Raw genomic sequence first — 288,358 nt, forward strand, 5'->3', positions numbered from 1 at the left:
TGACCTCAAGGTTGCAATATGCCGGTGCAAAATGTGGGTCTCCTTGTGTCATACCCACAGCAAAGCATATTGATCTAGGGTTGGCAGCCCTGTACAGTAGAGTAGCGGAGTTCAGGTAGGCAGGGAGCAGGATTGGCTGGATACAGCTCTCCTTCTGCTCTGTGTGCAGGTTCGGTGTCCAGGAAAGAATGTATCCCTTGGAGAAAAAAAAAGAAAATCTCATCCCATCCTGACCCAGTCATTCCCACATTATGACAAAATAGATCTAAAGGGATAAGCTAAGCTTTTCCTATAATCACTACAGCAATTGCACCTACAAAGAGTTGTCACAGTACAGGGTTGTCGGGAGAAAGCTAAACTTACAACTAACAAGTAAATGCCCTTTACAGGCTTGACAGTCTCCAGGTGTGGGGCAGTGCTGATGGCACCAGCTCCCTCTGAGACCCTGCCAGCCTTTGCACCTGCAGATGGGCCCTAGTTCAGCTCAAAGCACCCCTTCACCTCCTTTCATAAGGGCAAGGCAGGAGATGCAGCTGGAGGAGGCTGCAAAGGGACAGAAAAGAGAGAAGGAGGCAGGCATGTTTACCCTCAGCAGTGCAGGTTCTCCTGGTATGGGGATCTTCTTCAGGCACTGATCTATTCTTTGTGGTGACCAGTGACAGGACGGGAGGGAATGGCCTGAAGTTGTGTCAGGGGAAGTTTGGGTTGGGTATTAGAAAAACGTTCTTCACCCAGAGGGTGGTTGGGCACTGGAATAGGCTTCCTAAGGAAGTGGTCACAGCACCAAAGCCTGACCGAGTCCAAGAAGCTTTTGGATGATACCCTTAGGCACAAGGTGTGAGTCTTGGGGATGAGTCTCTGCAGGGCTAAGGGTTAGACTCAATGATCCTTAAGGGACCCTTCCAACTTAGCATATTCTATGGTTCTCTGCTTTCAGCTGGAAAGAATACGGTACAGGTAGTTGCGAGGCCTCGGCTGCAGGTCCCGGCAGGTAAGACAGTAACAAAAATAACAGTTTTAGTTCTGCATATCTCGGTTTTCAACACGTAGAAGTCCGGCTCAGGGGACACGAAGGCCACTCGCAGGCGCAATGCGATGGCCAAGGCAGGCGGCTGGGGTGTGCGGCGCTCCCTGGGAACCGTGTTCCTCCGGGAGGTGGGAGGTCGGGCCGGGCACGCCGCGTCCCGGCGGGACAGCGGGCCCGAGAGGGTTCCCCTGCGGAGAAAGGGACAGAATGCGTAAGACCGGCATCCGCCGCCCTTCCTCCTCCCGGGGCTGCTACATCCCCGCGCACCCGCAGGGAAACCCCCGCGCGGGAGCAGCATCCCCCGCCCGCCCCCGCCGGCTTCCCGCTCGCGAAGTTTCCTTCGGGGAAGCCCGAGCTGTGTGCCCGCCGCCGGCTGCGGGGGGCGGCTCGGCGGGGCGGGGCGGGGCGGGCGGGCGGCGCTAGGGCCCGGCGGGGCGCGGCGGCGGCGCCGGGGGCGGGGTGGGGGCGGCAGCGGCGGCGCGGGCTGCGGCTGCCTCCGGCTGCTCCCGCCGCGGGGCGCGGAGCGGGGCGGCCGCGGGGAGCGCCACCACCCCGCGGCGCCGGCGGAGCCCGGGACGCGCTCAGAGGTAACGGCGGCGGCGTTTCGCGGTTTCATGGGCAGCGTGCGCGGGTGCCCGCCCGGCCGGCCCCGTCTCTCCCGGGGCAGGGAGCCCCGGCCAAACTTTTGTGGCGGCTGGTCCCGCAACGCCGCGGACGGACAGCGGCGCCGCCCCGGGGCGTCAGCGGGGGCTGCCCTTGCGCTGCCGCCGTCCCACTGCCGGGCAGCTCCGCCGCGCCGGGCACGCAGAGGCGGCAGCCCCGCGGCGGCGAAGGGAAGGGCAAGGGAGGGAGAGGCACCCGGGACGAGCCGAGGCCGCTGCGGGTCGCATCCCGGGCGGGCTTGCCCCGACAGGCTCCGGCCGCGGCTCGGCGGGGGCAGCGGCACAGCCGGCGGCGGGCAGAGCCCCCGCCGCTCCCTTTTGTTCCTGCTGCCGCCGGCGCTGGATCCCCGCCCGGGAAGGAGCCGCCGGTACTTCCCGAGCTCCGTCTGTGCCTGCACACCCGCCTGAAGGACATCCTCCTCCGGTGGTGCTGGTCTATCAGAGCTGCCGGGAAAGGCATTTTCCCCTTCTCACGGCAGCTCCCCGTTGCTTGCTGGTCTTCAGTGCTGGCTCTTCACTTAACTGGACTTGCCGTATGTTAATTCCTTCACAATGCATGCGGGTGTCCCTGCACCCTGGAGAAGGATTTCCTTATTGACTTGCCGACTGCTGCGGGCAGGTATTTACATTATCACAGATATGCCTGTGTAGATCTGCTCGCACGGCTCCAGCGCGGCTGCTCTTAGAGGCCAGTTTGCCGAAACTTTAATTGCTCACGCGGTGTTTGTGCCGCGGATCCATTTGCGCCGGGCGGACCGATGGGATAAGCGGCCTCGCCGAGGCGGTCGCTTGTCACGCAGGGAGTGCTCCTGCTGTTTCATGGGAGGAATCGGGAACAAAAACCAGCAAACAATGAAAATGAGTTTGTGTGGGTTAAAAAAAAAAAAAAAGAAAAAATCCGACACGGTAACGTCTGTCACGGGCACAGTAAATCGGGCACCGACCCCCCCAGTTTTCTCCAGCAGAGCCCACGTATGAGCCGATAAACGGCATAAACTGTGATCGCTTTGCAGCCGAAAATATAAGGCCTTGCAGCCCCGGCTGTCGGAGCGTTACGTGTCATTAAAGTAGCTCTCTTGGAGGAGAGGGACTGTCCCAGGAGCTGCAAAATGTATAAACACTTTTCTGATTGGTTTAAAAATTTAGACACAGGAAGCGGATGGTATCTAATAACAGACAAGTGGAGACACTGTTGTCATGGAAACTGAGAAGACTACCCCCCCCCCCTCCCATGTATTAAAAAAAAAAAAGGCAAAAGAAAAAAGTCTGCATATCATCAGAAATGCCTGCAGACCGCTTTGGCTGCTGTTGCCTTTCCCACAGCATCTGTTGAAACCTGAGAACATGCCTGTCAAATCAAGGTCATTTTACAATAAAACCCCGCACTGCTGTGTCTCCCTCTCTCCTCTCTGAACCTTGTCCTGCAGTTTCCACCCCAGGAGTTGGGGAGATGCAGCCACCTGCCCGGTGCCCACCGGGCTGCTGCAGGGTGGGTGTTCTGCCCCAGCCTGGCCTGCTGCTGGGGAACCCGGGGAAAGCCTCAAAGCAGGAGGACCGTGGGGCTTAAAAGCCAAAAGTAACGAGGGATGACTTCTTTTTGAATCAGATGATCAGGCCATGTTCCTTTTTGTGGGAATCTATGGACGTGGGAGAGAAAGTTGGGATTGATCTCCCTGTGTTCTTTTGTATTACAAAGTTACATTAAAATGTAATGATTTGGACTTGGATGTTCAGGCCATTTCTCAAATCTGTCTCACCTATAAAGAAAAAAAAGAGGTGGTGAATGGCTCTGGGAAGCCCTGTGCAATTACTTTTAACAAAAAGAAAATCACGGTTCGGTTACAGCATGCTATTTGAGGACAAAAGCAGAGATATGAGAATAAAATATACTTCATTGCTGCTGAATGCAGCATGAGAAAATCAGACTATTATTGTGGTAAATGGAAGTTTTCCTTTGCTGGACCATTGAAAGTTTATTGCGTGTGAAAGGAGACAACTATTTTGCTTTTGGAACAGAAGAGAAGTATTTCACAGCAAACTCGCAAGAAAGGTGTTAATGTTTTTGCTTATTTTCTTCGGCAGCGCCCATTGATTTCAGATGTTTGTGATGGAGAGATGTCTTCCAGTAGTCACTGCGTTTTCTCCAAAACATTTCCTTTTTTTGGTCCCTTCAATCTTCATTTTGCAGTGACCAAGCTGAGAAATAGCACTTGAGTGTTTCACTCACTGTATAAATCATCACTTTGAAATCTTAAATGACCGGTTTGACCTCTGTTGCCTCTTTGCTTGCATATTTCACTTTTTACATTATTATTTTTTAAGAAAACCAGACTGATGAGCAGGTCTTACACATCAGGAGGTAAATCCTGCAGGGTGCTGAGGAAAAGGTGCTCAATGCTCTCTCCACCCACACCCTTGGATCTTGCTGTCTGAAAAACTCAAGGCCTGTCTTTAAAACCTGGTTGCAGGCAGAGCGAGCTGAAGGGGTGGTAGAGCCAGGGGGAGCTGTGTCTGCTTCTGCTTGAGGAACCCCCATTGGCATCTGGGCTGGCATGGGGGTGCAGGAGGTGGGACCCCTCTCTCTGTGTCCAGGAGAGGCTTAGGAAGTTGGGCAGTTGTTTAATCCAGCTCAAATCTGATTAGCCAGATGCCCCTTATAATTGCTGTGGAGTTCAAATGGAGAAAGTTTGGCTTGTTAGAGAAAGTGTGCTTGCTTCTTGAAGTGAATTTCCTGTTGTTGGGAGCCCCCTTATCAGCAGGAAGGTTCGCCGGCAGGAAGCGTGTCGGTTGCTTGGTTTTACACGTTGAAGGAAATGATCTGGATTAGGTACCTTCTAGATTTACCCTTCATTAATCTCCGTGTTGGTGCTACTTTATTCATCTCTAATGGTTTTAGTTTGTAAAAGTTTTATGATGTCAGACATTACTGAAGGAATTGCAAGAAGTTAAATGCTGTGTTGTCCTGCCATTTTTTTGCTGTTATAAAAGAATACCCCACCAGCCTCTCTGGGCTACATTTTCAAAAGTGTCCAATTTGCAATTTATACCTTTTGAGTCTCATTACTGATACTCAGGCTTTTCTTTTTCTTCCCCCCTTAGAATGAAAGATCAAAAAAATGCACCAGTTATTTTACTAATAGGAGCAATCCTTAGACTTCTGAACTGCCTTTCATCATGGATCATAAACCACTTTACAGAAATTAATGTTCTAATATCCACAGAAGTAGTATGAGCATAGGAAGCTGAAACTTAGCGTTTCACATGGACTGCATGAAGTTGCAAAGCAAATTAGGAGCAGAGTTTGGAGTCAAATTAATTGCCCCTTAATTAGCGATTGCTAATGGATTAAAACTTTGAAAATGTGTTTTTCTTGACAGCACTTATGCTAATGCACCAGTGCAGTGTGCACGAGTTTAGGATATGGGATCAGGGGTGAGAATACAAGCAGTGATTCCAGAAAATGCCAGTTTTTTGCTGGTCCCCACCCAGCATGGCATGGCTGGGATGCCAGGCTGGGGGCTTGTGAGACTAGACGTGGCTTTGGATGAAGGTCCAGACCAAAGGTGAGGGCTGTGGTTCAGGTCTGCGTGGTCCAGTAAGCAGGGAGGTTCAGGGAAATAAATGGTTTTGTCTCACAACATTTTTTATGGTGTTAATCTGAACTTTTGCAGAGGGTTTTGAGGGGGAAATATGGAAAAGTTACATAAACTTGTAAGAAGCTGCCTAGTATGCTGAATAGCTTCAAGTAGAGATTTTTGGTGTAGGAGATACCTAGGTGTTGAGAGCAGTTCTGGCAGGAGAAGCTGCCAGGGCTCTCCAGAAGCCTAAGCAGGGCTGGAACAGGACTGTCCTGGCTGATGGTAGAATTTGTAATGTAACTTCGTTTGCTTTGCTACCTGCTCTTATGGCTGAGCCAGAGTAAAACTGTAACAAAATAAAGAAAAAGGGATAAAAAAAGACTCCAACAAAGCAGCTTTTCATTTAAATGTAAAACTTACAGCTGTGTTTTTTCAGAAGTGATAGCTGATTCTGGGAAACCAGCCTGAAGCTCTGGAAGGCAGGACAGGTTTTGGGAAGTGATTCTTTCCTAGGTTTTGAAAATTCTTCTCCTTTTAAGTTGCCTGAAGTTGAGTTGCTAAGCATCAAGTGCTCAAAACCTCCCTAACCACACTGTAAGACTTTAGGTGCCTTTAGCATCCTTGAGAGTTTTAATTGCTCTGGGCTGAATCTGGTTGTCTAGCCAAAAGATTTTACCTTGGGTGCCTGTGTGTAGACTATGAAGGAGCAAAACTTCCTGTGCCCTGTTTTGTCCCCTTAAGGATGGGCATAAAGGGGTGGGAGTGAGGGAGATCTGAGGAATGGCTAAAATTTGCAATAGCTGGACACAGCTTTCAGGTGGTTTGAGTCATGCAGGACCACCCCTGTGTTAGCCCAGGTGCTGATGGCCACTTGTTTGCCAGGGATCAATTTTTCCCCACTGCTGTTAGGGAGGAACATGAATGAGACATCTTACAAAACTCTCTATGAAATGCATCTATTCCATAATGTCTGCAAAAACTGGACAAACTAAGTTTCCTGGAGGTGAAACTTCTACTTATTATGCTGGACAGTATTTTGTTGCTCTTTCCTTTTATTTCTCTTGTCTGTAGTCATAAGATCTTGTCTCTGCTAGCCATGGTTTTCTCTGTTTCAGCACTGACTGCAGGACAGACAGATGGCAAGGCTGTGACCTCTGGTCAGGCTTGATAGGTGCCACTGAATTGGAAAGATCTGCCTAGATGTTTGACACTGGTTTTTTTCCCAACATTAGCAGGAATTTACATCAATGCTAGCTGATAAAATGAAATTTCCAACACCAAATGTTTTTACCTTTTACTGAAAATAGGTTCAAACCAAATAAAGACAGGTATTATTTCATGAGTGGGATGGTTTTGTCCTACACAAACTTCTTCCTTTGCTTTCCTGCCACCTGCTAGGTTGAGGTGGGACCCTGCACTGAGCTACTAGTTCAGGCCGAGTGCGAGTTTCCCTGGTGGGAGCCTAATGGCAAACTGCTTCCCTGCCACCTGTTTGCTGATGATGTCTGAGGATACTTATTTTTGTTGCAAGGGGAATACACCAGGCTTCCTAACAGACGGGAGTTTGTGTATGAAGCAATCCAAGCTGGACTCTGGAAGAGTTTCACAGAACGGCAGCTTCACTGGAAATTGCTTCTTAATGCTGTTTGGCAAAGCTGTTGCTGTTTTTAGTGTAGTTCTCTGCCAGACCTGTGCTGGCTGCCCTGACCTGAGCAGTGGCCTTGCTTCTCTTGTGGCCCTGCCTCCCGTTCCAGCTTGCCTCAGTCCCCCTCTCCAAGCCCTGGCAGCTCTGCAGCATCCAGGTAACAGAGTGGCTTTCTGCTTTATCTCTTGGACTTTATAGAGAGGCCAACCTTTTCCCGGGATAAAGCTGGCTTCTGGCACAGCACACAGATGTGAACTCCCTAGCCCAACCCCTCTGTGCAGGGTCCTGCTTGCAGTAAGATCTTGTGGCCAATTTAATTGCTGTCCAGGCTTACTGTGGAGAGGAGCAGAGGCATTAGAGGGGCTATGAGAGGTTACTAGAGATGGGAGGAAGTTGTAGGTCTGACCTATCCAGATCTAACTGAAGTATATTTCATTTTACCCCCAACTCCAGCTTGTTTTGAACTGGGTTTTACAGTAGATCATTTGTAGAAGCTACTCAATTAATATGCTAATTTTAACACCAGATTTTGTAAAGCTTTTATGTTGGAGGTGGTGAAGGGATCCAAATGTTTTGATCCTATTTTTATCATTATCTTCACTGAGTTTTCTTACTCTGTGCTTTGCAGAGAGGAGTGAAATTTTAATAATTCACTAATATACTTTCACTTCATTAACATTTTATCATTCTGGCATGGTGCATATGGTGAACTCCTTAGCACTCTCATTAAAAGCCTGATCTTGCCCCCACACTCTCACATCCCTCCAGGTGTGGAAAACCCTAAACATGGGTGCTATTCTGCTTTTTGGAAAGAGCTTTTCTCTTTTCCCAGTAGATTGTAAACTGAACAAAACATGTAAGGAGGGTTTTTTTTAGTTTTGAGGGGGTTTTTGGTGTTTCTTTTGTTTTACTTTTTGTTGGGTTTTTCTTTGGTTGCCTTTTTGTTTGTTTTTTTTTTTTAACTTGACACATTTATACAAAGAAAGCAGCAATGGTTGGGTTGGAGGCACTAAGTGCCAAGCCTTCAACCATTACAAAACTGAACTTGTGTGGTCTAGAGAGTGTGAAGACACAGGGTGTTATTGTGATACTGATTGCATCATTTTATACTGCGACAGAGATTTATACTGGTATTAAAATGGTTATGAAACTTTCAGGTGCCTTACCTGGGATAGCACAGTGCTTGGTATTAGGAGGGTACAAATCACACTTAACACTTCATGTAATCCTGATCATTCTGTACACAAATTTGAAGGTGTGTGCCCACCTTGTGCTTTTTAATTGTTGGTGTTCAACTTTCATGGCAACCCTCCTTTCCTTACTTTTTCTTCTTTTTTTTAATCTTTATTTTATCATAAAATAAATCTCTTAATTAGTCCATGATTTGTTACCGTTAATTAAATACTGTTAACACACCAGATTATTGCAGGCATATTCAGAAGGCTTAAGAAGCCAAGCATGGCAGAGGAGTGGACAATGGGTAGATACACAAGGCTGGAGACTGGAAGGGAACCTTCTGGGTTGGGAGGACTGGAGAGCTAAAGAACATGTAATTTCAGTAGGAGTCATGTTTTGAAAAGAGTGTGGCTGTTGGGAGTCCAGAGGGCAAGAGATCACAGTAATAAATATGGGAGATCTTGAGGGAACTGGCTGAAGGTTTTTACTTGTCAAATAGAATGTATTTGCTTTTAGAGGCACCAGGACAGAAACTCATCTCTTGTAAATTGGTATAATGCTATTGGAGTTAGTGGAATTACACTGACTTACACTAGATGATGGTCTGTCTGGGGAATATTACAAGAAGAGTGAGAATGTGAACAATGAGGGGACTGGAAGAGGTTACAGGCCTGGGCAACAGGGAGCGTGGAAGTTTGTTCAGAACCAGTAGAGAGGCTGGGCAAGCAAAGGAAGATCACAAGGTCCATTGCAGCTATATTGGGTTTGATTTGACCATGAGATGCCCAACAAGAGAAATCAGCAAGGCAGGCTAGAGATGGGCTTGGCTGAAGAGTCTGTGACAGAAAGTACATTCCACATTGGCACAGTAACGATTGGTGTCGGAGTGAATAAGATCACACAGAGGCTTGGGGTATGTGTGGGACAGGCCAGGGCCACAGCAGGAGCTGGGGGAGAGGATGTGGAGTTACACAGCAATTGCTGGATGAGGATGAAGAGGACCAGAAGACAATGAGTCACAAGGTCAAGATGGAACAAACACCTTTCAGTATGGAAGGAGGAATAGAAAAAAACGTAAAATGTTATTTAGGGATAAGAAGAGAAAGAGAATGACACTGACTTGTTTAGAGACATGAGCTATGAGCAATCTCTACTATGGTTAGTAAACTTTGAAAAGCTGAGCTATAAGTAAGCTACATCTTCACTGATATGTCTAATTTTCCCCCTCCTTGCTTCTGTTGTTGCAAAGTAGTCTCCTGTAATGGTGCAACGGACCTCAATGTCCTGGGGATGGTCACAGCAGCATCACCAATGGGCGCTGTGCTGTGTGGGTGTGGTGCTGTCACAGCTGTGCCGTGCTGTGCTCTGTGCCACAACGGGGTGAAGTGGCCGTGTTAGCCCTGGCTTACCCTGGGGACCCCCAGCTCAGGGCTGTGCTGCTGCACTTGGGATCCCAGGGCAGGTGCTGCTGAATCAACTTGTTGCTCAGAAAATTCAAAGAGGTTCTGATTAAATATATTGGCATTGTAGCTGCAGTTGCCAGAGCCCACGTGGGGGAGTGGGACAGTGGTGAACCACCAGTGGATACAGGAGAGGCAGTGGATGGGTTCTCCTTGATCTGCCATGTCAAGAGCAGGGATGGGGCTGTGATAAAAAAGGTCTGAGGGAGATATTGCACCTTCACTTTGTGTTGTGACTGAGCAGGAGATCTCACTTGGGATGTATTCTCCATGGAGTAACTAAGAGTGAGGAGAAAGAAAACACAAATTTGGAAAATGTGGGAAAAATGAGATAAAATATGGTAAAAAAAGAGGAAAAAAATAGAAATTAGTCATGTGCATTAGGATGGTCATGTTTGTTCACAATAGGTCTCATTGCTGGAGCAAGTGCAACCCATTCACAGCCCTGGGGCCAGTGCAACAAATGGAAACAGGCTGACTGGAAATGAGACCAGCTTAATTAATTGTATCATGGCAATTAAAAAAAACAACCAGCATGAATAGTGAAAAGTAAAGTGTGTTTAAAAAATACTTCTGATTTTTGTAAGCCAGGGTACCATTTCTAACAGATGGGGACATTCCCATTCCCCATTGGTGACTGGGGATCTCCCAGTCTGGCATCTCAGAGGCCGCCAGCCTGAGCTGGAAAGTGAGTATCTTTACAAAAAGAAAGCATTTTGGCTTTCCAAGTGGAAGAATTTCTTTCTTTTTCAGTTGTAGTGCAAGAATGTGTTGCTGCCATTGCAGCAGTTTGAGAAAAAAGGCTGAGCATCTTGAAGGTAAAGTAGCTGAGAGATGACTCCTGGGGAAAGCAAGGAAAGATATGGTGGGCTCAGAGGCACAATAATGGATGTGAAGCCTTTCACCATGGGTCACTCAGGTGGATTGACCTGAGAAAACAGTAGTGCCCCTTTTGCAGTGCCTCTCTACAGTTGTAAAGCCGAGGGGCTCGTGCCTGCTCCTGGTCCCACGCTGTCACCAGGAGGTGAAGAACTGATGTGTGCTCCAGCGGTGGCCTTGCTCTGGTTCCTCAAGGGCTGGCAAGACCATGTGCCCTCAGCTGTCACCCAGGCTGATCAGAGAACATGGCTATAGGATCAAGTTTTCTGGTGGTTTGTGCCTGTTCTGTAAAGTTGTAGAGTTGTACAGAAGTGTTGAAGAGATGAAGCAGATGAGAGGGCCAGGCACAAGTATATTGCCCTCTGATCCCCTTTTTAAGAGTATAATTCTGCAATGCTAGTGACATTTTCAACAGAAAAGCAATGTTATCTTTCCTCAAGGGCCTTCATGAAACAGCCTTTGCTATGCTGATGATAAGAATGGTATTAGTCTTGCCTACTTGTCCTTTCTCCCCTTAAGGGTTATGTCCCAAGCTGATGGACTCTGACCACTCCCTGTGTGGTCTATGCTTGGTATATTCAAGCTAGGCTTCCTCCCTTCTTACTTTTTTTGTGTTCTCTGCTCAAATGAGGATGCTTGTTTATGATGTGATGTGGGCACTTCAGAATTTGCTTTGAAATCTAGAGCAGGAAATTTTTTTGTAGAAATTTTCATTCTGAGTTTGCATTCAGCCTTGGTCCACCTAGCTACTACTAGTTCTGTGGGGGTACGAGCTGGGACCACAGAGCAGCAGGGATCTGAAGCAGCCTGGTCTCTCATAGATATAGTTTGGAAAAAGTTTCTCTTTCTGACCCCGAAACCCTATAGTCTATGTAAGTATTTGGAGAAAAAATTGCCCCAATATAGAAGTCTTTACACCAATATAATTATTTATCCTGCTTTCATATTTCACATGGTTTATTTAAGCTCCTGTCACCCACTAATGACATAGGAACATTGGGGAAATTGAAAGGTATGCACAGTATTATTGGCATTTCTTGAGCAGCTGCTACCAGCCTGCTTGCATTCAATGGATTTCTTACTGTCAAAAACACTTCTAGCACATGAATGAATGGGCAGGAAACCACCTAAATATTGATTAATGTTGACAGAAACTTTCCTCCCACCTCTTACTCATTGAAAACAACAATGATGAAGGCAGCAGGATTCAGCTGATGGGCTGTTGGGAAGAACTTGTTCTATTTCAATAGTAGAGCTTTGCTTTGATGGACACGCTTGGATGCTATTGCTAGGAATCATAGAATATCCTGAGTTGGAAGGGACTCACAGGATCATTGAAGTCCAACTCCTGGCCCTGCACAGGGCAGCCCCAACAGTCACACACACTATATGCTTGAATGTATTGTCGAAATGCTTCTTGAACTCCATCAGGCTTGGTGCTGTGACCACTTCCCTTGGGAGCCTGTTCCAGTTCCCAAACACCCTCAGGGTGAAAAACCTTTCCTAATATCCAACCTTAACCTCCCTTGACACAATTTCCGGCCATTCCTTCAAGTTCTGTCACTAGTCATCACAGAGAAGAGATCAGTCACTGCCCATCCTCTTCCCCTCATGAGGATGTTGAAGACTGCAGTGAGGTGTCCTCTCACTCTCCCTTCTCCAGGCTGAACAGACCAAGTGACCTCAGCTTCTTCTCATTAGGCTGCCCCTCTGCTCCAGACCTTTCACCATCCTCATGGCCCTCCTTTGGGATGCTTTCCAATAGCTTTATATCTTTCTTATATTGTGGCACCCAAAACTGCACACAGCATTCTGGGTGAGGCTGCCCCAGAGCAGAGCAGAGTGGGACAATCCCCTCCCTCGGCCAGCTGGGGATGCTGTGCCTGATGCTGCCCAGGACACAGCTGGCCCTCCTCGCTGCCAGGGCACTGCTGACTCAGTCAATTTGTCGTCAGCCCAAGTTACCATCATCAGGTCTCTGTCTTGGCCACCATGCTGTACAGAACTGCAAAAAGGTAGTTGTCTTTAATTGGCTAAATCTAGTACGGAGGAGACAGACAGGCGTGGACAGCAGGATCATTGAAGACTTATGAAATAGGTAATAAAGCTAACCCCCTACAATTCCTAAGTGTCAGTCTAAAGAATTGCTTTGTCTATGAGCTTCAGAAGAAGGAAACATGGTGAGATTACAGAAATGCATGTAAGGAGTTTATTACAATGTGTTAATTACCACTGCCTGTAGTTACTTGTTATTATTAAAGTGATTTCCTTCAAGATAAAATAATGAAATGTAGATTTTCATGTATCTTTGTCAGTCGGAAGCACAAGAAGTTATTCCTCTTCCACTTCTGTCTTGTGGTATAAAGTAATGCAACTCCACTGAAGTCAGAGGTGGATAGTTGGGGGAACACATCTTCCTTTTTTTACTAGAGAGCTTTAATGCAACATTGTTTTATTTCTGCACATTAAAGTTAATAACACAGTAAGTGTATTTTGGAGTTAAGGCTTTCTAGGATCTCTATATGTAAAATATCTGCAAACAAACTTTATATTTGCTCTATAGGCCCTCATGATATATCATTTTGAGCTCTCTTCTATCTATTACGTTTTATCTGCCTGCAAAATCCATTTCTAATTCTGGCCATATCTCCTTTGCGATCACTTGCCAGAAATCTATTCCCAGGATTCTCCTTATTTTAGTGAAATATCTCTGCTTCAGCACCTTTCCCAAGGTGGCTGATCTAATCAGGGTCCTATCAGTTATCACTTCTCATTTCCTTTGCTAGCTCTGTCAAATGCAATGCACAGCCTAACAAAGTGACATTCAAATACTCTCAGTGACCAAGGCTATTTCCCTCTCTTTTGCTCTGCAAAACTGGAATTGTATGTAGATTCTTAAGCACATGCCCTTTCCTCCAGGAATGTGACTTGTAAAACACACTGTGGGAAGAGTTAATGTTAAGCAGATGAAATATCTGCCTCTTTATTTGTCATAGGTAGGTTCCATTGATAGTGACCACCTAGATATTAAATCCAACTTCCACAACTTCTCTTTTATCAGGTAGAGAAGAGCAATCCTGCATTCCTGCCAACTGTATGAGAGTCCTACTTTGCCATCAGAGAAATGAAATTTGTTACCTGCCTGTTGCTAACCTCCATTTTTGTCTGTTTCCATACATGTGTTTCTCTTAAATGACTGTATGCAAAGGTCAGAGTGCACCAGGCAGGGTGTTTTTCTCAGACAAGGAGTGACCTGTGTAGTTGGATCCTCTGTTAAGGTTAAATGTGGTTTCTATGGACAAAGGTCCAGCAATAGCAACTTTTTGGCCTCTATTTTTTTCTTTGGGTGACAAACCTCTCAGTGTTATCTTAGATTGCTATCACTGACTAATGCTTGTTTTAATAAGTGTGTGGCTGACTGTTCCATCCGCTCTGGACGATGAAGTTATCCATGTGCGTCCTCACAGCCCTTCCTGCTTTGCGCCATTTAACACATGCTGTCATGAGCCCTGCTTTGCTGCAGTCTTGTTTCTCCCGTTGGTTTTTGGGAGTGCTGAAGCCAAAATCCTGCTTTTTTGGAGGAGAGCAGGGACCAGGCTTTTGCCAGACTGGCTAGGAGTGTGTGAAGAGCCCTCTCCATGCACCTGTCCTGGCTGCAGAGTACCACGCAGTGCAGCCCTTAACATGGTGCTGCGAGTTTACTGTGAGCAGCACAGCTCTTGATTTCTTTTGAAATTCACACAACCAGTTTTTTGGGTCGATTTTCTCCCCATCGTGTGAATCAAATAAACCTGTCCTGCAGACTGCAACACTTGTATTTTCCCTGTAGGCTGTTACAGGTTGCAGGATTGAGTTTTTGTGTTTGAGACAATAAGAGGAAAACTTAAGAAAACAGGTTTTAAGCTGACAAAAAGAACCAGTTTGATTTGTTGTTTGTGACCCAAGGTGTAGCACCAACCAGGTGCTCTGTGTTTCAGCTTTTTGGCACATATTTTGATGAGCCATATCCCACACTGGCAAACTTCCCTGGCAGGGTGTTTGCACTCCCTCATGGCTGTCCCTTGAACACTGTCCCTTTGGCGGCTGTGGAGCTGCAAACTAGGGAGCATCTGCCCCAGCAGGAGATGGCAGAGCAAGTGTCTAGGTGTCCTTAAATGGTAGTTTCCAGTGCAGCTAAGTAACAAGGATAGCATCTAATGGCTTAAAAAGCTGCTCATTGCTACATTTTTTTCTTAGCTATTTCTTCACAGTAAGAAGGTAGAGAAATCTGTGTTAAAATAATAATTAAATGCTGACAGTACTGAATTTCTACCCAGCGTGAGTTGGCAACAGTTACAAACCAAAACATTAGGTCATTAAAGAGAAAAGAAAAACCTTATTAAATACCTTTACGTTTTTCTGATTAGGTATTCTTAAATAGAGCATGTGGCTATAATAGAAGGGTGTACTTGACAGCAGCAATTTTTTGGGGGGCAGAGGTAAAATACTCAAGTTTTAATGTGTATATATATGTGTTTGAAAGGATTTCTTGCTGATCTTAGCTATGAATCACCGCAAAATCTGCCTGCCAGGAAATATGTGAAATCCCTTCAATGTTATGTTTCTGGAGAGCACAGTTAACAATGACTAATGCACTCAGAGTTTTGTTTTGGTCTCTTTTTCCTCTTCTCTGGCTGGACAGAGCTGATTCCGCACTTGAGAGCTGAACAGTCGTGGCGGACTGTAGCACTGTTGGAATGAAGCACTGCAGGGCTCAGGGGCTGACTGCAGTGTACGTCCTGCAGACAGAGATAAAAGGGTTTCTGCCCCAAAGAGCCGGCTGTGATGGGGAGGTATATGAAGTTGGGTGAGGATTCAAATAGGGGAGAAGGAGTGGTGTTGGGTGCAGAATCCCCTCTTGCTCCATGCCCACTCATGGCCAGAGGTCCACTGCTCTCAGAGGTGGGCTGGACCTGGGTTTCTTCTAGTAAAGCATTGTTGGCTGAGGAGACTGAAAAGCAAAATTTGTCAAAAGGTGCATTTATAGGTTGTCACCTTTTACCATCTGTTTCTTTCTTGGATGTGCTCTATCATGTATTTGCTCCAGTGTACTGCATAGCAATATTTTTGAGGCTGATACCAACAGCACATACATGTCTGGAGTTCCTTCCAAGTCCTCTTTAAGGAATATTTCTGGAACTAGCAAGGAGGGGAGGAACCAGAGCTGCTGGGGAGCCTGGGCCACTGCAGCAGAGTTGTGGCTGCCACTGGCCCTGTGGGAAGCCCTGAAGCTTGAGAGGAGTCAGTAGGATGCTAAATACCCTTTCTCCAAGTGCCAGCCAAGAGCATCTCTGAAAGCTGTATGGCATCCGTGGCCAAAACATACTTCCCAAGCATATGCTGAGTGTGGAAGGATGTTCTGGCTGCTGTGGCTCCTGTTTCCATTGTGTCAGAGCAACTCATTGTCTGTGATGTGTGTATTATGGTGCCAGCCCTGTGAGACACCACAGGGTTGTCCTTCCCTTTTCCCTCCTGGCCCTTCTTTGCACACTTATATTTCAGAAACTGAGGAACAGGGGTTAAGAGAGAGGATTCATAATTTATTTCAAACTATTCTGTTTTTCAAAGGTATAGATAGCATAGCATAATACGGCTTTTTCCTGTGCTAATATACTCCTTTTAGGTACCACTGCTTTTAGGTTGTGGTGTTGCAGCTGTATATTAGTTGTTTGGAGGTGGGCAGAGGAGCTCCAACAAGTCTGGCTTTTGCTTAGGAGTCAGATCCCAAGCCCCCTGGAAATACTCTGGATTCAGAAAGCAGAGCAAAAGGCACATTTCTGCAAATGTCAGAGCAGTGATTTTTTGCAATTAAATTTAGTGACCAAGAGCAGCAGAAATTTTTAGCTGTATTTCTCTCCTGTACGATGATGTGCCAAGCAACAAACAGATGGGGTCAGGGGGCTGCCTGTGGTTATCTGGATCTTGGGCTGCCTCCATCCCAGCCCTGGCAGGAGTAAGAGTGACCTGCTCTCATGTGTGCTGCCTTTGCTGCCCTGAAGCTCCTGCCTCAGTCACAATCCTGTAGAGGGGCACATGCCAGTATGTCCTTCTGCAGTGTGCTGTGGGAGATTGATGTCCCTCTCCATGAGGCCCCTTCCTCGTGAGAATCGGCCACCGCTAGACCTTAGTGACAGAAAGTGGCTCTGAGAGCCTGGCCCTCATATCTCCAAGTTCATGGGTCCTTGTAGTACTAGTACCGGGTTGCGACAAACTATTTCTCTCCTGACATTAATGCACTTGACCCTATAGAGTGCAAGGTAGCCAAGCAGTTACAGGCCATTAATCTCCAATTGCTCTTGTCAGGTATTATATTCATTAGTCCAGGGCCAAACAGTGGTTTAGTTCTCAGCATGGACCATGACAAGATTTTTTTATTTCCTGATTGTTGCCAAGTTAGTATCCAGTTAGTAGCTTTTTCAACCCTGTAGACAGATGCCCTTGAATTTCATCAGTTGCTGCACTAAAGGTAAAGCTCAGCATTGGTTCATCCACTAAATATGCCTTCAGAACCAGCTCCTTTTCCTGGGCTTGGATGTCTGGTTCATGGAAAACTGGCTGATGCACTGCTACCTGTAAAGAGGAGCTGCAGGCTTTTAGGTCTCCGTGATGCACCACATAGTCTGAGACACCCCAGAGGCAGCTCCCAGACAATTCTCGCCTATGCAGGCTGCTTTTTCACCCTGTGACCTCTGTGGGCACAACTGGAAAGGAGGTGGGTTGCTTTATTTCTGTACACATTCACACACTGATTTTACTGCTTCACTTTGCAGAGGAGGAATGCTCCAGGCATCCCTGTGGCAGAAATTCCCCTTATTCTTGGATGCTGCCCAAGGGTTACTCATCAGAACAATAATTGCTAAAAAATAAGGATGCTGAGCAGTAAGACTTATGGAGTGCTTTGATAAGCCAGGCTGTGATGATTGTGTACAGAGGGGTGTCCTTTTGTTGCTTGAATGGCTATAAAAGGCTTCAATAGCCTTTCTCTGACATACTGCTGGTACTCTTAGCTGGGAGTTTGCGTGAGAGAGTTTTACAAGCTTAGTGCCACCATACACATACGATCTGCAGCTACTGCTGAGGTGGAAAACGTTTATGTTTTAGTGTGTTAAGTTCTGCCTGCACCCGTTTGTATGGAAATCTTGTTTTGAAAGTATAAGAAAAACAAGAAGGAGGAATGGGGAGACATTTCAACATAGTAAAAAGCATCTTCTTCCTACACGGTGCCATTTTAGAGAGGGAACAGCTTCTCCTCTAGTTCTGTTTTGGTCTAGGTCTCTCTCTTTTGAGAGTTAGACATATGCTTATATCAGTTCCTCAGCTGCTGTGTATCTGTTGACATGGTGTATCTACTGACATAACAAGCCTGATGTGTTTGCTGTGCATCTTAAGACTTAGCAGAGTCCTCAAGTTTTAAACATGGTCCTTTAATAGAGCTGTAACATGAGGGCTTTAAGGGTTTTTGTTTTTGTGAGAAGAACATTGACACATTGATAGGAAAGGAGAAACATTAGGAAGTTGCTTTTTATCCAGACATCTATAGGTTTTATTGCATTTCACAAAGCAATTGCCCTTATTCAGCAGGTGGGGACCGTAATGCTCCAGGTGGATGGATAGCACCAGCAGCCTGTGGCACACCTGGAAAAAAATCCAGATGTGCTGGGTGTCTGTGAAGGGTTGGCAATGCAAGACTTGCTGTTTTCTTGGAGAGCTGCCTGCAGCTGGAGCCAGGTCCATGCTAGTGGGCCATGCAGTGTGCTCTGGCTTTGCAGCCAGCGCTGCTTCCGATCCAGGGTTATGCAGGGACTTCCAGAAGTGCATAGGTGAGCTGGAGCACAAATCCATTCAAAACCCATGTGTGTCCAGTTAAGGGGCTGCGATCTCTTGCAAGCCATCACTCTACTCAGCAGAAATGAAAAGGAGCATGTTTGGGAGCTGTTGGGACTGCTTTTCCTGGCCATAGGAGGCTTTGATTTCAGATTTTATTTGTCCGTGGATTTTTTTCTAGCTGAAATAGGAGATAGCCTAGCAACTTTAATCAGCCCATCTGTGAAATTGTTAAATATCAGAGGTTGGGATAAAATGCTTGTCCTAATGAAAGATCTCAGTGACTTTTGAAGATCCTGAAATGATCTGTGTGTGGTAGGTTGACCTATCATTTCTGTTCGATACTCTGTAAGAGACTCTGCCAGGCCACAGGAATGTAGTTCTCCAATTTTTGTTCCTTTGATTGCTCCTGTTGTCCTGGTGTTGTTTTCTGTGTTCCCCACCAAATCCAAGCATTGTTATATTTTCATCTTATGTCCGACACATGCATTCTTTTGCTAATGAAGGAAAGGAAATGATCGTGCTCAGATTTTGGTCTTTGAAAAACAAGAGCATCAATTTAAATCTGTTTTGGTTTTGGACAGGTTGTAAGGGATAAAGTTGACCTTGTCTGAAGATATTATACTGAGAGTTTACTAAGTGCAAAGTGATTTGGAAATAAGCTTGGGTTTTAACTCTAAAATTTAAAGGCATCAAATAAGCTGAAGTGATTTTGGATGTGGTGCTTGGGGCTCTTTTTTCCCCTCCAGTTCTTCAGTTTTGTGCTACAAAAGAGCAGGTTTTTGAAACTGTTGAATGGAAATAAGGAATGCCTAAATTGTGTCATTTGGGTGTAAGATTTCAAGCTAGTTCAGCTCTTAGTCAGACCACTCTTAAAAAAGTTCTTTAGGCTGATGTAGGTGATATTTTATGTAGTTTGATTTCATTACAGAATTTCCACTCATTTATCTGCCCTGCTATGATTTCTTTGTGTATTCTGAAAGGAACATCCATCACAGATTCTTTGCAAGCCTACATGATACCAACTGGGTGCTCAAGTCCTGCCCTCATGCCACAGTTGTTCCCATTGTTAGGGTAAGGCAGTCATGAAGGATTCCCCTCCCAAGTAGACATTCTCTGCTATTCCAGTTTGGGGCTGCAGTCAAACAAGGCGATTTTTTGCCTGGCTGGGTCTGTGGGAGTGCATGGATTTTGGCTGAGGACTGTGTATTTGGCAGTTGTGGTGATGAGACTGAGACTTCAGGGTGTTTTGTCAAATCTGACAGGGAATTGCCTGCTCGCTTTTTGTTTGGCAGTTCATTGTAAAGCAATAGCTACAAGTCTCATTTTCCACAGGCTTTTTTATTTTTTGTCTCGTCTAGGCAAGCGAGGGAGAAATTGTTGGAGGATGCTCCTATCTGTGGCTGTAGACAGATGTCCTCTCTTCTTCCAAAATATGGAAGATTTCCAGTTAATTGTGTGGAAATTGGGGAGTCTTCTTGTTAGTCTCTCATGTAAGCCATTCATTGTGTTGCATTAACTGTTCATACTTGAAGATTTCTAAGAGCAGAATTGATACTGTGAACCCTTAGAGAACAAAATTAGGCAAGGTGGAACTGGCTTTGATTGCCCATTTGCTCTTTTCACTGCACCACAGATGAAAGTGTGTGTTTATTCCTAAATTAAAATCCAATGCTTACCTGAGTTCAGCTATTTACTTAGAGGAAAAAAGTTTCCTTGGAAATGAGAAGGCCGTTTAAAAAGTCTGTGTTGGGCATTTTAATTGCAGCGAGCGACGAATCCTTTGAAGTTTCATTACCTATTATATACTTGATTCAGAAGTTGCCTTTTGCAATAGCTTAAGGTTTTTTATTTGCCTGAGATTATTAACATTTCTGTTTCAAGCTTTGAAAGGGAAACTTTCTGAGCATGATTATGAACATTAGGTTAATGCATAATCCCCACTCAGAGGTTCTCCTAGATTTCTATGTGCTTGTTTAGATGCTGTTCAAAGGTGCTTAGCTTTAATTGCCATTATGTGAGCACACAGAAATAAGGACTCAAGAGTCTTATCAATTATTCTGTTCACAAATTCATTTTTAGATCATCTCAGAGCTGTTCTAAGTTAAATTTGCATTGAAGTTACTGGGAAGTACAAAGGTTTTTATCCAAATGGGGAGAAGCTTCTTTTGTCTCCTGATTTAAATGCTCCATGGTTATATGTTTTTTGGTTTGCATGTAATTGCTGAGAATTTATTTTCCCTGACATTGTTTTGTGGGTATTTTACCTGCCTTGCATGTACAGGTGCAAACTTTTAGCTGCCCACATAGAAATAATACAAGTCTGTTTAGAAATTGCACAAATGTTTGAGTTTCTTTGGCTTTCAATGAGCTGCACGATCTTAAATACTTGAGTTGGGAAGGAATAATGACCTTGTCTTTTAATAGCCTTCTCAAACATTACTTGGAGGGGTAGAACTGGGGCAATGAAACTGAAACGTTGGATCTGCATCTTCCACTGTCCAAGACAAGTCTTTCTTTTCACAGTTCCCATTTCAGTGTCTTATATGAAGATCTGTGAACTTCAGAGGGGAATTTAGAGTTTTTGTCAAGTAAAAAACTCTAAATGTGTTTCTAGAACGGAAGAAAGGACTGATGTGTGGGGAGGTCTCTCTGGCGTAGCCTGCCCAATACCAGCAGGTCACAATAAGGCTGGGAGGAAAAAAAAGTCAACCACTTTATGCCTTACACTGGAAAACAGAGTAGAGAATACTTTTTATGTGGTTGTACCATAAAATCAAGAGTTGACTTGTAGAGATCATACAATAATACTCTGTATTTCATGCTGTGTGTTACCCAAATTGTGAACAGCTTTCTGGCACTGAAGATACTAACACCAGTATCAGTGGAAATGAAACATAGCAGGCTAAATTCTGTCACATTAGGAGAATTCAAACTGTCCCTGACCTTGGTTGTCCCACCATGGGCATCACTGCACATGGAGTACTCCAGAAGCTGGGCTCTGTGACTTTGTGGTCTCTTGGCTAACGATTGTCAATCACCCTCTTATATGTATATTGAAACAAATAACATGTCCTCTTGCAGAGGACAGAAACGCTGTTTTGAGCCCTGGCACAGCCAGATGTTACAAGCACAAGAAATGCCCCAGTCAATTACAATTAATTAGTTGAGCCCAACATCATGCAGTCAGCCAGGTGGTGGGAGATGCTGCCCAGCAGCTTCCAGCCCAGTCCTGCTGGTGGTCCCAGCCTGGGTGGGAGGTGTTGGTGGTGCCCCAAGCCCAGTCCCAGCAATACTGTCCCTCCCGGTGTCTGGGGGCACTTGCACTGCACCTGATGCTGGTCTTAGAGAAATAAACAATGCATGTGTGGAGTGGGTATCTTCATTAGCTTCCTTCACTGGCCTTGCAGATCTGAGTTTCTGGTCCTTAAAGTGCCATGTTCTGCCCAGCTCTTTATTTGTACCTGTCCAAAGCATTATGTGTCACTGTATCCTCAGCACAGTGTTCACCTGATGGCATGGCCTGATCCCTAAGTCTCTGGTTCCCATTCAGCTATTTGATTGTTTTCCATTTTGCCTTGTCGTCTTTTTTTTAGAGCTTTTTTAAACTCAGGAGTAACAAAAACATTTAATGTTTTAATATTAATATTTTTTGTTCAGTTACAATTCTCTTCCTTTCTGACAAAACACTCTGTGTGTGTTTGGTGGAAGAAGATTGATCAGTTTTTCAGTAAAAAAATTTGTCAGAATAAAGATTTTCATTTGCAAGAACTGCTGAGGTTCTGGTTTTTTGGGTTACAAGCCTGGTACACATTCAGGGTATCCTGAAAAAAAGTCTCCACCAGATTTGTAGAGTTCTCCAGGAAAAGCAAGTGCAGTTTGTCATGAATCCCAGCTAATTTATTCCCTGTTCCATAAATGTTATCCCCTACCAGTCCAAAGGCTGTCATTACGTTGCTGTCATTAACCATCTGTTTAGCATGTAAAATTCCTCAGGGCAGGGATCGCATCTTTGCTTTGTACTGTGTAAAGCTGAGCCTGTGGCTGACACTTGAGAAACAATTAATGATAATGCAGCTCAGTAGGGTACTGGGATACCAAGCTAATAAGAGTGGTATAAATGCCTGGCTGGATGGGATTAGAGGGAACTTCTGTGTCCCAGTGGTGTTTCTCCAGCAGGTGAAGGGAAATAATCTTAAAACATCATTTGGCAAGGAGCAGTGAAAAAATAGATGGCATTTCTGAAGGATGTGAAAGAGTAAAGGATGCAAGAGAATCACAACTTGGGCAAGTGTTATGCTTTATTCTTATTATTTTTATTATTATGAGATTTTTACCAACTAAATATTTTTCTCTACAGTAGAATAAGGGATCACTTTGGAACACTGATACCATTAGTGCCTGTGTTGTCCTTTTCATGGTCTTCTGTGTGCGTTATAAGTTAATGTTTTGTCGTATTTTCCTTTGTATCTTAATGATCCCTCTATGTTGGAGGGGGAGAGAGAGAGAGAGAAGCTCAGTAGATTTTCATCTTATGCTAATCCATCAAAATCAAGTTAGTTGCGAGAGATGGAGGAGGTGCGTGTGTGCGCTCAGACGTCAGCGCCCAGCCAAAAGCTTGCCAGTTGCCCAGCAACCTTCCCAGAGGAAGATGGATGTCCTGCCACCCGCTCTGCTTTTAGCTGAGCTGCAATATATTCACGGTGCCGCATCCGCTGCGCACACCGGGGATGGGCACAGGCTCGGCCAGTGGGGGGATGTCAGCTCTCTCAATAGTTGGCTCTTGTGCCAGGGCTGGATAAAATGGGTTTCATGCCATCCTTGTTAAAACTGTTAATTCGGTTGACTACATCATATTGGTTTGGGAGCAGGTGCTGTGAGCTTGTTCACATTGATGAAATTGCTCTTCCTCTCTATCAGGATCTTAAGGCCATATTGCCAGCATCATTTCTCCTTTCTTTCTAGAAAGGCACTTATCTGTCGTAACAAATAAAACCATGGGCTGTAGGAGCTCAGCAAATTCCGTTTGTGTCACTGACCCCTCTCTCTTTGGTATTTCTTTTGTTCTTGAATTGGGCTCGGCTGACATGACCTCCACAGTGGCTGTGCTTGCCTGTCCTGTGGTTGTCCAGCACTGGCCACCCGGCCACATGCAAAGTGGGCCAGGCACTGTTGGGATGCAGCCTAAGAAGCCTCTGGAGGAATCAAAAGGCTCTTTCTGTTGGGGACTGTTGTGTAATGCCAGCATTTTGATGCCAAATAGGACTTCATGGTGTCTCCTTAATTTTCTAGAATATTTAATTATTATAGGATGCATTTTTTTCACTATTTGGATTTCTTTAGAAGATGTGTCAATCTTGTACCTAAGGATGAATTTAAAATTATTGTAAACTACCAGTGGTTGGAGCTAAATCCTGCTGAAAAGTTCACACAAAATCCTTCCTGTGTAACCATAGATATCTTTCATGGTCAGGCTTTGGTGCCTTTATTTATGTTGACAAGCTCTTTACTTCGGGTTTAATTCAGGAAAGCGGTTATGAATGCACTTGACTTTAAATCTTTTGATAGTCCCATTGAAGCTAATGAACTTCTTGACAGATTGAAACTTGAATGTGTGCGCTGCTGGATCTGGCCTAGTGTGAGCGATGTCGCTGAGCCAGCAGGACCTGGGAGCTTGGGGAAGACAGAAAGGGCTATGCTGGCTCAGGTGCCATTGGATCAGGTTCTTTGACCACTGCCAATCAGGGTACAGAAACAGAAAAGGGGTATCAGGGAAAGCACCAGTTCTCCTGAGGGGGAAACAATTTGCAGCCCCTTAAACTGAGATAAATCTGTCCCAACCCAAAAAACATTGCTTTGCTTTATCTGTGTTCTTCCCTTCATCATCCTACCTGGAGCAGCTGTTCGTGGATATGCAGCTGCTCTGAAGCTCTTCCTTGTGCTTGTGTCCTGGGATGACTCTGCCCATGTGCCTGTGACCTTAGCGGGGCACGGATGGCCTCTGAGTGATGGTATTTGCATTAGCACGTGGGGAACACTCCCAGCAGCAGTGGGATAGTTCAGCGTGGCTCTTGCTTACTCTATGCTTATATATGTGGCAATTACGTGCTGTTTCAAATGCACTTTCTGGTGGCAAGCTATTTATCAACCAGCTATTGAACTTGTTATTTCCTAAAGCGTATGATGTGTGGCTCTTGATTGAAAAACTGCTGTTCTGTCTTTGTTCTTCCACCTTGCAAAGGTTCTTTCTTATTCATTTGGTTAAAGTCCTTCAACTCTGGATTGATAACTTCCATCACCTGACAGTGGAGCTTTGTTCAGTGACAGTGCTGTTGTTTTTGTTGGTGCTGTTTCTAAAATGGCTGTGCACAGGGTGGCAGAGGGAAGTACCTGGAAGTAGAGCATTGGATGCCTGAAATTCAAAAGGAGAGGAATGTTTTCAGAATGCTGGTGTGCTTATTTGTTAGGAAACAAATAAGGATTATGAAAAGCTGATATCGTGTGTACCAGACAGGGGCCTGGATAACAGCAAAAGGCTACATAATAAAGTTTTAATTTAGTGAATCACAGGTTGTTGGGAAGAAACCTTTCTTAGTGTAGAAGGTGTGATGAGGGAACAACTGGTCTTGCTCCTGTCCCAGTCAGAGCACAACTCTTGTCATATTCATTCCTAATTACAAGATTTGGGGATTGTCGTCTCTTTAGCCAAGTCCATCAGGGATTGATCCCACTCTTTTTGACAGGTAGTGCTTTGCTGCTTATCGGTTCCCATTTCAGGGAAGGGTCAAAGAAAGACTTTTCCTTCTCCTGGTTGGATCAACTTTTTTTTTTCCCCTTCACTGAGGAGTCAAATGGGAATGCTCTGTAAGCTGCATACTGAAAAGAATGTCCTTCAGAATCTGTGCAGGGAAGCATGTTCACCCTTACCAGTGCTGGTCCTAACAAGTACATAATGAATTTGCACTGTGATGCTCTTGAGGAGCCTGGTTATGACCTGTGATCCTGCCATTATTCAGTGCTCTATAAACAAAAAAAGGACCATTTTCCACCTTAAATGGGGTTCTATTATAAGACACCTGCAGTACGCACAGGTGAACTGTTAGATTAGAGCCCTTATGCCAGGAGGAGGAAGTGTTTCAGCTGGGCTGTCTGTCTGTCCTGTGTGCTGGGACTCACCTGGCTGTTGTGCTGTGGGTGCCCTGCCATGGTCTGCAGAGGGATGAGCCCATGGAGTGCCCCTGACCAGATTCTTGTCCCTAGGAATGCAGTTCTGCCTCTCTTCTGGAGCCCAGCTGACCAGCGCAGCCATAGGCCGAGGGCAGCACTTTGCACCCTCCCAGATTACGTGATACAGATCACAGATGTAACACCAAAACAGGCCCACAGCATGGTTTTACTTGACTAGGATCTGTTCAGATCTTCATTCTCCCTGGTACTGGGTGTTTCTGCTGTCCTATAGGATGAGGAGGAATTGAAGGCACCTGGTGCCTTCCACAATGGTGTCCTAGAGTGGCATGGAGGAAGGGTAGAGAATTCAGGTAGCTGATCACAAAGAGCTACTAAAGCAGCAACAAGAATATCTTCTCTTTTTTGAGACCATTTAATCTTTCTGAATGAGTAATATAATATTTATAATATTATAGTAGCTGTAATAACTTGCTTAAAAATTAAAAATATTTAATGGGTGAAGTGGAATAAGCGTGTTTAATGCTTCTCACTGATCTGCTGCTGTACCTCCTGCTAGACGAGTTTTATTTAAATGCGTAATTTTCTCCCATTTTAATAACACTGACTGGAGCAAACACGCTGGCTCTGTACTGCCTTCTGGATGGTATTTATAAAGCACTCTGTCTGGTGTGTGTCCTAGCTATCTGGAGCACCACCTTCTTATGTCAGACGAATTATCCTTCAGCAGAGGAGGGCTTTTCAGCAAAATGCAGTGATCTGTCAGGTCCTTTTTGGGGATGCAATACTAGATCTGTTGTGGTAGGTGAATTTTGTGTATTATTTTATATATTATTAGATAAGAGTCCCTTAATTCCTGGGAGGTTGGTCCCAGACTCAGTCCAACTCCATGGAAAGTGATGTTTCCTGCACTGCTTTCCCAACTCAGTCAAAAGCTCTACTGTGCTTGACCCAAACTGCTGATCACAGCTCTCAGCTGGGCATTGTTTGAGATGTTGTAGACAGCTTGGACCTGTTCTCTGGGGACTTCGTGAATTGAAGACACATGTCTGGATTTGATATAGTTGGGTAGTAACAAAGCTTATAGGACAGCCATGTCTTGTGTTGCTGAAGACACGCACCAAGGCATTTTGTACAAGTAGCTGTAGTCTCTGTGGCACTGAAGCCTTTGTAGATTCCGTGGGTATTGCTCATTGAGAGGTGATAAAATACAGAAAGTTGCAGCAAGGTCACCAGCTATTAGAATGGGTCAAGGATTCCTACCCGAAGTTGATAGAAAGTATATTCTTGCTGAGAAAGATTGCTGTGGGTTAGTTTAGTGTTGGTGTGAAATGTAAGCCTGGCTGTAGGTGAGGTTGACTGGTGGGGGAAGGGGTAGGGAGCAAGGCAGAGAATTCCTCAAAATGAAGGGACCTGCTCAGTGTGAGCAAACTTGTTGGAGCGCTGTCCTTTCCCCACCACACTCATCTTTGCCTTCTCAGGTCTTTTGCTGGTCAGTTTTTGTTAGTGATCTGACCCCGCTGGATGTGGTGAAGTCCAGGCAGAGCTACCTGTTGTATTCACAGCTCCTGCGGTTCAGTCTGTGCAATGTGGTGAAGTGAGGTAGTGCTTAAACATTCACTGGGGAGTCGAGCTAGATAACTTATCATCAAAAATCCTAAAAGAAGTTGATGCAGAACATCATTGGTTTGCTTCTGTTAACTTCTTAAACCTCTTGGAAATTCACACTGAGCGAACGTGCGCAAGAGAAAGATCCCAGGTAACTGCAGGCAGCTTAGCCTGACATCAATCCCAGGCAAAAGAATAGAAGAACTGGGAGAGGATTTAGAGAATTAAAGTTAAGGAAGATAATTAATGCCATTCACTGTTCTTTTTGGGAGAATATGTCTTGTCAAACAAACCTGATTTATCTGATAAGATTGCAAGTTTGGGGGATGAGATAGCTGTGTAGATACAATATGCTTAAACTTCTGTAAGGCGTTTGATTTTATTCCACATGACATTATTATTAAAATATTAGTGCTATATACTTTTACTGAAGCACATCTTAAATGTATTAAGAACTGGGTAACTGACAGAGCTCAAAAAGTGGCTGTCAATAGGGAATCTTTACTGAATGTGAGCATTTTTTAATGTAACTCTGCAGGGATCAGTCAGAGCCCCCATGCTATTCATCATTTCTAGCAGTGATCTGGAAGTAAATATAAAATTATTTCTGATCAAATTTCTGGGTGACACAAAGATTGATGAAGAGAGAATGAGGGCAGTAGGATATAGTGCTTTTCTCTTGGTTAATTGTCCCTATTGAAACAAAATTCCAGAATTCCTTTAAATAAATATGAAAGTTTTTATGCATCTGAAGAGGAATGCAGCACAGAGTTGTTGTCCAGCCTGGAAAGCCAAAGGTTATGAGACCCCTTTTGGTCTGCTGGCCTCTGGAGAAATGGGCTTTTCTATGGAAGAGGCAGTGTCCCTCAGGCTCTGTCTGACAGCAGTGATGGTCCATGGCTCAGCAGAGCTGCTGTTAGAGGAACCCCCATGAGAAGGCTGCTGATAGGAAAAAACAACTCATCCAAAGTGCTGTGGAAGCAGGGCCTAAGAAAACGTGGATTGGGCACAGCACAGGTTAAATGTGTGTGTTGGGTTGTGTATCTGTGAGATCTTGAGTATGTTTTCTCATTCACCTTTGTCCATTTTACGATTTTTAAGATGCCCCTGCATCTGTATCACAGGAACCAGACTTGACAGTAGTTTAGCCTGAATGTGGAGCAGGGTCCATCCTGGTGAGACTGGCTTGTAATTCTCTGCTAGCACCTCCAAACTTAGGCTGCAGCAGCAGAGGGCATACGGCACTGAAATGAAAACAGAGGTATTGCATACCCATATCATGACTATATTACTTCAGAGGCTTAGTGTGTAAGAGGCTCTTGAGTGCAAAAGCTCCTTGCACTCATGGTTACTTGCGCATGACAAGTGCACGTGGGTGTACTCTATGGCATGCCAAGGCTTTTCCTGCTGCTGAGACCAAGGAAGAAGCTGTATACCAAGGTGCCATGTAGAACACCCCACTGGCAACAGGAGTATAAGGTACCCCATTTTGAAGAGGGACATACCAGTGCCAAATGCCTGCAGCTGTGGCCAAGGGTAAGTGCACAGGAATAAGATTCTGTGAACATCTTCAGGTTTATTGCATTCTGAAAAGGCAGAGGAGGTAATAACTCTTCCACTACTGCTTTTTGCGTTGATTGAGCCAGATCTATAGTGCTGAGACCTTCCTTATTTTCAAAGCATGACCACAGCATCACAGAATTACAGAGTAATAATTTAGACTGGAAGGAACTGCTGGCGGTCACCTGGTCCAGCAGTCTGCTAAGGGCCAACAAGACCCAGCTACTCCCAGATGAAGATTTCACAGTCTCTCTCTGGCTCATCTGCTGGAACACATCACTACTGTCTTAGTTTTGTTGTGGTTTTTTTGTTTATAATCCAACTGGAAACTTCTATGCTCAGTTTATGTCCGTTGTCTCTTGCCCTGTTCCTGTAAGTCCTCCAAAGGAAACCCACTCAGCCTCTTATGCCCTTCCATCCCCAGGAAGTCATGGACAGCTCTCCCTGGAGCCTTGTCTTATTTTTCCTGAAGAAGCCTCTCCATATTTATCCTGTCCTCCAGCCCCGTGACCGAAGCAGCCCTCCACAGGACTCGCTCCAGAATGTCAATGCCTCTGCTCCAAGTTGTCCCAAAGGCACTGAGCAGAGGCAAATGGGTGTTTCTATCACCCTGCTGTTATGCCTTAAAAGTGGAGAAAAGAAAGAAAAACTTGTTTTTATTGCTGTAAAGCTTAGCTTTTCTCAGCAAATTCCTAGCATGTGGCTGTTTGAAAACCCATAGAGGGAAAGTGGGGGGCAGTCAGACCAGAACAAGGTGCACCTTGAGGCAAACCACCCATCACCAAAGTGTGCCCTGCAGAGGTCCACCTCAGAATCAGCTGTCTCAGCCAGGCCTGGGGTCCTCAGCTGTGTGACTGCCTGGCAACAGAGGTACAGTGAAGATGGAAAACCCTGTGATGAGACTGACAGGAACTTCAGGTCCAAATAACAAAGTGCATCAGGCTGTGGTCTGCCCTTCCCTGTATGACACCACTTCTTGATGTCCAGTGCACGCAAACAGTTTCTCCATCACTGTTTGAAGGACCAGGGGCCATTCATAAACAGACCAACTTTCAGCTTAGCTTTCCAGCCACAAGTTTCCCTAAGCTAAAAGAAAACAGTGTATCTTACTAAATAAATGATTAGACGTCAATGATTTTCTGCCTTCTAGAACAGAGTTATTTGGTAGCATGAAAGGAAATAGCTGCAGCAGTATAAAACCACTGCCCTTTGCACTTGTATCTCTCCCACAGAGTAATCCTTCATTCATTGTTTACTTAATGAGAAAAGAAAGAGGTTAATTTATAAAACCAAATAAAAAACAGACAGCGGACTTTATTTGTGGAACAAAAAACTGAATTAGATGAACAGTCTGTCCATTAATGCTGCTAATTGTGCCATGCTCCACTGGGGAAAATACACAGGTCTGCTATGATTTTGTTCTTGCTGGTGGAGCTCTCAGCCCATCTCCAGTGAGGTTTCAAGCCAGCACTCTGTGGCAGGAGTTTCCTGAAAACTTTTTTTACTTGGTGAATTAATTTCAGCTCCTAGTCTGTGACAGGCTCAGCCTCTCAGGGGTTTCTTAAATTTAATAGATAAGTATAGGAATAATTGGCCGAGCTGATCTTGCTGGTGAATGCTGCTGTCTGAATCATTTGGAGATTCTCACGAACATCCACAGAGAGCTGCTGCAAGGAAGAGAAAGAGGGACTGCTTAATTCATTTTCTCTGCTCTAGAGAAGTCTGTCATACCCATGCTATAATTTAGCAGTTTCTAGGTTATTTCTGTTGGCTGAAGGATGTTGCAGAGGTTGGAATGAAACCCAGGTAGGGGGAAAGTTTTGGATTTCACCTGAGTCTCCCCTGGCAGCTGTTCCTCTTTGCTAGTCAGTGCAAGTCTGAAATCTCCACCATCCCGACTGGGGGTGGGAGCGAGATACTGTGCCCTGATCTAGATGGGAGTGTGTTAGATCTGCATGGATAATGGTTGCTTGATGCTGAGACTGACTGCAGGCTGAAGCTACCGTGTCTTCCTCTCTTTCCTCAGTCAGCCTGCAGGTGAGGGAGGGGACAGGGTAGAACCAGGTAGGCATGGGTCTGCAGTGCAAAGAGGAGTCTGTATGTGAAGGAATCCAGGAGTGGTTCATGAAGACTCCGAAGAATAACTCTTCATTCCCTTTGGGAAGCTGAAGATTACTGTGAAGTGTAGATGAGGAAAAACATGTCTGGAAAAAGAAAGTTGTTTTGCTGGAATTCCCTCTGGTGATTTAAAAGATTTTTTCTTCTTTGAAAAGGCACTGCTCTGGTCTGTGACTGAAACTAAAAGAAATACATAAATAAGGTTAATCTGTTTACTGGACTTTACCAGCTGCCCTGTGAGTGCTGAGGTTTCATGGTGTGTCTTTACCTGATGGGGCATGAGGGTATGGAAGTCCCAGCCACGGCCCTGCTGAAAGGAGCTTGGGACAGTTTGTTCCTCGCTAACTTCTCATGGCCTTTGTCAGCCAGTCATCAACCTTGATTTTCAGATTTTCAGCAAGAGTGAAACGCTACCTCTGAAGACAGTTGGTAAAAATTTAAACCCCAAACTGGTACCACAGACCCTGTGCAGATTTTAATGCAAAAGAAAACCCTGGAGTAGAAGTGTTTTTTCCTACCCTTAGGCCAGGCAGATTGATCGCTCTTGAATTTAATTTGCAATTTGTTTTATTTTTGACATGATAAAATTCTACTTCTTAACTGTAAATAAGACTTGTTTCTATATATGTATATTGTATGTGTATTTAATATATATATAAAGTATATATTTATGAATATAAATTAATACATACATATTGTAAGTGCATATATATGAAAAAATGTGTAGTTGTTGCTCCAACATAGCTTATTGGCATATAGAATTATATTCAGTCTGTGGAAAGTGGATTTTTTTGAAATGTTGCTGTCTCTTTGTTAAGTATTCAAAGAACATTGTAATTATTGCTGTCAATATATTTTAAATGCTCTGTGGAAAAAGTTGCAAACATTTTCGTTAGAACATGTTTGTTTGTAACCTGTTCAATAAATCACCTGCTTGTTTGCCAGCTGGCTTCCTTTCAAAAATGTACTATTGAGAAGATACATGTCTTCTTTTTGATATTCGTAATGTGTTTGTATGCTGTTGTTACACTTTAATAGAGATCCGACCCTTCCATAATATCTTCTGGAAATATTTGGGAAATATAAGGCTCATTTTTCTGGCTTTATTGTCAAAGTTGCACTTGGCTTCAATTTAGGCATGCAAGTGGTTTTTTTCCTCCTAGTTCAAAGTAAATGTGGTGGTGCTTGCCAATGGTTACATCAACATGGCACTGTTCATTTTGTCTGGAAGGAACAAAGCTGTGATGTCTTAATGTCTGAAACTGTGGCTCTGGAACAGGTTTGGGTCCTGGGGATGGACTGCCAGGCAGATGGAGTTGGTGGCTGGCTGCAGCTCACACAGTCAGGTTCGCTCAAGGAGGTGCCTCCAAGCACTGTGTGCTTGCTGAGCTTCTCTTTGTCTTCCCGAGGAGTGACCTGTGGTTGTGGTTCTTCATCTGATGATCTGAAGGCTGCTTGTGCCTCGCCTGACGTTTTGAACGTTACAGGACACGTGTTATTTTGAATGTTGGGTTTAAATGCAAGGCTGCAACTTGGGAGGGTAGAGTCATTTTACAGTATAACCAATGTCTGTGTGTGTCACCTCAGGGGAACTCAAGGGTTGTATCGGTGAAGTGGAACCTTTGTCCTGGTTGGCGGCAGCTGCAGCTCCTGCAGGCTGCCTTCTGCCTGTGTATCCCCTTCCTACTGGGGTATGAGTGGCTGGGCAAGTCCTTCTTCTGGTGAAGCCTAAATCAAAGTTAGGATCTGTAAGAAATCTCTGTTGGTTCCCCAGCCTCTGGGCCCAGGCAACTGGTTGCTTTGTCCACTCAGTTTTGGTTTTCATCTTTTCGGTTTCCTTTCTGAGAGCAAGGATGGTACATTTTTTTAGTGGAAGTAGGGGCTCTCCAGTGCCAGAGGTTATTGGCTGGTAGATTTTTCCTTTTTCTGGTTTCCCCTGTTCACTTAAAAAGTGAAACTGGCACCTATTGGAAAACATCTTTTCTATGTTAAAATGACTTAACTGTGCTTTCATGCTTCTGTTCTTCACAGTTCTTCAGAGCAACCTCTGAACAGGGATAAGAAACCGATCTCTGGTGGGCTCAAATCTCTTTCCCTCCCAAGCTCTTCTGGGATTCTGTTGTGGTCTCAAGGGGGAGGCCTTGGTGGTTTTTGGACGCATTTAAAAGCAGCTGATTTTTTGTCGGCTGTCCTGCTTCAGTCTGGGAGAACACTGTAGTAAGCTGAGATAGCTGAAACTGCCTGTGTGTAGTTATTGTGGTAGGGGCTGTGGGCAGGATAGCTTTGGCCCCTGCCGGCCCAACTGCGTCATCCTGCCACAGTGAGCAGCCAGAGGGAGAAGAGAAACCTGAGATGCATGTCATGCAAATACTCCAGAAATACTAGGAATTTGGCAAGGAGGCAGCAGTGGCTTCCTCTCTCCCTGAAGATACCACCATATGCCCAGAGATGAATCCAGTTATTTCAGCAGTGTTGGCAAAAGTAACTTTCGACTCTCCTCTGCTCGCAGGTTGGCACAAGCACTGGCCCTTGTCCTCCCAGGGCCAGGGGTCTGCAGAGTAAGGAGGGGACCTGAGAGAGTGGGGAAAAAGCAGCACCCTGGGAGTATCAGGACCAGTGGTGATGGCAGCCAGGGTGTGGGGCAGGCAAGGTGGTGCAAAAGGCAGCTAGCCTGGGCAGAGGGCATCACTTGGGCAGAGCATCCTCATGCACACTGTCCTCCTGACCTGGTTTTGGGGTGCAGGATTGAGGCATATGGTGGGAGGTGCCTCCTGCTCGTGCCCCGTGTTGTGTCCTTTGGGGTTTGAGATCTAATGGGATTGTGGCACAGTATGGAATAGCTGCAGGCAAATCACTGTTATGACAGATATATTACTGCAATAAAATTAGAAATTTATGGCAGTCAGAGATCTAGGCATGTGCCCATAATTTTTCCTTGCTTCTGTGTATTGTCCGGTCAGGTGGCATTTGAACTCAGCTGATCCACAGGAGGAGGAGATGATGCTGGGTGTTCTGCTCCTTCCTGCTTAGTGCCTTGGGCTCTGGCATTCTGCCCTGGAGCGTGGCACTGTGATGGGTGCAGGGTTGCTGAAACACAGTGGAGGCTTTTGTGTGGGTTTGGACAGTAGGAAACAACCTACTACTGCAGCACCTTCTTGGAAAGATCTTACCAGTTCATGGCAAACCTCAGGCTCCTGCTCAGGGGTGGCAGCACTTTTCTAGCCTTGTTACTGTTAAAAATGGAAGGTGCAAGATGGGGTTTTGTTTTGTTGTTTTGTTTTGTTTTTTTTTTTGTAAGGGGGGAGGTTGTGTGGTTTTTTTGGTGTAGGTTTTTTTTGTTCATTTTGGGTTCTTTTGTTTGATTGATTTTAGTTTATATTTTTCTCCTCTATGAAGGGATGAGATACTTCAGTGTATGGAAATGTCAGGGTCAAAAACTCACATCCAGCTCCTGGCTCCACTCTTCTGTACATAGCCCTTCTCTCTCCACACCATCTGTCCCTTGAAATTAATGCTTTAATACCCTCTGCAGGGTAGCACTGCTATTTCTTTATTCCAATGTTTAAGTTCCTTTTTGACTTTCGGGATTAAGATGAAGTGCCCAGGCATCCTTATGGACTGTGGAGATCCTAAGACGGCATGTCATCTTGAAAAGGGGGGAAAGGTATGAAACACTAGTTTGTTCACCTGTGTTTTTCTGGGCTTGCTTTCCTAGCTGTGGCTCTTGAGGCAGGGGAGGGGACCAAGGTCCTAGTCCCTGTGGTGTGACCCAAAGCAGAGGCATGTTTGGTGTGTAATGCCCCAGGGTCCCAATGGGTACCGCCTTGCTGCTCCTCTGTTCCTCAAAGCCCTTCCCTGCCTGCTGTGCTCTGGAGTCCAAGCTCAGTCTCCTTGGAATAGCCTTGAAACTGCTGGTCTTCTGACTTACACAGCTTTTTTTTTCCTTTGGAGGTGACCAGAGCCTGAGACCACCCCACTGCAGTACTTCTTTAACAGAAGAAAAATTAGAAGTATCATAACCCAATTAGCAAGCCTGCATTTCTCATGTTGATCTGCCACAGGGAACATCTCCTGGATTGCACTCAGGGTTGTTTGGATCCTGCCTCAGCCTGCATTGCATTCTGGGAAGGATCTTCCTTTTCTACTACCTTTCTTTGTTTTGTTCTGTTTTCTGTCTGTGCTTAGGGGGTGTTGTTCGGGTTCTTTTTGTATCCAGTTTAGCATGTGACACAGCACTGCTGAATGTTTTGTTCTGCTGCTCATTGCTGTATCCCAGAAACCATCTGGAGTTTCCAGCTGATACCACCAAAGCGTCTCACCCTAAATCCTTGGCTATGGTCTTCCTACCAGCCACCACCCTCCTTTGCCTGCTGAGGTCTTCCATTGGCCATGCCAGCCCATGGTGGAGACCATGCTTATCTGGAGACAGTGCTCATGAGCCAGTAATGGTCACATTAATTGCTTCATTATAACTGCATGGTATCAAGCAGGGTTCACATAGACAGATCCCCCTCTTACCCCACTGGTTTGGCTGCCCTTGGTCCCTGGTGAGTGCCACCTCCTGCTGTCAGTTCCCATACCTGGAGATGGTGCTTTCTTTCCTATGTGTCTGGATCGAATATATCCTTTTTATTTTGCATCCTGGACCCTTTAATTACTCTCAACATGTCCCTTTTACACTTGGAAAATCCTGTAGCAATTTCAGTTTGAATTGCTTTCTCTGAGGCTTTGGTTTAAATGAGTGCACCTGCTCTGGGGTTCTGGTGGTAATTGGGCTGTAATAGTTATGATCCTTTAAATGCACTTAAGGTACCATGAGCTTTAAGAACTGATAACGATGCAATCTGGCATCTGGGCATCAGTTTTGTCTTGTCTCTGAGCTGAGCATTTTTGCTTTAAACTATGTTGTTTTGCCATTCGTGAAGATTACAAATATTCACAGGTTGTAGGACTTGGATGTATTTAATCAAATGTTGCCCTGTGCTCATGTACCCATCCCACAGGTCTGGGTCCTGGGCTGATCCTCAGTTCCCACTCTGCCAAACCCCTGCTGAGCTCAGTGGGAGTTTTGCCAGCACAAGGCCTTAAAAAAGAAGTATGACTCATTTGAGCAGTTGTGCTCATTTGTACACCAGTATAAGCTCATGTTATAAGAATATTAAGCAAAAATACTAAAGAACCTACTTGTCTTGTCCTTGCCTAGAGCAAACCTCTATTCTGAGGTTGGTCCAGCAGGTTAAAGATGGCATTTCCTCTGGTTCATGTGTTACCTAGGATTTTGTGTTGTGGATACCCTCAGAGCTTTTCAGGTTCTCTGCTACCTTAATTTCCTTCTAAGGGGAATGGGGGAGGATGAAAAGAGAAAGACATCTCTCTCAGGCATGTACAGTATCAAGAGGTGTGCAGCCTGTAGCCTGCTATCACACTCAGAATACAAAATTTCCAAAATTACAAGTTTTAAGTGTAATAATCAACTGAAAGCAAATACTGTTCAGTTTGCTGTGAATCATTCTTGGGCGTTTAATTGGAGTTGGATGAGCTGGCATTGTTGGGGTGTGAGAATAGAGTTGTTTGAGAATTTGACAGGCATAGTTGCTTGGCAGTCCAGAGTTGCAGCATCCTGGTGGCACTGGGGAAACCTGGCCCACAAAGAGGCTTCACGAGATGGCTTGAGGAAGATCTCTGGGTGGTCAAGGAGCCAGAAGCTCCCACAAGCCCCTGAGATCTGGAAATTCACCTGCTGGTATGAAAGGCTCTTTCCGCTCTTTGAGTTGCCCTCAGATGAATGAACACTGTGAGTTAAGGTTGTCACTGTGAGATGGAAGGCCAAAAAAGTCCTCTAAGCTCTTCTGTCAGGGAAAAAGGGCCGTGATATAAAGGTAACTGGTATGAGATGTTAAAGTAAACAAAAATAAGCATTTTTGTGCTCTTCATTCCAGAAGGAATTTAAAATCTCAGGGCAGAACCACCTGCTCAGAATGGCTCAGACAATGTGCTACATCCAGGCAAGGATAATAGTTTCCTTAGGAAAGTGAATGTAGTTTGGCTTCATGAGAGGTAGAGGTTTGGGGTAATACCCTAACTTGGTGTTTGACTAGTGTAGCTTGACTACCCTGGCATGTAGAGAGGACTTGAATATAGACCCTGACCTGTAGTGGGGAGACACAGAAATTGTGTATTGCCCTCTTTAAAGCCATGATCGTGATTATGGGATGAGGTCCTTAACCTGCTGCAAAGAGATTTATATAAGCGATTCTCATTAATGCCAGTGGGAATTACTCAGAGCTGTACTAGTGCATCTCAGTAAGAAATCTGCTTTGGCAGTTCACTATTAATATTTGAAGATAGTGCAAGCAAAGTCTCCTTCTCTGAGTCAAGTAGGCAAAAACTAGTGATTTTTTTTTAAATACTGGTATTTTAGTCTTCTGAGAGATTATAGAAAGGTGAATCATTCATACTACAGGTTTATATTATAACTGCAGATATTAAGCTACTGTCTGCTGGTTACTGATGGGCAAGAACCCACTTTTGCTTTTAGGAGCTGCTGACCATCTCTGCTGACCCACTCGGTGCCTGTGGTCCTGTGTGTTGCTCACCACGGGACATGAAGGGTTAGCCCCATTCTACTTGCAGTTACATGCTGTATTGAAACAAGATGGGGAGACTGCAGTCAGCAGAAGAAAGGCATAAGTAAATCAGAGTTTGTGATTTTAGTCTAGTGAACTATCTGAAAGACCTTGCTGGGTTTGAAGTGGCCACTGGAGTGGGTAGAAAGGACTGTGTATTTATGTGAGGTACAGAGAGAGGAAGACATTGACCTCTGCGTGATATTTCTGAGTTGTTATTCCTCTTTTTGGTTTGTATCAATAACAAGCTTTCAAGTTGGTTTCTTCAAATTTTGGCTTGCCTTTTTTTTTTTTGAGGCTTGGCATGAATTTTCCATCTTAAAATATGAGTTCCAGCAGCAAGAGTTATTTTAGATATAGGTCCTGTCCTGCAATTTACCAAGTTCAGCCATGCAGCCTTTATCTCCAATTCACCTTCCCTCCATGGATGGCAGGACTCAGGCTGCGTCTGTTAGCAGTGCATTGCTGTGGTGCTTGCCTAGTCCCTGTAAGAACTGTGGCTAATTGCTGCCCCACGTGGGTGTGCCCTTCCAGCCTGCGCAGGGGATGTTTTAGGTGAGGCACAGTGTGCGCAGAACTGGCCCCACCGTTTCAGTCCTAAGGTCCATCTGCCACGGCCGAGCGAGCTTGGACAGTGACAGTGAAGTCCTCGGGACTGTCACAGCACCCGGTACTAACCAGGGCTGACCCTGCTGAGCTTCTGAGATGTGATGGGATGGGATGGCAAGGAGGCATTGAACTGTCAGGGGATGGTCCCCACCGAGGCTCGAACTCAGGTCCTTGGGATTCAGAGTCCAGAGTGCTCTCCTTTACACCATGGGACTGCCCCTAATTGCTGCCATGCTGTTTCAACTAATTTTCTGTATTATTCTTAGCATTATTTATATCATTTTTATGGAAACCCATTCTACTTAAATGAGAGAAAGTAAAATTTACTATTCCTGACAGATGTTGACAGCTTTGGAACAATGCAGGACACGCTGACTGCGTATGTGCAATTCCTCTGGCTTGGAAGAAGATTCACCAAAGCAGACAAGTCTTGCCTCTTGCCCTGCAGGTGATAAATGCCAGAGGTAACCTTTATTACAGCAAGTTGCAGGTGATGGTCTGCCTGAAAGCTCAGGCCTCCTTGCTGACAAAGTCCTTGCTCATGGCTGCAAAAGCTGAATTTCATCAGTTTTCACATTCCCAGCAAAGGAATTGGTGAGGCAGAAGTTGTTGCTGTGGATAGCTTGGTGCAAACCACCTTCAGGATCTGTTTTGAGAAGTCCAGGGTTTGGGAGATCATCAGCTGCTAGACCTAATGCTGAGGATGGTTATGTGTGCCCTCAGGGTATACTCCTCGTTGAAAGCAGAGCATGGAACTAGAGGACAGCCACAGAGAAGGCACGTTGCTGTCTTTCAGCTGAGCAGTCTTTCAGCTGAGCAGAGGCTAAATCCTGGCCCAGTGTCTACACCTCTTATGGCTTATACCTCTTATACCTTCCTGTATGGCAGGAACTCTGATAGGAGGGTTTGGCAGCACAATGATGTGTGCTGTTTTGATACTTCAACACAGATAACAGAATGCTTAAATAAAACCCGTTTGATGCTTAAATAAGGATTTCATTCTGCTGTGTCTATAGGCAGATACCAAACAGGGCTTATAACTTACTGTCCAAGGATTTGATCCTTTCTTTCACTTCTTTGCATTCCAACATGCAGTATTTTAACTATGTAGAAATTATGGGAAGGAGGTAAAGAACAGTCAGATAATAACCATACAGAATAAAGTTAGCAGATAATTAGGTGCTGGCAACCATGGACCTAAGAAGGTCCAGTTACTTGCTTATACTGATATTTAATTCAACATTAAAAGGTAGAAATTCTTGAATATTCACTGCTCTCTACTGTTAAAAAGCAATCAGACAAGTGTTGACACCAAGTGAGGGTGCATGTCTTCCCTGCCCTGCTATGTGGCAACAGTTACAGAGTATTTTACAAAAAATTGTCCAGACTCCCCACCATGTCACCATCTCTGCTGCTCAAAGCTTGTCACCAGCCTGGCCCAGCCTGGAGCACCACACCTCTACCACCAGAGCAGCTTTTGGACTACAGGTAAAACTGCTACCACTTCTAGTTAAAGTGTCTGAAGCTGAGCCTGGAAGTGGGATGGGTATGGCTGCAGGAGCCTGTCTGAAGCATGGTGCAGGCGTGGGTCGGTGGTGGCAGCTGGGGACAGCTCTGAGCATCAGGGAGGGAACCCAGGCAAGGGCAGCTGGGTTGTTGGAAAGGGAAAAAGATATTTTTATTCCAGCAGCTAAAACCCTTTTGTATTTTGGTTTCTCTCAGCAGTTATTTATCCAAAACATTTGGGAGAAAAGCTGTCTCTTTATTAAATATTTAACACCCTTGCCTTCAGCTGTGGGCTGAGAAAGCTCCCAATCCACATGTGAGTCACCAAGAACTCCTCCAACAGAAGCAGAGGAATTCCAGATTGGAGGTTGCTACAGATAAAAAAAGAGTTTGCTGCTTTGGAAAAAGTCCAGAATGGTTCACATCTCTCATATATGATAGATAAAACGCACACAGCAGTCAATCTGTCGTGTATGTGGACAAGGAGTCAGAGTCCCAGATTTGAAGTGGAGAAGCTCACAATATGCTTTGGAGCATCATACCCTGCATAATGCAGATGAGTAGTACACCCAATAGCTGGTCTTTTATTAAATGCTGCCTGCATTTGGATCCTGATATGTTGGAGGTGGCAAGATGTAGATCACTGCTTCCCATAGCAGTTTGTTCCATTGGTAAATTAGTGATAGTTTTAATTTTAATCAGCTTAGCTTTCACCTCCAGACATCTGTTGGTGTGCATCTCTCTGCAAATCAAGATGATTCATGATGTGGAGGTGCCCCATTCTCTCCAGATGACAGGCTGGGGCTCATGTTCAGAGAGCAGCAGTGCAGGCTTCTGCAAAAAGAGCATATGGTAACAAATTGTGTGATAAGAATGAGTTGCGATGGCACAAAAGGTTGCAGCTATCCTAGCACTGCTGGTGGTGAGGACTGTAACGCACTGTGCTTACATGTGCCATGCAGGCATGGGACATGTAATCAACTCTGCTATTTATTTCTATTACTGTGACAGGAACTGAATGAGTAAAATAAGTTAAAACTTGCTTTGGCATATTTCTCCCTTTGGACAAATTGTTTTATTAATATCCCAGTGAATTTATTAGCTGCAGAGATAGGTGTCAATCTCAGTCCCTTTCCAATTACAGAGACATCTCCAGCAGTGGTTTTACACCTCCTTCCACTGTGGACCACTTAAAAAGTTTTACTGGTGATGGGAGTTCCTCATATAGCGAACATATGACTCCTGACAACAAGTGGTTCATTCCTGCCATTACTATTTGGATGTACTTAAATGGGGTTCATAGTGTATAACAACATTTTCACTGGTTGAAGACCTTTGGTCTGTGACACATGTAGTTTCTGTGCAGTCTGAGATCTACAGGAAAGTGTAGACACTAAATACTTCTTTCGGCTGTGTGCTCTGAGTACTTTAAAGCAACTTCTTGTAGTTTATGTGCCTGATTCTGATTTCAGAGGAATGTTTCTGTATTGGATTGTTTTAAACTTGTTTCTAATTTAAGATTATGAAAGGAAAATAATTTTTTTTTCTTGGCTGTTGAGTTTAGAAGTGCAAACTTTGTAGCCTCACCGCTTTAGCCCAGCATGGTGCTTGTTGGAAAGTGAGTGGTGACACCGGTAGCTTGTGTTAGTAACATGTCCCCACCTGAGCAGTACTGAGTAGCCAACATATTCTGGCACAAGTCTCTTGACTCCCTGGACCAGGACCTCTGCCTTGCGCAGGTGGAACATGGACAGTTACCCTCTTGTGTGTCCCTGTCTTTTGGGTAGGGAAGGTTAATGGATACGACTCTTTCTGTAGCTGTGCTGTGTCCACCTCTCTGGGAGAAGTGAATGAGGTTACCAGAAGTCAGTTTGAAGATTAAAGCCTGAAAGCAGGCAGATACCACTTTGATGGGCATTCTGCAAATAACTGGAGACAGAAGGATCAGGAGACCGTTTGTACCAGCATTATGGAAAATGTTATGACCCTTTTTAAACTCATGGACCAGCTGTGCTGCAATGCGTAGGTGGATGAACATGTGTCTAAGGGCTCCTTACCGAGAGGAGCTGGTGTGGCCATCCACCTGTGCCTGAGCTGCCCATGCAGCTGGCAGCCCCCTTCCCTACCTATGGCTCAGATTGCCTAATACTGCAATCGCCAGCTCTTTGATGAAAGGCAGGTTCATGTATCAGATTGTTGAGCATTAGGGATAGGAGATTAGATTTGCAGTGTAATCTTCCAGTAACATTCCTCTTGATCCGGAGACTGTGCTTTATAAAAGAGCTCTTTTCTCTCTGACATTGTGGAGGCCTGCTAAGGGACAACTATCTTCTACCTTCATTTGGAAATGGTAAGGCTGCTGCTGACCTGATGTTCGTGAAGGTCACAGCTGCACCAGGCAAAATTAGTTCTGTGCAGGACAGTTAAGTAGATTGGATTTTCTCAGTTGTAGCTGATTTCCTTTCATGTGAGTTCCTCTTGAAAAGCCATTTAAAGTCCATTCCCCTCTGCCTCCCACTGCCTGTTTATGGGAAAAGACTGGAAAGGGGAGATTCCTGCCTGGGCTCCAATTCTGCTTCAAGCCCTGTTCTCCTATCTTTCCAGGAAAGTGTCTTTATAGAGGTTGTCTGTGTAGTTGCTCTGGAGCCTCAGGCTGTATTTCATCACATCACGAATGTTGTAGGGCCGGTAGGGATGGTCTTCCCCTGTGCCACCTGACTGTAGCTTTGCACTCTATGCTTTGGATCCAGAACCCTGCTGGGACCCTCCTGCAGATTCCTAGTGGTGTTGCTGCAAATGTGTCTGAGCCCCTGTCCAGTCCAGCTTTTCTTCTCCTTGTGGCTGAATGTCCCTGCAGATTTTGGAAGCCTGTTGAAGCCAGTTAATTTGGGTCAAAATGCATCAAAGCCTATGTCTCTTAATCAAGGAAAAAAACTTCTGCTGAAGTCAGTTGAGTGCCAGGTTTGGCCAGCTAAGTCTGGCCACTAGGAAACCTGTCAGCTACCTGGCTGTGCTGGCAAACCATGGCATATGGTTGTGCGTGGGAAGCCCGTTCATTACAAGCATGGTGAGACACAGGAGCGAGAGTGATTTCCACCCGGCCGCGTTTTACTGCAGTGACTTTGCCAATGGGATGTAATTATGGTGGGTCTTTGCCCGCAGCTCCAGGTGGCAAAGCAACCACTGATGGTAAAGACCTCTTGTTTCTAGGCATCCTCCTGTTTTCACTCTCTTTTATATTAAGTTGTGGTGAAACCTGAAATCTGCAGAAATTGTTGTCTGGTAAGTTTGAGAAAAGGTACTGGAGGTTGTGGCAGACAACTGACAGAATAAGGGCTATGTGATACTGGTGATAGACTGTGTGATCCCAGTTCAGCTCCACAGTGTGAATGGGGTAAATTCATAGGGAGATTTGCATAAGGGCCTGGGTAGGGGTAAGTGGTATGTAATGGGGATATTTCCTTTGCAAAGTCATCTTCTGCCTGTATCAAAAATCTGGTCTGAGTGGGACCAAATGAAAAAAGGGGCTATGTAGATAATTGAAGTAAAAGAGAGCTGCTTGTTGTAGGTTCCCACCTCCCCAAAATGGTAGCTGATGCAGAGTTTAAAGGACATGAGCCATAATTGCTCCCAGAACTCTGTGTCTCTCCCCTCTGTTTGGCAGAAGAGTGCTGGCAGCACTGCTGGGTTCTGAGGAGTAGGGCCCAGCCTGCCTGGTGGAACTGAGAGAGCCACAGAGAGCAAGTCTGTCCCCCAGGCCACTTGTGCCAAGGGGACACTGGTCATCTGCATTAACACAGAGCCTGTCTGACTCCAGGACTGTGGCATTCTGCAGACTGGAACTGATGCTGGGATGTCCTAGTGCAGAAATTTGCAAAAGAGAAGCACTAAATCAAGATTTTTGTATTCCATTTTCTGTTCTAAAAGCTTTGGAAACTACCATTGTCCTGTACTGCACTGAAAACATGCAATGACCCTCATTTGTCTTTGGCATTTTCTCTTGCTGTTTACTGGCATCTTCTTTGATGTTATGACAGTATGTCCTGTACTGAATTACAGGCATAAATGTTGCTTTGGGGTTGGGCTTTTTAGTCAACATGCATTTGGAGAGGTATTAATGACTATCAAGGGGTCAGAGTGCAGCTTGTGAATGTGCAGTAGTTGGAAACAGCATCTTTTGTGTCTGTGTTTCAGAATAGGTGTGAGGCACAAGGATTTTAGGTTTTCCATTCAGGCGGTATTATATTAGTAATATGAAGTATTTGACAGTTCTCTTATATTTGCCCTTTTAATGTCAAAATGTGTCACATCTGGTATTAATTGGTGGAAAATTATGGCTCTAATTTACCAATTTGATTGTCTGGGAAAATTGAAGAGAGTGTAACATAATAAATGAATGCCTAATAATCTTTAAAATTTGTCTGTTTACTATCTGCTAAAACAGCCTGTTACATGATGCTGTAAACAGCTTTTTGGAAATACTGGTATTCATGGAAAGGAACTACTACCTGGGACAGCCATGGCCAAAGCATTTCAGAACCCCTAAGGGAAAGGTGTGGCGTGGAGAAGTTCTGGGGCCAGCATAGACACCTGAGGCAGGTCTCCTCCAGGTAGGAAGGAGGCTACCCTTTGTTAATAACCCTGCAGGGGTGAAGGCACAGTGTCCCCATTCCCATGTTCCTGCCAGCTTGTCCCTGCTGTCCTGGGTGCTGGGCAGGAGGAGCAGTGCACCACAGACAGCCTTTGCTCTTCTCCTTTCCTTCACCTGGGATTGTTATCTCCATGCAGGTTTCTTAGTCTAGGGCAGAGGCTACCATTTCACTGATTCCCAAAACAAATCAGCATATTTGTCCACAGCAATTGTTTTAATCATTATTAGTGAACACTATTTTCCAACCAGAGCTCTCCAAAAGCCCTGATTTTTTCAGGTTTCCAGACATGGGAGCATAGGCAAAAGAAGTCTGGTTGTTCTTCCCGAGGTTGCAAATAAAAAAGTTTGTCTCACAGACAGAGTGTGGATCAAACCCAAACTGCATGTACACTTTGGCAAGGCACTGTCACTCTCTCCTGACAGCCCCAGCTCTAACGAGACAGGTCTCTGCTGCCTTGCAACCCACACGTGGCAAAGCAAAGGAAGCTGGTGGCAGTACATGGTTACTTGGATACTGTATGTGGATGGTGACAGGCCCGATAGCTTTTCTACCAAAAGACACCTCTGTGTTTGTGAAAATACCTTTTTTGAAGATCACATACCAGGTGCTTATTTTAGTAGGAGAGATCCCTGCAACATGCCAACTCTGGAATAAACTGATTCTGAAAGCTGACATATTCTGTATGATTATTCTAATATACGCCATCTGTCAGTAGCATATACAAATATTTATGTATTTTGATTATTAGAACTACTATGAGGGTACTGAAGCTCATAAATAATTTCATTTTCAGCAATCATTTTATTACTCTTCCATGGTTTGATAATGACATTTTGCATGTGCCTGCTCAGGCTCTGACACAAGGAACAGAGTCACAGCGTGGCTATGCAAGTGACGTCCTTGTCACAAAAAGCCTGTGGCTGGGGGATGCCTGAGCATGTGTCCCTTCTGAGCATGCACCAATTCCCACTCCCTTCATCTCCATCTCCTTGGGCTTCAGCCTGTACTGTGCTTTCATTCAGCTCCATCCTGCCTTGTCAAGTGACTGCGCTTAGACTGGCAAATGATATAATATGACTAATTATGTTTAATGCAGATAATGTCTTATAATCAAAATAAAGAGTAGATTGCAAACAGATCCTTAAAGGGCACCAGGCATAGAATTGACACTGTATTTATTACCAATAACATTGCTGAAGTGCTAACAGCTGCTCAGCTCCAGCAAGTGCAGCCCCTTTGCAGAGTTTTCCAGAAGAAGGGCTAAGTGTATCAGAAGCACATTACTGCTGATAATAGTAATTAGTTCAGTAGAGCTCAAAATGTTTTGTAAAATATTATTATCCTGATTTTGCAACTCTGCAAACCACAGCACAGAGAAACAGCCTCCTTGGCTTGGAGGAGTCACTGCTGACTGTGGGGATGGCCCTGGCTCTGGTGCTCGGCTGCTGCCCCTCTCCTTGGACCACATTGCTCTCTCCACCTGAGTTCAGAAGGGTAAGGCATGACCCCTCTTTAGCTCTGCCTTCATTTTCACCAGCGTTAGCAAAGACACTTCAGTAAATGGAGAAATGCACTGATGTGAAAGTAGATTTGGGTGTTAGATTTTTGAAAAACTATTGTTAAGCTGAAAATGAAACCACAAGGGGTAAAGGCTGATGAAGCTCCTCTGTAAGGGACTCTTATTTTGCTGTGTGCATTTGTTTTCTCTTGCTTACTAAAGGGATAAAGTGCAATCTAGGTTTCGGAGAGAGATGGCTGATTAATCTGTCTGCCAGGTACATATGGAAATAAATTAGCAAATGGTGCATCTGGGATTAAACTACCGCAGAGATGATAAATTATTGCCATCTTCCATGGCTGTATTACTGAAGCTTCACTGGCTTCCCAGTACTCAATTACTTGCTATTCACACAGTATCGCCATGGCTGTGGGATGGAAAGCCTCTATATTAGAAGCAATTTTCTGTGATATGGTGGTTTGAGAACAGATCTGGCCAGACCCATAAGGATATGCTATATACTTAGATTAAGTAAAATCAAAGAGATCTGATTTGGTTCTTCTGCCCTGCATGAAACTCTGCTGGTATCTGAGGACAGGAATGCTCAGGAAGGAAAATAGCAAGGACCTGCAAGAGGTTTTTTCAGGATCTGCAGTCATCCTGCACTCTTTATCCCAAATAGCACAAAATTGTGAGGCCCTAGAAGTGAGCTTTCTGTGTCCTAAACCTCTCCCACACCTCCAGCTTGGCCCAGATGTAGTTCCAGATTGGACAATTCTAGCTTGTCTCTGAGATCAGGACTGAGATGAAACACCATGGGGGCAGGTGGTATTTGCACTGAATCCTGATAGAGATTTCTCAGCTGTGTCTGTGCTTCTGCTGCATTTTCATGTCTGTTTAAACTGATGTATAGCTGATGGGCTGGCAGCCAGGACATGCCAACAATGCTTACAACAGGACATGCAAGTGGAGTAGGTGTAACAGCAGACCCATGTGCTGTCTTTCTGGAGGAAGAAAGGGTCATGCAGAAGTTCTCATCAAGGCTTCTTCATTATAATACTTGGCAAGACTGTGGCTGTGGCCACAGTGCTTGTTGGGAGCTCTCTGTGGATCATCAAGACTATAATTTTCTTTCTCATCCACATACCTGAGTTTCATTTCCAAAGAAACTGGCACAGCTGTGGAGATGGTGCAAAAATGGTAGCTGTACTGGTTAGGCCAGGAGAGGTTCCTTACCTGCACAGAGGTGATCTATGATAGCAGTGCAGGGTAACAAAAGTTCATGTTCTGATTTCCTTATTTCCCAAGGTCTTTACTTGAGCTTTAAAACTTGCTCTGGGGCTGCTCTTCCCTAGAAGGGAGTTGAGGGAATAAAGCAGCTCTGCAAACGGTCACAAAGAAAGTGAGGAAGGGGGCAGGTGGGAACAGTGTTTGATAGAGAGATAGATCAAAGATCAAGTTTTGCTGAGCATGCCTTATGTTTAAAAGCTTGTGTTTTAGTTTGAGAGCATATTAGAAGAGTGGCTTGACTTTTCCTAGAGCAAGTTTGTGGCATGTAATAGCTGTTGTGCAGAGATGCCAGATCCTGGTGCACATCAGTGAGCTGCAGTAGTGGGGGCAGCATTGCTGGAAAAGCTGCAGCTGGGCTTTTAACCAGGAATTTGCAGCATGGCAGGCAAAGCTGATGTATTCAGGTCGACCTTCCTGGCCCTGTGTGGGCCTGCCAGGTCCCTCAAAACCAGTTCTTGTGCTGGTAGCTCTGCTGGGGCCTTATTCTGCAGGGTGACTCTGGGGTGCAGGGTGGAGATGTTCAGTGCAGGATGTTTGTAGAGCCAGGAGCAGCCAGGTGCTGGTGGTCCTGCCTGTGGCACTGGCAAGTGGACACGAGCCCATCACAGCGCACAGGCAGCTGCACGTTCAGCTGGGCAACATGGAAGTGCTGGGCTTGAGTAGCATCACTGGGTGACTGTGCCTGCTGGTTTTCTTCTCCATGTCACTCGCTGTGGTCCGTGGGTCAAGCACAGTTAGGATGTAGGGGTCCATAATTGAGTAACACTAATGAGAACAACATGTTGCATTACAAGATGCATGGGTGGATGCTGAGCTGTAAATCTGAGCTAGAAAGGGCTCTGAGAGCTCTGTTCAATTAATCCAAACACAGAAATATTTATAGAAATAGATTTATTTTCCAGTGACTTTATTTGCACATTTTGGTTAACAACAACAGTTTGCTCCTAATATAATCACATCAAGCAGCAAGTGGGACTTACTGTCATTCTTGGCCTTTCCCACCAAGTATTTTGAGCAGAATGCCGAGTGAGTCAAAGGAGGCACTGGCTGATGGATGAACAGATTGCGGCACAGTCATCTATTCTATTGCGCACTTCCAGGGAAACCCCTGCAAATTAGATGTGCAGTTTTTAACTGTACAGAGGAAACTAAAGAAATTACATTATGAATGAAAAATTAGATGGAAATGTCTACTGTCTCATAAACAATTCAGGAATAACTCCCTCTAAAATATTCTGGTTTATGCACGCTTTTAATTTGTGCTCTGGGAGCAAAATAAAGTTGCTAAGATAAAACATTCTAATAATGATTTATGTAAATTTATTTGAACAAAGAAATGATGTAGTTGCCTATAGCAAATTGTTTGGAATGTGAAATGGTATTTACGAACTGCTTCTCTATATATGAGTACAACAGATAATAGGAGAAGCTACATAAAGAAAACATAATTGTACACTCAAAATGGACTCTGATGCAATGTCTAGTAAGCAGGAAAGCCAGTTGAACAGATTGCTCAGTGTCTGTTAAAATAATCTCTAGCTTGATTCTTCCCAGGCTATTTATAACACATGTTTAATTTAAAATTTAGGTATGTGCTGCAGATGACCGTAACAATCATACCAGGGCCATATAAGATAATACGAAGTGTTTGCCTGATATCACACATATGCCAAAATCTCAAGTTGCTTTAGAAGCAGAAAATCAGGCTCCGTATCCTCAAAATATGGCTGAAAATAGGAAAACAATTGTAGTCCCCAGCTGCTACAGGCATATGGGGCCAAATTTATCCCATCTGTTGAAGGTTATGGAGTTCCGCCAGGGATGACTTTGATCCCGTATGTCTAGCAAAGTGGAACCAATATGTCAATATAAGACATCCTGCTACTTCTGATGTTCTCCCAGTAAAGCGACATCATTCAAAGTGGCGTGAATTTCCCAAGTGCCCGAGTCACAAACACAGTCATGGGGGATATTTCAAAAGTGCTCTGATTCTTGCTATGTTGATGTTAAAGCAGTGAATGACAAATTGGCTTTTTCCTCAATGAGGGCTCAAGCCTGGGAGCTGCTGGTATAAGCGAATGTGCATCAGCCCGAGGCATGGAAACTGAAGGCCATTTGAAGCATTTTAGCAAAACGCTGCAGGACAGAAAGCTGTTTCTGCACTCAGGTAATGCAAAGCATGTTTCACTTGAAAAGCTTTTTTCAAATCAGGAATGAGAATGCTGTGTAGAAATAATAGGGTTATTTACTGTGGCATACCAAGGCATCTCTAGATACCTGGTGATGGGCTGAGCTCTAGCCATTTACAAGTTTAAGAGACATTTGAATCCCTTGCTTTGAGCAGGGCTGATTTCCTAGTCCCAAGCACCTACTCTCCTGGGGACTAGAAGGATTCAAGTAAAATAGTCCTCTGTCTCACGATTAGGGTTCAGAGGATCTTTTTGCAGTTGAGTTCCTTCTGGTTTATGCTGGGCTAGTACTAAGTCCCTGGTGTAGGAAAGCTATGTCTGCTGCTCAGGACTTCCCTGGTGGCAACAGAATGGTCTTTCCAGCACCAGGTGGGTGTATTAAAGGCAAAAATGAACAGAAAGTGACTCTCTTTTGTCTCTTGCTTGCAGGTTGTTTTGTTTGGCCTTGCATGCATATCTGAGTGAGACTAGGAAAATACTGTAAGTGCTGGCACGACGAACATGCAAGTTAGAATCTCTGACCAAGCTGGTGTTTATTTCCAGCAATGTATGCTGGACTTTTAGGAAGAGCAGATCTTGATAAACACTGTTCCTTAGCATGGCTGACAAAATTTTACATAAAATTATCCTGGGAGATGATTGTAGAGTTTAAAATGTAACTGCAGACACTTATAATCGAATTACTTTGCCCCCATTCAGCATATAGTACCTTATAAAGAGGATTTTGAATGGCTGTGGACAGAGCCACTTCAGTCTCTCTGTCTAGAAAGCACAGAGGTACTGCTATCCTGGGCTGAAGAGGTAAAAAAGTACAGTGGACTCTCTCCACAAGTAGCAACTGGAAGATCATTCATTTTGCTCTATTTATTCCTTTGTGACCACTCTCTTCTGCCTGGGTTTTTCTCATCTGCACACTCTGCATTACTTATGGACTGGCCAGGCCAAATTCCAAACATACCTGAGAAAACTTGACAGGATCAGTTTCTAATGTCGATCAATGATGCGTTTCCCTCCAAAACAGAATTAGTCTCTGGAAATTGGGGTGAAGCCATACATGCCTTTAGTTTTGCTCTTCAGGAAGCCATTCCTTTGCCACAGCAGTTCAACACCAGGGAGATCACCAGATCATTTACTGAGATGGCACATCTTCCTCTAGAAATACGCGGGACTCGGTTAATTTTAGTAGCTCACCTATTTAATGTGCTGGGTTATAGCAAATTCTGTCTGTTACAAGTAATGAGCTAAACTGGGACATCTCTGTCACTTGAGGGTGCTGCAGCTGCAAAGAGGGGTTTCATGAGAAGCTCTTGATCTGTCAGTGGCAACCATAGCTCTCAAGACTTCAGCGGAGATAAAAGCATTGTTTGCTTAACAGGATTGAATTTTCCTCAAAGAAATAATTGAAACAATAGGAGAATCACCCAAACCTTCACCAAGCATTAGCAGATGAGCTGGTCTGAAATCGATCCATTTGGAAAAGAAATAATGTGCAGATTGGTCAAGGTAATGATGGTATCGGATGATAAAATGGACACAGGAATAGAGAAAGCTTGTGAGGGATATAGTGTCACCTAAAAGCTTTGCAGAAGTGCTTTTATTACCCTGAATCAGCTTGGTTTTGCACTGACACTTAGCTGTTTGCAAAGAATTATACCTGCTTCTGAGATAAATACATCTGACAGTGAACTCTTAACCCCTCTTTCTCAGGCCTCTTCTGGGCAGTGGCCGTGGAGAACGAGATGCCTTAAATTTTTCCGAATATAGAGTTAGAGAAAATGGGGTGCAAAACTATGGTACATAATTTACTAGTGAGCAGAACACTTCAGGAAAATTACAGTCATTATTGAATGTAATGAAACCTGACAAATTAGAGTTTCATAGGCCCTCCTTGAGATTAGCGTGATCCATTAAACATGCTCTCTGACTGCTAAATGGCGTTGTCCCATTTCCCCATAAGAACTTGAGAAATTCTGAGGTAACTCTGGCTAACAGCTGATTGAAAGCACCCAATCAAGAGCTCCTTAAAGTAAGAGGAGAAATTATACTGATTAACATTATTTCCAAGAAGGTAGTCTCTGAGTAGGCTGTAAATTGTGTTAGAAGCATTTGAGTATTGCAGGGAAGACTGAATTTGACACTGAAGTGGCCACAAAGTAATGTACGAAGTGGAGTGATCAAGGGAAGAACATTTTGTTGATTGTGGTGGGAAAATTGAATTACTTTCAGTAGCATAGCTACTCAGAATATGTACATTAAAGTGAATGATACACAGTTTAAAAGAAGAGCAAGCAAATATGAAGAGCAGAAAAAGCCCCTTTCACAAATCCTTCTTGCCTCATTATTTATATCTTAAGATTGTTTTCATGGGGAGTAGTGTGGCACACTGGTCATGAATACCTTATCCATTATGCTGAGACATCTCAGTGATGCAAACTAAATCAATACAATAGTATTCTGCTCTTTGCCTGACTGATTGTACCTTAAAAGCAATCTTTAAATGACAGCCATTACCACCTGAGATCTGGTCACTGTCACTGACTGAGCTGACATGAGATAAATGGTGAAGGGTCTGTGTGATAGTTAGAATTGGTTCTGAATTTCACAACAAAGCCTTCAAATGGAGGGTTGATGAGAGAGTGTGTAAATTGCCAGTACGGGATAGAGGGTCTTTATCTTGTGGAAGAAGTAGGACATGGATATTCTCTAGTGCCTGGTCCTTCAAGGCACTAAGACTACCTTACACAACTTTTATAAGCTTAAGAGAAGAAGATGCTGTGGCTGTAGCTAAGCACAGTAGCATTCCAGAGATGAGCCTCTCCCTTGGTAAATCTTCTCAAAATAAGAATCCTACAACTAAAAAAATTGTATAGCATATATGTGCTGGAGGATGCAACCAAAATTTAGTTTTGCTTCTTCCATCTCTTGGTCAAACCCACCACCCATCCCATGTTCTAGTTTGGGAGGTGCTGCACACTGCCAGGCAGAGTCTGCAATATTTGTCGGAAGCTTCCAGCACAATGAGCATGACACTGAAATGCAATAAAAATTAAAACCTGGAATAACGGCAGGCATTAATAGATATTTCTCATATTTCTGAGGCAAAGATTTAAGTGAAATGCTAAATGTCAGATGAAAAGAGCCACATGACTACAATTTAACGCTAAGAGCTGTCTAATCTGGTAATGTCATCTCATTTCATGACATCCTCAATGATCAAAGCTGATTGATTTGTGGTATTTTGCCAGGATCACTTATTAAAATTAGCTCAGTTAGTGGTCCTTCGAGTGGTGTTTGAGCCAGACCAGTGGGCACTTGGACATGTTAAAGCGCCATCATGGCATATAAAGAAGAGTTGAAGGAAGATGCTTTGAAAGGTTGGAAAGGAAAACCAGCACTTGAAATACAAATAAGGTTCCCATAATCTTACTTGTGCCTAGAAGGAGTCTGTCATCATGGCTGATGTGGTACAGAGTAGGACATGATGAATGTGAACACAGTCCTAGAGAAGTTAAGTTTATTCCCCCCTAATCTAACTGCTTATAAGCATTTACAGTGCCCATCCCTGTAATGTCTGAGCAATATTTGACATCGTTGTTCAGGGCTGGCAGCTTATGTCTCCTATCAAGAGCAGACCTTTAAGGAAAGATCTCTGTTGGTTATGATTTAGCTTATTCATAAAAATATTTATGGTAGCTGCTTACATTTATCCTCTTCTCAAAGATAAAGCACTTGAGTGCAGGGTGAATGCCTGCTACCTTCTCATCTCCTTGACATTCATTATAAACCAAGAAGCCAAGCTTTTTAAAAGCTATTCAGATGTTTTGTGCTGTAGCTTTCTCTAGTAGATGTATTCCTATTGATTGGAGTGAAACACACAGAGTAGAACAGAACAGATCAATTGAAAAGTAAAGTTAAGACAGCAAGCACACTTCTTTTCCACTTACGATAATGGAAGCAGTTAGGGCTGGATCTATCCTAGGTGTAATGCTACTGAAGTCAATGGAGTTGTACCAGCGATGAATTTGGCTCCTAGTGTTTTGTTTTGACCTTTTTCAGAAGGTTGCTCTGCAGGAGTGAAACTATTAAACACAGCCAGTGATACCTTAAGTCGAAATATAGAAAAGGCAAAGCTAGTGTGCGTAGCACCTTTTTCATTAAGGAAGAGGCCTGGCTTTTTTAGAGTGAGGGCAAAAACATTGATTCCAGATAAGTGCTAAACTTAGTTTCAGGTTTGCCTGATGAATACCAATCCCAGGTTGGCTGGAGAGACTTGAACATCTCTGCGTTCACCCACAGTTGTCTGGAAGGGGCTGCATGGTCTTTCTGTATGTCTGTGCATCTGAATGGGTTTGAGCTGGATGTCAGTTCCTGCAGAGACACTATTCATCTGCTCAGCAATGATCCATGTAAACCAGCTGAACATATGTCTTCGTTCAAGTTCAAGTGTCCTGAAATTGCCTGGCAGTGCTGTGCATGATGATCTTTATTAGCAGGTATGCTCAGATTTCAGTAGACACCGCAAGTTCTTCATGCACTGCTATTGTCTCAGGAAGGTAGGGACTGGCACTGTGACTGTGGAGTACTTTCAGCTTCAAGCCATTTGTTTTACATCTTTGGATGCTCTAATCAAGGCTAGGAGAGAGCAGTGTGTTCTGTGGCACCTGACAGGCAGCAGTGCAACTGAGAACAGGCCCTCAGATTGGCACTGTCTCCATCCCACTGTGTTGCCCTCCACTGAAATTTCCAGTCGTCTCTGAAAGCAGTAACACTGAACCATGCCTTGTCCACAGGGATAGAGGTTTGCTAACAAGGAGGGAGACAGCCAGTAAAGCTCTGGTTCCTCCTCAGACAGCTGGATTTGGAAGGATGGCCAAAGTCCACAGAGGTGTATCAGGTGTGCTGCAGGAGGCTCCTTGCCTGTAGCGGGATCAGGGCAGCAGGTACCAACACCCTGTGCTGCCGCTGTGGAAGTGAGAGCTGTGGGAGTGGGTGCCCAGAGATGTCCCACACTGTTGCACTGCCTTGGCTCAGAGACAGTGCTGGACAGGTTCTCCTGGGGTGGCTGGCTGTGTGCTCCTACCCCTCTTCTCTTAGCTCCTTCCCTTTCTCCATGTCCAGGCCTCCCCTGCCCTTTCCTTTTATGGCCCCTTCCCTCCTCCTGTCCTCCCCAACAAAGCTTCTCCCCAGCTGAGCTTAAGATACTGCTGGCACTAAATTGACATGTGCAGAATGTCCCTCTGCTGACATGGGGTGATGCCACCTCAGCCCTAACACGGGCTGTGGGCTTTTGGGGAGCAGTGTCTGATCCCACCTTCCCTGGCTCAAATGGACCAAGGCCTCCCCTTTCCTTTACCTGCTTGTACAGTAAATACACTGATTTGCAACCGCTCCTGATTTTCCTGGTGGGAGAGGGAAGAGGAGTTAAGTAGGTCTAAAGATTTCTTGAGCCACTTGGACCTACCCATCCTGCACATGTATGTCAGGTGGATTTCAACACAGGCAACTCTGGGTAAGACTGTTCATGTTGATGAAAAATTTTATAATATTGCTCACAGTGTTATATGCTTTTTCTTTTTAGTCCAATACAACCTCCATTTCCTCATTTGCTCTATTTCTTGCACCTCATAATTCCTTTTTCTAGGTGAGGCTGGAGTCCCTGTCCCAGCAGAGGTTTTCCAAGCAGGAGGCCATGAAGCAGTCTCCTGTTGCAAGGGCTTTCTTACTTTTGTAGAGTCTACTGCACTATGTTTACTGGTTTATTTTAAAGTGTTATCATAAATAATTAAAGCTAAACTGTGCTTGTTAAATAAATGAGAAATGCACATGTTCAGATGCATTATCTGTGTTTTAATTGCAATCATTTGTTGAGGCTGTCCTTGGGTAAGGAGGCAGGAGCTTTCTGCCTGAATGGGAGGGCTGTGAGAGCTGCAGGATCTGAGCTGAAGGACTGGACCCTCCCTTGTTGGCCCAGAAACTTTTAAAACCTGTTTTTAACATAGGGATGAACACCATCCCTTGTGTAAGTTGATGTTCCTGGAGGCAGGTGCCAACCCTTTGCTATGGGTTTTAAAAGTTTGGAGAAACTAATGGGGTGAAATCTCTACAGATGTAACTTCTTACATCGAGGCTGCTGTTCAGAATGTTCAGGACAACCAGATGAAGCTCAGTGCCTTTCATGTTACACTCACATGTGCTGAGCACTTTGCAGTGTGCCCCACAGCCTGCCCAGGGGTGGCTGCCCCCCCGTTCCTTGTGCTGCTTCCTGCATGTGGGGCTCTGGTTGTTTCATGTTCTCTTACAATCCTCTCCCATGCTCTTAGTCTTGTGTGCCTCTGTGACACATCCACACCAGTGCCAGTGCTGCGTACGACCCTACAGGTCCCAGTCAGCTGCTGCTGCACAGCTGGAGGCACCCTGGGCCCCACAGTGTTCCCTGATCTCTGACATCCCTCCCTTTCAGAAAGCCATCCAGCTTCAGCTTAGAACTGGTTTTAAAACTGATTGCTGCATGGAGTCTCACAGCCATCCTGATTAGTGATTTAAAACTTCTGGATTCAGTAACTCTATCTTCATTAGGAAGATCTGTTTTTCTAATAATTGTCTCTAAAGAGGGCCTGAGGGATTATTAAGAGATGGCATTCATTATCAGTAAAAATACCATGAAGAAATTTCATAGACAAATGTTGATGTTCTGGATGATGTAAATTTTCTTCCACAAGGAAACAATTTTATGTAAAAAGCGCAATTATCTTAATAATTACCTTAAAAGCTAAATTGGATTTTAAGGCTTAGTCTGTGATTTAAGGCTTGGTCAGGGATTTCTAGGTGGTTGACACATGCAGTGCTAAGCAGTTGGGAAAGGTAAGGCTGGTTACTAGGGGAAAAAAGTCCGAACACTAACCAACAAATAAAAGGGTGGAGGAAAAGAAGTAGTAATGTAGTTGGTAAGGAAAAGCTTTGGTAGGATCTAACATTTAGACAGCAGGGTAAAATGGAGAGAAGTGAACTCAAGCAGCAGAAACCAACCTTGGAGCTTGGGATCTGAATGCTGAGAGAATACGGCAGACAGAGAGCAAAGAACTTTTGGGTTATTTATTTATTAATTTATTCAGTTGTTTATTTAACTAGGAGTTATACAAGAAGACCTAGTAGCTTGAAGACCTGCTGGATGGTGTGATGGATCAGTAACCAGCAAGAGGGCTCGCTGGTTGCAGGAGTGAGGCTTGTAGGTGGAGGTGCAGTATGGATACCCTGGCTTAGGAAGAGATGGGCAGAGCAGAGTGATGAGCAAACGAGGGGGTGCTTGCTGCATTTCTGGAGGTCCTCTAACTTTACCGAATGTACAGACACAAGGCAGAGGTAAGAGCAGAGTCTCTATGGTCTCTATGGTCACCAAAGGAATGTAAATACCCTTGAATACTTCCCCACGACATCTAAAATGGTTTTATTGGAAGCCTTTTGTCTTTATAGAGGTCGTGGTTATAGAGCAAGAGGGAATGAGTAAATGCGTTTTTTTGCTGTACCTCAACTTTGCCTTGTTGATGTTTATTTTGGATATTGTGGCTTCTGAGGCTTTTAAAATTAGTATTTCTTTCTTAAACAGAGTGCCTGTGAATGGTCCAGAATCTCGTGTCCAAGGCTGCAGAAAATATTTTACTGAAAAGGAATGAGAAAGTGAATTTTCTCCAAGGAGATAAGTTTTGAATAATTGTTTGTATCTGCATCTAGAAGAAAGGAAATTATTATTTGTTACAGCAGTTGAGAGATGGTCATGAGGAAAAGGAAGCTATTATTAATTAATCATCAATTATTATTTTAATATTTATGTAGCACTGTGTGACTGGTGCCCCACAGGGAAGGCAGATCATCTCTCTGCCTGAGGAGCCTACATTCTAAATTTAACCGTGGTGAGGGCTGCTCATGGCAGATGATGTGTTTTCATCATTCCCTGCTCTGCCTCAGCTTTTCAGTTGAATCCCATTTTAATTCCCCATCCCCAACAGAGGGGAGCCTGCACTAAGAGGGAATGGCAGGATCACAGTCTAAAAGAGCACAATCAGTGCAGTAAACAGAGAGGCAGGATTAGAGGTCTGATCTCAGAGTTATATCTTGCAATCCTTACCCAGAATTGCAATAATGTAAATAAAACCTTTCTAAGAATAAAGAATACAGGATTGGTGCCAATTTGGAAAGACCCGCCCTTCCCAGGTCCTCAGACTGGCGTCCAAGTAAAGTTTTGGGGTTTTTTTCACAGTCCATAAATTGACACACTTAATGGTGAGACCTGGCCTGCATGGAACTGGTGGCAGCAATACTGGGATGTTTCTCTTACATGTGTTTTCCAGGACCTTACCTCTTGCTGAAGTCCCATTCCTATTTTTGTGCTTTGAAGCAGGTGTTTCTGGATGCTGTGCCTGTACCTGATCCTGTGCTCCACTAGCAGCAGTGAGCAGGGTAATGAACTCTGATAGATGTATTCTGATAAAACCTATATATTTAGATCCTAGGAATTAGTTGATACATCACAAGGATTGTATTGTAAGGCAGCAGTTCCCTGAAGTGTCAAACTGCACTCTGTGATTCAGAGAATACACATACGTGGCAGACCACTTGAAATGGAGTGGATTTGAAAGGGCAACTGAAAATATGTAATACTGAGAGAAACCAGCATTTATGTAAAGTACCTATCATTGTCAAAGCGTGGTGTAGTGGCTAGAACAGAAAATGGGAGTCAAACAGTCTAGGGTTTATTTTTGGCTCCAGCATATCTGTACTGAAGTCAAGTTAATTGGAGCTAAATACAGAAGTCTCTCCTTATATAGGATTTTTGATCCACTTTCAGAACTCTGTTAGAGGGATGTGCTATTTTGTTTTCTAGAGGATGATTTAAAAGCGTGGAAGGAAGTTGCTACATTTTGTATTAATGTATGCAAGATTTCTTCCATAAGCATCTGACTAAGTATCAGATGTGTGACTTCTGTGCTGGGAGGGATAAATCTTTGGAAATCTATAGCTATTGCCAGGTGCCCGTTTTTATCAGAAATCTGTTGGCTTCACTGAAATTTTACATAGATATTTTCCCCTGTCAGGTGACCTACTTACATGGAAGAAATTCTGTATTAACAGTCTTACAGAAGTTTCTGGGCAGAGAATTCTCTTCTGCAGTGTAGAAACACAGGACAAAAAGACAAGTTTTCATTTATTAGTACATTTCCCTTTATTTAAATAAAAATTTTAAGTAAAGTAAATTTAAATATGTTGAATGTGACTTTTGCTTGTTAAAAAAAAAAAATTCTTTAAAAACCAAACCGAAACAATCTGTTGTCTCCGGGGTAATGCCTATGTAGTGCTCTGTGAGGGTATCCCAGTGATCTCCAGAGCAGCTCTCTTGAAGGAGTTCAGCTACCTGAGTTTATTTTTGTGCTAGCATGGGGACATTGTTTACAGGACATGCTGTGGTTTGGCTGTCCTTACACTGTTCTGTACAGGGGGTGGCAGATATATCCTTAGATTACCACGTGAGAGGATGCTGTGGTTCCTTTTTGTTTCAGTTAGCTTCTTCCAAGTCTAGACATTTGCTCAAATGTGCTCCCAAGAGCAGAGACTTGCTAATGGTTATGGAGAAGAGACAGTCTGAGCATGTGGGCAGTGGACTGACTCTGCAAAGACACAGTTTGGAAGTGGTTTCATCCCTCTCCCCTGGCTTGGGCCTCCATTGCACTGAGTGTGCTCTCAGTCTGCACAGAGCTGGGCACGTTCCCCGTGGCATCAGGACCTCATAGGAGTAGGGCCTGATCCAGTACTTGCAGTGCACAGTCCTGAAAATAATTCACAGAAAAAACTGTGGAACAGGTTGTGTTACTATCTTGTCCATCTGATTAGAAATTCAAAGCAGAGCTATCAGAGGAGAGGGAGACAGCAATTTGGTTGTCTGTGTTGCCATCTCCTTCTGGCAGAAGAGCAGGATGGGCACAGGATAACAGCACCCACAGCTGGTTTGGCCGTACAGGTTTGTGCAACAGCTGAGAGCCAGATCCACCCAGGATGATGCTCATTTCTGTGCAGGATGTTGCCCCTAGGCAAGACAAGAGTATTGTAAGGTGGATATTCTGCTGTAACTGCCCTCCTCGCTCTTAAGTGTTGTGTCAGTTGGGGAGAGAGGCAAACCTTTAGGCAGGGCTGTAAGATGGCACTTTTGAAAATACCTGGAGGCTGCAGCACTACCAACTTCGCTGAAAGTCAATTAAAAGTCAATGAGACTTGAGCTCTTAAATCTTTCCAGTGCTTTTCTCTAAAAGTTACCATCAGTACTTGGAAATCTAATCTATTGGCTGTGCTTCCATTGCACCGTCCATCTGAGGATCTCTAATCAAAGCTGTAAATATCTATAAATCTGTAATACCTTATGAATTCTCTATATTGACTTGAGTTTTGGGATGTTTACTGTATGAGGATATTGATTTAGGTTAATAGGAAAAATAACCCAGTCAGTAGTAAAAGCTGATGGTAAATCCCTTTTCCAAGAGTCCAGTTTGGGTGGGTGATGGGCAGTGCAAGGATGGAAGGATCCTGCAGACAAAGGCCAGCAAGTCATCATGAGCAGCTTGTGCAGCTGGACTGTCCTTCCCTCTTTGCAACAACGGAGAGTCCAAGGGAGACTTGCTGAGGGCAGAGCAGTGTTTCCTGGGGAGTGATTCAGCTGTAGCCATGTTACCCTCAGGTGGCACAAGAAACACCTGCCTACTCTTCTTTAACTTGCTCTTAAGTAACACCTTGAATTTAAAGGCCCTATCACAAGCCTCTGACAGAAGTCCAGTGGAGTCCTTGCAGTTTGTTAGATAAACAGGGTTTATGTTCAGGGTGCTGCTTCTCATCTCATGGTTGCCTCTTATGGCAGGAGCAGCTGCAGGATTGCATCTGGGGAAAGATGATGCCTCATGCTCAAGGAAGGTGCAATCAGAACAATGGAGGTATCACTCACTGCTTTCTTCACCCATATCCCGTGGTCCTGCAGGACAACAACCATAGGTTATCCTATCCAACAGCTGGTGTGGATCTGTACCATTTTGCCTGAGGCCATTCTATGGACTGCAAGGAAAAATATTAGTGATCTGCAGGAAAAGCCAGACTCCCTGACATGGATGTAATGTTAGGCTTAGCTGCAAGATCAGGAGCAGTAGAATTTGTAACACAAGTTTCTTTTTCCTGGTGAAGCTCCTTGGTATATTAAGTCCCATTGTTCTATTTCAGTTTCTTGTCCTTGTGGTTTATAAAGCAAAAGAGCTTTTTTCCCCCTGTTAATTTTTGGTGTATTGCTCTCTTGTTTTAAATAAAGCTCCTGCTCTATTTTTGAATAACATAATGAGTGAAAAATTACTTTATTCATCCTGGTGGCAGGACAGCAATTTGTTACACTGCCAACTAGAGGACCTGGATCAGAAACAAATTTGGGTTCCCAGGCTCTGTGCCAGAAGAGCTGAGACATATTTTTGAGGTGATGTACTTGGACTCTAGGGGGAGATTGTTGACTGAACTGAGCTGCTTTCACAAACATCCTGCCACCTGAGCCATGACCCACTGCTGATCTTTGCCTCAAAAACGGGCAGGTCCCCTGCCCCGCACTGTACACCACAGTTAGGAACTGCTCCCCAGAGCTGGAAGTGCAGGTGAAGAATTGAGGATACTTTGAGTGGAAATTAAGTTCCTGAATGTTTCTGTATGTTCACCCCTATTTATCACTTGATATCCATTGATCCAAGCACAGGAAGGCCATGTATAATGGTGAGTGCAGGTTGTTGGAGGGGGGTTATTGCCCTTTTCACATGGTTCTAGAGCTGAAACTTGAGTGGAAGATGATGCAAGGCCATCACTTCCCATATGACCCTCCTGGACTGAACCTATCCCTATGTCACCCTTCAAAAGCACTCTCTCTCTGTCTCATCCTTATAGCCCTTCCCACCACATTCCATGTTCTTCCCCATGTCCCAGATGATTTCCACCTTAGCTGTGCTCCTGCCATCTTAGGCAGATGCCAGGTGTAAACTGGAGGCTGGGACTTATGCTGGACCCCTCCTGAGAACTTGGGAAACTTGGAAGCTGCTGCTTTTTTAAAGGACTGAACCTCCACAGGGCCTGATCTGTTGCAGCTTGTGGTTGTGTAAGGCAACATCTTCCAGCTGCTATTCTCTTCATGGATAAAGATATCATCAGCTGGAGTGGTCCGTTTCCACATTTTGTATGGACATATTAAGTGCTTGGAAAAGCTCCAGGTATTTCAAGTGAGACTGTAAGGGAAAAACTACAGAGTGAGGCTTACAAGGAAAAGCATGTTAGGACCATTTTATTGAAAAATAACTCCCTTTTCTCTGGGTAGACACAATACTGATAATTAGGACTGTAGGATTAGATGGTCATTAATAGGTATGTTTGTGTATTATGTTTTGTTGTTTATGTATACCTGTAGTTACTACAAAGAGTGAAATGCAGATTAAGTATGAGCACTGTCTGAGCAGTAGGAAAAAGCAAGAGAAATCTGCATAGACCTGTCACGTGTCCTAGATACACAATAATTACCATAATACACAAGAAATAGGAGTTTCAAGCAAAGCTATGAGGTGACATGTTTAAATCAAATAGTTAAACTCTAAAATTTCTTGCTATAAGTTGTTGATGCTGAAGCTTACATGAACCTTTTTGAAAGTTGGTAGGAAAAAAGGTATCTTTGGGTTTACTGCATACCACAGCATCTGATCTCATCTTTAGCTTAAGCTTTTAAGGAGCAGGTTTCTGAAAGTATAGGAGAACACTTGCAGAGTATTACTGTGCATTTGCCCTGTTCTTCCCTACGAAATGGCTGGAAACAGGATAGTGGGCAAGAGGAGCTTTGGTCTGACTGGCTTCTTCAACTCTTACAGTAAATGTTAAATGGAGTTATGTGACAGGGAGGTAAGGGAGAAATAAAGGCAGAGGGTTGGATGCTCGTTAGCACTGGCATAAATCCAAGGATGCAGTCAAACAGTGCACAGAGCCCTGGTGCGCTGGGGTACCCGAGGACAACTTCAGCCCAGCTCCCTGAGGACTCTGCAGGCGCCAGCATCACACTTCCCGCTCAATAAGGCAAGCACAGGCATAAATTTCTACTTGGCCACTTTCAAGACCTTGTTCCATCTGCCTAACCTATGAAAGAGGAAACTGCTCAAGTGGAACCCATTAATTTCAGTAAGGACCCTCTTTTGGGACTTGGTGGCTAAAATGCCTGTCTTGAACAGGCTTGAGCACGTGGTTGCCATGGTGTGCATGCACACATATGAATACATGTATCATCAAAGGCCCAGTTCCAGACCTGTGCTTCAGATGTGAGTGCAGCATGTCTGGCTCCCTAAATCTGATGGGTGTGTATGGGAATCCAGAGTCAGCTGTGGCTGTGTACAAGGAGTGTGCAAGGCCGGCACTGTAGCAGAAGAACAGGTAGTAAGTCGCTTATGGCAGTACTTGTTTCAGCCTACTTGTTTTGCCTTCTCCATTACTGTAGAGGTTGTGACAACAGACAAAAATACATAAAGATAAGGGGCATACCTGTGTTCTCTGGCCTCATCTCATCAGGACTTGGAGATTTTCTCACTTTGCTAAGTGACTACCCTGTAATCACTGGAGCATGTAAATCCTGACCTTTTTGGGTTTGGGACCTCTGCATGGTAATGGGTGAGCAGAGAAACAATTTCATTTATATGGAGGTGGGTATTATGCGGCTTAAAGGGGCTGGAGTTCTTCCTTTTTGTTGAATATGTGAGTTTTTTGCTTTGCGAACATCTGAATTTTCTTATTGCTGGTAAGAAATACCTACAGTTGGGTGTAATGAAATGACCACATCACAGAGTAGCCCAACCTTCACCACTGATTGGCATACACTGGGGTCTTGAGAGCTGTGAGATTGCGATGTTTGGAGAGCCAAGAGAAAGGAGGAGTTGCAGAATCAGTTTTCCAGTAGAGGTTACAGTTGCATGTGGCTTTGGATTGGCCTGCATTTGCCCTGGTACCCAGCGGGATCCAGCTGCCTTCACCTCAGGAACATCAGCTGGTCCCAGAGTGGTGGTCAGGATTACCCAGTTGGCCGGTGCTGTCTGTGTGCCCTACTCATGGCATGGGAGTCTCACATGAATTTGCTGAGACCAGTGTCTCAGGAATGCCCCCAGGTGATCTCTTAGGTCAAAGCCAAAGGGCACCCTCAACACGAGTAGTGGCATAGACCAGTCAAGAGATTGACTGGCAGTTCTAGCCAAGTGTTGGCTTTGTTGCAAGAAGTTAAAAGCTGTACTGTCAGTTTGTTTGCTCATCCTCCCCCAGATCTGACATTCCTCTGATTATGTAGCCAACTGTAGGTTGTTATTATTTGGACCAAATCATACCTTGGGGCAAAACTGACATCACTGCTGGGCCTCATTAGGGAAATGAGGAGCAGGGTGTGGGGAGCTGGCTGGAGGAAGCACCTCCATTTCCCACCACCAAACTGGGAGGTGAACTCCCCTTGCCAGGCAGGTTAGTGGGGTCTGTGGTTTCAATGCAGCTCTTTGCCCACACCCTTCAGTTACAGGATGCTTAGGAATCTCAGCAGCTTTTGTCTGCTGGTAAACACCTGTGTTTTGGATTTGATATGAGAGTAATACTGATAACAAACTGATTTTTTTTTCCTGCTGTTCAGTGCTTGCCCTGAGTCAAGGACTTTGCAGTTTCCCATGGTCTGCCAGTGAGCGGGTGCAGAAAGAAACTGGGAGGGAGCACAGCCTGGACCTGAACTGGCCAAAGGGATATTCCTTATGGGAGAATGTCATGCTCAATATGGGGGAAGATGGCCAGGAGGGGCTGATCACTGCAGGGGGACAGACTGGGCATTAGTCAGTGAGTGGTGAGCAACTGTATTGTTCATCACTTGTTTCTCTCTTATTCCTCTATCTCCCTTTTCTTCATAGTATTATTCTTGTTATTATTATAATGTTAATTACTGTTGTTGTTATTAACTTTATTTCAGTCATTAAATTGCTCTTAACTCATAAGTTTTACCTTTTTTCAGTTCTCTTTCCCATCCCAACTGGGGCTTGGAGGGGCAGTGAGCAAGTGTCTGTGTTGGTACTTAGCTGCTGCTGGGGTTAAAACACAACAGCTTTTGAGAAGTTGACTTGCATGCTGTATAGTGTAGGCTGCTCCTTGCTGTCTTGTGTTTGTTTTTTTCTAATCACCATTTTAAAACGCACTACTGAGAGGGCAACATGGTTTCTGTTCATCTCTGGTAATTGCAGAATCATGGATTTAAATAAATGAAGACTAATCACATAGTTAGTGGTAGGTGGTAAAGTTCTTTTCCTTCAAATAGTGAAGAATTTCTTAGTCTGCTTCGTTACAGCATTGACAGTTTGGAAGAAAGGGAGTGATTAGTGAAATCTGCAATTATTATTTCATTTGCAAACTTCCTTTGCTAGGCCTTTTTCTTTTCTTGTTTTAAATATCATTTTGATGTTGCCTTATGTCTCCCATACTTTAGCCATGCTTTATACCTCACTGGACTTTAGCTGTGTAATTCCCAGCTTTCCCTTTTATCTAGTTGTTCCCGACCTTTGGAGTTGGATTGTGTAACCAGAGGTGCAAGTCATGTTTTCCCACTGAAGATCAGACACGTTGTTTAAGAGTGTCTCTAATGTCACTCTGCAGTTGCTACTTCAACACGGAACAAGTTACTAAAGGTAACTTACATATGTGAGTAAATTGTCTTGTGAAAAAAGTACTGTTTGAAGAAAGCCAGTGCCTGTTCGAGCCACCACAGCAGCAAACTCCACCACTTGTTCTGCAAACATCCAACTATTACCTGTATGGTATTTCACACTAAACAGGATAACAAAAGCATTCTTAGAAATGGGCTGTTTATAAACATATCACAAATTTGTTTGGTCCAGTGCCTAAAAAATGTAAGTGTGGGGTTTTTTTAAGACATCAGTTTTCATTTTGGCATAAATCATAGATGTTCACAGAAGTATCAATTAAGTGCAGGCTCTGGAGATGGGCTGCTTCTCATTAAACATGCATGTGCTGTTATCTTCTAACTTCTTCAGATCTGGCCTTCATTTTGAGGTTGGACTTTAATTCCTGAAGAATGTAATTTAAAGCTCTGTATAGTGCTTTGTGACTACCTGCAACTTGGCACTGGCAAAATAAATATGCAGCAGCTGCAGCTGCTTTAACTCTGCTAGAGGTAGTAAAAAAGAAGGTCTAAACATCCAAGTGAGTTTAACAAGGGGCAGAAGCAAGTGAAGTGTCTTTTGGGTTGCAAAAAGTTTTACAGGCAGAAGCTGACAACACAGGAGGCTCCTGCTCCTTGTATTTAAAGTTTACTTTGCCATTTGTCTTGAGTGGGTTTAGTGTCATAGTGAATAATTTATAAGCAGCATGAATTAGCTCATTAGTCACCTTTTCAGATCTTAAATGAGTTTTGCAGTTGTCATTACACGGGTCTTCTGTTCACCAGCACAGCAGAAGGACAGCTTGGCAGCTCGCTGGCTTGTGGTGGGATAGCTCATCACTTTCCAGCCCCAACTGGCCTCTCTCTGCTACTGAAACCCCAATTCTGCTGCTCAGAGCTGGTCCATAACCTGCAGAGTTTTTTCCAGTGATAGCTTTTTGCTATTTAGTCATATGTGATATTTGGTTTGGTATTGTGTTGTTTCCATGTTGTATGTTTTTTTTCTGTTATGGAAAAATATTGAAGATTATGTGACAGGTGAAGTGGAACAAACAAAACCCTCTACTTGTATACAAGCAGTAAGAGTGACTTTTCTCCTCAAATGTTCTTCAAAATTTTTTATAGCCTGTCCTGATTGCAGCTGTGATGGAGTTAATTTTCTTCTAGTGTAGCTGATACAGTGCTGTGTTTTGGATTTATTATGAGAATAATATTGATAACATGTTGATGGTTTAATTACTGCTGAGCAGTGCTTACCCAAGTCAAGGACTTCTTAGTTTCCCATGCTCTGCCAGTGAGCAGGTACACAAGAAGCTGTGAGAGAGCACAACCAGGACAAGTGACCCGAACTGGCCAGAGGGATATTCCATACCACAGAGCATCATGCCCAGTATATAAAATGGAGGGAGTTGGCTGGGAGGGGTTGATCACTTCTGGGAGTTGGGCTGGGCATTGCTCAGCAGACAGTGACCAAATGTATTGTGCATCATTTGTTTCTCTAAAGTTTTGTTTCTTTCTCTCCCTCTCTCATATCTCCCTTTTCTTTACTATTATTATTATTGTTATTATATTGTACTTTATTTCATTTATTAAACTGTTCTCAACTCACAGGTTTTACCCTTTTCTGATTCTCCATCCCATCCCACCTGAGGAAGGGGGAGTGAAGGAACAGTTGTGTGGTACTTTGTTGCTGGCTGGGGTTAAACCACAACATAGCCATAGCATTATTTTGTCCTTGAAATGCCTGTGGAGCTGCTAAACTGTTTGTCCTTGAAATGGCTATGGAAGTGCTAAACTGTGCTGGAACTAGCTGAACCTTAGAAGAAGGCTTACCTATCAATGTTTACCGGACTGCAGATTTAAAGACAAAAACATTCCCAAGATTATTTTGCAGTGCTTTGGCTGCTGAGACCCACTCCATCATTGTGGCATTCCTGTGAGAAACCCGTGGAATGTGAAATTTGCCTGCAAAAAGTCTGTGAAATGCCAGATGCACCACACCTCCCAGATTATTCCAGCTGCTCACTGAAGTTACCTGTTGCCAGAAAGACTGTGGCAGTGCCAAAAGGCCTGGTAGAAATTAATGCCTCAGTGGATAATTCAGCCCATAATGATAATGCAGACTTTTCACCATGGAGAAGCCAAAAGCTGCTTGCAGGGAAACCCACCTCACAAGACATGAGTGGGGGTGGTTCTCTGGCCATAGAAGTTGCTGCTGGGATGTGAGTACTTTAGCTGTGCTTTTTGTTCTGTGCCAGCTTTCCTCCTTCCTCCCCAAATCTCACTTACCTGCTCTGCCTCGTGGCTGCTCTCTGGTTCAGCCTTGGAGGTCACCTCTTCTGTGGCTGTGGAGGGGAGCAGGACAGCACAGGAGGTTTCTGCAGATACTACTGACTCTTTTTAGTCCTTCCATTGCAGTTTTTCATTGCTTTCCATTCTTTGCTCCCTGATGCTTTTGGTAGGCTGATCCATAGCACTAAAACACACTAAGGATAGAAATCTGCTTATTCATTTTATGACACTTGGTGTGTTTCTCACAACCTGCGCTCTCTCAGCATCTTTTTGTAGACACAACTCTAGGTCAGCCATGCTTGTGCTTCATCACTGCATCACCTCATACAGGCTCCTGTACCTGTGTCTGTGTTGTCACAGTCTGGGAATCTGCATTTCACAGGATTTCCTCTGGGAACAGTGTTCAAGAAACATACAGGAAGAGAGAGTAGAGCCGTGTAGGCAGTAGAGGGAAGGACTCTGGAATATCCTGTTCTACAAAGACCTGGAAATCAAGCTGAGACTCAGTACCGTTGTGGTTAGAAAATGCACCTGGCACAAGCAGGTAGTTAGAGGTGAATAATCACCTTCTAGCTCTCAGAAGTGGTGATGGCAAACTGTGTTTAGTGTCAGTTTCAGAGATCCTCGGGTGATGAGATGTGAGCACAAACTTCGCTACCATGATGCCCTGTTGCAACTTAATTTTGCATGCATAGGCACACAAATAAAGGATAAACTCCTAAAGTCATTGATGAAATGAATATATACAGGAAAGCTGAGGCAAGTTGAGATGTTACCTGGAAATAATTTTGTCTTAGTTTTAGAAATTCCATTTGGCAATACATTTTGGGCACTTTATAAAAAGAACATGGTCCTCCACTGCAGCTTTCCCCCAAACTTCTGATGTTTACTTCTCTGAAATGTTGGTTGCTGCATTTCCTCCATGTTGCTCATGAGAACAAAAATACAGTTGATTTCTTGTTCTGCTGATTACTTGTAAGTTTGACTTCAGCTGCCAAATGGTGAATACTGATGGTAAGGTAAGTCCAGGCCACATTTTGGAGCATTACACCTGTACAACAGATAGCAGAGTCAAAGCACCAAACTACAGAAAGGAGTTCTGTCATCTTTTCAGCCTTTTCAAATACTGAATTGTACCAGAAGTACTGGCTTGTATTGCAGTTAATGTGCCAACTGGGTTAGGTTAGGTGAGTTCAGACCAATATAGCCATTAGAGCAGAAGATTCCAGTAAAGATGTGTTCATCCTAGCAACATTTTGTTTTCCACTGGTGAGGCTGCTAAAATAAGCTGCAGTGGCAGAAGCTTCTCATTTGCAGTATAAGGTAGGTTTGTGCTTGGGGTGCTTTTATGTTGGGTAATTACACTGGAAAAGTATCTTTCATATGGGCCTGTTTTAACAAATGTATGTAGGAGAAACGAGCATGCATGATGCTTTCCTCCCACCACACTCATGTACAGAAACACAGTGGCTGGTAGTTTGTCAGCTGTATATAATTTTAGCACTGAGTATACTCATTTTCCTAGAAACTGCAAGTGTTACTACAATAACATCATAAATGTGCATACATTAATTTATAAAGGAGCTATTTCATAAAAACTGTGGATTTTATTGTAAGAACCTAATTTTATTTGAGCCTGGGAAACAGAAATGCTGTAGACAGTTTTGTTTGCTCACATTTCTGACAAAGCTTTGTATCAGTGCTTCTTTCCTCACTGATTCAGTTCTGTTTCTGTTGGGTTTTGCCTGCTGGGGCAAATGAGAAGTTGAAGAGTAATTGAATAAAAGCTTGGGGAAATGCTTTGTAAATCTGATTCCATGTGAATGAGTGAATGAGCAAAAGATAGAGATATTGGTAAGCTGGGCCTTCATTGCATGTGCAGTGTGTGTCTTTAGCTAGTGCTTGGTGTGGGAGGAGAAAGGGGAGCACACGCTTATAAAAGACACGGGACAGGGAGGACTGCGCTTGGAGAAGCTGCGAGGGCAGAGCTGCTCCTTTTCATCACAGCAAGGCACTGATTGTCAGATGGCTTAGGTGCATTACCTCTGTACAAGGCAGGGACTCTTACTCTTCAGGTACTGCTCAGGAAGTTCAGACATGGCTGTTTCTCTGCTCCGAAAGTGGACATAGTGGAAAAAAACAAAACCCAGCTGGTCTTCTGTGGTTAAAAATAAAGAAAATAAAGAAGTGTTGATATTGCAGAAGAAGAACACTGGGAACAGGAGTTGTGAAAGAGGAAATGAACAAACATACTGTATTCACAATTCAGTTTTTGTAACTGCTCAAAGGTGTTCAACATGCTTCTGCTCCGTACAGGATTAAATCCATTGCCTCAGACGAAAGAGAAGATTAGAAGTAGCAGGACTGATGTGTGGGACACCAGTCATTCTGCATAGGGGAGGAATTCAAACAAAATGAGATGTCTGGTGTACGGTGTCAGGGCCTGAGTTGTGTCACACACTGAGGGACTGATCACAAGAGGCAGCAGCCCTGTCCACGAGTCTTTGAAAAGTACCTTGTGGACCACGACTCATCGGAATTAGGAGTTTTTTTGTACAGCTGTGTGTCAAATTCTAAATCCTAATGAGCAAGCTTAGCTGGCAAATTTGCACAGACTTCAGGGAAGAAATCTGAATAAACATAGACAAGGATGCCAATCAATAAGGCTATTATGATTGGAGATGAACAGGGGCTTGAAGGTGAGGGTAAGTAGTGGAGGGCTGTTGAATAGTGAGACAGGTGAGGCCAGAAAATAGAAGTTATTTAGCGAGGTCATGTGACATGGTGTTCTGCTTTTGACTGGGACAATGGTGCTTATACAGAGCCGTATTTTGGTTTTAATATGAGAATAATGTTGCTCAGTGGGTGGTGAGCAATGGTATTGTGCATTACCTGTTCCTCTGGGGTGTTATTTCTCTTTTCCATTTCTCTCTCCATTACTATTAGAATTGTTATCTTTATTGTTATGATTATTATATTTTGTTTGAATTATGAAACTGTTCTTATCTCAGTCCACGAGGTATTTGTTTTTGGTTTTGTGTTAGGGTTGGTGGTTTTTTTTTAATTTATTTTTTAATTCTGAGTCCTCACCCACAGTGTGTGTGTGTTTGGGGGTGGGGGGGAGCAAGTGGCTCTGGTATTTGGTTGCCATCTGGGGGTTAAACCATGACACATGGTTATAATGCTAGCAAAGAGAGATGTTTCCAACAGAGATGGAGATAGAGGGGTGAAGATGAGCCTGTGACCCTTGATGGCTTGTGTGCTTGATGACTTGTGGGAAATTTTCAAAGATTCCAATCTAGAGGAGGATAAGAGATAAAGGAGTACAGTGAAATGGCTGGAAATCCTCATTAAATAAGATACTGCAACATCTGCAGTTGGTATTCTGAAATCTGAGTGGAAAGATTAGACTGTTGTATATTAGCCCACAAGGCTAAAGTGCAGCTCTGCACTGTTGGTACTTCTAATTGGCCTTCGGTACGGCAAGTACTTTGGTCTTGATGTACAAACAGTTTCATCTGTCAGTGTTGCAAATCTTTTGCTAAATGAATTAGTATTATTCCTGTCTCAGAAATGGGGAAATCAACACCCTAATAAATATGGTAGCTTGCCTGAGATTACAGGGAGTATTTAGTTACTTGATGGCCATCCATCAGATGTTCTGATGCTGCTGTAGCCTTTAAGCCAGCAATTAATGATCTTTTAATGGTGCTGTGTGAGACTGGATGCTCCTTTCTTAAATTAGTTGTATTAGGTATCTCAGTAAAGAGTCAGGAGTTGGTGGACAGTCTTCCCAAGAGGCAAGATATCAGTGTTTGCCTTGCTGCTGGTGTTTCACTGCTCTGCAAGTCAGCAGCTCCAGTTGCTGTTGAGCTCAGGGCTCAGTGGGAGCCAGCGAGAGGCTGCCCCGCACCGCTGCCTTTCCTGTGGCACCTCAGCAGGGAGCCCTGTGCCAGCCTCCGACTCAGCAGGCAGGCTGTCCCCCTGCTCCCTGAGGCTTCCCTGTGTCCTGCTGCTGGCCCGTGCTTCATCCTGCTGGCTCTTCTGTGCACACAGCAAATGTCTCACAGCGGCCCTTCAGTGGAGCCCTTAGCCTGCTCACTGAGGAAATTCCTACCTGCCATGGAAAAGGCAGAAAACTCTGGAACCAATCTTATGCCACCAATATTGATGAGGAATTTGGCCACTGATTTTGAACAGAACTGAGCTGAATAGGATGTGTACATAATGAATTCAAGGAATAATTTTCTTTGCATACTACTTTGCATCTCATGAGGCTTCCCCTTTCTCACTTCAGAAGTACTTATTAGCTGAATCCTTGGTAGTCTTTCAAGACACTTGACTTTTACAAGTGACAATAAATGCAATAAATCTCCTTGCTTGCCAATAAAGAGAGATGTTGATTCACTCAGAAAAACGTTGAATCATTTGGAGTAAATTCAGGTGGGTGGAGTTAGGACTTGATAATTTAGTTTGGGTTTGAAACCAAACGGCCATGAGATAAGAACTGTGTAAACTAATGGTCTGCTGACTGTTGGAGTGTTAGGGCTGGTGGTGTCACAGAGCAGGGTTACCAGTGGGTAACGATGATACTCTGCTGCTGCCTGATAGGTATTCTTTTCCCATTCTGCAATTCAGCTGCTGACATGTCTTGCAAATATGCAAGAATGTGAAATAGCAGTTCACTGGTAAGGGGAGGGAAAGCTATTGGCAAAACAAAGTCTTAGCTAGTTATGACAGGAATTTCTAGTTCCAAAGAATCAACAAAATGCCTCTTAGTCCTGCACTGAAAATGAGGTAGGTGCCACTCCAGTATAAAAATGAAAATTTTGCGAGTGTCAGAGGTAACCCATGCCTTAAGAAATGAGGATTTAGTATGGACACAGGCATGCAGGAGGATACAGTGATGAACCTGGTTAAGTGGGATAATACTGGCTGTGGGCCAGCACAGAATTCCTTCAAGGTCTTGAGACAGCTGTCCCAACTTTTCTAAATAAAACAGCTAAAAATGCTTAGTGACAGTTTCTGTGTTCAGGGAGGGCTGCATTGGAAAGGATACCTGTATTTCTGACTTGAATTATGCTGTTTATACATTTTTGCAGCAGACCTTTTCTATACCAAAGGTAAATTTGCAAGTATGCCAAATCTGAGAGCCTTGTTTACCCAGAGTGGAGTCTTTGATTTTTGTGGGTCAGCTACAAAACAATCCCATGTACTTTCTTTGTGGGTGGACAGTTTTACTTTAATTCTGTGCTGCAAATCGCTGAAGCTGCTCCAGATCAGGCATGTAGCATACAGGAGCCTGTATGTTCAATTACTGACGTCTAGACTAGGCAGCTTCTTTATTTTTAAACCAAGTTAGTTCCCTTCAATTAATTTAACTGATGGTAAGGGTTTTTTACTCAAGTTAATACTAGTTATTTCAGGGTATGGTAGCAGAGGACAAAACACATCATTCTTCTTAATTGAGCAAAGCCTTATTTTAAAGCAGATTTCTTTAAAGAAATATACATATTTTTTGCCCCGTCGGCTGTTACTGCAGATTTCTGCAACACCGTTCCCTACTGCCCAGCGTGCAGACCGACCATCAGCAGGGGCCGTAGTGTCGTGACACAGAGTCCGCGACAGAGCCCTGACCGCGATCGCTCCTGTCGCTGTCCGGGTCTGCTCCGTGTGCCGGCGGGGCCGGCAGGGACTACCTGCCCGCAGGGAGGGTGCTGAAAGGTGTCTTCCCCGCGTCTCTTGCGGGGGGAGGCAGGGGCAGCGCTGCGCTGTGCTGACCCGTGGGCTCCCGGGGCTGTCGGCGCCCTCGGTGCCCGCCGCGGTTCAGTCGGGGCCGGCCCGGCCGCGCCGGGGAAAGGGAGACTCGGACAAGTGGGCGCGTCGCCGCCGCCGGTTCTCTCCGCACCAGGAACTTCGTCGGGCGCCTCACCCCCGCCCTCGCACCCCCACCCGGCCCCGGCCAGCGCCGCCGGCCCGGCACGACCCCGGCGGGAGCCGCCGCCGGGCGGGCGCCCCGGGGAGGGCACGGCCCGTGCCCGCTGCGGGCCCGCGGAGCCGCCGCCCTCCCCCACCGCCCGCGGCCCTGCCTCCCTCCCTCCCTTACGCGGCTTCTCCCGTCGCGGCTGGCCCAGCCCACGTTTTCCCTCTCTCCCCTCCCTCCCTGGTCATGTGTCGCCTTTTTTGTTTGCAGTGGAAACAATTTCTCGCTCTCGGGCTCTCACCGAGGCGACCGCTGCCCGTCGGGAGCGCGGGGCGGGCGGGCCCCATGCTGGCGGCGGAGCCCCGTGCGCCGGGACCCCCGCGGCACCCCCGGGGCTCGGGCTGAGGCGGGGCGCGCCATGCCCGGCTCCGTCAGATGAAAGTTTGTGCCACTGCCATGACGGGACCGCGGTGAGACCGCCGCCCCCCCCCCCCCCCCGTAAGTTGCTGCTGCTGCTGTTGTTGTTGTTGGCGGGGGTCGCGCAGGGCTGCGCGGGCCCGCCGCGGGAGGGCGCGGTGCGGTGCGGTGCGGGTGCGCTGCAGTCCCGTCCGGTCCGGCCCGGCCCGGCCCGCGCCACAACTTGGCCGGGAGTTGGTGCGCGGCCCGGCGCGCGCCGCCGTGACCCTGCTGTGCGCGCGCCGGGGGGCCGCGCGCGGCCCGGCTGGTGTCGCCGGCGGTGAGCGCGCGAGGAGCGCGGGGCACACGCGCACACACACGCACGTGCGGGCGGTGCGCGCGGGCCCGGCGCGGGCCGCTGACATCTGCCCGGCATTGGCGGGTGCGCGGCGCGCGCCGGGGCAGTCCCGGTCGCCTGGCAACGCCATTGATTGGCTGCGGGCGCAGCCAATGGGCGCGCGCCCCCCGCGCGGCGGGGCGGGGGGGGCTCTCCCGGGGCGCCCCCCCCGTGGGCAGCGGGGCCGCCCGCGCCGGTTCCGCGCCCCTTAGCGGGGCCCGAGCGGCCTCCGCGCCTTTGTCTGCCGGGGGGGGGGGGGGGGGGGGGACGCCGCGGCCGCCGCTGCGGGCCCCGTTAGCGCTCCCCCAGGAGCCCCCACGCGTGGCCCCCGTCGGGCCCCGCCGCCGCGGGGGCAGCCCCGGGCACCCCCGCCCGCTCGCCCGCCCGCGGCGGCCCCGCTGGGAGCCGCTGAGCTGCCGCGCCCCGCCGGCCCTCCCTGCCGGCCCGAGGAGGCTCCGCGGGGCCGCGGCCGCCCGGTCACCCCCGCCGCTTGGAGTGGGGAAAGAGGGACAGGGAGAAAAATCATGGAGTGATACGGCCCTTCGGGAGGATACTGGCAAATAAGCAAATTAAACAGAAAGAGAGCAGCTCGTTGTCATAGCAACAGTGCAATTAAATTACTTTACTGTCAGCCATCATATAATTTTCCTGTTTAGAAGCTCATGGGACGTAACTTCCATTTGGAGTCAAAGTTGAGCGTGCGGCGTAGGTAGGCAATGCCGGAGCCCCAGGACGCCGGCGATTCCCTTGTTTACCTTCTGGTTGCGTTGGCTGCAGTTTTGAAAGCTGGGAAGTGGGACCGACGTAGGTTTGGCCACCCGGTGTTTATACCTGCCTCGGTATTTTTTCCTTTCCCTAATACTTTTCTTTTTCTAGATACTCGTGTAAAACTGCGCATTTTCACTGACTGGCTTGAGTGATGGTGCGTATTGACAGGCTTCTGTGCGGAAAAGTTCTGTGTGTTTTATTTTTAGTAATGGCTGCTTTGGTGTAATATGTTCATAAAATGTGTGACTGCGTGACTTTAGGTAGCTGCTGAGGTTATGTTCTAGGTACACGGAATCATTTTGTTCTTGTTCAGTGTTTGTGCAGGAAGTTTCATCCCTTTAAAATCCATTATTAACTCTTTCCAGTTTTTGTTCTTCTGCTGTTGACATTTCCAGACCTATGTCCTGACAGTTTGACTGTTACGTACAAGCCGAGGGAAGCTGCCTCCTGCTTCTGAATTGGAATTGTTGGGCTCTTGAGTTGGGCAGGTGCCTGACTTCACTGAGCTTCTGGAAGGGTTCAGGTCATCCCAAATATTACTGCTCACAGGTGTCCCCCTCAGGGCTGATTCAGTACCCTCAGCAGCACATTCCACCTCTCTCAGGCCCCTGTTGAGTATCACAGCAATCTTTCAGACTCTCTTTTCTACCATGTTTGAAATACAGTTCAGCTAATGTTAGTATCTTCTCTGTTTACATATGTTTTTAAAGTGCTCTGTTCCTCTGGCACTTGCTTCCCTGTCTTGGCCCTGATCCCAAAACTACCGTGTGTTGCTTTCCCTCCTCCTGCCCTTGCTGGTTTTGAAGTTCTGCTGTCATTTCTGAGTTTTGATGCAGCTGAGTCCATAGCAAGATTGGATGTTTGCCTCAGCCTTTAGCCAGAGTGACTTTAATCATGGGGCTGTTGTATTGGCCTCAAATGTGAAACAGCTGAAATTAATCTGAAGCAACTGCCCTTAAGTCATTCTTACTTTTTTTTTTAGTTCACATGCTTACTAAAGTGATATAGTCATATATAATCAATTATTTGATACCCTATTCATCATTAAAGGGACATGTTTTTGGGATTTCCTGTGTGCGGCTTCACGTTACTGAGGTGTATCTGGATTATCATTCCATCAACTGAAATTTCTTCCTGTGTGCTGACTTTAGATTATTTTCCTCAACAGTTGTGGAAGAGTGTTTGTGAATCTGTCATGTTTAATACAGATGGCAAAAGCCTAAGTGACCAGTTAGGAAAAAGCTGTGAAAACATTATACAGGACCTTTTCATGAGCTAACTTTTCTCTGTTTCTTTCTCCCTTTCCTTTGGGTTCCCTCTTACAGGAATTGCTGTCTAAATGGGTCCAGTCATGCCTCCCAGTAAGAAGCCAGAGGGCTCAGGAATTAGCGTTCCCAGTGGATTGAGCCAACGTTACCAAGATAGTGATTTATCAAAGGCACTTCATGATGATGAGGACCTAGACTTCTCCTTGCCTGCCATCAGATTAGATAAAGGGGCTATGGAAGATGAAGAACTAACTAATTTGAACTGGTTACACGAGAGTAAGAACTTGCTGAAAAGCTTTGGGGACTCGGTGTTAAGGAGTGTTAGCCCTGTTCAGGACATTGGTGATGACACGCCACCATCTCCTGCCCACTCTGACCTGCCCTACGATGCCAAGCAGAACCCCAACTGCAAACCTCCTTATTCCTTTAGCTGCCTCATCTTTATGGCCATTGAGGACTCGCCAACCAAAAGACTGCCCGTAAAGGATATATACAACTGGATCTTGGAACACTTTCCTTATTTTGCAAATGCACCCACTGGATGGAAAAATTCTGTGAGACATAATCTATCCTTGAATAAGTGTTTTAAGAAAGTGGACAAAGACAGAAGTCAGGTAAGTTTGGAACTATGGAAACCTGTCTAGTTCTGAATATAGTCACCTGCTAATCCCAGAACGTGTCCTTAACAGTGAAATACAAAACGTTCAACCATGTCCCTAGTAACGTAGTTCATTAAATTCAGAGAGCCAACATTTCTTTAGCATTGCTCATTCTGATTTTATTAAATTCATTGTCTAGACATCTGTAAGAAAGCACTCGGGGTGTGTGTGTGTGTGTGTTTTTTCTTATCCCCCCAGCTGGTGTCTTCATGCATAGTGGTTAAATATTGTCTTTAGTTATCATGCTGTGGTAATGGTTTCCAGCTATACTAGATGAATGTAATCATGTTATAAATAGGCTGCTTGCTGTTCTTGGCTTATACAAATGTATAGTGAAAGGGTATGCCTTATATAAGAGTCCATCACTGGCCTGTGTTGTAATCTGAAAAAAAAATTCTTTCTCTTACACCAAACGAAGTAGTTCTGAATTTTGGTGATAAAGCTTTGTTCCATTTCAAGCAGGTTTAGAAAAACTCTTCCAAGAGATGAAACAGGTCTGGCATCAAAGGGGAAAGTTACCATTCACCATATTTCAGTTGTTCTCTGCCTGGTGCAGTGCAGAAGCTTGGGGAGCACATCTTTGCTTTCTGCTCTCAGTTGTCGCCTGGTTTCATCGCTCGCTCCTCAGCAGTGTCTGCAGGAAGGGGCTGTGTGTGAGGCAGTGGGGGGCGGGCGGAGCAGCGCAGGCATCCTCTGCACAGCCCTCTGCTGCGTCAGTCTGCCTGAGAGCAGGTAGCAGTTTCTGAAGGGGACTGGCTCAAGAAGTAGCGGTCTGGGTGAATCTTTGGCAAAATATGGGTATACTGATAAAAATACCAACTTGCAGATAAATTTCAGAGGCCTTCCCAGAGGTTAGGGAAATAAATAGTGGGTAAGATCACGTAACTGGTGGTTTGTCTCTAAAATTGGCTGAAGATCAGACCGTGAACACTTTTCCCTGGCAGAAACAATAAATGCACTTAGCTTTGTATTTCAGTGAGGTAAATGCTGTGATTGTCTTATAACTGGTTACCCTGAAACTAGACTTCTCTTGGTGGTGCTGTTCTCCCTATTTTGTGTGCTATTTAACTTTAAAAGCTGTGCAATAGGAGCTCCAGTAACTCCAGAGGTAGAGTCATACACTGCCCTAAAGCAGCTTCTCATTTTAGATTACTTAACTTTCTCTTCTCTGAAGTTTTCCTTTTTTAAAGGATTGACGTTTCTATTTTTGTTTTCTTTCTTTTTAAAAAAATATTATTATTTAGAATCCACTGTCTCCATATTGCTGATCACACACCGTGTGTTGGTATTTTTATCAATTAGTTGCTGTGAAAGATTAAAAAAACCTGTTTCTGAACTGAATCTTGTGCTGTGTGAACCAGAGTCTTACATTTAATAAACGCCACACCAGACTTTAATGATCCTGTCCCAGACTGTAAGAAATCGTCACGCAAAGCATTTAAAAACCCCCCAAAATACTGTAGCTTGGAAGACATGTGCTTAACACTGCCATTTGTGTTTTGTTCAATCCGTCTTCCTCTGTTTACAAGTTGACTATTCGGGTTTCAACTTCCTTCCTATGAGGAACTTGTCTTCATGTTTTATCTGTCAAATATCCGGCAGTCCAGTGAGCTCATATGAGCAATAACATAATGTGCTGCTTCTTCTCAGGGAAGTGGCACAGCTCAATGCATGACTAGTCACCTATGTCTCAAATTCATGATTAGAGCCATGGTTACATAGACAACAAGGTGTGGTGGGAGGCCTTGCCTGTATGAATAACAAGGTGGAGTTTTATTCATTCCTGGAAAATCCCAGATTATGAGAAAGAATTTCTTCTACTTCCTGGAGATGCTAATAACTGCAGGTAGTCAGCATTAAGGTGAATGAGATGGGAATCTTAAATTATAAAATGCACCATGGAAGGTCATTTAAGTCTCCTGTTGGGTTTTATCTCATGTCTTGGCCAAGCAATGTGGCAGAGTCCTGAGTGCAGAATTGGCCCTCAGTCAGAGTTGCTGAATCAGGTGCTTGACAGCTAATTGTGGACTTGGAAAGCAGTAACTGTCATCTGATGGCTTTGAAAATATCTTTGTGTGTGTGCATGCACACTTTGGGTTGATTCGAGTACTTGCAGCAAATTTCTCTGCTGTTCAGAAGGAAGGTGTCCATCTAAAGGGTTCTCTGGTTTGGGTCTGTGCCGTGGGGCAGGTGAAAGTGAGGTTTTCATCTATAAGGAACGATTTTATGCCACTTCTCCTTTGCAGCCTGATTCTGCAAATTACAGGTTTGGAGTCTGCCTGTTCTACTGTTTTTAGGTGGGGAAAAAAAGGCAGTATTTAACAAATGGCATGTTATGAAATGCTAACAAGATGGGATCTGAAACGTGTACAGTATGGGGGGAAGAAGTTAATCGGTGCTGGGAATTACAAGCATTTAGTGGTTGATGTGCATTGACACTTGGTGAAAAGCTGGAAGCTTTTTCTCTCATAGTTGTGCTTTCCAGTGTTTGTGTAGCCTTTCAGTAATCATTTTTCTAAAAAAAAGTTCTGCTGAACACTTAATTATTTTTTGAATTCCCTCTTCATAGTAGTTTTCTCAGTCTTGGGTTCCACTAGTTTATATTCATGGGGCTAAATATGCATCTGATAGTCTGAGCTTTTTCTGCCTGCCTATGAATGCCTGAATTTCCTGATGTGAGATCATTGTAACAGAGAGGAGAAAAAAAAATAGGCTGTACTGCATCAGTTTTTGACTTGCCCTGTCCTGGTGCTTTTAGGCGTGCCAGGAAAAGACATTTTCCTGCTTGGGTTTGTTTTTACACTCCTGCTATTTCACTTCAGCTGCGGTGCCATCAGGCTTACCTGGCAAGCCGACAGTGTGGCTATTCAATGTAACTTTGTGATAAGGTTGATCTGGATCGAGACAGAGAGCTGGGCTGAAGAAGGGAAAATGCTGAGCCCTTAATTGTACAAACCTCTTTGCATTGAGCTCAGCAATTTAATAGTAGTTGGCCAGAGTATGAAGTATCACATGATGGGGAGTAGATGAGGAGTTCCCTGGCTTTGTTTATGCTGCCAGACCTGTGAATTCACTTGTTCAGATTAATCCTATTGTGAACATACAGATCTAAATGTCCTCTAGTGTGTGTCCCATTTAGTACAGCCCGTTAGTCCATGACTTCCCTGAATTCCCTACCATCTGGTCCTTGGCTATAGAGAGGAATTTTTCTTGTATATGTGTCTCCATAGCAACGAGTTTGCAGTTGATATGGAAAGTAAGCAGTTGCCGTAGCAACGGAGTTACTGATGTGGCAGCCTCTCTGTTTGCAGGGAAAGGGCTAAGCTAGTTCAGACCCATTATGTAGGTTTGCTGTGATTATAGCTGCGCCCACTAGTGCTGCTTGAGCTAAGGGGCTGCTGAAAAATTTTGTTACAAGCCCTACTCCTTCTCCTTTGAAGATGTGTTTTATTAGTGTAGGGATTCCTGCTTTGAACAAAGACTGGTAGGATTGTCTTTCCAGGGTGTGTATTAAATCTGTGCCTTTTATGAACGCAGGCTTCCTCAGTCATTGTTACCAGATGAGGGGAAATGATGTTTGACCTCCTTGGCTTCGCTGCAATATTTTTGTCTCAGCGAACAGCCTGCAGTTATAAAGGCTGGAGCTCCTGTCCCCTTGCTCTTCTCTGCTATTCTGCTGCCTTTCCCCAGTCTGTTCTTTTTTTAAGCATCCATTCTATCGAGAGGGCTCCTCTTTGTGTCTGCTCTGTGTTGTCTGAGATTGGGAAACACACACATGCTCCCAGCTGTGTGCATGGCTGAAAACATTCGAGCATCTTAAAGGTTGGTTTGGCACTTGTGCTGAGGAACATCTTAATAAAAATGTAATGAGGGTAAAGGATATGTTTATAGGGATGGGAGAAGAAAATTCTCCTTGCTTGATGTGGAAGTTATTCTTAGAAGTACATGGTCCATAACTGGGTCATGGAGATCGGGCCAGGCTCCTCCTCCGTCTGGAGCAGGCTCTGAGATTGAGGGCTCAGGAGTGGTCCTTGAGCTCTTTGAGAGCTGATGTCCAACTTGTCCTCATCTATTGCACTGCCTCTCTTAAGCGCTGTCAGGGCGTCTGCCAGGAGCTGTCGGGAGCCTCTGGGCACAAGAGACTGAAATTTCAGGAGTGCCTCCTGCACATGTCTTTCCTCTGATTTGATAATGTCTGGGCTTTTGGGAGGTAAAACCCTGCAGAAAGGTAAGTGTTAGCTGGAGTGAGAGGAACAGGAGCCTGCTTGTTCTTTGTTAGAATCCCCTAATCCAATCTGCATATGCACAAAGGTGAGGGACATGGGATCTTGTCTTCCCTCTTTTAATGTTGTTATTTGAGAAGATTTTCTGTGAAAGTTGGGTGGCACTCTCAGGATAGAAATATCTCCTGTTTTTAATGTTGTTGTCACCTAGACTGACCCAAATAACAGAAGTGTCAGAATTTCACTGCTTTTATAACATCTGGTAGAGCTAAAGTGAAAAAAAACCCAACCCAACCAACTCCAAAAAAACCAGCTTCAAATAATATTGAATCCATTAATAAAAATAATGTCCCAAATAAGCTGCTGGAACTGTTTAATTTCTCAAGTTATTAAAAGGATATATTTTGGTTTTAAGGTGGAATTTGTCTAGTTTTAAATTGAAATCCATATTCTTATATCTCTGCTTGTCACACCAAAGTTCTCCAATATCAGCAATTTTCTCCTCAAATTGGTATGTGGAGAAACGAGGGTCATCTCTTTCTAGAGCAGTCATAAAAGTTTCTAGAACCATACTGTAAATGGAGTTTCCACATACCAGACAATTTATGGAGAACTTTTCTTGAACCCTTTCAGTTTTGTTTTTGGATTGCAAACCCCAGAAATTATGCAGAATATTTAAATAATAGATTTCCTAAAGCTGTGCATGCAAGTAACATGCTTCCATTTCACTGGCTTCCAGCTGCTTTACATCAGAGCTAAGTCTTTGCAGTGGAGTCTGCCTGTATTAACTGTTACAGAGCTTTACAAAGCACAGTCTGTTCTTTTTCAAGTAATGATGAGGAGCTGGCAATATCTGGAGAGTTCTCTGAACCTTGTATCTAAGGTATTTATGTTACCTTGCTCTTGGTTAAGATACAAACAGCCTGTGGGCAGGTGCCCTGCTGGGTAACTGGGGTATTGGTTGCACAGTGACAGGCCATTGACCTACCAGAGGAGATTGGCAGCTGGAGTAATGGGGCCCTTTCTGTGCTCTTCATTCACAGCAAAGATGATGCAGCACTGAAAGGGCCCAGTAAAGCAGGAGCTGCTCTTTGCGCATTGGCCTTGGGCTGTGGTGGGGTTGATGTCCATTTTTTAGCTGTAGTTGCACTCACTTGCTTCTCTTTGCTCCAGCACCTTTCTGGCACATGAACTCTCGCATTTCAGTGACAAACTGTGGATCTGTCCAGAGATATTATCTGGCTGGATTTTTACTTTTTCCTCTTTTTCTAATTCTTATGTTTCAGCATAATTCCCCAATTCAAGTTGCAGCACAGTTCAAGTAACAGTTGTGCTGACATGACAAGGGGAATAGAGATAATGGGAAGGCTGTGGAACACCACCAGTTCGGATTGCTGAGGAGACAAGCAATTCCTGACGGAAGGAGGGCTTAGCAGCTGCCGGGTGCGTGACTGCTTGGTGGGGTAATGGATGTGGTCCCTGCCACACAGTAAAAGTTAAGATGAAATGAGAGCAGAAATTTAAATACAATGGGGGTTTTTCTTCTGTGGAGATGTTTATTTATGTTTAACCTTAGGAGCAGGACTGTACTTTTGCAGTTTAAGTTGTCCATGTTAGTGGCTCTTTATGGTGTTCTGTAGCCAATTTAAAGTGGTCAAAGTCTGGCCTGCCACCATCATGCATGATCCCTGCCCAGCTTGGCTGCCTCTTCCCTTTCCTGGCAGATGGAACTGGTGTGGGGCTGTATTGCCAGCCCCTCTCTTCAGCTCATACTGACATGGGTGTCACCATGCAATGAGCGGGCTGAAAACCGTTTGTATAATTTCTGTCTGGGTTATTTTTCAGTGGGCTAATTTAGCTGCATTCGTTTTCAGATCCCTGGTTAGTTCATGGTTACTGTGGTTAGAGGAGCACCAGTGTCAGTACAGGCCATGGGCTCAGCTCTGTTTAATCTGGCATGGAGCTGTGCCTGCAGCTTCCAGCCAGCTCAGAGCTGACCTGGTGACAGCAGGAGAAGATGGGGAGGCGAAGGGAAGGGGCGGAGGATGCTCTTACCTTGGAGACTACAGGCTGCACTTAAATCACTGGGACTGCTTGTATGTTCAGTCAGATACATGCTTAGTGCTGGATTGGATCCACAGAACGTGGGTGAAATGGTCCTCTGAAAGTTGCTCTGAGATGTGTGTGCACACACATGTTTTCTCAAGGTTTGTTTTTTATTGTAACTCAAGGTTCTGAATACTGCTAGTAGAGTTGACTCTCCATGGAGCTGTGCTGTCTATGCTCTGAAAAGCTATTGCAGAAGAGGAAAGGAAGTCTATAAAATCAATTGTCAGACTTGTTCATGCTGCTGTTGTTACGTCCTCATCACCTCCTAGGTTTCCTCCTAATTGTCAGAGAGCTAATGAACTGCTGTTGCCACTGCCAGCAAAGGAAGCACAGATGCTGGAGCTGCACTCTGGTTTGAGCACAGGAGGCCTCGCTGATGAGGGGCTGAATAGTGTGGGTACAGAGGAGCACTTGGACGTGTCCATTAGTGAATGCGGCAAGACATGTCCCCGAGCTCCAGGCCCACAATGGTGGCTGTGCTAACTGCAGTTGTAGCTGAACATCAAAGGTGAACTGGGCTTACTGGTCTGGCTGGTGTGGCTGAGTGTATGCTCTCCTGTCTTGCACGTCACTTGCAAAACATCAAAGAATCCATTTTAATTACTAAACACGTGTCAGTTAAACTTCTCCTTCCTTTTCTGAAAGGGAAATGAAGTGTTTTACCTGGTCTGAAAAAGCCCAGCAAATTGTGCTGTGTGGCTTCATTTCCTGGGTGAAGACCTTGTGAAAAAGCATTTAAAAGTCTTGTTCATGATTGAGCAGTTGAAAATAATTGAGGAGTTGAGAATATTCTTTAGGCAGCCTGAAGTAGCCTTTGAGTTGCTGGAGAAACTTCCTTTCTTTGCTCTGGGTTCAGGCAGTTTGTGTGTCCTGCTTGCTCAGCCAGACAGCTGAAACCTTGGTTCAGTCCTGCAGCATCTCTGCGTTTCTTGTCAAATTATTCAGGTGACTGGCCCTGTGGGCTCTGGGCAGCAGTCTGCAGGCTGCTCGTAGCTGCTCCTTCTGTGTTCTTTTCAGCTAATTGCTGTAACTTCATCATAAATCTGGTTAAAACAAATGGATGGTGCAGAGTAACAAGGCAAAATTCTTATGAAGAAGGGACCCAGTGTGACTGGTTTTAGTTCAGTTAGTTGTTACTTGTATGTTGGTCAGTGGTGGGTTAAAACATAAAAGTAATTGACCACTTTCACTTCAGGACTGGGCACACTGTTGCTAGATGAGGTCATGGTCCAAACACAGTATGTAGCTATAACAATGTTCTGTGTTATGGTCAACAAGTCCAAGTGCACAGTGCTCCATCTGGGTTGGGGCAATCCCAGGCATGAGTATGGGCTGGGAGATGAAATCATTGAGAGCAGCTCTATAGAGAGGGACTTGGGGGTTCTCATGGGTGAAAAGCTGGACATGGCTCAGCAATGTGCGTTGCAGCCCAGCCAGCCATCTCTGTCCTGGGCTGCATCAAAAGCAGTGTGGCCAGCAGAGACTGAGGGAGGGGAATCTGCCCTTCCACTCCGGTGAGACCCCACCTGGAGTTCTGCATCCAACTGTGGGGCCCCTGACACAGGAAGGATGTGGACCTGTTGGAGAGGGTCCAGAGGACGACCCCGAGGATGATCAGGGGGCCAGAGCACCTCTTGTGAAGGAGACTGAGAGAGCTGTGGTTGTTCAGCTTGGAGAAGAGAAGGTTCCTTATTGCAGCCTTCTAGTACTTAAGGGAGGCTTACAGGAGAGAGAGAGTGATTTTATATGTACAGGCAGAGAGTGACAGGACAAGGGGGAACAGTTTTAAACCGAGAGATTCAGATTAGATGTTTGGAAGAAATTCTTTATTGTGAGGGTGGTGAGACACTGAAACAGGCTGCCCAGAATACTGTGGGGGCCATATCCCTGGAAGTTTTCAAGGCCACGTTTGATGGGGCCCCAGGATCCCTTCCCATGGTGGGTCGGTTGGAACCAGGTGATACTTGGAGGTCTCTTCCAAGCCAAGCCTGTCTCTGATTTTATGCAGTTAGTCTTGTGAGCAAAGATTTGCTTTAAAAAGCCCCATGTGGCTGCTTCTGGTTAAGTTTTGCTTTGTAAGTTTCTTGGGAAAGATGTGCTGCATGCTTATATGTATTTTTAAGCTGATAAAGCTTTATATCTTAAAGTATTTGTTTTTGTCTTTTGGTTTATAGTCTTGTATTTTCAACCAGTACAATTCAAGTCTCCTGTCTTCTAGGTAAAGGAAGATACTGAATAAAGTTTGCTTTTATGAGATATATAAGAATCTTGCTGGTTTTATGGTACTTCTAGTTCAAGTGTGTTTGTTTTTTAAGTAGTTTAGGAACAATGAGAGTTTGTTTTCTTCAGTAGTAGCAACTATCTTGTTAATGATTCAGTATTTAAGTTTTAGTCTCAAGGAAAAATTTTAATTTAGCTTCCTAACATCAGTCATTTGATCTAGTTCCTGGTTAGTTTCAGTCCCTTTCCCAACCATTCCCCACCTGCTCCAGTGTCTTGGATCTGACCAAAAGCAGGGGACCTTCTCAGCTTCAGAGCTGGGAAATTATTATAGGTGGGCTGTGGAAGAGGAGCTGCCAAATCTGACTATCCAGTAGTGCTTTGCTGACAAACAGCAGAGAAACACGGGTGGTTGGTTCAGGTGCAGTTATGAGTCCCTGATACTTGAGTTGTGACATTCTTAAAAGTAAAGTGGACTCTGTATGTGTGCTTGGATGCTTTTATCAGTCTTACAGCTTAGTTTTCCTGGCTTAATTTCTGTGTGTCTTTTCTCTGACTGGGAAGAATTCAGTCACAGAAGTAATACCATATTCCTTCTTTAAGGAGACAAAGGTGGCCCGCCTGAAGCTGCTGTTTGACAGTGACCCTGTGGATGATTTCAGCAGTCTGACTGGCCTGGGACTACTTGGCCTCGTGGGCGGGGCAAGAAGCACCTTCCTCAGTTGTGCTGCTTTTATCAAGAGCTTCCTGAGATATTATCCCTTGGAGCAAAATTAGTATCCAGGACTGAAGTTCCCAGCAATTCTCACCTTTAATTGCACAAGGGAATGCAGAATGCCTTGGCTCTGCCAGACCATCATGTCCATGATTCCTCTTAGCCTGCAGTCTTCAGATCTTACTGATCGAGTGCCCGGAGCAGCTGAGATGCCTGGTAGTTGGGACAGTGCACCAACACATAGTCATTGTTGCTGCTGTGTCTGGCCATTTATTGCAATGGCAATGAAACAGTGGTTATCTTTTCTTGAAAATAAGCACATTTGTAATAGTCTGGATGCTGGCAAGGTGTGACTACTTGCTGGCAACAAAACAGGCTTCTTAAGAGTCCTAAATTTCATGTAGTTGTCAGTGGTGTCAAACTCAACAGTGATGGAAGTCATACAAGCTGAGCTGCTGGAGAGAGAGAGAAAGAAAGGGAGCAACCTTCCTGGTTTGGCATACAACTTTTTTACTCCTAAAATTTTGGTAGGTCATTAATGGCCTTCTTAGCCTGGGGAATGCTTTTTTGTTTTTGTTTTTTTTCTGCTCTCCCAGCAGTTTGGACTCCTGACTTCAGAGGAGTTGCTTTTGATCTGCTCTTGAGTAAACAGCACCAGAATTGGGAAGGGCTGTGCAAAGCAGCAATCGTGGCCATAAGTGATGCCTCTGATCTTACTCAGTTATCCATTATAATAATTTTGGAGGCAGAATGTTTCAATTAATTTTTTTAATTAATTTTTTCAGTTTAGTTCTTCAAATTTCATTCTGTGTGTTATGGAAAAATTGTCTTGAGGACTGGTGTAGGAATTTATGGGAGTACTCATTCCAAGGATCTTAAATGTGAGTGGTTTTTTCCTTGTTGCAGCAGAAAAGAAATCAAATTGCTGCCCTTAGCCAGTGACTTAAGATACCAAAATACTATCTACAGTGTGCTGAATTGCTGTATTTCATTGCAGCAGTGAACAGTAGCAATTTACCACTAGTGGAGAAGTCTCAGGATTTTGAAGCACTGGTGTAACTTGCTGAAAGACAACTGTTGGTAAGCAGAGGAATGAATGGGCTTCTGTACGGGTAAATCTCAGTGGCATGGAGAATTTTCTGTGGCAGTACGTGGAGCAGAAACTTATTGATGGGATTTTGCATAAGAGAATCTAGTTGAATTCTGAATTTACGCTCATTCAAGCTTTGAGCAGAAAATTAGGCTGTGCTCCAGAGCTGTGTTTATGAGATCCCACGGCTGCCTACTGTGGGAGGATACTCACTGAGATGAAGAACTATTATAAGTGTTTTTCTGAGTTTACAGCTGAAAAAAAAATGCCTGCAGTGCAACCTGCAGGGGCTGTGCAGGTTCATGGAAGAGTAGGGTTAGGTGCTGGGATATCTCAAGCTGTCACTTAAATATTTTTATCTCTTTTCCTCACCTTTCAGGGTGGGGAGTGTGAACACCCCTCTTAGAGGGTCTTTGTGCTTCAGTAAAAATAGGGAAACCATTAATAAAGTGTTCTGGGTTTAGAGTAGGAGGAATGGTAAACATCGCTGTTAAGTGATAAAGAATGTAATAAATGTAGCAGTTTGGTAATTAGATCTGTTTTCCTTAACTAGTTGGAGAGAACTAAATAGATATTGAAAGATTCGTCTTTAGGAATAAAGTCCTTGCCATGCAGAAAAGCTGTATTTGAAGGATTCTCCTCAGTACTTGGCTTTGCAGTGCCTGGCTGTGCAGCCTGCTCCAGTCCCAGAATAACCCAGAATCACTGCACTTGCAGAGCTCATCCGTGCTCCTGGGAGCACTTGGAAGGCTTTTGGAGAGCAATGTTTGACAGCTTTAAGAACTGCCTGCTGCTGGCTCATACAGATCTACAATTACACTTAGGCTTTGGGAGAATACTCTGGGCCAAAAGGTTTTCAGTTCTGCAGGAATCCCCTTCAGAGATAATATTTATTTATAATTTAACTGGAAATAATGATACAATTCTTACATAATTCCACCCTTCTTTAAGTACTTGAGGATTAAGGGGCTGTAGATGAATAGAATCATAGAATATCCTGAGTTAGAAGGGACCCACAAGGATCATTGAGTCCAGCTCTTGGCCTCGCACAGGGCCATCCCTGAGAGTCACACTATGTGCCTGAGAGCATTGTCCAAACACTTCTTGAACTCTGTTACACTTGGTGCTGTGCCCCCTGCCCTGGGGAGCCTGCCAGTGCCCAGCCACCCTCTGGGTGAAGAACCTTTTCCTCATGCAATAGTGTGAGTGGCTTTCTGGCCTGCCTGCATAGCTGGGGTGGGAAGGAATGCGTGATGTGCACAGGAAGTGCAGTTTTCAGTCTTCAGTTGGGAGAGTTGGGAAGCTGGAGAGTCAGGATGTGACTGAGATGGCTGGGAATTAGACAATTGCTGGCACTAGTAGTGTTGCATGTTTTAATTTGAAGCAGTCCGATAAGTTGTCCAAAATGGTTTTTTCCTGTTTTTGCAATTAATGCAGTGCATTTATTGTTACATGATTAATCATTGCACTGATTTATTTGTGTTTTTTTCTATACAGATGAAGGTTTTCCCCTTCAGTCCTCAGGGTTAAATATACAGACCTTGCCTTTGTAAAAGAGGGTAATTTGGTTTTTACAATTTTATATTGATTTCTAATACTTTCTAGACTTCTGGCTGCATGGCAGAGAAAGAGGAAAGCAGCTGTCATAGAGACAAATTGCACAGAAGACTCAGTCCAGTGCTAGCTACCAGCTATTAAGGAAAATGCATTTTTATTTCTCAGGCTGTACCTTCCTTTTCTGCTTAAATTAATTTTTATTTTTATCTATCTATATACATGTGTGTGTGTGTGTATACAAATATATATAAAAAGCACTGCACAGTTGCATTGTTTTTAGTTCATCCAAACCCTTTTAAGGTAAAATGGGAGCAAAAATCAGGTTGTCAAATATAGCTTTCTATGTGCTTCTGTCTCTGTGCTAGAAAAACAAGATGCTGCCATAGTGGTTCATCTCTGCAAAATTTTCTTGGGACAGACATCCTATCCTCCATTGCCCCAACTTGTTACCAGTTAGTCTAAACAGATCACTCTAAATTAAGAGTTTTAACTAACCTGAACCATCTCTCTCGTTTTCTTCAAATCAAACTAGCCTTTAAAATTTAGTAAAACACCTCCACTTTGAGTAAATTTTTGTTGTCTCAGGTTTTGCTAAAACTTCACCTCCTTTTGGACAGTGCTGCATTTGTTCAGAGGAACAAAGTTCTTGTTCTTGGCTTAGCAAGTCTGCTTTGGTGTGCCATTTGCTGTTGGTTTTTAGAGCAGAGTGATTTTGAATTCGGAAAAGCAGAAATGTAATTATGAGCCTTTCTATTAAGAGACAAGGTTTACTGCCATTCTTGTTTGGAAAAAAAAAATTTAATTTAGAAAGCTTTGATTTTAATTTGTAGCAGTGAAATTGTAGGAAAGGTCTTGCTTTTTCATCCTGTTTTTCTGTTGACTAGGAAAAATACAGGAAAATGTCTTACCCCCCATGCTAAAATACTTGCATTATTTTAGTTTCAAAGTAAATATGTTTATGATCCAACCACTTCTGCTAATTACCTTCTACTCTTTCACCAGCACTTGAATCGCACGCGCCCTCCAGTAGTGTCTGACATGCTAAAAATGTATTTGTCTGGGCTTGAGCTAATGGGACAGGAGTCCATGTCTTAATTATGGTAGAATTATCCACTTAAGTGTCACATCAACTTAGATTTATCCCCCTTGCTATTTATAAAACAGGGTTCACAAATTTGCTGGATTGGGACTCTGAACCTTTAATTTAGCCATGTATTAACAAGGGGAAGAATTCGCTTCATCAGTAAACTCTTGCGTTTTTCCTGTTTTGACTATCTCTTGATTCCTGTTGGTTCCAAAGTGGTTTAAATGGCTTTTCGGTTCACACCACATGTAGCTGTTTGTGTTGCATGGCTTTTAAGTTAGACCAAGTAATGTTTGGCATCTAAGGGTGTGTTTGTGTAGTAATATGAATGGATATGATAACAGTGGTGTGGGAGGCTATTTATATAGAGATTTGTATCTCAAAAGTTATGAAATTGGCTTAAAAATCAGGTTGTCATTTAAAATAATGAGGGAGGGGATGTTCACCTTATTTTAAATAAAGCCTTTAAGGTCTTTTACTGAAAGATTTTGGTTTGTGTGTCCCCTCCCACCCCCAACATGATTTTGCACCACCTCATGACTTTATAATAGAAACATCTAAAGTACCCACATGCTAAAAGTGCTTCAGACTGGCAATATTAAATCCAGATTCTGGAGGTTGCAATAAAGGTATAATCTGTCAAGTGTCTTTCAAATTCTTTTGGTGGTGGTGTGTTTAGTATTGCCTGGGAGAGTCTTTTGCCAGAAAAGCACAGTAATTACAGAAAGTTCTGCTCTGTGCAGCTGTGGTCACTGGGTGTGACTCTGAAGGGAGAAAGACCCTTTCGAGCAGCCAGCCCTTCTGTGGGCTGGCGTTTTGGAGCTGGTATAACTGGCTTCCTCTTGGGGGCAAGCAGCAGTGGGATGTTACACCACGGGCATGCTCAAGGGCTGGTTACTGGTTTTCAGCTGTATTTGGTACATTATGCAGCTCTGAAAGGTAAGATGACTGCTGCCAAAGTGTTGTAGCATTGATAGGATGAATGGAGTCGAATATAAGGGGCCCCTTCCTTTTTCCTCAGCCTTTCAGTAGGGCCTTCAGCAGTTTGGACCTCATTTTCTAGTTATGCATTTTTCTCCATAAGGGCATTCGTGTATTATTTTTGATTGCTTTTCGTATTCAGGTATTCTTTTCCAATTGTTGTTTTTGTGGGGTTTTCCCCCCCTTCTGAGTTCTCTTTTTTCTTACTTGCATCATCTATAAATGGAACTGATCATAAACGTCTGCTGAGGAACACAGGGGCAAGTGCTTTCAGACTGTGCTGAAAGTGCATTTGCATTTTGAAAAAGAAAAAAGTTGTGACCTTTTTTTGAAGCAGGATTTTCATTCGTAAACCATGTGCTATTTTTGGTGTGTCAAATATGAAGGCTTCCTGTGTGAAACTGATAGAGAAAAAGATCACAGGAGACCTGGGGCAGTGACTCAGGTCACAGCAGGCCTGTTTGCATGACACCTGCGTCATCAAAATAGCCCTGCTTTGGCATCCGTGGAGGAGATTTTCTTTTCCTTTAGTTGGTGCATCTGTTCAAAGGCATATTTGATCATAAATTATTTGGAGTAAAACAATTTTCTATCCTTCTGAGAATATCACACATGTCTTCCTTGTTACTTCTGAGTTCCTCACAACATCATCATCTGATGTTGGGCAAGTTGTCAATTTCCATTACCAGAGTCTGCTCAGGAATTGTTTCTCCCTGTTTCCTTCCACTTCAGGCATGTTAAGTCAGATAAATTCATACACTGATGTTTAATCATTGAGCACTAATCACTCTTGTGCAATATTGATCAGCAGCGTTTTTGTATACAATGATCAGAATGAGTAATAGCTTGCTAGTAAATACCAGGGAGTGGGAGAGTGAAGATGATGAGTTTGCCCCATGTAGAAGTTGATATAACTTTTCTAATTTCGAGAGGTTTCCAGTCTCCATCCAACAGTGTTATCTTCTCTTTTTCCTCTCCCCTGCTCCAAATTGTTTCTCGTTCTCCTGTTCAAGCCAAGCATAAATCCTCCCCTTCTGTAGTTGGTGTGTCTTTCAGGAAGAGCCCCAGTCCGTCTTCTCAGGGCTGCTGGTGCTGCTGGGGTTGTCCAGTGTCTCATTTTCCAGAGGAGCCTGTCATTTCTCCTTTCAGTACACTCGAAGTATTCTCAGGCTTTCTATTTCGTGGGGGCGTTCTGTGAACATGGCACTTGAAAATGAAAAATGACTGCCTGTGAGATAATTCAGTTAAAAGGGAGCCAGGGAAAACCCAGGTGGGCAGGGTTGCGGTGAGTGGGTTGAAAGCTGTTTTTTACCCCCTCCTTCCTCCCACTCTTTCCTTAGCAGGTAAAAGACCCGGTCTGTGCCTGAACTTGCTATTCTGAATAACCTCTTATCTGCACACAGTGACTGATGCTCACATCCTGTTTGCTACCAGCTTAGCTGAACGAGCGCCCTGAAGAGTGACATTTCTATTTCTGTTGGGTCTGTTTCAGTGAGTTTGCAGGCTGGCTCTCTGCTCCTGACTCCATCACGTGCCTTTCAATTCTCTTCTCTGAATTTGAGGAAACCTGCTTGTCCTTTGCTGCTTGTATGAAATAGCAAAATCATTGTGAGATTTGGAATGGCATCCAGAAAAATGAGGTAGACTTTGAACAGAGAAAGAATCTATATTGTCAGGATTCTTAAGTATTTAGACTTTGATTAATGCTCTGCTAATGCAGAACTAGTCTCCCCAGGAAATAACATGAATAAACCTGTGAATCCTATTCTCACCAACCTGTAGGTTTTGATTAGGGACTTGCTAGCTTCCTTGGAAAAATTGTAGATTTAAATATTCCTTTTTTGCTTTAAGTCTGTGAACAACAGAGAGTTCACATCTTATTTTTCTACTGAAATCACTTTGCCATGTTTAATAAACTATCTGCACACTTTCAAATCTGTTTTACTGGTGGAGGTGCTCAGGGCAGCTGAAATGCAGTGTTAATTATCCACTGTAAAATATGCTTGATTAAATGGCTCCTGCTACAGGAGTTCTTCATGCCAAACTTTCTTGTATCTGCTGCTTTTACCATTTTACCAGTTGCAACCCATGTAGCAATGCTTGTAAAAATACAGTCACCTAAGAACCCCAAGACAAAAAACCCCGTAATTGTCAAGTCTATTTTTGAGATGGCTGTGTGGAGTAAAATAGTAAAGGGAGTCTTCTTACAGTTTTAATGAAGCTTACCATGAATTAAACTTTGAAGGCTACCCAAGTTCATCTTCTTGCTCGTTTTACAAGCCTGTGCTTCTGCAGCAAACTTAAAGTGGGAGGAAGTGTGAACACGTCTGAATTAATGGCTTCCACAATGAGACACTCAGGTGTTGTTCCTTTTCACTTACTCCACCTTGAAGATGCCTTGAATGACACCTGACCATGTAGCTTTCTTATCCCCTGCCACTGCATCCTTCTGCTGAGAAGGGAAACGTCTCCTGTGTCTCCCTCCTGGACCTTGACCTTTGTGGTAGGATGCTCATGCCATGGGGCTGGGTGCAGGCTCCCCAGCTGTGGCACAGTGAGAGCTGGTGCCACATCCTTCAGGAAGGGCCAGGGACTGTGCTTGCTGCCAGGTTGGACACCGTACTTAATCCATATGCCACAATGTTTCCTCTTTGCTGCTGTGGTAATGCCGTGGCCGTGGCTGTCTCCAGCCATCCGTGGGCTGGAGCAGTGTGGGAAGCTTTGTGCTCTCATGCACAGATGGTCTGCAGAGCTGCTGCCAGAGGACACCAAAGGGTACAGCTAGGAATGAAGGAGGGTGCTTTTATCACCTTGCAACATGGCAGTCAGTGGAGACAGACAGGTGTCTTCTGCCTGGGTATGTAATTTTCTTGTCGCTTTGAAATTGAAGCCTCCACATGCTGGAAGGCTTTGATGGAATAGGTGTGTTTCTGACTCTACTGGGAAGGCGTTTGTGGCCAGCTGTCCTGAAGACACAGGAAGAGTTGCTGTGGGTGCTGGTGCTCTTACTCTGCAGATGGGCCTGGTGAGGGCCTGCTGATCTCTGGCCATGTGTAGGTCTCAGTGGTGTAGCTCTCAGATGGTATTTCTTGCTGGGTTTGGATTACAATAAAAAGAAGATGCCCAATCCCACCAGGTGAGGAAAGCCTTCTCCCACAGGCGTTGGTGTTTTAGTCCCACCAGGGTGCCCAGTGTCTAAGAGGGAGTATGCTTCCAGGAGTGGTTGTGTTTTCACCTCCCCACAGGAGCTGGTTTGCTCCTGGAGCTAAAGTGATCTTGCCCTGTTTTGTCCTCTTTGCAGAGCCATTGATCTTACTGTCTCATTTAGGAGTTATTTCTCCCGGAACCTTGTGATAGCACATGGTGTTTGGGCAGAAGGAGAATTGGTGTGGGCTGCTTGCAAAAATACCAAGTCACGGTGAAGTCCCAGGTTTTTTTGAGTCCATGAAGTTTGGGCTTATGATATTTGGGATGTTGAGGCTCCTGAAGTCAGGCTCTGACCTGAGTTTGTGTTGATTTGGGCTGTGGGTGTTCTCCCGGCTTCCATTAGAAATGGTACACAAGCAGAGTAGAATGTATGTGTTAGTAGCAGAAACAATGTGTGTTCGTGGGTGTGGGGTAACACTGAAGTCTCTCTTGCAGAAGGACAGTCATTCTTCGGTGTGTGCCTGCTGCAGGTGGCAGAGATCTCTTGAGGCTGCTGAGCAGAGCTTGGGATGGAGTACAGCTTTGTTCTGTAGAGAGCCTATGGATACTTGGAAGCCCCACATACAGGAAACCTGGTTTTCCTTCTCAATTCATCGTGTGAACCAATATTAAATACTAAGCAAGGAAAAAACATACGTTAAATAGACTGTTATGGGGGAAATGGTGCAAATCCAACTTTTGTCAGGTCTTCCTTATTTCTGTTTCTATTTTTCACTGCTAATGGCATTAGTGAAACGTACTCCCTTCTCCCCGTTTCTGCTGGCTGTTAGTTAACCCCTTCCCCTGGAAATTCACTCACTGGCATATTTCATCATTAATACACCAGTAGGCCAAAAATGACCTGCAAATGTTTAGCACAGATGTAAGTGTTGAAGAATTAGTATCTGTTGTGTGAAGGGTTGTGTTTTAAAATTGTCCCCAGGTTTCCATATCTGATGTAACTATATATTTGTAAGAAAAGGCAATTTTTGTCTCTCCCAATTGTATAATGTAGATAATATGAAGAGTATTGGATGACTAGTGGGCATTTGAATGAGTGCACCTCTGGTACAAAATTAGCATGCTCCACTAAATGGGCTGCACTCTCAGGGGTTTCTTTCCTTTTTGCCTTTGATTTTATAAGTGACCTTGAGGACTTCTTTTTTATTCTTTTGTTTCTGTGTCTCCTCAATTTTCTTTTCAATAGAGTAGGGATAATTACACTTCACATGTATACACAGAAATTCTATAGGCTGAAACAGCATTATTAATGCTACTTGCTGCCTAATCTCCTTCAAGTGTGCCTGTGATGGCCTGTCATGCTGACAGTCTTGTCTTCTGGGTGCTCCTGCCTTCCCAGCCCAGTCTCCCTGAGTCTGTTTGATCTTGCACTTTGTTCTTCCCTCGCAGTGTCACAACCCGTCTTGTTCAGCGCCCGGACTCTGCCTGGCCTGGGGAGACTTTGGGGAATGGCTGGGGTTGCCAGGCACTGGCATGAAACAACATCTACTTTATTTTGGAGCCAGGCATTGTTTAAAGGCAGTTAATGATTCTGCTTTCTTTAGCTGCTTGCAGGATTTCCGTGTGGCAGCCTGATAGCTTTATAGGCTGCTTTGCATATAATCTCAACAGGTAGATGCTTAACAAGCTAAATGTGACTCTTGGAGTTGGGTGACATAATGTGATACCTCCTGAGCCTGTTGGAGAAATCATTGTGTAGTGAGAGCAGTGGGAAGCTGATGTGGTGTAAGAGATGCACTGCTGGCTGTGGGCAGTCACTTTGTGCTTACCTCTGCTAATGGGCAGGTGCTGCTGTGCTGGAGGAGCAGTGGACGAGTTGTGTCCTTGGTGTTACCTGGCAGGGGGTCACCGTGTTTAAAATAACAACAGGGAATTGTTCCAGGCCTCCTGTTGAAGTGCTCCTTGCCAGGATCAGGAACCTGGACTCTGAGGACGTGCTTTGGGTTGTTAGTCTTTGGTGACAGCTCAGACTTGCTGGGTGGATCATGCACTAGAAGACATTTCTGACTTCCCTGTACTTATGGGGGGAAGTGCTGAGGTAAAAAATTGTTTAAAAGCCACTGAACGCCTTCATTTGTGTAAAATGCTAACAAAGTCGCTCCTGTGCCTGCTGTTTCTTTGCTCTACCTGCAGCAGTTAGAAAAGGCCACAGGATCCATGTCTGGGCCTGTGCCTCTGTTTATGGGACTCTCTCTGGAGGTTTGGATGAGAGTCGGGGTGGGCAACCTCCAGAGGCACCACTGCAGGGAGCCGGGCCCTTCATTCTGATAGCCCAGAGATAAAAAGAAAACTTCTAGCATATCTTGTGTCAGTGAGACTTGAACTCCATTAATATTGGAAGAGCACTGGACAAGTGTGCATTTTGGTAGCACTTTGTTGCGTTGCAGGATCTTGGACTGCATCTTGCCTTGGAATAGGTTAGAGTTTTCTGACTGAAATACCACAGCCTTTTTCCTTTTCTTAGTTGTTACTTCACAGCATTGGTCTGGCCTCTTTATTCCGGTATCATTGTTTATTGGAATGCTTGGCTTCCCTTTTGTTTTATTTAATTTTGAAGACAAGTAGTCTTTCCACTCTGATTTTACTTCCATTCTCAGGGAAGGAAGGAAGTTACCCACCCAACTCTCCATTAAGAAAGAAGTGCCCATTTTGTGATTGGAAGGAGAGCAGAGGCTTGGAGATGGTTAAATGGTTAATGCCTCTGTGCCACCTGGGGAAGAACCAGGCCACTGCCGTGAAGGCAAACCACGTGGTTAAAAGGTTGATGGCTGTGTCGGTGTCTGAGGTATTTCACTGAGCAAGTGAGCTAAAATATCAGGAGATGAGTATGAGAGACTTGGACTTGTGTGATTTGAAATAAGGGATGTTTTTACTTGGAGCAAAATAAGATTTATAAATCCCCAACCTTTTGTTTTCTTGAAAAATGCTGGTGATTTCTTGATGCAACTGGTTTACTTGGGTTGGACAGTGTTCTCCAGCAATCTTTCCCATCAAACCTGTAATTTCATGCATTAAATGAGCTTATGCTTGTGGTCTTGTAATTGTGTTTTAGCTACTCTCTTCAATCTTTTTCACCTTTGTGTTTGACTGCTACTTTACTGAAAAAAAAGTTGAAAACCCGCAGGAGAAATGGATGTGAAGGTTTTGTTGTGCTGCATGCAGGTATTACTGCGGTTTTCTCTTGGTATCAACCTGCCACGTAACATTGCCAAACTTCCCTTGGAAGAGAAGGGGAAATTTCCAACTCTCTTAGGTTCTTGGGAGGGGGGGGGGGGGGGGGAGTTGTGTGAGGGTTTCTGAAAATTAAATGCTTGGTATGCAGTTGTCACCGTCATAAAATGCAGTTAAGGTCTATAGTGCAATTCTTTAGAGCTGGACATACAGAAATTCACTGGTCTGTGCTAGAAAAGTTAAGAGATAGAAGATCTGCCCTTCAACTGCATGAATAGTTATTTGTAATTCTTCTGTGAGACTGCAGTGAATCTGAAGAATGTGTTTTGTAATAATAGGAATCGTTGGCAGTGGTTTTGTTTTTCTTTCTTTAGGAATTCCGTAGCAGTCTTACTTCTTACTTTTTTTTAAAAGAAAGGAAAACCAGAACCAAACAAAAACCCCCACAAAAACTAGCTGACCTCAGATGGTTCAATGCTTTGTGTTTCTTTGAATTACTTCATTTGTTTCACTGTTCATTTCTGGAGAACCTGCCAGACTCATATGCAAGATACATAGCTGTTAAAGAGGATAAAGTTTTACTGTTATCTGTAAGTACCCATAAAAAACTATTTGCAGTTGAAGACTCTAAGTAGGAGAGCAGAGCAAGCAACATTATGTCTTTCTTGATAACTTGGAATACCAGTGAGTAAAGATAACCTGCAGAGTTTTAGACCCACTTTGGCATCTAATCTAAACTCTTCCTGAGCATTTGTCAGCCTAATAGTTAAGAATTTGTTACGTAATATCACTTCCATGTTTCATTAGTAGTGTGCTAATTGTGCTGCATGTAAATGAAGGAACTGTAGTTCTGAGTTGGTTTTATTTTAGCAGCGATACCCTTCATTTGGAGGAGCACGATATTAATGTGAGGGATAGGGAGTTGAACTGAAAAAGACATGCTCTTGTCATCGCTGTCTGCAAGTGAATGGTCAGAGCTGGCCTTTGAGTAGCGCTCCTGGGTGCACAGGTTCTCTTGGGATATTGGAAAGCCTCTCTGCCCTTGCTGTTGCAGTGCTGATTTAACACAGAATCAGTGGTCACAGCAGGCTTGCCTTTTCTAGTATTGGTGAGTTTTGTAATCATAACCACTTCTTTCCCATAGTGCCTGCACAACATGTGCAGACCTTCATGAGTGGCATATTTGGTGAAGGATGTGTAATCAATGTTGTGTTGTGGGATGACTTTGAAGTTACTTTGCAGAGTTCTCTGCATAGTGCAAAAATTTACTTTAATCATTCTCTCCTGAGGTGAATTTTGGAGTGATTATTGTGTTTCTTTCAGTGCATTTTGGAGCTGGAGGCAGGGTGCAACTTGGAAAGTATTTTACTTCCTTTCCTTCTGCTTCTCTGTTTCCTCACAAAAATTCCTCACTTTTCTTGTTAAATACATTTTTTCATAAGCTGAGAAAAGGGGAATTTGTGTTTAGGAGGAACTGTTGATGTTCATTTGCTATTCCTGGCAACCAACCAGAAAGCTGTTTTAATCAAGGTTTCCAGAATCGCTGTCTTCTGGGTGACTGCACTGTCAGGCGATGAGTGCTCTTTTTGTGGGTAGACTTTTCCATTGTGGCTTGATCTCCTGAGCATTTGTGCAGGTCCTTGCTGCCTGACTCCTCCCAGAAGCTTTGTGCACAGGTGTGAGCAGTCAGCATGACACACACTGTGAAGAGGTGGCTCGTGGCTTCGTGCTGATACATTTCAAGTGGTGCAGTCATAGAAGTTGAGAAACATGTATCTGGTTAAAACAATTATTTTTTTCAGATTCTCGTCCTAACTGTAGTTACTCAAACAGTTGTTTTAAATTTTGTGGTGACGTGGGTAGTTCTATCCTCCAATTTCTTTTGATTCTGTAGAAACACTTCTGTGCTCTCATAAAATACTTGGACACCTGTAGAAGTTGTTTGGCATTCCCATGGACAGGCTTGGTGGCAAATCTGTGTGAAAGGTTTGCTTCAAACCTGCTGTTGAAGCGTAACTGGACACAATAAGCTCAGGATAAATATTTCTTCAGAGTAAGAACCTTTGATGCCCAGTAATCTCTCCACTATTACTTGCAAAGAGGTCACATCCTGTAACAATAGTAGGTTTCATCCTTGAGAGAAAACTGGCTCAGTAATGGTGTGCACTGACAGCGAGAGGCTCCTCATCACTGCAGAAGGTGTCCTTAATGTTATTTGCAGGTTCTGTGTTAACGAGTGCAGCGACTGTGCTGAGCTGGGCAGGGACAAGTGTCACAGTGGTGTGATTTCAGGATTTGATAGCTTGAGGCTGCAGATGCTAGTTGGAAATGCCCTTTTTGGAGTAATAGGAGATTTCTGCCTTTTCTGTTTGCTTTTATCGTTACTGAAGTACCCCTGTAGCCAGCAGGACGTATTTCTCAGATGGTGGACTGTACCGCTTCAGCCTGTGTAGCTGCAGTGTGTGTACCTGGTGCATATTGTTGAGGAAAGCCTAACTGGGGCCACTCATCCCCCTCCTCATTTGGTAGTGGAGAAGTAAGAGGACAGAGCTACTCAGTGGGGAACTGTTGTTTGGAGTAGCAAGGTCTTTTCTCAATGTTACTGTTCCAGGAGGTGCATGGGGGTGTCACCGCAGCTCCTGCTGCAGAGGGAGAAAGTGAATGTATTACCAGAGGGAGAAAGTGAATGTATTACCAGAGCCTCAGCAGGTAAAATTTGGAATTGTCAACATCCCCTTCAGCCCCAGTGTTTTGTTGTACTGCTCTCTTCCCAAAGCTTTCTTTTGGTCTGTTTTTATGGCAATGAAAAAAAACAACTCTGGGGAAAAAGGTTTCAAGTCTGTGCTAAAATAACCAGGGAACAAAATTCCTCAAATAAACATTATCTGGAATTTTTATATAGGTGGGTTATTTAAATTTTCCCAGCCATTGGTCTTGGAAAGAGCTCAATGCACAATGTTTTTAATTAAGCTTTGGGCAGATGATAATAGCTGATACGTAAGGCCAGGCAGTAAGTTGTGAGGTATATGGAAATAAAATCTTTATAATGAGGAATTTTAATAATGTGTAATGCTTTTATTCCCTTCTGCAACAACTGAAAGAGCTGACAGGCAGCATTTTAATTATTTTTAGATTTCGTATCTTTTTTTCAATTCTACTAAAAAATGACCAAACATTTTTATTTAAATACGAATAGTTTTTGTAAAGTAGGATTTAAAAACTTTGATTTGCAGTCCATTGGGAGAAAAAACAACTGATACTGGAGTGTATCATGTATCTTTTCAGGGCAATGAGTTGGTTTTAATGGCTGTGAGGGAATCAGAACTATATATATGAGAAAGAGCAAATGTATTAATAAATTGGGATTTAATACACATTATCATAGCACAATCTGCATAAATAGTAAGTGATGTAAAAAGGAATAGCAATATTCTAATAGAAAATCAGGGTTTTTTTTAATAAAGTACTCAGTGATAAACTTCTATACGGTAACTTTGTGTTGCTCTCTCTCCCCATTAACACTTCTGAAATAGTTTACCTGCAGCTGTAGTTTACTCTTGGACAATGTGAAGGGGACTTGTACAATTCCCCTTGTTTTTAATAACCTTAACCAGGATGAATGCAAAGCTGTGACCTGTGACTGGCAGGAGGGAGGCGGCTGTGCCTGCCCTGGGATCGTGTCAGGAGGTCAGAAAGCACCCCAGGGCTGAGATGATCAGGAGGGGGCTGTTCTCTTACCCACTCCTCAGTCACTTGTTGCCTGGGAGACAAATGTAAGCCTGGGATTTTTTTTTACTCTTCCTTGCTGGTTTCTGATTGGAGTCACTATTGACTTTTGGCTCGGAGGATGTAGTGAAGCAACACACCAAGAGTCCTAAGATGGAAATTAATCACTAATGGACAGATCTGAGCACCAATGATTTCCTTTCCTGTGATTGCTCTGTATATGGGAAGACTAATGACAAATCTAAACAGAGAGCTAATGAAGCTCTTCGCACCTCCCCACAGTTAAGAAGGTTTCTTAACTGGATGACCCTTCAGCTTTCTTTCTATTCCTGCTCTCTTACATGATTGTGGAAAAACAGAAATAACTGTCTTAAAAGAGAACTTTGCATGGTTGGCGACCTTTGCCTTAAATTGCACTTGTTTTTTGCTGGTATAAGTCAGCTCAGTTACAGTGGAAATATGGCAGATCTGCTTTCCCAGTGTTTTTTTAACACGGAGTGTAATTCTTCTCAATACTTTTTGAGAGTTTCAGTTTTTCAGTGAGATTATTTTTGGCCTTTGCAAGAATATAGACTAGCCAAACAAATTTATCTTAACTGTAATGAAAGGTTTTGAAGTTACTCTTCAGTAGTGACTTTGTATTGTAAGGCCCTCACCTTAAACTAACTCTGATGGGTTTGGGGGAGTAATGTCTTCCAGGGAGATGAAAAGTCCATCTTGGAAGTAAATGAAAAAAACAGAGAAGTTTGGAAACAATATGTTGTGTTCAAATAAGTAGGGGTAAGGTACATTGTATTTAAGTGTAGCTTTTTTTTTTTTTACCCAGCTTATCCCATGCTGTAAGAAGTAAGGAATCCAGCAAAGATTTTCTTCTGAAAAATGTTCCTAGTTTTGCACATTGCTTAAAAGGAAACTTTATGTTCTTAGTCTGGCTCTTGGATCGAGCATGGAAGTGGAATTTGGGAGGTTTAGATTCTATTTTTGACTCTCTCCTTTGCCTAAAAAGTCACTTAACTAGGCTTATCATGTCAAGTGTCTGGCTCATTGTCCCATATTTAAGAAGGCTAAGCCTAACAACCTTCTTTTTGCAGACTGGTTTGAGATGTGTGGCTCACAGCTTCCACCACTGACATCAGCAGTGGATTTTCAGTCAGCAGCTGCAGTGGTTTACTGTGATGAGAGCCCAAGGGCCAAGGGTCTTGCTTTCTCTCTCCCTAACCCTTTGAATCTCCAGCTTTTTGGCTATGCAAGGGCCTTGCTTCATTTCAAGACCTGTAAGATGTCCCCCCTTAGACTTTTCTGTGGCATTCTGGGTGGGGCGTGCTTGGGAAGTAACAGGGCAGATCAGTTTGAACCTTGTTGTCCTGAAGAGGCTTGGCCCCCTATTCCTGCTCCACGAGAGCAGCGTGCAGGGGAGTTTCTTCATCCCCTCCAGCAGCCATGGTTGTTTCTGACAGAAAGCTGTCACAGCTCCTTTGGGTGGTGCCAGCCCCTCTCATTTGTTTTTTCAAGCCAAGTCTCACATGGTGCTGTGAGCTTACCAGGTGTACCCACACAGCCATCCAGTGACACTGGGGAAAATACTTCTTTTTCATTTTATTATTGAGAATTTATTGCAGATTTGTTTTCTTTGTAAGCTTGGAAGGAGGTCTGTAAGGACTTCGCATGTTGCACTGTGTATCCTAAAGCTGTTGCTAAGGCAGAGGGACAGCTTAGGAAATGGTAGGGCAAAGATGAACAAGTTTTCCAAAGGAAACAAGGGTCTGGTTTTGGTCTTCATTGAGGCTTAAGAAAGTTATATCGCACTTCTGGTGTGATTTTGTGTGTTTGTGTCTTTGTGTGTTTGTTCTTTAATGTGTGAACTGATAGCCTTGTTCCACTGATAGAAGTTGAAGATGAGAGAAGGGATGGTCCTGAATTGAAAAGTGGCTCCCCGACCTGTCCCAGAAAACATCAACGTTTACCTAAAAGATCTTACCATAATGCCTTGAAAGCTGCCAGTGGAGTTCAGTCAACAATTAGGATTGGTGTTTCTTTTTATATATGCTCAAGCAGACCAAGTCTGCTCCTGAGCTATCATTCTGTATGCTTTCATAGTGAAGCTGAGGGAAAGTTGGTTTTATGTGTTTGGGAACTCACACAAAGCAAATAAAAATATCCTTAGCCTGATTTCTGATGAAATTGAGACTAGAACTGAAATTGCACTGCTTGTAACTGAAGAATAAATACTGAATTTTAGTGTAGTCTTTGCCTTACAGATCAATTGCTTGTGTTGCTTCGTGTGTCCAGAAAGGGTAACTACAGTAACTGTTGTTTTGGCCGATCACAGTTTCACAACACCCTTAAATGGTTATACCCTGATTATACTGTGGGCTTTTTTTTTTTTTTTGGTTCGTTGGGTTGGGTTTTGGGGGTATTTTTTCCCCTCAGAGAAGAAAAGATGATTAATTTCCTCTTGTAGTATAATGGCATGATGTCATGTGAGTTGAGGATTAAGTCCTTTTATTTTTAAAACAGTTGCTAGGGTGTTTAACCCTCTCCTTTTTAGCCTTGTTTCTTGTTAGTGTAACAGCAAAAGGAAAAGAAATCACTTCCTAAAAGAAGATACTTTTCTTCGAAGTTCCCATTTAATAGTTAAACTGTAGCTTCTTACTTTTCCAATATGGGATGATGGGGAAATTGCCAGATATTATTAAATCATATTAACTAGTAACAAGAGAGAGGGGGAAAAGCAGTACAACATTCATCACTTTTTTTCTCCTCAGAAGTGTGATTTAAGTCATACAGTTGCAATACATTATTAATGGAGCAATAATCGTTGGCAAGCAAACTATGTTCACTTCTGTCAGACAAAAAAACCCAAACCCACTGCTTATACTGACAAATACTGCTAAATAAATAAGGATGTGCCATTAGATCAAATATTTGATTATTTTTAATTGTTTTTTCTTTGCAGAGTATTGGAAAGGGATCCTTGTGGTGTATAGACCCAGAATATAGACAAAATCTTATTCAGGCTTTGAAAAAGACACCCTATCACCCATATTCGCATGTGTTCAGTACACCTCCCACATCTCCTCAGGCATATCAAAGGTAAGAACTAGATGCATTTTACAGCTCTAAATGTTTTCATGCAGTGTTGCATATGAATCTTGGGTAAGACATCAAATGTAATTAAGCAATGCAGTTTGGAACTGTGCTAGTGAAGAAAGCCCAGGGATGCTGGCAGTAGCCTGGCCTTGCTTAGCCTGTGTCCAGCACACCGTACCTGCCGTGCCCCTGCCTGGTATCAGTGAGATGCCTCGGCAGAGCAGAGCCTGCAGCCTTCCTGCCCGAGCAACGGGGCCGCTTGGCAGAGAACACCTGCAATTAAAGCACGTATAAGCAAATGGAGAGCTCTGAAGTGCCCACTTGTCCCTTTTATAGAAACAGAGTACCCTCACTCGGAGGAGATGGACTTGTTCTTTTCTCCCTGGAGAACTGTGGGGCTGGTGTTGCTGGTGCAGCTGTGAGGTGCCCAGGTGAGCACCCCGTGCCCAGGTGAGCCCCGTGCCATGCCCAGGTGAGCGCCCTGTGCCCAGGTGGCGTGACCAGCCCTTGTGCCAGTGCTGGTTCTTGGGGCATCCCAGATTTCCTGCATTGCTTCTGTGAAACAGACATGGGGTGGATTTTCTCCGTTTGTTTTTAATTTCTTGATCTGGCCTTCACTTATGGCAAATGTTAGCAAAGAGAGGTAATCTGCGGCTGCTGTCCGCCAAGCCAGAAGGCAAGCACTGGGCTTTGGCAGAGCTGTTTTCTCCTCACTGCTGATACGGAAATGCATTGCTTCACTTTTCCGAAAGGTTGGCAGCATGTCACGGCTGGGCCAGGAATGCTGCTCGCACCCCTTAGGATAGGGAAGGTGTGGGAGGTCATCCGCAGCAGAGCCTGCAGCAGCGCCGGGACTGAGCGGTGACGCAGGCGGCTCTCATGGCGTCTGAAATGTTTTTTGGTTTGGGGTTTTGTATTACTATTTTTTCGTCGTTAGTGTTGAGGCGGCGGCCGCGGCGGGCCCGGCCGGGGAGGGGAGGGCAGGGCTGGGCGGGCGGCGTGATGGTCGCCATGGCGATGGCGCGTCTCCCCGGCAACGCGCGGGCCGGGCCGGGCGGCCCTGTCGCGTCACGGGGCCGTTGCCATGGTAACGGGTAATCCCGGCGGCGCTGCGAGCCGGACCCGCGGCCGCCGCCCTGGAGCGGGGATGTCCCCGCAGCGCGGGGGCCGGGCCGGTCCTGATCCCGCACCGGGCTGGGGGTGCCGAGGCTGTGCGGCGTGTCCCGGGGGCCTCGCGGGGAACACTGCCCCTGGCATCGCCTGTAGAAGTATCCCCACTACTGTGCTCTGCAGGACAGATTAATAATTTAAATAATGATTAAAACTGTAATTTGTGCGTTTGAACAAAGCATGTTCGCTGAGCCTGGTATTATCATTACTGCTCCCTTTTTAAGAGTATTTTAATTATGCTCATACAGATTTATCGAGAGATTGTTGTATCAAGTGGAAGTATAATGCACATCTGACGTAGAAATGAAGGGATTTCAGTCACTTCTAATCCCCACAAACAAAAAAATCCAGTGAACGCATGCAGTTGAAAGGCAGAGGTTCTCCCGTTTTTTTATGGCTGAAGTGACTGTTGACTCAGTGGGTCAGGTTTGCCAGAACTGCTGTGCAATTTACTGGCAGACGTTACCGGCAGGAGCGCACGGACAAATTTTCCAGGTCAGGCTGAAGAAAGAAGTAATGCAGCTGCACTGCTCTGAGCAGTCCTTGCAGAGATGAGCCCTGAGAGACACCCTGGCTGGATGTCAGGGAGCCCACAGTGGGCAGTTGTCCTGTGTCCTGCACAGCCTTGTGCCCGCTGCTCCTCCATCCTCATCCTGCACAGCCTTGTGCCTGCTGCTCCTCCATCCTCATCCTGCACAGCCTTGTGCCCGCTGCTCCTCCATCCTCATCCTGCACAGCCTTGTGCCTGCTGCTCCTCCATCCTCATCCTGCACAGCCTTGTGCCTGCTGCTCCTCCATCCTCATCCTGCACAGCCTTGTGCCTGCTGCTCCTCCATCCTCATCCTGCACAGCCTTGTGCCTGCTGCTCCTCCATCCTCATCCTGCACAGCCTTGTGCCTGCTGCTCCTCCATCCTTACCCTGCACAGCCTTGGGCCCGCTGCTCCTCCATCCTCATCCTGCACAGCCTTGTGCCAGTTGCTGCTCTGTCCTTGCTGTGTGGGGCAAAGAATGCCTGCAGAGTTGCAGACCTTGGGTAGAAGTCATGGTGGCCTCTTCTGATGTGGTGGGTGTCCAGAACCTCATGGCCTATTTTCATGAGTGGGAGAGGAGAGGTGTACTGGCAGATGATGGACAGCCTGGGATTTAAGAAAGTGTTTTAAAAGACATCCTGCTCTCACCAATCAATGCCCACATGTAGCTGGACAAATGGCAAAGCTGTCTTTTGAGCAAGAAAAAAGGAGAGGGCTAGCAAAACACCCACAAGGGAGGCCCGAAACTGAAGGGAAAACTTCCTCTCCTTGGAAACCATGGGATGTCAGAGCTGCTGCTACACTACTTGTGTGGTCAAGTGATTTGGAGTCTTCCTTGTAGTGACTACATCATAAAGCAAAGAGCTTGAATGACTGCAGGAGTAAATGCCTTGCAAGTGCAGACCCAAAGGAGGCCGGATTTTTGTATGAAGAAACTATGGTCTTGCTTTCAGTATCTTTCAGCATTTCCATTGTTAAATAAAATTCAGTCTTCCCCTGGCATTCTAAAATTTTATTCATTCTTGTACTGATGCCTGGTGAAACATCAACATTAAGCTAGTCTAGGCTGTCAGTGACTTTCCAGTTAATTCTGGATTGGCAGTTATGGGGTAATTTTTTGAATACATTTCCAGTATATTCACAAGGAGTTGAGTATTCCTTGTGCATTTACAAAAAAAACAGTAATCTGATGTGTAAGTGATTGCTTTCTCATGTGTGCAAAGACTTCAGTAAGGGTAGAAAATGTTAAATCCACTCCCCCATAGTCAGATGTCCAGAGGAAAAAATTGTCATAGTAACAAATTCCAGGGGAAATTTTTCTGATGGTCAAGGCAATACATAAAGAAAAAATCCTGGGGTGACTGGGGTTTTGCTGTCCATCCTTCTTACATAATGGAAGCCCACAGCCAAGAGAAACTATGTCATCTGATATTGATGAAATATATATGGAACCAGATAATTTGCCAGTATTACTTCTGCTTCTAGGAATGGGATTAATTGGAGGAATTACAAGGTTTATAAGGGTCAGTTGTTGAGATTTCATGGGGACAAATTGACCTATTGCTTGTCTTTTTCAGATGTTTTAAGAGAATAAAGATGCACAAATGAATCATGTGTTCTGTTTAGTATCTGTGTAAGCAGCTTAGGGTTGAATTGAGCACAGAGTGGAGGAATGCATTACAAAAATATCCCAGGCGAGAGGATCACTGAACACACAAATTCTCCTTTTCTGAGCAGAGTTAATTACATCAGATAATTGAGCTTCACAACTTCACTAGAGCATCCTGCATAAGCATAACAGGGTGGACCTTTTATTGAAGGAGTTTTATGATGTGAACCCACACATTTGGATGGCTGAGTCAGTTTATACCAGTATTATTTGAGATAAAACATGACTCAAACCAGCATATTTGGATTAAATTGGGTTCCGTGTAGAGAAGACCTTCGTTTTGGGGAAAAAGACAACCTTGCCTTGTTTGTACATAAGAATGAACTTCAAACTGCAACTGACTGCAATTCAGGGCAAAGATTATCTGTAAGCTGTAAGAAGAGGAGAAGAATGTAGTGAATTATTTAATTATAACTGTTTTGGATGTGTATTCTTAAAAAACAGTACTCGGGCCAAACAAAAAAAACTCCTTTGATTTTTATTTGGTTCTTCTAATTGAAGTATGTGTCAAGAAGAGTGATGAATTTCAAGAGTGAATGAACCCTGATGCACATGTTTATAAAAAAGAAACTCTCCCCTTGGTGTAGAAAAATAATACTTTAGTCTAATGCGTTTCTTTTCAAATATTTACAATTGCTTTGGCAGTAACAACCTTGAAATATATTTTTAGACCCAAACTTCATTAAGTAAATATACAAGCCATTGCTCTGATATTTTATCTATGAGTTTTATTTCCTGACTCTTACTGAAGAGTAGGTATGATTTTCTCTTCTAGTAGTGCTTAGAAGAGATTTGAAATGGATTTTTCACTGTCTGTATTACATGGGGCTACATCTCGATTCTGTTTCTCCTACTGCTGCTGAAAACTATCAGAAAATGTAATCTAAAGTAACAGAAATTATGAGTTTCAGAGTGGGATAAAAAATATGTGAAGATTTGGGTGACCACCCAGGAGTATTGGCTAGATCCATTTCTAGACTTGTGGATATTTCTTTCATGGCTTTTCATTTTTTCCATTGTGCTTTGTTAATTGTAGTTTGTTAGAGCAGTGGCAAATGTTGACAGATCTGCCCTATAAGTGATGAAATTGCTCACATACCTAAGGCAGAAATTGAAGAGGTGTTTCTTTCTTACTCTGCCCTGGCCTGCCTGTTCATAGAAGCTTTGTTGAGTTCCTCCTTAGTTTGCTCCTTTCCATTGAACAGCTCCCTGGGTGAGCTTGGTTTCTGCTTCAGGAAGGATTGAAACTCCAGATTGTCCTGAACTAGATTTGTGCTTGGCTTTGTACGTGGAGTCCACCTGTGCACACCAGAGCACTTCTGTCTGAAAAGCCCCTCCTCTGGTGTGCATCTCAATGTTCCAGCAGGGCTGCCCTCTGGAGAGAGGGCTTGAGCCTTGCAGGGCTGGATCTGACAGCACGATGTGTAGCAAACTCTCACCTGTAGCTTGGTTTGGTTGTTGGGGGGCAGTCGGTGTGTGTGGCAGATGCTGCAGGACCATCCTGCCGCACTGCCGGGCTCCTGGCCAGCACTGCAGCCCTGGCAGTGGGGGGAAACAGGTCCCACAGAGAGTCAGCAGGAAACCACCTCTGCTGCTTGGGTAGAGTCACTTCCCAGAACACTATTTCATTTGAATGTGCATGGTTTCATCATCTGATTTTCCATTCCTCTTCCCATATTGAAGTGTAGGTACAGGGGTAGGCCAGTGGACCACAGAGAGCCTGCAAGTACGTGAGTGACCCCATGTTTTATGAAACATTGCTAGCCTGGGATTTGAAAAATTTGAAGTGGCTTCTGTTTTATCAAACTTAGTGTCTCTTATCACTATTGCTTTTTGCTGCTGCTGGGTTCCCAAAAATGTCATGAGCTCTTCTAACATGCATCACTTTTGCCGTGTCCTGTCTTTTGATACCTCTTTCTGATAAAAAGTTTCTTCTGAAGTAGATTAAGAAAAGTGGACTTTGTGATTCTGAACCGGTGTCTAACTTTTGTAATTTATTCATGGAGACACAAATGAAAAATTTGTGAAACTTGGTGGCTAAAGTTTTCTTTTGAAAACCCAAGTTTCACAAATTACTGTCAGAAAGTGATGGCCATCACTGTGAACCCTGTGGTAAAAGGCAGGAGAGGTGGCCTGGCTATGCTAACATTTGCATTTGCATATTTTCAGACTTAACCCACACAGTCTTAGCACTCTCAGTCTCAGCTTTCTGCTTTCCATCTCAGCAGCATAAGCCTTCCCACGTGCAGTGAGGATGTTGAGGGCAGTCCCTATGCAGGGCCTTGCTGCACACACCCCATCCCCTCCCCCATGCCCCTGTCCCTGCACACTCTGCTGCAACAAAAGCTCCTGTCACTGCCATGTGCTGTCGGAGTTGGGTTTGCTTTCAGCCCCTCAGGATGGGAGACTTTGGAGATATTATGGGGATGTGAAATAAACACGTTTCCCGCCAAGGACAGCTGTTGGCTGCTGAGGAAACTGCTGTTGATGGAACAACTTCAAATATTTGCAGGTTTTGGGTTTACTGTCTCAAGCTTTGACCCTTCACGGTTGTTTTTTGAAGCTAAACCTGCATCAGCGTCAATAGTTGTAGGTTATTATATTGGAAAAATTATAAAAACTCTTCCTACCTTATACACTTTATACACTGGGAAGAGACATTATGTTCTGTGGCCATTCGGTGAAGCTGGTGAAACAATCTTTTCCCTGCAGGGTGTCTTACTGCAAGCAGGAACTCAAAAAAGGAATTACTTAGTCGTCTTCTGCAGTCTGGAAACAGATTTAATTCTGTATTACTATTTTTGCATTCGATAGGAAACAAAGCTGGCCACAGAGCAGTCTAATAATAATTTGTGTGCATGTTACAACCACTGTCAAGATTGACGTAGATGTTTTACTTCCTGGGCAGTCAGAATGAGTTGTCTTCTTTTCGTGTGGTGTTAAGGTGGAGTCTTTGGTATTTTTGATACTTTTGTATTTCAGAGGTCACAGAGAATACAAGTTCTTCCAAGTGTGCCATCTGCCACCATCATGTCTTTATTTGAAGAGCATTTGTACTTCCGAATTAAGCTGCTTTATTTCTGTTTTCTGACAAGTTAGAGAATATTAGTTCTGTTTGGTGCCAGGTATGAATAGCAAAGGAAACGAGAACTTTTACTTGAATGAATGCACTGATAACTGCATATATATTTGAGGATTTGCCAGCCCAAGACTTGGTTTCTAACATATTTTTGTCAGCTCTCCAGCCATTGGACTTCTGTGATACAGGAAGGACCCATTGAGCATAGTTTCAGGAAACAAAACAGATCAACTCTTAAAAAGGCACCTTTTTTTGGTACCTTACACTATGAGTGAGGCATAGGGGAGAAAGATAAACTTAGAAGGATGGCAACAGATCCTGGACAGAAAAAGAAGAGCAGAAAATCTTATCATCTCTTTCATGCAACAGTTTTCCCCATCCTTTCTGCAGCATCCTTGTGCTTAGCAGGAATGGCTGGTGGAAATACAAATAACCCTCTAATCACATCTTCATTCCTCTCAAAATTACTTAAATGCTTCTGAGCCTTCTCAGCTGAGATATTTTCAATTCTTTCTCATTCATACCCCCAAAATAGAAGAAAAGCCTTGTTTCTCATTTGCCAAATACATGAAGATTCGGTTGAGTCTTTGTTTTGTCTGCATGTTTGTAGACATTTGATAAAGTAGTGTAAAGCAATATCCCTAGCCTGTCATGTGTCTGTACATTCCAGGCAAACACCATCTCCTTGCTTCATATTGTTATTTTTCATAGTTCCATTTGTTGAGCAGGCTTCCCAGTTACTCGGCTTCTTAGGCTCTTTTTCCCCTCATCTGTGCCTTATGTAGACAAATATAGCCTTATTCCAAAGATAACTTGGAGTGGTACCACAGATATTTCCACTCAGTTCATGCGAAAAGGAGTCTAGGGATGTGTTTTGAAATTTGTTACATTTTAGAACCCTCTCTAGCCCTGGGTGTTTCCCTATGAAACATGTTAGAGCAGCCTCCTTAACGGAGTTGCTGCCTGCACGTGGGTTCTGTGCTTTGAGTCTTGTCTTCTCTGCAGCTCCTCATCCCCCTTCTTTGCTGTGCAGAGTGTGCTGCGTGTTGAGGGCACTGGTTGTGCAGCGTGTGGTGCAGCACAACGAGCACATGGTGGGGGGACACCCCTCCTTTGGCTGCTTGTCAGGGTGAGTCCTTCTCTTGTCCTCTGTCCCATTAATAGCCATTGCATCACTGTGACAACTGCAGCAGTTGTGTGGGTGGAGAAGCCTGTGCAGTGTTAACAGCAGCTCACTGGAGTTTTAGTAATTGAAAATTAAGGCTCAGGAGTGAGTATTTGTGCGATGAACATCATGTTTGTTAATGATATAATGTTACAGTGGTGGAAATCATTTGATTTCTGCATTTGAAAACAAAATTGAGAAGCTTGGGAAGCTGCAAATAGTATCATAATATGTCACATCTTACTGCTGTTGGATTAAGAAAAGTTTTTTTTATTTCCAGAACTCAAGTTAAATTTTTCAATTTAGTTTTAATTATTCTCTTTTTTTTTCTTTTCTATTTTCTTCACTTCTCTGCTGGCTATTGGACTTTGCTTTAGTGCCTGTGTAATGAAAGATTGACAGGAAATGTCACCTTATTTGGAGTTCTGTTGTAAGACTGATGTTCGTAGAACGGTTTCTAGTGTAATATTAATAGTAATTAACTTTCTGTGTGTAAAAAATATTATGATAACTTGAGAATCTTTAAAATAGTAGGTAAGGGTTGGCTTTTCTGTAATGGTTGTGATTTTAAGGCATTCTACATTTTAACTTTTATTTAATATTTGTTTGAACTTGAAGTAAAGTGCATTGACCTTATTTTGGGAACCCCACAGCTGTTTAAAGAAAATCTGTCAAGCACTTTTGGTATAGCTGGAGATAAATGAGAATTCAGGGCTGTGTTTTACGTAGCTTTCAAGAAACTTGTTGTCTTTCTTACCATTTCAGGTGGCCCTGAGCACCCACTGTATGCGTAGGGTGCGTTGATGGTATTTGTTCTGTTTCTAAATTGTGAAGCTGTTTGTAAAACGCACATTTGCCTTTTTTTTTGACTTCTGGTTAAAAGAATGGATGTGGGAGGGTTAAGCAGAGTGTAAATTACTTAGTGGAGCATGGTACCAAAGGAGAATACTGGAGTCCCCCAAAAGGTGGAATTTTGTTTAACTGTGTCCACATCTAATAAATACATCTGGACGAGGATACTAATCCTTGCAGGATTTTCAGGTTTAAATCAATCTCTCCAACAATTCAAATCCAGGTGGCTGTAGTAGTAAGCACAAGTTTATCATGCTGTGTGATGTTGCTTTCTACTTTCTGTGAAACATTCATCTCTGGCATTAAATCATGGAAAGCCTGGACTGAACAGGCTGTGGGTTTCATCCAGTTAGATTGTTTTCATGTTGTTACACTTTTGATAAGATTCCACGTTTTGCATCTGAGGCTTTTTTTCCTATGTCTGCCTATGGGTTTAGTGATAAATGTGCAAACCTCTTGGGGTTTCAGTGCACAGGTGTGTGTATGTATTGCAATGTACTTCTTGCATTGAAGGGCAGCCTTGGCTTCCAGGGAAGCTGCTCTCTCTTGCACTTAGAAAACAAAACACACCTTTTCAAGGTTTTAGGGCAGGTGACCTATTTTCATTACAAAAGACCAAATACTCAGAGCAACAGTGGTAGCAAAATCGCTTGAGACAGCTGGTCTAAAGTGGGTTTGTGTAAGCAGTTTGACTAGCAAACACATTAGAGAAGTTCATTTTGTTGGTAAATAATTGGGGGTTATCAGAAGAGGAGCATGGGTGGGGTGCAGGCCAGCCCTCTGTGCAGGGTAGAGTTGGTTGGGTTGTCATGTACAGCTGTGTGTCTGTTTATGAGGGGTCATGGTTTCCATCTATGTGGTTCAAGATCCTTTATTCCTTTGTGAAAGGAGAGCCACTGAAGAGATCGACCAGCTCAGATATGAGTGTGGATCAGTTCTATGAAAGATCTTTCCTTTCTTTTCATCCTGACTCATTTCTGCTTTGTTGGCAGTCCCCTCCTGTTAATTACCAGGATTCACTCTTTCGGCTTGTGCTTCACTTGTGTTTGGTAATTTTTTATTGCTCTGCTCTTGAAGCATCCAAGATTGCACAGCCAGTGAGTCTTGCTAATACAATTGTAAATGTATTTCTTTCTTGACTTGTTGCAGCATGCATGCACTTGTTCAATTTTCTTTTCATTGGCTTGTATGACATATTTTTGGTATTAGAATCAGGACTACATGGACTTTATTTGTTAAAGTGGAATAACTGCAGTTTATTATTCTGCCCCTTATAAAGTCAGTGTCCAACTTTATACATCTGGTGGGTTTTGCATTTGTTTCTTATGGCCCCTTATACCTGTCTGTTGTTGGCAGTTCTCTGTGCTGCAGTTTTTAACTTCAGTGATGGATTCTCTGTGTTGTCTGCCTGGGTGATAAAAATATTGCAGAGCTCTGTGCCTCTCACCACTTTTTTTTTTAACTGTTTTTATCACAATTCCATTATACATGCTTCCAATTCCATTATACGTGCTTTCAAAAGAAATCTGGATCAAACAACAGTTATAGGCTTGATGAAGAACTTCCTAAGGTTATTTTGAAAAACTAAGGTGCTCAGAACAGGCTCTTTTTGACACTTGCACTTCAGTCTGTAGAAGTGTTTCAGTCGTGTGTGGTGGGGATGGTCTTTTTAAGAGAAAATACATGAGATTCAAAAAATTTAATTGCATTGTAATGGAGATGCTGAAGGTTGAGTTATTAACAATGAAACAGTGCTTTAAAATATCCATGGAACATTGGGAATTCATAACTGATGGCAATGCAGGCTGCAAGTTCCAGTAGAAGTGTATGAAAGAGAGATGTAAATTTAGCAAATTGGGCATCGTTTAGGTTTCATTATTTTTATATTTAGTCTGGTTAAGCAGATGGAGAAAAAATATAAACAAGAAGGAATTGCGTTCCTTTTAATTATGTAACTTTCCTGAAAAGGCTTTTTTTTTTCTTTTTTTCCCAGGCAGCTGTCTGATCAATGGCAAAATTCATAACAGTTCCCCAAGTATTTAAGATCCCTATTAATTGGAGTTCCTTCTCTCTATAAACAATTGTTCTCTCTTTAGCTGTTTTGCATATGAAAGATGAAGAAGACAATTTTTCTCATGAGATTAAGAAAATAAATAAAACAATTAATTGGAATGAAATAATTTTCTAAACTTAAGGGAATCAATAACAAACAAAGCTTCTGGAGTAGCCAGCTTTTATTTTGCAGCTTGCAAGTACAATATAATGTAAAAGGAAGGCTTTATGCAAACAAATTTATTCCATGATAGTTTAATAGCCACAGTCAGCAGTACTGGTAAAGCAATGTAGGTCTTTTGATTGTTAAGTATATTTTGCTACTTTTGCCTCTTTCACCCTCAGATATAGACATAGGCTTGCTCAGATTTGGGGGGAAAGAGAGACTGGAAATTTCCCCAGTAAGTATTGGAGCTGGTCTTTTCTGTCACCCTGGGAAAATTACTGTCAAAACTCTGATTTGAAAACGGGGGGCAAGTTGTATTCATGAGCTCTGTATTTGGTAATTATATGGAACAAGAATTTCAGAAGTTTGGTTTGTGCTGAGTGGCACTCCCAAAAAGAAAAAAAAACTACCAAAAAACAAACAAGGTAATTTTTTTTGCTATTTCCTTGCCTATTTGCCATCCTTGTTTCACTGCCTTGGCTATGAGATGTCCTGAGAAGAGTGGGCAGCACTTTGTGGGTGGCTCTCTAAAGCACTACAGTTAAAAACCCCACTCATAGTTGCTATCTGTTCAGTGGAAACTTTCCACAAGCTCTTTGGATTTGCCACCGAGTTTGCCCTTTGTCTTGTCTAAGACAACAAAAGTCTGTGACAGTGGTGTGCAGACTAGTTCTCAAGCAGCTGCCTGAGGGTCCTCAGAGCAGGATCACCTGATTGCTCAGCAGAGGGTTGCTTTTGCGCTTTGATTTGGAGGTTTTGTTGGTTTTTTTGTTTGTTTTTTTTTTTGCTGTGGTTTAATTGTTTTTCCTTTTCACAGTCATTTTAAGATGCTCTTGCTGCCCTTGTACAATAGTGAACTGTCCTCTTAGTTGTACTGGTGAAGTCACTTTTATAGTTGCACTGTAAATGTGATCCTGGTGATTTGGTGTGGGGTTTTTTAAGGTATTAGGGCTTGTCAAGATTGAGGTTTTAAAGCATTCCCACCAGTGAAGGTACTCTGAGCTGGGGAGAGGGGACTGGCAATAGGAAGTGATCTTCACTTGCTCTCTTCTGATCAGCAGTTTTCTAACTGCAAAATAGAAAGGAGAGGCTATTTTGATGCCATAAACAAGTTAACAATATCTCTCTGTGGACACAGGGGCTCGATTTTCGTGGTGTTGTCTCTCTGCTTCTGTTCTTTTGCTGCTGTGAACAAACTTTGACATTTGGATGGAAAACTTGTGGTTTTAGTAGCATGTGAGGAGGAAACAAGTACACAGACCCTGGCTTATCTTTCCTTGGTCACTGACCAGGCGCAAATAAGGAACTTATTAGATTGAATTAATCTTTTAAAGGAAATGGTCTGACATCCATCTGGTAGAGGGCTGAAAAGCAGACTCAATAAAATTCTAGAAAATTGGCTGTAGGAAGGATTTTTCTGTTGGCAGAAAGCTGAATTGGATGACCTGAGGAGAGTCCCATGTCTGAAATCTGTGGCACAAAGGCAAACAGAAGAAGTGATGGATTCTGAGCACATTGGCAGGCTGTGTTTTCAATAGATGGAGAATTTAAATGTATTTGTTCTGTCGGATCTTCTGTAACATGAATCCCTCAGCAAGGTGTTGCATCATGCATGGCTTTAGAGTACTGGGGGAACCTCGTGTGCAGGGGACTGTAATGTGTGCAGAATTAAGCATGCTTATTGCCCATCTTAACTCAGAAGCCACTGAGAGACTGATTGCCTGATCTCAAGCTCTGGTGCAAACAAACTAAAAATAGTCAGTAATTTCAGCTCTGTGTTTGTACTTTCTATTACTTTCTGTGACTGGAGATAATGATAAGTTCTTACTGTGTGACAGGTGTGTACCCACACCGTTTCTAAGAGGTACTTGGAGTAACAGACTGCTTTTTGTCACCAGTGACATGCTAGCTGAGCATGCCTTTTTACACAGATCCCTTTGCTGCTGCCTCTTTGCAGTAGCAGTAGATTCCTAAATCTAGTGGGAAACTTGGGTGTCTTGCGTGTTGGCTTCTGCAGGAGTCTTGGCATCTGACAATTTGACTCTTACTGATGCTCCACAAGAAGGGTTGATCTTTCAGGAGACTGAGGCAAGTTGTATCATTTTCATTTTTTGATGGTAACATATTTTTCATAGCTGACTTGCAGATGCCTACAGGTGTACAGTAGTGAATAACAGTGTGTTTAAATTCCAAAGCACTGCTTGGGGTCATGATGGAAGCAGTGTATATCTCAGGTGGAGTTTCTTGTGTTGCCCTTCAGCTTCAGGACAGTAGAAGGCACTGTACAATATCTAAGTGTCAAAACAAAATCTGTACACTTGGTGATGCACTCCTGCCAGTTTGAAAGACTTCTGATGCTTTTGGCTTACTTTGGCTGAATCAAAGTTCAAGGATAACCTTGGGTTTGCTGGAAGTGAACATCCATCAGAAACAGCTTTTTTATGGTTTTATGTTAATGCACTCCCAGGGTTGGAGTTTCCAAATACAGAAAAACTACTTCTGCTTCCAAGTCTGAGAAACTCAGAAAATGAGAAATGGTCAACACTGCTATTCCCTTGATAACAGAAATCATTGTTCCTTTTTGGCACTATCTGCAAATACAGTCATTAGCTGAGAAGTAGCAGGCTTTCTTACATCTCCTCTTTGCTCTTTATTCTTCGGGGAATTGTATTCTTGAATATTTATTAAAAGGCTGTCCTTTCACCACACCAACTGTCCCATCATGTCAATGCGCTCCTTGGCATCTGGCATAGGTGAGATGTTCAGGGTGCTCCTCGTTCTCCTCCTTCCTGCTGTTGGTGGAGCTCTGGAGAGGCCAGCACTGCCTGTGCCACCCTGTGTGCCTGGCTGGGGCCTTGGCCTGGGCACGCAGCCCTGCACACTGCCCAGCCCTCCTGCCTGCACATCGCCCAAAAACTTGTGGAGCTTCTTGAACAACAGTGAAGCAATTCTCTGCCTCTGCGGAATTGTGCTGCTCATGCTGTGCAATTTAAAGACAAACTTCCTGCTAATTATTAACAGTTACTCTGTAGGAACAAACTCATTATATAGGGGTGCTTAACCCCGGCCTGTCATCCTTTTCGGCACCTGAACAATGTGGTAGGGAGGGAAAAGAAATGGTGAGAGAAACTGGAGTGCTGGCACCAATTAGTCCCAAGATTAGTCCTGAAAGAGGATTGCAATTTCAAGGCCGAAAAGAGTAGGGAGTGGGTAAAAGGATTTGAAATGAGATTATAGGAACTAAAAGCGTCTTTCTTTTGTTAGGGAAATAATTCAGCAGTTTTGCTCAAGCCAGTGAGACAATCCAGTTTAGTGGCTGAAGCAGGAGATGTGTGTCCTGTTGCTTTTTAAGGTTCTTTAACTAAGTTGATCCCCGGTTGCATTTGTTAGTGCTTCCTGTGAAATCAAAGTGTTTTCAACAAACAAACAAAAACATGGAGGAAAACTACTGCCTCATCAAAAGGCCTGTTGTTTTTCAGGAAGCTTATTTGTATTCTTTGAAAGGGAAGCCAAGGAAAGAGGCGGATTGTACTCCCTTTTTTCCTTTGGGGAAACTTTTCTCCTGGTGGTTACTATGAAACAGACTCTGGAGTCGCCCTTTCACAGCCCATCCTACAGTTGAGTTTCAGTGCCGGTTTTTGTTTGTTGGGCTGCTCAGAAATGCAGATCAGGCAGTTCCTACTTCAGCTAAAAGCACTGTCTCCGGTCAGTGCCACAGTGGTGAACATCATTCTCTTCCTCAGGGAGGGAAGTGGGCACTGAGCCTCGCTGCCCTGTTGAAGAGACCACACTATGCGCTCATGTAACATTGCAAAGGTCTGGGACTGAAGACTGGAGCTTGCCTGAAGACAGCAGAAAGAGAGGTCTTCCCCCTTCTTCTTCTTCCAGAGGGAGAATTACAAAAGGAAGAATAGCCAAAAAGAATTACAGACATTGTGGATTTAAGAGGAAATGTTATCATTTAGTCTATTCATTCAAAACTGCTTGAAATAGTGACACTTTTTTCTGCCCTTCCCAAGAGGGAAATTGTTTTTCTTGGGGTGCCTTAGAGTCAAAACCTGTGGAGGGATCATGACTGTATCTATTATCAGGTTTTTTCTTTCTGTACTTTCTCAGTGGAACTTCTCAGTATGAAACACTGATACAGGCATGCTTGAAACCTTTGCTTTTGCTTTGCTGTGCCCACAAGTTGAGGAAAGTTTCTTGTCATGGAGGAGTAATGAGTTCTGCCATACTCAGTTTTGACTTCTGTTGTGCATTTCACTTGAGCCCTTGTTAAAACTGCTTTTACAGGCGAATAGTAGAATCATTAAGGTTAGAGAAGACCTCTTAGTTCAGTGTTTAAAGCTGTTTTCCAGTGTGGCACCAAGAGATCAGCAGGCATGGTCTTGCCATTTGGGCTGGTGTAGCCTGAATAATGGGCAGGATTGGGTTGTGTGGGGAACACACAGAGAATAACCTCTCTTTTCATAGAGAGGACCCTTTAACTCTAGACAAAGTTATTAAAGTAGTACATTCTGCATATTGTTCTTGGAGATGAGTTGTAATCTTTGGACTTGTTTATAACCATGTATCTTAATTCCCCATCCAAAGCACTTGTTTATAACCAAGTACCTTAATTCCCATCCAAAGCACTTTTTAAATGCTAAATATTTGTCCATTTTGGTTTTATTCCATTATATTACTCTCACATAATCTAGTGAATATGATTTGTGGCTTTCTAGCCTTCATGACCTATTCTACAGGCCTCCAAGAGAAGAGGAAGAGACTGAGAGACAAGCCTGTCAAGCAGAGTTTCCACACAAGCTGATGAAGAAACACAGACCCTGTCTATGGGATTTGTGTAAATGGGTTTATTAAGAATTCAGTTGTGAAGTTGTCTCACTGCTGCAGGCTCTACAAATTATCCATAAACTTTCTGAATAGAATAAAGACAATAGTAAAACTCAAAAAGAGGTTCAGCAGAGGAGGTAATGTGGAGGAGGAGATGGTTTATAAGAAGGAGCTAGTAATGACAACAGAGTGACAGGTCCTCTTGGAGTAGCACACAAAAATGGTTTGAAAAGGGTTAATACTGCAATGAGATGACAACAATTTCTACTGATAGCATCCAAGTCTGGTTTGCTTCGAGTTGTGTTTCTCTATAGTCTGAAATTTAGGTGAAGGGATTTCTAAGATGAAGTTGTTGGTTGAGCATGTTCCAGTTGAACTGAGAACCACGGGTGTTGTTGGCCTCCCCAGGCAGAGGCAGCTCTCTGGATGGTTCAGTGCTGCAAATGGCTGAGCCTGCTGCTTTGCAGTTTATGCCTATTTACTATTACCCTTCTGTGTCTTGGCTGGAAAATTCAGTGCTGCTCTGTACATGGTGTTATAAAACAGAGACTTGACTATCGATGAAACCACCAACATGAGAATTAATTGCAGTGGTTTGTGAAAGTTGTTTGTTCCAATTTTTCCTTCCCTGATTTGTAAGAAGTTACGTTGCCATGTGAAGAAAATATTTCTGCTTGATTGGTTGTAGTAAACGAACACTCTAAATTAATTGCCTTTTCAGTGTTTAAAAGGTTATGTGCTGTTCATTTTATGACTGATTAGTATCATTTCACTAGAATGAACAAGCTTGAGGTCATCTGATGTCTGAAAGGTGGAGTTTGTTACTTTCTGTGATTTGGTGCTTTAGGGGGCTCAAATGCCTATCTGGGGATGTCAGGGTGTCCGCGTTGCTTTCTAAACAGCAGTGAACCATAATTAATTGTTTCCTGTAATCTAACTCACTGATTTTCTATATTTGAGGTGATCCAAGGAACAACTTTGCTCCAGGGATTAATTACACAGTGATAGTGCATATACACTCATGAACATATTTTTACTAGTTAATAATAATAGGCATATTTTGCAACCATATGGCAGATACTGGTTCAACTGGAAGTAGAATTATACAGTGTTGGATAGATAACCATGCCCATCCTTAGCAGCTCCTTTTGGTGCCTGCAAAGATTGTTCTCTTCATTAGTGAAACACCTCCAGTTTTGGGGTTGCCCATCAGCGGATGAACCTTCCAGAGCCTCTTGGTTTGTCAGAGAGGGAGAACGTTTGCTCTCCTCCACTCTCTGCTAAACCAGAGCTGTTCAGTAAGGGACACAGAGATATTTGGTTTTATTCTGTAACTTTTTTTGGCTTTGTCAAGGAAGAGTGGATGGTCTGGGCTTCTCTGTCTTCGGTTTTGTGTTTTTGCACAAGGTTCCTACCACTCTGCTGTTTAAATATACCATGACGAGAAACTAAACGTAATTATTTGTGACTTTTGGTGACTTTTTTCATGTTCTAAACCATTTTTTTAAACCTTCACCACACAGAGTCACAGCGGATAAAGCAGAGATGCAGAAACCAGTATCTCATTGTAAAAGCAATTGGAAAGCTTGTCCTTCCTTCATACCCTTGTTTCTACTCCTCAGTTTTCTGCTGTGAATTCAAAAGTGAAGAGCAGAGTGTTTAAGACTTGTCTTACTGAGTTTACCCAACTTCTGCACAAACAGCTGAGGAGAAGCAGCAAACAGGGAAACTTAGACCACATCATGGATTCTGGTAGCTAAGCTGAGATTTTTTGAAATTACAGTGTTGTAAGACAATTTTGGGAAGAGTAGTCTCCTTGTTAGACATACAGCTCTATTGCTTATATGAGAAATTACTGGTAGAAGGGTGACTTTGTGCAATCAATTACGTGAAGGTCAACTTTTCCTCACTGAGTTCCTTCATTCATGTAGATAATATTGTAACTTGAGAGAATTACTAGAATATTATTAAGTACAATGTTAGTATTCTCAGTAGGCTGAACAGCTGTTTGTAAAGGTAAGGATTAGAGGATAAAGATGCTCACTGAATTTTATTTCCCATTACAGGTGTCAGGTTTATTTTTCTGTAAAGATGAAAGTGGCTAAAATGAGTTAAAATTAAGTCCTCCGAGTATTTGTTTACATTTAGTTTTGCATATTATAATTCTGCTTTCAGTCTTCTCTGTATCCAACCTGAGTCATTTGGAGTACATTTAGGAGAAAAGCTGAGCTATTGTAGGTGCAACTAATGTGAGTCAGTGATGAGGAGCCCCTAATCCAACAGCAGTGTGGATTGTCAGCAGCTGCCTGGAGCTGGGAGCAGACATGTCTGGGAGCTGCTCTACCACAGTTTCCTGGGTCTTTGGAGGTACGTTGTTACCTCTGTGTGTACATTTTTCTTTCTCAGAATGGAATGGTATCTGTGTAGCTCTGTGGTTGAGAGAATTGATCTAGGTGATGTCACTATGGTGTTTCTGAATGCAGAAAATAACTATGTTCTCTTCATCTTTTGTTGCATCTGTAGACCCAGAATATGAGGTGAAACAGTCTGTTCTTAGATGCTGTAAAGTATTTTTATGTGTATGTTGGTCTGTTTCTCCCCATCCCTAAAAATACAGCTCTGAGTGCTTCTAAAGGAGTAGTAACCTTGGGGAATATGAGTGAGTGAAAACTGACACATTTTGATGCTAAATTTTTTTGGCTTAGCAGTTTATTTCTAAAAATCTATCTTTAAGGATAATGTGTTATTTATGCATTAAGCTTTTGTGTTAGTCATAGAAGCACCTACAACTGTCTGTCATTCATTTTTTGGGCACCTTGCACACTGTGCAGAATGATAATAAAATATGTGATTGGGGCTTTTCAAATATGTGAGTACTTGACTCTGTTCTTATTGTTACTGTTATCATCATCATCATCATCATCATATATGCTGCTTTACGTAACTTTGTGACGTGTACATCAAGCACTTTGGTGTACGGCCCAGTGACTGCAAATCTCTGCACGCTCCTCTGCAGCAGCGCTGCAGATCCTATAAGCACATTAAGCTTCCCAGGGAAAAATACCCTCAGCATCTGGGAGAGGTTAAATGTTTCAGGGGAGAGGTTAAACATTCGTTTGTCCTCTGCTGCTGTAATTCCAGAAGCCAGATTACTTCTGAATCATCTGAAGCACATTCATTCAAGATTAATGAGAAAGACCAAGTATGGAAAATTTCAGCTGGTAAGCGCCTTGGCTTTGAGCAGGTGGTGGAAGGGGAGCTCATATTGGCAGCAGCCTCCGGGTCCTGCTTAGTTTTTAAGTTTCCTTAGTACTTAAATTGGTGAAATGGGGAATGACACCATTCTAGATAAACAAGAATTTCAGCAAGCAGCAGGAATTACACACACACAATTCAAAGGCCTCACCTTCCTTTTTCCCATGATTGGAGATGTGAGTGGGAGCCTCAGTTACAAAATCCAGGCAGGTCTACCAGGAAAGCGTTTGCAGTTCTCCAAAAATAATAAATGGAGAATTCAGGCCTAGAATAAGAGGTCAGTTGTGTGACCTTGGACTTTTTAAAGAGTTAATCAGTTTCAGTTTGGCAGAGTCCTTCTTTTAGAAGAGCTTTAGTTATGCCTGGGTAGTAGCTCTGCAGTTTCACTGCAGCCAAGATGCTCAGGTGGTCACTGTGGAAGTTCTTTAGAGCCTTGTCTGTGCTGTAGCATTAAGTATCAGAACAGACTCTTTACATTAAGTTGAAAATGAAGGTGGGCCCTAACTACAGGCAATTTCTAGGACTTATTTATTTTCCAGAACCTGAGACTAAAGACTTTTTCCTTCCAGTGCAATTCTATTCAAGTAAAACCAAAACAAAAATTAACCTCTTCTTCCTCTTCACTGATTTTACAGCAAATGAAGGCTATTGTGTGGAGTGCTCCATGATTTTGTAGAATAGAAGGGAATCAAACTTCTCCCCACTGGCCAGGTCAGCACTGGCTGCTGCTGCAGGCCAAAAGAGGCCACAGTCCCGTCTGATCTCAGAGGCCAATGGCTGTCTGGAAGCAAAATCTTCTGTTCATCTGGGCTTTAGGGCACTGACTTGTGGTCCTGCATGAGCTGACACAGGCGCACTTTGTAGCACAGGAGCAAGTTTAGGTAACTCTGAAGTTTCCCCAGCCTGTGGGCTACCAGTTTTTCATCCAGTGATAGATAGTCTGGGAACCATTTAATAGCAGTTGTGAAATAAGGAGAAACACAGCACTTCAGCATGTGAAGTAACCTTCAGTATTTTTCCCTACTTCAAAGTAAGGAGAAAGCAGGAAAAATAACAACTTATGCTACAGAAGTGAGCTGTGTTGGTCCTTCTTTAACTCCATGCACTTCAAAAGACTGTTCTCTCACCTATTGTGTTGTTACTTAACGATTCTTTATTCCTCCCGGAGATAGGTAGTCTGTGGCAGTAAGAACTTATTCCTGGTTTTAGTACAGAAAAAGAAAAATAAAACTGAGACAGAAAGGATGAAATTACTTGCCTGGAGTCACTGTGTGATTCAGTGGCAGAGGCAGAATTAGAACTGGAGGCTGATAGCGATCATCCCCCAATTCCCAGGGGAAACAAATCTTTTTTAATTAAAAGTAACATGGGACAGTTGTCTCACCATGAATTTTCAAATATATCTGGACTTTCTACTGTTTCACTATTCAGCCTAGAATTATAATGTGTTCACACAATACATGTTAAAATACTTCATGAGAAATTCTCATTTTGCTATACAGCTGGCATGTCTCAAATTGTCATCTCTCTTGAAACAACAGCTCTCTAGAAATCATCATCTTTTCATTTATTTAAACAAATCCTCCATTGTTGTATATAAATGTATAATATTTAGACCAACATTCTGGCTAAAGGCTGCAGAATCTCACCAAGAGGGACAAGAAGGCTTCATATATTATATTGAGCACCACAGAAGAGTCATTCGTGGACTCCAAAAGACTCATGACCATGTTGTTCTTGAAATTAGGAATTAACATTTTCATCCCTAGTTCTGGAAACTTGAGAGGCTTCTTTGAACCTATTTTTTTCTTCCCCTTCCCCTTCCCCTTCCCCTTCCCCTTCCCCTTCCCCTTCCCCTTCCCCTTCCCCTTCCCCTTCCCCTTCCCCTTCCCCTTCCCCTTCCCCTTCCCCTTCCCCTTCCCCTTCCCCTTCCCCTTCCCCTTCCCCTTCCCCTTCCCCTTCCCCTTCCCCTTCCCTTTCCCCTTCCCCTTCCCCTTCCCCGTTCCCTCCCTCTCTCTCTCTTGCTTTTTCTTTCTCTCTCTTTTTCTCTCTCTCTGTGTTCTTGCTTAATTACTTCCTTCAGATAGGGACTGTACCAGGAGAATGGCTTTGGCTATTTGAAAAATGTAAAGATTTGGTCAACTTTTCACTTCATCCTTCAGAAGGCAACACTAATTTTTTTTTCAGGCATTTCGTTCATGAATGGTTTTCCTGAGCAACTTTGCTTTTGTCTTTAGTAAAAATTTAGATGTAATCCCTCTGTCATATAGAAAGCTCATTTAGAGTGCACAAGAGGTCAAAATTTTGTTGTTCACTTGAAAATGTGTTAAACACCCTAGAGAAAACAGGAGAGACTCCATCTAGGAGCTTAAAGTCTCAATCTCACATGTTGCAGTAAGTGAGAGATAGCAAGAGACAATAAAGGAGGGAATTGCAGAGAAAAGAGAAGCATTGCAACAATATTAGATTAGCCATCATAAATTAAAAATCAGTATTGTGAATCCACAAATCTCTCTAAGAGTGCTGTTTTGTCAGCCATGGAAAATTCGAGAAGATGGACGAATGGGTTCATGTATTTAAAATCTCAGAAGTAATCAGTTTTCATTGAAATCAGGAAATGCCTTGACATGAACCTTCGAGATACCTTTTTGTGTATTGTCATTGGCCCAAGTTAGTAGAGGTTTTTTTGCTTTGCTTGGAGGGGAAGCTTGCTTGCTTTGTTGCTGGGTGATTGTTAACTGTGATACTGCCAGCAAGCTGCTGGCAAGCATTAGACTTTTTTTCCTCTTTAACAAAACCTGTGTTAGAGGTGCAGCAGTATCTAAATGCTTCTGAATTGCTCAAAATGTATAATTGCACTGATAAAGTCTTTTAAACAACTATGGCTTATATACCTAGATGTAGAGAACTGGCCTCTCTTTGCGATGATCTTGTTGGCCCTTGTCCAGTAGTGGTATTAAAGTTGTTTGTAGAAGAGGGAGCTGATACAACAGTAAAGGGATCTGAGCTCTCTGGTGCAAGCAGTGAAAAGCTGACAAGTGTTTGAGGAGTCCTCAACCAGAATGACCTGCTGTCTCTCTCAAGTTCACTCTGCAAGCTTGTGGTGGTGTGGTTTGGACCAAGTGACCTCCTCCCGTGCCACCTGACAGCGCTCAGCAGACCATGGTTGTGCAGCACAAAAGCCAAGAAGGGGCACTGCTGTAGTTGTGTTTCTCATGCCTTACGCAGAGTGACTGCTATGAGGAAGTACTACTCATCTTCCAGGCTCAAGGAATGCTGTATTCCCAGAAAAATAAACTTGAGCTTTTTTAGGACACCATCCTAAATTTACTTTCTCAATGAATGATAAAAATTACAATCTTCCAGCTTAGTTGGATAACCATTTATATACTTCATAGTAGCAGTCTGAGTCCTCCTGCTGGCATCGGGACCTGACTGTTCATGTCAGGAGCATCATTCCCTGCTGCCACTGGATCCCGGGTCCAATGAGCAACACCTAGATAGGGCACCTACAACTACTGTTATCTCAGCAACTTAAACATAAGAATAATTGTAATTTGCTTGCTTCTAGAAACTTTGGGAAGTGTGTTTCTATACTTGCAAGATGCTTCATTGGTTGCTCTTTGACAAAATGATTTGTTGCTTCTAGGTTTGGTCACCTTGACATTTTCTTCAGTTCACTCTTTGTCAGAGGTTTAGGTGAGACCTGCAGAGAAGCGTTTTGCACTGTGGATGGCTGGTAATGGAGTACTTAGAGCATGGGTACAGAAATGCCTTTTTTCCCTTTTATCTGGAGGGACAGCTTCTGTTCCCAGGAATTTTTAATTCTATAGCTACCCTGATAGGTGGTGTTGCCCTCAGGGCAAAGGGTGGTGGTCACAGTGAATTGGGTGCTCTGCCATCTACTTGTTCTGCATTACTGGGAACTTACTGCCCTTGTCAGGAGGGGAAGAGTTGTATTTCCTTCTGTCACGCCATTTTGCAAAATCCATGGGCTAAGCTGGATGTAGAGGCATTTCTGTCAATCATGTTTTCTTGTGCCCATCATTTTTCCCACGGGTAAGGGCTGGAGAGGAGATCCTTTGTGTCACTGCACCTGTTTTGTGGTGTAGCAGCTGTTTGCTTACTGCAGACCCTGTGTTGGGTGTTTTGTGTGCAACAGCTTGTTAGCTTACAGCTGACACTGTTCATCTTTCTACCCTTTACTGAGCTGTCTTGCCCCATACTCCGAGCTTTTCTGGGAGCCAGGATGTGCTTTGGCACAAGCCATGCCCCCAGTAGCTGATCCTACCTCCTCTTGGCCATGGTGGGCTGAGATGTGTGTGTGAAGCATCTTCCCTGCCTCTCCACTGAGCCATCCTTCCTCAGGCTCATAGCTCCCAGAGCCCTTGAAATGCAGTTTGGGGGTTTCTGTTGGCTTCTTTGTTTGCTTTCCCCTCTTTCTGCATCTTCCTGCTTTACTGTCACTCTCTGGACATGTTTGGTAACACAGTCTTTGGCCTGTGTTTATTGCCTTGCTTCTGTGTTTTCATAATCCCTTAATTGTGGTGTGTAGTCCCACACAATTGAATTTGGTTTGAATTTTTAGTTGTTTGGGTTTTTTAAATCTATTAATCAGGCCTCTCTGACAAAGAGGCCTGTGAGAGCTTTTGGCATAGTTGTGAAATACTGCAACTGTGAGAGAGAATTCATACCCTGGCTTTTTTTAGTGCTTGGCTTTAAGACTGCAGTCTCCTTGCTCTAATGTGAATTCCAGAAGACAAAGGATTTATGTTTCCTTTTTTAAGTCTCTGGAAGCCTATGCACCTCTTAAAGATTTTTATAAATGTGTGGCATACATTTTGGTAGAAATAATTAATCAGGGGGGCTCACACACGTTATTGCTTCTGCATGCCCTGGGAGCTCCTGGTTGGGCTGGCTGGCTGCCACGAACCCTCACTGCCTGGCCAGCCAGCCTTCACATCCGCCTGGTTTCCAGCACAAACAGCATCCAAATCAACACATTCCCCCAAGAATGTTTTAGTTTTCAGTAAAACAACATTTTCCTATGGAAAAGCCTTTCCTCAGAAAAATCTAGCCCTCCATCAAGAAGCTTCCCATGCCCGGAGCCCTGGGACACAATGAAGTTTCCTACTGGTGGTTGTTTTTCCTCATCAGTTCATCACTTGCCTTGGGCAGAAATCAAGTCTCACTTGCCGTTAAAAATCGCTGGCCTTCCATGGGAAGGATGGGCTTTGATCGGAGGTGGCTCCTCATTCCTCAGGGGTTAATCACCGTCGTTCATCAGCTCTCTCAGCTACAGGTTTTCAGCAGGCTGTGAGTACTTCCTTTGCTCCCTGTGGTGGTGCACAGATGCTGCAGTGCCAGTGACTTCAGAGAGAGGTGGATGGGGCACTGGAGCAGTGTGAACTTGTACCGCTGGATCCTGTTTTATGCATTTGCTACAAATACAGTTGCAGCCTGGATATCCCTTTGGCTGAGGGTATGCTTGAAACAATAGTCTTTTCTGCAAATCAAACCAATGTTCCTTGACAGATAACTGATGGTGTTTCACAAGTTGTCTAATTCATAAACTGTATGAATTGTTCTTTGAAAGTCCTTTTAAGTTTGAAATCTCAACTCTTTATGGTTGATTGAAGTCCATCTTCCACCCACCCCTGCAAGTGCCCTGTTCTCATCTGCTTCTGGGAGTTATGCCAGTCCAAACCTGTGCATAGCAAAAATTTATTAAGCCCCAGGTTTCTTCAAGTTGACATAAAAGTTCAGACTAGTTACTGCTTTTCTTTTAGTAGCCATGTAGGGAATTATTAGGAATAAAATATTACTTTAGTCAGTATGTTTAGTTGGTAAGTTTTGGGAAAAACTTGGCCATCAGTAATGCTAATTGCATAAATATAAATCTTACAGCATGTATTGATTACGAAAGAAAATTATAACCTCAGGTTTTGCATTTTTATTTTGTCTAAATGCAGAATATGTGTAGGAGAACCAGCCAGTCTTCTCTTGTAGCTTACAGGCTGCAGTCAAGAAACCTTTTATTTGAAACATGCCTGGGATGGAACAAATTTGTGTTGTTATCCATGATCTTTAGAAGAATGAACTTCTTCAAATTGTTTCTTAATCTGGAACAGGGAGGAAGCAGCTTTGGAACACTTTAAAGTGAGAGATAGTTCAACTCTGTCATTTGTCAACTTGAAATATGTTGTAATAATTAATACCCTCCGAGACTTGACATGCTGAAGTTTGAGAACAGGTAGAGAATTTATCCAACACAGATCAGGCATAGCTAAACTTCAGCCAAGCCCTGCGAGCACAAAAGTTTGTTGTTTTGAGAGGTTCGACGGTTGCTGCAATACATTATTTACATGCTTGAATTCTTTAACTTCCTTCTCTGCAAAGACACAGTTAAGTTTCTTAGTTCATGTGGGTTTGTGCTGAATCAGATGGAGATTTTTATGAGAGCCTTGGGCTTTTTTTCAAGTTGGAACATAAAATAAATCACTATTGCTTTATTTCTCTAGTGGAGACATTTTGTCTATTCAAATATATACGCTTTTCCCTCTCCTTTTTTTAGCCCTCTTTCCCCCCACTTACAGGCATACAACAGCCTGGCAATGAGTTTTTTCTACCACTTCATTTTAGAAGTTAATCTTTTTTTTTTCCTTTGGGCTTGTGAAAAGCATGTAGTTGCCATATGGTGATTTCTGGTTGGCAGATCTGTACACTATCATACTATGCTATAGTATGCTGTTTGTAGTTTGATGGGTCCTGTTCCAGAGATTATCTGGACCTCTGATGCACTGTAAGACTGTGAATCCTACAGGAGTGTGAATGTCCTCAACAGCTCTTGACTTTTATGTGAGTTGAGGAGCTACACTGAAGAGCTGGCACTTACTATAAGGAATACAAACAAGTGGTTGCGTTAAGCCCTGTAAAATGGGCATGTGTATTCAGAGTGTGCCCCACACACTCCAGCACTTAGAATGAACATTTACTTCTTTTTCGTCATTTTGCTCATGATCTCTCTCCCTCTCTCTCTCTCTCAACTCCCTTCTTTGTTCAGGAGTATTGCAGGTGATGCATTGTACTCATGTAATGTCTTTAGATCTGTCCTTATTTAACATGGTGAATTTTTTATATATTAGCACAAGCGTATCTGCAGAATAATTGTGAAAACAGTGTGTTTTTTACATATGGTATTTTATTAGAACTTTGCTGATGCTGTCAATGTAGTAGACAACACCTGTTTTGCATTTCATTACATTTTGTACAGCAATGGTCAGCTCAAGAGGAGACAAAAGTGTGAGTAGAAATGGAGTGTGGAACTTGGTTCACACTTTGCATCCAAAGAGGAAGGTGGATTACCTCAAAAAGGCAGAGTGCCTTACAGCAATCGTACTGTAGAATATTTAGTCCCTTACTTTTAAATTGTGCTTGCATTAAGGTATAGGGCAACTATTTATATGTTGATAGCATAGTTTCATGATGCTGATTTCAATAAGAGCTTAGTATATAAGAACACCTGTGATTGTCTTCAAGCTGTAGAGGATTTTGTATCCTGTTTCCCGACCACAGGAAAGACTCCTTGGCAGTCTGTCTCTTCCACCTGCCTTGGCAAGGCTGCAACAAGTCTTCTCTATGTTTTTAGTTATTTCTCCCAGGGACAGTAGCTTTAAAATGCTTGCTGCTCCTGAGCCATCTGATGCCATGAGTGAGCTGCTCTTGCAGGTAGTGCCTCTCTCTGTGAGGACTGTGCACACGGCAGGAGTGGTGGGGGCACTCCTGCTCTGGGCAGCACTGCCTGCGGGTGGCCATGGGAAGGGTGAGCTGTGCCACAGCAACAGTGGTCAGCAGCACTGTTAGGAGAAGAGAAGGTTGCCTTCTATGTCTGAGTCCTTCGGTCCTTCCACTGAGAGATGTGGCTGTGGGTGGCTGCTGAGGAGAGGTTTCCTCACAGCCTCCCTTCTCCAACTCACTGGCACTGCAGGTTGTTGGATTGGATGCTTCGCAGTCTGTTGTCCACAGCACTGTGGGGCTGCTCTGAGGCAATGAAGGAAACAAGGTTTAGATGATCATACCAGTGTTCCCTCTTCTCCCCACCGTGCTTGAAATGCTGTTGTCTTCAGCTGCAGTTGTCACAGGAGGCGCCTCGAAGGCCGTCGCCTTTGGGCAGCCTCTGCATGAGCAGGAGGCAAAGCAGAAGAGGGACCTGGCGGTGTCTGAATTCAGGGCAGGGCTCCAGCTCAGGGAGGAGCCTGAGGGGCCCCCATGGCCACCGCCCTGCCGGGGGCTCGCAGGAGGCACCATGGTCACCAAGCACATGACGAAGGCCAAGCTCTCTCGGTGCTGGTGCTGGCCGAGAGCGTGTTGAGCCCTGTGTTGTCTGGTGCCAGGAGTGCACAGTTCCGTGGGCAAAGGGCTCCAGTGGATCATGGGAACTGCCCAGTGTCTGGCCAAGGCTGCCCCAGGCAGATGCATTAGCTGGGACAGCGTTGTTGTCATGGCTGAGGGAAAGCCATAAAGCATTTGGGTCTTGAGCAGATGGCTTTGGGAAGAGGTGTGTATTTTGCTGTACTGAGAATTCAGTAAATATTTTTGTCGTTGATTTGGGATTTTTTATTATTTATTCCAAACTGCTTTCTTCTCTCCAAGAGAGTGTGGGTGTGTGCTTTGCTGAGGAGATTTTTCCTTGTGAAGAGAATGTGAATCTTGAATCAAATTAATCTATATTTAACATGAAATTTTAGACCCTTGCTTCAAGGCAAAAGTGCCATGATGTTACATTAGGTTTAAAAGCGAAATAGAATTTCTTCAAATAGGAACTTAAAATTGTTTAATGTAAATGTGATTTTCTTTACACTTATTTCTTATTCCCTTTAGCACATCAGGTCCACCCATTTGGCCAGGAAGCACCTTTTTCAAGAGAAATGGAGCCCTTCTACAAGGTAGGTGATAGATACTATCTTGGAGTAACTGTTCTACTTAAGAAATACCTTTTCCAAATTGCACAGCTTTTTTAATATTCTGCTGGCAAGAAATAACCAAATGTTTTTTTGTTTCCTTTACCCTGTCTCCTTTATTGCGCATCTGGTGCCTTGAAAATGACGATTTACCACGTACAGTGAGTGTAGTCTGTGCAAGTTGCTGCTTTTTTTCTTTCCTCAGATCCTTAAATTGCTTGCTCTAATATATGGTGAAGGGTGACTTTTTGTTTTTTTCCCTTTGTGTGGATAAAAAGTGCCCAGAAGGAAATGTTCCAGGAACACCACTTTTAGCTCTGTGGATGAAACAAGGTTGTTCTTTGAGAGAGATTCTTTCTGTACTCCTTAACTATAGGGATAGCAAAATGTACCAGAAGGTAGGTAGCAATGCTGTAGTGGGGAAAACAGTGGCAGTTTCTGTCTGAAGAAACATACCATGTTTGATAGTGCTTGTATTCGTAGAACAGTATTAAATATCTTATTTCCATTGGACAGACAGTATAAACTGAAGCTTTGTGACTGCAGTTTTGATAGGTCAAAATTTTCAGTCTATCTTCCCAGAATTCTTAAAACCGTATTCATATGTGTGTTTATATTTCTGCCATTAAGTAGATAGAATTGCCATCACTCTTAATGAAGGTGTCTTGGGAACACAGGAATCTGTCCCCAGACTGCAACTGTTTCTCTGTGGTGCAAAAGTAACTTCCACCATTTAGGATTGTTTTATGGTCTTCCTAAGTATTTACCCATGAAGTGTCTCAGTTTTGTGTTCATTTTCATGATGCCAAGACTTTCCTGGCCTCCTTGCTGGCAGAAAAGTCTGTATAGTATTCTCAGGAACATTTATCCAAATCACTTAGGATGGTGCTTTACTGATGATGAGGCACACAAGCAAATAATTAATTGTCAGGCAGTCCTGCTCTCACCTTCCACACATCGGCATCTCAAGTTTATATCAGAATATTTTTCAACTGATTTCCTTGCGCATATCTAAGAATTTGCATAATTCTGTTTTGCATCATCTCTATGATGTGATCTGTTCAAACAAAGTCTAAATACATTAAAGCATTTAGATAATTTTTTAACACTGGGAGATGGTATAAATTGTGGAGTTTGGCAGCTGTTGGCTTTAGTCTCAGTCAGATAGATCTGTTACCTTTGCAGTACTTCCTAATGAAAAAAACCTAAATTTTCTATTTTTTTTAAAGAACTATTGTGAAATAGCTTGTTTTGTTTTCAATATTTTAACAATTCTGGTTTTAAATGGGTATGAACACATACACAGTCTTTGTAATTTGAGTTTATAAAGTGTAAACTGCTCTGTTAACTCTGTTTGGCACAAATGTTTTGCCTTTTCTTAAGATGCAAGATACCAGGAATAAATAACAGCTATTTTTGTAGTCATTCCTATCTCAGTTGTTATTTAAAGCCTTCTCCCAATAAAGAAGGATACACTGTTCTCTACCCTTTTCTCTTCTGCACACTTCTGCCTTCCCAATTGAGGGCAAAAAGCTAAAAGCCAAAAACTTTCCAACATATTTTAAAGAAACGGAAAGAAAGATAGAGATGACTGCCTTTTCAAGCAACTAGTAAAGGCTAACAAGCCTTTAACTGAGTTGGCATTCTGTGTTGCCATTTCAAGTAGAAAATGCAGCAAATTTGGACTGTAATAATGCATGATACAACTGAGGTTCAAAGGATGAGAGAGTATGAAGAAAAACCTCATTAACTTAATCTCTTACCACGTCCTGGTTATAATTTTGGAACAAGAAGAGAAGTCAACTAAGCCTTTCTTTCTGTCTTTTTGTCTTCCTCTCTGTTTTTTATTAATTTTTCACTACAGTGAGCTGTTTCATGTGCAGGCTTCAGCAGGTTGCATGGAAATAGTGCATCCACCTCTTTGCTGCTTCTGTCTTTTTCCATAGGACCTGTGTAGAGGAGTGGTAGCGGGGCAGGGATGTGTGAGATGAGGTGTAGATGTTTGTAATTACCTACATTACATGGCCCTCTTAAGCCTCTTTTTTCCAGTGCTTATATCCTGCTTAGTGCAAACAGAAGAATGAAAAAGTGACTCAACTATCAGTTTCAAGTTACAGTATTGCCTTTTGATTGGCAAAAGTTTAGGTGGCAAAGGGATTTGAAACTATTTTTAGTGATAAATGTTTTGCTGTGTTCAAAAAGAATGTTCAGTGTGTGTTATTGTCAATAATATGGAATAATTCTGTAATTTTAGTAAATGTGATATTCATGTGCACTTGTCACACCTCATTTCTTCTAAGTTCTTTAGAAAAATGCTCTTTTTTCTGGTCTGGGGAATGAAGAGAAAATAATTTCACAATGTAAGTAATAGTGCATTTCTTTAGCCTAGAAGGACAATTAGCTGCTCCTGGTTTCCATTCATTTTATATCAGACCTATTTGGCAAAGTAATCTTAGCCATTGTAAAGAGTTTAACATATCTCTCCGGAGGAAGTGACTGAGAAGTCTGTGTCTGTCAAAATAGCAAAGGAAGAGAAAAGGAAGCTAAAATTCATTTTAGCTATTCTGTGTCTTAATGTTTTCGAAATTATCAGAATTAACTCTCTTTCCTTTCTGGCTTTGTATGTTTTTGAAGAATATTGAACAAAATATAAATATGCCACTCTATTTTTGCCTGTGATTTTATTAAATACAAAATGGCTGCCTCAGTTTCTTTTGTGAGGACTGTGATAGTGTTGCTGTCAGCATTAGCTCTCTCATCAGTAACTGAGTTGAGTAAGTCACCTGTTCAGGTTCCTTTTGAAGTCTTGAACTTCTGCTGGGTGAGGATTGCTCCCTATATTTGTCTGCTCTTTGGTCCTCGCATGAAGTCCCATGCAAAGCTTAATTTAGGTGGGACCTTCACTCTTACTAGACTGATGTCTTCTCTCAAAATTTATCTGTGCATCCATGGAACATTGCTGTGTTCCAGCCTCAAGGATTCCTACATAAAACAGGTTTTTGCTCTTGCTGTTTTCCTTTTTCTGTTGTTTTTGTAGCTTGTTATTGTACATCTTGCATGTTTGTTTAAAATCATGGCTTAATTTTTTAAAAGCTACTGTATGGACGGCCTTTGTTCCTGCTGTTTTTTCTATTCTCATCTGTCGTAACACTTCCATTTTTATTTAATAAAATGTATTGCAGGAAAAAGTGCTTATGGTGGAAAAGACTTAGACATGTTCTAAACTCTTCAGGAACTTACAATGGTTGAGGTAGATGGGGATATAGTCACATTAACTTCAAGACCTTAAAACTAATGTATCATGTTGAGAAAAGGGCGGTTTTGTTCCTCTGCTCTGATCTTGGCTTTTAAGCTCATGTTACAGACTTGAGGATGCAGTTGCTCACAGATCAGTGGTAATAATAACAAAATTTTCTCTCAATATATCTAACATTCTTCTTGAATAAACTAATAATACATCTTCAAGTTAACTTTTAGCAGCATTCATGTAAATTCCACTGGCTGAGTGCCACCTATAAGATGTAAATGTACTATGGAGAGGCTTGATTTAGTTTCTTAAAGATACAGCTTCCATTTTGAGGGGGAAAAACCAACAAAGTTACCGCTCTCTTTTTATCACATTTGTCCTCACACTTTAATAAACTGAGCGCAGCATATTACCATGTCTTTTCATATCAAATTTGGTCTGTCTTGAGTTGCAAGGAAGCTTATGTAGAAGGTATTTATGGGTATAACTACAGCTGGCACAGAAATGTGTGCCATGTGGTGAAAACAGTGGTCTGCATCTGCTGTTATGCTGCTGTGAGGGTTTGAACAGGAGCTCAAGAGCTGTGTTGTTGCCCCAGAAGATGCAAGAGTCCCATGACTGGGCCGGGGCTGACAGAAAGCAATGCCACCTCTCTGGGTTATGACAAACATGCATCTGCCAGGCTTAACAGTTCTTGGGTAAGTTTCCTGAGTTTCTAGCTGAAGCCTGGCAGCAGGAGGGCCTCATGATACCACAGTCAGTGATTCTTCATCGTCCAGGGAAGGAAAGTGAACTTGGGCATCCAGACCTCATGGCTGTTGGAGCCAAAAATGTAGATGGATTTCATCGCTGTGACTAAATGGTCCACATTTCAGTTGTTCCTGACCTGCTGAAGGTACAGCCGTGATTCTTGCCATGCTGTCTGCTTTGGTGTATGAACAAGGTCCTCCACTTCCTCTGCTGACAATCAGTGCAATTTAAATCTGCTGCCTGTGGATGTTGCATCAAAGATACAAGCTCTTTTTCCAGAGACCCTGCAGCCCTGGGCTGACACTTGTGAACTGGATTGCAGCAGTCAGTGAACTGAATTCAGACTGCATGGCTTTCCTTTGAAGCCATGATTTTCTTCTAATGAGAATGGAAAGAAAGGTTGGAAAAACACTTTCCCTCCAGGACACAGAAGGGAAGGAGTAAGAAGTTGCATGTGGCCTCTGGTTCCACTTGGCTAAGGGAGCTTGGGAAAGGAGGGATTGCCCTCCCCAGACCTCACAGGTCTGCTTTGTTCCCTCTCTACCATCAACTGCATAGAGAGGCATCCTCATGCTCCAGAAGAGAGCAAAGGATAGGATGGTTACATGGGGATGATTTGTTTTCCTCTCCTCTGGGAGAGCACTACATGAGAGAGACATTTTCTGTCACTGATGGTTCCAGCACTCCACATGTGATCTGTGTTGGTCCAGCTGCCATGGCTGTAGCTGGCACCACCTGTGAGAGGCTCTGACAGGAAAGAATTGGAAGACACCATCTTCACAGGGTCAGGTGTCACTAAAACCAGTGTGAGACAGTGACTCCACAGTTCATTGCAGAGTAGAAGTGGAAACTCTGGGCACTGGTGCTGCATCAACCCTCAATCCATGATGGTGGCTTTCCCATTTTAGTGTGCTGACATTGATACCTAACCGTAAGGTGAGACTTTGACACATGGAAAATGCCAAAGCACACGGATCACGTTATTCTTGATTGATTAAGGTGACTTAATTGAGCAAGAAAATTACATCTTTAATAAGAAAGTTTATTTTGTATGAAATGTGGACAGACCAGACATGAGATGTCCTACACATAAAAAGATGAGGAACCAGCTCGTTTTGAACACATGCACACATTTGTACAGAGATCTCTTTCCTGTTTAACAAGCTTGAAAATCCTTGAAATGACCAAATAGGCCATTTAATCTCTTGCCTATTGAGTAGATTTTAAGAAATGAGAGAGCAGATTTGAGACTTTAATAGAAGCACTTGCTGAGGTGGAAATAAACCAGCAGAGAGGAGGCAGAAGGGGGGCAATTGTTGTGGGTTTCCCTTGAGAATGCTAAATTAGAAACGTTCAGTCTTATAAATGAAGACATCCAGCCTTTCTGTTAATAGTGACATTAGGATAAAAATGTAACAACAGCAAGGACCAGTTTCATTGGATGAGCATTGCCCACACCAGCTACTCAATCTTTTCTCTGAAGAAGTTTGGGAGGACTTGTTCCCAGTACCTTCAAGAGTGAGGTTGACAACAAATTCACTAAGAGAAGATGTGTGCCTGCAGCCACATGCATTTTCTCTGTAATAATATGAAAATTTGGAATGTATTTGTCAACACCCACCAACGAATACCCAGGGGCTCCTGCAGGGATAGTGGGCCTCTTTCTCCTGATGTAAATTCAGTTCATCTGCTCTTTTCACTGCACGAGCAGAATGGTGCAAGGCATGTAGGGCAGAGGTACAACCCATCCTAGAACACAAGGTATCTGTTCCTGCTGGTGCTGATAGGGTTGAGGAGAAGGAGAAACGGGAGAGCTGAAAGACAAGAGGCTTCAGCAAGTTTCACGTGCGTTTAACCTTCAGAATTGTATGTCACACCTCAAAAGAAAACCACCTTTGAAGAGAAATGCTCTTTTCTTCTACTGCCTAGTGATGCAAACAGAAAGAACATGGCAAGGTAATGTATGTATTACAGATAATGTAAGCTTATATAGTACTTTAATGTCATGAGGACCATAAGAAAAAAGGCCAAAAGCAATTCAAGGTAGTCCAGCCTTAGGAATGGTGGTGACTCAGGTGCCGTGATCTGTAACACAATCTTGGACAAAGCTCTTATGCCCAAATCCAACGAAACATTAATTTCTTAGTGCATATTTGGGCATCTCATGTTCCCAAGAATTTAAATATGTTTTTCCCTTTGGGGTTATAATTCCTTGGGTTTGTGCTTTGAGATAATAGAGTGCTTTTCACTGCCCAGAGATGTCCGTTTACCGAACATTGGCACTGCATCGTATTTTGATGCTCCACTGATGGAAGAACCTTAAACGGGGTTGTAAAAGCAGAGCTGTTGATTAGCTTTAGCAGGGATGTGTGTTCTGGTTTTGGTTTGGTTTTTTTCCCTATCGAACTCCTTACTCTGTGAGATACACTTGGAAAATTATTGTTTTGGTTAGAGATGTGGGGGTTTGAGTGTCTAGTTCCAATGTAGTTACTCTCATCAGCAGAGCACCAAGACTTTTGACTTCACCGTATTTTCTCTTCAACTTCTGCTTCTGTAAGCTTCCATTCCACCGTTTTTGAAATGATAGTGGCAGTCATGCTCTGTTTGCTGATTACTTGATTTTGGTCAACTTACTGAATTAACAGCAAAGCTACTATCTCTCCTTGTTAAAGTAAATCACTTTTCATTCACATGGCATAATTATTTAAATCATCTTCTTTCCTCTCCTCTTTTGTTATTGTTGTTTGGTGGTTTTTGTGGAGTTTTTTGTTTGTTTGTCTTGTTTGGGAGGGTTTTGTTTCCTTTTGTTTTTAATTTCCCCTGACATGAAAGGTACCTGCCAATCTTTTCAGGAGTTTGTTTTCAGGAAGATGATTCACGTGGTGCGTGTGTAGAGACTGAATATTTGAATAATTTATTTATTATTAGCATTCAGTGTGTTTGTAGTGGTATTATTGAAGAAGTAGAATTAAGTCAGAGGGGTTGTGCAGTGTGTCCCTAAGGGAGTAATTTGAACAGTAGAGCTCTCCTTTATTTGGGAAAGTAGGTAAAATCCTGGTGGGGCTGCTGGGGTCCTGGGGGTGCTGGTAAGGGCTTGTGTTTGTGAGAGGATTTTGTAATGGCGTTAACACTGTGCAGTCAATAAAACATTCCAGTGAGAGACTGAATTTTGCAGTGATGAATGTAGGAAAGGTCACTTTGGGGTGACATTTTTAGCTCTGTGTTCTATGTAGGACATACATAGAGAGTGCCATGGATTAGTTGTGCGTGTGTATGTAGTTTTTTTACTCCCTTTTTTCTAGTGGAGTGTGTGAGACAATGGCAAAAGCTGTTATTTTTTAAGTGCCTGAAGTGTGGTCCTGTTAACATTGATGTTAAAGCCATTAGTAAGGAAATGTGACCGCTGACTGTTTATATTCCCTGTGACCAAAACATCTGAGCTACCTTTGGCCTCTGAAGTTCAGAAGGAAAAAAACTGAACTACGGCAGACAGGTCTGGGTAATGGTAGGTCACGTTGCAGAGTACACGAAGATAAGTTCCTAACGTGTTTGAACTCAGTAACTTATGTTTTAGATCTGCATAGGTGTCTCTGCTGTCGTTACAGATAACTCTGCTTGTTTTGTAACAGTCCTGCATAGTGACTTTTGAAATTCTTACTTCTGAGTGACTCAAGATGAAGTTTACGGACTTTGTTTACTTCCCTTGACAACTGGAGAGTGTGGGTGAGTGCTGCAAGGCAGGTCCTACCATGGGGCTAACCTTCATCAGAGGTTCTGGGCACAAGTGTTCCTGCCTGTGTGTGCCTGCCTGTTCTACCCTCAGTGTCAACTGTTGTGGTAGCAGTGCCAGTAAACAGCACACACCAGAGAGAGAACTGCTGCTGCTGCAAGTCCCCACAGCGCTGGCCTGGCTGCCTCAATAGCTATTGCAGTGTAGGAAAGAAAAGATCAGGAAAGTCGCCCAAAAGATGGAGGAGGTGAGAAGGTGGGTAGTCCTTGTCCAGACAGAGCTTAGTGCTGAGGTCTAACCTACAGGTAGTGTTGCTCCAAGGATGCTGCTGAATGGCTTCAGATATGTTCTTAGTTTCTTTTCAGAGTGGTCCTGCAGGTGATGTGTCTGTGACTTTGCAATTTGAACACTGGAATCCTCTTACTTTAAATTGCCTGTACTTGATCTCGGTTTTTTAGACAAAGTATTTTCTGTCACTGGCCCTTCTGTAGGCATTAGCAGAGGTGCTTTCATCCAGAGACACATCCCACATACCCCACCTAACATACATGAGACTTACTTAAAAATGGAAAACTAAGTGTGGGGCTCTTGGGTTTCAGCTGAGTGAAGGAAAATGGAGACAAAATAGAGCAAGAGAAATGACATGTTCCCATTCAGTGACTTTCTCCTTTACTAGGACTGCCATACATCCTGCTGTGTTTACCTTTCCCAGCCAAGAGCTGTGGTCTGCTCCGAGAGTGAGTGTTGTTTGCCTGTTTTGGTTGTTTGTGCCCAGGGTTGCTCGATGCCTGGCGGCACAGTGAGAGCATCACCTAAGGGGCTGTCATGTAGCTGGGAAGTACTGGATGTGATCACTGCAGAGACGGAGATGTCTGGCAGCAGTTGGTATCAAACCTTTCCTGCAAGTGGAATTTGGGGCCAGGCTAACTTTGGCTAAGCTGGGTCTTGAGTAGGAAGGTTCAGTGGTCTGTGACAGGGATGTAGCATACCACCAGTTAGATCACATTGTACAAGAGCAGTTCTCTGAACAAGTCACAGTTAGAAGTGGTAAAATTTGTGTAGTAACTTGGAAAATGGTAGAGTATGGAGAGATTTATTTTCTGTAACTGTGAAATTATTGTGATTATTGCCATCAAAATCTCTGGGCTGATGAGCTGGAGCATATGCTTCATGCTGAGAGCCTGTGAATGTTTGGCATTCCCAAAATGTGAAGGTGGCTGATATTAGAAGCAATCTTGGCTTTCATAAGTCTAGAGTCTGTTTGAGAGCACAGCTACAAGGGAGGCGTAAGCCTGTGCTTTACATGGAGATTACTAAAATAGGAATAATACTGCAGTTGTGTTGCTATGAGCAGTTTTGGTGCTATGCCGATTGCTATGAGCAAGGGAAAGCTGTTGTCGAGTTGGGCTGTTCCTTGACTACCTGTCAGGTTTCTTGTGCCAGACCTATATTGAGAGAATTAAAACAGAAGGTTTGGGAATTTTTAAGATGCTCTTGCTATGACCTGCTTGTCTGATGGGCAGTTACATGTTTTTGCATCCCTGGGGAAGCCAAAGCTTCATAACTAGTAAACAGAAGGAAATTATGGGAAAAACAGTGATGGTGATGAAGTCCAAGCAATATTTGTGTTTTATGGTTTTTTTGTATGCTGCCTGTGTTAATGTTGTTCATGGTTAACACTGGCAATAATTTTCCTTCTCTAACGTGGTAAGAATTTCTTTGTGCTGGTCAGAGCAGATCTCTGTGCTGCTGGTTAAAGATTGGTAAGTTGTTGATTTTTTAAAAGGCATTTCTTAAACATGTAGAAAAAGTGGCAAATTAATGGAAGTGGAATACAACCTAGTTTTCTTTGAGCTCTTGAGAGAAATAGAGGCCATCTTGATATGAAGTAGTGGTCAGTGGCTTGCATATACTGCTCTGAGTTACATAAGCCAAATGTGAAAAAATCCTTTGATTTCAGATACTGAAATAAATCTTGCCACTAGAAATTCTTCAGTTGTACACTTGAGAATATGCAGAGCTCTGAGGTGGCCATGTTTGTGCTTACAACTGAGACTTTATAATTTAATTTTTCTGAAATTTGTAACCAAAAATTAATTGGGAATAAGAGAGGGAAGGAGGTAGATTTTTTTTTCTTTTTCAGTAGAAGTACAGTGTGTTCAGAAACCCCCAAACCAAAGCTAGAGCGTCTTTTGGGGTAAGTAGTGCTTTACACTGCTGATTTCAAACTACTTGAAGTAAACCTGCCAAGACAGTAGACTGTGAACATGAACTTATTGTATACAGCACTTCTTCCTCACATCCCTCACTCTTTGTGAAAGAAAGATGAAGTGGAACTTGGATTTTGAAAGATTTTTACAAAACAGTCCTCTCTAACCAACAGAGACAGATAAACTCATTTTCTTACGAAGGTAACAGTCTGTAAGTCTTTTAGTCCAGTAAAAGAACTTAACCTCTCTTTAATGCATTTAATACTGATCACAAGTTAGCAAAAACCCCATAACTGTTCTTTAAATTATCTTAGTAAATTATTTGCAAATAGGATTATAGGATCTTTGGCTTCATCTTACATGTAACTTCTCTAAGTTTCCCTTCTCTTTATAGGTCAGAGTGTTACACTGCTTGCAATTGCATACAATAAAGGTAATAAATTCTCTTTCTCTCTGACAGTATTTATTTCTGTGTCTAACCCGTCATTCTACTTCCTTGTACACAAGAAGGATAAAGTGAAATTGAAATTAAAATTGTTCATACAGTGATGGGAAATTCCAGTCCTGTTTTTCACATCCATGCATATTTTGAATCAAGGAACTAAGAACACTTCCTGCATATCTTCCATTTTTATATTTCTACAGTACATCCTCGCTTTGCATCTTTTAAACACGATTTAGTTATTTTGTATAAATATGTACTTTGTTTTTCATTATAGTAGGAAATACTGTGTTGTGAACTACAGATTGAGTTTCAGCACTGTTTCTGCTATTAATATATTAAGTAAGTTGTTTCTCCTCAGAAACAAGAACAATAAGTGATTTCTCCTGAACATAAGAAAATAAAATAGCTAAGGCCAGACCCGCGTGATTAGCTGTGCACGTGCAAACATTTCTATGCCAGTGTGTGTATTTAAAATCATTTAAGTACATGTGGTTATCTTATATATTGAACATGTACAAAGAAATACACAGTTATGCAGAATAATTTCCCTTTTTGTGCTAAATATTTGGTGCCTCTGCCCCATTCTCATTGTCACGAATGAGTGGTCTGGCTGCTTAAAGAAACACCGTCAAAGGCACTGGCAAAAGTGGGATTTAATATCAATCTGGGAGAAGGTGGCTCTTCAGAGTTCAGTGTCAAAGTTCACTCTATTGCTTATTACAAAGCAAATCAAATTAGAAGCAACTTGGAATGATATACATGGAAGCCAAGAATGCAGAAGGGACTATTGATGCAAAGATGAGGGGTCAAAAGGGTTTAAGACCTCTTAATCGTTGAGTGCTTGAACATTTACAAAGTGATTTTATGGGATTCACTGCAATTATAACAATGACTTAACTATAGGTTTGGAATGGTAACATTCATACCATCATCAGTTCACACCACACAGGTAAAGCAATGTGTACACCTATTTCTCTGTGTGTAAAGGTACCTATCAAGAATAGGTACCTCTCAGGTTCAGTGAAATACTTGTATCAAATCTCTGTGCATTTCCCAGCAGGCAAGGGTTGCAGCTTGAGGAGCAGGAGCATGGAGGTGCTGGGGAGCAGGGATATCAGCCTAGGCCTCATCATCTGCAGGGGTGCTTCAAGCATCTCAAGCTTCAGGGTTTGCGAGCTCTATAAACACTTTTTTTCTCTCTAGTATTTTGTGGTTTTGTCAGTTCTCCCTTTTGGTCCTCTAGAGCAAAACTGAAGCTGTTCCCCTAATAATTTTCCTCCTCACTCTCCTTGAAGCAGTTCAGGTTTTGATTGCTGCAGTTGACATTGCTAACGCTTGAGAGAAATTGGAGTTAAGTAAATTAGATATATTGTAAACTTGTTTTGTTATTAAAGGAATTTATTTTCTTCTTAAGACAGTGCCATGAATTTGTGTTAAGTCCATATAGACTTACTCTATTACCAAAGATAGGTTTACCAAAGATAGGTTTCTATCTATGTCCTAGGTAGGAGACACCTTAATTGCTGTATGAAGTGTAGAGAGGTCAAGGTATACTTCAGGATCTGTCTCTTGCAGATTTTGCTCATGAGAGAAGAGAGTTACTTTGTTGGGGTTTTTTTAAACAATATCACAACTTGCCTTGGTCATACTGATAAGCCCCAAAAATAGCTAGATCTGCATTTTCAAACTTCTTTTAGAAATGAGTTAGTGGTTTGAAAGCACAGAATAGCAAATGCTGGTCCAGATGCATGATTGATTAAGAAATTGGAGAATTTATTTATTTTATTGGTTTGTTGTCAGTCTGGAAGCTGTTATGGTATGGTAGGCCTAGATATACAACATATGGCTATTTGGTTTTACTTTTTGGCTTTTCTAGGTAGTTCCTTTTCCTGTGTCTGTAACTTGGTTGCTGCTTTAATGGATTACAGTGTCTTGCACAAATACAGCTCCTTTACCCCTCCTGTGCAAAGGAAGCCACCGTGTCATTTATAAGAATATGAAGCCTGAAACATGTGAATTGATGTCTGAGTAAGGGTCTGACATGACTGGCACAGAGTACAGCACTGGCACTTGTTCGTGGTGATTTTGACAATATTAATCACTGTCGAGGCAACCTGTGTACAGCAGGAGTCTCATCACGTAGTTTCGTACAGAAAGGCATTTCTATTCAAATTGATACGCAAAATACCCAGGAAACCCTTAATTTCCCCACACCTTTTGTTGAACAACTTTATGTTGGAAGGCAGAAATGAGACAGGGCAGATCTGGATGGGGACAGAAACTAAGGAGCACACGGTACTGCAAGGTCATGACTCCCTGGCTTTTCAGTTCAGTCACGATGGGGCTAGCATGGCTCCAATTACTTCTGAAGAACATGATCCAAATTTACTGGAAGATTTCTGAAATTAATCCTTCTGAAGTTTTGTTCCTGGGATCAGCAGTTACTCTTTTGACAGACTTGCAAGTGAACATAGGTCCGTGACATCATGATTTATTTTGTAAACATTCCATGATTTGACTGCTATCTTTAGAGATGTCCCCTCTATCTACATGAGGATGTTTTTCTTGAAGAGTGACACACATTAAACTCTTCTGGGTTGCTCTTAGTTTCCACTCTTGGGAGGCCAGCCAACAAACATTATAAAACAAACATTGCTGAGTTTTCACTGATACTTTACTTTCTCTGCAACTAACTGCAGCAAAAAATCTCAAATATGTTTTTTACTAAGGAGGAAAATGAAATATAAAGTCAAGAATAAGATGTGCTAGTACATAAGACCACTGAACAGCTGTTTAGCAATCTACAGATTGAGTAAAATAGCTCAAGATGATGCTGGTGAACTACTAGTCTAACTAAAGGCCTATCTCTTTTTTTTTGTAGGTTTGGTTTGCTTAGTTGGTTGGGGGTTTTGTGTGAGTTTTTTTGTGGTTTCTCTGAACAAATAAGAGATGTGTGCAGTACTTTGAGCGGAATAATAACCTTTTCCACTGAAGATCAGTTTAAAGTAATAATAGTGAAAAAAATGTAACTTAGAATGGATCTTCACAGTTACATGACAACAGATCCTAAAGTACAGAGTTCCTCTAAATGTTTTAATCAGCTGGTAAACCTGTTTTATAAGCTGAAATTCTTTTCCGGGTAATACAGGGGAGTGTAAGTCTAACAGGAGGAGGGACAGCTTTATAGACCCAAGACAATATGCAAAGAATCTTTGGAACAGCGCATAAGCTGCAGTTTGGGGCACACCCAAGTGTTGTAGAGGCTGACCAAGAGTTCTGAGAGATGAGTGGGGCTTCAGCAGTTCATGCTGCCTCTCTGCTGCCTTAGAAAAGTTGGGTTTGAATTGACTTGCTGTGGTATCATGCTGAACTCTGAACTCAACCTGGGCAGCTGTGTCTGTAAATGTGCAATCCCTCCACCACACTTGCCAGACATTTCAGGTTATTGTACATATATACACAGATAAGTTGTTGAAGGTTGGAATATTCTTATCAAAGGACATGAAGTGTGTGAATCCCTGCGTGGCAGCTGTAACTGGCACTGTGAGCCTCCACGTGTATGGCTGTGCTGGCTATTGCAGCACTGCTGTAATGGACTGCCTGGTGTGCTCAAGTGCAGCACCCAACAGACTTGGGGCATTGTCTTAGTACAGGTCCCCTCTTCAACCTCAGCTTTCCTGGATTCTTCATGTCAGTTGTTTCTTCAGTACTTATTAACAAAAAACCAGGAAGGGAAGTGCTGCTGACTTCACATAGGAAAACAAACTGAAGCCTGTAGAAGTGCTGCCTTGCAGGCATGATGTTTGGTCATTCAGAAGCAAAAAAAGACTACAATAAGTACCATCAGGTATGCATGGATGGAAAATTATAATAAACAAGAATTTCTTGTTGTCCTCACTGGTTAGAAAGCAGCAGTTGCCTTTAGCCAGGAGACCAGCTGCTTAGGGAAGTCACTCCTTGGGCACAGTGGTGATCCTCCGCTGGCTGATGCCAGGAGGCCCCTGCAAGGGGCAGTGAGGTGGCTGCTGTAAAAGGAAACAGTCTGTCAGTTTGATCCCACAGTTTCTGTGAGCATCTACTGTTTTTGGAAAGAGGCAATTTGAAAAGCAACGTTTGTTGAGATCTGTGAAAGGAAAAACCAGCTGATAGGGACTAATTGGAGTAAACCATGGTTAATATTAAAGATGTCTTTAGAAATGCCACATTGCATCTGAGTTGCCTTTCTGAGCATTGGAATGTACTTTTTTTTCTCTTCTTGGATTCCCTGAGCTGACAAGGAACAGTTTTACATCAAGCACTAAGTTTCCTTAATGACTCAAGATTTAGCTAATTCTCATGAATTTAGAACAAATGCTCAAGTTTGAGAAGTTTGACATGCTGTTCTTGTTATATACCAAGACAAAGATTCATCCCAGCTTTCACTGCACGGCTTTGTGGTGGTGGTTTCACAAGTCATATTTCTTCCACAGCTGCTGAACCCCACCAGGCTGCTCTTCTGCCATAATGTGATCTACTGACAAAGCTGACTGTCAGTTACATTAATTACCTATTGGTAGTGATTTGTCTCATACAAGTCAAATATAGGCTGGAAGAAATAAGCTTATATTTTTCCACATGATTTTAATTCAGCTCTTCTGTTATGTGTACTTTAAGATACATATCCCCTTATTATATAATCGCTTAACCTGTTTGGATTTTTTTTTCCATTAGTCTCTTGCTTTATTCAGTGCTTTAACTGTGGAAACTGAGATTCAAAGGACTACTGTAAATCTACTGAAATGTAGCATTTCCTGGCTTTTAACTGTCCCCACCTTTTGGTGGGTGTAGTTAAGTTTGGGGGTTTTTTTTGTTCTTTAACCTTCATGATTTGTTATTTGTATATGTAAGAAAATCTGGACTCCATTCTATTGTGGTTTTACATCCTGCTTGCCAATTCTGGATGATGAGATGGAATGAGTTTGTATATTGCATTATCTGAGATGCTCAAAAAATAATGAAAGAGGAACTCTTGAGCACCCATTCTAAAAGTTTGAATCTGCTCTGATAGAGACTGATGTATCCATTTAACAAAAAAGATTATGCTGTTACTTCATTGTTTAGTTGGGGGTTGTTCCCCTTGCCTATGCCCATAACATTTGCTGGTGTCATTATTTATAATTTCATTTGCTGAAATTGAAACTCAGTGTCAGTTTCTGTTATCAAGGAAATCTGTTTACATTTTTAGGACTTTATAAGCTTATTACTCTAATAGAAGTAGAATATATAGTACCTAAGTTTATTCAGGCAGTGCTTTTCTGTAGGTGATATGGCACTTGGCAGAAAATCAAAATGAGAGACCTTGGCCCTGTGGTATCCAGTGTCTAAATGTAACATGTCTAAACAGGACCCCTTAAATTCTATTATTTTCAAAAACCATGAAATGTTTTCAAAAATGATAGTTTACTTAGATCATGATAATATCAACTCTGAGCAGTTGCCACATATAGTGCTTCTCACTCTCAAAATACTATAAAGCATTGTCTAATCAAATCACAAAGCACCCCTTTGAGTAGGTTTGGGTGAGCACCAGCACCTCTGGCTTCAATGGATAGTTAGAGCAGCTTCTTCAGAGCAAGCCAGTGCCTATCAGATGTGGCAGGAGCCACCGGATCCCTGATGCCTCCTTAATTCCTGCATACTTCTTTAAAATAGACCTTGAGAGAGATTCCCATCATTGTCCAGAAGCACACCCCAAAATTGTTAAGTATCTGCCTGTACACTTTGGGCACAGAGTTTCCAGTGAATGAAAAATCACATGGTCTCTCTTTTTGGTAGGAAATTGGCCATAGGTTTCCTTTGTTGGTAAAGGACATTTACTATGAGATTGCTTCACAGGAGGCCAGAAATAGGCAGGTGTCACAAGGGCACTTGGACAAAGAGAAGGTGCACATCATGACCCAGGAAACCAGGGAATAATGGATTATCTGTGAGTACTTATAAATTCCATTAATACTTCCATGACTATAGAAGGGTATCTTTTTCTCTCCAATAATCTATATGACTCTTTATTCAGGCATGGCTGCTATGTAAGAGCTGGGCTAACTTTCATGTTTCAAGCCCCAGTGACAACTTACGCTGTGGGATCCCAAACTTTGGCATATGAAGCCTCTGAAATTTCTTTCAGGAGACTGAGGGTCTCTCAGGTGTTGTCCCTGGCAGTTGGGGTTGCACGTACGTGTGTGCCTCACTCTGTCCATACAGCTGTTGGAGCAGTCTCTAAGAAGTATGAGCTCTGTCATTTTCTGCAGTGTTTTCTCTATTTAAAGCAGTCACATCACAGAGCACTCAAATTAAGTAGTTCATGCACTTTGGAATTGAAGAGACTGCCTTGGAGAAACTCTCCAACTGCAGCTGAATTAATGCTAACCAGGGCCTGAGGATTGCTAGAAATAAATAACGAGTGGATAAGGGGCTGAGAAATCTGGCAGAGTTTCAGAATGCAGAGGTGGGATGGCTGGGGAGCATTATCTTATCTAAATGGTAATTTCTATTCTGTACGTTAATTAAAACACATAGTGTACAAACTAGCATTTAGCAAATCTTCCGGAGGATCTTTTCCTAAGGGGATGTTTTGGAAGTAAATTGTGAGTTCTACAAGCCTGCTCAGCCTGTAAGAACTGTACTAAAGCAAACACTTCAAATTATATTCCCTCTTTAAACAATGGGATTTTATAATGTTGATAGTTTTTGGAGAACTGTTTTTATTTTGTTCATAATGATGCATTTTTTGAATATAATTTTGTCAGAGAAGGAACAAAGCCATGTTTGCCAACCAGTGGAGATGAACTATTTGAGATGGAGAAATCTGGCTCACGAATACAGAAAGGAGCCAAAAGTTTAAAAGAAAAATTTCAATGGAAATTCAGAAGTTTTACTCATTTCTTAATGATTCTTCTTCATGAAGACTTAAGAACAAACTTATCCATGAACCAGTTTGGATGAGTTAAACCTGTTATAGGTGGGTCTGATTGTCTGTTGTTGTAGGTGTAGAAACAAGGTTTCCATTTAATAATCTGGAAATATTTGAATGGCAGGCATGTTTTTCATCATATTGTCAGCTGTGATTTCTTTGCATTCATGACTCTGATTTGTTGGCATCCTTATTTCTTCTTAGCATCCCATATTCTGCGTCTTGGGTGGAATGATCTCGTGCACAGGAAGAAATGGGTACTGCTGGTATTTTATTTACTACTGTGCCTTTTGATGGAACATGGGCACATATCACCTCAAAAAAAAATCCCCCTGCAAAATACTTTTCACATGAAAAACAGTATAATTTCTTGGCTTTGTAGTAATTGCAATGACCCCAAAGTGCAGCAAACGAATAACAGTGAGAGCCAAAGAACAGTCTTCCACTAGGTTTAGAGGCAGGGGTTTTGATTTTTGATTTTTGGAGTTTTGCAGAGGGACAAATATTTCCTGCTATGGGAAAAAGAAGTTACGAATGCCTGTGTGGAATTAAAAGGTATTTGGAAATGAAGTGCAACCCTGTGCCCCCAAATAGGAAATTGTGTGTGGTTTGCCTGGGCATTTCAGGAAAATCCACTGATCCACTGTCCTAATCTAATCCAAATAATTAGGTTTTGGATTAAGGTAGGCTATAGTCATCAAAACCTTAACAGGTAGGGATAATTTTTTTCCGCTTTGAACCCTCTCTTATTATGCCTAGGGTTTTTTTCCTATTTATAAACCTCTGTATCTTTCACTTCCATGATTAATCTACAGGCAGAGAGCAAAAGTTATTAAGGGTAGAAACAGACAAAAAGATAAATGCTGACCTTTCTAATTGGCTCTTGAAACCTGAAATATTTACTGCTCAGAGGATTTATAATGTTTGTGTAATGATTTGTCATCCAAACTGAGTATTTCTTGCTCCTTCATGAAGCCTTGCTAACCCCAGATGAATAAATATCTGTTGGTGCCTCCACGTAATGGATTTTTTGACATAGTAGAAAGAAATCTTGCTTTCAAGCAATTCACAATAAACTTCAGTAGCCAAGTGTACATGACTGTTGGTTCCCTCACTTGCTTTACTAAGTGTGATTGTGGATGGAAGTGAATGGTTCGCTTTTCTGTCTGAAGTTTTTGGCACCAGGAATGAAGACTTAACCATTCTCTGCAGTGATGGGTAGCAGAGCAGAGCAGTCTCTCACCGCAGACAGGGTGGTGGTTTGTTCTTTGTGTGTGTTCTCGAGTTAGTGGAAAGGGCTGTGAAACCTGTGATTCTTTGCTCCACTGTGCATGTGAGGTTTGGAAGACTAACTTAAAGAAGCTCTTTTTTTCTCTGTTAGTACTGAAGCTGAGATGTCTGATAGTAGCCTAGAAAGCATGATGATGTCACCACAGAGAACGAGCTTGGTTTAGCTGTGTTCTGCAAACTGGCTAGGATTAACTGTTTGCATTGCACTGTATTACAGCAGGTTTTAGTCACAGACAATAGTAACTTCAGCATCTCACTGACAAATCTATAGTCTCTCTTCACAATAAGAGTTTGGTAAATGTGATGAAGTGGATTGCCTTTGTTGCAGTGTTGATCTGTGAAAAGTGGCTGTGAAAAGAATGCCAGAAAGTACTGTACTTTTACAAAGAGGATGGAAAAAAGGCAAGCTTAAAAAAATCAAAAAGACCTTTCCTGTGGCTTTGTTTCTGTGATAAATGCAGTGCTTTCCAGGGACTTCTGAAAGTGAGTCTTTGAAACTGGCCTGACACACAAAAGTGCAAATGTACTGAGCTAATCTTGAAGAGTAAGTAAAATCACATTGTGTTTGACTTTAAAAGGAGTGGTAAGTTATCCTACTGGGCAGGCCCCTGATGGATAAATGAACACTGATGTTTCGGAATTGAATTGGCCTGTGTAAATTCACTCTTAAGGGTTATGTAACGGCTGAGGATTTTAGGAGAATTATGACGTAAAAGCCTGATGCTTATTTAATAAACTGATCATTAATTACAGTTAAACATACAGTTACATTCCTTCTGGGATGAAATGAAGAGTAACTTTGCAGCTCTTTTCATTTTACTTGCAGCATCAGTTGCAAGCAAATTTCTCTTCCCTGCTGCATTGATGCTCTATGCATATTTTTGAGAGTGCTTCAGCATAGATTGTTTGGTTTTTTTGGAAGGGTGATAATATGCCCACTGCATGAGACACTGATGACTGGTTTGCTCAGGACAAAGAACAGGAGCAAATTGTTGAGCCACTGTAACAGGTTTTACTATAATTCCTTAGCTGTGCTTTTCCCTTTTTTCCCCCCTATCTCTTCTGCCACTTCCAATAAAATCAGGTAGGGCAGGGCACCTGTCATTGTACCAGTCTTACAGAAAGATCAGTTTGTAGGTAATCTATGATTAAATTTGCTCAGAACCTCTGCTGTGGCTGGTGGAGGGATCCATCAGTATCTAGCAAGATCTCCAGAAACTTCAAATAATGTGCCAGCTAATTAAGGTTTGGGACCACCTGTCAGTTGTGCATCTGAATCTGCCATGTACCGTGGCATGCACTTCCAACTTCAGACCTGTTGCTCTGAAGTGAGAGGCAGGCTCATGCTCAAAATACTTGAACTTTGGAATTGCCTCCATTTCTTGATTTTGATTTTTGCAAGTGCTGTAGAGAAGGAAGTTAGTACCTGACCAGCAATGACCCAAAGCAGTACATGAGGTCAGCTACAACGGAAAGTCAGTATTTTCCTGTTAAACGAAAACCAAAACATCTTGCAACCCCAAACTTGGCAGTGAAAACCTGAATTGCTTGTTAGCCATAGGTAAGTATAAAATTTACACTTCCTGAGAGGGTAAACAGTTTCAAAATAATGATGCTCCAGTTTGATGATGATTTCTGCAGTCATCTTCTCCTGTGGCCATTCGTTGAACAAAAGCAAGCATGTTGCTCCTACTTCAGCCTGTGGTATGAGGCAGTGTACACAGCAAACATTGCTGGGTGTTGGTAAGAGCAGTTTGGGGGAAATACTGACCAGTTCTTTTTAGGTTGAAAATACTGTATTTCCCTCCCCCAGTGTTTTGACAGTGTGGATTTGCTTAGTTTTTTCGGAAGTCCTAATTTCACACAAACACATTAATTAAAAAAAAATGTGGGCACAAGTTTTGCACTTTGTTTAATGGTGATGCAGAGAACAGTGTTCTCGTGTTGCCTTGTCCTAATTATAGGTTTTAATTGTTTTCCTCCTTTTACAAAAGAGCTTCAGGCAGCGATATACCAGCTGATAGAGCAGAATGAAACCTTCATGTATGAATACAAATATCAAAGCCTTTTGTTACCCACATGTTGAGTCCTGGTACCGACCTGCGTGTCTGGTACACACAGTGCAGTGGGATCTCTGGTGGGCTGATCCGTAGCTGGTGAAGACACCAGCGGTGATGCTCAGCTGTGTCACACGAAGAACTAACTGTTCAGCCCACGGAAGTCTGGAATTACAGGAGCTTTCACCAAAGGATTGGAGACTGTGCATGTTCTCAGTGAAGGAAGTTTTCAGAAAACTTTTTTATGAAGACTGAGAGTTTGCTGTGGTATTGCTGACAAATTCCTTTCCATGTAGCTGTAGTTTGAATAGGCAAAACAGAGCTTATTTCAAAATGCTGGCAAAAACTGGGGGCTTTAAGCTTAATTAGGGCATGCATATTGTAAAATGAATTGCAGGAGGAGGAAACTTTCCACCTCATTTTTAATTGTATTTGTACAACTTTTTATACAATAATTATGTGTTTTACTCTGAACATCAAGTTATATTAGAAAGTAAATGGTATAGGCTGAGTCTGAATGTTAAGTGTGAGCAATGTTTAAAAAGCAATTAACTCAGAGAGGTGTACTGAGTGATAAATGGGGGAGGAGGCAAGCAACTGAAAATTAAATTATCTTGCTGTAACAGTTTAATGTTCAAGAGATGTGATAGGGAAGCAACTCATGCATTGCCAGAATTTCTGCTGGGCTTTTGCACGAGTCAAATCCTGGGGCAGCACAACCTTAGCATGCAAGTCTTCAGCTGGCAGTTTTGATTTTCCCAGTGGCTTTCCTTTGCTCACAGTACTGATGAGTGTTTAATTACATAAACATCAGTTACTGAATATAACATAACTAATTATAAGAAGTTTAGGTTTTATTGTGGTTTTGGAAGATGTAAAAGAACTGAGATTTTATCAGTCTAACTTTCCCCCCCAATGACTCATGGACCTGTATGCACCACTCTAACAGTTGTATGATTTACAGCTGGGGCACAGGTCTGAAACTAAACAGGGTGACACTGAAGAGGTTGCACCACTACTATCAGGTTATCTAAGGGGCCTTTTGACTACTAATCAACTTAAATATTTGGTTTATGTGCAGTTCTGTCACTTGTGCAGGTGTGTCTGACTGCCAGTCACATTACACGTGTACAGGAGCTGAACAGCCCTCCTGTGGCTTTTATTTAGTTGAGTCTTTCAATCAAGCATTTCCCTTCCCTGCAGAAATTAGACTGAAGTAATAGAATTTGTGAAGTAAATTTAGAGAGATGCAATGGGTGATGAGTCACTACTTCAGCTAAAGTTTCTGTATTTTAAAATGCTTATTTTGTCTGTAACCTAAAACTCTTCCCAAATGTTGCACTGATTTTAATCCTTTTCGATATTCAGGGAAGAAAGCGATTTACTGAAGTAGCAAGAATAAATTCTGACAGTGATTCAATTTGCCGAAAGAAAGAAGAAAGTTTCGTTTCTGTACTGTATTGAAAACTGATTTCTTTAAAGACCTTCCAGATTCTTAAGCTTCTAATTCGTGCAAGTGAAGTAGAAATTATTTAATGTGCAAAGCAGCAATATTTTGAAATATTAGTAACTTTTAGAAGCACTGCTGCAATTACTATATTTAAAAGTACTTATTTTGAAATAGAGCTCTTTTTTTTTTTGTCTTTATGAGTTGTGCTATATTTTTCTACAAGAAATGCAGAACTGTAGCTGTACTTCCTGAGCACTTGGTTTGGGCAAATTCTGTGTTGGTGAATGTTTGTTAATGCAGTTTTACAGGTAAATTGTCCTTGCAGGTACACTGTACCACCAAAAAGCATTTTTGGTGGCACAGCTGCATTTACTAAGTAGAGTAGGTAACTTCAGAGATATCGTCAAATACAAATTGGCACATGACTCTCTCGTTGTGCTGTCCCTCACCAAGCCTGGGTACCTGCTGAGAACTGGCTGTGATGTGGTTCCTCAGGAGCATGAGGCAGTGCATGCTAGGATCATGCCCCAGCCTTGCTGCACTCTGCTCGCCCCTGGCTTCATCTGAAGGTGACGTGGATCTGTCCCTGTCCCTGTCCCTGTCCCTGTCCCTGTCCCTGTCCCTGTCCCTGTCCCTGTCCCTGTCCCTGTCCCTGTCCCTGTCCCTGGCTGGCTGTGGGGCAGGATCTCGCGGCACTGGGGAGCTCATCAGCAATATGCCAGCTCTGACTGGGGAAGTTGGAATTGGCAAGTGTGTTAGGGTATTACTTTCTAAAAATGGAAAATACCATTGTTACTGATGAACAGTTTCTTGGTTGTGCAGGTAAGACTGTCTTTTGGTGAGGAATTGCCACTATTAAAGCATTTGAGAGCACAGTGATAAGTATCAGCAATAAGCAAAACTCCATAGCTGTAGATTAGATCATACCTGTGAGGAAAGCTATTACCAGGAAGGACTGTGTTTTCTGGCACAGTGCTGCACACCTTGCCTGTATTTGTGTGGTTTGTTGGCTCTCTGCTGTCTTGCAACTAAAAGCCACTGTTGATATTGCTGAAAATGGAGCATGGGTTTGAAGCCAAAGGCTTTCTGAACTTGAAGTTCCAGCAATCACCAAGGAGGGCAGAAAATCAGTGCTGTCTGTGGCAGTGTACTAAGAAATGGGGAAAAAATCAGACTCGAAGGCATAGGAGGAGGTTACAAGGATTGTGTTTGCCAGTAATTATGGTGGGGGTTTCTTAAGAACAGACTCCATAAACATTTTTAATCCATTGCTTATACTGTTGGCCACTTCTATTTTCAGTGGTATTCAGAAATACATTGTAAGTTGTGTCTTTGCAATAATTATTTTAAAATGCAGGTATAAAGGAATAGGACTTAGATGATTTTTTTCAAATCTTTGTTTCTCAATGTGTTTAAATGTTTTGTTTTATATTGCCAGTCTGCAGTGCAGATCAAGTTAGCCTTGCAGCAGCCACTGTACATAGATATATAAAAACATCGTTTTGCAAATATCAGTCAATGCAGTCTTATGGAATATAACATAAAAGGCACATTCCTTGCCAAAATTTCCTTTGTGCTGGCTTCTCTCTAATGTAATTTCCATCAGTAAAAGAATAAAGAGAGCATGGGTTTGGGCCCATTTTACTTGGCTGTGCACAAAGGAAAAGAAGGTTGGGGGCTGGGGGGTGTTGAGAGTATTATTTCTCAGCTACTTCACACAAAGGGATACTGTACTGCTTTCAGAAATCTCTTGGTACAAATGCCTCCTGTCACAGGCGATCAGTGTTACGCCATTCTGACACAGCTGTACGGAACACTGCAGTGTGTTGTAACATTGTTGCCCTGGACTCGGTACAGAAGGGCTGGATTTTCCATACTCAGGTGCTTGCTAATGGTGGAGCACAAATAATTTCAGTGAGCAGCTCTTTGGAAATGGCATTGTCTAGCACAGGGCAGTTAAGGGACGAGGCTCAGCTGGTGCAGAGTTGCTTGGAGAGAGGCTGACTTGGACTGAGGGTGTCTGTCTTTGGATCATGTGCAGCCATGTACTGTCATACAGGAAGGGGTAAGAGACAACCTCCACTGCTTGCACAGCACTCAGGTCGACTTGGCCTTCTGATCTTGTCAGTATGTCTCTATCCACAGCCCTGATAGTTTAAAATTCAGTTGGTTGATCTTTCCCTAGTTTGAAATTAAACACAACAACGTGGTTAAATGCTCCATCTTAAAAGGGATCCAGACAGTGTGGGAGGGCTGGACCTTTTGTGGACTTAGTTATTTCAAGGCTTTGTATCCATAGCAGTAGAGGTACTACCAGTGTGTTACCCCAGCCTGGTAAGTTCTGTAGAGCAGAGAGTGTGTGGCTCTATGTGCTCCTGGCAGAAGTGTCTTCTACCAGCTCTCTTAGCAGGAGCCAAAGTTTGACTGTGTAAAAGAGCTGAACCCCCCTTCAGAGGGGTGGGGAGGGGAGAAGCCAGAGAGGAACAAGCTCTGCTTAGGCCAGGCAGTGCTGCATCCAAAGAGAGGACAGCCGTGACCGCCAGCAGTTATCCTGGTTCAGCAGCTGCCTAAAGAGGTCGGGAGGAGAGACTGTGCTGTGTGCTTGGCATGCACTGAAGTTGTTCTTCTGTCACAGCCCTGCACAGGGAAAAGGCAGAAGGGTAAAGAGATGAAGTTCCTCATGATTGTTGGCATAAACATGCACACTGACATGCTTCATGCTTGGTAACTTGTATCCCTGTTACTATCTTTCAAATGGTCTGTGTAATACTGAAAATGAGGTTAACAGTAAATAAAATACTCAGCCTACTTTGCTATGGTCAATAAACAACTTCTCCATTTTATGTTCTGTGCACACATTCGGTTGTCAGATGTTTCCTGCAGTCCTGCTGCTTAATGCTCGTCATACGTCTCTCCTTTTGGCATGAGCATATGAATTTTCTCTCCTAATTACAAACTTGCACTGCTTAAACTAGTTTAGTAATGATGAGAGTGGCCATTACTTCATTAATGGGTAAAAAGAACGAAAGATTCAACTCACTTGATTTTTGCTGGTCCCTAGTACTTTGAAGGCAGATGACTTTATTCCCACACTTAAAATTTGAATATACTATCTTTTTTTAATGCTTGAAACATGAAACTTCCTCATTAGTTGACTTAGTGTGAGAACAACCTCTTAATTTGGCTCTCTGACATAAAACAGAAACTGAAAATTTTATCTGACTAGTTTGTGTTATACTGAATTCCATCAGATTTCTTGGTGTCCTTTCATTTTTCAGTTTTCATGAAAGTGCTTCATTTAAAATTTAGTTTTAAGATATGGTTTCTTGATGTTGGTTCATTATTGTATCCTTTTCTATTTGTAGTATGTCTCCAGTACATGGCCCAATGCAGCAAGCTGTCGTACTGGGGTAAGGATGTTTGGACATTGGAGAGGAGGCACAGGCCTGTCTGTTCATCTTCATGTTTGTTTGGGCTTTTGTTCATACCAGCCATTGAATTTCCAGTGCCATTTTGGGAGGGCTTTCTTTGGTTCTTGAAGTTGAGGAAACACATCAATATTTGTGATTCTAACACATTTTGAAACAGAATTGGCACTTTTTTTTTTTGCTAATATATTCTAGCAAAATTGCATAGGCATTGCATGATGAAAACAACTAATTTTGCCTCTGGATAACCTGGTTTATTCACAGCAAGAAGGGCAATTGTGATGTGCAAATGAGGGGCACTCTGTATTGGTGTAAACTGGTTTCCTGTTTTAGTCTTTCAGTCTGGTGTTTCCCCACTTTTTTGTTTCTCATGCATTTATATATGGTCAGTTTAACACTTTCCTTCAGTGGTGTCTGAGGTTTTGTAGGTTCTTTTGAGTGCTTACTCTTGTATTTCCCTTTAAAAGAAGCTTCTGTCCCTCTATAGACAGTTTTGCAGCTTTACTCAAACCTCCAGGTCACAAATCCTGTACCTTCAGGTGAACTGTAACTTTGTGTTTAACATGGGTCAGGTTTAAACTTTGTTTGCTTTTAACCACAGTTTCATCCTTTACTTTCAAACTGAAGGCTCACTGGCTGTTTCTGTGCAAGTACACAGAGTTCCTTAATATTTGCTGTTGGTGTGGATGTAGGCTACAACTAACACAGTAAGAAGAAAGGCTTTCTATCAATATTTATATAAGGTGTGTGGTTGATTTTTCCGCACTGGATGTGTTGTTAAATAATAACAGCTGTGGGGCAGTATTATTTCTAGGTAAATTTATAAAAGAATACACATCAGGCAAAGGACTAGGTATTGGGTTTTTCCCCCTGAACTGTTGCATGGAGAGCACTGTTCAGTATATAATGTATTAGACTGCAGCATGTTCCCTAGATGGAAAGAGAGGTATGTATGATACTCTGGCAACATGTGTATAATTAGTTCTGGGGAAACAAGAGTGAGTTATGGCTTGTGGTCATCTATGTATTAAAATAAGTTGGTGTTATTTTCTTAAGCAGTTACAGAATGCTTTATCCAAATTGAAGTAGTTCTGGTAGTGCATTTTTCCTTCCCTTGGGTAGAACAGCTTGCACTCGGAGGCAGAAGGGGATGGGTATTAGCATGGCACAAGAAACATTAATTCCTTCCATGTATCATGTATAGCTTTGGTTTTGTTCTGCCTACTTGGCTTGATGTGGGGGGCTTTGGAGCTGTCTTCTTTCTGTGGTGGCCAGCTCCTCCACACATCAGGCTTTGCCACCTGCTGGAGGCTCTGTGAGGAGGAGGGACGTGCATTTCCAAGTTGGTTGGTGACTGCTTAAAAGGAGAGGTAAAGGCTGAAAAAACCTAGGCTGACTCCTGTCTGCCTGACTGAAATAAGTCCAGATGGGTATTTCAGCCAAACAGAATACCTCTCTCAGAGTGATTTAAAGCATGGTCTGAAGCTGGGTGTGCAAGGTGAGGGAGAGGTTTGCAATGAGCAGATCATTTCATTCGGCATCTGACAGAGTGAGAATCTTGCACTCTCCTCTGTGTTGTTTTGTTTTGTCTTTAAAGAAGGTGGCACTGCATTTCCTGTCCTGCCTGGGTGACGGCTGCGGTCCTCTGTGGTGGTGGACTGCAGCCAGTTGCCATGGCAATAGAAAGCCTCCCCAGCTGAAGAAGGCAATGCTCTATCCCTGTGTCTTCCTGGGAGTTGAGTACTGTGGCAGAGACAGCTTTCCCTGCTGGGGAGCTGAGCTGCCTTTGAGTATCTCGTGGGTGACTGAAATGTACTGACCCTACCTGATGCAATTTGGAATCATAGCGTGAGTTGTTTATTTTTTAGCCTAAAAGGGTATCCTGGTATATTGAAATAGATCTTTGCTCTTGTGTGGAAAACATACATTCTGGAGTACTGTGTTTCTTCTGCCTAGCAGGGATGCGTTCCCCTCACCTGCACCCACACGAGAGCACAAGAACCACATCAGACTTCCTTGGTTGCATCAATCAAATCCTGTATTTAATCATCATTCTCTTGCTTTGAAAGTTACATTTCAGTACACTATAAGGGAGTATAAAGACAAGTCTTACATAAGCCACTTTAATTGAGTTTGTTGACTTTAATACTCCATTCTGAACTCGTTTGCTGCCCTTTGGCTTTAGTGACTTTAGCAGCATTTCTCATGCACAGGATGGTAAGGGAGGTTCACATCTGAAATGCCCAGGTACTCCAGTGAGGGGAGGCAACCAGGAGCATTCCCTTGCATGTTGCTGTTTCCCTGATAAGACCTTTCCATCAGAGGATAATGCTGGTCCTCATGTGATCCAAATATCCATGGGTGAGAAGTGAAACTGATAGCTGTTTCTATCTACAGACAAAACATGCAATGAGTTTCAAAGCTGTTGTTTTCCCTCACTCTCTGCACACACAGGAATTCCCTATTATCAAGCCTGTAAGCCGTGGCCTGTACTTTTATAACCCCTTTCTACCCCATTTTGCCTGCTGTGGGTGCTGCCACATAAAGCAAGCAATGAAGGGAATCTTCAGTGGGGTTTGTTTGAAAAGCTTTTATCGTCATCATCATCGTGGCTAGGCTTTGTGAACAAAGATTTGGGAAGGGCTTTCCCCACACTTGCTGCAAGTGTGCTGGGGGCTGAAAAGGCCAATGAGGGATAGGCAAGTCCGGTAGCAAAAGGCACAGTGGAAAGTCTCCTTAGGGCTCCTCGAGACTGATTCTGTGTGTGCTCTCAAAGGAAGCAGCAGAGCTGTGAATGGTGTGTTTCCGTGTCTCCCAGCTGGAGGCCAGAGTGGACCATTGATGGCAGTCAATATGGCTAAGGCTGAGGTGTTGTTTCAGGGAGTCCTTGTGTCTCCTCTTCAGGAATCCTCTTGCGGCAGCTGGTGGTGAGTTCACCAGAGAGCACAACCTTCAGGAGGCAGTGGGTGATCCTCCATCCTGGAGACGTGCCCTGCCCAGCGCAGCTGCGTTCTCATCAGCATGGCCTCGATACTGGTGACCCCTGCCTGTTCAAGAACAGACAAATTGGTCACCTAATCAGACCAGTGGATGTTTGGGATTGAACGGAGGCAGTGCTGATGGAAGCATTCTAGAAGGTGCAGGTGGTGGCGGTAGATGACCCAGGATTCAGACCCATACAAAAGAGCAGACAGTACAATGGCTTTGTAGACACTAATGAAAAGCTTTTATAATAGTTTATAAATAAGTTTATTTTAAATCCTTACCCTTGTGCGGGTAAAATGTAAAGCAAGAGATGTGTTGTAAGTGATGCTAATTCAGAAAATACATTAAGTATATGTCATCAAAGTTTTTATTTCTGAAAGTTCTAATTTTGTAAAAATACTGGAAAGCAATGGAAATAGAAGCCTCGTTGCATTATAAATAGGGCTGAAGTATTTTAGTAACTGCAATACTAATGAACAGAGCATTTTTTATTTCCTTTAATTTTTTTCAAATGGCATTAGTATTCCAAGCAGCAAAATCCCTGGCTGGAGAATTGTAGAAATGATGATTGCTCATTAGCAAATAGAATACAGATGTTCTGTTCAGTTTGCCTGAGTGCTTCACATAAACACCTTGGGGAGTGACTGGCACAGAGTACAAAACTTGATAGCATAACAGTGTGCTAAACACTTTGAGGCTGGCAACAGGAGCAGAAGCATACCATGTAATTTTGTAAAACTCCATGTAATTCTTAATCATTTGTAGTGTTTGTGTAACACGACAACCTTTGCGTGGGAAGTGCGTGGAGGGAGGAAAGTGTCTCTACAGGGCTGTAATCAATGCCACAAAGTAGACTTGGGTCAACTTTGTGGAGGTCTGTTCATGTCTTCTTGGTTGACTCTACCAGCACCTTACAAAAGAGCAAATTTCTGTCCACCCTCAAAGTCTCTATCGGTTATATGTTTTTGTATTTGCCTGACCAGTTGCCCAGAATTCCTTGGGCCTCTGAGCTGGCATCTTTTTAGGTCTTTTCTCATATGTCTTCAGGTAAGAAATTTGTTGTTCCTTACCTTTCTTTCTTTCATTCCTCCATCCTGCCAGATTAGCCAGAAAATAGGGAAAACACCAACCCAACCTAAAGAAACCGAATGAAACAAAACAAACACGATTAAAAACCTCAAGGAAGGGGAACAAGAATGAAACATTCTCACCCAGGACAGGAGAACCACCAACAACCGGAGGGATCAGGCTGCAACCACCTCCCCAGCTCCTCAGCCAAGAGAGAAGATGGCAAAACCACTCCCCCACCCCCCCCACCCCCCGCTAGGTGGAAGACACGTGTGGAATACATGTAACTTCCTTAGATACAATGGTTACTGAGGAAGCCATGAGTCAAACCATTACACCTCCACAACAATAATCTCAACAAGAATAATCCCAGCAATTTAATGAATTTTTAGTCATATATGTGCAGTGACTGTTTTTGAGGATATATTAAGTAAGGACTGGATTAATAAGGCACCATTAGGAACTTTCTGACAGTTACGTGTTAGTGGCTGTGGGGTTTACGTGCCAGCATGATATTGCTAAATTCATAGTTTTCTGCCAATGGCAGCAATGCTTAGTGAGTAGCTGAAAGGGGAGATGCCCCATCTCAGCTGAAGGAGCCAAGAGAATTAGGCCTCTCCGTGTCCCTCTTTCTTGGATTCTGCTCCTTGCAGGATTTTGTGAGAGTTCCCTTTCAGTGAAGATACAGGAATTGTTTGGGTTTTAAAGCCCATTTAACAAATGATGAATTTTATTAATGCATTTGGGTTGACTTCTAAAGAAAAGGGATTCCTAGCTGATATTACTCTGGCTTCTTGCCATGATTGGTGTTTGTGTTGCACTTGTTTAGTTGCCAGGGCCAGGCTGGGAAGAAGCTGAATGAACTTTGAAAGTTTCAAAATGAATTTATTTTATTAAAGAATGTGTTGATGCCAGTGGGTTCTTTGGGTTCATTTGGTTGGTTGGTTTGGGGGTGGAATGTTTTGCTGTTTTGTTGAGGGGTTTTGTTAGTTTTGTTTGGTTTTTTTACATTGGGTAAGAAGTCTTCAATTGCTGCCATAAAAGCATGGGGCAGTAAATTGCGCTTCAGAACAGCACCTATTTCAAACTGCAGCTGAACTACCATATGCCAGACCTGTTTGCCTGCTGCAGCTACTCTGCAAAATTATCATGCAATGGTACATCCTTGGCCACCAGTTATTAAAAAATTATTTTGTGGGATATTATTAAACTGTTTAAAGTAGCTTTTCTTTTCCACCTTCAAGGAAAAGTCTTAAAAGTATTAAACAATGTCAGCACTGGGAATTGGTCAGATGATACAAATGAGAACATGGCATTGGGCACCCAGAGAGCTGGTTCCAGCCTTGAGATTTGTTACTTGTGAGCTCCCAACCCCATTTTAAGAAAATACTCGAAACTAAACAGAACTTATTAACATTAGTTTGCCCTGCTGAGTTGAAAACAATCTCTCTAAATGTGAAAAACCTTAGTAGGTATCAAAGTTAAACCACTTCTAGACATGGAATGAAATTAAAGTGAATTGAAACAAGTTGGATCAGCATGAAGTGACTCTGTTTGTAAAGAGTACTTTGCATTACTAAATCTTTTCACAGCCATAATTGAGAAAAGAATATCGGGCAACTTGACTTACAAAGCTGCTGTTTGCTTCCTCCTCTTACCCTAAAGCAAATAAAATAGGCAGGCTCCCAATTTGGAATCTGTTGAATAAACCCAAATCACTTATGTTCTGTTTAGTTGTTGTGGCAGCAAGGCAAATAGATGTGAAAAGATTAGCCAACAAAAAGGCAAAAACGTTGGGCGTGTTGTAAGGATTTGGAAACCCTGTTAGTAGCTCATCTGTTTTTGGGGCTTCAGGATAAAGGCATGTAGGTAGAAGCAAGCTGAAAGTAAAAAGACCCATCTATGAGATGTGTAGGAATAGTTGTGATAAAGATTTCAGTTTTAGTGTCATCTCTTCCTTTCCTTTCCTATTTCTGTTGCATTGCACCTTCAATAAGTATTGGAAATCACATTAACAAATAGCAAGGGTGTGAAGGAAAGCATGTAAAGAAGAAAATGAATGATTATGTTAGTTTAATGACCAGGTCACTGTCCTGTGTTGCAAAGAAGATCTCTCTGAGACAGGTTTTAGTGAGGACATAAGGTTTCTTACTCAATCATATTTTTAAAAATCTGAGAAATTGTAGACTTCAGGGCAACTACAGCAATTAGCAACTAGCAGTTGGACCAAATGGACTGGAGTTGGACCAAGGGTTGGACTTGATGATCTCGGAGGTCTTTTCCAACCCAATTGATTCTATGAATTACTGTCAGCCAGGACACATGTAGTAAGAGGCAGTCTTTACCTCAAAAAGCTTGTAGAGTGAGTACACTGGCCAGGCAGCCCCTGCAAGAGAGAAAAATTAAGCTTTGTCGATTTGGAAGAGAGGATGAAACACATTACCCGAAACCAGTGTCTGCTTGGAAATAGGATGTGAAGTTGAGGCTGTGCTACTCCCAAGGTTTTGCTGGCACAGGTTTGCTAGACGTAGGTTTAGCTGAAATAGTTTTGTTCCCATGTATCTTACTGTAGCATCCATCCTTAAATAGGAGCCCAGAGTTTAACAGAGGGTATCCAGTGGATTGAGCCTTCCCATCACTGCCTTCAGGTCTGATGTACTTTAGTTGGAAATTGATAAATGGAGTGGTAGAGAATTGTTGCTGTGATATGAATTATTCCCACTGTTATTAAATAATAAACATGACCACAGCGACCTACTCACTCTCTAAACTGGATTCCTTCTGTGCCTTAATCTTGGTAATGGCTTCATATTTGAACTACAAAATGTCATGTGTGAGCTGTGAGCTTCTGAAGAAGGGATCAGCAGAAGGAAGTTAGTAGATTGATACCATATCATGTATCATAAAGTACGGTAGTAAAAAGCCCCAGGAAATTATATTTCTTAAGTAATGCAATCAGAGTTGCACTTAGACAGAGAAGATTGCTTTGTATTTACTAGCTGTGTTTACTGCTTTTTCTAATGTGCCTAAGGAAACTTCAGGAAGTGGAAAATGGAGTTCTAGACCTGAATCTGTACAGTTACTTTTGGGAGTAACAGAGCAAAATGAGTGAGCTTGATTTGCTACACAGCAGATGCCAGGATTATATGATGTGGAAGGAATTTTTTACTTTTAAACCCTTTCAGTGTGATGACATGCAGGGGAGAGGAAGGAGGGGCTGACGTAAGTGCCCTCATGTTTTTTTAACCTCTTCAATGCTCTGAATCCAGAAATACCAGTTGATTCATGCAAGCACAGCCTGACTGTGTAGGTGGACGCTACCAAAACAGTAATTAAATGTAGTGTATGTTTCTGGACTAGAGCTAAAAGGGAATAGAAAATAGTACTATTTATTCTGTGGTTTATAACTGTGCTGCTATAAACAGAAAATACAGCAAACAGAGAGAAACGGAGTTTGCATGAAAATTGATGAAGAATACAGTGTGTAATCTTTGGTATTAATGCATTATTTAAAACGAGTTTAGCAAGCTATGAAGCTTTTGATTATAGTCAGCTTGTAAGAGTGCTCTGCTACATTGTGCAGCATCTCAAAATAAAATGGACCAGCAGTTGTTTACAAAAGCTAAAAACTTTCAAGACCAGCTCATGAGAGGAGCAGATGATATTTGGTCATTGTATTGTGGTCTTGCAGTCCACAAGGTGCCATGTTGGGCTGATTCATGGGGCTCCATTTGCAGAGGCATCATAGTGAGCACCTGCACTGAGAGGAGAGGAAACATTAGAATGAACTTTCTTGTGTTTTGTGCTGTCTTTAGTAAATGTCATTGACTGCTGCTATACTTAAGGAAAGTGACAGGAGTATATCAAGGCCTTTATTAAAATAAATCAGTGTCCTTTGCAAGCGATGATCCTTCCATTCAGGATAGCTTTCTGTGTTGGCTGTGATAAGGGGAAAGAGCCAAGCAGGTTCAGCCCCCGGTGTTTGGGATGGGATCACACAGGGCTGGGGAGTGCCTGCTGAGCCAGCAGCCCCAGTGTGCTGCTGTGGTGGGAAGGGCCAGCACGCTGCCCTGGCACCACGTTTCACTCCCATATCTGCTCCATTGTGCAACTGAAAACTCCTGCAAACGGAGAGGTGCTCCCGCTGCCCTGCAGGCAAGGTGCTTCCCCCACCACCTCCCCTTCCCACACAGTGTGCTGGGGTGCTAGAGTGTTTTACTTGGACAGGAAGGAATGTTTTCTTCACTAATGTAAGGACAGTGAAAATACTTTCTTGCCAAAGGGAGATAAAGGGGAGGAGGTGGTGGGCTGCTCTAAAGCAGGGACAATGTGAAACCTCGGATGCCAAAGTCTTATGATGTTTCTCTTTTAGGCACTAATAAAGCTCAGGGTGACTTAATATTCAAAACCTGTTGAACCTGTTGGCAAGAACAGAGCCCTAGATCCTCATTGCAGAGGGTTTGTTTGTTGCTACCAACTGCATTTCAATTGCCTAGTGATAGTGTTTGTTTTCTTGGAATTTGCTTTCTGATGCAATGTTCCAGCAGTCCTGACTGCAGCCCTGCAGAGTTGGAGTTACTGTGGACCATGGTACAGTGGGGCTGTGGGCACCCCACAAGCCCAGCCCTGCTGTGGGGAGGGTGACAGCAGAGGAGGGAGGAGTGAGTGTTGTGGCTTCAAAAGGGCTGCGTGTGGGAAACCAGGGAAAACTGTAGTTGCTTCCTACTCCCACTGGCAGGCACGGTCAGCATTAAACCCGTGCCTTTTATAGGAACAGTCTGACCTACTTATTATTAAGGCATTGTATTTCAGTGCATAGCTATGGCTGTCTGCCCCAGAGGGATTGTGTTTCCAGCCCTGCCAAAGCTTAGGCCCCAGCCATGTCCCAGCCTTCTGGGGAGTCTTGGGCAGGGCATGTTGATGTGCCTGTCTGGTGTGGGGAGCTCTGGTACCACAGCAATGGGTACCATTTACCACTTACCCTGTGGGAAAAGGGAAAAGGCCTGCTGCAAAAACTGACATATGTCCCAAAGGAACATGAAAATAGAAAGAAAATTGGAGAGGAGTGATGTTTGTATGTTATGTAAGGTTTTGACCAAAAACTTGGTTTTGATTGCACTCTGTGGCATGGAAGGACAAGCCGCTAATGGCAGTAGCTGTGGGTAGACTTGGGGTATCTGAGAAGAACACTGTTTTGCCAGCTTGTGAAATGCAGAGTTGGTTGTAGTTAGCTGCCCTTCCCTAGCCGCATTCCTGAAACACAGGAAAGGGCTAGTTTGAGAAGAATACATGCAAATGAGCAAGTTGGGAGAAGACCAAACATCTCCCAGGCACTCAGCAATAGGACAAGGGGGCACGGGCTCAAGCTCTGCCAGGGGAAATTTAAGTTGGATATCAGAAAAAAATTCTTTACAGAGAGAGTAATTAGGCATTGGAATGGCCTGCCCAGGGAGGTGGTGGATTCACCGTCCCTGGAGGTTTTTAAACTGAGATTGGACGTGGCACTGAGTGCCATGATCTGGTAAATGGACTGGAGTTGGACCAAGGGTTGGACTTGATGATCTCGGAGGTCTTTTCCAACCCAATTGATTTTATGATTCAATGATTCTATGATCTGCGTGGGGTCAGGGAGGAGCTTTCTCTGTATTTGGTCAGCTGGTGGCTCTGTGTTGATGGGAGATTTGTGCATCTCATGTCATGGGAATGGCATCAGCCATTGTGGGGGGGAATCCTGCAGGTCTTCCATGCCAGGGCTTTGGACTATTATAGCAAATCCAGGTTTCTGTGAGCAGGTTTCTGTGAGCAGGTTTCAAAAGTGTGGTGGTGGATAATATGGGACAGCATTAAGAAATGCCCTTTCTGTGTCAGACCGTTGCTTCTGCTTCTGCTTTGGGGGCCTTTCAGTTTTTCAGAGCTGTTGAATGTCATTTTGCTGTGCCAGCGAGAAGTATCTGCTCCATCGATCTGTAACAGTGAACTCAGACTCTCTGCTGCTCTGAATGAAATACAAACACTTATATGACTTTATAGTAAAAATGGATTTGCTGTTTTGACATGACACCCCAGCTGATTTAAAAGAAAATGTTCTGCTATGTTTTGTAGTGACTCTTAGGAATATATCTATGCAGTTTACATCCTGGAAAGCCAACACAGTTGTCCTAATAGTCAAAGTTTTCTGTGGTTTTGCCCCCTGAAAAACTGTGACATCTTTGGTAGTTGCTGTGTAGCCTTGGCTTTGTGAACCATGGAAGGGGAGAGGTCATGTAGACATGCTCAGGCAGAGTGGTATCACAAGTTTTGCAGAATTCACTTTTTTACCTTTTGCACCTTTTCTCCAGTACCTTGTACTCTCATGCATGTCTCTATTTCTTTGATGTACACATATACCCTTGCCAAACTACTTAATCTAAAAGTTTTGAAAGAAAAGAGAGTATTTCTGTGTTTAAATTCTTGAGAGGCAGTCTGCTATCATAATGATAGTGCTATAGGCTTATTATCCAGAGATCCAAAATGACAGACATCATAGTTAATAGTCATCAGCATCCTTGCTGGCAATCTCAAAGCAGTCCCATCAAAAAGCCTAAGCAAGCTGTGCTGCATTATCATGATTGAGGGCCAGATCAGATTTGATGCTGCTGGCTGGCATGAGTAGCAAACAAAGTTTTCCCACTTCTAAAACTAACTCTATAAATAAGCACTTTGTTGCATTTCAAATACATCCTCACGCTTCTGTTAAAATACCCAGTGGTGACATGAAAACCAACCTCAAACATGTTTCCAGATACTTTGCTGTGAAACTAAAAGGAAGGGAGCTGCTTACATTCATCTCTGATAAAGAAAGACATAGCTCAGTGCATACTCAGCACTAAAAGTTTGGGGATTTATGAATTCCAGCCCCTTTCCAGCCAGTATTAGGTCTAGCAACATTGATTTTTAATCAGATGTAATTACCACTGTTAGTCTGCTCTGCAACAAGTGAGAGACAACTTCTCCCCAGCCATTTTAAGGCTTTACACTTGTTTCCATAACTGTGTTATAGTCCTGTAACTATGAGGTCTGTAACTTTGCTGGAATTTCACTGACAGTTTTGCATAAAATAGAAACATTTTCACTGATGTATTCCCAAAGGAAGAATCTTTGTGGCTTTTTTAACAAAAGCCTTACAATTCTATAGCATATGCCATTAGCATGTTTGTTGTACTGGATGAAATGCTGCACCAGATTTATGAATAATTGTTTCTAAATTGAGGCATCAGGTATTTTTTAGGGAAGGGGAATGGATCCCTTGTAAGGTTTTCTGTTCTGTTGCTGACGGCGTGTGCAAGATAGCTGCTTGCCTGTAAATGATGGCATTAAAATGAAAAGTTAAGTAGAAATTTTTGGTTTTGCAATTGGTTTTCTGGACGTTCACCACCACTATCCTTTGAGATTTCCCTTTCCCCTGGTGAAGACAGGAAGGAGAAAAGCAGAGAGCAGTGAAGTGCAGCAGACTGTGGAGCTTAGAAACACTCCTCATCTTCTGGCCATGCAGGGGGTGAGATGCATTGGGAGGAGCTCCACACGGAGGGGGTAGCAGGGCAGTGGGTCTGTTTGGCGCTGCCATGAGAGGGCAGGGGCTCATTAAAGATGAGTGCACAGAGATGGGAAGGAGGGAAAGCCAAATATGTTCTCTCTGATTTGTTTTGGCGTAATCAATCTGATTACCAACATCATTAATATTTGTTTCCCTAGACAGCCCATGCTTACTCTCACAGACACTCAGATCTGATGATGATCATGTAAGTAAATTGAATTTGTGCTGGCAGAGTTCATATGAACTCTATGCTGTATATATGTGCAGCAGAACTTTCTGAAAGGCCAGAGAGGTGCCTCCTGGGTGCTGCACTGACAAGGATTGTAGAAACTGCTACGTAAAATCAATAAACCAGCTCTCACTAGAGTTTGTTGAAATTTTGGAGTACAAAAAGAAATGTGGGGCTTTTTCTCTGTTTGGTTGTAAACACAAACTTGGTAAGATGACTAAATACTTTCTAAAATTAAGCTCTCTGTTCATGGGAGCTTTTGCCATGCCACCCACTTGGTGGGAGCAATGTCTGTTCCTCCCCAGCAGAAACACAGCTGCCTGGTTTGGGGAGCTGTGTTTGGGGGGCTGCAGAGAAACAAGATCTAGCACCATTTAAAAGGTGGCTTCCCCTCTGGTCTTGCTCTATCCACATGAAAATTGTACAGAAAATTCTTATGATTCTTCTAATGAAAGCACTAGTTTTTTACAAAACTGGCTTGAACTATAGTTAAGCTGCCCAGCTGTTCCAGTCCGGGGCTGAGCCCTTCTGGATGCTGGTGTTCTGATCCTCTTCCATGGGCACTACTCATTCTCTGGCTTGTATACACAGAGAAGTGTTTTCCTGGATTACAGAGGCAGCTTTCACTACTTTCTGGATAAAGCTTTGTTTATCTTTTTTTTGTTTCTTTTGATGTCCATCAACTTACTTTGGGCATGGCATGTGCACAGGGTCAGTTGAATCCCTGCTCAGTGCTTAAAGAGGAGGGGATGAGAGCCCCTTAACTTAACCACTCTATTTTGTGAAGTAACCACACTTTATACCTTTCAGCTAAGGAGCTGAAGGTGTCTGCAAAGGAATTCTGGTTATGTTCTGCCCATTCCTTACTCCTTTGGTAACCTCACCTGTCAGCTTAGTGGCCATTCGGCATCCAAGGAATTTGAACAGGATCATTCATAGCGAATCAGCGGTTGGCAGAAGTGGAATCCTGTGTCTCTTTTATTTTAATTAAAATGTAACAGATAATAGTAAGTAAAAAGTTATTTCAACCATTTTGGGTGAAAAGAAGCTACACGAGAGCAGTTTGGCAAGTTAGAAGCATCCAGAGGGCCTGTAAATGCGACTGCAGCAACGTCTTGCCTCAGTACTTGCTCTTTAGATACTCAGGTGAATTCCTCTCTCACATTGCAGTTCATGGTATTTCATATTTCATCTGCTTTTGAAATGGTCAAGTAAAATCTCCAGTGATGATAATATTGAACTTACACATTACTATATAGCATAGATGGTACTAAATTAACATTAGTGAAGTGTTTACTGGAAGATCTGAGATGCATATGCAGCTGAATTCAAGAAAATATAAGTGAAAACAAGTTTGGTAGATTTTTTCAGCTTTGCAGCGTATCTGCTACAACGTCTCTTCTGTGAACAATGTAAGTAAGAAACAAAAAACTCCTAATAATTAGGATGCAGTGTTTAGTCTTAACATACGGTGTTGCAGTTGTTTTAAATAAATTCTATTATTGTGTATGCTATTGAAGTTCAGTTAAAACTCCACCCTAAGGCTGACTAATTTCACAGTTAAAGTCTCTTCAGTCTTCATGCAGCCTGTGCTCACTGTCTTGCTTTCAGCAGAAGCTTTGACTAAAAAGGCCAGTGCGGTCTCAGAATAATGACTGTTGTAATTTGAGAGTAATTCTTCTACACCATGGGTTATCTTGTAGACATCTGCAGTGAGAACGTCAAGATCTTCAAAGCCTACTTTGTTTTCATGTTGCATGATAGTAATCCTTAAAAAAAGTAGTTGTTATTTCCTGCACTGCCTTGCCATTGGCCTGTTTCTCATCCCTCAGCCCCCTTTGGAAGCTCTCCAGCCAAAGGCCCTAAATGCTGGATTCCCGCTCTTCTGTCATTTCCTTCAGTTGGAAGTCACAGTGGCTTAGGAGGAGTATTGCAGGAAGAGTGGAACCAGTTTTGTCAGATGATGTCAGTGTTGGTGGGGTGTCTTCCTCCATTGCTTTCCTTCAGAGAGGCAGAAGAGCAGCTTGTTCTCAGCCATGTTGTATGTACATCACTCCCTGTGCAGAGTGCTCAGCCGTCATCCACAGACCTGGGCAAGTCCTTGGCATCTCCATGTACAGGCTGGGCCTGGCTCAAAAATAACAGTTGTCAAGTGCCCTGATGGAAAATAGGCTTTAGTCTGCTTCAGTTTGGGTAAGTCTGTGCCTCGTGCTGTTGGTCTTTGATGGGGATACACTTGTAAAAGCTTGGCAAGGGAGAGACAGTTGCCCCAGTAGGAGTTTCCAATGTTTTTAATAATAGGTTTTCAAAACTAGTGATTTGATTGGTTTATTGATTGATTCAGTCTAGTGACTGTTAGTTGGTCTCTATCTTAGGAAGAAGGGAAATAGGTGATATGGACTTAGATTATTTTTCGTTTATAATATGCCTGCCTGACTTGTACATAACTCTACAAAAAAAAGTGATCTCTTCTCTCAGGTGCGACTTTACTTGATAATTAGCACTAACATACCTTCATTTATCCCCTGTCTCTCCTGGGGGAAAAACACCTAATCTAGAACTGGAGAGCTCGCCTGTGCTGTCATGGCTGTATGGAGTTCACCCCAACCAGACTGCATGCCTACTTGTCTGTGCACCTGCTAGTTGTTCATGCTTATACTGGCTTTTAAACATTCTTCTGGTGACAGTTCTAGCTGTCCTGCCTACATCCACACCTTGAAAGCCAGGATTGCCCAGCATACAGAGTGGGAACTGTTGGGCTTGCAGTTGATTCTCCCAGCCTTTCCTATGTTCACAAGGAAGCCCCTGTGCACAGACCTCCCTAAGCTTTGGGCCAGCATCCTGGACCTCTGATTCTCCCAGTCCCCAATGTACAAGGTTCCTGTTGGCACCTCTCTGCCCCTTCCTGCCTGGACCTGCCCCACTGTCCTGCAGAAGAAAGCAGAAGAGGGAAGGGGCAAGAGTTTGAACAGTTTATATGCAGGCATGGGGGTGCAATCAGAGAGGTGACAGCACTTCCAAATCAGGTCTCACGTCACTTGCCCATTGACTTTTCTTCTTGAGTGCCTTGGTTCCAGTGCTGCTGGAGTATGTTATGGCCAACTCTTCTTCATTGCACGAGAAGTCTTCCTTACATGCTTAAGGCAGCTGCCACAGGGCTCAGGCTGGCTCTGCAGTTGTCTCCTGCAAGTGCAGACAGATCTTCAGACATCCTGCTTGAGTTTAGCAGCTCAGGACACAGAACATGCTAGAAGCTGATACTCATAGTCCTGTGTGTTTGTACCACAGCCCCTAAACTTGTTGCAAGTCACCTTTGACATAAAATGGTATGAGGTCTGGTCTTGCAGTGTCAGACATCACCCTGGTGCTTCTGCAGGTTTAGGTACATAAGCCTTTGTACAACTAGACTTCACTGGCGTAGTTGCTTGATGACTCTGTTTTTGTGCTCTTTCCCATTCTGTAACAGTTTTGCAAAGAGCTTACCTGCCCTAGAGAAGCAGTTTGGAAGGCATCCTCTGGAGAGTCACTTGCCCTGGGTCACATTGTGAGCAGCAACACTCTGTAAATACTTCTGAAAACTCACATTCAAACTTTTTCCTTTATTTCAGCTTCTGATAGAAGAGTTTTAGCAAATTACTGTTCCAGTTAGTGAAGACACAGTCATGTCTTCAGCAAGTGTTGCTTTACTGAAATTGTCTTTAAGCTTCATAGTTCTTCTGCCTTGCTTTTCACCCCTGCATCCCATGATTACCCCATATTGATAGTCATACTTCTTCTCTGCCTTTGTTTTGTTTAACTGAGCAGGCCACGCTTTCTGTTCTCTGTCCAGCTTGGGGTTTTAAGCTTTTCTGTTCTTACTTTCAAGGAGTGCATCTTTTCTGCTTTTCTCTGGATACAAGTTTGAGCTATGTCTTGGAGCAGTGACTTGCAGGAGCTGCAGCCTCCCACATACTGAGGTCCCACATAATCAGCCCAGTCAGTTTCCCAGAGGTTTCACAGGAACCATTTAGTTCATCAGAACTTGCTCTTTGGAAATAATAGGTCTTAAACAAAATTAGGCCTGCTGTTATCCTTCCCAGTTAATCTAAACTAAATCATTTCATGGTCCCCTGTTCCAAAGTCATCCTCATTATCTAAGACAAAGAGCAGAATAGAATCTATTCTTATTCATTCAGCAACATGGGTAAAGAAACTTGTCAGCTGTCACATACAGGAATGACTGGTCTTGCTGTGGTTAATAACATTTGTTCTCCAATCTATACTGCAAAGTTAGTGTCCCTTGTTGATGTAATTCCCATTTCAGTAATGATGTAGAGCTCTATCTAGATCCTTATCTGGTGTAAGAAGTCAAGAGCAGACCCAGTGTCTCTTAGTAGTCTTGTTTGACCATCTCTCTGCAGCATTTCCAAACATTTTCATTTTATTGTTTCCAAAGTCTGCTGCTTCATTATTGCGTGACAGTATCCTACCCTATAAACCCCATATTTCTTTTCTTTGAAAAGCACAGACCTTTTGACACTTGTTTCAATAGTAATTGCTGTTCCACCCTGTTTGTGAATTTTCCTGTAATAACAGTAATGCCTTGAGTTCCCCTTCCATTATGTGAGTCTGCCTTTGTTAATAGCACACAGCTATTTTAGCTGCTGGATTTTTTGTTCACCTTTTCTGCTCTTATTTTGGTTTTAGACTGCATTTGGCTCCCTAGTTATACTATATACAGTGCTTTCACTGGCAGTGTCACATGCCTGACCTTCTCATCATTAGTAGCATTTTTTTTCTTTAAATCCCCCAAATCCCCTTCTCGCTGTTGTTTGAATGTTTATCTGACATTTCCCCCCCTTGCCTTCTGGATCCCAAAATTCATGTTCACATCAAGGTCTATCCTTGCTGTGTTCATGATGTGGTTCTAGCAGTTGAATATTTGGGTGAAGCTCCCCTGAAGACTCATCTTGCAGTGAAAGTACACAGAAGCCACCATGTATGCTGAGCTAGTGGCTGAGAGAGGCGGGGGAACTGTACACATTTCCTCAAGGGTCACTCAGGCAGTGTGAAATCCATCAGTTCTTTTCCAGCTGGCATGTCCTGCACTTGCTGGACTAAAAGACATCCTCTGTTCTGAAGGTCTGGTGGACATGAGTGGATTTTGAAATAGCAGTGAGAAGGAAGTGAGTACTTCCAGCTGGTATGGGGCAGTAAGGTGTGGTTTATTTGGTCTTGTATGGTCAGAGTTTTGTGGAGGGCTTCCTCCTGCCAGCCCTCCTGCTTTGCTGGAAGAAAAACCTACTGTTAGCAGCAGGGACAAAGCTTGAGCAATGATGACCTCAGTGTCCCAGAGATAACACACATCTGCATAACTGGGTACAAAGAACATGTGTGTTCATGTGTAAGTGTACTCTTCAGTCAAAAAAAGTATGTGTGCAACCTGTAAGGCTACAAGGAGTTACAGCCCTCATAATCCCATCTTCCACTGTAGAAGCTGAGGCTGCAGCAGTCAGTTAAGAAGATGGTTGTTGAAATTCCTGATCACAAATTAGGTAAGTACATGATGGAACAGCAAATTGTTTCTCTCTTCTGTGCTAGCTCACTGTTTAGTATTTTCTTTAAGTGCTATTTTCTGGTCAGTACTACAAGCTGCACAGGCTGAATGGAGTCAAAAAAGACTTTACTGTTTCCTTTATAATGGGTAAATTTTATTTGCATATCCTTTGGCACTGATAATTAAGCTTGTCAGTAATGTGCATCAAAATGAAAAAAATACTTTTAAATTAAAGGAACAAAACCACAGCAAACATCTCCACCCTGTTTTTAAGCAGAGTATATATTGTAATACGTCATTTTTATGTGTAAGATGTATATCTCATCTCTCTTTAGTCAGCTGTCTCTTAAAATATTTTTGTCTTGCACCAGTAAAACACGTTTCAGTGTTGAGTCAGTCTTTTAACAATTAAATGATCTTAATCTCTACTCCTGAGATGAAAAGTTAGCTTTCTGAATGGTAAATGAGCCTCTTTGAGTTTGTGCATGTGTAAGACCTTCTGTAACTCTTTCTGCTACCATTCTTTTTATTAAAGTTGGTATTTTTAACAAGAGTGTGTTGCAATTGTTTGTTTCACAGTTTTTCAGCTGATAAAATTGTATTGTTAGAGAATGGAAATCATATGTGTAGCTTTATGACAATACAAATGTAACAAAATAGAGGAGCAGGAAGAAGGTTTCTGTTAAAAATGTTCTGTTTTTTTGAAAATTAGACCTCTCAGAATAATTTGTGCCACAGCTTATTTGGCAGTGCCAGAAGTGAACTTAAATAGGGAAAATGATTTGTTCATTTAGCCCCATACCTTTCTTCTTCTGTGTCTCATACTAGATCCTTTCAAAGGAGTGGGAGAACCACTGGGACTGCCAGAGCAGTTGTGTATTGCTAGTGAAAATACTTCCTCCTGGCCGCTATTGTATAGCTTCTAGAATTCTCATTTTTGATCTTTCATGCACTTCTGTTGAGATCTGAATATGATTTCTCGTTTCTTCCCAAGATCTTGGTTCTGAATCCTAGTGGCTTACCTTATGCTTCCACAAGTATTCTGTTTATTTTAAGAGATTTTCTCAACCTTATTTAAATATTTCAGAAGTGGACTCAGTGGCATCCTACACCAAGGAGTTTGACAGTTACAGTTCTTGCAATTCTCTTCAGGTATTTCTTTCTATCTTGCACATTGTAATTTTATTTCAACAGCTGTGTTCTTATTCTGTCATTACGCAAAATAAATCAAAAATATAAAAGGGTAAAAAACGAATGGGAAAAAAGCCTCCTCTCTGTTCATTATTCTCTATGTCTTTGACCTAACATGACTCATACCAAGGTTAACTATCATGATGTGGGAAGGAAAAAGACACATCTATTAACAGACAAATAAAATAGGGCCAAGCTGCTATTTGCTCTGTTGCAGTTTATTAAGCCGGAAGGTAAAAGGTGGAAGACAGAATGTTGCTTTTGCAACATTTTCAAGCTACTGAAAATTGAAAAAACCCAATAATCAAATCATGAAACTGTGTAGGAATGGTCAGTGCTAGGAAGTGAGTCAGGGGGTAAAAAGCCTGATCTTGGAGATGAGGAATAAACTGGACTTCTGCCTCCTGAGTACAGTGGCAGTGAGTTTTAGGCATTCCACCTAGAGTAGAGCATTTAAATGGAAAAAAGCAGTGGAGGATGCTGAGACAGAGTAGAATGGGCCAAGAACTAGCACACTAATTAGTGAAGTTCTTTACAAAAATAGTTGTATTTTAGATGTAGTAACTTAAAATAAGATCTTATAAATTCCTTCATGATGAGATAACATAGCTATGGTTGTAGTATACAGATGGTGTGATTTATTTACTAACCACATTTTTTTTCATCACTTGGCAGTAGCATTTTAGTAATACCTAAATATGCATCTTAAATGCCTCTCTCTGGGCATCTGTACTGGAAAATTCAGGCCATGGTTGCTTTGAACTGCTTCAGCTGCTATTTTCTTTAAACTTTATAGTGTGGTTGTAAAGATAAATACCCTTAAGCAAAATCAAGAGGGGACTGTTACACTAATTTTTATTTAGTTGGGCAGGGATGGATTTGAAGCAGTTAATGAAACCAGATCAAAGTTTGAAGTAATATCAAAATAATATGAATTATTATAAACCACTTTCTCTCTCTATGAAATGAACTGGGATCAGAGATCACAACCTAATAAAACAACAACTGTCACATTCAGCTTTCTCATGTACCTGTTTTTAATTATTTTTTGTCAGTTCTAGAAAAAAGAATCTGCTACCTGAGCGTTATCCTCTGCATTGCTTGTTTGTAATCTCATGCCAAAATATTTCATGCCTACCATTTTTCTACTTCACATGTCTGTGCAAGGCAGATTCTGATCTGTACAGGTAACATGCAAAGTGGAGTTTGGCTCAAAGCACGTCTTGACAATATGCATAGATGTAATTCCACAGAGTGATAAATTGGGGGTTACTTCCTCAGTGAAAGAATTTGGTGCTGTTTACAGATTTGGTGTTCACTTTCAAACACTCTGCTGACAAGGGACATGAATCTAAAATGCAGCAAACAGCCCTGCCATGAGGTTTGTGCCACCATTGGTATCATCTCCATGAAAAGTTTTGTCTTTGAAAGCAATGCTGACAAAAAGACTAGTAGGTTCACACTGCAAGGGGAGGTACTGCAGCTGTAGTGGAATTCCTGCCCCTTTGTGGCTTTCATTCCTTATGAGTTTGTGTAAGTACTTCAGGTTTCTTCCAGGTCCTTTCTGGTCCCTTGTGGAGGACCCTTGGTGTATGAGGGACTACGTATGGAAACTTCAGATTGTAACGTGAAGCACCAGGTGTAGAGATAGACAGCAGTTGTTTGTTAGGAAGAACTGTGTCTGCTGGAAATTCTTGTCATTACTTTTTTGCCACTCTCCAATGTTATCTGTTTGAAACTTTGACATACTCTTACTTCTTTTTACAACACCCACAGTCCTTCCTTTTCTTTGTTGTTTCTTACTTGCCTCTTTCACAGGGAAGGCTGGACGACATCTTCTTTGCTCTAGCAAGACATTAACTGTTTGTGTATGCAGTCAGTTCACCACTTAGTTGAATTAGCAAAGGAAGAAACCAGAATGGATTCATTTAAATACTTAATTTTCTATATTCCAAAAACATTGTATGTAGTTATTTTTAACCTGGTTTCCTAGGGAAAAATGTTCCTGCAATCATTTTTCACTAACCACCCACTGCTAATAACTTCAGGAGCCTTTGTGTTGATCACAGACTTCAGGTGGGGCAGAGATCTCAGTTACGAAATCCACAGCCTCACAGAAACAGACGGGGAGAGGTAGAAGGAAGAGGAGAAGCAGTTACCAGGCTGGTGGGGCTGCCATGTGAGGTCAGCCCTTACTGCCAGAAGTGAGAGGAACCGCAGGGAGGAGCCTTCACAAAGATGGCTGCTGTGGGGAAGGGGCCATCAGTGCGGGACACTGTTGAGTACCAGAAGCTAAAGCAGGAAGGGCCAGTCCCAGCAAAGGTGCCTTTCTTCACCTGCCTTCGGTGCTGCTCCTCATGACTGCTTCTTGGCTCTTCTTGACATGCTGCTGAGGAGAAATGATGAACGTAAATGCTGCACAAGAATGTACCCGCCTTTCAGTTGCCCTTGGACATTGCTTCTGCACCTGTTTGTGTGGTCTCAGAGTGCTGGCCCTCAGCCCTTTGTCTCCCTTCTGTACCAGTCTCTCCTTTTTCTTGTCTCCTTGCAGTAGGACAATCCAAAACATGTTGTCGTGGATCCTACTGACACCATCCTTGGTGCTTGTCTTCAAGCCCTCTTACCTCTGTCAAGGCATTATGGCATAGCTGTCTGGTTTCTTCAGGCATATACCAATAGAAACAGAGCTAGGCACTATAGCAGGTGTGGATGGGCTTGAAACATGGCTGTGCTGTGGGAGACAGCTGCTGCAGATGCAGACCTGTGTTGTGAGCAGCTCATGTTCACGTCCTGACGACATTACAGAAACATGGTGGTGCCATTAGTGGTCCAAAGGCTGAGTGTTAACCTTTCAAGATAAACTCATTGCATCAATTTTATCTCAAATCACAGGGTTTATTACACAAACAAAACCCAAAGTCATCAGAAACGTTGTTTTTTCTGATAGTGCCCTTTTATTCTTTCAACAGCAAGGTTAACATTATACTGCAGTATTACCCAGTGGAGGGACCATATTTGAAGGAAAACAATAAACCAAAATTTCGAAACAGCCAATAAACAAGTGCTGAAGTTGGCTGTATGAATTATGGTACAGTGACTTCAACTTCTAACAGTCTTCTGATTTTATGGTATGAAAGAGGTGGAAGAATTCTGGTTTGGTTTGTCTTTTATTTTTCACATTTCTTCACTGTTTTGTCTTGCTTTTTAACATCAGATAAATTATCCTTCTTCAGTTTGACACCACACACTTGCTGTGTGGTTTGTGGACCCAACCCTGCAACATGGCACATGTTTGGGAGTGAAGCTGTTTGGAAATGGCACTTTCAGCATAGATAATTGCAGCAGGAATGCTGCTTTTGAGGTATCTTCAGACTTGAAGATGAACATAAGTTGGTAAAGCTGCTTTTCTCAGTAGTGTGCTGGTGACTATTGGAAAAGAGTATGGTAACCTGTCCAGAAGATGCAGGCACCTTTATACTAAGGTGTGGGCACCTTTTATACCAAGTCTGCTGCTGCTTCAGCTTCAGTTTTGCACCTGCTCCACTGTTTCTGTTTTTACTGTTTCAGCAATTAAACAATTTAGTAGCCTTTAGAAGTATGTTTGCAACTATTCGTAGAAAAGTAGTGCATACTTAAACTAATTTTAAAAATCTCTTTTTTTAATTCACTGGTCAAGTGAGTTTCTGTTTGGCTTAAGCAGATTTTGAAATCCTGTCTACGTCATTTGTCTTGTTAATAAATTACGGGGCTCTTTATTGCACATCACATTATTGGGAATAGATTTGAAATATATAAAGATCAAAAATACCCATATTTTTAACAGTGATAAATAATTTTCTGACATAATAGCCAGAATAAAGTGCCATGAAGCTATTACTAGTAAATTAAATTTTTTTGTATGTAATTTGGTATAAATACTGACAAGCTGAAAAAAAACGACCTAACCCGAAACAACAAATGCATACTCATTAGTCATTCAGTTTAGCAGCACAGAGGCAGCAGTCAGCCAGGGTGTGCGTTTTTATGTCTGCTTCAATTGCACACTTCATTTATTTGGACATGGCAGAGGCGGCTTTCTCTGTCACACGGCATCACTGCACGATTAGCAAGTTGCGCCCCAGGGCAGCTGGGACGCTTTGCTGGGGCAGATGTTCTTTTCAGCTTACTCAGTGGCGGTTGTGGGGTTGTTTACTGTTGTCATAGCTACCTGCATTTCCATAGCAGCCGAGCTGTTCTGTGTGAAAACAAGTGATATAGTTATAAAAGGATCATATTTTGTTCTGTCTCTATAACTTACCATCTATCAGCTGACTGTTCATGATGGATTCGGAAACCGATTTAAGAATAACAGCATCCAGCTGATGATTTTTGCTTATATTAAAGTGACAGTGGATGAGGATGCCAGTAAGTTGGTGCTTCAGTTCAAATGCTAGTTTCTTTTTTTTTCCTTAACTGTAGCAGTTTGACTTCCAACACTTTCTCAAACTTCGCTGAAATCTTTCTTGACAAATCAAAATGACTGAGTGTCATCTTCTATAGTTGCTCAGGTGTAGGCATTCCTTACACCTTTCCACTCTACTGTCAGCTTATCCCTCTCTCTTGCTTCCAAATTGTGATGTTGCACCTGCTTTCACAGATCTTCTCTAATGGAATCTAATGCTTTCCACAGAATTAAATAGCAAATTGATGAGGCTGACTGCAGAGGTATCATGCACACATGAGCACAAGTATGGTTTGGTGACACAGGTCACTGTGCTCTACTTAGTAGTAGCAATGGGATCACATCCAAGTTCGTGGGTAAATTCAATGTGTGATCAACAAGCCATCTGAATAATAAACTCATACCTTTTCACTGCAGAGATTTGGTTGAACCTATAGTTTAGCAACGGGGGCAAGAAGATTAGCCCAGTTGTAAATAATGTATTTATTGGTTGATTTTTCCAGATCCTGACATTGATGCTGCCACTGCCATGATGCTTTTGAATACTCCCCCTGAGATACAAGCAGGTTGTGAGTAGATATTTCTATAGCATATAGCAACATAGACGTGTAAAGTTAATATTCTCTTTTATAAGTGTACAGCATACCAGATAAAAAGGATTTAATAAAGAAATATAACTTCCCTTGTAGACCCTTACACTTCCTTGACCCTTACATGAGTATAATTTTGTGGTTCATATTACATTCTTTGTTACATGAATAATATTAATCCGTGATCTCCAATGTAAAAGAGGGGTTATTGTTATTCATGACATACACCTAAATGAGTAGCATACTATTATCCATACTGATAGAAAGACCTGGGGCAACAGCCAGGAGAAAGGCAGGGAGAGAAAGAGAGCAAGAGAGTGAAGGGTACATGGCATATGGTTTTATTTTCATTTTGTTTTGATTTGACTCCCATCGTGTGAGTTACCACAGCCATCTGGATACTTCCATTCACTTGGGCACTGTTTCAGCTCCTTCCTTGCACACATCCTGCCCATTTTGCCTTTTTTTTTTGCTCTGACTGATGCAAGGAGGTAGGCAGGCTACAGAGAGCAAAGAAAGGTCTCATTTCCCACCTATACTGTCCTCCCTCTTCTGTGACCAGACCTAAGGTTTTGATGCTGTGTATGAACAGAGCTCTGAAGAGGTCTTGCCCCCTCTGTACTCAGCAAATACTGCAGGAATTGTTCTGCCCCACAGAGCTCGCAGTGAAGGTATTAAATGAATCCATGGTGGAATACAGCTGCACAAAAACAGGGAATACAAGAAAACAAACATTGCTGGTCAGCAAGCACGGTAGTAATGCCAAGTGACAGGCAGCTGTAAAAAATAAAGGCAGAAGTTAAAATAGAAGCCATTATCAAGCCTATCTAACATCACTGCTATTGTTCTAGCCTGGGCAACCAAATCTAAATTCCAGGGGAAGCCTTGATTTGCACTTTGATACTCTGCCTGGGGAAGAGAGTCAATTACCATCAAAGCATTTCCCATGCAGCCAAGGAAAGATATCACCAGCCTACTTAGTGACCCTGCCAGGGGAATGCCTCTTGCAAAGTTTCTCTCAGTAGTGCTTCATACACGAAAAACCTGTCAGTTCTGGAAAGAGAAGAGTGGTCCTTGTCCTCTCCTAAACAGCCTTCAGGGACTGTATGTGGTAAAAGGATCACCAATCCCCTCTTTGTGTAGGAAGCAAAAAGGAAGGATTTTGTTGGGGAGAGGAGGTTATCCTTGGGCTTAGTGGGAAGACTAAAATGAAGCATCTTCCAAAGAATCCCATATTTAAAGAAGCCAGATTTGTGGGACAGAGAAAAGATGAAAAGGAGTTGGTGTAGATTGAAAGTGCAGGGGTAAAAGAGTATTTGAAAGAGGGAAGGGGACACAAAGCAGTATGTGCATAGAAAAGAATGGGGAAAATAGAGTAATATGAACTGGAAGAGCAGGAGAGGATGGCAGACAAGAATGTGAGGAGATCCATAGTATTAAACATCTACTAAACACACTGCAGAGTTTATCACGTGCCCATTTGCCAGCATTGCAGTGGAAGTGATTTGAAGATTTCTACACTGTCGTTTCACAGATGTCACAGTTTGAAGGTTGGCAAATCTTGTACCCCCATGTCACCTTCCCACTGGAATCTTATGTCAGGATGTAAAAAGTGAGTGGGAGATGAAAGCAGAAAGATGGCTCCTCATTCACATTTCTCCCTCCTTGATGTCTGCAAGTAATGAGGCCTTTGGCTGTGCCTTTAAACTCAAATGGAGGGTCTGCTCAGAAGTTCATGAATCCTTCCAAACGTTGGTAGAATTGCCAGAAGGAAAGGGCAGAAGTTTTCATAACCTCAGAGGTCCTTTAAATTACGAAGGAGAAATATTTTGTTGGGTGTGTGAGTGGATAACTTGAGGAAGTAAATCAGCTTGTCCTGTGAATGCAGTTGAGTCTCACTTAAGTACCATATTAGGAAAATCTTATGCAACTTCATTAACTGTTACTGCAAATTAAGAAACAATTGCATGACAAAAATCACACCTAAAATTAATTTTGAAATAAAAGGCCATTTGGTTATAAAGGTTTCACTGCAATATTGAGCATCACCTATAAGCTTATAGTTCCTTCTCTGCTCTGTCAGTGGCTGCAGTGGTTGCAAATCAGGCTGTGAATGATCAGGGCAGTAAGTGCACAGAGACTGACCCCTTGAAGCCTGAGAGTTCTGTTCCTGGTATCAGACTGTGGTGTCAAGTATTTTCATAAGGGCTGCAAGATGCTCCATCTTCTGAAGAAAAGATGTGAAGAGGGAAGGACATGTTTTGCCATTTGGCCACAGGTGTTAATACCTGACTGAAAACTCTCTTGGTCTGAAAGTCTGAATCCAAACATACCATTTAACTGACGTAACAAAGAGTAATTTCACCTTACAACAACTCTACAACTCAGAAAGTTTAAAACTTTGGTCCAGTAAGACCTTTGCCTATCGTACAAACATTCAACCGCTGTTTTGCCAAGTGGATATCTCCAAAGCAGATTGTGACAGAGTCTGGATTCATTTTCTCTGGATGGTTACATATGTTGGCTTTTGACTTTGAGGACATCTCGGATTAAAAGCTGCTTTTCGAGCGGCATAAAAATCCATGTTCATCTCGGCAATGTGGATGCTAAAGGCATCTTGTGGTTGAAGTTAGCTACAGCAATTGCTTGAAGTCTTATTGCAATTTATTCTTCTAATTGAGTCTGTCAGAAAGGAATCCCATCTCAGAGGCATTAGAAAACCAAGAGTAAACTATTCCTGCTTTGTAAGAGATTGTTTAATTAGCTTTACAGTTCTAAATGACCATTTAAAATTCCACATCCGTGTGTGAAACACCTCTAACAACAAATGCATTCTAAAATCATCTTTTGCTTTTATATGAAATCTTGAAATGGTGTCCAATAAACATTGCTTACCATTTACCTTAGTTCCACAGTGCTTAGTTTTCATTCAAAAATCCAAAAAGGCAGAAGAAAAGAGTAAATCACTGTTATTAGGATTATTTTGTGTTTATGTGGGTTTTACTTTATAGATTCATGAAATTGATTGTTCACATTGCTGCTAAAGGTTAGGAATAATGCAACTAGAGTGTTAACATTAGAAATCAATTTCTAAATTATTCACATTTTGCTGTATATTCACAACCAAATGCTTCTAGATTGTAGCTGAAGGCAGAAGTTCAAAGTAGCCAGCTGTGTACAAGTTTCTAGTGAAACATGCAATCCAGCTGGCACCATGAGTTAAATTGTGAAAGGTACTGTGATATGCTAAGGAAGGGCATGTAGGAACACAGATTTAATACTTCTTTTGCCTCTGTTTATCAAAGTCCTTGTGTTTCATCAGGTTTTGTATTGTTTGTTTATGTTTAAAAAGAAACAGCAGCTGGAACACCTGCTTTCCTCAGTAGCAGCTATCACAAGTTACAAATACTTTGTATTTTTATTAGTAGCCAGTTCATGAATATTAATTCCAAAATATGTGATTTGCATTAAAAACTGTCTTTTGACCTTCAAGGGGACTGGGGACTGTCTGGGCCATCTTGGGCAAGTTTCGTCCAATTTCTGAGCCAGGAATCTAATTTGCAGAGAGGACAGAGGAAAAAGGGATGGGGAACAAATGGTGTAGGGCTCCATTTAGAGGTCATGGGTAGTAAGTCAGTGAAGTCCATAGGTTAGTTTTTTACAGTTGTTATTTTGTGTGAAAGATTTTCAACACTTCAATTCTTACCAATGTCTTGAAGGTAACTATTACAAGCTGTCACTCCAGCACAGCATCCCCAGCTCTTAAGAGTGTACCATCCTGAGCATGTCCTACAGTCTTACCAAGCACTGTCCTTTGCCATGATTAAAATGGGGATTGGTTTTGGTGATTTTGCAGTGTGTTTGAATTCCTGAGATTCAGGTCACTGAAATCACATAAGCAGAAACACCTTCTTAATTGTTGAGGTCGTTCTGAATTTGCTCTTCAGGCAGGACCAGTGGGAGGTGAGTATGGGCAGTGCATTGGCTGCTACTGCTGGTGAACAGTGCTGGGGTCAGAGGGATTATCCTGGAAATACTGATTTAATTCAAGGAGCTTCTCACTCAGTGCTATTACACATAGCTTTGAGTTCATGCATAATCCTTTGCCCATTGCTATGTCATTTGTGAATTGCACATAAATATATTGCTCAAACTAAAGTTTAATACTGCAAACAGCTATAAAACAGTGCTCATAGAAAGAGTGTGGGTAGAAACCAGGAAACTGAGTCCTCTCCCTGCTGAGCATCCATCTTCCGATTTCAGTACTGCCCATCACTAATTCAGCTTGTCTGCAAAGGGGTGGCTTTCAGAAGACTTTGCAACACTGGTTTAGTGGGTGGTTCCTTACAGCAAATGGAAGTGCTGTGCTAAAGGTGTTTGGGATACGAGCGTGGAGTTTTGCTGGGTGCTGCTAAAAAAGCAGGTTTTCCAAGGTGAACCCAGTGTTTCTCTGGTTTGGAAATCTTTATTAATCTTTGTCTGAAAGCATATAAACCCCAGACTAGATAGGTGTATTTTAAATTTGGTGGGAGGAGACGTAACTCCCTAAAGAGATCTACTAATACTTTACCTCTGTGCTTCTAAAATTGTACCCCAATGAAATTTGCTTTTTACGCTAATGCAAGTGGACTGCATATGTGAAAGATATATATAGATATATACAGGAATGAAGACCAAAAAAAATGCCTTAATGACAGTTAGAAATTCTCCAAATAAGATAAAAAGAACATGCTGTTTCCTTGAGAGATTTCTGTGTGAAACTTGATAACTCTGATGTTGTTTATAATGCATGTGGACAAGTCACTCATTGTTACTTAGTAGACAGCTTCCAGCCTAACTTTTAATATCAGAAAAGGATAAATCTTTGACAGTAAAATGTCTCATAAAGCTGTTTTTGCTGACAATTTTGCAGCAAAGGAAAAACTAGGAAAAAGCATTTTCATAAGGTTCAAGCTTTCCAATCCAGTTGCTGGGTTTTGGTTGACATTTTTTTGGAGGGGTTGTGGGGGGTTCGTGGGTTTTTTTGGTTTTGTTGTTTTTTGATTTTTATTTTTTTGGTTTTATTTTAACTTTGGTGTTTAAGTGTTAAGTCATTAAAGTGATGGAATAGAATTGTAAAGAAAACTTATATTTATGAAATACTTTCTACTTCCTTCCCCCTACTCCTCATAATACTCTTAAGGCAAGGTATGAGTGTGATAGGATTATCAGGATACATTTCTTTCCCCCACCTCATATTTTTGTTGAGAGTCAGTGATTTGTTGGATGCATTCTAGAGTCACAGTTCGTAAGGAATTTAAGAGCTGTAAAATTGTCCTTGAGCAGTAAAATAGAAGTTCAGCAGATGGCATCAAATTTATGCCTGGGATAAGATAGTTCAAGTGAATAAAGTTACACATTTGGCAGATAACATTTGCTTTTGGCAACTTGTAATGTCCCATCAATTACACATCATCAGCAGTTTCCTATTTTCAGTTCTTGTAGCCTGAGACAAAGTACTCTGCTAAACTCCACTGGAGGAAATCTTGGCAGAAGAGCTGAAGCTGACAGATACCAGCACAAACTCAGTACCTCTTGTCTACTATGATTTCCTCTGTGCTCCAAGAGATGGGTCAGGAAAGAGAGCCCTGAGATAAATGCATGTGCCATATGATGACAAAAGAAGCAAATAACCAGTCTATCCCTACAAGATCCTTTCACACTCTAATATTCAATTTTTTTAAAGTTCATTTTCAATAAATACTGTTCAGTCTTCATCACTGTCTTCATTGGCTACCTTGAGCTAGACAGTTTGATGAAGTGTGTGCTTGTTTCTCAGATGACACAAAGAACATGTTATGTTTGTTACGCCTTTCTTTTTCATTTTCTTCATTGACAACAAATCTCACTCGGTGCTGATATTTCATTTAACCTCCATGTGCCAACATTTAACCAAGAAGGTAGTTTCCTATTTTACTGAGCTGTTGGGGTGTCAGTGTGTCCGGTGACTTGTCCATTGTGTATTTTGTCCTTGTTTTCCATTTCAATTTCGCCACATTGCTACATTTTGTTTGACTATCAAATCTTCAGGGGAGGACTCGGTCTGACATGGTGCTCATTGTTCTGAAGGTCTTGGAAGGGGTGGTTGTCTCAGCTGGAGGGGTGATGCTTGTTACACCTGCACACACACTTGCAAGGAAGAGATCATGGATGCAGTTTGTTGAGAAATGGGATGAAATAAGTCTATAGTTTGGGATATTCTACTCAGCTAATGTGCACTCAAGACCATGCTCTGGACTAAAATAGTCCTGCACTGGCTATGGAGTGATGATATGGCCATTACTAATTTTGCACATACAAAGCCTGATGAGTACAGGCTACAGAACAACGCTGGATTTTTGAAGGGCTTCTGTTGGATGTTTTTAACACTATCTGAACAGAGTATCTTGATGGATTCATATTATGGTATGTTCTCCTACTCATCATTCACTCTATTTTCTGTTAAAATATAGCACGAGTGTTTGATACAAAAGACAGATTTTTCCCCATGGAGAATTTCAGAGATGGAGTCTTGGTTTTTGCCACAAGCAGCATAAGATCCAGAAGTCATTTCCCCATTCATGCAGCAGATTAGGGGCAGATCCTCTGTACACAGTTTAACTCTACTTCAGTGGAAGTGTTTCCTGGATTTGAGTTTCCTGAGAGCAGAGCGACCCTTGAAAACATAGCAGTGATGAAAGTTGAAAGGTGAATAATGACTTTGTTGTTTTAGACTCCTTGTGTTTCACTGGGAACATTCTGTGAAAGAGTAAACCTTGATCAAAGAGATGCACAGGTCCTTTTGCATTGTTTTCTTGAGCTGAGTTTCTCGGACATAAACGGCTCTCCTCACTTGCACAGAAAAGGTGCAAATTACATTTCACACTTCTGCCTAGGAATGGGGAACTCTGTAACCTGCCCATACTGTTGGTTAAAGAAGCATTAGAAGGGAGTAAGGTGTTAGTCCATATTGGCACTGATTGATGAAATGGCTTGGGGTAAATTATTTTACCTCCACACATTGAATCTTCAATCTAAAATATAAATACCTCACCTCAGAGTATACATTTGAAACGTAATTAAAGCTTGTAAGGCGTAAATGTATCTTTGGAATAAAAGTACCATGTAATTTCCAGTTAATAATCATAACCCTTCAAAAGCACCAAGGTGTAGAAATAATTCCTTGGATATAAGTAGCCATCTTCATACAGCCTGCACAAAGGCAGGAAGAGGGTGTGGGTACCAGAAACAATGCATTTATAGTTTATATACATAGATTTTTTTTTTTACATTTCTGTAATTGTTATTTTTGGGAAGGATGAGTATTGATGCTTTAAATGCTGTAAGTAGAGATGCATGAGCGAGAAGGATCAGTCTTGGTTACGTGGATAACTACAAATTAATACCTTTTACCATTGAATTATTTTGATCCTGCTTTTCATTTTAGTTTTAGAATGCTACAGATAGTAATTTACCAGCAAGTTGGGATGTCTGGGATTTTTCTCCTTATGGTTTCAGGTACTGACTGAAGGGATACACTGCATTGTCCAGTGTCCTTCTTCAGTGTTCCATTGCATATCACCTTTATGTTTGTCTATCTGAAGGTGTGGTGGTATTGCTGCATCATAATTCAGAGAGTTTGGAGAAACAAAACCAAAAATCAGTAGCAATAACACTGGTATTGTAAGCTGAAATAATTACAGAATTTGAAGTGGTGATTTCAGTACACAGAGCTGTGGTTGTACTTCAGAGAAAAGTTAGAATCAGGGTATCAGTTAGGGCCTCTTTTGGCCTGAATAGTCCTATTGAAGCCTTTCAGTGAGTGGTGGCAGGTGCCACAGACCAGACATCATTGAAGGGAACTGCATAGACAGGAGGGAAATACCAAGTTTTCTCTTTGGGTGTATTTTCAGAAGACAGCAAACTTCTGTGCTTTCTCTATTTTCAAACATTTGTCAATTCTTGAAGGGAATGTGTGTGTGTGTGTGTGTGTGTCTGTGTCTGTGTCTGTGTCTGTGTGTGTGTGTTGAGGTGGGAACGTTTTAGATGCGAAGCCTTTGAAGAGAGTGTTTTGTGGACAGCACACTATTACTTAGAAACCTGCATAGGAGAGGATCAGGGAACATGGAGAAGGGTGGGTTCCAGTGAGGGTGACAGTGTACAGAAAGACTAAGCAGAAAAAAAGGAAACTCGGAGAAGGTAAAGAAGGAAAGACAAGAGATTATTTTTAGAGAATCGATGAGGAAACAAACATGATTTTTTAAAGAAGCAATGGGAGTTGTCAATAAGGCAGAAAGAGGGTAAGAGAAGAAAAAGAATAAAATGAGCATCAGCTAACTCTGCCAGCAGAAAAGGATAATTAGGTAACTGCGGAAAGAGTTTGGGCATCAAGGAGCCTGTTGCTCTCTTTCTGCAGTAGAAATTTCACTATGTGTGCTTTGAAGTTTTACAGTGTGTATATTTAGACAATATCCATAGCTTACTGACAAGTGGTTCTGTGCGTATGCATAAATATTTCATTTCAATATAAAAATCTATGGTTTGTATCACAGTAAAGAGAAAATTCCCAGATCTTTCTTGGTCCAAACTCCTGGTTCATTTGTTTTAACAGGACTTTGCAGAGAAACCACACTGTGTAGCGCAGAATAAAATCTGTCCCTCTTAAAAACTTGTTGGAAAAACTGTGCCCATTGGAAATTATGTCTATATTGATCTTTTGGTATTTAGCACATTTATCTGTTGCTTTGAATTTACCTGTTACTGTGCATTTTAAGTTAGTCATATCCTCGAGCAGACTGCTTTTCTTCCATGACACTGGTGTCTGGGCCATCTCAAGACCATGCTGTTGAAACAAATACAATAAATTCAGATTTTGGAGTTTTTAGAAAGATAACATTCTTGTACAATAGCTACAGACCCAAACATTGTAGCATTGAAGGCCTGATCGTGTCCCCTGAGTGAAACATTTGATCGATTTCTCATAAACTAGTGCTGGAGGAAAAAGTATATAAAGTAGTGAAGTATAAATAGCAAAATGCAATTTTAAAATCATTTTGGTCATTGAAAGGTGACCCAAGTTGTTACAAAGTAGGGTCTGTAAACTGTAGCTGTATTTAAGCACCTAAATATGAATGACCTGTTCTTCAGAGGTGCTTAAAAGCAAGACTGGGTGTAACACAGTGACAGGATTTGATCAGGGGAGTGATGTACTCTTACAGGCAGGAGAAAAATTAGTTCCCAGAACTAACCTGTGTGGTGTGGAGTAAAGCAAGGTGAGCACCAGGATGGCAGGAAGGGAGCTGTCCACCTGTCTTGGTGTTGAGAGGAAGTTAAAGAACCTCAGCAGCTTAGAACGAATGTACTTCTCAGCTTATATTCCTCTGACTGAGAATGCACTAATATTTTGAGGTGTAATTGAAGATGGGCATGTAAAGTGTATATGTTGATTCTTAGACTGAATAATTTTTCTTGGCTCCTTGTAATTTGTTTAAAAATACATCCCATGGGTGTATATAAAGTGATACAGTTTACATTTATCTTTTATGTGTTTATATAATATCCATATGTTTAAATTTAAAAAATCCATATGTTTGGGCGGTCCCGTGGTGTAATGGTGAGCACTCCAGACTCTGATCACAAGGTCGTGAGTTCGAGTCTCAGTGGAGACCGTACCGGGCAGTTCAATGCCTCCCTGCCATCCGATCCCGTCAGATCTCGAATGCTCAGCAGGGTCAGCCCCGGTTAGTACCGGGTGCTGTGACAGTCCGGAGGACTCCACTGTCACTGTCCAAGCTCGCTCTGCCGTGGCAGATGGACCTCAGGACTGAAACAGTGGGGCCAGTTCTGTGGCCAGTTCTGTGCACGCTGTGCCTCACCTAAAAAAAAAAAATCGACTGCGCAGGCTGGAAGGGCACAACCCCTTCCCAAATCTTCGTTCGCGAAGTTTGGCCATACATATACATACATATCCATATGTTTAAAAATAATATACCCAGAGTAATGATCATCATTCTCTTGCTGGACATTCCCCATTAGGGGAAGTTGTGGTATGAATGATGACTTACAGTAAACAGAATGTGAGCAAACTGGCTTGGTGCAGATGTCAAAGAAGCAAGTTCAGGTGGAGGCTGTTGGAGGTTTCTGTTCCAGCCTGAAGGGACATATTAGCTGTGCAAACAAATGCCATTGCATATAAGTAAGTCCCTGGTAAGTGTCTAGGCTAAGAACTGTATGCAATAGTCCTGCATCTCAGAGTGGAGGAGGAAAATGCTGAGACCTGCTAAGATCACTCTTCCTTTTCTGGTGCCTTGGTAGTGCTTCTCTGCCATTTGTTCAGCTGCAAGGCTGCCTGCCCTGGCCTCAGCAGTGCACGGGTAGAAAACAAGTACTCAGTTGTAGGTTAAAATCTTGTTGGCCAGAGCTGCTCCTTTTGATAAACAGCCAAGTTAAAAGGGCCCAGTGAAATCTCTCATCTCTAGTGGCCATTGGTTACACAGTTTGGTGTCAGTGGCATCAGTGCCGTGTCGGGTGGGAGAGGCTGGAGCACAGCACTGCTGGGCTGGGGGACAGAGGTCATCAATGGCCAGAGAGAGAGGCTAATTAGTGGCATTGAGATAATGCCTTTTTAGCCTCTTCTCGTTCCCTTCCTGGTAAATACGTATTTGTAGTTAATACTTGATTTTGCAGGAGGCAGAGGGCAAGAGATTGCTGCCCAGAAAGTAAGCTATGAACTGTGTTCTTGCAATGAAGTACTTATGTTCTGTTTATCTGTGAAGAGTCCTTGTTTGTTATTGTAGACAAAGTAGTTACATCTGTGCTCATAGGTGATTTTGACTCTGAGCACATGCATTCCCAGCAGGATGGCAATTACAAAACACAAGTGATTCAATGGTACAAGGAATGGTCTGCAGCAACAAGGTCAGGCAGTGGCTTCCACAAGCCATGTTAGTTACTGGTTGCTGTGAAGGTAGCATTGGAAGTAGCATGGCACTCAGAAGAGTTGAGGCTGAGATGTCCAAGGTAAGCAGTGTCCTGCACGAGCCTCTCTAAGGGTTTTTCAGTTCATTGAAAAGCTTAAGTTCCACGTTTTACTCCCACATTTTTCTAACGTTTCCTTTAAAAGAAACAATGTTCTGTGTTTTGTTTTTAGTTCCTTCGGGAGTGATACAAAATGGAGCTCGAGTGCTGAGTAGAGGAATATTTCCTGGAGCCAGGCCATTGCCAATCAACCCTATAGGAAGCATGGCTGTCGCAGTAAGGTAAGAGTGGCTTATTGTGGGATCTGTGTGAAATAAACTAGTATTTTGCAGAAAGTGTAAACGTACATGTAAGCTCTGGTTGACAGATACTTTGCTGCTTGCTAATACTTCTGAGGTTCTAAATGAAATAAAACTCTGCTACCTAAAATTTTTGGGTTATTGACATTGGCATATCTGTCTGTTGTGCACAGGTTTGTAAAAAAACAGTTTTTATTTTCACTAGCAAATTGCAGGGAGTTTATGGTGAGAACCTCCTACAGTAGCCTGTTCTTTTAAGTACAAATGCTTTTTCCTGCTCCTCCCCTCCCTCCTTTTCCTTAAAGACCTTTTCCTGTATTACATATGATACAGAAGAATATCAATAATGTTAAATCTTGAAAGAAATCAGAACAGGTAGCTGTCATTTTGCTATTAACTTAGGTCTTTGTGAGGCAGTTTCTTTAACTAAACTTTTATTTCAAGGTTACACAAAACATTAAAGGGTGTAAAACGTTAAGATACTCAGCTATCTCAGGAAGCAGGGCAGTAAGAGACATCTAGTGATGGCAGTAAGAACTGTGGTTCAGTCGTTTGCTTTGCTTAAAGCAGCGCTGCTTGATCGATGGGAGAACAATTTGCCTCGGGTGTAGCTCCGCTTGCAGTCAGTCACAACAGAGATTAATTTGGTAAAGTGTACTGCCAGTGCCCTTCTCTTTCAGAACTCTCAATATCTGCAAAGGCTATTTCAGCTCAGGCAGTTGGGTATTCTGGGTGGGGTTGCATAATTAGTGCTGACCCTGCTTTGCTGGGCTGTTCCAATTACACCCTCTTTTCTCAGGAAGTGGCTGCAAGGCAATCTCTTGTTAACTCTTTTTCATTATTGTTTACTTGGGGGTTTTTTTCCCATTTCCTCTTTATTTTTTTATCCATCTTCAGAATCAGTGTCTAGCCCTTTGGGCTACAGTATTTCCATCCAATAAATGGAAACAGAGATAGAGAGAACCTATTACATTCCCATCCTGTTGATGCTTAAAATGCACAGAGCGGAAGATACTAATTGGAATAAAATCCATGTTTTTTGATGAACAACTTTTTCAGCTGTTTTTCACATTTGCTGCACTGAAGGTTCATCCTCCAGAATTCCATGGAGTTCCCTCCATCTGGCCGTACTGCAGCCTGGCCTTGCTAGCAGTGGAGGTCAGCTCTCTTTGTCAGCTTTGCCACTGGCTTTACCCAGGACTTGTATTCTGCTCATGGGGATTGCAGAGCTGTGGGACTACTGGATCATTAATTATATATCATTTTTATGATGTGTCCAAGCTAAACAGAGGACATAGCGGTCTGAATTTTCTCTATAGAGTTTATCTGTGGTTTTTGCTTGGACCCTGTTCCATAATCAGGTTGACTCAAGAAGGAAATAGAACCATTTTACTTTCAGGCCAGTTGGAAACTTAATTTTGTGGAGACATCCTCAAATTGCTACACTGTAAAGTTGTATGTAGTTAAAATTTGACGCGTTTTAAGAGGACTATTTCTTGTGTTTTTTCCCAGCAGGTAGAAAACAGCATCTTCACCAGCTACATGCTAATGTAGAGCTGGGATATTAGGAATTTTACTCCTCCCTTGCTTACGTTCTCTTTGCTCTGTCTCTCAGAAAATCTTTTATAATTAGTTAATGCAGACATTTCTAATTCCTTTTGTTCTCCAGCCTTAGGCAGTATTAGAAATAGCTTGCTATGAATATATTCCTGGTGTGCATGATGTCTGCTCATATTTAAAGGCTCTTGCAGTATCCTCTCTTTTAATTCTTGAAAGGCAGGAGTTTGGAACAGACAAGAGGCTTTGAAAGCCTTTGAGAAGTTAGGGAACTCTCTACAACAGAGTGAATTCAGCAGGCGGTTTTGTCTTGTTTCCCTCAGGGATAATAAGATTTAGAGTTTCTTTAGGAAGAAGATAAATCTGGATTCACAATGCCTCTTAGAACATCTCTGGTCCTCTCAAAACTGGATAGTTCTGTTATCAATTACTGATACACAGGGCTAAATAGGACCTGTCATGTTGAGCTTTCATGGCATCTCATGAGAACGACATCTGCTTTTAATGTGCAACAGGGGGAATTTACCACAGCATCCATGTGGCCTCGTGTTGCAGTTAAGGGTGGGAGTACTGCTCAGGCTGAGCTGTCATTCCTGCATAGAGGCTGATGCTTCAGTCACACTGGCAGGGGATGTTTTCAGACCTGTTTAGGTGCAGGAAGGTTGATTTCTCCTTCTAGCTTTCACCCAGGAGGGAGGTCTGGGCAGCCATGAGAGATGATTCAGTCTCCTGTTCTACAGAAATTGTGTGACTCTGCTTATATATTGAGAAGCCAGACAGCTTCTTTCTAAGAAGTTTTCACTCCAGTGTATATTTTCTCGAGAGGAGTTCCTTTGGTGCTGTAAATTAAAGGCTTAAAGCCACCTAAAGAAGGTAGTTTTCATCACTCATATAGGGCACCTGTAGCATTTTCTTGGTAGCACATTGTTGCATAATAAATTAAATCTTTCCATTGTTTTTCTTTAGTTACCCTGTGTGGGAGTTACAGGTTCTTCTATAAGGTGCTGGTCTTCTATTGGCACTTCTTGCTGTCTGAGCTTTTTGTTTCATTTTGTTTGTATTTCCTCTGTATTTTAATGTTCTTTGGTTTTACTGTCCCCCAAACTGGTGCAAATGACTTGCAGTATGCTGTCCTGTTGTGCAGTGCCATTAATGCCAAAACAGAGTAACAGAAAGTTTGTTCATGAGTTAAATTTGCAGTTGTAATTAGATAGAGTATTTTGACTAATATGTTATTCAGAAAGGAGGCCAAACCCATAGCATTGGACTAAGGTGGAATTTGTGATTTCTGATGTGTAAGCTCCCATCAGTTGGAAATTTACTGTGCTGTTCATCTTTGACAACATGACTGAACGCATTGGCATGTTTTGTTTCTGCACAAGGTATTGATGTGTCACTGTTTCCATGTAATTATTTTATATTTTTATATATAAAGTACAATTGAATTAAGTACTTTGGATTAAAAACCCTACTGAAATGTATTTAATAAACATGATTTTCCATGAATAAAGAATAGCAATTGAGGAGAGCTTCATTATTTTGTAGTGCATTTGGCTTAAATTGCACAAATAGGCCTTTCATTCCAAACTAATCTACAAATGGAAAAGGCATCCCACACTATTTTTACTTTGACAATCATCCTCTGGTGTTAAATCTCCACAGCAGAGCATAATTGGATGTGTTTTGACAGTAGCTTTTTATTTACTTTATTCACGCCGCTTTTAGTTTGTTTACCATCCATATTTTCCATGTTGTGGCTGACAAGTCTTAAGACCCACCCAAAGACAGCAGGGAAAAATAACGCTTCAAAGCTGCACAGCGTGTAGTGTGTCTCTAACATGAGATCCATCATATATATTTTTGGCAGACCATATCCCCAAACAGTTCCCTGAGAGAACCTAAAAGCAAATGCAGTGATAGTCTGGATATATGGAAAAGAAAATATTGATTTACAAAGGTCTTCAGTGAAAGCAGGCAAAGCCAGTATTTCCTTACATGCAGCAAGGAGTTGGTTGTGCTTTGAAGATGAGCTCTTGCTCTTCCTATCATCCATCATACATTGGAAAATAGCTTTTAACTCTTTTCCTAGGAAGACATCTGTGTTCACTTTAGTAGGCACAGTCTCTGGCAAAGTGGCCAGTGCCTCTGCCATCACATGTCTTGGCAAAGTGCAAGGAGCTCTGTCTTCCACGGGAGTCAGGCATCGCTGGTTACATCAACCCTTGGGAAGAGCACAAGCTTAGAAGTTGATGTAACAGTAGAGCTGTCGGAACTACAGTTTCAGTGCATTCAGCAGACAGCCTCCACCATGATGTTTGGGATTTTCCCTGGTTATCCACACTGTGGGAGTGGTTTGTGACTATGTCCAAGTCCTGCTGCAGTCCAGTAGAACTGCTGAGCCTAAGCCTCATTTACCTGATATGGGCATATCCACTGAGTTGAGGGTGAGGGAAATTCACCCCACAGAGAATCTCACCAGCTGTTTAGCATGGACCTTGTAATTTGGTTCACATTATTCTGCAGAAGATGTTTTACCAAATATCATTGGTAACTTTTAAAAAAACTTCTTTATATGCTATGTATGCCTAGGTAATAGATTAGATTGCTTTATTTGTGTTTGTTAGAAATACCTTGGGATTTAAATTACTGTAGGTTAAAAATAAAAATTAATGGGAAATTACAACGTGGGGTTTTCCCCTTTTTTTGCAGTTCTTTCTCACCAAAATTTGTAGCTGCTCTGCCTTCTTTTGGCTGGGATAGAGTTCATTGTCTTCCTACTAGCTGGTACAGAGCTGTGTGTTGGATTTAGCACAAGAATAATATTGATAACACACTGATGGTTTAGTTGCTGAGCAGTGCTTACCCCAAGTCAAGGACTTGGCAGTCTCCCATGCTCTGACACTGAGCAGGTGCACAAGAAGCTGAGAGGGAGCATAGACAGGGCAGCTGACCCGACCTGGCCAAAGGATATTCCACACCACAGAGCATTATGCCCTGTGTATAAACCCGGCAAGTTGGCAGGAGGAGCTGATTGCCCCTGGGCTATTGAGTGGTGAGCAGCTGTCTCAGTGGAGTTGAATGGTGAGCATCCTTTGTGTTTCTTGTGTTTTGTTCTTCTCTTTTTGTTCCTCCCTTTTCGTCATCAATGTCATTGTTGTCATTAATGGTTTTGTTATTAGTTACTTTATTTATTAAAGTGTTTTTATCTCAACCCTTGGTTACCTTTTCCTAGTTCTCCCCATCCCACCTGGAGCGGGGAAAAGCAAGCCAGCTGCATTTTAGGCAGTTGCTGGCTGGGGTTAAACACCTGTGTTCTCGAGGAATTTCACAATTATCTGTAAATTGCAAGCAAACTTCCTAGGGAATTTCCTTCAGTTAAAAAAAACATTCTATTCAAGTTTCCAAGATAAAATGTTCCCTCTTCCTAGGGAAAGCAAGTGTATCTGCACTGGCAGAGCTACTGCTCTTCCTTGATTTGAGAAAAAAAAGAAAGAAAGAAAAGAAATCAACAAAACACACGAAAATGCAATACTGACAGACCTTATCTACTTTATCATGAGTAGATTTTAAAATACTCGTTCTTCTTCTGCTGTTAATGACACAGTTCCTTATGCAGCTCCTGATCATTGGGGGGTGACAAGAGTTTTTTGCCTAACTTTATTTGAAGATGAAAGATTGTAACTTGGGATTATTTTCACTTCAAATTTACAGAGCATTTACTAGATTTTTCCTCAGGCATTCAAGCATCAATTCAAGCAGTGATTAAGTACACCAAACCTAAGTAACGTGTGCAGAGTAGATGCCAAAGCATAAGTACAATTATTATTTCATTTGTTTACATTGTCTGTGAATTATTATTTTTGCTTAGGTAAAGGAATTGGTAGGTATTTCCTTTTATAAATTATTAATTGTATCTTCTTAATGCTTTTGCTAATTATTGACATGATCACCTTAACAAGCCCCAAGTCATCCTTGTCGCATTTCCCTTCACACCTGTAACAGGCAGGATCAGTTACCCTTGGGAGCTGAAGGAATCCTTTAGTAACTAAGACAATAATACTGACTGACTTGATTATTCTTTCTTTGCAAAATGCAGAAGGCTGCATTTGGCTTGACTTCAGATCTGCTGTTCATACTGCTGGCAATTCATGACTCACATTTTCTGTGGTCCTTTGCATACAATTATGCTCTGAAGTACCTTTGTAAGAGCTTCTGTCACTGTTGTGAGCAACTTGTTGCTGACTTTTAACTCAAGGACCCCTGACAGAATCTCATCATACAGCACGTGAGCATGACTTACTTCTTCATATGCTTGTTCATCCTCCTGCCTGCTGGTATGTAGTAGTTTTAAGAAGCAGTTAAACTACCTGTAGCCAAAAGTTCTGACTCTCATGAACTTCCCCTATAAAAATAAAGCAGAAATGCCTTTTTTTTTTTAAGCAAACCTGGAACCTGTCAAAATCTACAAACCAAACTTACCTGCTTTCTTTCTATCTTATAACTGGATGTTTTAGGTTACATACAAAAACTACCATCTATGGGTGTTCAGTATCTGTCATCCAGAGGGATCAGAGGTAGATAAAGGTGATATTTAAAATCCACATAGGTTCTCCTTGTTCATCAAGGGAATATACCTACCTCAAGGGTCGAATACAGTAAGTATTTTTCAGCAAAACTTTTTGCCATTTTGCAGGCAGAATGGTTACTTACTTTTCTTTAAAGCTAGCAGAGAAATTTAAGGAAGGTATTTCTGTCCTTGGTAAAATGATGGAGACTTTTGTCTCATCCTGAGAAAGACCTCTGTGAAAGGCAGAGGCACTTACACTGTGCAAAAGACATTATTTCCTTACTCCTTGAGATGCAGCTGCTGTGAGTCCCATCTGCCTTCTGATGACATTAATAGCAGAATTCTTATCCATTACCAATGGGAATGAAGTCAGACTTTCAAAAGTCCCAATTTACCTCTGCACTGCTTGAGGATTGTGTCATTGTGCTACACCCAAACAGAAATATTTTTGAAAGAATCTGTGCACAGGGCTTTAGGTTCAGGTCTCTCAAGCAAATTAAACAGTCCATGTTAGTAGGATGAAAAGCTCTAGTTCCTTCCCATGGACTTCTTGAAAGGATAAACCACTACTTCAAAACATGAAAATATCTCAGTTTCTGGAAATTTTGAAATAAAGTTCTGGGAAAAAAAAAGGGGGAAGTAAGGTATTACTTGAAATAACTTCCTCTTCTTGTTATAGTAAGCACAGAATTCTTAAATACCTTTCTTTCCTCTGTAATTTAAAACCAATCCAAACATCAGAGCAAGCACTTGTTTTAAAAATCTTTTACTGTTTCAGTAAAGTTAGAGGTACAACTAGAACTATGAGTAAAAATAGATTCAGCTAGCCAAAATCTGTCTCCTGAAATCCAGAAGAGTTCTGTGCACTGATGATCTATTCTTAGTGAATATATGATTGTATAAGACCAGTGTAAAGTGTTTGTATGTCTCAGAAGCATGTGTGGACTATGAATGGTTGAGGTATTGGTTTATTCAACTCTTACTAATTTACTAATATCAGTTATAAGTAATTCATTTTATGTTTGAGCTGTTGCATATCAACGTTCAGATCAATTTCCTTTCAGGGTACATGACTTCTGATGTTGTGAATATCCTAAAACACTCTGCCATATAACTTTTTTATTTCTGTAAATATCCTTTGCTAATTCTCTCCCTGACCTGCTTTCTCTTCCTTTTTTATTTCCTCAAGCAGAACTGGTTGGAAATCTTTCAAAATGTAAGTGAAACCCAAAGATTTTTCTGAGTTGCAAATGCTGTCCGTTTCCTGACCAGTTCCACCATAGAAGCCTTTCTTCTCAAGTGTATTGGTATTTCCTTTCCTCCCCTCTTTAAGTGATTCCTTTTTTGCCCCTTTCTGTGAACTTTGTTTTTCTTTCTCAGCATCCCTGCTTGCAGTCCCTCCCCGTGGGATGCTGACCCCGTGGTAGTACCCCTTCCCCTGGGGCATTGCCTCTGTACTCCCCTGGCATTTCATTCTGGTTTTGTGCTCATTTGAAAGAATCAGAATCTGGAGTAAGTCCCACAGGCAGAGCTTCTGAATCCAAATTAAAGCCCCTTTAATGTAAAAGCAACACTAGAGACTCAGGACTAGGACAAACTGGCACATGGTTGCACTGCTCCATGAAACTGTGGCTTTCCTTTTGTTGACAGCGTCTCAGTACGTACTAACAAGAGTAGATTTAATAACATAGAAATGGGCACCATAGTTTAAATCCCATCGTTGTTCACTAACAGTGTAGGAATCTCATTGGAGTTCTCACCTATTCTGTACTATATTTGTGTCCTTGGAGCAAGAATTGATTATTTTATAATGGAAAAGTAGTAGCATGTGTCTTTTAGTGAGCCACGTTGCTTTGACTTTTAGCTGCCTAGTAAAATCAAGTAACTTTAATTTTATGCTAATTTATGATAATTTTTAACATCTTTAAATGTAAATTTACCCTAAAAATGTAGTATCTGTCACTTAAAATGCATCACATGCTTCCTTGTAATGACTGATTTTAAGAAGTTGGTTATAAATTCACCTTGCAACTAGTTTAGTATGGATGATTTCTTCTTTTAAGCATTTGGCAACCTCTAATGACATCCCCTGCAGTGTCAAGCCATCACAGAGTAAATGCAGCTGGCTTGCAGCACAATCATGAATGACATTGCATTTAGTTATTAATAATTGAAGTCCTTCTGGGTTCTTCATAGAATTTATGGATCATACATCTACTCAGAAATCTCGGGGAATGTAATTTTGTTGAGCAAAAGACATTGGCAAAAGTCTGTCTTTGCTAATCATTTGGCCTTCTATTCTAAACATTGCTTTGAAAGCACTGTAAATAAGAACATTTGGAATGACCGATTAATTTACTACCTTCTAGTATTGTCCTGTCACTGGTTCATAAAAGAAAGCAGTTTCTTATCTTGGCAAGGTCTACAGACAAGAGCATTTGGATGAATAGGAGCTGTGGAATTGCATATCACTTTTATATTTCCCACCTTTCAACCTAACCTTTCAAAAATGGATAATACTCTGCTGTTTCTTCTATAAAAACACATACCTGAGGTCCATTCCCTGAAACCTAAATCACTTTTCCATTTTTCAAGCAGAAGAGCAGTAATACTCTGGACTTGCCACTGTGCCATTCCACTTAAGAAATATCTGTGTTCAGTGCATGCATTTAAGAAAAGGTTTTAATCCAACACTGCCATGAGCATGCAAAAGCACTCTGGTGGTAGCACGAAGATGGCAGGAATAGACTTTAAATCAGTTTATCCTGGGATACCTTAAACAGTCTTGCTTTTTTGTTGGTTTTTTGTGTTTTTTTTTAATGAGAGATGTTCAGGAGATGTTCAAGGCTGGTGGCAATGATGATGGCTTTACTCAATGATAAACATCCTACTCTCCTTTTTTCAGCAGACATTAAGGATTAAGAACTAAGAGTCAGTCCCTTTTTTAGTAGTCTTGCAAGCATTGTATTCTTTACTGAAAAGTCAGTGGCAATGTTCTAATGCTTTTCAGTCCAGAAAGGAACACTGTTGGTATTTAAATGTGTCTTGTTGCAGTAGTTTGCACAGCACAGGTTACTGTAAAACTGAGAGGGGAAATGACAGCTTCTAGAGCAAATCCAGATTTATTTTTTTTTCTACTGCCTGTTTAGGAACACATTGTAATCTTTTGTTGGCAGCTAGTAGCTTGAGATTGTATTGCTTTTAAGATTATTCATTAACAGATCGGAATAAAAAATGTGACTGGACCTGGGTTTTAAACTCACTTCTTTTGTTGGAAAGAATCCTAAATGGAAGGTGTGGTAGTTCCAGGTGAAACATCTGCTCTTGGGATGCTAGAGCTGGAAAGTGTCTTTCTTCAGAAGGCAAGGAATTACTCCAGAAAGCCAGTGTCTCTTCCCCCCATTTTTGGTAGTACATCATTTTATATGAAAAGGAGGAGGAGATATTTATGCAAGAGTTGATTTATCCAGTAGATAAAATAATGTTGGGTTTTTTTCTTTTTAATTTTTGGAAGTGTAAACTATTAATTGAAATGTAAATCAGGCATGTTCAGATATCATTTATTAGTAACCATCCCCTACTTGCTCCTGCCTCTTGTGCGTCTTTTGGCTTGTTTTATATGTCATGTCCAATCCATGAGCAATTAGGCTTTGAAACCACCTTGCATGGACATTACTTTGGTACTTGTAATTTCAGATTATAATTTCAATTTCTCTGTTAGTTAGCTTTATTATCTTTTGTTTTGAAGCAGGATCACATCTCTGTGGCTTCTAAGACTGCTTCCCTTTGTTTTTATAGGAATGGAATAACAAACTGCCGAATGCGGACAGAAAGCGAACAGTCCTGCGGCTCTCCAGTTGTTAGCGGTGACCCAAAGGAGGATCACAACTACAGTAGTGCCAAATCTTCCAACCACAGGAGCACATCACCTGCTAGTGACTCCATTTCCTCTTCCTCTGCTGATGACCAGTATGAATTTGCAACTAAAGGTAGCCAAGACAGCAGCGAAGGAAGTGAAGTCAGCTTCCAGAGCCATGAGAGCCATAGTGAAACAGAAGAGGAGGACAAAAAGCAAAGTCGGAAGGAGACCAAGGATTCTTTGGCTGACAGTGGGTATGCATCCCAGCACAAGAAAAGGCAACATTTAATGAAGGTGAAAAAAGTACCAAGTGACACACTGCCTCTTAAAAAGAGACGTACAGAAAAGCCCCCAGAGAGTGACGATGAGGAGATGAAAGAAGCTGCAGGATCACTCCTGCATTTAGCAGGAATTCGATCCTGTTTGAACAACATCACGAATCGGACGGCAAAGGGGCAGAAAGAGCAAAAGGAAACCACAAAAAATTAGAACAAATCAATGATTTGTTTGAACTTACAAAGTTTTGTTTCAGCACGTCAGGTGAATTCTAATGATTTGTGGCAATATCAGCAATTTTTTCCTTTTTTTGTTTTTCTTCTATTTGTTTTTGTTTTGTTTCTTTTTTTCTTTTTTTTTTTTTTGGACCCTTAAGATTTTTATTTTTAAAGGAGATTGAAGCCATAGAACTCATACTGATACTCAGCTAATTTACAAAAAGCTTTTCATTACCTGAAGACAAAAAGTTAACAAAAAAAAAAAGAGCCAAAATCGCCATTGCTTTCTCCAGCTTGTCAGAAATGCATGGGTGAATACGCAGTGACATCAACATTAACACGATGGGAGTAAAATTGGGCACTTGGAAATCCCTCTTATAGTAGAAGAGCTGTGCATAATTTAGTATTGATTCAGGCCTGGCCCTTAAGAATTTTTTTAATGGCCTTACAATTGGGTTAGAAGTGAATGTGAATAAAGAGATTTGTGGGAAAGAGGAGGCTCATACTTCTCAACCAAGAACCATCTAGTGGCACTTGGATACACTGTGCCATACAAGGCTTTGGACAGCCACTGGTGGCAACTGTGCAAGCCGTAATGCACTTTCAGTGCTTCGTGTATTCTGTGTGGCTTATAATGTAAAGACTGATGACTATAAGTTTGAGGAAATTTGAACTATGTATGCAATGGGTTTCAGTGAAATAATGAGAAGAAATGGGAGGGAGTCACTGTTAGTAGCATCATTAACCATTGAATTCTGTCTTCTATATTTAAATTGAAATAATCTTCAAAAAGCCATAAGCCCGAAGATTGGCACTGCGTGCAAAAAATCATAGTAATAGGGAAAAACAAGCTATGTCTTCTAAACTGCCTGAGTGAAAAGCAATCAAGTCTAAGAAATTACAGTACATCAGAATCTTTTTCTGTGGATCACATCCTTGATCTAACTGGGGAAACAAAGCTACAAAACCTGCCATTAGTAGTATTCTGTATTTAAAAATAAAAGGAAAGCATATTGGTGAACAGTAAAAATCAGAAGTTCAACAAAAGAGCTCCTACACTGCCCTCAGAATTGAGTGTGCAGTGCCCGTCAGTCAGGATTCATCTGTGCAAAAATGACAACAAATTTCCAGATTGAACCAGCGTAGCCAGCAGAAGAAATTTGATCCACATTGCATGGATTCCTTAGGGAGGGGGGGAAAACAAAAAGCAAACAATTTTTTTTATTCAAAGATGACAAAGTTCTTGTAAGGTAAATAATGTATTTAGCATGAAGCATGAATTATTTTCATATAAATATAGAAAATAGATAAAAAGGCTATGCCTCTAATTTTTAAGCCCTTAGGCTTAGAGTTTGTTTTTTTGGGATTTTATTTTGTTTTGTTTTGTTTTTGTTTTGGTTCTTTTTTTGTTGTTGGGGTTTTTTTGAAGCAGGTGTTTAAGGTTTAACCTTCTTCAGGGACAAACACTGACTGTTGGGGAACTTACTCTGCAATATTAAAAAATAAAATCTTCATGCTCTGGTAGGGCTTGGATGGTTGAATTATACTGCCTTGTCTGCACATTCAGCCCCCCTCTCCCTACTTCTGTTTAAAAAAAGAAAAAAAAAAAGAAAAAAGTAAAAGTGTGTCCTTTCTTCGTCTGTACATGTGTAACATGACGCAATAATCTGAGGGCAAATTTAGTAGTGAGTGTGTATGACAGAATCAAGAGATTAGTGGGAGGTTAATTGAGGAAAACTCTCTGATTTGATTCAGGAATAAGTAGACAAGAAAATAGCTTTGCTAATTTGCCATGAAAAAAACGAAGTTAATTAAGAGGTGTCCAGAGGAAAACCAGTGTTACGGAGTGTGATTCAGGTACAGTGCTACTCTCCTGGTAATGATGACTGTGAGACTGAGATCACTACAGCAGAGACAAGCTGTGAAATAAACAACACAGTCTCTCTCACCTGGATTCTTGCATTCGGCATGAAAAATTCTACACTTAGAATATCCTAGAGGCACAAAGAAAATCCCAGGAACCAACCACTTAAGAGAACGGAATGGTCAGTTTCTTGAAGAGTATAGGTTTAGATTTATCCTTAACAACTGTTTCAGGCAGCAATTTCACCAGAATGGATCTAGTTTATGAAGAGTGAGTTATAGAAGGGTTGACTTCCCACTCAGTGCAGTGAGCTGGAAAATGCTTTGGAGATGCCTGTTGTGTGTGTTCAGTTAGGAAGTGGAAGGACTGAAGGACAGGCTGGTTTTGACCTGGTCCTGTGCTCCGCAAGCATTTTGTCATGTAAAGAACAGGGCTATGCTGGCAGCAGCACAGCTAGAGGGTGCCTCTGTTCCCATCTTAGCCAGCACATCCTGGGATCCAGGTGCTGCCTGACAGCTGCCGGAGCTCAGCACAACTGCCAGCCATGGAGATGAGGAGGGAGAGAGCCAAGAGTAGTACGGGAAACAGCCTGTGTTCCTCTCAGTTTGCTGGGGCTGATGCAGGCGGGTTTGATTCCCAGCATCAGTTAAGTCAGGAGTACATAGATACTAACTTTTGTTGGCTGCCTGCAGTCCTTGGCATAATAATGGGGAAAATAGGAAGGACCAGTCCCTTGGCCAGGTAGCACAGAGATGAATGAGCCATAGTTTTGACTGATTGGACCAGGATAATCAGCTTCTTCCCAGATCCATGCTTGCTACAGCCAATTCTACAGGTAGTGAACCACAGAACCCTGTACAAGATCTTCATCTTTTATAGACTTTGGGGGGAGTAATTTGAAATAGAAAATATTAGAGTATCACTTTACCACCACCTTTGCTTGTTAATGCATAGTTGTACCATCTCAGGTGTGGTTTAATATTTATCAAAAAGCAGCACTGAAAAGTTAAATTTAATGACAGAAAATACACTTAAACCATGGCTCAGCTATCTCTGTCCTCCAGGGGAAGCAGCGTGTTTGTATGCCAGTGCCCAGATTCTGTCCACAACACTAATTCCAGAGCAACTTCTCTGATTGCAGTGTGTCAGTGCAAATGAGATCAGTATCTGCTGAACAAAAAGTACCATTCATTAATGTGGACTCTTGGTGGCTAAATATATAATTACCACTAGTATTACTCATCTTAGAAAAACAGTCATTTTGCATAAATAATCTGATTAGGCAAGTTATCTTTATACAGATATATATGAAGAGATACATATATAACCTATCTAAGACTTCAACAACTCTATATACTTGCTGGTAACCTCAAATGTTGGCAAGCATCTATTTTCATGTCAAATTTGTTTCTCCTGGTCTGATGTGCTAAGGAGGTATGCTTTGGTAGGAGTTTACAAAGTTATGTTCAGGGACCAGCAGGGTGTTTAAAAACAACTTATTGATGCTTACTCTGACTGTTGATGAGAAGTACGTAATTTGGATTGTATAAAGTATTTAGGAGTCACCTTTTAAACCATTTTTGTGCCTGAATCACAATGGCAACTTTTTCAGAACTGGTTCTACTCCATCAGAGAAGTTCTCTTTTTTTATAAGAACTGAAATTGATTTGTTTTCCAAGAAGTACAATGTCAGCTTTTCAATGCAGTTGTCTCTACTTTGACTGAAGGATGTCAAAACAGAGTGGTAATTGCACTGTATTACAAACTCTCTCACTTGCCAGATATGAAGTGGTGTGGTTTTGCTTGTTTGCTTTCCTTACTAAGCCATTTTGGAGTGAGAAGTTATCAGATCTCTAACTTTCCATTCTTCTCACTCTATCAGTATTGCCAAATTAGTGTTTCTCCAAGACAGGTGGGGTCTGGGAGAATCCCAGTAGGTCAGCAAGCATTCAGTAGCGAGTTTCACATAGGGGTGAATTGTAAGGGTTGCAGGACTTCATAGTGGGTTCCTTTGGAATATGCCTTTTGCAGCAAGAAGCTCTTGCAGGCCAGAGCTAATGCCATAAGCAGATTTCACCAGTGTCTGCAGGGAGGGGAAATCTGCTGCTCATGCTTGCATTCTGCAAGCAGCTGGATGTCCTACTGCATTTTGATGCAGATTCTGCTTGCATTTAAAAATTCAAGCACAGGTCTTGAATAGCTTAAATGCATCACCCCATAGCTGTTTCTGAATGCAGTCTGCTTCTGTTCATCTGGCAAAACCAGCAGTAGTTCTACCAAGTTCACAGGGGTTTACAGCTGAAAAGCCGAATGTGGGAGTGAGGAGCTGTGCCATGCAGGACTAGAGAACTGTCCTGAGACTGTGTTCTCTTTTCTCTGGCAATTCAGTTGAGGTTCATATTCTTGTTCCTTCCTTATCTCAACGGGAGAAGGGTATCTCAAAGGAGATGCATCGGCTCCCAGTGTTCAACTGAATTACTGTCTGCCTTTGGAAAAGATGCAGAAAAAAGCTGGAGGCTGCATTCTTCACTGGAGTGAGGTAGAGTTACACCAACATACTTTAGCAGAGAATGGAATCCTCAATTGCACACCAAATGGCACCAAGGATAAAATTACCAAAAGAACACTGTCCTGGTTTCCTGGTAGCAGTTAGTGATTTTCACTGAGATTTTGACTCCCAGTCCATCTAAAGATGTAGATCACAGAGTCACAGAATCATAGAATATGCTGAGTTGGAAGGGACTCATATAACTCCTGGCCCTGCACAGGGCACCCTGAGAATCACACGATGTGCCTGAGAGCGCACAGTCTGAGGTTTTCTGGAACTTGAAGGTGTCTGATCTCCTTTGCAGTCAGTGGAGCTGTAGACACCCAAGTGCACCTGGAAGCCTTTACAGTTTCACTACTGTTAGCATTTTTCCTTGAATCTGATGGTAGGCATTTTTGAAAACTACTCTCCTGTGCTCCAGGATCAGAATAAAACTATTAAGATAATTCATTTCCAATGCAATTTACTTCACTTCATGGAGAATGCAAACCCAGCTCCTTTGGGCACATCACTCCTGCCTGAATAGCTCATTGGCATATTTTATAGAAAATTTTTTGGAACATTTTCTTGACTTTGCCACCAAAAGAGCATTTGAACCATACATTCTGATTGTAACAGAGTATCAGTGTTGACCGTCTGACCAGTTAAGTTTTAGTAGTGTTCTTCACAGCCCTCCAGTAATATATCAAACACTGTTATGCACATAATGCAGCACTGTGATCTAATTTAAATAATACTTTTTTATTATTTATACTACTCTATGTAATATACATCAACACTTTACTATATAACCTAAGTGATAACCCTCTTCTTAGTTACCCGCAAAACTCTGAATTTCTGTTTGGTTTGTATTGCAATTAGCACAGTTACCAAGTTGTAATGATGTCTCTTTTCCTTTGAAATGGGATGTGTAAGTCAAACTATACATTTTGTGTGTTTCTGTTTTGAGATGCAGTTTATAAGGATTTACACACAACATTTGGTGTTCTGTATAAATCTGCATACATTTGTGAATTCATCTGTTAATCCCCTTTTATTTAGAAGTATTAATTGATGGTGGTTTATTAGGGGGTTTTATTTTTGAGTTTTGGGGCTTTTTTTGGATTTTTTTTTAGTACTGGTTATTCTTGAATTAAGCAGAGACTTGTCAGCTGGGTTGCTTTATCTTTGATCATGTACATGACCTTATAATTCTTCCACAGTTCAGCAAACAAGTACTAGCTTCACTGACCAAAAAAAGTCTCAACCTAATGTGTCTATGGTGCTGTATTTTGCTGGTGTACATTTAAAACCAGATATGATTTAAAGGTCACTTTCTAGTTGTTCTAATAAGTAGCCTTTCCTGGTTTGGGGAGTTTGGGTTTTGTTTTAGCATTGAAACAAGGTATATTTATCTGAAGCTATGTAATGGTTTTTCTACTGTATCACATTTCCTTTTGCAAAGAGGGGAATATTGACCTGATGTAACATCCTTTCACAGTCAGTGGAAGGGGGGTTTGTTTCACATTTTTATTTTCAGTGGATTTTGTTGAGCTTTGGATCAGGCCAGCAGTTACAGGAGCTTATCATCTGAGGGTTTAAGGGATAAATGACAACTTGTGCTGGCCCTCAGTGCTAGAAGGGATTTTATCAAATGCAAAAATAACATGCTGGATTCTGGAATGGCTGATCATCTAGAAATGGGAATCTTTTTCATTTGTTTACTCTGGCCTGAAATCCCCAGACTTTGTTTTTTCATTCAGATGACATTGAACTTCAGTACATTTTTTAAGTTTCTAGAGCATTGTACATTTTCTGAGTATGTGTGGGACAGCAATTGAAAGTCATACCTGTATCTGATAACCAGTTCCATACCTGCATCATTCACACTCACTACTTAAAACTGCCATGATGTAAAATGTTGGGGGGAATGATTTGTGTGTGTATGAAAAGCATTATGAACTTGTACATTTTTTTATACTCTGATCTGTAATTTCTGAACTATTTTGTTTTACAGAAAAAGTGATAAAGCAATCAAAAGACCAAGAGATTTATTATCAATGCTTAAGGGTCACAGGACCTTAACTGGCCAATAAGTTAATTTAGTACAGTGATAAGCCAATTTTTTTCCTGTACTTGGCGTCTGAAACTGCCAATTTCATCAATATTAAAATACGAACTGTGATGGGGAATGAACAGTGATGTTAAGTTGTATTTGTGTTTACCTAAATGAGCAGTCCGAAGGCAAGTGCAATCAGCTGATCTTTAGGAAATATGAAATTGTTGATTTAGAGGCATACTTGCATTTTACATTTTCTTGATGTGTAATCATATTGCCAAAGACAAACTATTTCATCAATTATTATTGTAAATAACACTTTCCCAAAACCTACCATAAAGTTTCTGTGATGTATTGTCTTCCAGTTGCAATAAAAATTACTGAGTTGCATCAATTGAACAATTGTATTTGTGGAGTATTGGCTTCAAAATATGTTCAGATACTAAGTTTTTTGGGTTTGGGGTTTTTTTTACAAATTAATTCTCTCATTATTAAATAGGTCTGCCCCTCGTGGGATGTTATGTGTATCTTCACTGCAGCAGATATCAGCTCATGTTAATTTGCTGTCATGTGCAAATGGCTAGACATACTAAATTAGTGTTAAGTTAGGGCCTGATCTTCCTTTCTTATCAGTTTTGCAGCCCAGAAACAAAGATGATTTCACTGGGAATTTTATCTCTTTTTTTAATTACCAACAATCAGAAGAGATCCAGTAATAAAACATGTCTAATGGTATATATAAAACATCCTGAAAAACATAGCTTTGTAATCTTTGCATCAACCCTCCCCAGGCTTCATTCAGGTTTTTGCAGCACTGGGGCTTATAATTCTTCTGCCACGTTACTCCTTTACCTCGCAGCATGAATGGATTGTTGTCAAGAGGAAATCCTGTGGAGTCAAGAGCTTCAAAGCCAGTTCCCTCAGCTGGCTCAATCTGTAACCACCTAGGAGGTATCCTGATCTTCAAATACTTGGAGCCTTCCTGGTCACCTTGGGCTGCTGCAGGAATAGTAATGCTCTTTGTTCTCTGTTGCTAAAACTCTCTAGATTCAGCAATCCAACTTAGGTCTAGAGTTGAAGAAAACAGTACAAAAGGATTCTCTTCAGAGAGTAAATAATAGGGGGTATAAAAAATGGTAGTTGTCTCGTAGCTTTTTCCAATTAAACTGAATAGTAAAATCTTACAGAATCACATCATTCGCCAAGCCCTGTGGTTTGAATGTGGTCTGTTAACAGCCCTAGGTATTTATGGGTTGGCTTTTAAAAGGATTGAGGAGAAAAAATCCCCTCAGTTCTGTCAAACTTTCTCACACCTGGTTTGAAATGCTGCTGCAGCAGAGGAGGATGGTTTTTCGGCCATGTCATGAGAATGTGGAGCTGCTGCAGCTGGAACCCAGCTGACCTGGAGCTGTAAGAGTGTGCCCCCCACTTGTCTTGATGCCATCCAGCATGGTTTGTGTGGGAGTCTACCACAGCAGGCATGTCAGGGCCAAGATAGATACAAGCAGGTCATGGGGGGTGTGGGGCAGGAGAAACAAGGTCTGAGACACACACAAAAGAGCATAAAAGTGCCGAGCTTCAGTATCTGTCCAGGTAATTGTTACTTCAATGTGTTGCCTGGAAAAGTTTCTGTTTGTAACCTATCCTTGGTACCCACTGCCACTGCAATAGAAGGAGTAAAGAGGTGGCCAAGGAGATGAGAGGAGACTGGTGAGAAGGCAAAACCACTTAACTGTGCTCTGAATCATCTTCCTCTAATGGACCTCCCCTCCCATCTGCCACCAGTTAAGCAAGTATCACACAACACCATCTGTGGATATATCTGTAGCAACGTGTGTAGAGGAGCAGGGAGACCTGCACTCTGCAAAACATGTTTTAGTCTTTCTATACAAGCCAGCAAGCTTTCAAAGAGGCTGGTCGTGGGCTTTTTTCAGTGCAGGGCATTACAGGAGGGCCTTAAGTTGTTTAGCTCAGGGATGCAATCTAGGATACACTGAATGCCAGTTGTGCTACAGACTTCTTGTGCAGCAGTGCAATTTGCCTGTTACTGGCAAAACAGTCAAGTTATGAGTTTTACTTCCTTGCAAATTAACACAGACTTCTGATGACTCATTTGGGTGTTTAGAAAGGGACATAAACAGCAAAACACTATATAAACATCTGTCTTACCTCCTCTCCAGGATCAACACCCTTATTTGCACCTTGGGTTGCAATCAGTTTGTCAAAATGCCTCTGGCAAGCCCTTGGGCAGCCTGGGCAGGTGAAATGATTCATGTACCATCTCTTTCTGCTGCTCATTCTTCAGGGATGTCCCTGCTCTAGCACATGCAGCCACTCCAGGTATTCCTGCCATGGCACGTCCATGGGCGGCAGTCCCTCAGGGGTGCAGAGAACCCTTGTGATCTCCAGTGGGTCTCCAGCAGCCCTCTGTGTGCTGATTCCTTTATATACATCTGAGGAGGAGCAACCTCTGGCCCTCTGACTGCCTGCAGCAGTGCCACCCAGTGGGTCAGTCCCTCCTTGTTGACCCTCAGCAGCTGTGACCTGCTCCTGGCCAGCTTCCACACAGGTGATGCTGCCACCCCTGTGCTTAAATCTCATCTCTCTTGGTCACTGCAGCACCTTGGTCCCTCAGCACCTCAGCTGCAGGGGCAGTGGTGTTCGGCCAGCTCAGACTCCTCTGAGGAGCCCACAGGGGCAGGTGCTGTGGCTCGGGAGAGAGCCCTTGGGGGCTGCATGGGGCAGAGGAAGAGCACCAGCCCGGCCTCTTGGCCAAGGCACCCACCCCTGGTACTGGCACCCACCCCGGGGCAGCTGCCTCTGTCCTCCCAGCCCCTTTCATGTCTTCCCTTTAGCAGTCCCTAGGCAGAGTGGGATGGCAGGGCTCCTGCCCCATCTCACCGTGTAGAAATAGAAATGGTTGTGTAAATGTGTAACACAGGGCATATGAGGGCAATGAGCTTTTACACTTCAAATTTTGGCCACAGAAGTCCAAACAGCCCAGGCAGGCTCTTCCCACTGAGAGTGTGGAGCTACTGCACAGTCCCATTCAGACAGTCCTGCCTTCTCACTGAAGTTCAGTGGCTGTGTGGCCAGACGTGCAAGGCTCTGGGGACCCAAATATATGAGGAAGACAGACATAGCCTGTTCAGGGCACTCAAGAGAAAACATGGGCCCCCAGGCTCACCCACCTTGGTTGCAAGGGCAGGTACCTAATGGGTGTCTTGCACAAAATGGGTACACACAAAGTGCCCAAGTTCCATATTAAATTCCTGTCTTCACACAACAGCATCTGGTACTACAGACTCCCCTGTGAAGAGGTGGCATTTGACCCTTCTGTTGGCATAATGGGGAAGTTGCCTGGAAAGAAAGAAGTAAATAATGACAAAAGGATTTGTTCTGTGATCTGTGTTATGCCAGGAAGTGAAATAACAATGGTTTCAGTGACATCTGCTTCTTAAAGAAATATTACAAAGAAATAAATCTCAGCTTTAACACAGTGTGATGCTTTGAGTGGGCACATTCGATCCACATAAGATAATTAAAGAGTTTTTAAACTTCATCATAAAATACAGATGATTAATAATGGTGAGAAACTTCATGGAAAACACTCTACGGCAAACATCTGTCAAACTGAATAACAAGCATACACTCTGCTTTTCATCTTACACTGTTGGACATAATTTTTATTGGCTATAAATCTGCAGGGTTTGTTTATATTTCTATTTGCATTAGGATTGGTTGCCACTTTATATTTGATCAGCAGAGCTGCTATTCACTGTGGTGTAAGAAATCAAATAATGATTGTGTATATATAGCAATCTGAGCATTAGAATGCAGGATACTGTAAACACGAAATTTTAAAATCTCTGCTTATCATCATAAGCAATGTTCTTTCCAGGTCTTTAATGACAATCAGTTTCTAGAGGCTTTTCCCAAATAACTGTCATTGAAAACAACAGCATCTTTTCTGGTAGCTTGATCCCGAATCACATCTTCCTACTCCTGAGATCCAGCTCCTCCTTATTTGTCTGGTTTCAGTCAGTTCAATAATACACAAAGGTAGTGCCCACATTTTTCTCCTCCTGCTTTTTTAAATGAATGGCAAAACATCAACAAATAGGAGGAAAACACTTTTGCTGGATGCACCTGAGGATGCAGAAGCTGTGCATTAGGGACACCCTGTAACACAGCTGTGTATTGTGGGATGATGCAGCAGATCCCTCCTGAGCTGACATTTCCATGTGTACTAACCCAGTCTTAAAAAATAAATGGCTTATTGGCAAAATATGATAGAAAAAGTAGGATGAGTTAGAATGACAATGAAGAGGTTGATTACATAGCTGCTTTGCCCTTAATTAGGGCAGGCAGAGACCCTTTTAAAATAATACAGTCTCCTCTCATTCCTTTGCAGCTTTGTTTTCTCATTTCTAAAACATGGATCAGTCTGTGATGCAGGGACCTGGTTTTAATCATCATCTTACATAATCTCTGCAATCATAGTAAGAGCAGTGCTGTTCAGTGATTTTAAAAATAGCTTTATTCTGCTAACAGCATACTAATTAATACACTTGCTTATTCCAACTTAGTTCATTCACCATCTCAGTTACTGAAGCCACACTACCTGGGGTGTAATCAAATACAACTGGCTTTGTCTATTACAGTAATGTAAGAAGCAGCTCATCAATCAGTAGGAGAGTCTCAGCTGCTGCTCTTGGTGGCCACTGGCTGCTACCTGCTCCTGGTGTGGCAGTGGGGTTGAGCTGCGTTGCAGATCTAATGGGTGATCCACAGGGAAAGAAAAAAAAGGGGGATTTTGGAAATTATTGTCTAAAAGGCTGCAAGCAGCATTCAGTCAGCCATTTTGAGCTTTGCAAGCAAGGCAGGAGGGAAGGGTAAAGAAGGGAGAGGAAAGGAAAGTGCCTGCAAGGAAAGGAAAGCTCCTGCTGGCTGCTGAAAAGGAAAAGGTGACATGGGAGGTTCCTGGTGTTACCTGAGGCATCCAGGAGCCATACATGGGGAAAGGACTGGGGAGAATCCTTGTGAGAAGCAAGTGCTTAGCAACTGATGTAGGAAGACAATATGGCTTTGCCTCTGTTAGTCCCTGCCTTTCTGAGGGACTTCTCCCTCAATAGCTTTTAAATCATTTTGCCCACACCAGAGCATCTTGGCTGCCTGTTCTGTGCCAGGGCTCTCACTGTCCCAGCACTGTGTCTGCTCCTCACCATTGGAGTCCCAGCTGCCTTGTGTGACTTCCTCACCCAGGTGACACTAAAACACTGCCTGAGGGCTTTCCTGAGGCTAAACACCATTACCTCTCTGGGCTGGATGGAACATGGAAGAGAATTATCAACCAGTTCCCAGGTACTATGTGAGGATATATCTCTGCTGCTGAAAATCTGTGTCTCTACCCTCCTTTCTTCTTTCTCACTATCCTGCTTTTCTTCATGTGGGGCAACTGAATCATGTCCTAAGTGCTGGCAGACTGGCTACCCCAAATAGAAAATCCAGGTACTAAGGACTTTTCACCATTTTTCTTACCTCTTTTTCCAGCTACTTCCAAACAGACCCCTCTGACTTAACCCGGCATCATCTGACCTCAGAGTCAGCTCTCACCTTACACAGGCATTGTTTGCTTTAGTAAACTGGAGTGTAAACACCTGCAAAATCGGGGCTGCGGAAATTCTGTGAACTAGAAGCCTAATTGCTTGGGCATTTAGCGCTCCCACGCAGACTGGAGGTGTTTGCTTGCCCTGCTGCTTTACCACTCCCTTCCAATGAGGCTGCAGTAAAATTAATAGTCTGTGACAATGTATCTGACTGGAAGCAAATTGGTCACCTCCATTGCACGGGTAGTCTCATCTCCAGCGACAGTGGCGTTCCCAGCGGCCGGAGGGACCGTGTGGGGACCCCGCTCTGCAGGACGAGTCACTGCTGGGACTGCACTGCTTTGGGTATGGCCAGGGAGCATCAGCAGCTGGATGCTGAAGCCTGCTTTGGGTGGCCTGCATGAGGTTAGGTAACACTGGCAAGGGAAAAAATAGGTTGCATTATTTCCTATTGAGAGATTTGGGGGACTTTTTAACAATTCATCTTGAAACAGTCAAGTAATAACCTGTGCCTGGCTGTGTTTGCAAGGTAGAATTACAATAATTTCTGGTTCAGGGTTCAGGGACAGAAGAAAAGATTATTTGGCAGACAAAAGCAGACAGAGCTTGCATCCCTTCAAGTGCCTCCAGTTGTTTATTCATGCAGACTGTAAATGCCACTAAAATACATGAGAGCTCACCAGAAGGACAACTGTCTGATGTGTATAAAAATAAAAAGACAAACATATTTCATTTTAGACAGAAAACATGTTACTTTAACATAGAGATTTTGGCACAAAGTGAGAAGCTTGAAAGTGGCTGCCAAAGGAAAGGGTAGGCTGCCAGAAGAATTAGCCTCTCAGAAGTTTTGCTCACTAGGGCATGGCCAGGGTTTGCCGATGAGACAGCCCATTCCTAATGTTAAGGTGTGGGTTAAGAGGGGGAAAAACGTGAAGCCCCAGCACCACTCAGGCTCAAAGAGGCTGCCAAAGGGAAGGAAGACAGAACTTTTTCATGGGAGCAAAGGCTGGAATTCTGAGGCAAAGGCTCAGTCCACACCTGCACAGAGCATTGGACAGAGCCTGCAGCTGCAGCATGAGCAGGGATGCAAAGGGGCTGCCAAGGGATGGGATAATAAACTGACAGGGTCCTGCCCTGACAACCTTTTCATCTGGGCCAGGGTGTTCTGCTTGCATCTCCTTACCAGTGAGTCTTACCAAATTGCTGGGTTTCATCTCCTCAGTCTACTGCTGATGCATGAACTCATGGAAAAGACTCCATACCCAATCCCTAGATTATCCAAGACATCTCACTGCCTGATTATCTTTCAATTTGAACTTTCAAACTGCAAATTTTTTGTCTTGATCCCTGGATGTCACAGAGGCAAATACTGTGTGGATTTATTGCTTCTAAATACAGAGCACATCTGGCTGGGTTTTAGTCACCTCTGGGCAACAGAGGCTTGTGTTTTCTCTTGCACTGGAAGTCTGTAACCCAGAGTCTCAATGTGGAAGTTGGTTACAGAGCAGAGGAGTGTGTGGGGACATGGTACAACATGCAAACTGTTTTCCAGTGCTAACTGGTGAGGAAAACCTTCATTCTGTCAGAGCTAATGCCACTCAAGCTGCAAGGGGGACAGGAGACTGCTTGGTGGGACCCTTGGTTGCAGGTACACAAGGTGCCAGATGAACTACCCAGGGAACAGAACAGCACATCCCATCGGTGCTGTGCTCTGAGCAATGGAGCTCAGTTACCTCTAGAATGCCACAGCAGGAAGACACTTTCCAGACCAGGCTGGCTGACTCTGTGTGGCACTGCTGTGTGGACCCCAGCAGGACTGCATGCCTGGAGCATTCGTTGTCTTACACTGGCAATAGGGATAACTGGTGTTTGTGACACTTGAGATACCTTTGCATTTCCCTCACCACACTGTGCCGTGAAGGTACCACATGATTTGTTTGTCTGCTCTGTTCAATAGGCTGGAAAATGCAACAAATCCATTTAAATTGCTGCTGCAAAAAATGTTATCTAAATGTCTAATCAAGTCCAATTAGAAACCTGAATGGATTATGTTTTCCATCAGGATACAAGCGATCGCCAGTTTCTGATTATCTGTGCTGGTGTGGAAGCTGTGGTTTGCCCCACCACCCCAGGGCCCTGAAGGCATGTATGGCCACTGGATCTGCACATCACTGGAGGTCACCTCCTGCCAGCTCTGCAGCTGTGCAGGGGAAGCTCCGTCTCTGCTGGACCTCAGTTGTTGTGCACTTCTTGCCGAACTGGTCCCACAGTAAGAGCTTCAGCAGCCCTTAACCAGAGGGCTGCCCACAGCCCTGCCATCAGCACCCCTAACTTCAGCTGTCCTCTACCAACATAAAACAATTATTCCCTTTGCTGAAGAAAACAAAGCACTTTTGTGGATGTTCTTTGATTTAGCTTGACCCCCTGCTTTGCTTTGTCCTGCCCTTCACTTGAAGGATATTTTGTATGTGAATAACCAAACAGGTATAACTGACTCAGGAGGTAAAGCAAGGAAGCAAGAGGAGCAGAACTGAACTTGTGCTCTTCCTCATTACCTGTTGTACCTGTGGCATATTCATATCATCGGGTGAGGAAAAAAAAATTATGAGCTGACTGTATTTTTGGCACTTCTTAACTATGATGTTGCTGTAAAAGTCTGCAAAAAAGACTCCGAGCCAAGTTTTTGTAGGAGATAAGATAAAGGGCAGGCACTTTAATGAGCAACCCCGCTCATCCAGGAATACATAGACACGTGCATGTGCAAGCTCTAAGTTCTATAGTTTTTATAATATAATCTATCCAATCACCACTGTCCACATGTCCAGTTCCACCTCCGTCCTCTCCCAGTTCCCACCCCTGTTGAATTGGGGCTGGGGTTGTTGGGACCCTCTGTTTTCATCCACCTCCTCTTCTTCAGCACACAAAGGTTCTTTGGACGCTCTCCAGGGCTTTGGGTCACACTGCTTCATGTTTATGTTCTCTCTGATATTCTTTAATCTGGTACCTTGAGAATAAGACTAAATAGCTGGCAGATCTTAGCTGCATGTTCTGGAGCAGGGGTAGAGATAGAAGGACTTTACACTATAAGCTGCTAAATATTAATTCACTAAAATCTACATTGTTACATTTACTGTGTTCCTAAAATCCACAAAATATGAAAATTGAAAAATCAAAAAACCCCTTCGGCATCAATGATCTAATGATCAGGCTTAAGTTTTCTTCATTTTAGTACATATTGTTGTAATTTCGTCAATTTTGGCCCACAGGTACCATGCTGGTAATCTTGACAGAGATGCTGCCATCCAGGTAACCAGACCATCAGTCCTGGTCCCACTGGAGACTGCAGCACAAATTGAAGTCACTAAAGAGCAGAGCTGTGCCTTTAATAATGCATGGCTGTAGGTATGTCTATTTATGTTTGGTCATATTTTAGAATTTTAAACTAATAGAAGATTCAGTTACTTCTTTTCCAAGCCTGTAATTTTCTTGTCATTTCCCTTTTTCTTTACACAGGCTATTCTGTACCTCAGCTGCAAGTAATCTATGCACGCACTCACAAACAATGATTTTGCCCCTCTTCCCTCATGCACGTTATCTCATTTTGCTCTAATGGAGCATCTTCTGGGTGGGGTACTGCAGATCCCATTAAATATGCTTCTGTATCAACACTGCTCCTAAGCAAAATATATTGATTCATGAAGCTTTGGACCTACTTTAATCAAGTAATCTAAACAGGGCTTAAGCTTCAAAAGCCTGGTGATGCTCCCAGCTTCAAAGCTTTTACTTACACTGAATTAATTTATCCTGGATGTTCTAATGCTCTCAGCAACCCTATAGATTATAATGTTAGAGGTTGCAATCATGGCTCTGATAATATTCCCTACACTTGAACTATATTGATTATGAGGTAAAATCAGAAGAGGGAGTGGGGAACGCAAGGAGAAAACAAAAGGATTTGATTTGAAGCAGGCATGAATGTGCTCATCCCTCTAGCAGGCTGCTGGGAATGACTATCAGAAGGTGTTAATACTTGGAGGTTTTTTACTGAAGGTACATTCTGGTATGGACTGAGTTTCAAGTCCTCATTTCCAGACTTTCTTGCATAATATTGTAGGTGTATTATGTCATAAATATAGTTCTTTGTCAAAAGGAAGGTTGGTTTGGATTTCACATGCAGAGCATGTTGAACATTATACAAATTACAATATTAGTCTCAGCTGCACTATGGGAAAAGGAAATAAGATTTTTCCCAGTCCAAGCAAGAGCTAGAAATCATTGTATATAGCTACCTGATGCTGAATTATATGCACTCATGACACTGCAAGTGTGTGCTCAAGACCTGATAATGTTAGGTTCATAGTTGCCTCAATGATCTTAATGTTTTTTTCTTATCTAAATGATCCTGTGATGCTTAAGAACCTTCTCATCTTCATGAACCAACATGTTCATATTTGTAAGAACCAGCAGGGCTCTTCCATACGTCCTAGTTGATTCACTGAACACCTGTGCAAACACAGGAAGGTGTCTAATCCAATGTGTGCTGTAGTCTAAAGATGCTATTAAATCAGAATTGGTTTGATTGTCATTAGTGAGAAGGGAAATGTGCTTAAACAAACATAACTGCACCTACTCCAGCATTGCTGCAGGGTCCCTCTGGGTTGCAGGCACATAAGCCAGTGGCATCCAGCACTCTTGTTGGAAACACACAGTATTGGTGTCCTGTGTTCCTGTTCCCCTCAGCAGACCTGGTACAGTCTGTATGTCTGTAGTGTAGGGTGGCAGAGAGCCCTCTCCAGATAACTCCCAACATTTTTTCAGAGGCCTTGCCCTGGCCCCTGCCTGTTTTCAGAGATTATAATGAGAACAGCATACTGGTGAATAAATTAAAAGATGATTTAAAACAGTGATAACTTTTACATTACTATTAGGTAGTCAGGTAAAGGCTCATACTATTTTGAATACAGATTACCTGTATTATGCTTTATGAAACTCAAAGACTATGAAGCAATTTCACACAGGGAGCTCTGACTACTACAGCAATAATTTCTTCTACCACCCTTTCGAACACTTAATAATAGAAAAAATATCAGTTCAAACTGTCCTCTCATCACACAGAAGATATCAGTGTTCACTGTATAAACTTTAAAATCACATCTGATTAGTTAATATCAACAATTATTAGTCTACTGTCAATTTAGATTTCTATTATCCTCCACTGATCTCAGTCTCCATACACTGTGCTGTGCACATCACTTAAAAGGTAACTTCCCTATGCTGACTAGCTGGGGATCACTTTCTGTCCTGATGTCAGCAGGCAGTAAGGTAAAATAGGAAAATTTGGCACATTTTCCTGTGCATATTTCCCTGTGACAGCACCAGTGGGACAACATCTTTAAGGATACAGAAAGTCATTCAAGAGGTGAGCGGGGAAGTGATAGCAAGGAGAACTACTTGCTTTAGTTTCTTATTCTCTTATTTCATAAACCTTTCGGCACACACAAATGTCACTTTTCTATTTTCATCATGACAGAGAAAACTGGTACATCTCATGAGGAAAGACACAAAAAAAAGGAGTTAAAAGGTCAATTGTAATCTAGGCAAGGTATTGATAGTGCTGTACCTGGTGTTTGGAAGGTATCAGGGCTTCCAAACTAGTTCCTTCTTCCAGTCTGCTAGTGTCAGGAATTGTAATACTCCAAGGGGAAAGGTAAGGCAACCTCTGGCATTTGGCATTCCTTTTTTCAGCCCTAATTAAGTCTGAATATTATTTACAACAGTATTTAAATTCCGATTGACTGTATTGTGACCAACCTAACCTGGCCCAGTTTGCACAAAGGTTCCAGAATAGGTTGAAATACTTCATGGATATTTATTTTTGAAGCAGGGTTAATAAGAAATGTAGCTGCCAGAGCTGTGAATAAGGGGATCACATCAGCCCCCACTTCTTTTACAGTTCTTCCACCTTATGCTCTGAGATCTCTTAAGAGACACCAAGACATTTAGACAGCTGCATCCCAGTGAAAGGGAGGGACTGACTTTTAGCTCTGCAAAATCCACCTCTCAGGTTCACAGGTGCTGGAGGAGACTGAGGAGACTCAATCCAGCTACTAGTTTTGCTTAAGGTCATGTAACACAACCTTGGTCTTGAGTAAACATGGACTCCGTGCACTTATGTCTGAATTTGTGGTACAGTAGGGTTTATTTCTATTTTATCTCCAAACCCCTTGGAAACTCTATATACAGAGTAAACATCTGGACTCCTAATTTCTCTCTCCCTGTTTCTCCCCCCCCAGCAGTAATCCCTTTCTGTGCAGCCTGCTGGAGAAAATGAGTCTGCCTGTACCTCCTGTGCACTGCTGCCAGGCCATTTTACATAAGCATCCTTCTCTGTTCTCCACTGCAGGACAGCGTGTCCTGTTGGAGCCAGTTGTTGTATTTAATCTCTGAATGCAAACACGCAAATTACATTTCATTCTGTCGCCAGCGTGCAGTGCACACAGGCACACTGTCCTATCCATGCTGCTTTCCCTGGCCTGTGCTGATCCCTCTCCCACTGAGCATGTGCCACCAGATCACTTGCCAACAATGATATAGTGGCTGGGATAAGCCTTCCCTGTCCACCTCTTCCCGATGCTTTGATACATCAGGCTGCTCCTTTCAACCCTTATGGGAAGCTTTAGCATCATCCTTCTACTCCTTCTGGGCCATGAGGACATCGTGATAGGCAGGCTGGGCTCTCTGTGGCTATGGTGACAGTTGGGAGTCTCTCCTCTGCCCTTAGAGTATTCCAGTGTTAAACCTTCATGGCAGCTTCCCAGAGTTGCCAAAGGGTGGAGAAAAGGTTTGAAATAAAGTGCATCTGTCACTAAACTACTGTCTGGCCTGAGTGTTCCAAACAGCTTAATGACAATGAAACTAAAGTAACAGAAATGTCCATCTTGGGCAATTCCTCACCCCACCCTTTTCTTCTTCCACTACTGGAGCTCCTTTTTGGACAGGAGGTGGAATTATATATCTTGAGGTTATTCAACAACTGAACTCTATGAAATTTCTTAACTTCTAGAGGTAGGTATGAGAGCGGTAGATGTGTATCCCCACAGATGTAGGTGGGGGAATACAAGCTGCAACCTACTATGTTGCTGAATGTTCTACTTGCCTGTATCTATCACGCAAACAGAAAGATGAGGTTACAGGCAAGATCTCAATATGGAGTAAGTCACAGAATCACAGAATATGCCGAGGTGGAAAGGACCCAAGTCAAACCCTTAGCCCTGCACAGAACCATCCCCAGGAATCACACCGTGTGCCCAAGAGCATTGTCCAAATGCTTCTTGAACTCTATCAGGCTTGGTGCTGTGACCACTGCCTTGGGGAGCCTGTTCCAGTGCTCAACCACCCTTTGGGTAAAGAACCTTTTTCTAATAACTTACTTAAACCTCCCCTGACACAACTTCAGGCCATAACCTCAGGTCCTGTCACTGGTCAGCACAGAGAAGAGATCAGTTGCCTGCCCCTGCTCTTCGCCTCGCAAGGAAGTTGTAACTGAAGTGAGGTCTCCTCTCAGTCTCCTCTTCTCCAGGCTGAACAGACCAAGTGCCCTCAGCCTCTCCTCATACAGCTTACCCTCAAGGCCCTTCACCATCTTCCCTGCCCTCCTTTGGACTCCAATAACTTAATATCTTTCCCATATTGTGGCACCCAAAACTGCACACAATATTCAAGGTGAGGCTGCCCCAGTGCAGAGCAGAGTGGGACAATCCCCTCCCTCAGCTGGCTGGGGATGCTTTGCCTGATGGGAATGTGTCAATAGCAGAGGGGATGGATTATCATGGGGATCATATCAGAGCTGCAAGTGACTCCTCACTGATGGAGAGAAGCAGGCAACATTTTTTTAAGTGCAGGTTGCTCCCTTCCAGCCAATGTCTGAAGCTCCAACTCTCACCATGTTTGACTACACCATGGCTGAGAAAGACTCACTCTTTGAATGGCCATTGAAAGCCCTGCTGCAGGTTTCTGGACTGGGGGATTAGCACCTGCCTACACAGGGTGTCAGAGCCCATTTTACCTGATGTTCATGGTGTGATGCAGTACAGGCTTAGAGCAGTACCAGAGAAGATCAAGCATTGAAGAGGGAAAGGGAATTTGCTGAGAGTCTGCAGTTTTCCAAGGGAGATCACTAACTTTGTATTCCTGTGCCACTTGTAAGTAGAGGGTGGAAAGAGCAGGGAGAAACACCACGGTTCATTCAGCCATTAAATCAATAAGTATAGGGAAGGGGTAGACAATATCGGCTGATTCCTTCACCTGATGTTTCGTCATTTGACCTTTATCTATGCCAGGTCACAAAGAAGAGCATTACTGTTCTTCAGCTGTGCTTGCACTGCTTTGAACACACTTACCAAAGTTGAGGAGGTTGAAATAAAGGATGGCTTACAACCAGCTAACTGCAGTTATTGTACAGGATCTATTCTACTGGATCACTAACTTATGTTGGTTGCACCAGATAATATTTCCTCATATAACCAAAGCCCAAGCAACAGAGCAGGCTGCATCCCAGGCTGTGTACTGAACTGCTGTTCGCTTCCTTTTCAAATCCTTGTCTTTCTCTCATTTTCTCTCTCTCTTGTTTCTTTTTTCCTTTCTTTGTGCAGAGAAGAGAAATGATTGCTAATGAATTGCAAGCATGGGGTATGGAAAGATCAGTTAATATGGCCCAAGTATTCAGTAAAACAAATACATTAAAGTGATCAAGCAATAAATGAAAATAGACTCAAAGAGCAGGTTCCACTGAGAAAACATGTGAGAATGTAAATTAATGTGACTTGATGAAACTTGAAATGTCATAACACAGCAGGGCATACAACACATCAGAGAAAATGTGAAAATTATACTTTTTCCTGAAATCATAGTTTTCAAAAATAAGTGGCTTTTAAATTCTTCTAAAAATATAATAACCGAATTAGTGTCAAGAAAAAGGTTATTGTTGTTTATCATACTGCAGGCTCAGTCCATGGTGGCTTTTCACAAATATCCTCTTTTATTTTTCTGACTATATAATGACAAAAGAAAAATCCAGCAGTCTTTCTACTTGTCTGGTTCCCTGTCCTTAACTTCGCACAAGGGAGTTTTGTAAGTTGTTTGGAGAGTAAATGGTATGACTGGCCCATGTGCTGGGAAGGTCTTTCCTCTCTTTCCATCATGAGAGATGTCAGATTTTTCTGCTGGCCTCAGTGCTGGAATATGGTCCTCACTGGGGTGTGAGACATGATTAGGAGGGAAAGGATTCCTCCCCACACCACAGCACAGAGCCAGCAGGTAGTATGAGAACAGGTCCCTTTTCATCTAGTGCAGAGTGGATTTCTGTAGGAAGAACAGTGAGAGTGCAGGTCTGAAGAGTGAAAGAAGTTGCCACACAACACAGAATTGTTAGTTTTCTCCTCTTACTGTAGTGATGGAGCATGGAAAGGGCAGGCCCAGCCTCCTTCTCTGGCACTGGGGGCTCCATGGGAAGACTGGATTCTGGCTGGAGTATCCCTTACGATGTGTGTCCTAACTGTCCCTGTGCCAACCACTGTCCCCCTGCATTGCTTCAGCTCAGTTGCTTTTCTCAGACTATTTCTTGATTTTTTAATCACGGTAGCAGTAATTCTATACATAGCACAAAAGGAACATCTGCCTCATGCCATTCTTTCCTCCCCAGAGCCACCTGTCCTATTTCCTCCTACTCCCAATCTTAATTTTTTCATCTTAAATATTCCTCCTATAGACAATGTCTGTCCCTCATGTTGGCACACTTCTGCTGGACTGCTGCTTCGGAGCACTCAGGAACAATTTTCCTTCTTCTGCACGGGAGGTCAGCAGAGGGGTTTGGGTTCCCAGTAGCAGCTATTGAGTGCTTTTGAAGTGAGATGGGCTAAGAGGTATCACCTGTCCATCCTTTGCAACCTTTCTGAAAGGATATAGATCACCTGAGTCATACTGATCACTATCTTGTGAAATCCTAAAGGATTTTAAAGTGGCACTAGACATGTTTAAACACCTAAATGGCTCCCCAGCTGGGATCAACCAGCTTCTTTCTCCAAAATTTCACATTATCATTCATTATTAGACCTCATAACTTGGCCATAGCCAGCACTATCCACAAACATGCAATGGACAGTGTCTTATTGGTAGAAATTCTCATTGCTAACATGAAGATGGAAGCTTCAGGGAAGCTGCCAAAGCCAAAGGAACTGTGGCATTTATTTTGCTGGCTCATGACATGACCTGCTGTTGTAGTGTGTGCATCTTCTTATGCCTGAAGATTTCTTGTGCACTTAAGAGCAAAAACCTTGGAATCAGGATGATTTTCTCAGGACAGAGCTGTACTTCAAGGTGTGAGTGACAGAAAATCTGATGTATAACCCTCAAAGGACTGTCCAGTTACACTACTCAATTTTCAGCTCACCTATTTGTCTCTGTCACTTGCTTAACCATTCTGTAACATTGTGTTTGCAGGTTGTATTAGCCATTTTTGACTGAAAGACATTGTTTACATTGCTATGAATGGAAGGTGGACTTGATTTCAACTGGATATATAAATCTAATGAAATGAGAGCCATTATGAAGAACCTTGTGAGGAGAAAAGTACCAAATTTCATGAGATTTGATGAACTTTTCCAAATAAAATGTTGATGTTGAGATTAGGTATTATGTCCTTATGTTGACTGATCAAGGCAGATGTTATGCAGATGTATATTTTTGTAACTGTTGCATAAATTATCCTATCCTAGTCACTATTTATTTTAAAAGATTGAGTTGTATGCAAACACCTGTGTATTCAATCCTGTATACATATCATGTCTTCATTAGCAAGAACTTGAGGATTACATTATTGATGAAGTGATAAAGAGAGGCAAGAGGCACATAAGTTATCCTTAATAAAGGCCACTAAAACCGTACTGCTGTGCCATGGAAGTCTATAATTCATTCCCAGCACCATAGGAAAACTGCTTTTGGAGATTTCCAGATTCTTCCAGTGGTGTCCACGACATCCTTTCTGTGTCTCATGAAGGCAGATTTCTTTATTCACTCTCTACCTAGGGCATCATGGAAATTGTCCTCTTCCTGCTCCTCAGCTGATCTGTGGCTACAAGTGTCAGGGAAACAAAATGTGCTGTTCATCTGTTAGAAGAAAGGGGACATTTTTTGATCAGTAGGAATCTCTTGTCTCTAGCTTGTAAGGTCTTTGAAGAATGGCCTGTCACTCCATGTATGTGTATGGCATTTAACACAGGAGGCTGCCCCACTGGGGGCCTGGGGATGGGATTCCAGTACAAATGTTAGCAGTGCAGGTCTGTGGTAAAATGATGAACTACACAGCCATGTGGCACCATTTATCACACAGCCCTCACTTCAACAAAGCATGGAATATAATAATTCCTAAATATGTATATTACTTTTTTCCTCCTTTTTTGTCTTCTTTAGAGGGGAAATTTATACACCACCTTGGTAAATTGTGACTATGAGGGTTGGTACCAGTAGAAAACTGGCTGTAGAAAAAGATTTGTTTCAAAATATGAAAATGCTTAAGAGAGCTTCACTAGAGGAGGCTGAAAAATACTTGATGATAATCTGCCCTCAGTCTAGGAGGAATAAGATGATGCTGATAAAGAAACATTTGAAACTTGAGCATTTGTCGGTGGCATTAGGGTTTTTAATTAATCATCTTTCCAAGTGCACAATAATTTCTATCTGCATTTCGCATTTAGTCATTGCAGATAATAAACTGTATTTAGTAATCTTGCCTGTTTCTCATGAATCTTCTTGACAGACAGACAGGACGTGTACATCTGCCTGAAGCTAAAGAGGTCCTCTCACGCATGAGAAAACTTATCATCAAAAACAGACAACAAAAATGATCCCCCAAAGTCAGTAGTTCTGTGATAGTAATGCACAGGAGACCTGGAAAGGGTGGGAAAAGGAGCAGGAGAGCTTTATGGGAAAAAGTATGCAGGGAGGACCAGAACCTGCAAAGGGATGGGGAAGGCAGGTCTGAGACCAGTGGAAAGGCGCAGGGATAAACAAGGCAGTTTCCCACAGACCTGAACATGCGATTGGCCTTCGTCTCTCACTTTATCTGTCTCCCACAGGGAGAAGTCTGGCATCTCATCTCCTGGGTTACTGGGAAGGAGGGGGGCTTGTCAGTGCATGTGTGACTGGGAACTTCCAGCTCCTCCTCACACCCACCACTTGCTCTGCTGCTAAGTGCAATATGCTTTGCTATTACCTTGCTGTAATTTGTTAAATTGTTATAAAGAACTTTATCGCCCTAAAGGAAAGCTGCAGCTGCAGAGTTGAAAAGCTTGTTTCAAATGTGAATATTCCACATGAAAGAATTTCTCTTGTTTCAAACCATTTGCATTTTACTTACATGTTATTGATCTGATTGAACAGTTCCCAGATCAAAGGCATGCTGGTAAATGAGCAGCCAAGGTGGCAATATGCGACGTGGACAGCTGTTAAGAGAGCAGCTTAAATAATTGCCCAAGGATTTATTTGGTAGCATGATTAATGATTATGGAAATATGATGATATGATACCAAAGAGTAGTGCACAGTGATTGATGAGGAAGTTGGATAAGGCCAAGCTTAGGTACCAGAGTATGGGAAACAGTAACGTAGCTTGTAATAATGGTACATGGGGTGCTTAGTTGTTAGGAAATTTTGATATTCAGTTTTGCCTTCTGATAAGAACTTAAACTGCAAAATATCTTGTGTGTATTATTTCTCTTGTAATGAGGTAAAGAAAAAACCTTTCTGCTAACGATTCATGGTAGCAGCAGGATTGATGTGAAGAGACACCTTCATCTTTTTTTTTTGTAAGTCCCCATAAAACTTACTGGAAGTTCATGCTGCTCTTTTAATTAACACCTAAAAAAATATACAGAACACATTAAAGAAGAAAAACACCTGTTTGTGGAATTGACAGTAGTTTGTATATAGACAGCTTTTTTATTTAACCCTCAAATTCCAGCAGCCAACAATAGCATAAATGCAGGAGATGGGAAAGCAGAGGACCAAATTGCAGGTTAGAGTGACTCTATGACAAAATTACTGCAAACTCTTGGAGTTATTTCTATGTTGAAAGTTGTATGAGATTCATATTCACCTCTTCCTTCAAAAATTTTTGTCAAAGGCTCACGAAACAGAATGTAATATTTGAAAAATTAGTAAAAAGCTATTATAAAATGTGAAACACTAGCAGAAAAATTTAAGAGGTGAAAGTAGGTAGTAAAATCCTCAGTGTGAAATGCCAGTCCAGGAAAACGGAATGCAAAGTTGTTACTGACTTCACTTTGGGTAGGCTTCCATGACGATTTGTTTTGTTTTTAAATTCTACTTTCTATATTGAATGTACCTGAATATAGATCGGATCCTGCACTGGATCTGAGACACACAATTTCCATGTGCCAGAGACTTGGCTGCTGTAAGTGGGGGCCCCTTATCACAATTTTCAGTCAGGTTGCAGCAGGTGACAGCTACTAGGCCCAGAACTCCAGCTCCTGCCATTAGACAGTTGTGGTATGACAACAATTGTCATAGATTTAAAAACAGTGATGTGGGTAGAGCTATTTAAATGAAAACAGCATTGCTCATGCTAGGCAAAGCAGACAGTTCTAGAAAGAAATATCTATATTTGAAACCTTGGAAATGCTGTTAATCTCTTCAGGGATGTGAGACAGCAACAGAGATGGTGTAGGATTTGATAGAGATACCAGGAATCCTGGTATTTTAAAGCCATAATCTAGCTTGCAAGCCTCAAGAGAGACTATTAGTGAGATTACAGTTTTGGTGAAGATTTTTCACAACAGAAGGCAAGAGGTGGACTTGGAGCATGTGCTGGCATTTAGGGACAGATTCATTTGTAGCCTTAGCTACGTGACCTGGTGTTATTGCTGTGGAAGATTATATGATGGGACAAAACCCAAAATTGTCTCTATTTAATCCATTGCAAATACCATCTGCCCCATCACTCTTCACCACTGGGAAGCCCACACCTCATTTTATGGCACACACAGGCTTCCCCATGAGAGACAACTGGGATCTCTCTGCAGCCCTTGCACACCAGCTGGATGTGCCAACTCTGCCTGGCCCTTCTGAGAACTGTTTCAAGGCAATCACAATTGATGGTTTGCTCCAGGGTTCACATACCATTTCAGTCATTTCAGTATTTCCAAAGTGTAGCCTCAAACTACTGAGCAGCCAGGACTGTGTCTGCCCAAGTGTCTCTGTATGCTGTAGTCATGGTGTTAGAACCAGTGAACTATAATTTACAGCTTTGTGCACACCTGCAACCAAATCTGCAGTGGCTTTTTTATCTTCTTCCAGAGATTTGTTCTTTTAGAGATTCTCTTGAATATCAGACTGCTGGCACTGGTGCTTTTTTTTCCCAAATTACATTTATAACCACCATCAAACCTGGGCTAGTCCCACCTGGCTTCTGCAATGCACCGTGGCAAATTCTGTAGTACATTTGGATTTCTGCAGTAGCATTACTAAAAAAACAAACAAAAAACCCAATAAAAAACAAAACCCACAGAAACAAAAATTAAAAATATTTGTTACTGATTTAAATATCAGTTGGATGGTACTTTGCCATAGCATTTACTTTTAAACCCTTTGTTGACTATTCTCCTAATCATTTCGATTCTCAGAATTTTTCCAGCTGCAGGTTGTGCAAATTTACACCCTAACCCTAACCCTAACCCTAATTTTAAGACCTTTTCTAGCTTTCTGCTTCTCTGTACACCACAGCCTGAAGCAAATTTGCCCAGCTGACCATCCAAGGACCCAGGTACTGTTTTCTGAAATTGTCCACACCTCAGAAGCAGCCAGTTTCAGTGCTCTCACTTCCTGGCATAATGGTAACGGAGATTTTGCCTGCAGGTCTACAAAGCATGTTAATTACCACTGAAACTGTGCAGGGGTCAGCAGAGGTTTTATGCATCAAGCTGGATTGAAAATGCTTATGATGCCCTTGTTTTAAAATGGTCTGACTGGCAGGTGCTCTCTCCTTTCTTGCCCTCTGCCAAGACCATAGCTCACTTCTGACCAGCCCAGCTTCCACATGCCCGGGCAACCCCACTGGTGTTCCAGGTCCCTGGGACCCCTCACATGCCCCAAACAGACAGTCTTGCTTCCAGGTTCCCCTCAACACCCAGAGAAGTGGGAAGATGTCTCCACTGTTCCCTGGCCCCTGGACTGCTCCCTCTCGTCCCTGACTTCTTGGTGACTGGCAGCCCAAGTCATTTTTCAGCCTGCCCATCTTCCTGGCTAAGGCTCTCCTCTCAGGAGTCCTTTATAACTTTAATGGGAAATTTTGCAATTCCACTCCATTTTACATTTCTACTTGAGAATTTAATTTTTTCATTTAGTCATCCGAAAGTAGTTATTTAGCTGCAGGACAGGAATTCAGGTAAGAATGAATGATCAAACTTTTCATCTGTGACTCCAGCTTTAAGTTTAGGTTAAACTGCTCTTGCTGTGTCCGGTTATAGCAATCAAATTATTAGTAAAAATATTAACTGGGTTAATTTGAATAAGTGTAAATGACTGATTAGTACTGTAGGCCTTAAAAGAACCCAGTAGCTCAAGCAAGAAATTAATCAAGTTTTTTTTTTTTCATGGATTTTTTGTCCCACTGGAAATTTACATGGATTATTAATAAAATAGGGAGAATTTAGCATCTTTTGGAAGGCAGTGACATTGGTAACAAACCTCCTTTCACAGAACGTGGCACTGATTTGCATTGCGGGAATCCTTAAATCATTCGCAGATTGTGAGTGCTCATTGGCATTATGAACCTGATAGCTTCACACCCACTTCTGATGGAAAGGTGAGCAAAGGCACACTTTGCACACTTGTTGAAAGCTCTACTGAAGGGCTAAGGACTGAAAAAGTAAATTAGCGGGAAAGCTCAGATCTGGAGAGGAACTAGAGTCACCTGCATGATGGGTTCAGTTCTGCATCAGAATTGTGCACCCCCATATGTGACAGACATGGCCATACCACAAGTCCAGCCAAGAGCCATGAAGATGACTAGAGATTGGAGCACCTTTCATATCAGGGGAGGCTGGGACACCTAAAACTCTCCAGCCTGGAGAAGAGAAGGTTCAGAGGGAGTCTGTCTGGAAACAATCCTCTGCAATGTTCTCTGGGATGACTCTGCTTTAGCAGGAAGGATGGTGCAAAAGTGGTTCCTTCCAACCTTACCCATCCTGTGATTTTACCAATGTGCACAAATACCTGATGGAAAGGAATGAAGCCAAGGCAACCAGACTCCTCTCAGTAGTGCCTAGTGATAAAACAAGAGACAATGGGCCTAAGTTAAACTGCATTAAATTCAAACTGAACATAGGACTTCTTTTTAGTTTGAAGGTGTTCAAACAGTGGCACAGGTTGCCCAAAGAGTTACAAGCCTCCATCTCTGAAGATCTTCAAACCCCAACTGGACACAGTCCTGGGCAACTGCTTCCAGATGACCTTGTTTCAGAAACAGGGATTCCTTTTTTAACCTGTCCTGATTTAACCTGGTAACCAGCTGCAGGGACCAGCTATGTGGGTCCAACAGCAGCTGCTGCTCTTTTCTACAAAATGTTAACTGGAGAAAGAGTAAGCAGTGGAATATTATCTCTGCAGTAGTCTAGTGGTTCTCTCTGTCAGAGGATCCAAAAAGATGCAAGTTAAATTATGTCCTCAGACAGAGATGTTCAAACCCAAACCTTTCACTGCGCCAAAAGCATCAGCTACAAAACTAGTCTATTGCAACGTAGAAGCATTTTCAAATTTTCTGTTGAAATTACTCAACCTACTTAAAATAACTCATACTTTATTGCACCAGACTTCAAGGATGGCAAGTTGGCCTAAAATTTGAATTTTTTGCTTGGATGTGCAGCCCTTATCTAAGCTCAGTTTGTCTTGTAAAGCATTACCTCGAAGTGGACTACAGCCATGTTATTGGGGTATTCCTATAGGAGGCAGGAGCTGGGAGTATAAAACCTAACCAGAAAGATGTATTTAAGAGCTTGTGGTGCCAGGAATTAAACCACACTGCTCTGCTAAGCATTCCCTAGTGTGGTGACCACCAACCCTGCATGCTAGGTGTGAATGTTGCTGCAGACGTTGAATTCTGCAGCTGCAGGGACTCCACTGTGGAAGGTGCACACTTAAAAGACAGGAGTTGCAACAGTAAATGACAAGTGCCTAAGTGTCCTTCTGAATCTTGGCTTTGGTAGCTTAATCTCCAGTATGTTCCCCCAGGTCAGAGCTGAGGTGTTTCATCAGAGACACCTGTGGAAGAAGGAGGGAGGAGATGACTTCGCAGTTCAGTATTGCTGTGTTTGCTTTCTGAATAGGTTTGAATCATTAATGTTGTCACAAACTTGGAAATTCACTCAGAGAAGATATTTGAAAGAAAACCTCTTTCTTCCTGCACACACAAACACACACGAGCAAAGTTTTTTCGATGATGCTTTCAGATAAACAGCCATAGCAAAGCTGCAGTTTCATTTTAGCTCCAGGAAAAAAAATTGCTACTTCTGCCTTCAGCCTAAACAATTCACTTTGCTGCCAAGTGCCATCTCAAAAAGAGGAACAATATAAACTAATTTCATACCTATTCAGTTCAATAATAGGTATTGTTCTAACTATACCTCTAGTGATAAGAGATAGAATAGCTTATTTGCCATTGCTAAGCAACTGTTAAAACAGTGTGTAGAATTCAGCCAGCTCTAATGTGCTGATAGGAATCAGTGTCTGAAGTTCTTGTTTGCATTCGGAAGTCAACAATAATTGTCCTTCTCTATTAACATTCATTTAATCTGACTGCAACAGATTCAATCAGGATTCTGTCTTAATGGTGTTCTGAATGGTCTGCTTTACCTTAGAAAAAAATACTTAACCGTAATGTACTGACCTCCTTTCATCCTCTTGTTTTGTTTTGATGTAGTGATGAACGTAACACAGGAAAAATAAGGTAATATGAAACACTCTGCAGAAATAAAAGCTGATGGTATGAATAGTATTAAGTGGCAAGCAGAATTTGAGGTATTTAGGTTGTGTTCCATTAATCACAAGATGGCATTTGTGTCTGAGATGCAAAGACATCTGCAAACCCTTGTGTTTGGAAAAACAGAATCTAGGCAATACAGGTGTAAAAGTCTAAGTGCATAAAACCATGGGATTTTTTTCCAACCCTAATTTATGAGTTCAGATTTTAGTAATTTCTGTACATGATTTAGGAGAAGGGACTTTCTGGCTCTGATCATGCCTTACTGAGATAAGGAATGGGCAAATGAATAAATGCAAAGGACGAAATGTTGCACAACAGGATCCTGCATTCATAAGCATTGCTTTGTAGCTGCAGAATTATTTCTGTGACCTAAAAGGAGAATGCATTATTATGAGAGGATGACATCTCTTCAGATGCTCCGTTCCCTATCTGAAAGGAAAGATGTAAGTAACAATGCATAAGCAGAGGGACTGAAGGCTTCCTGATGCTGGAGCTGGAATCTGTACTGGTGCTCAGCACTGCTCTATTGCTTTTACCGGTGCATAAACATACACTTAACGCTTATGCATGTGAGCAATCCCAACACATCCAGCAGAACCGCCACTGTTCGCTGTTAAGTGAGTGCTTAAATGCTCTGTTGGCCTAAGCTGAGAAAATCAGCACTGTGTCAGCTGGAGCCCGCGCAGGTGGAACAACATTGCCTTGCTCAGCCCACTGCGCCTCACGCCATGACTTGCAAGAGACAGGTATTAGTGTAAGGACAGAAGATCAGCCAGTGTCTGAGTCAGAGGACTAGCTCGTCACACAATGATATGAAAATGCGGGGTGAAAAGTTGAGATTGTCCCTCCGCGAAGCTTACGCAGTGTCTGAGTCACCACAGGACATGGGAAAGCTGCAGGCAATGGCATGCAAAGTAGGCTGGGTCTGAATTCTCCTCTTATGTAACTCCTACGTTAGCATCTTCCCTGCTCCATATATAAACCCAGAAAACATTAAAAAGCTGTTACTGAGAGCAGTGCTTTTATTTATTCATTTGTATGAGCCAAATGTGACTTCAAACATTAGATATTTTCCACGCAAGCTTTAGTACAAGCACTTTCCTTTCTGGTATTGATGAGACCATTTATTTCTGGGCTCATTAAAAGGATGTTTGCACCCCCTAGTGTATAAGAATTTGCAAGAAATCAGGTTCTTCCAACAGCCTTAGCAGAATGAGGAGATTTAATTTTAAACCATAATAAAATCTCCCTGCTACAGTCTTAATGATCAAGAGAAATAATCACAAACTTGAACCTATATCCTAGGTGTAATCCCTCATGTCCCTGCACTCAACAGTTGTAGAACCTGAAAATGAGTTCTACTGAGTTGTACTTTTATCTCATTGGAAGATATCAGGGATTTACAGCTTATCAATGAGACTGCACTGAAACCAGAGAATTCAAATCCAGACCTTCATGAAACTCGGGGATGTTGCATCCAGCTTCAGCCCTTTAGTGAGATAATGACTGTAGCTGTGTTTCAATGAAGGTCAGGTATCTTTGGATCTGGTCTCAACTACATTTAACCCAAACTGTAAAAATGAGAGGCAGGCACTTAACTGTTTTCCAAGAACTGCTGCCCAAATTGTCAGAGATAAGTAGACTTATAAATTCTGACAGTGGCCTGCATCCCACTATTTCGATTTAGGTCTTAATACCTTTGAAAAACTTCTCCTTACAGCTGTGGGTTCCTCTCTCATTCTTCAGATGTGACTTTGCTTATGCTGATGGTGTTAAACAAGGCAGAACCAGTCCTTGAGATGAACCAGATGAGCTTCCCTTGTTGGGACCCAAAGCAACAGTTCAGCTCCTTGTGTCCAGTGTGAGTCTGGAACCTGAGAAAAACCCAGGTGCTCTTGGAACCAAACCAACCCAAGCCCAAGTGCTGGCTCCTGACTGTGGGTATGGAAAGAGCATGGCTTACAGGAGCACTTTCTGGTTGGTGAGTCTTGCACTGACTCTCGAGGGTTGCAACGTGTGACCGAAACCTTTGCAGAATGGTCTGTTATGTGCGGGTTTGGCTGACTGTCACCACTGTGGTCATGGGCAGGCTGTGATCTGACCAAATTACACATAAGTGTTTTCAGGAATTCCCCTGTCCACCCCTCCACTGAAAACAGGATTTAACCATCTTCCCTGAGGTGCCCGAATTCCAGTCACTGCAGCCTTGGCAAGCATCTGACAACCAGAAAAATGATACTGCCAAGGGAAAAAAGCAGTCTGTTTTCATTATCCAAGCAGAATTAAGTGTAAAAAGCAAACAAACTGCATAAATGATGAAAATTAATTTCAGCGGATTAAAAATAGCCACCGATACGGTGGAGAGGTTTCCGCTTCCAGGAGCCAGGCTAGGAAAGCGACAAGCAGGGCTCCCTAGGATCAGGCCCTTTAGAAGCGAGGGATGGCTCCTCCCGCCCCCGGCCCGGCGACCGTCCCGAACGGAACAAGCCCGCACTTGCCAGGAGTCCACGAGGAAAAGCCAAGTTTATTGCCGCGCGCTAGCTTTTGAGGAGAGCATGGGAATTCCCCGGATGTAGGCGGGGAAGAGGGGCGGAGACGGGGAGGAGTAACACAGTTCATTGGGTACATGCAAACGAAGGGAAGGAGGGAGGGGAGGAGCGGCAAAAGGACCAATGGGATAATGAGATGGGCGGGGAAAGTCTACCGTAGGGCTTCAGGCACTTCGAGGCAGGGACAGCCCCCACCCGGGCTCCAGCGGCGCCCCGTGGGCGGCCCCGCCGGCAACCGCCCCCATGGCCGGGTCAGGCCAGGACAGGGGGCTGCGACCCGGAGGGTTTTGTGGGAAGAGGGAACTTGGACAAGGAACTACCAAGGGAAAAACAACCAGGGTAGACACATTGGGGTGTATAACATTCAAACTGGGAAAACATCAATATAGGGTGTGAACATTAGAGTCCTTATAAATCTGTCGCAGAGCTTCCATATTCGGGGAGCCGGGTTCCTGGGCTTCGGCGTCCTCGTCTATCCATCTCTTGTAGTATTTTTGCCACTGTATAAACCCTGGGTCTCCTCCGACAAATTAAATTAGATTTTTAGATTTGCTCTCATTATCTGAGTAGTTTCTTATTATAAATGTGTTCTAAAATATTACTTTCAGCCAGTGTTATTTACTATATTAAAACCAGACTGACTTTATTTACTGTACTATGCTTGTTAGCTCTTCCAAGCCACTTTATTCTGTAATTTTAAATGAACTCTTTGGGCTTTTTTTCAAAAAAGGAAACTTGACTTTTTGACAGAATAGTCCTTAACAAGTCACACTGAGGATACTGGCAGGAGCTGTGATGCCTTTTGTCAGGTATACTTTTCTTCCTGAAGAATGCAGTCATTGTGATATTAATGCCGAGTTCTTTTTGTCATTTGTGTAAATTAATAAAAATAATTTAATACATGAAAAGAGCCAGCATATCACTGTGAAGTGTCTCCAAAGAGTTACATTTCAAGATTCAGTAGTACCACTGTGATATAAACCAGGCAAATGGTGTAATGCCAATGTGTTCTAAAAGGTATTTTAACAAAAAAAAATACTTGTATGTGCAGGTGTCATTTTTAAAAGCAACTCTCCACCCATATCTGAAAAATTAAATCTATCTACTTTGGAAGCTGGGCTAGTTATGTGCAAACTTTGGGAGTTTTGGGGGAGGTTATTTTGTTGTTTGTGTTTTTAATTAAAAAGCCCAGATCTTTCTATATCAATTTCTGGTTGGAGCCTTTCTTTTTTGTTGTCATAAGTAGGTATCCACCACTGAGATTTCTGTTAGACAAAATTCCAGCTTGAAAACTACAAAAGTTCACAAAATCTAACTACTAAAAACTACTGGGGCCATGTGTCTCATTTCTAAAAACAGAAAGAAAAAATACTTGCTTCTACAGATGTCACTGAAATTGGATTGTGATTCTACCACTTAGTCCTGGCCTCTACATTTCTCAGTGGCTCATGAGTATAGGACTGGGGTTTCTGCTCACAGGGTGCAGAAATATTGCCTGCCAGGCTGAGGTTCAGATGCAGCTTGACTTGGCGATGATGAAGTCATCACTCTCGCAGCCTGTCTGAAGTGAGTTGGTGCAGTTTTAATGTACAGTAGACACTGCTATTGCCAGTAAGCAAGCGGGAGCAGGAGACTGCTTGAAGTTTTAAAAAACGGCCCAAGTGAGCACTTGAATTCTTTTCCCACATAAAACTGAGAAGTTTTACCAGGAGAATATTGTTGTGTTGGTGTACAGTCTGTTAGTGGGATATAGAACTCCTAGATTTCAACTAGAATAGCCCCAGAACTCTAAATTAGCCACCTAAAAGCAGTGCAGATAGGAAACAAAAAGGTTTTTTTGTTACAAATAAAAAGAAGCCTTGTGCGAGCCAGCAAAATCTGCCCATCACACCTGTCATTTTTCACATGAGGATGTCAACATAAAATATGGGTAGAGTGATGCCCAACTTTCCAGGGATTCAGCTGAAATCAAAAGAAGAAATGGAAGATGTGATAATTCCCCCACTCCAAACAGTGAAAATAACTGAGGATCTTGCAGTTATGACATGGCTTGCCATGAAATACACTGGCAACTTGGAAATTCCACATAAACTGAAATGGGCCTTCACTCTCAGGGCTCTCAAAGAGATTGTCATAGTTTGCTGATCTTCCAATAATGCCCAATAGTGTTTCCATAGGAATGGCAGAATGAGTTGTTTCTACTCTTGGTAACATTGCACCGTGCAAAATTAAAGTTATAGATGAGGCAGGTCCCTGAATTGATTTTACAGCCAGGATTGTCTGAGATGATACTCAAGGTTTTGATGTTTCTTTCCTTTTTAGGGAAAACCAGTACTACTCTGTTGTTGGTGAGGTGCTGTATTTCATTTAATAACATGTTCTTGTCCCTCTTGAATATCTAATATGGTATTTTATATGAATATTAGGGTGTGTATGAATATTGTTTACATGAAAATTTTTTTCCTACTTCAAGAAGGCTGAAGAATTCGAGCCTTTGCAAAGATGCAAATACTTGGTCGGATTTCCCAAAAGCCCTATGCAATTATTATTCTAAGAGGTGTCACCTTAAAGTCTTGGAGAGAAAGCATTACAGTTAATGCAGTTTGGCAAATCAGTGTAATATTCACTGCATTACCTTGACATGGTTTAATGGAATGAGCAGCATGCACTCTATGTCAAGGAAAATTATCTGCTGACCCTTGTTGTAGCTTGATGCCTATTCTTAACTGGATAGCTATGAAATGGTGTGAAAAATCTTATATGATCTCCACTCCCCCTGGCTCTGTCCCATAGGAAACTCATTTCCTATCAGCTAGCCTATTAAGAAAAAGAAAGAAACTTGCTTTGGTGTTTTCATTTGCTACAGTATTATTTCATATACACAACAGAGCTCCCTGGTGAGCCTTCTCCTAGTCTATTCCTTAATGGAACGATAAACCAATAATGGAAGTGAATACAGAAAGAATTAAAAACAGGGAAATGCAAAGGGACTTTTTTATTGTGACAGTCCCTTTGCAAGAAGCAGTCTTGGTCCAAGGAAATTCCTGCCGCACTCCGAAAACAGACTTCCAGAGTGAACTTAATAGCTATGTAGTGTGAGAGAACTACATTTTGCCCCCCTGCATGAAATAATGGATTAATTGTGAGTGACACCTGGAAAATCAATTTCATGTTCTTGAAAGACAGTGGATGATGGCAAAATCCTCTGCCGATTTACTTCAGAAGAGTCATGTTCTCTTCCAAGGACCTCATCCCTGACTAAGGGACCAAATCTGTAAGCCATGTGCAGGGCAAATCAATTTATTCCTTTGCACATCTGTTCTGACTGCCAGGAAGATTCCCAGTCAGTGCCAGACCCAGTAAGTGCACACAGCTTCAGAGATGCAACCATGGAACCTACTGCTTAAGAGCTGGTACTTCCCTTGCTTTGGTGGGAATGTAGGCAACTGGCTGTGGCAGATCTCTGGAGCCTCACATGCTGACTCTTAAAACTCATCCCTTTGGACTTGTACCAGGAAACTTACTGATCAGACATCTGTATCATGGTTCCAGCAGAAACCATCTGCTTTGGCATCTCACTTGCCCAGAACAGGAGATTTTGCTATGGGAAAGAGGCAGCTGGATTCAATGTAATGGGGGAATACGCTGTCAGGCACTGCTGCCCCCACCCACACCTCATCTTGTAGGTCCTAGACCATGACCTGGTGAGCTCAGGAGCAGGACCAGTCTGTGGTCCAAGGCTCAGGCATGTCTGCTGTGTGGCTAGATGTGACTAGATTTAGGCTCAAAGCTTCTAAGAGCTTGAAAGCCACAAGCTGGAGCCTCTGACACAATAAAGACTAGCACGCCGCTCACGCACAGGGATGCTATTTTTCCAGCATGTTGTACTCATTAGACAGGAGTGTCAGTGCCTGGAAAAGGTGGAAAACAGTAAAGAGGCAGGTCCTCTGTACCTCCCTTTGATGTCTTGGGTAACATGAAAGGCAGCCTATGCCACTGCTCTGGTACAGTGACATTAAAAGAAATCAAAAAAGAAATGGAAATCATCAACCGTAGAGGAGATCCCTGCAATTTGGCAGTGCTCCCAATCCACAAAGCTACTTTTCTGGTTTCTCCCATTAGCCCAACTGCAATACGTGCAGAAGCAGATTATGTATCAGGCCAAAATATTAACGCTCACAGCATTAATGCTTTGGAGCCTTTAAAATGAAGAGCACTAACAGAAAAATCTTTTCAATCCTTTCATGTAAAATCCCACTGTTCTGAACTGACAAAAATAAATGCAGTGAACTTTCAGTGATATTGCACCATATAAAAAGGTTATTAAAAATGTATTTGAAGGACTAGCTTTGTCAATACTAATGCACTCAAGAAAGGGAGGGCTTCTCAGTTCAGGCACTGACAGACAGACTTAGTGAGGGAGTGATTACTGCATAATAGATTCTAGTAGCTTTAAGTTAGACAGCATTTTTAGACTTCATATGCAAAGAATCGCCCTGAGTTATAAAAAGATGAGCTACTCAGTAATATTGAGGTGAAATGAGAATAAGTGTTTAAAGAAATTCTGCCAAGTAGATATTGGTTTGGCTCTGAAAATGTTTGAAAGATGGGGAGAGAGATAAAATAGTAGTGTAGAGGAATAGAAGAGCACTGGCAGGAATGGAAATGATTTATTGGTTTATTTGTTGATTCATTTTTCCATAGTAATCAGAAGGGGTTTTAGAGGTGATCTGTACATTTCCTAAAGTGATATGAACATAGAAACAAAGAGCCAGTGCATGCAAATTTTAAAGCACAATTGCCTCCACTTTGAGAACATGGTCCACTCTCTTATATTGAATTCAGACACCTCTGACCTTGCCACTCATTGTGGACTAAATAAGTGCTTGATCAAGACTCAGTATTACTACTATGGGGTTTTGGTGCACATCTTTCAGGACCAAATGAAAACCAGTCAATCTTGTTTTATTCCTGTAAATGAGCCTACAATAAAGCAGTAGCAAGAGAGAAAACACCAAATTTTCAAACCTTTACATTCAGTCATTTAAGATGATGATAAGAGAGGTAAGAATTTACTTTTAATTATCATTATGGGGGGGTTTTGATAATGTTCCCTCTGAAGAATGTAGGAAATACTTTACTCCTCCCATAGGTATGTGCTGCCACTTTCATTTTTTTTCTCAAATATCCAAGCTGGTGCATTTCTGTTGGTGTTTGAAGGAAAGTGAACATCTTTGACTCCAGGAGTCAGTCAGTCCCTGTTGAAGTGAGAAGGTAAGTGCCAATCGCCTCAGCTGCGCTAACAGCTCTCAAACAGGTTTTGTACAATCCTGTCTTTGTGAGCCTCAGCTCCTAAAGAAGGAGCTGTGTTTGGTATTGCTTTCTTTCAGTGCACAGTTGTCTGCTTTTTCCAGGTTAATTGAAAGAATGGAAGTGCCCATTATTTCTTAAGGACTGTCTCTCTTAAGGGTGTTTTAAATACTAAACCCGGTACAACTGTTCTTGTTCAAAGAGGGTCCCTTTGTCCTATAGTGGAATTTCTGGCAGCTCTTGCCTTAATGGTGACAGATCTATCCCCATCAGAACTTCAAAAACCTCACTGAAATCTTTCTGGCTGTTCTGCCTTAGCAGTGATGTGAAGTAGTGGAGAAACAACAGAGGTTTAAGAGAAAAACATGGTAATTTGTAACAAGTTTTCATAAAAGACTTTTTTGTTTTGTTTTGGGTATTTTGGGGTGTTTGGTTTTTTTAATAATGTTTAAATATGTTCTGGACTTCTTGTGCACTGATGCATTTGTGTGACAGGCTGCAGTGGGGATTTCATTGACTTTTCCAATTCCACAGATGCACAGGTGGTAACTCAGGCTGAGTATGAAAAGGGGCACACAGGAGAAAATCGCATGGTCTTCTGCAAGGTAATAACATTTATCTTTTTTCCAGGGTGCGACAACTAATCATGACAACATTATCTTAGTAACAAATAATCTGTAGACCTTTTGTTTTCTACAGTGTAGTGTTCTCAAACTTCCACTGTATTACACACACGCAGATAGGACACACACATACCATCCAGAAAAGCACTGTAGCTGCCACTGGCAGTCATCATAGTTTTGAAGATTGAAAAGCCTGCAACCTGGCCTGAGTGTAATATCTCAGAGTAGACATGTCCCTAAAACAACATGATTAATACACACGTCTGTAATTTTTACAATACCTTTGTCATGATGACTAGAAATACAATTTAGACTTTCTTGTTATTTCCAGAGGTAGTAGAGAATTAAGATGAAAGCTTAATGGATTTAAACACTTAATCTGTACTGAATATTTTCACAATAGTTTGAATTCACACACATGTAATGAGTATCATTCAGTGGAGAAAGTGGACCTGCACCCTGTAGCTTTGTTGGTTGTGTCTACTATCTAGTTGCCCCATGAGGCTTTGTTTTCCAAGACCCAGCAAAAATTGCTCAGTGCTTAGTTTCAAATAAGGTTGCAAACTATCAGGGGGTTAGTATGAGGGAACACTTTGAAGGAAAACTCTTTGGGTAGAAGTCACATATTTACGCATCTAGTGCCCAGGGTGCGGCAGACCCTGATCCTGCTGTGGACTTTGGGAGTTATTTCCATCGTATAACATTCTAGAGTTTTAAGACTTTTCTAAGCTAAGCCAGATTTATGAGACATCGCACTGCATCCCTTTTCCATCCACTGATCCAAGTCTGAATTCTAGATAAAGAGGTAATAGTGAAGAATCAAGAGAGGGTCCTGAATATTGCTTTCGAAAGGCCTATGACTGCAATGATTTTATCTGTCATTAAATAAAAAAAAAAAAGTTCAGTCCAGACATAAGTGATCAGAGGTCTCTGCTTTACTGTGTGCTGTTAGCAGTGACGATACCCAACACCAGCTCTGGATTTCAGCAGCACACTTAAAACCAGGTCCAACTGCATTGCCACCTTCCACCTTTTAGCTGAGGCTTCCACATTCCAGCTCCGAGCTCCATGACCTCTGTGAAGGTGGTTTGCAGGCACCAGGTGAGAGAACTGCCCGGAAGCCCTCTCTGGGGTCCGTGCTCCGTGCTGCAGGGGGTAACGCAACAAGTGATGCTGAGGCTCCGGGGAACACCTCTGGCTGCAGCAGCCTGGCTCAAACTCCCCAACACCCACCCTGTGCAGAAAAGAAACATCCCACACCTGACACTGCTTTGTCACGACAGGGTTTTTTTACTCCTAACCGGTACGAATTAGGCCGCGAGCGCCCGCCCGGTGTGGCGGGCGAGGGGAGGGGCAGGGCGGCCGGGGCGAGGGGACAGACAGGGCGGTCGGCGGCTTCCCGGCGGGCAGGGAGAGGCTGCCGGTGCGCGGCGGGGTCCTCCCGGCGGGCGGGGAGAGTCTCCCGGTGTGCCGCGGGCTCCTCCCGGCGGCGGTGCCGCTGTACGGGGCAGGGCAGGCGCAGGGCCCGGGGCGCCCGGCAGGGGGCGGCGCGGAGGACGGTCTGCGCTCCTCAGATACAGCCGGGAGACAGCTTGAGCGGCGGCTCCATAGCTCAGTGGTTAGAGCACTGGTCTTGTAAACCAGGGGTCGCGAGTTCGATCCTCGCTGGGGCCTCAGGGATTTTTTCACATTGGTTTCTTTTCCCCCTGTTTTTCACGATGGCACAGCCCTTGACTGCACCCGCAAGTAACGAGCCTAATTTTAGGTGTCTTAACCGTGGCGGACTACAGAATTCCGGTGGGTTCCAGGAGCTTTCTGCTAAAGAAAACGCCTTGGAAACAAACACGTTCAGTAAAATCAGTGTTAACAGTAATGCCGGTCGCCAGATTAACTCATGGCTGTGCTTAGTGCCGACAGGGGAGTAGGGAGAACAATGACCTCTTTGGGAAGCAGCGTGGAGATGGCTGAGTAAATATTTGCACAGCTCATGTCACAATTTCCTTGATGGCAGCTTTGGCAAAATACTATTAAGGGGTTTAAAAGGAACAAATTGCCCCTGAGTGGAGAATAAGCTGGACAGGATTATCTGAGTCTTCACAGCTTGTCAGGCAAACCAGGCTGTTGGGTTTATTTCTGTGCTGGAGGCTGGACAGAGGAGGTGTAATGATTTTTTGTCTTTTTTTTTTTCCCCTTTTAGATTACAGAAGGATCTAGAAAGCTCCACAAAAATCCTAAGCAGAGCTCTTCAAAACTATGCATTTGTTTTTTTTCCGAAACCTTGTCAGCAAGGTGTTTGGTTTCTAGCACTGCAAACACGACAGCAATCGTTACTGACATTCAGACAGGGAGATTAATACATGCACTTGGTGAGGGAAAGGGACAACACCTGCAGAGCACAGGCTGCAAGGGGCTCAAACCATGGCAGAGCTGGGGAATAGACAGGCAGCTGCCTCAGGTTGTGGCTTGGCATGCCAGATGTGTGGAGGAGAATCGTGGGCTGCGTTGTAGCACTGCAGCCCATGTTACATCCTCACAGCTCTCATCACAGCTTCTCTCCACCCTCCTTCCTCTGCTGAGAGCAGATGAAAACTGTGAGGATACACGGGGCCCGTGAGTCGCCATTGCTCTGATGAGAGGAGCAGGGGGCTAACAGGCCATTTCCCCCCCGTGTGACTGAAGTCGTTCTAATGCCATGAGACCAAAAAAGCATTTGCATTTGCAGGGGTATAGGATACTTCCACATAAGTATTTGCACAGAATTAAGTCCGTGTTTGCAGCATTGCCTCCCCACCTCATCTAGGAAAAGTGCGTGATCCTAATGTCCCTGTTACCACCTGACTACCATCCTAAGCAATTCCTTGGTTCAGCAGTCCTCCCAGAGTCCTTGTGACAGGTCCATGAAGGTGATGATACATCCCTTCGGAGGATCTGCTCTCCCGGGATCTGGTCGAGGCTGGGTACAGCGTTCCTCTGTTGGCAGGGAGCTGGGTCTCACCATGGCCAACCAGAGCATTACTAGCTCCCTGGGTTAGCACAAGTGGCCTTCAGAAGTCATGCGTGTAGTTCTAGAGGCTGCACGGTTTGCTTAGTCCCTGTCCCAGGCTCCTCCAGAACAGACGTGAGAGGGCTCCCCAGCTGCTGGTCGGCACAGCCCGGGGCGATCGATGTCTGCGGCAGGGACGGGGCTGCCGCACTTCAGCCATGGCAGGGAAGATCATGCCCCAACTCCTGGCTGCAGCGTTCCCCACGTCCACCGAGTACCATAAGAACAGGGCTTAGCTATTCCCGTCCGTTGGAGTTAGAAATGGGAGCTGCGGCGGGTGCTTTTCTAGAGCGCTGCCGGGATGCCCGGTGAGCCTTGTGGACGGGCAGTGGGGGCTCAGTCCCGAGTGGGCACCGGAGCTTCCATGGCAGGGCTGCCCAGTGGGAGACGCGGGCACCGCCGGGCCCCGCGTTACATAAGCGGGGGAGCGGCCGATGCCGCCGGAGGCCTCCAGGGGGAGAGCCAGCTCCTTCCAGCGGGAAAGACGGCTCCCAGGAAAAGGGAGGGAGGAGGGAAGGGAGAGCCCCCACCTTCGAGATGTCGGGCGAGTGGAGCGACCCACACCCCCGCCTTTGCCTCCGCTCGGTCATTCCCGGACGCGCCTCTCCCGCCGTGCCGGGGCCGGTGGCCGCGGGCGGCAGCGAGCGGTGGGCGCAGGCAGCTGGACGAGCCCTGGGGACGAACCCCGAGTTTTCTGCGGGTGCCATCGAATTTCCATTTCCCAAAGATGTTTCCTCACCAATAAACAGCGCCTCTTTTAAAACAGCGGAGTGAAGAGTCTTGCTCTGCCGCCCTATGGCACACGGCAGAGCGGGTGCGGGATGGGGCGCGTCGTCTGCACCTCTCCTGGCTCCTGACTATCCGGTGCCCAGAGCCATCGGTGCCACGGCCCCGGCCCTCAGTGCATCCGCGCCCTGACATCTGTGGAAAGCAGGAGTTGCACCCAGTCCTCCTCCGAGCTGGTCTCTCCTGCCTGCTCCATTCTCCACGGGACACCACAGCACCCCTGTGATTCCCAAATTTCCTCCACTCTCTGCAAGTGGTGCCATCCACACTCGATTCCTTACTATAAAGGAAGCTTTTTTAGTTGCTGAAGGTGAGAAACAGGCCAAAGCTTTTCTCAAAAATGCTGAGGTGACCTTCACTAGGCCCAGTAATACAGTAATTGGTGATGTCAGGAAATGTCTGTACAGTTTGTTTCTACGAGCTGTGGTGAGGGGCCTGAATAGTACTAATTGTGTTTCCATTTTGGACTACTAGCAGAGCCCCTAGGAATTACCACAGTGTATGGAAAGACAGATACCTTGCCATTGCTGCCAGGCATTCTGAACTCATCTTGGAGATATTTCTTCTTGTTATGTTTTTCTTCCAGGAAATTTATACCCATCTTGCAGTTTATAATCTGATGATGGGAACGCCAGGTCCTGGCAGTACAGAATCTAGGCACAATACAATAGGTTTGAACATAATGAAATGCATACAGCAGTACAGGGTGTGGTCCTTTAAAAATTTTGCATGCATGCGTGATTTATTATGACTTGAGAATGTCTGAAAAATAGCAACAGAGCTTCAGTTTAGAAAGGATGAAGCACTGCTCCTTTAGAATCTATGGATGTTATGCATAGACAAAAAATCCCTCCTGACATCACTAAACTCAATGGACTCTTAGATTATTACAATATTTCTGACTTTCAGGTGACCCAAAATTAGCATGCAAGTAGAACTAGTCTTAGGGACAAGTTGAAGTTTAAATAAAATTTAGAATTGTGACTCTAAAGTATTAGGGGAAAAAAAAGGTAATTTAGCTTTCTTGCCTACTTCTCTTGGACTGATTCTCTAAATTTATCTAGTTCCAGCTTACTGTAATATGAATTAATCCAGAGACTGTAAATGGAGAACTTCTACTGTAAAATAAGGCTGGTGTCAACTGCCTTTGAAGCAGAGGAGCTGCTCTGCAACGGAGCTGTCAGACCACTACTGACTGCCCATCTGCATACACCTGATTAACTCTCAGTCAGACTCTGTGCATAGGCTTCTCACAAGTAAATTCCTTCTGCAGATAGACCCAAGAGTTGTTACTCTTCATCATCCTGTTACAGACTATTTTTGGACAAGAATGCTGTTGCTTGCAATCCCCATGCTGTGTCTGTTAATGACCATGGTGCCTGCATGTGTAAACACTCATAAATCATGTTATGTTTGTTCCCTCCTGACAAGAGTCTATGAATATATCTGCTTATTCCCTTCAGAGGACTGGTACTGTTGATTCCATCGAAACAACTTTAATCCATACCAAAACCCACTGATAGAAATTACTGTAGAGAAACCCACAAGGATGAGTATTTTGTACTGCTTGTAGCAGCTATATAGAGACAGCTGTCTCTACTAGCATGCTAATATTTTGTTTGATTGGTAAAACACAGCATTGAAAAGCCCTACAGTTGAACTGTGTTATAATGAAAGCATAAGCATGAGCCCACCCTTCTGTAGAGGCTTCTTCAAGGCAAGAATGTTGTTTCTATGCTTAATTTACATTGAAAGCACTGTGTGCTCTTAAAACAAACTAAATAAGATGAGAAACCTTAATTTCAAGATGCTGAAGTGCAATCTATGAGAACCCTTCCTTGTAGATTAGAAATTCCTCAGCTATTGAGGACTTTTTAAGCTTTGAGTTATGTAAGTATCACAGTTTGTTTGGGCTTGTCATTTTAGAATTATCTGTGTAAGAACTTGGGATGTGCATGTTAATTTGCAGCAAAGTATTTACAGTTACTACTTGTAACCTGTTTTGTTCTAAATGGAAAGCATCTCCAAGAACTGACTACACTAAGAATATCTACTGTACTTGCCAAAGTGAGCTTCCAGGAAGATCACTGATAATTGGAAGAGTAAAACCAGATGATTTTCAATATATATGTTTGGTTTGGTTTTTAAATCTTGGATTTGCAAAGAAGCAATGATATTTCCATCCAGCTATTGTTCCAGATATTATTTGAGTTAGAGCTTCTTCACTGCTTTTTGATCATTAGTCAATTAAACTGTAAGTGGTTTTAGTGAGTCAGAAAGAGTTTTGCTTTCTGGTGCAGAGAACCCTGCCTTTGGTAACATACTCTCTGCTGGCAGGCTGCTTAGAAAAAGTTTGAGAAAACTCTCCTTGCTTCATTTATGTTTTGAACATAAAGGGGTTTTCCTATGATTTCTGTATTTTTGCTTGTATTTGATGAGTTTCCTGAGCTATGCAGACCCATTATCCCATGAAGCTGATGGAAGTGCTGGTATATTTGGGTCCTCTTTCAATGAATAATAGCCATTATTCAGTGTTAAACTTTACAAATGACAATCACAGTGCCCAGGCAGATTTCCAGGGCAATCAGACATGTGTGTGCCAGCAGAGCTTCATTTCACCTTCACCTTGCAAAAAAGCTCTGTTTAAGTCTGCCAATTTTTTTTTTTAACTACTCAGGCTGGATTATTATGAAAAAAAGCTCGTTCAGATGTTATAATTAGCTGCTTAATAACTGCAGGCTCTTTACCAGCAGAACAGCAGGAACAGAACTGGAAAGTGCTGTCATCACTGCTCTAAAATCATCTGATTGTCCCTTGAAAACATTTCTGCTGTGTGCTGGCCTGCACAACATGTTTCTACTGCCTCCTTTGTGTCCTCAGAGGGTAAACTTGTCTGCTTTTTTTACCAAAAATCAGACTTTTGTGTTGCTGTAGATGGGATTCTCAGAAGTGGCGAAATACCTGAATGAGCTTTGGCTTATCCGTGTCAGGTACAAATATCTGTGAAATGCAGCACTGAGTCAGTGTCCAGCACCATGGACTGGCTTTTTTGGCCAAGCTGACCTTCTCATGGTTTTCTTCAAGTGTACCTTATGGCTGGTAGCCTTGTGTTGAGATTTCTTCTCTGCTGCTCAGAACTTGGAATGTGGGCTATTTGTGTTAGCACTGTAATGATAATAACCTTACAGGCAATGTTTTGGACCTGATAGAAACTGCGGAGATAAACCCTTGACATTAGAAATAAGGGATTTTTAATGCCAAGTTTCCACTGTGATTTTCATCTCTCTGCCCCCTCCCTTCAGCATAGCTTGCTTAGCACAGCAGCATGTCTGCTCAATTCCCCTCCAGTCAGTCTCTGGAAAAGCAGGCTGCTGAGGTATTACAGGTGACTGCCACAAACTGGGGCTGTTACAGTACACAGCTTCATATAATGCACACAGGGCTGCATTCCAGCTGTGCTTCAGGGACCAGGGCAACTTGCTGTGCAGCTTTGCAGAGGAATTAGTGACTTTATTCAAGCACAGCAACATCAATCATGAAGAATCAATTCTTGCTCCTCCCCTCAGAGCTGCAAAGTGCCAGGGGCCAGCTGCCCTCAAAGAGAGTTGATAAACACATCTGAGGAAATGTCAGACTGGTTCAGGCAAACTTAATACTCCTAAACCACTACTGACAAAAGCCCGTAACTCATCCAGCCCTCAGTGATGCTGCTGTAACAGCTCAAGCCTCTGATCCAGCATGTCTTTTATCCATTTCTCCATCCTTCCCTGGGGTTTCCACGCATCCTTGCTCCCTTGGCTTCATGCTACTTTGACCCTTCATTTGCATTTATCTCTTACTATTCTGATCTGCTTTTTTAAAGACGGTCTTTAATTTATATCTCCTTGTTGCTTAATCCCACCACAAAAGCCCTTAGAAATGCTTTTTCAACACACTCTCACAGACAAGTTCAATCTTTTTATTTTTTAAATGCCACTCCCAATAGATAGATTTTCCTCAGATGATTTTTCATTTTCCTTTTTTTTTATTTTTTGAAAGACATTTCTATCCCACTACTCCATCATTTCCAATGCCATTTAATACTCAGCTCGGCTTTTGTGCTTCTTCAGGGTTTCAATTTCCTTTTGGCTAAGAGAAACTAGGTGAAGATGTAATGCAGCTGGACAATTAGCCACTAAAAATAGTTTGCTAAAGGTCTGGGCAATACAGAGACCACTATAAACATGAGATTTGCAGATGATGTGGATTCAGGCTGAGTAGTTTCCTTAATCCTCAGTGCTCTGCTGAATGATTTCCTAAGGCTACTTTTTAATAAACATTCCTAAACCATCTATATTCTCCTGCTAACCACAATCCCCAAACTTCAGTTGCCCACCATGGCCTACAGAATTAAAATTACAAATAAAATTCTAAAATAATATAATTGTGACATCTGCATTGTTTTGTCTCATAAAAATGGTGTCATATTTTCTTAAGTCGAAGTGACTTCAGCATCAGTTATTTAGTGGTAGCTGAATTAGATTAGTAAAGTTAAAGTCCAGTGGAACTGTGTAACTAGGATTTGAGACCTGTTTTGTTCAGCTGTGTCTCTTGGTTCAGTGTATTTAATTCAAATGAAAGCAATGACAATCACTTATACTTCGTGCTTTGTGGCAGCTTGCTCAGTCAGCGTTTCACTCATACCTACCACAGAACTTGCATTGGCATCATCCTGAGGAAATGTTGTCTAGATGCTAAGTAAGGACCTCAGCGTTTGGCTGTCAGTGATGACAAGTTCATTAGTGTATGTGTAAGTATTGCATGGCTGGAAGGAACCGTACTGACACTGAATGTCACTGAAGTGTAAGACTAAGAGCAGAAGCAATTCTAAGAGCAAGAATTACACTCTAAGTTCTACACAAGCTTGGTTTTTAAGGGTAAGTTAAAAGGTACAGCTTTTTAGCTTATGACATCAGGATGGAAAGTTACTAAATTCTGTTCTAGACAGAGTGTTTATTTTTATTTATCACATGCCCTGAATTTCTGAGATGTGGTTTTTTCAAAGCTGCAGACAATTCATAAAATTGTTTGTATTTATAAAGATCTCAAATAAAGATTATTTAATTAGTGAAACTGTTGGAGTTTTGGCTAAAACAAGGTTATTGTGTGATTCTTCATTAATTCATTACCTTTTAATGCACAATCATTCCTGCTTCACTTAATATTGGCTCTCAATTTTCTCTAATTTTTAAGTGTTTCCCAAAAAAAACACCCTAAAATACCTCAGAACATTTCCTTGCCTTGGTTTTCTGATCTTGCAATGTGAAATTGTGTTTTCTAATGCTAGCCAGTAGTTTTTGTGCGGAAAGAAGCATGAGGTTTCTGATATACCACAGTAAGCACTGAAGAGTTTTGTGATAGCAGAGTGATGGTGAAAAAACAGGGAAAAGAAAACCTTGAAGACGCTGAGAGCTGTTTGCCCAAACCAGGTTTTCTGTTTTCCTGAGGCTTACAAAGCATGGTAACAATGCAAAGTTCCAGCTAATATAAAGGATTATCAGACCTATCATCTTGATGAGGCTTACCTACTGAAAAATTAGTGAAGGATATAATTACACTGGTTGTTACCTGCATTCCAGATTATTGTCTGTGACAATATAATTATTTCAGTTAAGCTGTAAAAAGCCAGCCAACCAATTAGTTCAGGAGAACTATTCAAAACACTGTCCATGGGGTTATTATCATTAAATTCCTAACATACGTCACCTGTGCTTCAAACTCAAATTCTAGTGTAGCTTGCTCCACATGAACTGGCAAATGCAAGGACCTGGCAATATTGCAAGGAGTAGACCAGAGGCCCTCTTGCTCTAAAGCTGATGAAAGATTTTCTTGAAATTTTTAGCCAGTCACAAGAAGCAGTTGAGGCTGGGTGGACAAAGAGAAAGTGCTACAGAGGAACCAGATGAGTCTGTTGAATCCAAAACACTAATAAATTTCTGAGCTGCAAGTCTTCCCTAATGAGGTCTCAGCAGTGCTATCAACAGGAGTGAACTCTGTAGTGTCTCAGGGGCTGCATCTCTCTCATGTCTTGACATTTAGTCAGTCCACATCACAGTAGAAAAGAGCTACCTGTCACCTTTACAGCTTAACCTGTAGTACAAGCACTCACAAACTGTAGCATTTGTGTCACTGCTATAAACCAGTGAGGGAGAAGACACCAGAGGAGATTTCTTCAGAATGCTGCAAGTGTACAGAATCAGAGGCTTATTTTTCCCTTTCCCCCTGACCTCATGACTGCTTCTCAAAAGGCTTTCCCTGCAGATCCTTCACCATCCTTGCGGCCCTCCTTTGGATGCTCCAAAATAGCTGAATAATTTTTTTATATTGTGGTGCCTAAAACTGCACTCAGTACTCAAGTTATCTGCCATTACAATATTGTTAATTACAAGCATTCCTTTGTACTGTTTGCTTTTGGATGAAATCTTACTCCTTTTTTTGAGTGTGCCTGTAGACAAGCCCAGGGGGGACTCCTGCCAGTAACCTAATTTCTGTGACACCACAAAGGCCCCAGGCAGAACCTATAGATCAGTTTCTACTTGAAGTTAAATTTGATAAGGTAAGTGATAATTTCAAACCCTCCTGAGGGAAAGATGAGTGTTTCATGGTCTAGTAGCTGTCCCTGACTTTGGTTATTGAAAGAAAATAACTCATAGGAAAGCTGATGAAAAAAGAAGCATTTTAGGCAGAGAATATTTATTATAAAGATGTAGTTTTACTTCATGGTTATAATGGAACCTACCAGTTTATCTCCTGATTTTAAAAATGAGAAAAGAAACTGTCTTAACTTGTTTTATTGTTAAAGACTATTATTATTTATTAATAAAAAGCTTAGAAAAGTCTGAAGAACATGCACAAAAATATAGTGAACTATGTCCAGATGTAATACAGGGCTTAGGCACATGTGAGCCAATCCAATGTGATCCAATTATCTATGGCAGCCTGTCAGCTGGAGTTACTATAGGGGACTGCATGTATGCTTCAATTGCTCAGATAATTGCCCAGTTCATGTATGCCAGTTGATGAAAATCAGTAACTTAGGAATGTAAGTAACTTTCTGATACTCTGTGTAAACAAATGTACATCTCTTTGTAAACAATATACACGTGCAAAATAATGCATTTCATGTATTCAAATAATCCCTTCCTTCTTCCCAAATTATCCATTTTATGGTAATTTCATATATATTGAAATTTAGGACTTGTAGTTAATGGTCTGAAAGTATTCATTCTGTCACTGTGGGTTTGTATAAATATATAATTGTACAATCTGTGAATTGGTGAATATTTTGATAAAATTGCAGCTACTTCCAATTCTAAACTGTGAAGGTGAGCTGGATGGGAATGTGGTTCTACCACCTGGGACTAAGTGTTACCGGACCTTCAGCACAGGCTCAGCACAACCAGGTTGAATTTGTTTGCTGTACTTCAAGGGTATAAGACAGGTATTTGTTCCCTTCTTTCTACTGACATGCTGAAGAGGTTGAGATGCCCTATGAGAGAGACACTTTTTTCCACCTGCCAAAGGCATAGGATCTGCAGGCCAAAGGGTACAAGGGAAGTGAAACTCAGGCATAGCCAGATGCCACAGCGATGCAGCACAATACCAACCACTATATCCTAGGAATAGTTTGATTTACAGACGGGGATAAAGCTGCTAATTGCATTGGCAGTCACTGACAATCAGAGTCACTGGAACACAGTCATTGCTACTCCCCTCTATCCTGACAGCACCAGTCCCCCAGCATAGGCAGAGAACCAGCTTAGCAGCTGCTCCCCAGCAGAGCTGTTTTAGTGCTTCCAGACCTACCATCTGTCTCCAGCTCCATCAGTTGGTTGATGATAAGTGCAGTTAAGGTCTGGGATGCTTCCTCTGCACAGGGGTGCTCTTGATGCTTGCAAGAAATCACCTCTTCCCAATACAGGTGTGCTGAGAGCAGAAGTTCTGAGCTGTGAAGGATTTCAGTATTTCAAAAGCTGGTGCAATTTCAAGCTGGAATTGAGAATAATACTGACTGTTCTTTGAGCAGATGTTTTCCACAGCTGATGGGATTATTTTATGGTAATATAATAAAAGTCTTATTACCTGAGTTTGTTTGTGAAGGTTGACTGAGACTGCAACAACTTCAGTAAACTGAACATCCATTTTCTCTATTACTTTCTTCCACCCAAAAAAGGAAGATTATTCTGAAAAGCCAAGTTATTCACTTGTAAAGAACTTAGCTTGGTTTAGCATGCTTTGTTTTGATAAACACAAGCTTGCTGTTTGTTACCATTTTATATCTCTAGATGTCTATACACAGATTTTTTCATATTTTGTTGTGGTATCATTCCAGGTATTAAACTTACACCGAGTAACCTACAAGCTTCCATCTTTTTCTTTTCCCTTTCTGTGAAAGAATACTGTAGTTGTTCTCATCAGTCATCTGTGTCAGATAGCATGATCCTTGTGGGTCCCTTCCAGCTCAGAATAGTCTGTGTAAATTCTGTGTGTAAATACTTCTTAGTATTCTAAAGTGAATTTCATCAGGCTCTGTTATCATGGACAAGTCACAACTAAATATTTGTTATCTGTTCTTTTCTAATTCTGGCCAGTGTTCCACACCACTGAAATGTGTTAAAAATCTGATCATAAATACTCTTTTTATGAAGGCTCAGAGACTGAACACTTTGTCCTTTTACATTCTTTCATACATTTTTCACCATTCCTCCTTAAGACCAGTTCAATGCTCACCAACTTTTATCCTGAATGTGTCTGTAAAAGCTTTTCTCACTGCCTTTTATGCCTTTTGCTCGTTACATTTCATTTTATGCTTCAGATTTTCTTATGTTATCTGCAAATCAGTTTGAGCTGTGTTCAGTGATTGTCTGTGGTTTCATTTTTAAACAGTATTTTTTGATTTTTAGGTCATTAGTAAGCTTCTGATGTTCTTGATATTGATAATTTACAATACATCTTATCTCTGCTCTGCAGAGGAATAACCTGCAGTTCTATCAATATAGAATACTGCTACATTCTATCCCCAAAAATGGCAAAAAATTATTGCAACACTGTCTGAACTTTTTTCCAATTTTATTTTATAAAACAGAAATAGTAGAAAATCCCATTTCAGAAGAATGTGGATTTTGACAGCCTGCATATAAGACTAAAATAAGATTTCATCAAACTTTTTGCAGCTAACTGCTATTTTAATAATAGTGCTTCAAAAATGGACAAGATCCACAGGAACGGGAGAAAGAGGAAATAAAAACAGTCTGAATATATGACCAGAACATCAGATAGTGCTCCATTACAGCAATGCTATCGGTAACTTACTGACAATAGAGATCTGCAGAGAAAGCCCTTCTTGCCTTCTGAAGCGTAGAAGTGCATGTGGGAGATCCATATCAAGGAACAATCAGGCTGCCCTTAAGCCATTTCTATAGGGAATGCAGATCATCTTGGCCAGGTAGCAGAACTGTAAAACTTTTTCTATATGCCCAAGTTACCCCTGATAATCTGCCAGGCCTGGTTTATACGTGAACTGTGTATGCTTTTGCTGGACAACTCGGGTTTTTGTTTCTAGCTAAGGTAGTGAATTCTGTCATGTGAATGAAGTCCAATTAAGAACAAATCAGTCAATGAGAACTGTTAAAATAGGGAAAGATGGTTTGTTTGGAACAGTAGAACTTAAGCCCAATAGATGTATATCTGATTTTAGCATGAATTATCTTTAGAATTCTGTCCTGATATTCTTTGTTGCTTAACTTAAATAGACTGTAACTATAATGTGTTATAATTGTTAGATCCCTCTTATGGAGGTTCACTGTATTCTGAACTCAGCTGCAGTGACAAAGCTGTCACAGGTTCTAACACATAATGGACTCAGTGTCTTAATTTGGAATGGTAAAGCATTTGTTCATTTGCTTTCTTTTGGGTATGGGGAGGCCCAGAGTCCAGCTGTGCATAGCCCCAAGAGCTGTGCTGACTCCCCAGATAGGTTAAAGACATCCTTCCATAGAACATTGCCATCCTCACCTTCATGTATACTCTGATTAATAATCACATCTTTCAAAGAGTAGAAGTTTCATTAAGTTTTGCACATCTTTATAAAAGCAGTTTTAAATTCAAACCATTTTTCCAGTAGATCTAGTGCATAAGATATAGAGCTCTAAAGAAAACCCATGGCCTAAACTTGAAAAATCACCTCTAAGTTCTCCTGTCTTAAGATAACTTCTAACTCTAATAAGAGCCTTCCACAAATTAGAGCCTTCCTACTCCTTTGGCTGACTTCAGAAGTTTGTCTCAAACTGATTTCCCTGAGGATTTTCTTCTCTCCACTCTGCCATTTCCAATTCTCTGGATGGCTACAGCAAATAAGCATCATTAGCAAATCAGTAGTGTTTGGCAGGCTGTCTTCATTCTCCTGCTAGGGCTGCATTATGCTGTCATCAATGGTCCATCAGTCTTAGATTTCACAGCAGACACCAAGGCACATTGCTCAGCTCTTCTAAATGAATTATGTGATCCAAGTGGATCTGGTCTTCATGGAAGAGCAGACCCTATGGCTCATTCTGGTGACTGGGGAGAGGTGAAAGCCACTGACTTTGCTGACAGTACCTCAGCCCTGGAAGTGACAGTAGAAATTGGAATATACATGGGGACTTGTGCTGTGCAGCTCAGCAGGTCAGGGTGATGTGAAGGGCTAGGGCAGTGCTGTCTGGAAAGCCATGGCAATGAAGAGCAGTCCACTCTGAGCAGGCTCCAATGGGTTAGTTCTCCTTAAGGGCTGTACAGCTCTTCTGATGTGTATGTAAATACCAAAACTAAATGAGGTTACAGCCATATGGAGAAGCTGATAAAGTCAGACCGAGCATATTGGTTTATACAGATAGCTCAGATTGTCAGGAAAACACTGTATGACTGACAGAAAGCAAAGGATATTTTTTCATGGAGAATCAGTTGTTTGATAAAAAATAAATGCTTCCAAACTGCACAATACTCCTCACAGGGAATATACTGTGTTGCTAACATTAGTAAGAATGGTCCTAACAATAGAAAATACTTGTATGACTAAGATGTGAACAATAAGTGTTTATGTTGTTCAGTTGAGCTAATTCTCAGTATGGCTTGTATCTCTGAAAACACAGAAGTAGTAGAGATGTTCTCAGTGAGCCCAACACGGTGATCGGTACAGAGCTTCCTGAAATTCTAACAAGGCATTCCAGGCGTGTTTGAGATGGACTTCACCAAGATTCTGGATGAACCAGAGGAACCCGTAATTCCTGCCTCTTCTCCCATGGTGGTTCCACCTCTTCTCCTGTGGTGGTCCTGCCTTCCACCAAGGTGGTCCCCCTTCACTGAGCAACAGCAGCAGCAGTAACAGCTCCTCTGACAATGTCAGCTCATCAGATGACTCCAAGGAGGAACAGTCCAGCAGTTGGCAGAGTCAGGTACAGCCTCTGGCATGGTGGGTCAGGGATGCCCAGCAGGTCCTTCTGGAGCTTGGTGGCCTCAGGGTCTTGGCTTAAAGCTATGAAGTTTCCAGTTGTGTAATAGTGACCATCAGCTGCCAAGGGCTCCAAAAATTGTCGTGTTTCAAGTAAAGCACAAAGGAATTAGTGCTTCTCAGGTTGGTCCTTCCTGTTAGGACACAGGTGGTAGTTCCCAAGGGCAGAAATTTACTGCCTGAGCTTGGATGGTGTGTTAATGTTTGGACTTGGGGACATGGTTTAGGGGTGATGATGGTGGTGTTGGGTTGATGTTGGACTTGATGATCTTGAAGGTCCCTTCCAACTCTGATGATTCTGTGATCCTGTGACTAATGTTACGATAGATGTTGTCACTTCTGAGGGCATTTGGTTTTTATTCACTCAGCTTTGCCTCTTGCTTCGCAGATGCACTGGAGGCCAACTGACATTCAGCACAGCTCGTGGTCTGGTGTGTCTTCATTCTGAACTTCAAATCCACTCACTGTGTCAGGTCACTGCTTAAAGCAGCAAATATCAGACTGCCTTATAGTTTAGTCAGATGGGACTCAGCAGAGTTTCTTAGAACAGCTGGCATCTGAATTGAAAATATTCTTGCAGCTAACCAGAAAAAGATTGAAAGATCAAATTAAAAAATAAATACAGGAAGAAATCTGAAGCCTTTTGCGTTTCTCTGACTGTAGCATATTTATTTTTCTGACTTATCTTAGACTGATTGACCTTTTTTTATTATACTGCACCCCAACCCTACTATGTGTCAAAATATCTAGTAGTGATGAAGATATAAAGTACGTGATATAATCTAAGTGCTTAAGACAAATATCAAGGCTACACACAGAAAGATTCTGTCTGATTGCCAGGGTTGCACATTGTGGCAGCAAAGCTAAGTTGGGGGTTAATATGTGAGAAGTGCATAGATAGTAAGGTTTGAAGGAGAGGAAAAAGATGATTACATGATCTTGGAAGATACTACATTACTGAAAATATTCGTTGTGCCTGAGTTTTGTTATAGGTCAAATATCCAGAGCTTATGTTGAAGCTGGTCAGAGTTATATAGTTCTGTGGGTAGTGCTTGGTCTTGATTTAAGTAACAAAATGTTCCATTGTTCTTGAAAAATTTCTGACTTTGTAGATTTTTGACTTTGCTCTTAGTTATGCTTGATTCTTTTCTAGGAGGGCCTAGCTATGGCTGCTAATACTGTTAGTGCAATGCTGTCAAATTGCTTGTGTTCTTCTGTCAAAAAGACCAAGGAAGAAAAGAAAGAAAAAGGAAGGGAAGAGGAAGGAAAGAGGAAGAAAAAGGAAAGAAAATTACACTTCTCTGGTGGCTGGACACTTTGAACTACTTGTTCAAACCCTACTCCTACTCCTACCCGTACCCCTGCCCCTACCCCTACCCCTACCCCTACACCTACCCTTACCCTTACCCCCACCCCTAACCCTACCCCTAACCCTAATCCTAACCCTGATATCCCTGAACTGTAACTGGAGATTAGCAAAGTGAAGGCAAGGGTTTTAGACGTAGTTAGAGTAAATACTATGGAGAGAATATGTCATGTAATAATCCCCGAATCACAGAATCACAGAATATGCTGAGCTGGCAGGAGTCCAGTCTCTAGCTCTGCACAGGACCAGCCCCAAGACTCACACCATATGGCCATGAGTATCATACAAGCACTTCTTGAACTCTGTCAGGCTTGGTGCTGTGACCACTTCCCTGGGGATCAGGATGTTCCAGTGCCCAATCGCCCTCTGGATGAAGAAACTTTTTCTAATATCCAACTCCTGACACAACTTCAGTCCATTCCCTCGGGTCCTGTCAGTGGTCACCACAGAGAAGAGATCAGTGTCTGTCCCTCCTCTTCCCCTCATGAGGAAGTCATGACTGCAATGAGGTCTCCCCTCAGTCTCCTCTTCTCCAGCTGAACAGACCGAGTCACCTCAGCTGCTCCTCATACAACTTCCCCTCAAGGCCCTTCACCCTCTGCGTTACCTTCCTTTGGACACTCTCTAATGGCTTAATATCTTTCTTATATTGTGGTGCCGAAAACTGCACACAACATTCAGGGTGAGGCCACCCCAGTGCAGAGCAGAGTGGGACAATCCCCTCCCTTGACCAGCTAAATATTTACTAATGTAGTTTTTTTCTCTCATCAGTGTAGCACCAGTTCTCCAGAACACTGACAGAAGCTGGGTGAAGTCAGTAATGGCAGGCTCCAGATGAGCAAAGACCACCTCTCCTTCCCTAAGGACTGAGCTTGAGGTGTGGGTCCATTTCTAACTTCTGTAATTCCCTCCTGCTTGTCTCCACTTCCCACTATTTCAATGGATCACAGTGCTGTTTTCCTTACCATGTAATGCCTTGTGCAGTGGCACTGTGGGCTATTAAATGGGCTGTTGCTTTCCATCTCTGTGAGAGCAACATGCTTATTAGATTCAGTTACTTATGATTTTATAAAGTGCACTAGAATAACTTGGAAGGGTAAAGCTCTCAAGCATTATCAGTATTTTTTGCAACTTACTGAAGTCCGACATCTTTGATGCAAATATGTTTATTTACAAAAGATATCTACAAAACAGTATTTCTCTGAATTAGTCTTTGCTCTTAGTTCCAAGTTAGTCAAATGGGACTTTGTCACAATATTTTATTTCTATAACTTCTAGGCTTTTCCTTGGGTGGTATCTCATCAGCTTGTACCTCTGCTGTGCTCTCTAACAGTGTTGTTTTCCTCCTCTTCTCCAGCCTTGGCTAAAGCCATATACCAGAGCTTTTCCCTGCACAATTCAAATTACTGACCAGATTGCTTTAGGCAATATGCCTATTTTTCTGGGTTTATGCTAATATTTTCTTCCTTAGGTTTATGCCAAAAGATTGCTCTCATATTTCTCATTTTGCTTCAGGCTGATTATAGCCTGTACTATATCCCTGTGTGGTGGAATGGTGATGGGAGAATTGTGCTGTAAAATGCAAGGTAATTTTTTTCTCTACTAGTGTCTTAGATATGGCTAAATTGATGCAAGCAAACAATATCTTTCCCTTCCATCCACTCCCATCCTCTTTCTCCTCCCTTACTAGCACTAGGCTTCTTTCTTGGCAGTGTGTAAGCTGATTTCACTTCTCTGTGAGCAGCTTCAGGCACTCAGACAGTGAAAGCATTTCATGGCCTTCCAGATAGCCTGCACATATCCTGGCCAATCCAGCTGTGGTAAAGCTGTTGTTTTCAATATTGTCAGCAAATGCTGGGAGGTACTTCTTGACTAACAGAGAGAGAGAGAGAGAGAGAGAGAGAGAGAGTTAAATTGTTGCTGAACTCTGCAAGCCGTTGCAAAACCAACCTCTGACCTGCCACTGCCCTGAATGTGAAAGTCTTACCAGCGCAAGTGAAGTTTGAAGTACATGAGCCTGTGGAACACTAAGCCTTATAAGAGAACTTGTGTATCTTGAAGTAAAAGAAGTCTAGAACAAGTTCTGAAGACCTCTCTGTAGCGTAATGTCTCATCTGTATTAATGTTCATCAGGGGCTGAAGCCAGTTCCCTGTGCACTCTGTGCAGTGTGTTCGGGAAGTTTAGCCTATGCAAGCAGCAAGGATGGAGTGAACTAGTGGCCATCAAAAAGATTTAAGTTGCTTTAAATAGACTTGTAGGAATCTGAAATACTTTAATCGCCTCACTTGCAGCAAAGCTTTTGCAGTGTCTGGATTTATTTATATTTTCCTCACATCCTCTGGAGCAAGAGATAATGGCTGATAATATTTTCTTCTACCCCACTAACTTTATATAATTATTGTACAAAGGTTTTTGCACATGTCCCCTGACTTAAAGCATGGTGACAGGGCTGCCTGTGCAGAACAGAGGATCTGTTCACTAGACTAAATAGGAAGTGAAGAGTCAGGATTAGATACATATTTTATGAATAAGCAATATGTGGAGAACAATTATGTGCAAGAGTAGGTGGTTTATTACATTTTAAAGTCAAAGAATTTGACACTATCCATTAGCTGTAGGACTGGAGGTTTGTCCTGGCCTTGGACAAGGGTAATGGCGAGGTGGAAATCTCCTTGCCATGAGGAAGGGAACAATGTATATATGATAGACATTACATAATAACTACGTATTTAGTATTCACCCTAAATCATGTTTTGAGTATTTCAGTGACCTTGTTGACATCCCAACCCAGTTGCTTTCATCATTACCATGATTTGAACTTGCACTGCATGTTTGCCTGACACAAAGTGAGTGGATTGGCTGGGGCGCTGATAGACCCAGATTCCCAATGTCTGAACTCTTCAGTTCAGCACACACTGCCCTGCATTTCCTACTCCAAAACATGGACCACTGGTTTTGCAACAGGCAGGCATGGATGAGGAGCTCTTTGTCAGGGCATTAATAGGCTTTACAAGTCCCAGCCTGCCCAACAGGGGAGTCTCACCCACCCCACCCCCAGCCCACATCAGTCCCCTGGGGCCAGCAACCTCTGTCCCAGTGCTGCCCCAGCAAGGCTGGTCTCCAGCTCCCCACAGCACTGTTCTGCTCAGCCATGGGCCCTGCTAAGCTGGGGTTGCTCCTGCTGCTCCTGGTGTCCTGCCTCTGGCTGGGGCAGTGGGATCAACCCAGGGTTCCAGGCTCTGCCCTGCTGCCCTGGGACACCCCACACCACAGGGAGCTGGCAGCTATGGCTGCACCCCACAGTGTCCTGGTCAGTCCCACTTCCAGCTCACATGGGATTTTCTTAACAAAATACGAAATGCCACTGGGTATTTCTTTTTACCAGAAAGGTCAACATAAAGCTCTTTTAGGAATGCTCTTTCGTGCCTCACATGAAGAGACATCTCCCTGTAGCATGGATAAACAGTTTGTCCTGCAGGGCTGGGCCCAGTCTTAACTTGCATATCCATGTAAAATATATCAACATCTCATTTCAAGACCTTCGGCCCAGCTGATTCCTCCATATGCTTTTCACTTCAGTACTCTTGAATTCAAATTTTCCCTTAGTTTTTGCCATCCCTGAAAGTTTGAACTCCTAAAGCCCAAGGGGCATCCTGGAGTGAGACATGTCAGGCTGCTGCCAACAATGAGAGAACAGCTGGAGTTACTGATGCCTTGATCTTTGGCTGGTCATTTTTTGGGAGGCCACCCATACATGCTAGAGGTCTGACAAGCTAACAAAAGAGAAGAATTTGCTGCATAGAAGATTTCTGACATTTTGCTGCTTCTCTGAAATCAGAAAGCAGGGAATTATGAACACAGCTCTCCTACTAGGCAGGTTCCAGTCTCTTACAGAGGTAAATCCGCATCTGAGTATTGGTCTTGAACATCCCAAAGTCTTGTGGGCTAAAGTACAGCAATAATATTTCATTTTTGATTCTGTATTTTGATGATATTAAGCTCTAAGTGTAAAAACATCGGTTGTCAGAAGACACCTCCTACTCAAACAGTCATATTCCTGTAATTACAGGAGCACTGAGGGAAAATATGTCACTTGATTTGGATGAATTTTCTCTATTAATTTTCAGTGCATCTTAGGCACAAACAATGATGAGTATTTTTATATAGATACATACATAATCTGACATCCTACCATCTCCTTTAAAACACTCAGGGTACATTTTTAATGGTGTAAATATAGTACAGTTTCATATACAGACACAGCTAGAAATGGCAGTAAACTTAATGTTCACCAAGAACTTCAGCAATGACAACAATTACTCAGAGTTAGCAGGAGTAATTTTTTAATTTTTTTTTTGTAAGGGACCATGAAAAGTCAATTGAACTTGACTGACATGCACTTAAAGTTGTAAATCATATTTCTGGGAAATGTAGAAATGGAGGTGAAACTGTTGTGTGGATTTCTGAAGTGCTTTCCCTTTTCTCAAGATGGCCTGGATGATTTACACAGCTAAGCTGGGACTCTAGATGAGTGCTTTGCTTTGCACAGAGGTCTGCGTTATCCCAAGTCATGCTAAACTTGGTTGCTAAAAATGCAGTGGTCCAGAATCTCTCTCCATGGGGCCTTCCTGTAACATCTTGAATGGTAATTTGGTATAAAAGGGATCAGCAAAATTCAAGTTAAAAAAAAAAGGAATAAAAATTTGCTTCTTTGGTCTGAAAGTCATGAATTTTCAGATATTTCTGCTATAGCTCCAGGTTTCATGATTTGATTTTGGAAGGCCCCTTCTCACAAAACTGATATTTTTTTACAAGTTTTTGTTGGCATTTTGTCCTGTATTATCAGTAACTGTGACTTGTCTTTTTTTCTAGAGTTTTTCTCAACATTCCAGAGTTATGTTAATAGAATTTTAAAATACAGAGGTCAACTGCTTCTCATAGAAGAATAAAAACAAATATAGTGTTGGAAAGGATGACTAGGGCATACATTGAGCTATTGTTTGCATATTAATTGGCCATAAAGAAATAACATTTTATATCCTCTTGCAACAACTGGCAAGCTTGAAGAAAAGACTTCATAGATTTCCTTTATTTATTACCATTTGGCCAAGATTTTTAGATTATGCAGTGCCTATGTGCAAGATGCAGTATATGAGTTTTGTGTTTGTCATGATTCTTTTTGAAAGCTGGACATTTTTGGTGTCTGTGATTAAAATCTCTCAGTGTTGTCTTGTGTATAATGTTCTGTTTCCAAAAATGGCAGAGGTTCGCCGAATTAGTGTGAAGAGAGCAATCAAACATCTGTTGGTCTGATGCCAACAGGAACCAGTAAGTCCTTCACACAGAGAAGAAGCCACCCACCTTTCTTACAGTCCTGCATAAAGTTCAGAGAGCTGGGTCTTTCAGTGACAAGAGAAGCTGGAATCAGCAGCAGTCCCTCACTTGCCTGACTCATCTGTTTTGTTCTCAGTTCAGTGGGAAAAAAAGTTAAAATGGCATTATAAAAGACCTGGTCAACATATTTATTGATCTCGGGTGCCTGGAAGTGTCCAAAGCACGTGCAGCTTCTGTACTAATATGAGTCTTAATCAAACTGATAGTTCTTCATCTGGAAAGTGGCCTGGGTCTCATCTTGGAGTGTGTGTAGGAATGCGTGTGCACATTGAGGCTGCAGTGTTAGCCATGCAGGTGATTGTTTGCCAACCTTTCTCAGTACTGAGGTTATTAATTTGAGACTATGAAGAATAAAAACATAAATCATGGTTTAAAAGCTTCACAGCATGGTGTGCACTGTTTAAAATTGCCCTCTAACTATTTGTTCATTTGACATAATACTGATAGAAATTCTCATGTGTGATCTGTAACAGAGAGCAGTATTAGCTGTAGCACTATAAAAGGTAGCTTTCATATGCTACTTGTTTATTCAAATTTATTAAAAAGGCCTGAAAATTTCAAATGCTTCTGCATATGTATTAACATTTAAGAGCCAGATCACAATTCCGTCTGTCTGTTCTGACTTAGAGCATTGAATGACTAATGGGATGAAAATCAGGAAATCTGGGCTTTCATCCACATTTTGCTGCTTGTGTGTCTAATTTTTTTTTTTAATCTGTTGTGCCTTGGTTCCTCCATATCTAGAAAGAGGAACATTTCACTGTCCATATTTGTAAAGTGTTTTAAGAAATCAAATAAATTTGGCCCATTAATGGAAAATTTCATTTATTATCTCTTGTTCAGTGCCTGCTGCCCATGGATGTTTTTGATAAGGATTACTCAGATATAGATGCACTGGTGCATTTGTGAGATTATTACTGTTCAAGAACTACTTAGAAAACCTTAAAATACTTCTGAAAATGTTAAAAGAAAAAAATAATATAAGATTTAACAAAGGACTCAATTCTCAAGAGTGTAATGAGCAAATCTTGAGAAATTTAACAAATTAAATACATGTGATAAAGTTACTCAGCTTTGTGCTTGTTTTCTTGTCTGCAGTATGGGTTTAAGGAAATAATTGGCTTCCTGATAAAGCAGTGAGAATTCAGTTATAGCTGCCCTATAATGTTGAAGATGTAAGTAAATTGATAGTCACTGTCCTGGGGGGTGGTGGAGTGGTGGTTTAAAGGCACAATAAAAATGACACTAAATAACAGAGACTTCCTTAAAAAGAAAAAAAAGTGGCTTCAAATGCATGTTTGCAAACAAATTATTTGCTTCTCCAGGTGATTTGTTGCCCTTTATATCCATGACAGAAATTATGTAGACTTTTCTGGAAATAGGATTCAATTATTTTCCTGGTACATCTAAATCTAATGATGCAGTTTTGGAATTCATATGGGTAACAGTTGGCAGCACTCAGACAGATTTATGGACCCTGACAACACCCAGATGTATACCAGGAACAGCAGACAAGCAGCAAAGGCTGCAAGTGAATACATAATGAAAGTCAGAAGATACAGTTTATGTAAGCAATTGAAGAAACTTGGATAGAAATCCAGTGACCTTCCTGCCAGTGGTTCCTGTTGACAAGCGACAGACATCTGTCCTAGCCCTGCTGCCGTCTCGCTGGGTGTCTCACACATGTTGAGCTGTGGAAATGGAAGTGTCAGGGAACTTGAGCCCAATTCATTTAGGAGTTAACTCATGGGGCATGTGCTTTTGATTATAGCTAGTTTCATGGAGGGATAATGAGCAGCCATGTGGCTTTGCAACCTACTCCTTATTTAGAGCATAAAACGGCTTTATTCCTGCAAGGGCAGAGCCAAATGTTTTACAAGCAAGCAGTCTGCACATTTCAAATGAGCTGTTTCTATAATTCTAGCACTAGATAGTAAGAACTGAATAACATAATTATAGGTAAGAAAGTGGTGGTGTTGTGAGGACATGATGGAAATGTTCAGTAAACAAGCAGAGATGGAAATGTTTCAGCAAACAAGCAGAGCTGGGAGCTTTCATCCTCCTGCTGCTGGAGCTCCAGTGTCCCCAGAAGCCATTGAAGGAAATCTTCAAAACATAAGAACATACAATGAACATATCCTAGACAAAAGCATGTAGCATAAAATGGAGTTCAAGTGGGCCTGGCCCGTAATTAGCTCAGGAGATATATACAGGAGTTCTCTGATTGGAGCTCAAGGCTGGCAGATGGCTGCAGCCTTATAAGTAACTCTGAATAGATTACTTTGAAAATGAAATAAAAATAAGTAAGAAGTAGGGAGCAATAGGGTTTTTCTTTTTTGGCAGAAGCAGCTCGGGTTTAAATTGATAAGGTAGCCATACTGTGCTATTTTTGAAGAAGGCTCTGCTGTGGGCCTGCTCAGGTGCTATGGGGTCTTGTCTTGTGTCCAGTAAGAAATATTTTAACCATCCTGCACAATATGTAGAAGGGAATGTTTTTTATTTTATAACACCTATTTATATGAAGAGCATGAAACTAGAATCTGTTATTTAACCATGTCTCAAGATATGACATTTAGATAGACAGTGTAATATATTGCATAAAATGTTGCACCAGTTGTACTGCAACCCACTGTACTCCTCCCTAAAATTATTTTTTTGTGTCAGGATCTTCGGTCTCATTAGTAAGAAGTTAATATGAATATGTTTATAATGTGCAGAAGGGGCTTTTCACTGGTGTGAAGCAATTATGTATAATCCACATTGCACTGGGTGTTTACCCAGCCAGGGTTGTAGGCAAGTGCCATATGTCATTTCTCAAGTACATGATACATCATTGCTTGAGACCTAAGCATATTTTACCACACACATTGCCCATCCTTTTCTTGTTTTTATCTGTGGATTCTGCATGTTTCTTATTGCAATCTCTCTGCCTTCTGTTCTCCTTGGGAATCACTTTGCTGATTATGTATACTGTCAGCACAACCAAGAGTGGAAATGATGCCATATCCTCATTTCATGTAAAATTGAAGGTTATATTTCTGAGATTGATCTGTTATTATGATGCCCAGAGGAATTCTACAAACCCAAGGGGCGATACAGCTCCTCTGTTAGCAGATTAAAAAGAATAACCCTCAAAGCAGTTACTGAAAAGAGTACATTTTTTTCTTTGGTCTACATTTGCAGGTGTCTGGTATCTGTCCTAAGCTATAAGGAGATAACAGTTCTGGTTCTTCTGCCAATTTATTCATCTTGGCAAATTTCCTCTTTAAGGAAGCTTTTCAGTTTACTTCAAGGTTTATTACATTATGAATGACCAAGCAGTTATTTACATCTCCATCACCAAATAAATCCATGAAAATGGAAGGAACAAATAGGACTATCACAATAGTGATGAGAACAAAGACATATTGAAATGGAACTCTTTCACACTGAAATCAGAGTTTTATTTCTGCATGGGGTGTTCCATTGGATCTTCAATAAAATGCACTTTTTGGGGTATACGAAACTGAAAGAGGTGGTGAGTTACCATTGCAACCTTGGAGACAGAAGCCTTTAAGCCAGTAACTGTGTGGTGAGGATTTTCTCCCAAGGTACTGGAAACTCAGATTCTGTTCTGCCCTTTTCAACAGGATCAATCACATGTTTTGTGATTTTCTTTCTCTCTGTACAGGTACACGTCTGAGTGACCTGTTTGACTTTTCATAAATAATTAACCTATTACTGGATCTGGGACTTGAGGTGCTTTCTTGAGGCTCAAATGTGATTCTTATAGCCTGACTCTATGGTTAGAAGATCTTGCATCATCACCAGCATTGCCCTCCCAGCTGTGCTGTGGACCTAGCCTTGGAAATCTGGCCAAAACTATCTTGCCAGGTTCACTGGGGATGTACAGACAGTTGGGAATGGCTGAAACAGTGTTACTCACCTATAATTATCTTCTTTGTAAGCAGTTTGTACTCTAAAATACACAAATAAAACTAAGACAGCTGAAAGACCCCAAACTATCATTAATATGGTGGCAGACCTCCTGGGTGTCATTTTCTCTTTATTTCTTTTTTCTGTGTGAAGGAGTTGGTTGCCTGAATTTTGTGAATAGTTGCTAACATGTAGAGTGGAGGAGGATCTCTGAAGGGTGAGCAGTCAGAGATGCCAGTTATCATGGGGTACATAGCTGCTTTATGCTTTGAATAGCAAAGACAAAAAAGAATCCAGTTTGGCTGCTCTCCCATATTTTGTAGGGCCCTTCCATCACCAAAGAACTGACCATGACCCATGGAAATACACTGTATTTATTGCCTGAGGAACAGATGTAGCCCTGGCAGGAATCAGCACTGCTTGTGGTACCATTGTTTGCAGGGTACTTTGAGATGACTCGTAGAAGTTCCCAGCCATATAACCCTGAAGGAAAGTGATTGTTACTGTTATTTTACGTTTTTTTCTTTTAAGACCACAAATGAGATCTCAAGAAGAAACATTCCCTGGATATTGGTTTGGTGTTTTATAAGCATTTGGGTATTTTAATTCACAAGGAACTCTCCTTATTCAGTAATTTGTAAAGATTTGGTGAATGCAGGGAGGTTCCTATGTTTAAGATTGTTACTAATGCTACCGATGACACAAGTTTGAAAGGTACAAGTTACTTGAATGGATCAAACTGTCAGTGGAGTCTTAGTTTGCAGTTTTGAATGGACTTTATATTAATCAAAATATTGATTTTATAATCCTTTTCTACAAAACTATCTTGTACACTTTTACAATCAGGTTCAAGAAAAACAAAGTTATAATTGGAGAAAGAGTATTAAAATTTAAACCATAGTTTCAAAGCAATTAGAAGTGGCTGGGTTTCTGAAACAGTTTTGCTTTGATCTGGAAATTCCATATAATCCAAGTACAATTCACGTTTAGTAGAAAGGTAATTGAATAGACCTTTGCTTTTCTCCTTTTTAAGTCACTGTCCTCTACTTTGGAATAGGTACAATATATGTGTTGTAACTTTAAAACTGATCCCCACTTCTGGTTTTGTCAGAGACTAAATATGCTCTCTTTAGGACACACTTTAGAGCAGCACTTTTCCTCATCAGAGTGTCCTTAGTCATAGTTTGAAGATGACAGCATTCCTTTTTTTCAGTATTACAAGGATAAATTTTTTAACATTCCTTGCGGAAGGTGCAACAGAAGTAACAACCCTTGCCAGAGTCAGGCTAAGGTAGGAATGGTATTTGGTACTGCACATGATGGGTTTTGTCCATCCTTAGGCTGTGGTTCAAGACCTATCCTCTCAGCTGGGCTTGGCTGTTCCTCCTCATCATCTTTCCCTTCAGCAGTGCTTGGTTGTGAACCCCAGTCTTTGGTTCCAGTCTGTATCCTCGCTTGCAGAAGAAGAAATGTAGCACCATGAGCTCCATTCCTGCAGTTGTGTCTAAACCACTACATTGAGTGTGCCCTTACATCCCTGTTAATTGACTGGTTGCCATCAGATCCTCTTCCAATACAGTGTACCCAGTGCCTCTTCCAGTCTGGTGTGCCACTACTGGAGGGGGGAAGAAGCAAATATGAGACAATATCAGCCAAAGACTCTAAATATTTTTTCTTTGCTACTTCACTGCACAGGAACAAGGCACAGTCAGTAAAAGTACATTTACTGGCAAATCTAAATTCAGTGCTGATGGTATGTTAGATTCTTATCATTAACTGAATTTTAAATGCATAAACTGACATGTCAGAATGTAAGTATAAGCAAGATCTGAGATTGCTATTATTAGATTTTTAAGTCTATCTCCCAAGTTTGAGTTCAGTGCAGGACAAAAGATATCTGAATTTAAACATATTAGTGTTTTACTTGTCTTCAGTGTAAAAGTTAGACATTTTCTTTTCAGAATATGGGACTGCATCACTACAAGTCATTAGCTGTAAACCCCTTCACTTTATGCAATGTCATTTGCTGCTGGATTTGCATACATTTTTCTAATGACTCCACCTGTCAGCTGCCATGGTTTCTGCAGTATTTTAATATTTCACTGTTCAGAGTTAAGAAGGCTTACGAGATCTTGGATCATTTATCAGTATTCAGTGTGGAATTTCATTATTGCAGGATGGATTATGGAGCACAAACTGTTATTCTAACAGCTTTATTGCAAGTGACTAACAATGTCTTATCAGGGGCATTTTGTGTAGCTGTACAGTATGTTTAAAAAAATATGATATGAGGTGTGCAGTGGACAAGTTATCAACATTTGTTTTATTTGTATTCTAGGACACAAGGGTATTAAGGAGAAATGAAATGGCAGCTGCAGCTGTTGTAGGCATTCCCCAAAGGGATAGAGCTAATAGGATATATGTCTTCATCCACAGCCGAGTTAATTTTGAGAGCAGAGGATGAAAAATGAAACTAAGCACACATACAACAAAATCTTGGATAACGGGGGTGGGAGGAAGTAGCCACCCTCACTAATCTGTGACATCATTGTGATAAGAAAGGAAATCTTTCAACCAGAAATCCTGAAAGAGAAGATTTTGCAAGGCAGCTGAAATTGTAGTCCGTCTGAAAAAAAAAAGACTCTAGGGAACTGTATGTCTAATGGACAGTGTTCAAAATCTGCAGATACTATATATAGAGAGAGTGCTGGAAAAGCACTGCTCAAAAAGGAAATAACTTTAAATCTTTTTAAGGTCTAGCATTAAATTTTTATTTTCTATGTTTATGCTGTAGATGAAATATGGTAATAGAAATGCAGAGTCGCAAAATCTAAAGAAATCTAGGCTTTAGTCAGGCCCTAGCTTCATTCTGACTGGATTTATAGTCTGCATTTCTTCTAAAAATGGCATCATTTTTTTTAGTGGAGCTGTATGTAGCTTTTCATTTTTGTCTTTGAAAAGCTTTCTGTCTGTCTCCTGGATCTCAGGGTTTATTTCTCTTTGGAAATTTGCCAGGTGCAATACTGTGGAAAAGAAATGCCTCAAATCTTTCTTTAATCTTTACTTACCAAACACTCACAGCAAAATGTCCACATGTGCAATGATTTCTCTCATGCACACTGATGGACTTTAATGCCTTAAAGCTGCATCTTGGTTGGCAATTCTGAAAAAAAGTCTCCCAGAGAGGCAGGTTCACAAGCAGTGATGATGCCATGGGTGTTACATAGCCAACATTCTGATGTACTGCTGGGTAAGCCAATATTACACAGAACAGGTCTAGAAAAAAGCATGTCCATCTACAGCTTGGCTCTCTGAGGCACAGTCAGCCTAACACACCACTCTGTTCTGTGAGTCGTTTTTTTAGAAAGACTGATGCTTGAGGACCTTGTTCTCTAAGGTTTTTTACTAAAAGATTTCCTTTTTATCTCCACATTCTATTTCTATAAACCTATGGAAAGGCCATGTTCTGCAATGTTTGGGTCACTACACAGAGCTGCCAAAGTAGTCTAAGCAACAGATATGTCTCCAGGATCAAATATTAGCTGATTTTGTGAAGTATCATTCCACCAGTTGCTCAGTCATTAGAATTGTGGAGGTGCCTCTAACTCCATTTTAGGCTTTTGAGGAGCTCACACAAGAACACTGAATGTATGTCTGAACTCTGTCCAATGCAGACACGTTTGAGCAGAAAACATTCCCTGTTGATTTTAGGCTATAGGAAAGTATTATGTTACAATATGGATATACCATGATAAGTGCACCAAGACAATAGACCAGCACCTTAAAAGAATGTCTTTTTATAAGGTGAGTGTCCTATTACTTCTGAATATTTCACAGCAGTGTATAGAACCACAGAATCATGGAATTATTTAGGTTGGAAAAGATCTCTAAGATTATTGAGTCCAAGCATTAACCTAACACTGCCATATCCACCTTTAAACCATGGCCCTAAGTGCCACATCTACATGTCTTTTAAATACTTCCAGGGATGGTGACTCAACAGTGTCCCTGGGCAGCCTGTTCCAGTGCTTGATAGCCCTTTCCATGAAGGGTGCTTTGGAAAAGACATTGCCAAGTCTTGGTGGTAGGACTATCAAAATCTTTAGATTCTTTCATATTGCTCTTCTATTATTTTTTTTAATTTTTCAGTTCACACAGTATCTTTATAAAATTTAATGAGAGAGAGAAAATTTATCAGTACTGAGTTTGGTCAAAAGTTCCAGCTGTGCTCTTTCTGCTATTCACAGAATCATAAAATAACAGCATTGTTAGTATTGGAAGGGACCTCAAGATGACACAGTCCAACCTCGTTGCAAGGACAGGGTCACCCAGAGCAGGTTACACAGGAATGTGGTGGGGTTTGAATGTGTCCACAGAGGGACACTCCTTAACACCCCTGGGCAGCCTATTCCAGTGCTCCACGATCCCCATTATAAAGTTCTTCCTCATCTTGAGGTGAAACTTCTTGTCTTTATGATCATGACTCCTGTCACTGAAAAGTCTTGCAATATCCTCTCGGCATCCACCTTTGTGCCCCTCCAATGGACCCTCTACAGTAGCTCCTTGTGTTTCTTGAACTGTGGAGACCAGAACTGAACACAACAGTCCAGATGTGGCCTCATTAGAGCTAAGCAGAGGAGAAGGAGGATCACCTCCCTTGACTTGCTGATCACACTCCTCCTGATGCAACCCAGGATCCCTTTGGCCCTTCAGGGCCACAAGGACTCCCTGCCAGCTTGTGGTCAACTTGTCATCCACCAGGACTCCCAGATCCTTCTCCATGGAGAAGGCACATAATCTTTATGTGTCTTTTTTTCCAGTTCCTGCCATTCTAGGGTTTTCTTGTCAGCTTGTGTGTCATTAGGGATGAGAGCCACTGGCACTTTCCCCAGTGTTGCCTCTTAGCAGGTCTGTGGGTATATGTACACGCGCTCACAATTCTGTTGGGTTCACAATCGAGGATGAGGCCCCACTCTTGGGGCTGAGCACAGGGACTAAACAGGCCTGTTTAGATTGGGTCAAAATACAAAAGTCAAATTTGGGGCTTCAAACATCTATTAGCTGCCAAGATTCCAAAGTTTCTCTTTTCCCCCTTAAGAATGCTGAGGTTATTTTGTAAAATTTCAGTTTATATTATGGTCTACTTTTCTGGGTGGACTGGTCCACGATACCATTAAAATTTGGGGAACTGATTATGTAATTTTATTTTGCTCTCATTTTGGCTCAAACTAGAAGGAAAATATCTGTTTCTTTAGAAGCATAGTGGGACTTACCCAGCAGGGAGAAGAAGGGATTGTTTCTGATTGCACCGAGGCATGCGCAGAGCTGCTCTTCACCATGGAAACGCTTATCTCGGTCCCTGCAGAGGAAGCAGTGAAGGATGAGCTTGTTGAAGTGACACAAATTATCTCTCCATTGGAGTGTGAGGTTGAGTTTTTCAAGCCCAGTGCTCAGTGCACCAGTTCCTGCAGCAGTACTAGACATGGCATGGACAAAGCCTACCCCATGTACACACTTTTCAAGGTAACCACTTGTGTTTCTGCAGCTAAATCAAAGCTCTTTGTAGGGCAAGAAGGCAAGTGAGAGAAACAACAAAGTAAAGAGAGAGAAAGCCATCAGCAACCCTGTAACACGTTTCTTGTACTCTGTGGTAAATTGCCTCTTGAATTTAATGAGGTTGCGTCTGGGTTGTAGATAGCAAGGTAATTGTTCCCAGATATCTGAATGTAAAACTCACTGTACATGTAATACTAAATTGGTGGCAACATTTCTCATCATGATGCAATCCCTGTTCTTAAATGATCCTGTTTAAAAAGATTGTAACAATATCAGTTACTGATATAGCACTCTGCTTGGGTCAAGTTATCATTTTATTATTTCATTTTAATGAGATAATGGGAGATCATAAAAAACCCTCACCCCTTTTAGCACCTCAATAGCTTTCCCTGTTCTGGTGGTGGTTCACAGGTAATTGATAGTGACACAGCAGTGTCTTTGAAGAGGGAGCTACTCTTCACGTTAGAAAGCATTTTCAAGAGAACGAGTCCCTTGATAAAACCTACTAAAATTATTTTTTTTTCCCTTGGGACAATGGAGGAACTTACCCACCTTGCTTCATGCCCAGTGCCATGCTGGTCACGCTGTGGAGGCAGAAAACTCTGTCAGGCAATATAGGCTACAAGACTGGAGCCAGAGCAGCCATCTGGCTAAAGAAGGTGTAGCTTTGGCAGAGAGTAAGGTGAATCCTGCTAAATACTCATATGACTCTGTAAGGTATGGGAAGAAAACTAACAGGGCAGAGAGTGTTTGGGGCCTGAATGGGATCAGTCCTCTGCTTTCCTCCAGTAATTGCTGAATAATTTGAGCAAAAGTTTTAAAGCATGAGAGTTTGTTTGTTTGTTTTGTGTTTGGTTGGGTTTTTTTTCATTAGCTGGTGACTTTGTAAAGTGATATTTATGGTTAAAGCAATCAAAAACCCCTGTGGTCAAAATTCTTGTGTTCTGCTTCTGGCTCAGCCATTGGCTTCATATGTGATGATAAGCAAAACACCCATTGCATACTTGAGGTTATTTATAATAATTATCTTCCTGTGAAAGAGTGCATAGTACACTATATCTTCAGTAAGAACAGGCTTTACTCAAAACAAGAACTGTCTTTTTACTCAAGCAACATGCCTGATGAAGTAATATGTATGAAATTTGTGTTTTAAAATAGCCTTCATATTATGTTCTGTTTAATGTTTTAGCTGTTCTTTAAGGCAAAATGTAAGGGAAAAAGATTTTGAAACTGAATAGATCCCCCTCCAATATATTTGGTGATAGCATAGGGGCTTCTGTCTATAACTTTCATAGCTAGAATTTATCTCTGAACTCATGGCAGGGGGAGGCAGGTGTAGGTAAGCACATCAGCTACCAGATTTACCTAGTGCCTTTCCTGTGAATATTTTTTTGAATGACAGTAACCTGGCACAGAAAATGATTGCCTTACCAAATAGTGCAGCGTGGTGACAATGGATGCCTAGAACAAAACTGCTGATGCTATGGATCAGTTGTCCACACTATACACCTTTCAGGAGATTTCACTCCAGTCTGTTTCTAGATGAGCCTTGAGAACTGAGTTCCTGTTAGTGGTTCAACCATAGATCTTTCAGAATCCGTGTTGTGTGTGCCAAGACAAGATACTGGTGTGACCAAAAACACAGGAAAGTGAGAACTACTAAGAGTTCACTTCCAGAGTGCACTCCGGGTCTGGACTTAAAGACTAGTGTAGATACACCCTTCAGCTGATGCTGAATTAGCAGTATTTGTGGCATGTACCCATTATAGGACTGCACCTTCTCTGCTAAATGCAGAGGAAGTATCTCCAAAAACAGACTCTGAACTTTAAACCTCCCCTAAGGCCTGTGAAGTAGAGGAAGTCTGCATTTATCTGTCATCTCAGTTAATTCAAGCAGCAGTTATTTGAAACAAATCATAATCACTCCTTCCCGTAATGATCGTAAATATTCAGATTGCCAGATGGATTTGAATGAGCCACAGTCTAATTATGGCTTATCAAAATAATAATAAAAAACTCAAGTGGAAATATTTCTGCCCCTCATCTACAGTTAGAGTTAAAACTTAACAACACAAGAGAATGCTGTGAAGCAAAAAAGGCTTCAGACTGCTATGTAGCATTTGGGCCATGGATTCCACCACCCAGAGCCTTAATGTGGTGGGGTAGCAAAGTGTGATATTTCCATAGAAGATGTATATCATAGAGTTATCAGTCATGTCCATGTATATTCTGTGTTTATAGAGTTTCCTGAAAAGACTTTTGACTCAGTAGCCTTAATTAAAAATCCCTCCCAGTTGAATAATATTTAATATTAATCTAATCTACAATTCAAACTGCATTAATTCTCAGAGTGATAAATAATCAAGAATACTGAACCAAGAGTATTCACAGAGTATGAAGTATGACTCTTTCCTAGTAAGTGGAGCTACAACTGCAGTAAGTAAAATGTCTTAGCTAGAAATCTGCACAAAATCCAATATTGCTAATGACTTTGCACCTTCTGCTTTATTTGTCTGATTTGACAGATGGTTTATTTTCATTTCAAAGATGCCATTTCTTAACTTCTTTTTTGCTGTGTCTGTTTTAGGTGGAAAATATCTGGGTTTGTTGGAAATTCTTTATCTTCCACAGGACTTATCCCACTCTGAGACACACCAAGAACAAGGGAAACATTCATACTTACTATGGGGCATCCTTTGTGGTGAAGTTCTTATGTCAGAAGATGAGAGGTGGGGGAAACCTGTACAAAAAAATGAGTCCTTTAATATCTGTGTTATTGCATTTCACAGGAGCCAATGAGGACTTCAAAGACCCACAGCTTTTTTCTCCTACCTTGATAATAATATTGCTCTGACATCGAACTTCCAGATTGACCCAGACATGGTAGTACAGGGCAATGTGTGGAGGAATAGTGAGACAGACAAATATTCCAAGGAGTCTGGGGGCTTCTTGCAAATGAAGTATCTGTGTCATAAATCAAAGGCAATACATACGTCTTCAAGGTGCTAACACATAAGAGGGCTGTATGCAAATACCATACTGATGTCTATAGGATGTAGCTGTGCATAAATAATGAAATAATCTCTCCAACTTGCCAAGTAGTGCATGTATTGCTCTTGGCCGTATTAACAATACAGAGGGTGTAGGCCAGAGGCTAGAGGTAACTGCTGTTTCTGGATAACCCTGATGTACTTCTGAACAGGGGGAACTTTCTTCAGTGGAGATATCATCACATGCTTGTCTCAGCACACTGTCTTTCAAGCCTCAGTGAGCCTTAAGGATCCTCAATAGGAAGGAGACTGACAATAGAGCAAGGTCTATTTCCATCTTTGCTACCTTAGCTGCACATATTAATTGTCCTGCCATTGCATGCTGATAAGGTCATCACTGCTCCAAAAGGATTCCTGTGGAGATGGTTCCATTGAGGTGGCTTTCTCACCTGTGGAGACTTGGTATGACCATCCTGTAATTAAGAGGACACCTGCCAATCTGGTGTATGAAACACAGAAATCTTCAATGAAAAACTCGACATTCAGGAAGGTGATTTTCAAGTCTGACTGTATGAGTGGTAACAGATAAGTTGTTGCACTGCAGAGTATGTCTAGTCCAGGATTTCACGCTCTACAGATAACTGGAATTTAATGCAGTTACATTACTAGGATTGAAGATAAAATTAGAACTTGAGAATATTTCATACAAATAGATCCAGGTCAAGGGCCAAATTCTCATCTAATTTATGCAAGGTTAACTCTGAGACTAGTCCTGTTAATGACTGTTGTCTCTGTTATCACTTAAACCAAAGCATATTAATATCCTGTTATTTAAGAAAATAAATCATTTCACTGGACCTATGTATCATTGCTCATCTTTGGGCAACACCACACCTGAGAAAGCTTGCCTCACACACTGACTCATGCCATATCCACTTGATCTCACCTTCAGCTTTATTCTGTCCTTGCTGATGAGTCTTCTGTGTTTAACAAAGCATTTTTTCTTTTCTTTTTTTTTTTTAAGAAAAACTACAAAGAAAACCCACACAAATCCTTGTTTAAAAACAGGTATAAAGGAAATCTCAGAATCTCAATGGAGAGTATCCTTGTGGTGATTTCAGCCTCATGATTCAATTAAGTGTTCCTTTAATTGCTATAATATGGTGTCTAAGGTTTAGCCCCACCCTTTTGCCAAGCCTGAACTGCCTTCCCTCCCCCTTCCCAACAAAGGAAAAAGAAAACCTGGAAAGAAAGCAAGAAATAAAAAAAAACTGAATTAAATCAGAATATACATATATTTTCTAACATTTATAACTACATATGCAATCTGTACACACCATTAGGGGCCCTCAGGGAAAAGGGGAAAAGAGAAAAAGGAAACAAGGAATAAGGAGGGACAAAGACAAAACAGACAAATACAATCAAAAACTTTAAAAAGGAGGGAAACTGGCAAAGATACAATCTCACCAACTCCAAGAGGAAAACCAACTGAACAAGGGACCAATGTCTGGGTTCCTTCTGCTTCCCAAAGCCTCACCGGAAGAAGGGAGGGAAAAACCCCTAACTTCCTACCTCCCTTTAGTCCAACCTCCCTTGTTACGTGGAAAACACATGTGGAATACTTATGTAATGCCCATTTCCCTAGTTACAACTGGTTGCTAAGGAAGCCTAGATCAAACCCATCATGTTCTCCACCTCTTATTCCACACTAGTTTTTCCAAGCAACACTTGTATTGTTGCATTCACTTCTATCCCACGCATATATACGTACATATATAAATATATATACATATATATAGTCCTTATGTAGATTTTTGAGGCAAATATCTTGCAATCAAGGATTGCCACCGGCATCAGTTCAATTTGGATCCTTTGCCTTTTTGGTTCCAGTCACAGCTCCAAGTTTACCACTGGTTCATGGGTTGGGCTGTCTTATTGTTGAACATCATGGGATAACCTAGCCCTAACCCTAACCGTAACCCTAGACCTAACCCTAACCCTGACCCTTCTCCTTTTTTTCCTCAGCTAGGAGGAGAAAAACTGACTCTGTATTGGGCAGTTGGCATTTTGCCAGCTCAACCCAAGACATATGGATATGACACATGCCTAATTTCAAATAAATTAGGCAGCATTGTCAGGCCATCCATTTCATCTATAGATTTCTAATCTATTCAAAGACTCACTCCCTTTGGGGTTTTGTCTTTTCAAGCTTTAGCTGTTGCTAAAGAGATAGGGCAGCTTAACAGTAATGGTTAAATAGAGCAAGTTTCACAGCAGTACCTTGCTGGCACTCACTAGTCTATGGGTAGGATTCAACCTTTTTTTTCTTTTGACTTAGATTTCTAATACCGTTCTACATTCCCCAGGACATTCTGCCTGGCCTCCATTTGGCTCTATAGACATGATGCGTGTTTTCTAAGGTCTGTAGATGTTTAAGCAACTCAATCCAATGCTTCGTATAGAGTACCTGGAGAAGTGCTATTCATGCTACAGACCATGAGGGATGGGCCCTGAGGAAGGTATGAAAAAACCCAAATAAAAGGAGATTTGTAGGGGCATCTTGTGGAATTATTCTGAGAAATCAAAGACAAGGAAAACAGTCCGACTTGAACCATGAATCAAATTAAGAAATTAGGACAGGTACAGGTCAGGTAACCCTGGATGAAACTGCTCCCATTAGCAAAACAATTCTCTGCATTGTTCCTGACCCTGATTCTGAAGGACTTACCTGCCATAAGGTTATCCAGCAGCAGCAAGACTGTAGACCTCTCAATGAAACAGGACTGATGCTTTCCCCTTGTTTCCTACAAGGACCACCACTCTTTAAGGTACCAGGGAAGAGAAAGGAAATTTGGTATCACTCTGTATAACTTTCACTCTTTGAATGTAGAGACAGTAAACACAGTCTAAATTGACTTAATTTCTGATCTGGAGTACCTGTTATTTGATCTAGCAGAAATACAGACACTGATTGTAACAGATCATCTGGAAAATCCAAAGTACTAATTTTATATTTCATGAACATGTACGTGCTCTCTGGTGCCTGGACCAAAGCTTTGCCTCTCAGAAAGCTCTTATTCAGTGCTTGTCATCTAACCAGAGCTGTACACCTTGAAAATCACATTTTCTGGTGTGTTTGTCATGCTGAGGTGTCATGAAAGGAAACTATGGAACCATGAATAGCTACTGAATGATAGGTCAGGAAATTAATCATAGACAAAAAAGAAAAATACTTCTTTTTTCCCCTTAAAGATGGGACACACTGAGACTGTCATTCAACTTGTAAGTGAGGAACACTCGGGCATATTATTTTCTGCTTATGTCATCTCTGACTCTTCCCCATACCCAAACGATCCTCCTTAAGCATTATGGTTCATAAGCCAGTTAGTTCTTATACTCTATTTACCTGGCTGGAAGCTGTGTCAGCTGTCATTATACATCAATAATGCAACAAACTTAAAACCCTGCCCTCTGGCAAAAAAACCAAATTCCCAAGGCAAGTGGGATGAATCACTGATAAAAATGTTTAAAATATTTAAAAGTATGCCCAAAACCACTCCTGCACAAGCTTGCTTTAGCAAATCAGAACCTATGGCAGGATTATGAAAGCGAGGCCATGTGTCTAAGCTCTTCAAGGTCAGTTTTTACTGACTGCTATTTGAATAGATAACATCAAAATGACTTGTCAAAAATGTACAGAAAGAAACTAGGGAAAAATTGGCATTAACTGAGGTCTTCATGACTGCAACCTTGTTATGAGATAGAGAGTTAAACAGCATAGAAGCTTGGGGGTTAGTGCTTTCTGAGAGCATTTTGATGGCCATGGGCATTGCCCAGGAACCCCAATGCCCCAGTAAGCCTCTGTATCATATGCACATTTCTGCATGTGTGCCCTGGTGGTAAGGGATAAATACTACCAGGTGTCAGACTTCACTCTGAAAACTGAAAAAGCTGAAATAATTTATTTGATCTTGCTTTGCCTGCCATCCTTACAACACTGAATAAGCTGGTATGTTACTGTTAACTGTAGGAGGAGAAAAATGAGACTACATGAGCAGATAGACCTTTTTATTTCTGAAAACCAAGCAGAGTAGAAAATACTTGCTCTCTATACTGTTCACACTCCTGCCTTTGAGGAAAGGAGGAAAGAAAAGTCAACACAGCACTCACTTTACACTCACTTTATTAGGTAAGCTTATTTCACTGTCAAAAATATTCAAGTCATGACAATGTTATACAATCACATTAAGAAAAATATTGCTCATATTTCAAAGATTTTCTCATGAGGATTATCAATCATAAAATCCTGCCTGTGCTGTTTTAAGGGAAACTATTCATGGAAGAAGGGAGAAGCAAGTGGTTAACTTCACTAATAGCTGGCTGCACTCGTCTTTTAAGTCTATTTCTCGCTAGAGTGAAGAGATCAGCAGTGGGGACTGTTTTGTTGTGCTCTAAAGGGGCACTGAGCATAATGTGCCAACATGGAGAAGCCATACGAACTTGCATGGTACTTCAGAGAGGTTTTCTTTTTCAGCAGCAAACTTTGAACAGTTTTTCTGACATCTGGAAGTCATGGAGAAAATGTCTCACTCATCCTGAACGTATGAAACATGCACAGTAATGTGCATATGTTGGGCAGTTCCCAACTGCTACACAAAAGCTTCCTCTTCTCTTTGCAGCCCAGAAGTATGACACTATTTAGCACAGGTAAAGGAATCAGAAAATAATCATCAAGAAATTATTTGTCTCCTCCCTACAGGTCAGTGCTTAACGTGGCTGTACCTGCTTCCACCAGCATGTAGAGCTGTCTGCATACACTTCCTACATTTGTCTTTCTGATTCGTATTACAGACAGCTGACCTTGAACACAGGTGTGGTTTGAATACAATTCTGGTGGTAAATATGACCTCAGATACATGCCAGGCAGTAATTTTATTCCTCACAATTTCTAGACTTGAGTTTTGAGAGTCCAAATTTTAAGTCAGTGACTGAAGCTGCTGTCAGGTTCCTTAGTGTGTCTCTGGCACAGTGAAAGGAAGTAACAGCAATTATTATTGACTCTGCCACCTACAAGATCAAAGCTTTCCACATGTTTTGGCAGCCTCTTTGTATCTCTTTGGTGATGGTGGAAAAAAGCACTGATGTAGATGGAAGTTCCAGCAATAAATGTTCTTTATACAATAAAATAAATGTTCTTTATACCTTGGCCAGAAGAGAAAGTGATCTTAAATATATTTCTTGAAGCATGTGGAAAGCACTTCTGTACTCCACCAGTGCCCATCATCACAAAGCTGCAGCTTTAGGCAGTGCTTTTTCCTGGTGATAATGATTCAAACCTACAAAGACTTTTTTTAGACTATCTGACAACAGTAGCAAAAGCTTAGCAGGAGATCTAGATGCCCTAGAGCTTTCTTTAGGGCAGGAAGTCAAGAAAGGTGTCATGTCCTAAGCTCCTTGAGTTTGTTGATTTCCCTGACCTTGCAACACAGTCCAAGGGAAGAAATATCAGCTGTGTCCATCTGCAAGATAGCATTAAAGGAAGTAACAGTGACAAGTTTTTTAGCAGTGACATATCTGGGATGCAAATTCTTTTGGTACTTATCAGTAGTAATGCTGTGTCCTGGTGATTTCACAATCATCTTCTGCCTAATAGGCATAATTTCTGGAAGCATCTGTAGACAGTGACTGATCTTCCGAATGGGGGATAGGCCTTATACCTTCTATGAAGAAGTACACATTTTGCTTGAGTTGATTTGATGGGATTTGCATCAGGGCTTGTGCTGTTGGGTCAGAACTGAAGCAGCACTGTCCACTTTGATGCCCTCCCACACTGGCCTCTGGGGTTTCAAAACAAATTAATGCATCTCGTCAGCTAGGACAGATGTTGGGCCAGAGTTTCTGGGAGGATTTCCTCCCAGCTTCTCTGGAGCTGATTTCTCGTGAACTTCCTGAGTCTTTGAACTGTTAAAAGTGCTAAGAATGTCTTAGCAAGTGAGGGATTCTCCCCCTGCCCCCACCGCCCCCCTTCCCCCCCCAAGAGTTATGGGTCTGAGAGCAATGAGTTCATCATGTCAATGCACTTGATCTAAGCAGAAGTTGTTTTTTCTTGTGTGTGTTTGGGCATGGCAGCAGCTCAGGTTTTTTGTATGTGTAAAAAATGGGTCAAAGCCAAAAAAATGGAAACTGCACTGCATGTTGAGCACATTGGGGTGCACGTGGTTGCCTTTGGAATGTGATCACATTGCATTCATGCTCTGAATACTCTCCAGCCTGCTCCTCATTCTGCCCAGAAGCAACTAGAAGTATTTGTTTCCTTAGGTATTGGTTTTGTTTATGATACTGAGGATATGTGGATAGTTACTGAAAATGGTGTATTAAATCCCGTTGGCATGGAATGAATAATTTGTTCCATGCAAGTGAAATAATGTGTACACAATGCTGTGGCACAGCACATGAACATCCCCAAAAGCTGAAAGCCCAGGTACTCTGTGCTTTCCAGAATTCAACTGTAGTCCAGATTGCTACAGTGAAGAAAGTGATAGCGTCCAAGTAGGACATAATTTCATGTTTTCATAATTTCCCTTTTCAAGGATATTTCAGGTGCCAGTTCTGCAGTTTTAGTTCAAAAGCAACATACGTTTATGACACACCCAGACAACAAGTTTCCATCTCCTGACTATGCAATAGCAGATGGTTCTTTTGGGACTTTCATGCACAAAATGCAATGGAATACACTGGGATTCCTATCTCATGTCCCTTACAGGTTCATAGGCTAGAGATGATGAAAGAAGAGGTTATTAGTGATTGCTCATTGCAGCTCTGACTGCCCTGTGCTTCACTTGTGATGATTCATGAGGTCTCTCCTGGTGGCACAGTTCTAATCTAGGGGTTCCAGACAGAACAGTAAATACTGGCCTTTGGACAACTGACGCTATGAGGGCAGGTTATGATCTCCAATACAATGGCAGTAACTGTCAGCTGCTTCTCTTTTTTTTTTTTTTCTAACCCCCATGCATATAGACAAGGAATAAATGCTTTATATGGCCACAAAAGCATTCAGAAACATGCTCAACATGACAGCAGTGTTCAACATGTTAAAATAGTCTCCACGAAACAAAAATAGTTCTCTTCTATTCAGTAACTTGGCACAGATCTTATTACCTATTGCATCAGGTCATATCAGTGTGTGCTGCATGACACGATGTGACACAGTTTGAGAGCAACTGACACAGCATTGCTTTTCCCCACCACAGAGACACACATTTGGATGCTCAGGGAACAAATGCTGCAATTATTAAATCCTCTCTAACACCTGCAGTTAGGCAAGTGACCCATGCTAAGAAGCATTTTCATTTAATAGCAAAATGTCCACTCTGTGCTGGGTTTTCTTACAGGGCACCTCTACTGTGATTGCATCAGACACCCACGTGGTGCTGTTGGTAGCTGATGCTCAGCAGTGCTTCAGAGACAGCCCAGAGGTGTGTGAGAAGCCTGAGCACTCTGCAGTGTGTGCCAGGCCACTCCCACCGAATTAGGCAGTTACAAGTCCTCTGCAGACATACTCAAGTGGCAAGTATAAAACTGGAAACTTCATGGCTATCCACAGGTATTGAAAGCTTTCCACGAACTTCTTAAACCATAATGTTAAGCCACTGCAGGAATTAAATTCTGTGAAAACTGTGCTAAGGGGACACCTTTCAAAAATAAAAAGCCTGGGAAACTCATTGAGATAATGAGCTCTAGGTGATTAACCCAATCACCTTTGAGGTCACCAGCAGTATTACAGCCATAATCCCATTGATTTAGATTATTGTCTGGTTTTGCAGTTCTATAACTTTTAGGTTGTGTGGTTTTTTATGTCTTATTCTTGTTTGATGGTGTGTAAGACCTTGCCAAAAACAGAGGAGATTGTACCTGCCCTTATCATATGAAACTATTTCCAGACTCTGCAGGCCAGGGGATGGAGTTGTGGCTAGACTGAAAAATATGAAAAAAGTTGCTTCTGCCGCTTTCAGGCTCCAAGCATGTGTCTCTCTAGGCAGCATGCATGACTCGCTGTGCTGCCAGCCCTCATTTTGTGCTCCAAGGGTCATAATTTTTTTTCTCTAATTCAGGGTACCAGGTGAGTACCAGTGAGCAGAGTGAGTACAAAGCCAAGAAGCCATCTGAGAGCTAGTGTTAGGCTACTGCAATGGCTCTGACTATTTTACATTGAAGAATGAATTGGAGTATCATAGCTGGAAGCTGCAAGAGGGTTGTAGCTGAATTGCTTTGAAAGCCTGGGGAGACCTAGTGACTGAGTGCGCATGTAAAGCAGAGTAATGATGCAGTCTCCATGGCAGCATCTCAGAACTGTACAGTAATATTTTGAAATGTAATATAAATTCTAATTTTTCAGTCTTAACCCATCAAATCAGTTTTACTATAAATATCCACAGTATCCAGTTTCTGAAAGAACTAAGGCTGATAGTTATTTTAAGACTGTCCAACCAAAGACAAAAGTGCAATTTACATTCCCTGGCAAAACACAGTCCTTCAATTAGAAGAACAGGAAGATTTTGATTTTAGGCAGGAGGAATCAAGGAAGTATAGAGATTACAGGAGGCACGTGATCTCCAGTTCTTCATACATCTGAATTATGGCAACTCTCATTTGCCCAGCGTCTGAAAACACTGGTGATCTGTAGGCATGTACATAGGCATGCTACTAACCATGACTGGCTACACTGTCAGTCAGCTGAGGACAAAAAAAGGCACAGAATCTGTCTGAAGCCATCAGCATGCATTAGTGTTCACCATGGTGTGTAACTCAGAACACATCTGTAAAGGCAGTGGCTGGTATTTGCAGACAAAAATTACAGGCTTTACACATGTAGTGAAACAAGGGACATCATGAGCTTTGACTAGTAAGTCAGTGTAAGCCTTTGTGTCTGAGGAACCAGTTTTTGTTCCAAGCAACAACTCCCAGGTAACTGGGAGCATGTGTGAACACTCAAGGGAGTAATTGAATGTTCTCAGTGATGGTTGTCTGGTTTCCATAATAATGGCTGAATTCCCTTCAGAAGAAAAGTTTGTTTGAGAAAAGATGTTCTAGCGAATATCATTTGTGATCTGTTTCCCACCTGACTTTATCCTCTGTTGAGGAAATTCACAATAATCTTATGGGAGCTGCTGAAAAGTTGAAAAAGTTGTCAGTTATCAAAGAATGGGAAGTGGAAAGACGGTTAATGAAGTTGTGTTAAATAGTGTGGGACCTGAGGATGATGTAAATGGTAGGGAATAAAGGGTGGCATGTGCTGGTTTTGGTAGAGTTCATTTTCTTTGCAGTAGCTGGTATGGGGCTGTGTTTCGTATTTGTGCTGAACACAGTGATGATAATACAGTAATGTTTTCATTATTTCTGAGCAGAGCTTACAGAGAGCCAAGGCCCTTTCTGCTTTTCATGCCGCCATGCTGGCAAGGAGATTGGGAGTGCATAGGATTTTGGGAGGAGACACAGCCAGGACAGATAACACAAACTGATCAAAGGGATATTCCAGATCATATGATGTCATGCTCAGTATATGAAGTGGTGGCAAGAAGGAGGAAGGGAGGAATGTTTGTAGTGATGATGTTTGTCTTCCCAAATAACCATTATGTGTGATGGGTCCCTATTGTCCTGGAGATGGTTGAACACCTGCCTGCCCATGTGAAGCAGTGAATTAATTCTTTGTTTTTCATTGCTTGGGTGAACAGCTTTTTCTTTCCCTTTATCTCAATCGATGAGTTTTCTGGCTTTTACCCTTCCAATTCTCTCCCCAGTCCTGCTGGTGGAGGAGTGAGCGAGTGTCTGTGTGTGGCTTGGCTGCCAGCCAGGGCTAAACCATAGCAAAAGTTATCAGGAGAAAACATGGCCTTATTCATTACTGTGCAAATGTCATTATTCTGCAAAGAGCTTTAACTCATTTGGAAGTTATTTGCATTTGTGGAGTAACTCTATAAACAGATGCTATTAAGTTTGAAAAATTTGGTTGATCATCCCAGGCCAGATTTTCTAACGCCTATTCTTACTTTTGCCCCTGCATTCAAGGCACTTGGATATCAGAACCCTGGGCTGCTTTTGCAGATTGAGTTCTTTGAAGTCCAGATATGAACAGTTTTGGGCAGACATAAAGTGGTGTCCTCTCTAAACACCAGAAAGTCAGTCTTACCCTCTGATGGAAAGCAATGGGCTCCAATCTGTCAGGCATGACAGCTCTCACCCATGGTAGAATTACTAATTAAAAAAAGTTAAATTACTCGTGCTCTTGGCAAGTTATGTATTGTCATCTGTAGTAGCAGATATATCACTGGAGCCAGGATTTCTTTAGAAATTGAGAGCATTTTATTATTTCCAATATTCACAGAAACAATAAGGTGTTGATAGCAGCTTTGCTGCTAATTACACTTACAACCAAAGCAAAATGAAATAAATAAATAGAGCATGAGATAAGATGCTGAGAATGTCTAATAAATAAGAGAATAATCAATAAACAAGTATTCTTAATAAGCGTTTCTGTGGAAACTGGAGACTGATTATCAAATGGAGATACCAGCTCGGTGACTCAGGTGCTGGGCCTGAGCCAAGGATCTACTGAGTACTCACTGCTCCTTCCCAATGCAGTTGGGGTTTGTAGGGTTAGGCCCATTTGTGGAGGGGTGCATTTTTGTGCTTGCAATTGAGAAAGAAAGGTTTGCCAACTGCTTTCCTATGTGAGATGTTGGGATTCAGTCCATTCGGTATCAGGCTGCAGCCTGATAAAACATGGTTGCTGAATTAGAAAGAGCAGCAAATTACAATGCAGTTACAAGACAGTGTGGCAATCATTGCCCAAATTCAGGAACCCAGTGTCAGCCATGATGTTCTAGAGGTTCACCCTTAGTCTCCCAGAGGTCCCATGTTCTACCTGCTGGCCCTGTGCAATGCTTCAGTTGCCCTGAACATGTATGTGTAGTGAGCATACACTGAGCAAAGTTAAATGCCAGTGGTCATTTTTTGGTCAGGTGTATCCCATTGCATGCACAATCCCGAGGGTCTGTGTGCAGTCACTTCTACAGCCCTGTGTGTCAGTCTCCCTCAGCTCTTCAGTGCTCACTGCAGGTCTGAGCTGGCATTGCTCAATCATCATTGCTCTGGTACTCCAAGAGCCCCAGGAGGAACCTGGGTGCTCCAGCTCTGTTCAAGAGTAGGAATCTGCTCCACCTTCAGCACCAGGAGTGCAGGTGAATGCATCTCAGAGCTACCCTTGCCTGCCTTTCATATAGAAAGCAGCATTGTAAACACAAGTTCCTTTCCTGTCAATGTTGTATTTACCTTGGGAAGGTCTCCCTGAGGTTGGGGTTTTTCTGTGGCTTTGGCCCTCTCCTTCAGCTCAAGTAAGCGGACTGCAACAATGGGAGCAACACTCCCTCCTTCACCTGGTGCCAATCCCCACCAGGATGCAGAGTCCTGAGTCTGCCCATCTCCACCCCACTGGCACTACCTCCCAGATCCCAGGCAAGGAGGCAGGAGAGCTGAAATACAAGTGCATGATGAAAAGTGAAGGACAGCCTGATAATATGAAGGTCATGGACTGGTATGTGTGGCCAGCACAGATAATCAGCAGCACCAGCTGATAGCTTCTACCTAAAGAGGAGGCGGAGGAAGAAAGCTCATGTTACTGCATTTAAACATGAGCCAAATACTCACCCATAGTCATTTTCAGGCAGAAAATTTAGATGTGGTCTTCAGTCTTTTCTATTTGTACCACAGATGGTGAATATGCCACCCAGCTTGTCCCATTTTCTAGCTGTGACTGTGTATGTTTCCTACACATACTCCTCCCTTTGCAGAGGCTCCCAGTTCAGGTGTTATTGTCTCCCAGACCTGAGCTGATTGGCAGTTACAATCACACACTTAGGGATGGGAAAAGTGAGGTATATTAGAAAGTCGGAAGGTCACAGTTTCAAAAACACCTCCCTGTCCCTCCTATTTATAAACAAGCCCTATTTTTTAAATCTTCTTTCTCTGCAGGGATTGATTCTACCTTGTTATTTGTATAGCATCTGGTATCATCAAGTACAAGTGTGGAACCCTTGGCATTACTGTATTATAAATGCTTTTAAAAATGTTCTTGATTAAAAATAAACAAGATCATTTCTCTCTGTTTTTATACTATGATCATGTATTTGATGTATTTTATAAGTTAAATATATGGAGAAGAAAAAAAGTTTAATTAGGAAACCATGTTGTTTTATACTTTTCTGTATAAGACATTAAAAGTGTCTTACAGAGAGCAAAGACATTTCACAATTCCAGAAATACAATTACATATTATTTCTTAATCTTCAGGTCAGTCGGGAGCACTAATTTGCTCAGGCAGAAAAATCAGCTGATCGAAGCAAACCTTAGCTCCCAACTTAACATTAAAACCTAAAAACCAGTATGTTGATTTAAAACAAGTAGGCACACCCTAGAGGTAACTGTGAAATGCCACAGTTTCATAGGGGACTGAATTTAATATCATAACATATGAAATACAATGCAGAAAAAAATAATAATAAAAATATCAAAATCCTTTTCTAAAAAGTGCTGATCATTCTGTGTTTATACCTAATTTAGGAAGAGATTTATTGTTCACAAAAGGAAAGCTGTGAAAATTTATTCCAGCTTTTAGTTGTTGAAAGCACAGTGGAGAATTCAAGGGAGACAAATATGTGCTTTTTTGGTTGGTGGGGACTTTTCTAATGTGTGATTTGCAAGCCTCAGAGAACTGTTTGTTTTAGGGG

The 288,358-nt window shown here is 42.4% G+C and overlaps 1 protein-coding gene, 1 long non-coding RNA gene and 1 other non-coding gene across 9 annotated transcripts; 2 read left to right on the forward strand and 1 right to left on the reverse strand.

The window, feature by feature from the left end:
• The first annotated feature begins 1,495 nt into the window (after positions 1-1,495).
• FOXN3 (forkhead box N3) lies at positions 1,496-209,246 on the forward strand. Of its 7 annotated transcripts, XM_071557689.1 has the most exons (9): positions 74,337-74,575; positions 74,743-74,788; positions 75,960-76,516; positions 103,601-103,737; positions 131,387-131,451; positions 180,549-180,614; positions 191,803-191,911; positions 199,246-199,269; positions 201,852-209,246. In XM_071557689.1, exons 3-9 carry the CDS (start codon positions 75,974-75,976, stop codon positions 202,399-202,401), a joined length of 1,494 nt encoding a protein of 497 aa, XP_071413790.1. In that variant the 5' UTR covers positions 74,337-74,575; positions 74,743-74,788; positions 75,960-75,973; the 3' UTR covers positions 202,402-209,246. The 7 variants fall into 7 exon arrangements, with proteins under 7 accessions (XP_071413791.1, XP_071413792.1, XP_071413790.1 ...); XM_071557690.1 differs by lacking the exons at positions 74,337-74,575; positions 74,743-74,788 and adding an exon at positions 1,496-1,614; XM_071557691.1 differs by lacking the exons at positions 74,337-74,575; positions 74,743-74,788 and adding an exon at positions 64,794-64,865.
• Positions 159,137-161,287, reverse strand: LOC139672929 (uncharacterized). The gene is made up of 3 exons (XR_011698007.1): positions 161,244-161,287; positions 161,078-161,142; positions 159,137-160,069 (listed from the first exon to the last, which is right to left on the reverse strand). It is a non-coding gene; the product is annotated as an uncharacterized lncRNA (long non-coding RNA).
• Positions 209,247-242,599: 33,353 nt separating the features above from the next.
• TRNAT-UGU (transfer RNA threonine (anticodon UGU)) lies at positions 242,600-242,672 on the forward strand. The gene has a single exon. It is a non-coding gene; the product is annotated as a tRNA-Thr (tRNA).
• Positions 242,673-288,358: the final 45,686 nt, after the last annotated feature.

Source organism: Pithys albifrons, chromosome 6 (assembly GCF_047495875.1).
Source record: "Pithys albifrons albifrons isolate INPA30051 chromosome 6, PitAlb_v1, whole genome shotgun sequence".
Taxonomy (NCBI): domain Eukaryota; kingdom Metazoa; phylum Chordata; class Aves; order Passeriformes; family Thamnophilidae; genus Pithys; species Pithys albifrons.

Bases quoted from the DNA above. Each gene is read 5' to 3' on its own strand.
- FOXN3 (XM_071557690.1), top strand. From the start codon at position 75,974: ATGGGTCCAGTCATGCCTCCCAGTAAGAAGCCAGAGGGCTCAGGAATT. The intron at 131,452-180,548 runs GTAGGTGATAGA...TGATTTTTCCAG, and splicing joins AAATGGAGCCCTTCTACAAG to ATCCTGACATTGATGCTGCC. The intron at 180,615-191,802 runs GTGAGTAGATAT...TTTTGTTTTTAG, and splicing joins CCCTGAGATACAAGCAGGTT to TTCCTTCGGGAGTGATACAA.